Source organism: Xiphophorus couchianus, chromosome 20 (genome assembly GCF_001444195.1).
Source record: "Xiphophorus couchianus chromosome 20, X_couchianus-1.0, whole genome shotgun sequence".
NCBI classification, from domain to species: Eukaryota; Metazoa; Chordata; class Actinopteri; order Cyprinodontiformes; family Poeciliidae; genus Xiphophorus; species Xiphophorus couchianus.
Window position 1 is genome coordinate 20,767,703 of NC_040247.1, and position 253,518 is coordinate 21,021,220.

At 37.9% G+C, this 253,518-nt stretch overlaps 14 protein-coding genes, 1 long non-coding RNA gene and 2 other non-coding genes across 25 annotated transcripts; 9 read left to right on the plus strand and 8 right to left on the minus strand.

Moving 5' to 3' along the window:
- Positions 1-8,204: 8,204 nt before the first annotated feature.
- On the minus strand, positions 8,205-15,709 carry mdm4 (MDM4 regulator of p53). 2 transcript variants are annotated; one of them, XM_028002574.1, is made up of 11 exons: positions 15,514-15,709; positions 15,043-15,130; positions 14,873-14,947; positions 14,046-14,179; positions 13,895-13,944; positions 13,477-13,541; positions 12,300-12,396; positions 12,069-12,229; positions 10,832-11,011; positions 10,427-10,495; positions 8,205-10,334 (listed from the first exon to the last, which is right to left on the minus strand). In XM_028002574.1, exons 2-11 carry the CDS (start codon positions 15,112-15,114, stop codon positions 9,765-9,767), a joined length of 1,473 nt encoding a protein of 490 aa, XP_027858375.1. In that variant the 5' UTR covers positions 15,115-15,130; positions 15,514-15,709; the 3' UTR covers positions 8,205-9,764. The 2 variants fall into 2 exon arrangements, with proteins under 2 accessions (XP_027858375.1, XP_027858374.1); XM_028002573.1 differs by having other exon boundaries at positions 10,832-11,026.
- Positions 15,710-20,592: 4,883 nt separating this feature from the next.
- On the plus strand, positions 20,593-29,299 carry vamp3 (vesicle-associated membrane protein 3 (cellubrevin)). Its single transcript, XM_028003267.1, has 5 exons — positions 20,593-20,739; positions 25,817-25,895; positions 26,912-27,070; positions 27,258-27,309; positions 27,718-29,299. Coding segments are annotated over exons 1-5 (312 nt in total). The 5' UTR covers positions 20,593-20,737; the 3' UTR covers positions 27,738-29,299.
- A 1,763-nt stretch (positions 29,300-31,062) lies between these two features.
- On the plus strand, positions 31,063-50,412 carry per3 (period circadian clock 3). 5 transcript variants are annotated; one of them, XM_028002492.1, is made up of 22 exons: positions 31,063-31,235; positions 37,430-37,853; positions 38,362-38,522; positions 38,612-38,730; positions 39,764-39,962; positions 41,164-41,215; positions 41,776-41,921; positions 42,089-42,167; positions 42,257-42,363; positions 42,659-42,815; positions 42,905-43,013; positions 43,134-43,262; positions 43,372-43,480; positions 44,131-44,242; positions 44,315-44,454; positions 44,530-44,694; positions 44,929-45,180; positions 45,860-46,692; positions 46,789-46,987; positions 47,742-47,928; positions 48,891-49,041; positions 49,127-50,412. In XM_028002492.1, exons 2-22 carry the CDS (start codon positions 37,558-37,560, stop codon positions 49,262-49,264), a joined length of 3,840 nt encoding a protein of 1,279 aa, XP_027858293.1. In that variant the 5' UTR covers positions 31,063-31,235; positions 37,430-37,557; the 3' UTR covers positions 49,265-50,412. The 5 variants fall into 5 exon arrangements, with proteins under 5 accessions (XP_027858293.1, XP_027858294.1, XP_027858297.1 ...); XM_028002493.1 differs by having other exon boundaries at positions 38,365-38,522; XM_028002494.1 differs by having other exon boundaries at positions 31,078-31,235; positions 37,579-37,853.
- A 1,660-nt stretch (positions 50,413-52,072) lies between these two features.
- On the minus strand, positions 52,073-61,516 carry LOC114135951 (matrix remodeling-associated protein 8-like). Of its 2 annotated transcripts, XM_028003676.1 has the most exons (12): positions 61,300-61,516; positions 58,885-58,911; positions 58,486-58,791; positions 57,818-57,919; positions 57,596-57,729; positions 57,323-57,502; positions 55,800-55,938; positions 54,115-54,273; positions 53,997-54,021; positions 53,075-53,160; positions 52,818-52,889; positions 52,073-52,736 (listed from the first exon to the last, which is right to left on the minus strand). In XM_028003676.1, the coding sequence occupies exons 1-12, from the start codon at positions 61,346-61,348 to the stop codon at positions 52,714-52,716; spliced, it is 1,302 nt and encodes a 433-aa protein (XP_027859477.1). In that variant the 5' UTR covers positions 61,349-61,516; the 3' UTR covers positions 52,073-52,713. The 2 variants fall into 2 exon arrangements, with proteins under 2 accessions (XP_027859477.1, XP_027859478.1); XM_028003677.1 differs by lacking the exon at positions 58,885-58,911.
- A 987-nt stretch (positions 61,517-62,503) lies between these two features.
- On the plus strand, positions 62,504-67,395 carry psma5 (proteasome 20S subunit alpha 5). The gene is made up of 10 exons (XM_028004082.1): positions 62,504-62,600; positions 62,878-62,928; positions 63,350-63,416; positions 63,532-63,658; positions 64,963-65,030; positions 65,116-65,223; positions 65,327-65,385; positions 65,512-65,614; positions 67,111-67,197; positions 67,287-67,395. The coding sequence occupies exons 2-10, from the start codon at positions 62,900-62,902 to the stop codon at positions 67,362-67,364; spliced, it is 726 nt and encodes a 241-aa protein (XP_027859883.1). The 5' UTR covers positions 62,504-62,600; positions 62,878-62,899; the 3' UTR covers positions 67,365-67,395.
- Positions 67,396-68,999: 1,604 nt separating this feature from the next.
- LOC114135539 (sortilin-like) lies at positions 69,000-90,531 on the plus strand. Its single transcript, XM_028002902.1, has 20 exons — positions 69,000-69,331; positions 78,917-78,979; positions 79,586-79,659; positions 79,759-79,861; positions 79,974-80,135; positions 80,284-80,357; positions 81,836-81,885; positions 81,965-82,092; positions 82,283-82,427; positions 82,642-82,797; positions 83,037-83,149; positions 83,230-83,332; positions 83,424-83,592; positions 84,435-84,619; positions 84,712-84,901; positions 86,057-86,173; positions 86,477-86,585; positions 87,372-87,484; positions 87,586-87,712; positions 87,922-90,531. Exons 1-20 carry the CDS (start codon positions 69,101-69,103, stop codon positions 87,934-87,936), a joined length of 2,427 nt encoding a protein of 808 aa, XP_027858703.1. The 5' UTR covers positions 69,000-69,100; the 3' UTR covers positions 87,937-90,531.
- Positions 90,532-91,155: 624 nt separating this feature from the next.
- On the plus strand, positions 91,156-98,931 carry nek4 (NIMA-related kinase 4). 2 transcript variants are annotated; one of them, XM_028002900.1, is made up of 16 exons: positions 91,156-91,430; positions 92,163-92,429; positions 92,525-92,722; positions 93,045-93,152; positions 93,406-93,560; positions 93,900-94,044; positions 94,602-95,189; positions 95,267-95,311; positions 95,440-95,586; positions 95,841-95,999; positions 96,589-96,655; positions 96,835-96,947; positions 97,066-97,154; positions 97,270-97,481; positions 97,567-97,703; positions 98,317-98,931. In XM_028002900.1, the coding sequence occupies exons 1-16, from the start codon at positions 91,344-91,346 to the stop codon at positions 98,413-98,415; spliced, it is 2,616 nt and encodes an 871-aa protein (XP_027858701.1). In that variant the 5' UTR covers positions 91,156-91,343; the 3' UTR covers positions 98,416-98,931. The 2 variants fall into 2 exon arrangements, with proteins under 2 accessions (XP_027858701.1, XP_027858702.1); XM_028002901.1 differs by having other exon boundaries at positions 97,570-97,703.
- Positions 98,932-99,094: 163 nt separating this feature from the next.
- Positions 99,095-101,118, minus strand: spcs1 (signal peptidase complex subunit 1). Its single transcript, XM_028002908.1, has 4 exons — positions 100,957-101,118; positions 100,513-100,572; positions 99,410-99,496; positions 99,095-99,312 (listed from the first exon to the last, which is right to left on the minus strand). Exons 1-4 carry the CDS (start codon positions 100,990-100,992, stop codon positions 99,187-99,189), a joined length of 309 nt encoding a protein of 102 aa, XP_027858709.1. The 5' UTR covers positions 100,993-101,118; the 3' UTR covers positions 99,095-99,186.
- Positions 101,119-101,417: 299 nt separating this feature from the next.
- On the plus strand, positions 101,418-106,618 carry glt8d1 (glycosyltransferase 8 domain containing 1). The gene is made up of 9 exons (XM_028002907.1): positions 101,418-101,741; positions 103,024-103,122; positions 103,240-103,450; positions 103,559-103,676; positions 103,771-103,855; positions 103,958-104,070; positions 104,173-104,339; positions 104,446-104,558; positions 105,282-106,618. Exons 1-9 carry the CDS (start codon positions 101,726-101,728, stop codon positions 105,458-105,460), a joined length of 1,101 nt encoding a protein of 366 aa, XP_027858708.1. The 5' UTR covers positions 101,418-101,725; the 3' UTR covers positions 105,461-106,618.
- A 60-nt stretch (positions 106,619-106,678) lies between these two features.
- Positions 106,679-112,063, minus strand: gnl3 (G protein nucleolar 3). Its single transcript, XM_028002903.1, has 15 exons — positions 111,919-112,063; positions 111,702-111,760; positions 111,359-111,499; positions 111,111-111,230; positions 110,765-110,845; positions 110,559-110,691; positions 110,336-110,439; positions 109,283-109,433; positions 109,102-109,189; positions 108,839-109,016; positions 108,598-108,740; positions 108,257-108,393; positions 107,945-108,084; positions 107,691-107,754; positions 106,679-107,600 (listed from the first exon to the last, which is right to left on the minus strand). Exons 1-15 carry the CDS (start codon positions 111,929-111,931, stop codon positions 107,500-107,502), a joined length of 1,653 nt encoding a protein of 550 aa, XP_027858704.1. The 5' UTR covers positions 111,932-112,063; the 3' UTR covers positions 106,679-107,499.
- On the minus strand, positions 108,474-108,547 carry LOC114136322 (small nucleolar RNA SNORD19). The gene has a single exon (XR_003593776.1). It is a non-coding gene; the product is annotated as a small nucleolar RNA SNORD19 (small nucleolar RNA).
- LOC114136324 (small nucleolar RNA SNORA47) lies at positions 109,529-109,660 on the minus strand. The gene has a single exon (XR_003593778.1). It is a non-coding gene; the product is annotated as a small nucleolar RNA SNORA47 (small nucleolar RNA).
- Positions 112,064-115,964: 3,901 nt separating the features above from the next.
- camk1b (calcium/calmodulin-dependent protein kinase Ib) lies at positions 115,965-160,333 on the plus strand. 2 transcript variants are annotated; one of them, XM_028002905.1, is made up of 13 exons: positions 115,965-116,154; positions 120,970-120,982; positions 125,853-125,966; positions 146,617-146,748; positions 152,676-152,750; positions 153,679-153,817; positions 154,315-154,441; positions 154,620-154,695; positions 155,801-155,913; positions 156,255-156,333; positions 156,497-156,584; positions 157,191-157,314; positions 157,399-160,333. In XM_028002905.1, exons 2-13 carry the CDS (start codon positions 120,972-120,974, stop codon positions 157,494-157,496), a joined length of 1,176 nt encoding a protein of 391 aa, XP_027858706.1. In that variant the 5' UTR covers positions 115,965-116,154; positions 120,970-120,971; the 3' UTR covers positions 157,497-160,333. The 2 variants fall into 2 exon arrangements, with proteins under 2 accessions (XP_027858706.1, XP_027858707.1); XM_028002906.1 differs by lacking the exon at positions 120,970-120,982 and having other exon boundaries at positions 115,969-116,154.
- Positions 160,334-171,731: 11,398 nt separating this feature from the next.
- On the minus strand, positions 171,732-181,740 carry ccdc3b (coiled-coil domain containing 3b). Its single transcript, XM_028003804.1, has 4 exons — positions 181,085-181,740; positions 179,453-179,627; positions 172,536-172,829; positions 171,732-172,431 (listed from the first exon to the last, which is right to left on the minus strand). Exons 1-3 carry the CDS (start codon positions 181,483-181,485, stop codon positions 172,536-172,538), a joined length of 870 nt encoding a protein of 289 aa, XP_027859605.1. The 5' UTR covers positions 181,486-181,740; the 3' UTR covers positions 171,732-172,431.
- Positions 181,741-188,673: 6,933 nt separating this feature from the next.
- On the minus strand, positions 188,674-189,849 carry LOC114136011 (uncharacterized). Its single transcript, XR_003593719.1, has 3 exons — positions 189,397-189,849; positions 189,145-189,230; positions 188,674-188,870 (listed from the first exon to the last, which is right to left on the minus strand). It is a non-coding gene; the product is annotated as an uncharacterized LOC114136011 (long non-coding RNA).
- A 205-nt stretch (positions 189,850-190,054) lies between these two features.
- LOC114136010 (zinc finger protein 214-like) lies at positions 190,055-194,601 on the plus strand. Its single transcript, XM_028003765.1, has 2 exons — positions 190,055-190,375; positions 191,810-194,601. Exons 1-2 carry the CDS (start codon positions 190,195-190,197, stop codon positions 192,727-192,729), a joined length of 1,101 nt encoding a protein of 366 aa, XP_027859566.1. The 5' UTR covers positions 190,055-190,194; the 3' UTR covers positions 192,730-194,601.
- A 33,706-nt stretch (positions 194,602-228,307) lies between these two features.
- On the plus strand, positions 228,308-239,111 carry LOC114135725 (adenosine receptor A1-like). The gene is made up of 3 exons (XM_028003263.1): positions 228,308-229,402; positions 232,648-232,942; positions 234,316-239,111. The coding sequence occupies exons 1-3, from the start codon at positions 228,999-229,001 to the stop codon at positions 234,697-234,699; spliced, it is 1,083 nt and encodes a 360-aa protein (XP_027859064.1). The 5' UTR covers positions 228,308-228,998; the 3' UTR covers positions 234,700-239,111.
- The last annotated feature ends 14,407 nt before the right edge of the window (positions 239,112-253,518 follow it).

The following is a 253,518-nucleotide window of genomic DNA, read 5'->3' on the forward strand; positions in this document are numbered from 1 at the left end:
GAACTATGCCTTTGAAGCATATTCCATTGTTGCTGGGTGTCATATTCTTTTATTTTCCTTCCATGGGGATTGCACAATGTGATGCAAGTGTCACTTCTGAGCTCTGTATATAGCAGGTCTGGGCAGGCATGAACAGAGAAGTAAGTTTAGCACCAAAATTACTCTGGCTCAATTTACTCTTTGAAATCAAGGGGCAATAATGAGACCACTGCGCAGAGGAAGTGGCATTGGCTCTCCTGACCTCTTCCAGTCAGTCATAGTTTTAGCTTAGCCAGCAGGTGTTAATCCACCCAGAACACATCTTACCTCATAGCTCAGCAGCTAATTCTGACTGGCTTCCGCTAGCATGGAAGCATAGCCAAAACACACACACTTCCAGCAGCAGAGAAGCCGCAACAGCAATGACAGGCAGCATTTAAGATGTGCTACATCCCTGCGTATCTTGTATCACTGTCATAGATTTATCACTGTGACACTTATAGCTAACAGGAAATGCTTGCCGGTGGCAGAAGAATTTGGATGCAGTATTTTGTAGCCACACGCAGGGTACAAACTCTGCGGTGGCAAATTGAGTGAGGAATATTGAACCAATTGGCCTTTCTCGAAAAGTTTTTCTTTTTCTTTGTTTTCTTCTAGTGACACATTAATTGGGCATAAATGAAAAAACTTCCAGAAACTGTAAAATCATAAAAGATGTATTCTTTTTGATCTAAGAACAAAGCCTTCACCACATATTATGACAATATGTGCTGAAAGTTGTGGTAGATGAAGTGCAAACATTTGCATAGCGATTAGTTTGAGGAAGATTTTTAAATATTTTTCTTTTTGGACAGGCAATCTGTCCAGGATGTACCCTGCCTCTTCCCCTTTGACCGCTGGAGATAAGCACCAGCATCTCTCATAACCTCTCTAAGGATGAGCGTGTAAAGATAATGGATGGATGGATAGTTTTCTGTTTTATTTTAAAATTATAAAGCAGCAAATATTCAGCTTCTCTTTAACGTAAGCATTAATTTTATTTTTCTCTCTTTAATTTTGCCATTCTGCTCTTTCTACGTCAGAGTGCAAGCTGCAACACCAGTTTTTTTAGTTTTTTAAAAAAAATAGAATCCAACAATAAATTAAAATATATGAACTCATGTAATGTATGCGTAAGTAATCAAATGACTGCAGCAATAAGTGCCTATTCAGTCAATTTACAATCATTGGCTAACTTCACAAACATCTCTTTGGAGAACAAAAGGAAATAAACAAATTTATATCCAGGAATGACATGGAAACCTCACACAGAAATATGCACAACTAAGTTTCTGTGTTAAAATATTACGCTCTCACCTAAAATTGTACAACTTAAAAATCAGTGCATGTTTCAAAGGAGAACATGCAGCTTTTTTATATATATTTTATTTACATCTTGAACATGTATGCATCGATTATTTCAACAAGTGAAAACCAAAGTTTATTGTCAGCATTTCAAGGTAGGATGGCGTTCAAAGAGATTGCCCCCTAGTACAACCTCCCTGCAGCGCACACCTAGAAAACATGCATCGCATTATGTAACGACAAACATGACAGAAGTGATGCTCTGATCTCTCGAGCAGCTAGAATCCTCTATCAGGTGAGAATGGGACCATATTTAACTTTTAAAAGTACAGCAAAGGTCTCAAAGGTTTCTAACACAGTGCTACTAAATGTGGAGCAGAAGAAAGAGCCAAACATGCCTCAGTTAATATTTTGTTTTTCATTTAAAATGTGCATGAAAAATAGAAATTCCGTTTTACCTGTGAAAAAATAGGTAAAATTTTACATACATAAGTGTATTTCTCCCTGCTTTTGTTTTTCTCCTTCTTGACCCAACTCTGCAAATTCTTGGTCTTCCAAAAAAAAATTAAGAGAAAATAAATCATGTAAACCGTTTCAGTTTTTAGAGATAACAGATATTTTTGTTTTAGCTCAAGTATTGATATTACTGGAGCTGGCAGGATGTTCAGTGTATACAGTTGAAGTTTGGGCTTCAGGCTTGAAGCAGAGCGTGCAGCTGGAGCTTTGGCAGAGGCCTGCCGTTGGCTGTCAGGTTAGTCTGTGATGGATCTTCACTGATGGTGGAGGGAGCACAAAGACGCCCGTGTTGGACTCACGGGTGAAGCAGGGAGGGGGTCCACAGTGTGTCAGAGTCACTCATAACCCTCTGTAATTTTAACCCATTGTCAGCAAAACTTAAAAAGTGTGTGCGCGAGCGAGTGCTGGAGCATCAAACATGCAACCAAATCCTCACTGGAATGAACATAGTCCTTAAGATGCTAGAAAGTAAAACTGACTGAGATCCCCCACTGAATAAAAACAAGTCAGAAAACTGGTAAATATGTGTAAAATTTTTATTATAACACTGGAAAGTTGGACTTTTTTTTTTTTTTACCTCTTTATCATTGTCCTATGTGGTAACAGAATAAATATGAGTCCTCACCTAGTATTGTTCTCCTTACTTACTGTTGATTAGAAAATGTGTTTTCATTTGATATTGTCAGCTAATTTTGTCCTTGTTTAGCCACTTTTAAGCTATACAATCTGAATTTACCCTAAACAGAGATGGCATAGCTCTGGCTTTTTTGATCAGTTCTCACAACTTTTAAGAACAATTGATATCTGTGAATCAGATGACCAACTTCAGCCTCATCATACGCCATATTTTCTTACCATGTTTTTGCCTCTTGTGACATAACATTTCCAGGATAATGCAAATAAGTAAAAAAGAAAACTGCTCCCCCCTCCATTGTTCTTGAAATATTTCACATATGTTATAGAGATGTCTTTTCACCTTTTATTTCTCAGCCTCAGTTTCATGTTCACAGAAGGTAAGGTCATCTTTGCTATATTTTTATAACTAAATGTATCCCTGTGGGAGGTGGGAGCTATTCTCTTGTAGCCATGTCCTGATTTATGAAGATTAAAACACATAATTTTTATTTAAAATGGCATGTTTACTTGTCTTTCTCATTTTGAAGAATTTCTAATAGAACTGGATTTGTGTCATCTAAAAAAAATACTTATATATATATATATATATACGTACATGTACAGTATATATACAGTACATGTATGTATATATATAGAGAGAGAGAGATATCTATATATATACATAAGTATTTTATGTGTATAAGTAATACAAATGTATACATATATACATTTGTATTACAAGTGAATTGAAAAAAAGTATATTCTTAATGTGAAGCTTATTTTGAATAAATCATAAATAATTTAGATCAAACATTTTTTCACACTACTTAAGTGTGAAATTATACTTCTTGTAATAAGAAAATTGTTTCTTATATGTCTTTTTTCACATTACCTACAGTATCAATACCTATTAGGTGACTTTGCACCAAATCTAACTTCTACTCTTGTGACAACTATTAATGTACAGATGAGTAAACATCATTCACCTATAATAAATAGTTGTTCTATTTAAAATTACTGACTTAACTATTAATGCTAAAAAAAAAAAAATTCTCAGTTGTTTACAATTCTGTGTTCATATGGCTGTGTGAGTGTATGTCAGCAGGGATTGCCCTGTCATTGGCAACAGTGTCCCACTTCTCCTCAGTGACAAGCAGCAACACATTGTGGGACAGCTGAGGACGGTGGGGTGGGGGTGGACGGGGACGGGTGGATCAGCCCTCCTCACCCCAGGTTAGCCTCAAGATCATCGCTGACCCAGAGAGCAGTCATTTGAGTGCCGTCTGAAAATCTCAGATATGAAAGAGGAGAGTAAGATAACAACAGAGAAAGAGCGTTAATCAAAGGTGGATGAAGCAGGACATCCGTCCAGGGAGATCAGATCCCAGCGACAGAACAAGGGTACAGAGGGTTTGATGTCCTTTTAGCTGAAAAGAAGTTCTCACAATGTACAGAATATACTAAAAATATTCATTTACACTGACTGTGTTTGAATTAATTTGGCTATGCTTAAGCAAACTTATCAGTGTTTCAGGATGACATTTTTCAAAAACATCTAGTAGACAGGTTGAAAGGGGTTTAGTTAAATTTCACTCATAATTTTCTTTTAACCTTGAAGAAATGAAAGTTTTATAGGCTACTGCAAGTAAATATCAACTTCACATTAACTTCACACGAGTTACAGTGGGTAATCCAAGTGCCTCTCTGGTCCTACGGGATACAAAGTGAAGAAAAAGGGAGTTATTTTTGTATCACGTGCCAAACAACATTCCCCACTGGCTTCTGAGAACTGAACAGAGTTTGACCCTTTCAGCAGAGCAGACCAACTTCCAAAATCCATGTTCAGATATACTAATCTTTCTTAGTCACTATGCCACCTATATAAACAAGGTTATTTACAGTAAGTCATAACCTTGTTTTCTTCTATTTAAATCTCTCCTACTCTTTGTTCATTAGTGTTTTTTTTACAGTCTGAAATAGTTCCAACCAGACAAATATGTGTTTCTCATGAGCAAAGCCAGCTGATCGCCAGTGTGCAGCTTTTCATGTAAAAGAGGCTCTACCTTTTATTGAGCTGGAGAAAACTCCGCCACTTTGCTTATAGCATCCAATTAAATCCTGATTTTGAAACCTTGATCTTGGTGATCGGAGCAGGCCTGTTGAAACCTAAAACCTTGAGATCTGAGATCCATAAACGTAACGCTAGTTCTGTCTGTCTGACGTAATTTGGGGTAATTGTGAGATTTGGTTCATTTGCCTTCATATCTTCACTTTGAAAGACAATCTACTAACCTCAATAATGAGGTTAATTAACATCAATACAGAATGAAATCTTACATTTATCCAACAATAGACAGAGAGTAGTGGTCAGTAAACCTTAAACTGACCTCTGCTTTGGCAGGAGACAGGAAAGAAAAATATAGTGAATAAAATTCATCATCTATTTTATCTCAGCTGAGACTGCACAGGGTGTATCTTTACTGCTTGTGAAAAACATTCTGTTTAAAGGCTGGCAAACTCAGAGGTTATGGTCACCATAGTGACAGCAGCAGATGCCATAATCTGTCGCCAGAGACTACTGACTGCCATCACCATGATAACAGAACACCCCTCATTGGACCTTTAAAATCAGTCCGTTTCCTACTAATAACACTGATTTTCAAGTGGTTTCACAACTTTGACAATGAAACAGGACAAAGCACTGGAAATGAGTACATTATCTTAATAAAGGTGGATTAATTGATAATGAAAAAGTGAATAAAGTATTCATATAGTGCTGTAGAGTTTCTGTTGAGTAATGAACCTTACATAAGCCTCAGTGCAGACCCACTTGATTGATGTCTGACAGCAATATGACACTACTACTGCCTGGCTGATGGTCAGCAGAATACTCCCATTCATGACGGTTCAGAAAGATGCGCCCCACCTGTGTTTTCAGGGGGCTCTGGAGGCCTGGAGAAAGCTTTCAAAAGTTTAGGAGTTGGGGGGGTGGGAGTGAATGGGGACGGTAGTTCTGCCCCAGCCACGCTGCAGCTCACTGGGGCTTTTATCGCAGAGTAATCCCCTACAACAAACAGAATGGCCGGCATGTGCATGTGCAGCTGTCGCAGTCTTAGTGCAAGTGGTGTCATGTTAAATCACAGGAATGGGCCGAGCCATCCACTGCCCTTCCCTTCACTGGCATCCCACTCAGCCCCAAAGATCCAGCATACACAAACACACATACACGTGCATTATCCACTTCCCACTATCGCAGTATGCAGCTCACTGTACCTCTGGAGTTACTTACTGTTAACAGCCAGTGGTCTACTGTTTCGTATACATCATTTAAAGTACCTCGCATATGTTTTCATTATCCTTAATCCTTTTCACATTTTGTCATCCGACAGCCACAGACTTCCGTTTGTTGTGATACTGTGTAACAGATTAACACAAAGTGGAACGTAATTATGAAGTGGAAAGAAAATAGCTTTTTTTTTTTTTATCTGAAACTCTGACAAGTGTGGCATGAATTTCTTTTCTCTGCAAAACAGAATTTAATAAAACAGAGGTCAGTTGTCCCTAGGAGTTCCCTAATTAGTAGGGCATAATTTAATGTCATTATAAAGGCAGCTGTTCTGTGAAGGTCTCAGAGCTTTGTTAAGAAACTTTTAGTGAACAATCATCATCATGAAGATCAAGGAACACAGCATTCTGTCGCATCTAACATTTAAAGCAGGGTAATGTAACTAAACAACATCTTGGTGTTTGATTGTTTCACTTGGCATTGTTTACTCTATTATTCAAAAACAGAAAAGCCACAGCCAAGAGATTTTTGTCCACTTACATTGACAGACAGGGCAAGGAGAGTGTTAATAATAGTCAGCCATGAGACATATTGTAACTTTGGAGGAGCTGCAGATATCTACAGCTCATCTGGGAGAAATAGTTTAAAGGATAGCCAATAGTCATGCTCTCCATAATTTTGACCTTTGCTCAAAAATGAGAAAAAAAGGTCATTTATATGCCAACATATAGAAGAATGTGCTCTGGTCATAAATTAACTTTTTAAACCTTTATGCAAAATTACAATTCATAACACCCTCGACATATGTAATCCCAATAAGATACATTAAAGATATTGATTGTAATGTGCCAAAATATAAGTTCAATGGGTATGAATACTTTGTACACCATACATGGAACAGAGTTTATTTCTGTGAAGCCAAAGCTTCAGTGAAGCCAAAGCTTCAGTGAAGCTAGTTCAGGCTTGGCAAGCAAAGTATCATCTTCTTTGAGAGCTTTGGAAATCACAAATACTTCTGACTCAACATTTCAGCTAGCTCCAAGGAACTTTGCACCAACTAACCACTGTCCAGCTAAAAGCAAAGTAGGAAATAAGGTTTCAGACTTTACCAACAGAAGATGTGTGTGCATAGCGGTGAGAAAACTATTACTAGCTTTTCAGTAACAGTTCCATCATGTGGCTTCTTTTCTTCATCTCTTTTTATTCAGACACACCTCTGTTATTATTTCACCACCTTGTTAACAGCTACTATCTTTATACCTTCTTCCAAACTCCTCTCTTTGTTTAGCTCGGGCTCCAGTGACCTTCTCTCATGTCAACGCTTGACAAATATAGTGGCCTGGTTTCTGCAGCGACCAAATAGTCCGACACAACAAAGGGGAGCGTGTGTGTGGGTCTGCATGGAAGTCAGAAGGGAAATCTTGGGACACAACTAGGAAAAAAAAGCATGGAGGCAAAAACATGAAGGACATCAGAAGAGGAAGAGTGGAAATTGTATTTATGAATTACACCCATCTTTATATACTCAGACGTGAATTATTGAAAACACAATAGTGATGTTCAACAGACTAGGTTATGGAAGGATAGAGAGAAAATGTGTCGAGCTATTCTGGGATGTTAAAAACGCAGGAACTGTCACCATGGAAACATGTGGATCCTCCCCCAGCCCCACCACTCCCTGTGCCATGCCATTCTAGAGCTGCCAAGGCCTGGATGCCATGTCACCAGGGGTGCTATGGCATTCTTCGCCTTTACTCGACGATGCACCAGATGCCTCCGGCAGAGCAGTAATGTTTCACTAAACCAGATTCAAGATTCGACTGCTCCAAACATTTTAAGATTATGGATTGAAAAGTATCCTGTAAAACTTTCAAGGTTTGGGGTATTGTCTTTAAACATTACTCTGCTTTATACTTCACAACTTTATCCCTCACTTGTCTTCTTTCCATCTTCAAATAAAAATCTCATTCATTAACTCCTCCATGGAGCTTTATGACACACAGTTAAACTATATTCACTATTTAGGGGACTTTTGAAGGCCAATCAAGCCATAAAACTCACTGAAAAGTAACCCAGCAACTTCAAGAACAAGTTACTGTGTCATCATTACATTTATGGCGAGTTGTCAGGGACAACATAAATGGGGACTTTCCACAAACAAGACTTGCTCTAATGAGCACCTAAATAACATCCTGCTCCACAGAAGCTGTGGTATTTATGTACCGACAGAAAGCAGGAGAGGACGGCTTGTCTGCCCCACTTCTCAAGAACGGTCCAAAAATAAGTCAAGGACAAGCAAGCAGAAGAGAAATGGTGAGTAAGCAGAGGAACTTTGCAGGTGCTGGAGCTCAGTCATAGAGAAGAGACAGAGCAGCTGCTGTGTTGTACAATGACTTAGTCTTCACCCAGTAAACACACATTGGAAAGGAGACTTCTAATGCCACTGATGAATATTTCAACAACATTTCATATTTTAAACCTTTATTGTTCCACAAAAAAACATTTAATAAGCAACAATTAGAGAAAAAAAGAAAAGTGTACCTATTGGATTTCTTTATAAACTTCTCAGAAATTAATCACTTCTGTCAGCATCTGAATCTATATCAACTCTATCCACTACATGAGGTTTATATGTAGCACACTCCCATTATGTGTCGATACTGAAGCTGATAAATGTTACTGGCTTTATTTATAAGTTTACATCTAGTTATTGGCTCATATAAGTTTCAGACCAATTCTGCACAAGCTCAAGTCACAGCAAAAGGCATGCGCTAAATGTATATTACAGATTTGCACTGATACAGCTTGCGCAGGAAGCAGTTACGAGACAGAACTCTCTCCACCTACTGGCAGAAAGATTAAAGGCAAGGGGACAAAAGAGCAGATGGAAAATCTGGTACATTCAATGAGGAGAACTTACAGCTAGAAACCCATTGAGAATCAGTAATAATCTTAATTGTGCAAATTAGACAGAGGAAACATTTGACTTAAAGCACACCGAAAGGAAATGGCATCAGTAAGGTCAGAAAATCCAAAAAAATCAGAATAAAATCTACTATACACAAATTAAGCTTAAAGTCATTACATGGCAGTGTAACGCTTAAATCAAACTTTTCAAGAAATGTGATGCGAGGATGCTCTTACAGGTGCAACTTTCTCTGCTTCAGATTAGGTGGTCACAACACAAACACCATAAATAAATTAAATATGAAGTAATTTTAACTTAAATCAGGGAGGTGAGAAATGAAGAGTTACCTGCTGCAAGCATGACTTTTAAAGGTCAGAAACACTGAACAAACACCAAACTGTCACAAGGACAAAAGTTATAGCTGCAATTTTCAGCAGGTTAAATATTGTATGTGGTGAAGCACTCACACAAACAAGATTTAAGCCAACATCTCATTATAAAAACATATTTTTACAAGGCTGGGTATTATTTTAAGATAATTTTGGAAGGAGGCTTTCATAAATCTGAAGCTGGTGTAAAAAAAAAAAAAAAAAAAAAGGGGTTGACTTGCTAACCTATCGGTCAAATTTGTAAATGGTAACTCTTCTCAGAACAACAACACTGAAGGAAGATAAAAAGGAGATCTCATTTATTTAGAAGAGAAGAACATATTAACTGATGCAACTCTGCAAACATAAAGGGTTGAGGTTAGGAACAATTATGTGGCTATAAAACAAGAACAAAACCTTCATGAGATCAATTAAAACCTCAAACCAACTGCTCAAGTGTGAGCATTTAGCAATAAATAAATAAATAGTTCTGCCTTGTCCCTTATTTAAATGAGACAAAAAAGAAAATATTAGTTACCACTCTTCTTGTCTAACAATACTTTACAGGCAGTGCGATGCAAAACAACCCAAGCAATTAAGAGCAAACTTTACCAAGTGCTGAAATTTGTGTTTTCTTGTGTGTATTTTTGAAGATAGGTAAAATAAACATGTTAAATTATTTATACTTTTATCTGTGCGTTGAATTACATTTAGGTGCCAAAACCCTTTGAATCCCTTCAGCTGCTCTTTAGAGGATGAATATCTTAATAACTTTTTGAATAATCTTCCCACACCCTGGACAGGGAGCCTGGAACTTATGCAACCTCCGTGCACATGGGAAACATGTGAGCAGGTGAGCCGTACGTCCGTGGATTATATTACCATTACGCGGTCTCACCCGACACAGCTTGCAGGGCTCCAGCAGCGCCTCCGGTCGAACGTCTTGGACCTCCATGCCCAGACTTTCCTGGCTTTCCCCCTCTGAGAGCTGGCCGTGCTTGAGGAAGCCAGAAGGGCGCGGCCCTTTGCCTTTACTCATACCTGCTGTGGGAATTGGTCGGTCAGCTGTGGAGTGGGAGGGCAGGATAACTGGGTCTGAGATCGTCCTGCTGCAGTCTGGAACATCAATGCCTGTGTCGCTGTCATCTTCTTCATCTTGGGCAGAGAGAGAGCTGCATGCTGGGATGTCAGGGACAGAGAGAGAATGAGCCAGCCGGGGCACGTCCTTGTACCAGTTTTTTCGTAGAGCCCAACAGCGAACGCAGTACCGCTGGACAGGTATGTTGTATTTCCTGCACTCTGTGCACTGCCATGCATCCTGAGAAATGAGACGGACAAATTCAAGTCTAGTTCTTTGACATTCAACTCAACAAAAGGTGAAAAGCACAGATCTTGCATGGAGATGCACACCTGTGTGGAGATCTCTGTATCAGTGTCATCACTCAGACATTGAGAGTCTTCATCGGGTTCTTCTTGCATCTAAAAAACATAAATAAGCTATATTAACCATACTACTGTGTCTTCTATCTTCTTATATTAATGTACTGTCCTCCATCTTGTCCTCTTATCTGGTTTTTACTGGTCTAAATACAGACATGCAGCTTGCCATTCCTGCCATTTGTGGTCAGAGCTACAATCTACAGAAACACCTCCAGATGAAAACCTTTGAAGAAAATCTACATTAAAAAAGTAAGCTGCATACATAATACACTGAATAAATATTGGAACTAAACATGACCAGAGTTCATCTTCACTAGGTTCTTATGAAAACTAAAATGCAGAATGGATTGGCAAAATCCAAAATAAACTATTTACCTCTCGGTCTGACTTTTCCTCCTTCCCTCCTCCATAGTCATCATCAACAGAACCTTCTTCTCCTCCACTTCCCTCTTCTAGCGTCGCTTCCTTCATCTCCACACTCACTTGCTCACTCTCGCCCTCTGTCAGAATCCACAAGTCTTCTGTTGTGTCTGACACAATGGCTGTGTCCTCCTCCTGTGCAAGAGACAGCTGATTCGTCAGTCAGACTACCACCCACTGTCAGAAAACAACTTGTCTTCAAAATAAATACATACCATCAAAAATATAGAACAAAATTATCTATTAAAACCTTTACTTGTATTCAAAAAATAATATTAAAAACATTTTAACCAATTTCCTAATGTACACATGCTGTATTAAGCAATATTTGTGATGAGAATCAGACTGGAAAAAATCCAATGTTTTTCTGATCAGTGAACATACCATATGCAAGCGCTACCGGGTCTCGTGAACAACCGTCTTTGTTGACAACACTGTTACTGGCTCAAAGTTGACCATTCTCATCAACAGTGAGACTTGTTTTATATTGACTGCTCTCATACGTAGCAGGATGTTGACATTACACCGAACATAAATAAGAGTTGTCAGCTGAAAGGCTCAAATAAAAATGGCTGTTCTTCTACCTTCATACATCAGTGAAGAAAAGAAATCTGAAACAACCAACATCAGAATATCAGCACCGTACAAAAACCAGCAATTTGAAATTGCATACAAAATTTTGTTCATCACATCAAAAGGGGTTAGACAAAAACAACAAAACAATGCCTGTCATTCTTGCCAGATCTGAGCTATCCAAGTCTCTGTTTTAAGTTTTCCATTTCATTCAGATTTACAGGTTTTCAAGAGTTGATAAGTCTGAGCAGTTGCCAAGTCAATTTGAACTCCAATGTCAGTATAAGAGACAAGTAGATTGTCAAGATGGTGTTAGAAATGCACATCATGTTAGAAGATTGTTTTTGAACTCAGAAAAAATTATTCCTTAAGTTTCTTAAGTACTCCATTAGATCTTTTGCTTTGTTCTTCATTATGTTGATTAACTGGCAAATTAAATAATTATTTCTAAAGTATTTTGTCTATTTTTGTATTAAGCATCATCATCTACATTGTTGCAATGCCTCAAGTTTCAAACAGGCTGAGTTGTTTTTTTTTCCTCACTATTGGATCTGTTGTCTTTCCATATTTTGCCATTTATTTTAAATGTCAAAGTGTACAAACACATGAGGTCTCTTACTTGGTTTGTATGGATGTCAGTGGAGCCATTGCTCCTGCGGCTATAGTTATTACGCAGATTACCCAGAAACCACCAGGGTAGACCAGAGAGGTCCCACTCTTCCAGGGTGACATCCAGTTTGGGGCGCTTGCAGGCTGAGCGAGGCAAGCCTTCAAGAGACTCTATAGAAGTTTTGAACAGTTAGCTTTTGCTCTCTGGTCCTGTTGAGGCATTCTGATGCTGCTTGCTCACCATCGTCTGGATCACGAGGTCGTCTCTGAGAGGGGGTCGGCAGAAGAGGCCCATCACTTCCGGCCACCACTCCTGCTTTGACCACACCCTCGCATATCTAAAGAGAAAAGAAACATGAGAAAGAAAATTATACCACAGATCCATAACTAGATCCTTGGAGGACTCACAGCTCCTTTTCAAGATGGCCTTCAAGAATGGGGGAGGTAGTACAAAAGGATGAAAGGTAGAGGACTTAGGACAAGGAAAGGCTTAATTCATAATTTGACTATAACTTTAAATTAAAACAGCAAGTATTGGTAAAACAAAGAGAAGATTGAAAAGCCAGTGTTCCAATTAAAATACAAATACATATTTTGCATTTTCTCCAAGTAGAACTGCTTGCAATTTGCAGAATTTATAAATGTACAAGCTAAGGAAACAGGACAGAAGACAATCTACAACATTTATTTTCTTAGAGTAAAAGTACATTCATTGTGGGATAAAATTGTCTGCATGGTGTACATTTTTTAGAACTGTTTTATGTCATAGCTTCAAAGAGGGAGAGAAAGAGACGTCATAAGATACCTGATCTGAAATTTGATCATCATGAATAAACTACAAATACATCAATCTCTTTGATTTACAAAGCTGAAATAAACTAATACCAGATTAATTATGTTAAAGTAGAAGAGCAATTTATCTACAATTGGATTTTTCTGGGGAACAGGAAGAATGGTACACAGGAACAGGAAGGTGGGTAGGCTTAGCATTATTAGGCCTCTACCTGAGCAGGAGCTGAGAGCCTCCAAACTGAAGCAGAGAAGAGAACTCTGAAACAGACAGAGACAGTGACTCTGCCCCCCCATCCACTGGGTGGAGCTGGTGGGCCACAAAGAGTGCTGGAAGTACCACCAGACCAAACCAAGGATGGGGTCGTACAGAGACGGTGCCACTCTGTACAAATATACACCGACGAAGACAGCAGACTGTCTCTCACTCTCCTCAGTGCACACAAGCAGAAGGAAGCTTCCTTTACTTTACCAAAACTTGTAAGGAAATGGTTCATAATTTATCTTTAGGAAGAGATTCAAACTGTTGTACAGGAAGCCTGCGAGTCACTGACTCATGCTTAGGAGTATTGTGTGCAGTGAGGTGAATAAGGTCTCTGTTTCTCCTGAGCACCATGCTTCGGCTTTACCTGACCACGATCCTCCACTCCGCCCTCTACACACTCACGGCCCACAGAAAGATTCTCTGCAGCGTCTGCATTTCAAATGAGACACAGTAACAAACAAAAGGACACCCCCCTTTTAATCATACGAGTACACACTCTCTCGCTATGGCCTTCAGATATTTGGAGCCTCTTCACTTGATTTGAAGAACAAGAAAAGAAAACCCCTGCATCTTTATGTGATGCAAAAACTCTAAAGTAAGATTTTCTTTATTTTCTTAAGAGAAAACAATATGTACAATGTGGGGGAAAAAAATTGTCCTTGTATTCCCACATTAGTTCTCTCAAAATATGCCGCAACATACAAATAAAAAAGGAGATTCGTCAGACAAAATATTCAAAAATATAGAAAGGATTTCAACCAACAAACAGAGTAATCACTTACCACTACAACCAAGTACAACCAGGTACTTCTTCAGCATTTCATACACTGGGCTGTAAAATGAGTCAATTAGAATTAGTTTACGTAAAAATATATATATATTAAATAGTTTTCTATCCATATGAGCAAGGGAATTATGAGTAAAGGTCAATACCTTGGATTTTTGACAGAGAAGCTTTCAACTTCCAGAAGTTCACCCAAAGGATCATCCTGGCAATGGACAATGTGCTGCCTCTGTTTGTCATACAGTTGCTTCCCCATAATATACTGACCCAGGTAGTGCATCACCTAAACAAATTAAAGGATAGATGCTGATTTTTTTCATTTTATGCTGGAGGTGAACGTTTCACCCTGTTTGGGGCCCAAAACTTAAATATACAGCATTAAACCAACTTCACTCTCACAAACATCATAAAGGTCATGAAAATGACATTTTTTAACCCTTAAGCCATCATAGTTCATGAAATAGAATTTACACAAATTACTAAATTTATTATCTATAAACAGTAAAAGTCAGTTGTGGTATTGACCCCTCAGATTAATTTCAGTTTTACGCTAAATCCACATTTTTTACTGTAAATAAGATATTCAATTTCTATAAACTATCCCTTTAACATGTCATAAAGTCTTCACTAAATGATCACTAAACATTGTGAAAATAAACATATAAACAAAAACAATATTTGGTTTATAAATCCCACTCAGGATGTTGCTAAAAAGGAATCTAAAGATTAGTGTATCCTGCCCATTGACTTAAAAGCCATGGCTTCCATATCATGTGCAAGGATTTCTACATTTCCTAGCCATGTGCAGAGGAGCTTAGTCATCAGTGCTGCAGAAAGAGTGCAGACACACCTTCAACATGATGCCACCAAAACGTGTTCTAAAATGACATTGTGTAGTTGTAGGCTTTCGATAAGCAAGTTTGTAACCCAGACGCCAAAAGCAGACTCATGATTCACATTTGATCGGGAAGCTCACCTCTTTGAGAGTGAAGACATCCTCCTGAGCTCCAGCTACACGCAAGATCTGCAGCAGCGGGGCTTTTGGTTTCACCTAAACCAAGGCAAAAAAACAAAAAGAAAAACGATTGTTTAGCATCAAAATTAGCAATAACTAAAGCATACGATGTCTTTATTTTGTGATATTACCTGATTACCCTCTCCAGGAAGCGTCCTGCATGACGAGCTTGAAGCCTGAGGCTGGGCCGACAGGGAGCTCATAGTAGAAAAACTAAACCTGAAATAGAGTAAAAATGCGCACGTATAAATATATAGCGCCAAATACAATTCCTTGTTTGACAGAGTTAATATAATGCTTTTAAGTCCTACTTCTACACAGTGATGCAGATAGGGTCGTTCCACCAATTATTCTCCCTTTGGAGCCCGCAGGTACGATAGCACAATGCTAATGTAACCAAGAAACCCATTCGAAGAGTATGTCTGAACATGACGTGACTACATTACTGAAATGCTACTGTAGACCAGACAAGGCAATGGCACTTGCTAAAGCAACTGGCGCATCTGCAACAGTTCCCATCAACCGTAGCTGCCACGCCAACATTAGCTAACGTGAGCGGCTAACAACAGACCCAATAAATACCTTCGTTACAGATATCTCACCGTTAAAAGTTGGCATTACTTCACAGCAGCTACATTGTATCACTCGCACTCTGTTTCCGTGACAACGAGTCTATATAATACAATAATAACAGGAAATGTATGTAAAGAGATTTTAGCACGAGCTAATGCTAATAAATAAAAAGTGACGGTTAGTAGAACTTCAGCTTTAAAACGTATGTGAACTTCCGGGCATGTAGATGAGATATAGCGCCCCCTCTTGTTCTTCTTCTTTTTTTCTTCTTCTTTTTCTATAGCGTTTTCTGACAGTTTACAAACTTTGTGTATTACTGCCATCAACTGGACGGAGATGTAATTCAGAAATTCATTTTTTCTATATATCTTCAAATCTTAAAATTACAAAATTATATACATACTTATACACTCACACACACATACACACTAAATCCTCTCAGCTAATTTTGTATCTTTTAAATATTTAATAAGTGCTTGAATTACGTATATCATGTGATTGATGCTTCCCTAACAAATTACCCATAGTTACTGAACTCCCCTTTACCCTTTCCAATTATTTCCCCTCTTTTATATATTTTCTAGAATAAATCAACACATGTTCTACTCCTTCTGTTTCCCCCAATAAGAACAATCACCTGATGGATGTTTCCCTATTATTTTTAAACCACTATCTAAACTAGCATACCCAATCCTCATCCTGTTAATCCATATTTCCTGTACTATTATTTCTTATGATTATCTCCTTCTGTATTTTATGTAAATGCCTTCCTCTTTTTTCTAAATTCCATCTCTTCTGCCATATATTATTTATTTTATCTTTAATAATTACTTTTATTTATGCTCTACTTAGTGGGACATCATATTCAATTTCTCTTGCCTTAACTGCATCTTTAGCCAACTTATCTACTTTTTCATTACCTACAATTCCGTTATGTGCTGGAACCCATGTGAATTAAATACTTATTTTTGTTGCTTCATGCCATATATCAAATAACTAACTTCCCCTAAAAGATCTTAACGGCTTTCAGATTTTCCACTTATAATACTGGTTAAGCAAGACATTGAATCTAAACAGATGACTACCTTACTGGATTTCACCTCCAACACCCATTGCAATGCCAAAATAATTGCCAACGTTTCTGCTGAAAAAAATTGCTAAATTATCTGTTGTTCTTCTTTTTATAAAAACTTTTTGTTTCGGAATATAAACTGCTACTCCTGTTTTACCATTTTCCTCTTTTGATGCACCTGTATATATTTGTGTCATATTTTCATACATTATTTCTAAATACTGCTGAATAATTTGATACAAACCTACACAAGACTGCTCTATTTTTTTGGTTTCTAAATTTACTATTGGCATTTCAAATAACCATGGAGCAATTTTAGATTTAATTACAGTTTTACAGCAGGCTATATTATTTATCCCCAAATGATCTGCATAAATATTTCCTTCCCATCCAAAACTCCTTATGTTATGGCCATAACAGAACAACATTCTCTGAATACCTGTTTAGTAGGGTGATTTTCCTCATGCCCTTGTAAATTTAACCAATAATTTATTGACAGTTTCATCTCCCTTAAGCCCCCCTCTTGTTCAAAGTAGGTGTTACTTTAAAAAATATGGAGGTCTCCATGGCATGGAAGCCCGTTTCCGACACTGATGAAAAAAATAAAATAAAATATCTCATTGTAATGAGATTGTATCTCATTATATCTCAATATACGATACCATCTCAAAATAATGAGATTATTTATTTATTTATTTTTTGACAGAGTGGTGGAAACCAGTTTCCATACCATCGCCATCTCGCTTCATACAACCACTTTTTTTTTAGCTCTAATTTTTTTTTTTTTTATGCAATTAAAGTATGGGAGTGGGCATTGGTTCTTGTTCCATATACATATTAGTTGCCCCCTCCTCCTGTATAGTGCAACCTTTTCCTTGTACTCCACAATGAATAATTTTGAAAGACATACAGTAAGTCTCCTGCTTCTTATTTGTAAGCTTTTTTAAGATGAAATCTTTATCTACTTGCATACTCAAATCACTATGAAAATATAAAATTAAGGTAGACATAGTCACTAGGCCCAGGAAACAGCACATTTTTAGTGTGCAAGGAAATACGTATATTGGTTTTCCAAATTTCTTAAAGTTTTTAATATACTCTGTGTTTGTGTATGACTTCTACTATATGTCTGTCTTTTCGAGCTTTTTTCAGTACAATTAAAATGCAAGTTGTGATCTAGTGGTTACATGTGCTGTTGGAAAAGAAGTTTTTTTTTAATTCTAGGTCTGATCTGAGAGTTACACTTATTTTAATAGAACCAAGAAAAAACATGTTTATGAACATTTGAAGCCCTTCTTTGGATGTTTTTATTAGTTGCCCCCTCCTCCCATACAGCTCTCCATAAATGCAACCGATGCCTGTTGTTGCTTTGGGGAGCTCAGTGGGCGTGGACAACCAAAACAAAAAGGGTCAGGAGCTGAAAGGGAACACAGCATTTCACACAAGAGTCTCTGGAAGATGAAGAGTCTGCAAGAAGGCATGGCTGCAAAAGGCATGATTGTGATGGTCTTGGTCACCAACATCTGTGAAGGAGGTGATATTAATGACATCGCAAGAGGAAAAACATTTTGTCAACCATTGTCTGTGCAAAATTAATGCATTTCTGTCAAATATTTATCTGGCAGCACTCCTTGGGAAATCATCAGCGTATGACTTCCTGCAGAGAGCGAGAGAAAGGCGTGGACTGGAGTGTTTTCCTGGAGGATGCAGCACTGAAAACAGTGAGGCTGAGGAGTTGGCAGATGTCAATGCGGGATATGTAAGTACATGCAAATTTCACAGCTGTGCATTACACCGCTATCCTCTGAAACAAATTTTCTTTGACCATTAAAACTAGAACACAGATAACACATTACTACTTACAACCCATTCAAGATTGTGATAAAAGCAAATTACACACCTTGAGTCTGAAAAATAGTCAGTTGGATAGAGACTATTTGTGATGTGTTACAGTATCACAAACCATCAATAGATATGTCTATAACTTGTCCCCTTTAAGATGAAGAATTTCAAAGGTTCTCAAGAGTTTCATTTAGCTCAGGTTTAAAAAATTTAACCTCAGAACTGAATTTTCAAATATTTTAAAGGATTAAATGTCTTAGAATTCTGCTAAACTTAATTTTGCTGAATTTAAACACAAGTTTGAATGCAAGTAAGCATGCAATGTCAGCAGAGGAAGGTGTGCATGGAAATCAGGTTTCTGCGCCAAGTGAGATTCTATCCTTACGAAACCAAACATTACGAACAAAGAGCACATCCAGAGAGCGCACTGAAGAGCAGAGAAGCAGTCCTCTGTTTAAAGGGGATAAGGTGTAACTTAGTCAAGCATGTCAGTGAGACGTTTACCATTACCGTGTTCTGACATACCAGACTTTGCAAAGTCATTAATGTTACTCTGTTGCTTAGTGAACCTGCTGCATGTATCAGATGTCCCAAGTGAAAGCCTGCAGAAAGGTTGAATGTGTTTAAGCTGTGGCTTTGAGGGTCGAATTTGCACCATTACTGCTAGTATTTGTTTTGAAGCATTTCATAATAACCCTTAATGCACATCCACAAATGTTTTTTTAAACAATATGCAAGTAAATAAGAATTTTTCAATTAAACATTTATTACAGGAGGAGAATGGCAGCATCCTGTACCATGGAACTGTGGCCAGTAAAGAAATTAACCATGTAAGTCCTTAGAGTCTGACACTGAATAATTACTTCTAAAGAAAAACAATCTTAAACAAAGGTTTGCTTTTGTATTTTCATTCTATTTTATTTTATTTTTTCAGAAACCTGCAACTGAAACTGTGTTGGATGAAGGATCTGGGATGTAGCCAGGAGGGGAAAGTAAACACAAGATAAAGTTTGGTTTCTCAGAAGCATCTTTGTACAAAGTTTACCCTTGCTTGCATCTCAGCAAAGAAACAACAGAGAATGTTAGAAATACATTATTGCAGTTCTGAACATGCATAATCTTGTGCGAACTTTAAGGAAGTTTAACGTTTAAACAGAACAGGAAGAAGAAAAGAAAATGGAACAGATTTATATAAAATTAGGAAGAAAGCGTAGTTAATCTGTTGTCACCAGTTCAATTTTTCAATGGGGGTAACAGATTGCAAATGCTCTAAGCAAATTTAGTGAGTAAGAATGTATAATTTAGATCCTTGTGTTGACATATAATGGGTTATATTTTTGTAATTGAATAGAGTACACACACACACACACACAATTTAATCATACATATAATAACAGTCAGATAAAGTTTTTACAAACAATCAAATAAAGTTTTTAATTACTAATTCTGACTTATTTTGTTCATCTTTTTTGCAGTAAAACATATGTTGTATAAGGGGCCCACCAAACCATACCCTCACCCACAACAGCTATCTGCCAGGTCATTTCTATATTTAAGGTCACAGCACTAATAACCAATCTGAAACACTCTTTTACTAGTGAATTAAAAGACAACTTAATTATTACTATTATTGTTGTTGTTATTGTTATTAGGAATAATTGTAGTGTGTAGATGATAAAGGGCCTTTGATAACAGTGTAGTTTTTGTTTCCATTTATCACATGCTGGTCACGGCATGTGATAAATGGCTGCTTTTCTTCGTATTTCTCTGCCATAGAGCCTAACAATATAAGAAATACTTATAATTTCTTATAATTATAATTATAATTTACAGTATAGTGTTTTTATTTTGGTGGTAAACCTAATAGTCGGATTTACATTTGAGGTTTTATCTCTAATGTGACATTTAGGCACTCGTTGGCTGTTAAAGACCGGTGGAAAACAATTGTCGTTTTCAAAATTTCACCCTAATCTCGTTCTCAACGTAGTCAAAAAGAGTTGTTTAATTCTATATCAATATCTGCTGTTTATTAAACCTATTTTGAATAATTCACTCATAAAATCAGTCCAAAATTTATACGAACAAGGATTCGGAATTAATTAATTTATGCATATTAGAAACGTCAAGGCAAATTCTCGTAAAGCAAAAATTAATATAAACGTCCCACTGGTTTTGATAATTCTCTTTTATTTAATTTATAACTGTATAAACCTCCCATTTCTGAAAGCCCCTGAAGGCAGCAGATCGAACGACAGTACTTGGTGTTACAGCGGCTGGCTACACACTTTACAAACAAGGAACAAAAGCGGCTGAGTCGTTCAAAAGAAACCAGTTTCACCATGTAAGTATTTTATGCGTCTACTCAATGTGTTTAAGATCATACTTTTCACAAAGCGAGTGTTTATAGGATATAAGAGCAATACGCGTCATACAAAAACAACGCCCAAAACTTTTCTGTATTAGCTTGCAACAAGTGCTAATACTTTAGCACCACTTCTCAAATGCAAGCCAGCTAAGCTAAGCTAAGCTAAGTGTAGCCGTAAAACATTGAAACTTTTTAGCTGTTTACTCTAGACCTTTTCTCAATTTCTTAGTGAGGCACTTTGACAACAACAAGAAAATATATTTTGAAAGTCTTTTCAACATACACAGCTGTGGAAAAAAATAACTTAGCTGGGAAAAAGTTGATAGTTTGGAGGCTAAGTAACCGTTTCCTCTAGATGCAGCTTTCCTCACTTGGCTGGCCTTGCTCCCAAACAGTTACGTAGATCTTTTTTAAATACAGTTTCCTAACATACTTATTGATTTTGTTCATACAAAGTTGATGTTTCATAACGTGTAATCTTCAATGGGACGTACATGTAACTATGATAAAAGGGCGATACTGATTAGAATATTTTTGAGCTGAACCAAGCAATATTTGAATGTGTTTTCAACAATAATTGTACGTAAGGTAAGTTGTTACCCAGAGTGACTAACTTATGTTTGCAATTAATAGTTGCCAGTGCTTTTATGTCCGGAAAATTCACATTCTCTCGATGATAACTTATTATTTCATTGTCGGTTTTTACTAGAGAAACTCAATCTATTCATAATTTCTTTTAATCCACTGAGGTCTTATGTTAACATATCAGATTTTTGTTTTCTTTTTATTTCTAAGCAACAGAATTATGGTGCACATTAGGATTGCATGCTCAATACATAATAAATTTACTGGTCCTCCATTTTCTATTGAGTTAAGAAAAACTACTCCTAGCTGGGCTTTAGTCCCCATAAAATTAAAATTGGAATCTGCAGGTGAGACTTAAAAAAATGGCTGTTGGTATTGTTCTGGAAAAGCTTTGTCTCTGTTGCTACCATCACCTGTTTCTTTATAGTGAATATTTTGTAGATTACGAAGCAAATACGCTACAAAGTGCTTTTTTGTTCTAATTCAACATATCCAAATTTGCAGGATACAATGCTTCCTAACACCCTGAATTTGTGATTTATTTTCAGTGCACACCCTGGTGCTATTACTTTTTTTAACCTCTTATCAACAGACTTCCATATTCAAGATGCTGGTATCTTAAAAACATTTCCATTGCATCACCAACATTTCATGCATGTTGAAGATTTAAAGTGGACTGATGTTCACACTTGTTGTCTATATTTATACCTGTCCTTCTTAGCAAATCTCTTCTCTCCAGAAATGATCAGTTTGGTACAAAAACTACGCTGTGCATTTAATAATATGCGTGTGTTTTTTTTATTTTATTTAATTATGCCGTAAAGCCTCATGTTTAACTGCTAAAGATAATTTTAGAAATATCTTAGTAATGAACCAAGGATGTTTTTCTAATCCCACTTTCTGTCACACTGTTACTGAAACTTAGCAGAACTTCTCGTTCTCTCAAATTTCATTTTCAGGTAATTCATAGTAATTTTATTATGTAGTGTAAAATTGTTGCTCAAAGATTACCTTGATTGTTTACTTATAGTTTGAATTATCCCATGGACAATGGGATAAATATTATGTCATGTATTAGCTTGATGTTGTTAACGACATTATTTGAAAAAGGAATAAACTGGCTGTAGCAGCTTTTGGGTGGTGTCATGTGGTTAAGGCGGCTACAGTAAAAGGCATGTGTAAACAACATAGCATTCATAAAGAATTGGCTTCCCTAGTCCTCAGTTTTACATGCTCATCCTTTGTTCTTGGCATTTTTCATCCTTCCAGTCCTGAGAGAGTCACTAACAGAGCTGATGCAAGATTACTCATGCAACATGTTTACATTTAGCAGAGATTATCACAGGGTGAATATAGCAAAGCAAGGTTTCCCCCAGAAAACTTGCTAAGCCCGGTGATTGGGTGCCAGGGCAGGCATTTATCCAGCAGCCTATCATGTTTTTGAGTTAAAAAATTTTTTAAAGTTGACAGGAAATTTGAAAATATCACTTGATTATTATGTGTTATTGAAAGATTAGAAGATCAAATATAACATCTTAAAAAATGCAAACATCTTAAAAAGACTTTAATAAATAGGTAATGCTTAGCCTGGTGGGAGCACAAGTAAAGCCTGCCAGGCTTATAAAACACTGGGGGAAACCCTGCAAAGTAAAAATAATTTTTTTTATAACAACCATTATTGCAAATAAAGTGGCAGCAGTGGTATGTTTAGCAATAGACAGCTTGATATATCAAAGTGAACATAAATTTATTATGTAATAAATGTAGAGATATAGTTTCTGAATTCAATCAGACATTTTCTGAAGCAAGTTAAGTTTTTTTTATTTTGTTGCTGGAGATGTTCAAAGTAGCCCCTTCGACTTTATATCAATAGTTAAGGACTTAAAGGATAACGTGCAAACCTTTGTGATTTTGCTGGTGTATAATAATTATCAAATCTGGTCAGGGGTAAAGAAAGACAAGTACCGAGATCAAAATAGGTGAGATTTGCTTAGCTTTCTTTGAGATATGTAAAGCATTTGTTTAGTTTTGCAATATTTCCAAAATGATAAATCCTGATTACTAAATATAATTATATTACATTTTTTAAATGGAGACTTTTTTAGAGATACATGATATATCGGCATTAAAACCAGTACCACTTGATGTCAGACATTTTTTAATTGGTCCGATATTAATATTATTAGTAACCAATGTTTACTCTCACCTTGTTGCTCTTTGTGTTTGGGGAAGTAAGTGGTTTGGCCATTTGATATTTGTTTGGGCATTTTATAATGATGCAGTACAGGATTTTGGGTGTTTAACTAAACCAGAGAAGAAAATTTGTTGTAGTCATCGGTTGTAATAGAAATATTAGTATTAGTTAGGAATATTGGCACAAATTCTCACATCTGTGGGCCACACTTTCAACATCTTCCTATGCTGATGTGTCATTGTTCTTTGTTCTTTGTACTCAACAGATAGAGAACTGAGATAGATTAAGCCGCAGCCCCGCCTTACATTTTGCTTAGGAAGCTCATCATAGACAACATTGACTGCAAAATACAGAAGTCTTGTTGTTGGGGGAGAAAAAAACAAGGCCATATTATTAGCTCTCCACCACCATGCTTGAATACAAGATATTTGAGTTTATCTGCTTTTTTCCAAGTGAAGAGATGTTAATTATATCCATTGCCTATTTATTATCATAAACATAATGATTTTTCATCATGTATTCTACATACTGACAGATGCTCTATTGGCAGGATAAACAATGGGTTCTCCCTTGATTTAATCATTTAAAAGTTAGGAGGCGATTTGCTTTATTGAATGTAAGTAATATGCTGCACATTCTTTTCAGACATTCTGTTTTTGTTCCCAGATTACTTTTGTTCTGAACCCATTTTGTAATTATTACAAAACATGTTGGTGCAAAGGGCTAGCCAGTTTCCTGTCGCCACACAGGTTACCAGTTAAACTGCATATTGAGTATTGTGAGTCGATGTATATTTTTAACTAAACGTTTTAATTATGCATAAACTGTATTCAGACCTCATAGCCGCATGGTGCTGCTGTCACTTCAGTGTAATTATGTATCATGTCAAAAGGTGGCAGTACACTTTCACTGTGCAAAGGCTTTTAAGGTAAGGAAGCACAAAACTAGAAACCTGTGTACTGTACACTTAAAAAGAATAAATTACTGGTTTTAATTTAAGTTTTTAATACTATCAAAATAGTGCAACATTTTGTTGTATTTAGCTATAGCAACATTTCTGTAAGGGTATTAAACCTGAATTTTGCCACAATCTTGGGGTAAAACTTCAGTCTCAAAACATGTTAAAATCTAGTCTATCCTAGTAAAAACTGTCATTTACATAATTATCATCAGGCCTTGCATTATTTTTAGGGCTGTTGTAAACAAATACTTTAGTAATCAAGTAATCTATTGATTATTCTTACAATTAATTGAGTAATCGGATAAAAAAAAATTATAAAATAAAATATTGGTAAATCTGGCATAACACCGGTGTTTCTATCAGATATCAATATCAGTCCAATTTTTCATTTTTGAGCTTGCCTAACCGTTACTTTTCTGTAGTTTAGAAAACTAACCTGGTAACAATAATAGCTCACTGTCTAAGTTAACCTGAAGAAAAGTTATATAAAAATCTGAAATTTTATTCAATTTAATAATAAAGAGGCAGGTTCACAAATGCGCTTATAAAAAATGTCTATGATCCAGCTTTTAGTTTATGTATTCATCTTCAGTCAGTTTAATAGATGAATTCTCACCTTACCCCATACCTGTCAAGCTTTGGGTTTGAGAATACCCAAAGTGTCTTCAGTTGATCAATAATATGTCATCTGGAGTGGGGGTGTGGCGGGCAGGTGAACAAACGAACATAAGATGGGGGTTGAGGGGAGGAAATAGTCTTGGGGACAGACGAACGTAAGTCCGGGGACCGATAGACTAGGGGACGAAAGTAAGAAGGAGGGGGGAGCAATACGGGATATTAACGGCACCTTCGTTCGTCACATTCAGAAACTCATCTACCAGTCATGTACCGCCACGATGGTTTCCGCCACCCGTTTGTTGAGACCAGGATGAAATGAAATTTATTGTGCAGTTATTGTCCGTAAAGCTACACTTACAATGTAACCATCAACTATTCAGCCGCCCGCCGTGTTCAGTGTATCCGCTCACCTGTATGAATACTCCTGCAGTGCTCTTCCCGCTGTTTGCTCTGAATCAGCAGCTTTGACTAATATCTAATATTTGGTTTAAATTATAATACATTTTGTGGGTCTATAGAAGGTTAATTACTGGCTAATATGGTACAGGCTTGTCCTAACAAGACATAAGTGACCATTAAAATAAGATTCTCACTATTGGCCAGCAAGGGGAAAATGCCGTTTGCTTTTAGATAAAGATTTTGTTGTAACATTTGGCCTATAGTCTTTTATTGATATGTGTTATTCGATTTATCAGGTCAGCCCCTGGTCCAGAAGGTTCTGCTGCTGCATCGAGCAACAAGCGCTTGCAGCAGACACAGGCCCAAGTGGATGAGGTAAGATACATTTTAGCTCTTCACTCAATGATGACTCAAAAAGGAATTTAAAAAACGCACAAAAACAAATTACTATGTCTCTAGTGTGACTGCTTTCTGCACAAGTGTCTACTTTTGATCCGCAATGGTTAATTTACACAAATTAGGCAAAGCTTCCTTTTATTTCCGTTCCAAGTTCAAAGCAAATATTGAATAATAAATTCGATGTAGATTGATTGTGTCACTTAGCGCCCTCCCACCAGCCCCTCCCCTTCTCCCTGTTTATTTTGTTGCAGAAACTTACATAACCCTTGGCATCAGTGCCATGATTAACCAGACTGAATCTGTTTCTCCCAAACGTTCTACCTCCGCATGTGCGCGGCATTGCCAAAAGACATTCAGGGAAGGCCATCTGTTGAACAGTTTAAAGGTCACAACAAGTCATTAAGAAAATCAAGTTTAAAAAGTAGCTAAATCTCCTTCATAAACTCCATTACTGTCCTTTTCCTCTCCACTTCACGTTTCTCTTGAAGGTCCACCCTTCCCACCTGGACCTTTAACCCAGTCTGTCACACAGTTTCCAATTGGTTGTCAGAGGTTTATATAATCACCATCTCTTATGTAAGGCCTGCATGGGCTTATGCTCTCCTCTACCGTGCAGCTCAGTCAGGGAGGAGGGGCAGTAGCGAGCTTTGTGGATCAGTGGAACATGTGGGTTACGTGTATCCAGTGACGCTGTACGCAGACTGCTGTCTGTTTGAATCACAGTGAACTCTCATTAAGATAAACAACCCATCAATTACCTTTTCTTACAAGATGGGATACGTCTTAATTGATGTGGTTAGGTAACATTTCCTAAGGATGTTTTATATTCATTACTATAATCTCATAATTTTTACAGTAATACACGTGCACAGTCCTGAACTTTATTTTCTTTCCCTTGTTAAGGATTAAAAACATTTACAAGTATCGAAATATCCAATTACAAAATATATACTCTGCATATTGGTATGTTTTTGTGTTTTTATTTTGTGTAGGTAGTGGATATTATGCGCGTTAATGTGGACAAAGTACTGGAACGTGATCAGAAACTGTCTGAACTGGATGACAGAGCAGATGCACTGCAGGCTGGAGCCTCCCAGTTTGAGACCAGTGCAGCTAAGCTGAAACGGAAGTACTGGTGGAAGAACTGCAAGGTAGATGACTAGTCTGGTCTTAAATTGAACAAACTATTCACTACTGATAATAAAGTGTTATGATTATGTAACTCTGGCATTATAATAGATCTTACCTGACTGCATGAAAATAAATGTAAAAAAAAAATGGGTGTCACAGTTTATCTGAATTTTGTTTTAATAATTTGCCAACTTTTATTCCTTTTAGATGTGGGCCATCTTGATAGCTGTAATAGTGATCGTCATCATCATCATTATTAGTGAGTATTAAGACAAAAAGCTGTCTTGTCGTCGTTAATTTGAGTTCCCATTTGCCAAATGCTTAAAGTTGGTATCATATTGTATTGTAAAAAGCCTTTCATATAGTGTGTTGCAAAGACCTTTTTACTTTAATTTTTTTTTTATTTATTGTAATCACATTACAACCAAAACGTGTATGTCATAGATCAACAGAAATGGTTCATAATTAAGAAGTGGAACCAAAAGACAAAAATTGTACAAACTGCTTATGTTAATCAGTCAATTAATAAAGTTTATTTGTATATCACATTTCAGCACTAAATTGATATGTTAAACATTCTGTATCAGTAGTCAACACTGCATTTCTCATTGTCTAAAACAACATATGAATTTACAAGTATGCTTCTTAAAACTTTTCTTCTTTACAGTTTGGGCCTGCTCAAAGTGAGGCAGATTGAAGAGGATTGGAGGTAAAGAAGAATTGGGTAATATGTATACTTCGGGTCTCGGAAAGAAATCAAATGATCACATTATTCACCTTTCCACTGGTCTTCCATTCTTATCTTGGATTGACTTAAGTGTTTGTGTGTGTATTTCTAAAGGATCTGCGACTTACAATACACACATGCACAAATTTCATTCTTGAGACTGGAAGGGAAGGATATTGTTGCAAAATCTCTCTGCTTATGTTGTTATATTATACATAGTCACTAATGTTGTGTGCCTGGCTAAGAAATGTGCCTTTTCTTTGGATTGTATTAGTTTGCAATACCCCTTTTGTACCACATAGATGTTTTTGCTTTTCAAACTATTATTACCAGTATTTTGATGTTTCCTTTTTCTTTTTTTTAAAGATTTAGGTTGTTTTGCCAATGGTTACAGTGAACATGTGCACAGTGGGATTTAATATCTATTTGTGTTTTTTGCACATGGTTAAGTGCTTATTGAGTTATTCATATGTTATTCATAATAACAGAAAATACAATTGATGTAAAAGGTTATCCACATAAACATAGTACTAATCAGTAAGAAACTTTTAAAACCATCTTATCAAAGTTTCTTATTTACTTTCTCCTTGGCACTTTCATGTTGTACAAGCTTATGTTTAGATAAGTGCTTAACTGCAAAGACCAAACAGCCACATGACCTTACTAAAAAAAAACAAGGCAAAAATAGACCTTAACAGTAATTACGGGAGGGTTGTCTCAGAGATTCTCAGAAACGTGTTCAAAAGATTGATTTTGTGTAATGTCCAAACACAGCGATGTAAGAAAATGTAGTTTCAGACTGATGTCTTAAAGGTCTACCAAATGAGAACTGCCAAATACAGAAAAACATTTTTTTAAATCATCTGTTCAAGCCAGTAACACATTAGTGCCTTCAAATGCTCAAACTGTCAAATAAAGACTCTACCGCTGTCTTTACTCAGCTGAACATAACCTTTAATAAGCTCTTCGGTTATGTCGCACCTGCATTTATTGTATCTGATAACAGACTTTCCACATGTGACACTTTAGTTTTAGTGTAGCGTAAATTTGTGTGCATAAAATGTAGAACTAATCAAATGCTTGGAAGAAGTTTTTTATGGTGCTTTTCTTGCTACTGCTGAACATTAATACAATTCATTGTAATATATGCTATTCGACACTGGATTTGGAGTTTTCTTACTTTGTATAATAAATTTTTCCATTACTGTTAGTGTGGGGTTTCATTTTGGTATTTTCAGAATATCTAGTTCTTATTTAAACTTGCCCTTCAAAATACATCCATGATCTGGAGTAATTAATGTATTGTGGCCTTTCTTAGGTTATAGACAATAGTGTATACGTAATACTTTTATTGCATACAGTAAGCCATGTTATCAGTTGTCATTCCTTTCTATTTACACAGAAATCTGACACCCTTTGACTTTTAAGCCTTGTAATTACGTGCTGGGAAATTGTCTGATAAAGTGCAATTGTACTTTGTGGCCCTTAAAAACTGTTGCTTGAATAAAATTGATTCAGTTTATATTAAAATCCTGTTCTTATTTTGTTTTTACTCACCTTCTAAAACATGTTAGAAATTCCTAATCAATTACAAAGGTTGTCTGTCCTGTTGTCTACTAAGCAAAATATTTTTAATGCTTTTCATTCACAAAAAGCACATCAACATGTTAATCTGTGTATGAATGGATGTGTGACCGCTTTTGGGTTCTTTGGACTTCATAAAGCACTATACAAGTACAGGCCATGTACAATCACTGAATAAGCAAGGTCTGTCTTACAGGCACAATAAGAAAAGCCACCTTTTTCTGCACTTACAGCTTCATGTCTTTTGACATGTTTATTGCAAAAAGCTCAAACCTGGCCAAATTAGAAGGAAAGTATCTCCATCCATCCATTGCCTTCTGTTTATCCAAAATCAGGTCTTAGAGAGAGACCCAATTCCTCTTCCAGCTTTTTGTGGCTTCGTGTCTCTCAACCCACCCAATTTCACACTCTATTGTGGATTGTCCAGTTGCAAGCTGACGGCAAGGGCCTGAAGAAGCCAAAAGTGCCACATCCTCTTCAAAAAGATTCCCTAACCATACAGCCTCTTCTTCATAACTGTTCCTCAAGATCCTATTCTATCCTATGAACACTAAAGACAGATTTTTTTATCTAAGAGATACCACAATTCGTACCCCAGTCGTCCCATGACTGACTGGAGACTGATTATTTTTTCCAACAAATTCTCATTTGGAATTGTTGTTGGACTTCAGCTTTTCTAATATGCTTTGACTGAAACAGTTCAATATTAGCTCTGGCTGTACAGGCAGGACTGTAACTCTGGCATAGTCTTTGGGGCCGGGTCTTTCTCTGGAATGTAAATCTCAAGTTTCAGCCATGTACTTCCATCCACCTTTGCATCAACTCACACCAGCTTCCCATTACCTGATGAAGTAAAAGATCCCAACAATAGGTTGCTGCCATCTCAAGGTCAGGTGTTTTCGGGCTGTTCACTTGCACTATAATATTTTATATGTTATATGTATATGTATTTTATATGGGTCAAAAAGTCAAGTTTGGTTTTATCTACCCAAAGTTCCTTCTTCCCTATGTTTGCCATGTACCCTACATGGCTGGCCCATTAATATTTCCAAGACAACTTAAGCACATGCACATTATAATGTAAAGATATCTATTTTGTAGTTTTTTCCCCTCATAAATTTAGCTTATAGCTCATTCTAATGAATTATGTTTTCATTGATACAATTCATTTGTGACAGTTATGATCTTGGTAGAAGATGAACCCCATGATATCAAGTCTTTTGTAACATCTTACAGATTTTCTTCAAGGATTTCCATCCTCAGCTCCTACATCTTACCATCAGCTTTGACCTGGTTTTAAAGATAAGGGGATTATTCTTGTTCCTTGTTTTGTCTTCAGTTGATCAATCGTTTTCAAATTGTACTCTGCCCTGAGCTTTCAGGATGATGTTGAATTTAAAATGTGAAGATTCAGCGTTTCATAGAATAATATACACAAAACGACACTCCTTCGAGAAAGTACTGAGATGTGCACAGACTGTTCATTCAGTTGCAGAGGCGTGAGTGTGGCAGTTCGGGGTGAATCAAAAATGCTTGCGCAGTCCGCTCTGGCTTGTTGTTTCCCTGTTGCATAACATGGGGATACACGTGCACCGGCCGCGGGTTTCTGGCAAGCCTAGGTGTGGGGCACGCCCACGCGTCCAATCAAACAACAACTTCAAATTCTGCCTGTCCAATCACCACCGACAGGGCGGGGCTACTCTATGCCGGGCTCACGTTGCACATTTGTGTCAAACGGTTTGGGCTGGATGACGCTCTAAGACGCGTAACATGGAAACAACGAAAAAATATTCACTTTATACTGGATGGACCATCAATTTTGTGGACGCCTAGGTTTTGGATATTAAACCTAAGACTCAAGTGGATCTCAAAAGGTAAATGTTTCTCAAAATAAATGTAATTTGAGATGGAGTTCTAGAGTTAGCTAGAACTGGAAAGGCTAGCTATGCACTTCACCCCAAGAGCAGCAAGTGAATGTAAACAAAAGTAATGTAATTGTTGTCTTTTATTAGATGATGCTAAGATAGTATTATAATAATGTGACATACAAGTTTAAGTGGGTGTTTACCGTTGAAGACAATTTGTTAAAGCAATCGTTACTAGGTTGTATTGCTAATATTGTAGCCGTGTAATATGCTGCTAGCCAGTCGCGCTGGGTTTGCCAGCAGTCAAAAATCAGCCGATATAGTAAAATTGTATTTCAACCACGACATGCAAATCCTAAGCAATACTAGTTGAACGTGAGGCTATATGTGCAGCATTTGCTTATAAAACTACATATTAAGTTACAATTACGTTATTGAAATTTTCTGGAAACATTTTAATTCTAGTTTATTGTATGTCTTATAAGATAGACACAGGACAGATTATGCGCGTTACTTTAGACAAGTTAAAACGACATTGAATTACGGATTGGTGGTTTATGTTATTTGGTTTTCTCTGCACGTATCAAGAAGTGACGTGTGGTGATTATGGACGCTATTGGGGTCAGTGGGTTCTACTTGGGAGGGGCGAGGGAAACTTTAAACCTGTGTTGTGGTCGTTTGTAGGTTGTGGTTTATTATCTATTTTTTGGTACAAATCAGATGTGTGATTGGGTTAGAGATTTGCTCAATTTCTATAATAACTTTATGTGAAGTTTTAAAATTATTGTTTGCAGTTATAGTATAAATTAAGAAAACTTTATTTGAAACTTAGTTTGTAAATTAAATCATTAGAATATTTTATAATATTTTCAAAAACCTGGAGTAAATTGTACTAACTCGGGATCATAAATGTGATCCTTCATCTGATTTAGCTTTTTTCCTCTTGATTGTTTTTTTTTTTTTTTTAAATGATGCATTTTTTACAGTAATCAACCTCTAACTTGATTTTCTCCAGGTTTCATCAGACTTTCCCCTAAAAATAAAAATAATTTCATTAATTTTGCCTTTTCGCTGTTTCAAACTATATTTCCCACCCTCACCCCCAACTGTTTAAGCTTCCTTATTGCCATTATAAGTTAGGTTTTATTTTTATTTTATTTTTTGTTGTAAACTCTTGGTTTATTCATATGTTTTATATTTATTTACATTTAGTTATTTTTCATTTATCTCCTTTAACTGAAGAAATGCTCAGTTTTCATAATTAATGACAGACACATTCACTCTGACTGGACCTGAATAAAATTTGTTTTACGGTAGAGGTTTATGGACCCTTTACGTAATTACAACAAATATGTGCTCACAGGTCGCACAACGTTTGTCACCACATAGGTCCATTTGGTATTTTTCTTTTTAAAAAAATTGTATTTGATTAATTTGACTAAATTATCACTAACGCCAAACACTATAAATTGACAACCAACATGTACCTAACTGTTGGTACTGTGACTCCATTACCAAATTTAGGTATTTACCTTGTCAGAGTTGCTTTGTTATAGGAAGTTGTCTTTTATTGCAAGAGAACATTTACTCATCATGGTTCATTTTTTTTTTGAATAAAGAGTACATCAAGTCATGTTTCTCACATATCTATATAAAATATAGTGTAAGATAAACATTTTTGCTATTAGAAATTAAAGGCTAAAGTTTTCAGCTTGTGTAATAGTCAATGTGGCCAACTCAAATACATTAACATGCATGTTTGTGTCACATAGCTGCAGATTCCTGTTTGACCTGTCATACCATGCTTTTCCCAAAAGCTATTTAGCGCAATCTTAGATTTTGTGTTGTGATGCATAATTTCTGACATTATTTGAACATTTTTTACTGTAGAATTTCTATTTATTTATTTCTCATGTTCCTCTAAAATGTTTTTTTTTGTCTCTGATGCTATTAGTCTTAGCCTTAGGAGGTATGCTTTAAATTAGAGCTGTTTTAGGAGAATCAGACTTTTGTCAGGTTTGAGCTTTAGAGAAAGATCTGCATCTGCCCAACTACCATTGCTGAAACTTTTTGTTTAATTTTAACGTACTAACGTACTTATTTTTTTCTAGTATGAGATTTTTCTACTCAAAGTACAATTTATTAATCACCCCCCAACATAAGCACACACTACACACTTGCTCACATGGAGAATGAGATTCATTTACACCTAATAAACAGGGAGAAAACTGACCCCAGAAAACCTGGTTTCTGAAAAAATGTCTGCAGAATAAACACACTTATTAGTTTATGCTTTATATTTTGCAATCAAATCAGTCCGTACAGCATCTGTTTGACAATGTAAACAGTTCTGTTGTAATCTGTTGCAGGAATTTGAATGGACAGACTTACAAAGTAGGAATGCACTAATATTTACCAATATTATATATATAATTTTTTCTACTGTTTTGACACCTTTGGAAAGAAAATGATTGAAACAAATGGCAACAAGATGAAAACAAATATTGGTTATTAACATCAGCCTGGTTTTATTTACCAGACCGACACCAATATGTAAAAAAATGACTAATATCGGCCGATACAGACATTGGTTCCGGTATATCATGCATTACTAAACAAAGCACTGTTGTGTCTATAATTTGTTTGGAAGAATAGAATAAAAACTGCTGACCAGTTGTGCTACATAAAGTCATCATTCTAAAATTACCTTAACATAATAACAGGTAGCATTTTAGCTGTATCTCATTTGCTCTCTAATAGAACATTTTTTGATATTTTTATTTCCTTCTGTTTGCTACCATTTTATTAGCATAACAGGTTTTTGCAGGTTTTTGGTTAAAATATAATTTTAGGTCAGAAAAGTATATTATAAATGTAATTTTTAAGCAGTGTACATGGAGACAGTAACCTGAGCTAAAGTGAAAAGAAAGACCGTAGAGTTTTTTTTAACATGTAGACATGAGATTTTCACCTACTTTCATCTTCCACCTCTATATTTTATGTAACTGCTGTTATACTTGTCTTAGCAAGCTAAATGTGCAGAGTGTTAATCTTTAGTGACATCATTCTTTGGAAAATCTTTGACTATTGGGAAACTGTATTATAAGCTAAATCATTTAATCCACCATCTAATCTTCCACAAACAGCAAAAGTCTTGCAGCTCAACCTACCTGTTTTCACAGGCAGCGCTTAGTTAATCATGCATAACATTAACAAAAAAAGTCACCTTAGCACATTCATTAACTACGGTCCTATTAGAAGGTGTTCCGTTCATTGCAGATATCCGAGTATTTATACCTGTGACTAAATGTGTTAAAACAGCTTTGGAAGTATCTCTACAAGCTTGTTACACTCATGTTTGGATGCTTTCTCCTATTCTCTGCACATCCTCTCAAGCCCTGTCAGGTTGGGTAGGAAGCATCAGCAGACAACTGTTGTTAGGTTTTTCCAGAAATGTTAAGTCTCGGCTCCATCAATGCTACCCAAGGGCATTTACAAACTGCTCCTGAAGTCACTCCTTTGTTACATTGGCTATTTGTCGTACTTACGGCAAAATAAATCTAACATCTATGAATCTTTTAGTGAGTTACAGCTGCCGTCTGGCAATACTAAAATAAAGACCTGATTGGTAGAGTGCTTTAACATAGTCAATAGTTGAGTAGTATTTCCTAACTCTGCATTAGAACTTTGACGCTCTGCCTCAGTGACCACAGGCTTCTTGGTTTCCTCTCTTAACCAGAAAGCTTTAATTTCTAAAGAACAATTACCATACACTGGTTTTCAGGACATTCATTGCTGCCATATTTCTTCTTGTGTTCTGCTCCAATATCTGTATTTTTGTCATGAGAGGTCTACCGCTCTTCCCTGTGTGTTCATTGCTCGTTTTCTTCTCTGATGCACTGTGTGCAGATTGTTACTCAAATCACTTTTAGAAAAAGTTTTCACCCTAGAAAAAAGTGAGAGGTGAGAATGTTTCAGGTGAAACTGTATGTGAGAGTACTTAACCAACACCTTATCGAAGATACCTAAAAATAGAATCAACCTTGTTTTTGTGCTGCAGGATTAAGGCCAAGTCAGATGATCATATGTTTACAGTGATATGTGTCTGTTGCTCTAAGTAATGTGTGAGTAAAGACTACATCTCTGCAACTGAACTGCTGGGTTTGACTTGACGTAATAATTTAATACTAAAAATCATTTGTAATTGTTGTAGTTACACAACCGAGTATCACAGTATTGCTGTAGGGATGACTGACAATGTTCAAGTGTAAATGGACGCTTACGGGAGTGAGTCAGACGCCAGGAAGTTGGTGTGATAATCAGACACCGCAGTAATATTGGATAAGGAGGCAGACTATATTTGTCCTTGCTTGCAAAATAGAAACATTATTCTGAACATAATACAAAATATACAGAAAAATTGTGTTTTGTATTTTTGCAAAGGCTGTGTAAGCTGAATTTGTTTTTTTCTTGTTTTGATTTGAGTATATAAAACATTAAATGGGAAAAAAACTTAATTGTAGGTAAATTCAAGTTTTCTGTTCATGGCTGAAACTGTTGATGATGTTTCAACACCAGGTATGTATTAAGTGTGAATGTCTACTCTCCAGACTTCTCGTGGCTCGTGTTTTTGGACAACAACTTTACTCCAAAGAGCTGCACATCCACATACAGAATAATGTTGACCGTATAATATTATTTACAGAAAAGCAGTTAAGTCAAGATGACGCTAGATTGTCACAATAGACCCGTTAGTTTCATGAAATGAATAACCTAACTTCATCCAATTAAAGTAAAGGAAGGTAGAGTTGAGCTTCAGTGTCATTGTATATCAAAAAAGCTGTTACCATAGGGACACCAAGGCCATTTTTGCCCAGTGTCTTTGTTATTGTTGAATCATTAATGCTGACTGTAGCTAAATCAATATCAGTGATTTAGATGTTGCTCTGGATTTTTGGTGACCTTCTGGCCACTCTGAGAAGGTTCTCCACTGCTACCTTTCTCCATATAATTGTTCTCACTGTGCTTCACTGTAGTACCAATGTCCCAAAACTTCCTTGGTAACCCTTTTCAGACTCCTAGATGTAATAAATTACACTCGATGTATTGCTGTTGTGGTCTGTTAGCATACGTCATAATGTCAAACAGATGCACCTATGTATTCACAAAGGACTGAGTTGGTTATACAGTTTTTTTTTTGTTATAGTGAAGGAAATTCTCAATAAAAACGAGTTATTGTATGCATGTTTATCCTAGTCTGATATTTAAAAAATAGGTTGTTCTGAATGTGGAAACAATATCAAACCTGAAGTGATTTTTTTTTTTTTAAATGGACAAATAGTTTTTCCACAATATTGTATGCAGGACAGGTCTAGTGCAAGAGAATTCCCTCGAAACAAACTCTAATCACCTGTATTTAAATTGAAAAACATTATTTTAAAATAAGTTGGAAAGTTCAAACTTAACAAAGCCATAAATCTTTAAAAAAGGGATATTCCCCAAATTTCACTTTGTAAGTTACCTATTTTCTAAACTACAGATTAATTTTCTAAACGACAAACACGCATGCCTTCCCGATATGTGGACTTGATCTGTTCTTAAACAGCTGTATGGATAAATTTATCAGTTTTTTAAAGCAGGCAGCTGTCCTATCAATCCAACATAAGTTAGTTTTTTTTCTTTGCTATCTTTGAGCCAGGACTCTCACACGGTAATAGTCTTCACTAGAATAGAAAGTACATCTGTTTTGTTATAATCAACTTTGATTGATTTTTTTCCCCCCCTTATCAATCACATTCTTAGTGCTGGATGAAGGCTGTTAAAATGTGTAAATCTTAATCATTGTTACTCTTTTAGGGTTTATTGCAACTCTTGTGTAAAAGACCCAAGAAAAGCTTTCACTTGATGACACAGTCTTCATACCAGCACCACTGTCCTATTCACTTCAGGAAATATTTTCAGTCTTTTGATGTTCAAAGCAGGCAGAGATAGATGCACTACAAAAGACTTGCTGCTAAAAGTAGTTCAACAAAGTTCTGACCACTTTAAAATAATTATTTCTTTTAGTGCACTTGTGCACAGTCCATAAATATTAAAAGAAGTAAATGGTTTTGTGCAGGTTCTTGTTTTTCCAGGAAGTAAATCTAGACCTTTCTTCTGATTATGGATCTTACAGTCGACCTTTATGTTCTGTTATCTTACAGTGCTCGATACACAGCGTCATATCCTTGACTCGGCATTCACCTGAGTTATTGTCAATTTATTGCCACCACATGGAACCTCTTCCCCCTAAACATATGAAGACACTTCGTTGCAACTTTAACCGGACAATATGCTGTTGATGTATGACCAGAGTGCGGTGATGTCAGGAGGGGATGGGAGTCAAGGCGGGGAGGAGCCAGCATTGCCATTGGGCCCAGCAGAGGGTGAAGGAGCAGACGGGGGCACATCTGGGTGTCAGGATGGGGAACTGCAGCTGCAGCACCTCAAAGCAGAGGGACAAGGAGCTTTAACAGGAGAAGTGGGGCAGGAAGATGAGGAGATGACCAGCACCTCCAATGACCTTTCTTCCTCAACCAATGAAAGCCCAGGGAGCGCCGGAGGATGTCCCTCACCGTCGACCAAGAGGTAATTACTTACTTTTCTTCTGTACTGAACTTTTGGCTTCAAATTGAAGAACACCTTGGTGTCAGGAGAATACTGTATCTAACCATTTAAAATGAGGGCTGAATTTTTATTAGTTTTATTTTGAGGTCAAAGAAAACAAAAAGAAAGTTGTTTAATGGAAATATAAATTTTTGCTTATTTTTGTAGCTCAAGCCTCAGAAACACTAAATAACTCAGTACTGTAGAGGAATACTAGAGTTTTACCAACATAGCTAATTTTCCGCAATTAAACCCAACAAAGCAAAAAGCATGAATAACATTGAGCAACAAACAATTTTTGTTTAGATGTCATCATTGAAAGAGGGCATTCATTCATTAAACTCATCTGATACTTTCAGAGAAATCAGGCCCTGTCTTTGAGTTTGAAAACGCTCCTTCCTAATGTCTATTTTGTTGTTGCCCTTTTGATTGTTTAATCTAACGTGTTACTTCTGTTTAGTTGCTTTCTGTTCTTTTAATATTTTTAAAGCAGCGAGTCGGCTGTCAGGGGACGAGGCCACGCCCACAGAGATGTGGTGAGCACAGTGGCTGAGATGAAAAAGAGGCTTCCATCTGACAAACGGAGCCACAGCAAACCCAGCACTGTGGAGGCCTTAAACTACGCTCTCAACTGTGTCAAGCAAGTACAAGGTAAACCCCGCTAATCAGGCAGATATTCCTGGAGAGTCACGATAAACTGTAAGACTTTTCTATTTTAAACTGTGCGTTATCATCTATAGCCAACAGTGAATACTACAAACTGCTGATGCAGAATGGAGAAGACCAGAGAAAAGATGCCACTGTTTGCACCTTGGAAGAGCTGGAGAGGGTCACCTCTGAGCACAACCTGAAAAACACGGTATGTGCGCACATTTGCATGTAGATCCAAAACATGTGGAAGATGTCACTCCTTGTGTTTTTCTCTGTAAAGATGTTCAAAGTCATTTTAACTACCAATCATTTGTATTGTTTTATATTGATTGCGTGCTCTGGCGTTCTGGACAACATCACTCTTAAACTAACATGCCTGTATTAATGTACCTATGTTCCACAGCTGAGTGATTGTTCTGCAATGACTTGGGAAAGTGTTCATATTGTTGAAGGTTTTCTGAATGTATTTTTCAAGGATTTCAGGTGATAAACCAGCACAAAGTTGTGCATAACAGGGTGGTAAAGTCACGCGGGTGGGATGCTAGAGTTGATAGGAAAATAAATGGAGCTAAATGCAGGGTCAACTTAAAGAAACTGTTATGAGTTGTAAAGGACTCAGGACTGGGTCAAAGGTTTACCTACCAACAAGTGTAAACACACAGTTAGTACTACAGTAGAATGATTTAGAGCAAAACATGTTGGATAATCCAACATCTAGAAGCAAATCTAATAGAGAATCGGTGGCACAGCTGGAAAATTGATGTTCAGTCGACTTCTATCCAGTCTGGGCGTGTACCTAAAGCAGGATGAAAACTGTGATGTCCAAATGTTCAAAACTGAGACTTAAACCAAAAGTATAAAATGAGCAAAAGGTGGTTTCACAACTACTGACTCAAGAGGTCTGACTACAAATGCATTTTGTAGTTACTTATTCATAAAAATACACTATTTTCTTTCCCCTTCACAACTATTTGTTTAGCTTTATTCATCTTCCCATCAGCCCCCCCACAGAATGATGCTGCCATCACCACCATGCTGTGCACTACTTTATGGCGGTCTGTCTGGGATTTTGTCTGTCTTACAGAATCCCAATTAAACAGACCAAAGTTTCTGGTTGTGATGAGATGATGAAATTAAGATTAGTCCAAGGACTTTCTATACTTTTAGGAAGAATTGTACATCTGCTTGGTTTAGGTGTGTTTGTTTGATTTATGTCGTTGCCCATCTCTGTGTTGGTACAGGATTCCTTCGTGATGGTGTTCTCTCTCTCGAGCGGCTGCCTGTTGTACACGTCGGAGCAGGCTCCCAGCTTACTGTGCTGCAAGAGGAAGTACCTGGGGTCTGCAAAGTTTGTCGAGCTGCTCTTCCACCAAGACGTCAACGTCTTCTACTCGCACACGGCACAGCCTCACCTGCCACCGTGGAGCAACTCACACTCTGGTAGGTTTTTGAAACATTTTCATCTTGCAGTCTTACCCTACTCTGTATAAAATTTTGACTTATATGAATTATTACAGTACTAGATGTGGGAATAGAGTTCAAAGTTATTTGATTACTGACTGCTCTGGCTACTCTGTGGTTGATTTGATCATTTTTAAGTGACACTGCAGTTTTTTGTCTAAAGAAAGATTTGTATGCCGTTTATGAATATGCGATATGAAATAATGTATGTTTGATGATGACACATTTTTCCTTTTCTTTTCTTAACAGACAGCATTCTAGAGCAAAAATGATTAAAAAATGCCTTCTTGGATTTAATTATCTATCTATTTAATTTTCAACAAGGATGTTGGCACTTGGTGGCACGAGAAACATTAATAAATCTGGAACTCAGTGACTGCTAAACAAAACTGAGCTTTAATGCACAAAATGTCAGCTTTTCTAAAGATTTATGGACAGATTAAATTAGTGTTCTTAATAGAGAAGACAGATGGATATCCTCTGGGATAGGTAATGGAGAGAAGCCCCAGTAGGTTAAAGGGTTTACATACAGTATGTGTTGGCAGTTTCTAGTGCACAGGAAGCCAGCAAAGCCCTCAACCATTACTGAGTAATGACCTCGACCCCTTACTCACATGACTTAAATCCTATTAGGAGCTCACAGGCACTACTTAAATGTTGCTTTTAGAGGGAAAAAGCACGAGATGCACCTTTCAGTATATCATGGGACGATGTTCTTGTTGATTTAGGTACTGTGAAGACATTTGGAAATGGAGAGATAGAGTTAGATATTAGGTATTTAGGTAAATGAACAAGATGGAAAAATGTCATCCCAATTTTATTTTCTGTTTTTTTTATTATTAAATCACAAACATGATTTTACACAATTCTTAGAGTAATGTACATAACAGAGCAAATAAATTTTCTGCCATTTTCAACACCATTAACATTTAATACATGTCCATATTTATAGCCATCTTGGACAGTTTTGTTGAATCCAATAAACTAAAGGAAAGAAGAAAAAAACAATTGCATTGTCTGCAAAACAGAATAAAGCGGCAATAGACAAAGTGTGCAATGTTAACAGCATCACAATCTCTCTGCTTTAGCAAATTATATTTAATATAAAATTTATATTATGTTTTCTTTAGCACACAACAAACAAGAACAAAAACTTAAGCTTTCCTCTCTGTTTCTACAGCTGGAGTTCTGTTTGACAGTGCGCAGGTCAAGTCCTTCTTCTGCAGGATAAGGTGAGTTTTTCCTTTCGCGCTTATAGGAACATTCAGAATTTGCCTCATACTTTATATCAGCAGGGCCTGCATAACTATGAAAAAGTCATAATCATGTTTATAACCACTGTGCTCTTCAAGAACATATTGTGTACTTTCAAACTCTGATGTGGTTAAATAATACTTGTTTTATGTTGATCACACCGTTTTTAAATGAAACACAAAGTTGATGTTTCCACAGCCTTCGTTTTTCCAGTGGATGTTATTCAAAAACAGCTGAGAGCCTTGTTAAATGTGTCTTGTTGGGTCATTATATTTCATAAGACTTTGAGAAGGAGTGAATGTACACCAGCTATAAGGATCGGATTAGGTTTAGGGTCCCATCTAGGAGTTTGGAAGGTGTCACAACGGTAAAGGCGGTCAGTTTATTTGGATGTATATAAGAGGATGACGTCGCAAGCGTAATAACTTTTTAACTGTAGCAATATGTGAAAAATACACTGATGAGACAGCGACAATATTTGTAGTTTTAACATATTTTTGTGTTTAAAATTAAAAAAAGAAATTGCATATTGTTTCAGAGGAAGCAAGGATCGCGAAGGTGAGATGCGTTACAATCCTTTCAGGATCACACCATACCTGCTGAAGGTGCAGGGCACAAGGAGCAGGGAGGAGGAGGAGCCATGCTGCCTGGCATTAGCCGAACGAATCATCTCTGGTTACGAAGGTGCAGTAAATTATCATAACACCAAATTAAACAGATCTTATCTATTTAATAATAGCATTCACTTGTTTGAATTATTCATGGAACTGTTCTATTTACAATACCAAGGTTCTGTCCAGATCAAAGTTTTTGTCATTGTTATTTAGCTTAAATGTTATTCGTTTATGCAGCACCTCGTATTCCTATGGACAAACGTATCTTCACTACAACACACTCTCCTGGCTGTGTTTTCTTGGAGGTTGATGACAGGTGAGCAGGCATACAGCGATGTGCACCGCCATCATTTTAGGATGTGATAAAAGATGGCAGTGAGCTAATCTTTTTCTAAATATCCTCAGGGCTGTGCCGTTGCTGGGATACATGCCTCAGGACCTGATTGGCACATCGTTGCTCACCTGTATTCACCCAGAGGACCGTCCCCTCATGCTGTCCATGCACAGGCAAAGTGAGTGCTTAAAGAAGCAGAGCAAACTTTCTAGCATTCTTTGCATAAAATCAATGTAAAAGCAGTGTGAATGTGCAAATTTTCCAAGTGTTTTTGAGGAAAAGCACAGAATTATCTAGAATTTAAATTGAACACTAAGGAAAAATCACTGCATTATGTTTACATTGCCATATAGCACAGTCCCATCTTTGGAAATGATGTGAGTTGAAATTTGACAGACGGTTTTCTTATCTGTTTACTGTGAAAACCATGTTTTTGATTTTTTTTGTGTGTATGTTTTCATGCATTATTGTAGTATTAAAGTATGCAGGCCAGCCTCCTTTTGAGCACTCTCCAGTGCGTCTGCGCTGTCAGAATGGAGACTACATCACCTTGGACACCAGCTGGTCCAGTTTTATCAATCCTTGGAGCCGCAAGGTGGCCTTCATCATTGGACGGCACAAAGTCAGAACGTAAGCAGTGGCAATAGTTTGTCAGATTTCTCTTTCATCTCATTTAATGTTTCGATAATGAAGATAATGCGGCTGTGCTGATATCGTAGGAGTCCTCTGAACGAGGATGTGTTTGCGGCTCGTACAAAGGATTATGTTCCAGTCACTTATGAGGAAATAAAAGACCTTCAAGCCAAGATCTATAAGCTTTTCCTTCAGGTGAATTTATTATTCCATTTATTAAAAATAATCTACTAAACACATTTTTACCTGTTAGTTATAATGAAAGCTAAATCTCTGTACCAAAACTCGTTTGATGTAATTCTATCTTGTCCACAGCCGGTGCACAACAATGGCTCCAGCGGTTATGGCAGTTTGGGAAGTAACGGCTCCCATGAGCATTACGTCAGCTTCGCTTCTTCAAGCGAGAGCAACGGCAACCTGTGGGAGGACTCAAACCGGGAACCGGTGAGTCGTCACAGACAGTCAACGCACCTGTCGAGTGTGCATCCTCAAAATTAGCTGCAAAGGTTACTCATGCTGATATAATCTCTGTGTTCTTGCGTACATTCCCCAGATGACCTTGCAGCAGATCTGTGCTGACGTGAACAGATCGAAAAGTTGGGGCCAACACGCGCAGCTCGATTCCGGCCAAAGAAATGCTCCTCCTGGCAGACCGAACATAGGTGAAGCGGCCTTAGAAATACTCAATTCAGTGTTGCATAGTGTTAAATGTCATGGTTTTGACATAAATTTAAGGTTTTTGATTATGCATTTAGAATTTTATTTTGTTTTTAGGGTGAAATTATAATGTGAAGCACAACTTGAATGAATTTACAAACCAGAAACGGATAGAAATGTGTACGTTTTTATTAGAAAGTTTCTCTAATCGGCAGAAAGTCAACACTATACCAGCTAAAACATAACATGTACATCCTGGCGATAATATTTACTTGATTGTCACTTGGTAATTGGTGTTTCAATAAAAATCTTTTGTAGTCATCAAACTGATTTTGTGCTGCTTATGGTCAGTAGATGTTCAATATAGTTAGAACCATGGCTTTCTGGAAGTGTGACATTTGCCTGTTTTATTTTTTGTGGATTAAAAGAATCCACTGTGACTTATTTTCCAGGAAATCCTTTGCTTTACAAATTTATTCAAGTAGTTTGTTGTATTTTACACTTTTAATTCAATTAATACTTAAGACATTCGTGGTCACGAACATCATATGCAAACCTTCCGCCTGATATTTTATTCAGCATACAGCCATGAAACCCATTTTCAATGGGCAGATTATTATTAAAGGCTAAGCCTGTGAACCATTTGCTTCTGCAGCGGCTCACCTCCACTCAGCCGCCAAGCCTGAAGTCAGAGGAAATGAAGAGAGCGGGAAGCAAACGCACATTCCCTCCTATCAGCAGATCAACTGTGTGGACAATATCATCAGGTGTGTTTGCAGCACCCAGTTTAGCATTGTGTGTTTGGTGTTTTTTGTCACTAAGACAATTTTGTTCTGCAGATACTTGGAGGGCTGTGTGGGTCAAGCCTTGAAGCGAAAGAACGAGTCTCCTTCCTTGGACACGACCTCTTCCTCGTCCTCTACCTCAGAAGAAGAGAAGTCCAAAGGCGCGGCGGGTGTGGCTCCAAACGCTCCAGAAGGTAAAAGCAATTATCATTCAAGTCTTTGCATTTGACTGTAACCTTCTGTTAACATATTTTCACCTCACTTTCCAGTGGTTGTGTTGGACAGTGAGGTGTCAGTGGGCCCTGCAGCTGCAGCAGTTGTCGGGGCACCTCTGACAGACATCACCATGTCCTCTAAGGCCATGAGTGTTGTCTCGGTCACTAGCCAGTGTTCGTACAGCAGCACCATCGTCCATGTGCCACAGCCTGAGTCAGGTATACAGACCCTACTTGCTTCAGTGAGTCGGTTCATGGAAGCTGCTGAGATTTGCTTTTGGAACTTCTTTGTTGATCTGGTACTTTATTAAATTGATTAAAAAAACTGAATTGTGTCAAGAGGTAAGTTCAGTATGGTACATATTTTTGTGCATTTCATAAAGGTTTAACTAGTCTTGGATGTTTCTACAGAAGAGAAAGGTTAACTCGCCTTTTCCCATTTTTTTCTTGCAGAGGCCACTGCGCTGGAGGATGCCCCAATGGGCAGCGAGCCTGTTGACCCTGCGGCGACCCCCGTCCGCCCAACCCTGAGTCCCGCTGCAGAGGAAAGAAGGTTGATTGGGCTCACCAAGGAGGTGCTGTCAGCTCACACGCAGAAGGAGGAGCAGGAATATGTTGATCGTTTCCGCCATCGCATCCTTCAGAGTCCCTACAGCTCCTATTTGCAGGAGGAAAACGGCTCGATGGCTCACTCTCATCAACCAGGTATGTGCATGTTGTTGCTTAAAGACTGAGCTCGGTCTGGGCTCCTGCTGGAATCCTTTCTGCGCCATAGAAATCTAGAAAAATGTGTGTTTTCAGACATCAACTACATTTTTTGTTTATCCTTCTATTCATATGTTTATCCATCTCTTTGTCACTTAAAGTCTCTCTGACTCTCCATCCATCATTTTCTTTTGTCCGTGTGTCCTCTTGTTTGTTTATCCACTATCTGTCTGTCCATTCATCTTCTGTTTTTCTATCCACCCATTTCTCTAACCCTAACCCTGTCCATCTGCAATTTGCCCAATTATCCATCCTCTATCAGTATGGCTGTCCATCAGTCCATTTGTCACTTTTGACCATCTATTTGTCCATTGTCTATTTGTCCATCTGTCCCACAATTTGCCCATCCAGCCATCTATCCATATTTACAGACTGATCACTATAGAAGTATTTGCATTGAATTCCTGACCAACTTTTCTATGTATTCTTCAAAATATGTAGAAAATACAAAAAAGTGTTATTTTTTCCCTGAACTTGTCTGGGAATATTTGAAATTCTTGACTCTTGATATAAAACTAGGAGCAACCTGTAAATATTTCATGTGTAAAGTTAATTCGTTAAAAGACACAATTATATAATTGTAATGAGGTTTTTATTTTGGATTCCTCTTTCATCACAGGGGACTATATGCGTCCAATAAGTGCTGGAGGCTGGAATCGCTCTCGAAGAGCCAGACACAAGCGGCCCAAACCTCAGGGCTCCTCAGACAGTTATGCCTCCCCGACCGGCCCTACCGGCCCCGTCCCCTACTCGTCGTGGCCCTCTTCTGAGTCGTCACAGCCCCAGATGATAGAGACTTACAGCCAAACGTCCCCCGTCCCTGTGCCGTTCTTTCCCGTCCTGGGAAATCCAGCCGCAGAGCAGCCCCGGCCACAACAGCCACTCGCAGCACCTCCTGGCATGTTGCAGCCTCCCGAGCAGCTCGGCTACAACTTCAACATCATGCCGTCCAGTCAGGGCCAGCCGGCCCTGCAGCCGCTTCAGATGGAGCCCCTGCAGAACGTCCAGAACTTTTACAGCCCACTGCCGCTGGTTTCAGCCCAGAGCTTTAACCCGTACATGCCTCCCGTCATGGCCGTCATCCTGCCTAACTATCCCAACTTAACTCCAGGCTTTCCCTCCATTCCCTCAGCTGTACCTCAAGGACCCAGCATGATAGCAGGCTACGCTCCTGGCAGCGTGTCCTTCCCTCAGCTTCAGCCTCAGTTCCAGGTCCAGACCGGCCCACACACTCAGACGTCACCGGGCCTTCTTCTTTCCTCGCAGAAGGCCGCGTCCTCCATCGGGGAGGAAGAGGAGGCAGCCGGGCCTCAGGCCTTGTTTTCCAGCTCTCGCTCCAGCTCACCTTTGCAGCTCAACCTCCTGCAGGAGGAGCTTCCCAGACAGAGCGAGGGGCAGAGCAGCACTGGACTCAACCACCCTGAGAGTCTCCACGAGCAACACGCCATCGAGGTCAGCTTGAACTTATGACTCGTATCATCAGCGTTAAAAATACTCACTGTATCGTGATTGAAGTGGCATTGATATGAAATTTGTTTCTTTGTTAAGGGGGACGCACCAAGTGAGTCTGGCAACCAGGACGCCCAGTCGACGTCTAGTGAGCTGCTGGACCTGCTCCTGCAGGAGGACGCCAGGTCAGGAACTGGATCCAATGCTTCAGGATCTGGATCAGGGGAATCTGGAGGTTCGCTGGGATCTGGATCTGGATCCGGCTCCGGCTCCAATGAAACATCAACCTCACACACTGGTACAAATGGCAGCACACTCAATCATCTTTTTAAAGTTTATTTATCAGCATTTTTCTACTTTTAGCTTTAAATTGTATGCCTGTTTCTAAAATGGATAAATATATGTGTGTGTGGGGGTGTAACAGAGACTAGGCACAAGGCAGCAAAGAAAGCAGCAAAAAGTTGCAGAAGAGTGATTAGATATGAAACTAAACTTTGACATCAATGCACGACACAGTTACCCCCATCAAAGAAGAAAGCATAATCTACTGTTTAATGTCTTTCATAAAGCCAGTTTTTATTCAATAAGGAGGATAAAGTGAAGAGATTGGTTGTTTGGGAGACGTTGGCTTACCAAATCCAGTTCTGCCTGCAATTCATCACAGTGGTGAAAGAGCACTTGTGCTTGTAGAATAGTAAATAAAGTAAACTTAAATAGACTCAACATTTCAGATAAATGAATTTCTGCTCCAGCTCAGATCAAATGTTGTTTACAAGTCTCCCTGGAGTGCCATTTTTGCTCAGTCTTGTTCTTTTCTTTTGTCCTATGTTGTCTCCATTTGTAAATAAAGACCAATGTGGTTTGCTATAGTCACAGAGTCTCACGGAATAGCTTTGTGACCCTTTCCAGACTGCAGGATGTCTAATACTAAACTCATCTTTCCTTGAATGTCTTTATATCATCCTTCTTAGTGTCACTAAGCAGGCGAAGGATGTTAATACCTGTAAGTGAGGTCTTGAGCCTAGAGTGATGCAAAATATTCTGGCATACAGGCAGCAGCCACAGCAGCAAGTATTTTGCCAGTAATGACTCGTCAGACACGTCCCGCAAAGCCCGCAAAAGCCAGGAGGCATCGGTGCAGCGGCCACACAGCTTTGAAACTCAGGTGGAGAGCTCCTTGTGGAGCATGATCCAACACACGCCTGAGCAGGTCATGATGACCTACCAGATACACACAAGGTAAACATCAGCTATAAACTATAGACTTTTACATAGTTTGTATGTAATATGTAGTTTAAAGATGCACTGCTGAGCTTTTGACCTGACTTTAGTCAATTTTAGTTTAAAGAGCTATAATTTTCAGCATTCATAATATTTTTCTACGCTTGAGCTCATAATATCTGTTTTATTTGGAGTAAATTTGGCATAACGTCATGTAAATGCTGTAAAACAGGGTTTAAAAATAGCCAAGACAGATTGATAACAGAGTTTACATTTAAGCTGATTTTAGCTTCTGATCCTGTCCAGTGGTGTGGTTAATGTTACTATGTGGAAAACAAAAGTCTGTTTGTATACAGGAGCATCTACAATAGAGCAAGAGGAGCAACAGATCCACCGTTTTGAAAAGTTGGGGAGGAACTTGCATTTTTTTCCTTTTTAAATTAAACCTAGAAGTAAACTTTCTAATAGGCTCATGAACTTCTATTGTCATTAAATGCCTCACAAAATCAGGGTTACATTAAGTCCCACTTGCTTTATACTTAGCCAATTAAAGCTCAGTAGGATTTTTTTTTTTTTTACTTCATGATGACTAGAGATACACCAACCAATCAGTTCTCCGTTTCCTGATTGACTGACTCAAATACTGAAAAATCTGGGGGTGGGGGATTTCCCTATTTTTTTAAAGGCATCAAAGACTTCCCACCATTTTTGAGACTATAAAAGAGTTAATCCGCATAATTTACTTTTATGTGCTTTTTTGATTTAAAATAAAATCCTAGCTAAAGGTTAGGGACATATATATTGAGGCATAAATGGGACGAATGTAATAAATTTATGAGAGAAGTACATTTCTTCTCTTATATTTATCATTATCCTTAAAGTCAAAAACTCTTAGTCAGCAGTTCAAAGAAAAAACTGGTATTGGCCAGGAAAAGCCGGATTAGTGCATCCTTAACATAGTATAATATTTGTCCTGACAGGGATCAGAATGAAGTGCTGGCAGAAGACAGAGAAAAACTGCGAGTGCTTCAGCCGCTCCAGCCGTGGTTCAGCCAGGACCAGAAAGAAGAGCTGGCCAAGGTCCATCCTTGGATCAAGCAGCACACCATCCCACAGGAATTAGACACACAGGTAGCGCAGAGCTCCTAAATTACTGCCATTCGCCTCCGTCTTCACATTGAGTCCATGTGAAACACATCTTTCTGTCTCCTCTCAGGGCTGTGTGAGCTGCAACTCGGGGGCCGGCCTGGCCCGCTCCCCTCAGCCAGCGGTCTCAGAGAGTTTATTACCTGTGGAGAGCCTTCAGCAGGACTCTGTCGAACCTGTGGCTGACACCTTAAACGGCTCACAGTGAACCAGGCCTGTCAGAAACTTCGGAAATACTCTCGGTGCATCTCTTCTAAACACTCCACGGTAACGGATCCTATGGCTTTAATATATTGCTAACACATTTTGTACAGACGAGGCGAGGCTCAAAAACAGTGGAGGAGAGCAAAGAGAGACATGTTACTGGCCTCTTGATGGACTCTACGTCTCTTCTTTTTCTGTTAATCAAGCCCCTGGAGGGATTTGTGTGATAGTAATGACTCTATAGACCTTTTCTCAGTAAGCCACCTGGTGCTCAGTGTATAAAAAAAAAAAGGTTCGAGCACTGTGTGAAGACCTGCACTACCTTTGTCACACAAACATGACTGTCTGAGAAGACCGAAACGACTTGGATCAAGAACACGCAGCAAACTTTTCTCCAGTGATGCCCCGTCCAGGTTGTGCAGATTTCTGAACCTCATCAACACAGCAGCGACCGACCATGATCGGCATACGACAAACGTCTTTTTACCCGATGGACACAAAGACATGTTTGCTGCTCTTGGTTGTTTATAATGTTCAAGTAAAAAAAAAAAATCCTACATGTTGTTATTGTAGTGTTATAATCTCATATCCCGTAGCCTGATTTCCCAATGTCCAGATCATATTTTTGTTGTGTTGTGTAATGTAATGTTGACTCAAAAAAACAGCAGCCAAACAGTTGAGAATTTCAAATGAACATTACCCCCCGAACGGATCCTCCTTCTGCTCAGTCATCACCCTGTTTGTACCTGTAGTCTAGTTGTGTTGCTGGGAAGAGGCTCCACGCAGCACCAGATTTTCCACTCGTCTCACTTTTACCGACTAAAGAAGTTTTGCGGTCAGACCGTGTTTCTGTATTTTGAACCGTGTGTGTGGTAGAAACGGAGAGGAAACTGACCAATTCTGAGAGTGGCCCTTTATTGAAATGAGGTTAGCGGGTGCGAATGGATGTCTGTTTCTTTTGAGACACTTGTCCTACAGTACGAGACTGAGCAGGGTCTGTTTCATTTTTTAATCAAAAGTACATGCCAGTACTGTGTATTTTATAGAAAATGTACACAAATACATAATACAAAGTGTATAAAAAGCCATTTGTCTTGAATTCAGGGATTGTTTGTGACACAAAAGAATGAATAAATGATCTATGAACTAAGATTCGTCTGGGTGTGGCTTCTTTTAATGCTCAGCATGTAGTACAGATTTTATATTTTCTTTTTCTATGTGTGTGTCCTGTCTTGGTATCTCAGATGTATAATATGGAGAAGCTGGTTGCCTACATGTGGCATGGCAGTTTTGCTTTTCAAAAAGAATATATCAAGATGGTGTCATAATTGTGTGATTGATCAGTAAAGCTACTGTGGGTAACTTAAATTAGTTTTTTTTACATATTTCTTAAAACTACCAGTGGACTCTGTCATGACAGCATAAAATGAGACTGAAAATTTGTGTAAAATTTAAGTTTCCCTGCTTCCTCCCCTGTGATTTTACAGCCATATACAGAAATGCACAGCTCTGTCATGAACAGCAAATCTTCGTTGTTCGTGATCCTCGTGTTCGTCTCCTCCTATTTGCAAGGAAGAGAGTCTTACCGCTGTCAATCATCCTCGTGAATAAATCTTTTCAGTACTGCATTGTATTTTATAGGTAATGTCGACACAAAGCTTATTTGTGCTTTAACAAATAAAAATCTCAAAAGTTTGGCATGCCCTTGTATTCCATTGTATCCTGTATTCTGTCACAAGCAGCTGCAGCTTAAAGGTGACCCGTCAACTCAGTTTGAAGACTTTTGAGACCGCTTACAGCAGAGGTCTCAAACTCCAGTCCTTGAGGGCTGCAGTCCTGCAACTTTTAGATGTGCCTCTGCTGCACCACACCTGAACAGAATAATTAGGTCATTAAGGCTATGGAAAACTGATCTACACAAGGAGGAGGTAATTAAGTCATTTCATTCCAGTGTTTTGTACCTGTGGCACATCTAAAAACTGCAGGACTGCGGCCCTCCAGGCCTGGAGTTTGAGACCCCTGGCTTACAGGGTTTCTCCAGGATTTCCCTCTATTTTGCTACATCCTCCCATTAATTCTGAGCAGCCATGCCCCTGCTGAAAAGAAGAACCTCCCCAGCATGATGCTACCACCACCATGTTTCATGCTTGCATTTGGGCCAAAAGGTTGGATTCGCTGTGAACTGCAAATGAGACTTTGTATGGTTTACTTTAAAAACCAGCTTTTGTTCTTGCCTATTTTCCGTTAATGCCAGAAATGTGGATTGCATAACTAATAATTATGTTGTTGAGTTGCTTTGTACGGTAATCTGATTTAAACATCACTTAATTTTTCCCTGTCCTGTCTGCTATATTCCTCAGTCTTCATGATGCTGTTTATTCACTAATATTCTCAACAACAAAAAACTCTGAGGAACTCAAAAGGGCCTCAAAACAGATTTATACTGATATTAAATTGCACTTTCACTCAAGTGATTTCTGAAGGCAGTCTTCATTTAGTGTAATTGGAGTAAAAGTCACACAAAAACAAACACAACTTTTTTCAGATTTTTCTCTTTTCAATTGGAAAAAAAAATTGACAACCACTCAAGCATTCATTTTGCTTCCACAACCCACTGATGCGCTACTTTGTGTAACAACACACAAATCTGACTTACATCTTTTCGACGCTAAATGAAATATACACTTTGTCAAGAAATTTTATATGTATAACCTTTGAACTGTAGAGAGAGACCAATGCACACAATGAGTTTTAAAGTATTACACTGTGTATAGACATTACCTTTAAAGAAAAAGAAATAAAGTACTGAATGTAAAATTCCTCATATTTTTATTCCTTGAATGTATGAGCATTAAAGTGCAGCAGCACAAATGGCATTCATTACAGACAGAACTAAACCAAACAAAGAAAAAGCTGAATTACATACTTTTAGCAAAAAGAAAAAAAAATAGTATCTGTTGCCCCACTGGATGGATGTTAGTACTCTTGCTACCCCACTAGGGGGAGTTCATGACCAGAGAAAGCTGTGAACTAAAACTGTACAAAGCAAAATTTAAGTGTGCCTTTATGACATCTAAAATGATTAATTAACATAGAATGCTTAAAGCACAGCACTGAAATACTATCCTACAACCAAAATAGATGCCATCATATAAGACAAGAATAAACATTCAACAATCAGACAAAATGAAGAGTCTGCTTTTAGAAGAAGAAAAAGCCTCTGTTCATTATTTTCTCTTGTCCACTTTCAAGTCATAGCTGTGGATAAATGGAGTCATTTATGTTTGATATTTAAAGAGTTAGGGACATTTTTCTAATAATGGCAAAACCCCATCCAAAAAATCCACATAGCTGGTTTCCTCTGACTACGACAGAAGGTAATGTGGATGTGTCTGGAGAAAATGCAGCCTCTGGACCCGCCAGTGACTCAGATTTCGCTTCTGTCTCACTTTCTCACTTGGAAAACTTCTGGATCTCTGCAGGAAGCAAAACAAAACCAGGGTTAGGGATAAAAAGGGGGGATTCAAGATGATTCACTTGGGAGAGTGTTAGCATACCTTTGTCAAGATCAATGACCTTTGGCTGCGCCTTCATCAGGGTGTTTTCTTTTAGCAGGTTGTTCTTGTATTCTAAACAAAGGAAATTATTAGGTTTTTGCCCTGTGAGAGGACTGTTTCTAATACACTCCATAGATCCACCTTCACAGTTGTAGTTTCTAACGACAAACTATGAAGGTTGTACATAAAAAACAAGTCCCTCACTTCTCCACTCAATGCTCCGAAGGATGCCAAAGAACAAGACACCATAAGCTTACCAAATCCTTTCTCCTCTTGAGTACACCTGTTCACCTCACCAATGTCTATCTCATACTCATCTGAGCTGCTGGGACTTCTGCTGGACCTGTCACCGTGAAGAAACATCAGACTGAGTCAAAGACAGAGATAGCAAATGTAAAAAAATTTTCCTGGGATTTTACTTTAACACAGTCATCCATAATTGCAAAATGGAAAGAGGCATGCCTTGTTTGTTTTTTTTCACAAATACAAATCTGAAAAGTGTAGGCATTTGTATTTACACCACTTAACTCTGAAACTTGTAAATACAATGTAGTGAAACGAGAGCAGAGGCCACCTGTGTATGCTTTATACTCAGTATAAACAGCTGTTTTGGGGAAGCCTCAGACATTCCACTGTAAATCATGCTAAAAACACCATCGAACCTGAGAGATATGGTGGTGGTCTCAGCAGGGACAGCAGACAGAAGCTGGTCAAATTTGATGAAAACATGGATGAAGCCTGAGCTCACAATGGAGAATAGATATCTCAAAATACTAACTAGTTCAAACATATTTAAATCTTGACCTCAGATCATGGCTGTCCTCAAAACACAAGAATTTATTTTTAAATCTACCATTAACAAACGGTTAAAATAGTACAGCTTTCTCTGTGTTCGATGAGTACTTCTTAAAATGAAATAATTCTTTTCACACTGATTCAACGTATGATACAAAAAAAACCTGATCTGACATATAATACTTAAGCAAACAATTTTTATCTTGAAGTTCTATTTATGTGGCCCTCCAGAGTCTTGAAGACCATATTAATGGTTATGGTAGGCTGGATTAGACACAGGACGGAGTTTGATGCAGGTGTCTTAGGGGTCTGAATACAAATGCATGCCACACTTTTCAGATTTTTCTTCTCCCATTTCACAGTAATGTCTTATTAAGCACTTACCTAACAGATACTTTAGGAGAAAAATCTAAAATAATAGTAATAAAGAAAAAACATTTTATAAGAACATGAAGTTTTAAGTAAATGAAAAAGAATCAATTTGACAGACTTTAGGTCAGACCTTTGGCTTTGCGTCGTTTCGTGACGAGGACGACAATGAGCGTAATGAATGCCAGAAGCAGGAATGAGGTGAGGACGTAGCTGAGCGGCAGGAGAAAATGGTGTTTTTGGTCGGGCACGATGACATTGATGACTCGCGGTGCGTCAACTTTACTGGTGTCTGAGTGTTACACGGAGTGAAAATGTCAGCTGGTTTTACTTACATTTAACAAGCTAGCAACAATCTTTGCAGATGAATCTCATATAAAGACTCAGATTTTCTCTCCAATCTAAGACTGAACACAAAAAGGATGTGAAGAGTGTTTACTCAGCCAACACAACGTGAGGTTCTGCTGGGTGTTGGGAAGCAGAAGCTAAAGAAAGGGCCTGGTTTCACTTAGCTTTTCAAAAAAAAAAAAAAGTGCAAATCAAAAAGCAGCTGTGGACCTCAGACTCAACATACTTGAGTCAAAATCATATCCAGACTGGTGTAATTCTGTGATTTACTTTTCCTGGCAGTAAAACCTAACAGAAGCAAAGAAAAAAAAAAGACAAGAGGGGTGAATAAACGAGAGAGGAGGGGTGAAACGAGTGGGAGGAGAGGGTGAGAAACTTCTTCAGAGAGACGACCTCAGCCCAACATCCCCAAACCCAGATTGTCTGTTCTGTACTGCACTTAAAACTAATACAAGTCGTCTGACCTTTCTATTGAGTTTCACAATGTTTTTACAAACACAAGGACATGAGCAGGGTAGTCGTGTCTTAAACGTACAAGGAGGAAGTGCAGATGGGAGGATCAGACGGATAACCTGATCTGATCTTCCAAGTTTAAACTGTAAAACTCAGCACATTGGCTCATCAAAGGAATGGAAAGATAAAAGTGGGAAAAAAAAGACGAGGAAAACTTTTTGCAGAATGCAAAGGGTGAGCCAAAGTATACACGGCAGCAGAGAAACTACAGCAAAGCAGATTAAATCCCATAACTTTGTGACAGACCGCTGAAGAAGACAAACTCACTACTGGAGCTAAATCATTGGGATAATATAATGATTAATTCCCGAGACACAATCCTGATGTTTAATCACAGCTCGGAAAGAGAGGTGGATGTAGCTGGACATCAGTCAGAAGATTCCATTGAAATGAGATCAGCCATCTTGGCATGCTCTTATAAACACACAGGAGCTGGCTTATACAAGCACACGTAGGCAGCTGCGAGCAAAATGTCCCTCTGTAAGATTTTTTTCCTCTTTGATACGTCTGCCACTGAAAGCTTCGACCTCCTGGAAAAATAGTCAGTTCTTTGACACCGAAACATTCTCGTTGTCAAAGTATTGCAGTGAAGGAAGCCGTGCAGAGAGTTGTGAAGACAAGTGTGTGAAGCATCCACTGTGAAAAAGAAGCATTGTGAGTTATGAGGCAATGTTAGGATGTGGAACAACACGAGTGAATATAGCTTCAGGAGTTTAATGTTAGGCAAAAAAGAGAAAGAAATATTTCTCTCTAGAAACACAAAACCGCAGAAAAAAAGCTGAGTTCTTCCTCTGCTGCTTTGTTGTTTGGAAAGTCCGAGAGGAGATAGAGAATCGAGAGTGAAGGAAAGAGCAGATGTATGCGCACATAATGCCTCCGTTGGGTTAAATACTAAAACATCTGCTCTGTTCGGGGGGCTGACCTATAAAATCTAGAGACAGAAGATAGATTTGTTACCTTTGTCTCGGGGAAGTGTTATGACCGGTTGTGTGCTCCGAAACAGAGGGGCCTCAACCGTGACTCGAAACTGTCTCCGTTCGTGTAGGCCACAGTAATGATGGTGAAGGTGACAGGAATATGTCCCCTGGTCTGTAAACTGTCACAACACACACGGGGTAAAATAAACTGCAAACAACGACGGCACAGAGATCAACTGAGCTCAGATATCTGAGGCAGACACCCTGTCTAGTTGGAGGGATAAGCTGAAAACTTTTCATTTTGTTAAAACTCAAAGCTGAAGTTGCTGAGGCTTCTCTAGGTCTTGTCCTATAGCATGATGCTATGGGTTAGGCCAATTATCATCACCTCCGTTACCATTTTCTTCCACTGATCTTCATCTATGAAATTTTGCAGTAACTCCTGCCATTACCTTTGGCTTCCCCTTGAGTTGGTTTTTTGTACGTGTATGACCCAGTGCTTATGTATCTGACTGTCTTTTCCTGAGGCGACTACCTACTTTTGCTACCATTACAGTTGAGTTCCCCACACCTGACCCAGTGACTTTGTTTAGCACAAAGTGTTTCAAATGTCCTTTTCTCAGAGAGAGCCATCGAACGACCTGTTGTTACCGTTAACTATGTGTATTGTTGACTTATGCTCAGTGATCCTGTGTTTAGTTGTGTGATTGCCTTGGACAAAGGCATTAATGTAGCTATTTCTCCCATTAACTATGTATTCTTTGTTTTTCCATTTATAGAAAGTATCCCTTGCTCAACACCTTTATTTTTTAACTTTGTCTCTTGTCAGGACAGTCATTGATGGAGCTTTTGTTGCTACTAACCATATTTATACAATTTTCAATATTTACATTATTAAAAATTGGCATTAAATGATCATCTGAATTGAAATGGAGTTTATATAATTGGATGTGAATCTGACAAAATGATCACATTATGCTGAAATGACTTTTGGTGTGATTTGGACAGATCTGAATTTCATTTGGGGTGAACTGATTGTAATTTAATACGAATTGAGCAGGTTCGTCTTCTAAGGTTCGCTGAGATGACATTTGTCGCAAATCTCTTAGATTTTAATGAACTGAACAGAACTAAATTATGTTACCACATTACTTAGACTTTGTTTATTCTTGATGGAGAGGTGCAAATTAACCAGTTAAAGCTGATTCTATGATTCATCACTTTACTTCATCACCAGGAGATCTTAAGATTTCCTAGTTTGCAACCAGAAACCTTACTCTACTTGCTGTTGTAGCAACTCCTGATCCATGACTTTATTCACCTGAGAGCTCAACATGTTGTGGTTGCAAGCTCCCAGCTTCTTGCTACATTGCTGATGAGATTTCCACATGTTTGGAAACCAGACTCATGTATGCTCACTTTTGCAAAACGCTTCCAACCAAATGCATGGCTGCACACAGGCTCAATATTTTAGCTTGTGATTGTTCTAATCGAGTGTGTACGCCCACCCAAAGCAAGAACATACATACGATTTGTTTCTCACCTTGACACATGCATGCTTACCTGCAGGTCTGTTATTGTTAGAGAGAAGTCACCCTCTGAGAAGGCCTTATTGCTGATGTTCATCTTCCTCTGCAGGAACAGAGGCCCGTAGCTGCGCTGCTCTCCAGAGGCGTACAGATCCACCAGCCGATCGGCACTGTCATGCTGGACTCCCGGGGACTGACGGTCCCAGTGGACAACCTGGACACGTTACACAACCTGCTGTCAATGGAATGCAGTAGCACAACAACAACAACAAAAGCAGATCTATGTGAGCCTTATTTATCCACTCGCCTGCTGGTCCTCCTCCTCGTCGCTCCAGTCCGTCCAGACGCTGCGCCTGTTCATGCAGGGCAACACGGCGGTGGTCCCCTGCAGCACCACGTACACCGCTTTCTGTCCGTCCCAGAAGCGCTGCTGCTTGCGTTCTTCGGGGTGAAAAGACAAGACATCAAAGAGGACTCTTGCGCCGTAGCACTGCTGTGAACCATGAGTCAGTCTGACAGAGATCCATACTTGATTTGGTCACATTGAGCTGAACTCTGACTGTTTCATGCAGGTGGCAGTAGATATGGTGGAGGTTGCAGGAGTACAGGCCTCTGTCGTTCATCTTCACATCTGCTAACAAGGTTACTGTGAGTTACTGTGAGATGACCATCACACCGACAAGCAGGAAATGATTTGCTGCCTTTTAAAATCATTTTTAAATGTTTGAGAACATCAGACAAATTTTATTACAACAATAAACATAATATGAGTTAATGACCTACTTAGGCATGTAAGGGTTCCTAAACTCAATGGAGTAACAGCGTTGTGTCGGCACATAACAGACAACAGCTCAAAGAAGCAATTTAAACTGGTTTATTTTTTTAAAAACTTTTTTTGGTGACTTATCATAAGCACAGTTTTGTTCCCATTTGTTGAGTTTAACCTCAGAGATAGGACCGAATGTAGAACAGTTTAACAGACATAAAATGCAATTTTAGGAGTAATATGACATCCAGATTTAGCTGATAACTTGTCAAACAATATATGAGGAGCTGAAGAACGATGATGAGGTCCTCTCTTCAGTTTTTTTGATTTTCATCCTGATTCTAAAAAAACTGACTTTGAACATTACTACATGTAAGAAAAAAAACAGTAAAGGAGTAGGAAAAAATGGAACGTAGAGTCAAACCATTGACCTTTGATGACCAGTGAGAAGTTCCCATCCTTGAAGGCTGTTGGGTTGAGGCTGACCCTTCCCAGATTGTGGATGTGGTAGAGCCTCTGGTCTCCAGCCGAGAACATGTCCACCACTCTCTCCATGGCGTAGTCTGGGGCGTCCCGATACATATCCCAGTGGACCACCTTCTGTCTGTCCCTCACCCTGTCCCTGGTCCACACCATGCGACCGCTCATGCACTGCAGTACCAGGTTGGACCCGGCGGGGCCGCTGACATTGTAGCCGGCCACCACCACACTTCTGCTGCTATCAGACTGACAGGACACTGGAAGAGAGAGCAGAATGTCTTCAGCGCTTCCCCAGAGGAGGAAATGCAGAGATGTAAATCACGGCTGCACACACATAAAAAGCTGCATACCTGCTGTGAAGAAGCACGCCACAGAGACTGAAACAAAACAAACAAAAAAACCCGGAGAGAAATAAAAGTGTTAATCTCTTAAGCAGACATGAGCAAACAGAAATAGGATGTTTTGTTAGTTTCAGAATACAAACTAAAGTCCAAGTGGACGTTTGAATGAGCTTTACTGAACGTCTGTCATCCTAACATATTTTTACATGTGTGTCAGCAACTGCTTGAATTAACTAAATTTATGTCATTATTGAATTGTGATCAATGGCCACACAAAATTGTTCTGAGGACCAAAAATAGCCCTCGGGCTACACTTTTGACGCCCCTGTTTTTGTTACCTAACAGAGAACTGTTTGATCCAGATGATGACGGCATGACTGCAAAGCTATCAAGACAGTTGACAGGCTGAGCAAAGAGATCTTTAGTAGAAGAAGCAGCCAAAAGCTCCATGGTAACACTGGAGATGAATCAAAGATTGACAGCTCAGGTGGGAAAATCTGATGATAGGACAATTACTAGCTAGAGTATGTATTTCACAAATCTATGTATTATGGAAGGGTGGAGGGGGCTGGCTACAAGCAAATATGTCATAGTGAATATGTCGACCAAAGTACTTGATGAGGTAAGAGCTTGAATGTTTGGAATACAAGTAAAACTGCAAATCAAACACCCGCCAAACTTAAAAGGTGGTGATGGCAGTAACATGCTTTAGGGATTCTTTTCTTCAGCTGGAAAGGGGAACTTGCTTTTTGTTGATGGGAAGATGGATGGAACTAAAATATAGGTGAGACTGTCCTGGAGATAATCCAGAACAATGGATATTCGTCTGTTAGAATGGTTCAGTCAAAGTACAGACCAAGATTCAGCTGAGAATCTGTGGCAATACTTTAAGATTGATTTTGAGCTGTCTTGTAAAGACAAAAGAGCTGCTGAAAACAACCACAGTAGCTGCAAAACAAACTGCCACATATTACGTATTTTGATTTAAATGCAGATCCATTCATGAATATTTGTACTTTCTATTAAAACTGAGTATCAGAGTAAATTATTAACGTATTTTTTCATGATGTACTTATGAGTTTTAAGGCACTTTTTTGACATGTGAAACAAATTTATGACATATGTTTCAGATGTCATAAAGATAATTACATGTCTCAATAATAGCTAGACCGTGGAGACAAGTTTCCTGGATAAATCCTGCAAGGGATTTCGTTTATTAATCGAGCAAAAGATGGCTGCTTCTGCATAACCAGGGATGGCCAACCCGCGGCTCGTAAGCCGCATGCGGCTCCTTGACCGTTTCCATGCGGCTCTTACGTTCATATAGTCGCATTCTGCCAGACGTGCAATAATGACGAAAAGTAGTCAAATGAACTGTCAATTATTGACAACAGCAGCACGCCATTACTGTTGGCCGTAACCACGCAAAAACAACACAAACAAAAAACAGTCTTTGTTTCTCTTGCAGCCTTGCTCCTTCCAGTCGTTCGCCATCTGCTCTCACACAAACCTCCGCTCACCCCTCACTCTCACTCCCCCGCCCCCTCGCTCTCTCATCCATCCTGATGCATTCGCGGACAATGGGAAATCATACACTCTAATTTTAATCTCTAAACAGCGTTAACATCCAGTAACATTTAGCACATGCTGTAGGGTCGCTATAATATCCAAGTTTCGCTTGGCTCGAGTGCAATACGGTATTTTCGTCAAATGCGCATGTGCGCAGTTTTTCAGTAAGAGTAAAATCTTTTGAGTAAACCTTTCGCGCTCAAAATGGCAGGGAAAAAATGCACAGGAAAACGAAAATATGAAGATGAACACAGGACGTTTTTGACAGAGTGGGAGAATTTATATTTTTTTTTTGTTGAACGTAGTGGAAAGCCATTCTGCCTTATATGTCAGGTGTCCTTGTCGCATTTTAAGGCTTCAAACCTTCAGCTCACTCCATGCTAACATCGACCAGGAATTTCCAAAAGGGACTGAACTTCGCAAGCACAAGTTGGTTACCTTGAAAAGTCAGACAGAAAAGCAGGCAAAGTTTTTCCAAAAATTTACAAAGCACTCAGAGACTGTAACGCTTGCATTATATCAACTGGCTTGGAACATTGCATTAAAAAATGCCTCTGTGACGTTGTTGAAATCTTGTCTCCTGAAAACGATAAACTAAAACGAATGGTATCAGACGTCCAACTGTCCCGCCACACTGTTGAGCACAGAATATCAGACAAATTTACAATAAATCTGGCTGAGCAAAAGTATGAGTATGAGGAAGGGATGGGTTGATGTTCACGTGTGCCCATGCATATGATGTGGCTCTTTGCGGTTAACTTGGTAAAAAATGTGGCTCTTGGTCTTTGTCTGGTTGGCCACCCCTGGCATAAGCTCTCGCAACACAAGTACAATGCCGAACTTCAGCCTACTTACTGTGGATGAAAAGAAGAGCCTGAAGAATAACAGCATTCCTCATGATCATGCTCCTCCTCGGCACAAAATTTAAGCCAGTGAATTACCCGTTTGATGATAGTTTGGGAAACAGGTCCTGTTTTGGTTTGGGCGGCAACAGCATTTGTCTGAGTTACATTACAGAGTGATGAGGAGCAGCGAAACAGAACCAAAGCAGGACAGAACGGAACTGCTCTCAGTCGGTAAATGTAACCTGACACTGTCTCGAAATCCCTCCTTCAATCACTTTATTAAAGTGCAACATCTCGACAGATTCACCCAACCTATTATTTACCTTGCTTACATAATGTCTTGTTGCTCTTGAAAGAAATATTGATTCTTTAACGATGCCAAAAATATGCAATGGATGAAAAGTTAGATGGCTAAATAAGAAGAATAGTAAAAAAAAAAAAAAAAAAAAAAAAGTAACAATTATTGAAAAAAATATTTTGTACTGTTTTATGGATGCAGCGTTTATTAAAATTACTTTATTTGACCTTTTTATATGCACTAAAACACATAGGACCAATAGTAAACTACATTTATATAACCATGTTCGCCACAAAACACGCTATAATTAAAACCGTGATTAAACCATAATTTAGCTCAATAGAGACCCCTGGTGCCTGAGCTTTGCAACGACACTGAGCAGACTGTGACTAATTTGACCTTTGATTCAGCTCCTCTTGTTTTTGATTAATTTAAGTGGTGTTGGTGCCGTGTCATTATGTGACAGTTTACCCTATTTTTCCATATAAAAATAAAAACATAATTTGCACAGATGCATTTTATTCTGACAAATGTACATGTTCTGAAGTAATTTTTTTTTCAAGCTGTACACTTTTCCCTGTTGATATACTTATAGACTATCTTTTTCTTTTTGTTGTTTTTAATCAGTGAGCTTCGAATCGTCTATCCCCTTTTCTGCAGAACACAGTCTCTACCATGAGTGGCAAATAATTCTATTCTATTCTATTTATTGTCTATTCTTCTGGGATTATATTGTGTACAATGCTTTGTGTAACAAATTTCAAATGCTTAATTTCTAATTCGTCGTTTCAAAATTGGCACCGATACGTGTCAGACTACAGCAGACACTAAATTTTACATAACCCGAAGACTGACTAAATGTGGAAGCAGTTAAGTCCCTTTTAAATCAGTAAAATGTATAAGTGAGCACCCGGAACTTTAGTTTGTACTTGCTGACGCCCGGTAGAGAATTAACGTTGCACCTCGGAGCTTCCACTGAAACAAGCGAACTCATTCAGGCTTTCTGTTTGAAGGTAAACGGGCCTCACAAGTTTAGTTATTGTAATGAGATTCATCGGTTGCCGCAGAAGTACTTATGTGAACACAATTAAACTGAGTTGTTTTTTAATGTTTGGCATATTTGATGAATTATAGGCACTAGTTCCCTTTGGTGCCTGCGCTCGGTAGCTAGCACGCTTGCTCACTGCTAACTTATCAGCCGCTTTCTCGAGCGAATCGTCGCTTTCACGGATCTCTACTTGCCTTTATGGGTCCAGTGTTGCTTAATAAATGCCTAATATGTGTTCGCAGGCTGATCGTTTAAAGATAAAAGATGTTTTTGACCAGATCGGAATATGACAGGTAAGTGCTGCACAAACTGCTTTGTCATTTATTGAGAGCGTCTCAATTGTAAAGTAAAAACAAATAAAAGTGCTGTGGTGCTAAGTTTTGCTGTTTTATATAGACATATGGGTAGGCAGCATGATGAAACAAAAACATCTAAAAGGGATCTATTTCTTTGTTTTATGTTGAGCTTTGCTATTTTGCTAGTTAGCTAACAGCTAACTATCCTGTTATAAGGAGAAAAAAAAGTTACTTTCACTTTCGTTATTTAATTTTTGATTTTCCTTTTTAATTTGACGTGCATATATTATTATTATTATTTTGTTATGGGTTTAGAATTGTTTCGACGAAACACCATTATAGTTAAACACATGGTTTATGAAAACTACTAATTAAACTTAAATTGTTAACAATTATTAAATGAATCTTTTTTTTCCAGAGGTGTAAACACATTCTCACCAGAAGGAAGATTGTTTCAGGTTGAATATGCCATAGAGGCAATAAAAGTGAGTACATGATGCATAGTTTTTGACTTGATCAGAATGACTTCATTCTGATCAAGTCCTTAGACTGGACATCAGTTACTTAAAGTCAAGCTCATTGCCGATTTTGTTCTCTCAGCTTGGCTCCACCGCCATCGGCATTCAGACATCAGAGGGAGTGTGTCTGGCTGTGGAGAAGAGGATCACCTCTCCACTCATGGAGCCCAACAGCATTGAGAAGATCGTGGAGATTGATAGTCACATTGGTATAAATACAAATATATAATTTAGTCATTTAACTGCTTGGTTATGTTTGCTTGGATTATGTTGATGTTAAGTTTTAAATCGTTTTTAAAAATACATTCAACCTTTCAAGATCCCTGAGAATATTCTACAACAAAATATCAAACTACAGTATGCAGAGGGTGTCTAGTTGAAGAGTAGTTAGGCAAGCCAATTGTACAAGTGGAGGAGAAGGATATGAAGGTTTGTTGCTGTGCAGAAAATTATAAAGATGCGGAGGTGTGTGATTATGGAAAAATTTAGACTAAAATAGAACATTGAAGTCAATGTCGTGTATTAAAGGAAACTAAAGAAGTCAGAGGATGAGAGTAAATGCTCGGGCAGCTGCCTTTTGTTTCAGTTGAAGTTTGTGTTTGTTGTAAGCCGGAGCAGATGAAAGAGTTAGCAGATAAGCATGTTGACATGACTGCCTAATGGGCATCCGATAATGTGACTGACACACTTTTTCTAAAATTTAAGATGCCATCAAAAATTATTCCTTGAGCTCCTAGCTTGGGAAGAAGGAGAGACTAGATCATTACTGAACCAAAACAGAACCATGGGGAGAGAGGGATAGAGTGGAAATGGTTTTGTAGAAGATGTGACGAGCCAATGATGTCAACCGATTCTGAAAAGTTTCATGAGAAGTTGTAATCTGGCTTGTAATTCACAAGTTTTTGAACACAGACTCTAAAATAATGATTAATTTGATTTACACTCTTGTTTAACCATGTTGATCTTTATTCAGTGGACCTCAAAGTCATTTTTGTCACCTGTTTATTACCCACCTAACGTCTTCTTGTGTTACATGAAGAGTTAATATTGCTGCTTTAAAAAAACAGGCATTCTGCTGGCAAAATAATTTATTTTTTAACTGAAGTTTTAAAATTATATTAATCTGTATCGAGAGGTTATAAACAGATCCTTAGTTGGTGCTGTAAGGATCCAGATGTGATTTATTTTTTGTCTTTTCATTCAACTTAAAGGTGAAGAGATTATGACATTGTGATTTGTCTTTAAAATGTGTGTGTGGTTAAAATAAGAGAATTTGGTATAAAGCGAATTATTTTTTAAGCCAATGTAAATTTTTATTGATAACAATAAGTTTTAATGTCTTTACATTGAATTAGAGTGCCATTTTAATTCAATATTTTATAACTATTATAACTCTTGCTTTTTAATATTCCACCAAGTAATACTGTATAAGTTTGATAAGGTTTTCTGTTGCAATGGTGAAAGCAAGCAAGAATATTCATCCTCCAATTTCCCTTGTTTCTCTGCTCTCCAGGTTGTGCCATGAGTGGTCTAATAGCTGATGCTAAGACTCTGATTGACAAAGCAAGAGTGGAAACACAGGTATGCATTTTGAGCTCCGGTGTAAGTTCAGCAGGAGTCTCAATGTGGGGTTTAGATGCTGTTAGCTTGTTTATGTCAATTGCAGAACCACTGGTTCACCTACAATGAGACGATGACGGTGGAAAGCGTGACTCAGGCTGTGTCCAACCTGGCGCTGCAGTTCGGAGAGGAGGACGCTGACCCTGGGGCCATGGTCAGTCACCTTAACCATCTCCAGATCTTCTTTATCGGGTGCAGATGAGTAAAGCAGTAGAAGTTGTGTTTAACTTGTGTTTTTTTCTTTGTGTTTTGTTCAGAGCCGACCCTTTGGTGTTGCATTATTGTTCGGGGGAGTGGATGAAAAAGGACCCCAGCTGTAAGTGCTGATGATTTTACAGCCTTTGATCATTTTAACATGAGACTCTTTATATAACTTTGTTTGCACTACATTGCTCTCTCTCTCTCTCTCTCTCTCTCTCTGTCTCTCTCCCTTGAAATGCAGGTACCACATGGACCCTTCAGGAACCTTTGTGCAGTGTGACGCCCGGGCTATCGGTTCTGCGTCAGAGGGAGCACAAAGCTCTCTGCAAGAGGTTTACCACAAGGTACTGGGAATGTTTTCCTTCCTGCTCTTTAAGTTCTCTTGCATCCTCATATGAGCGTGTTCATCCATCGAAACGCTAAAAATTCCAGTATGTTTTATTAATGCATGTGGTGGTAATGAAACATTTCCACTGAACTTTTCTACATTTTGTCCAGTCTCAACCACAAACTTTCATGGTTTTATTGTGATTTTATATGACAGGCCAACACAAAGTACCACATAACTTTGTAGCAGAAATAACATCACATGTGGCCTTCAAAATGCTTCAAACATCTGAAAACTATGGGTTGCATTTGCTTAAAGGGCTCTTTATTACCCTGTTGCCCCTAAATAAAATCTTGTTTGAGTCCCTGCCGTCAGTGGTCATCTCATAAGGTACTGTCCATCTTTGTATAAATGTAAATTAGGGCTGTACAAAACCAGGAAAATATCTAATTTCCATACTACTGGTTAAAAAATGGTGATAATTGTATAAATTGTTATTAATCTTCATTTTGCAGACATTTTGCTCTTAGGCTTCTTCCCACAGGCCTGATATGATAACAATATGCGGAGCATGAATACCTACTTGAAACATAGTATCCTATCAAATATTGTGTTAAAGCAGTCCTTTGCTATAACACTAATATGGTGGCGACAACTGTGATTTGATATCTTGTCTCAAAGAACTTCATTTCAGAACCACAGTATCCAGAGGACAGCATACCAACACGTCCTATCAAAACGAGGTCATCCATTTAAACAGATGAAATGTCTAGGATCATATTAATCAAAAGAAGCAGAGAAACGGCCTAAGATAATTATGGAAGAGCAGTAGAAATCCATAATTCAGCTGGTTAAATCTTTAGCCTTTATGGAAGAGCGGCTGGAAGAAAGACATTGTTGACTGAAAGCCAAGAAAGAAAGAAAAAAAGTCTCATTTACAGTTTGCTACAAGCCGTGTCCAACACAGCAAAGTTGTGAAAGAAGTTACTCTGGTCAGATGAGATGAAAATCAATCTTTTTGGGCTACACTGTAAAGACTGCAGAAACATTAAGACTGCATGTCATCCTGATACACCAGGCCCACTGTGAAGTTTGGTGATGGCAACATCGTCTAAAGATGCTCTTGTTTAGCTGATCTGGTCAGTTGATTTTAAGATAGATGGAGCTAATTACAGGACAGTTTGACTGCAGAAGACTTGAGAGAGTGATGAACCTTCAGAGAGGGCAGCAGGCCTAATACGTTTTAGAATCTTATTTATAGACTTATTTTATCTGTCACACAAAGTTCCAGTAAAATACTTTTTGTGGTTCTGACATGACACACCAGGAACACGTTTAGTGGGTGCGAATACTCTTTGTTTGTTGTTTGGATACTTAGTCCAGGAGAGGGGTTGATTTTTGTCTCATGATGATTAAATCTTCTGTATTTTGACACAGAATATTTAAATCTTCATTGTTCAGCTGTATGCAAGCTTTAGTTGCTGACCAGTGAAACTTTTTCTTCTTCTGCAGTCCATGACATTAAAAGACGCCATCAAGTCCTCTCTGACCATCCTGAAGCAGGTGATGGAGGAGAAGCTCAACGCCACCAATATTGAGGTTTGTTCCTGAATCAAAGCTCAGTTATGTTGCTGTGATGTTGGCCTGTGTGAGCCTACATTGTTTTTTCTCTTTCTCTCTCTAACCAGCTGGCGACAGTAGAGCCCGGTAAGACCTTCCACATGTACACCAAAGAGGAGCTGGAGGAAGTAATCAAGGACATCTAGAGTAGAGAACTCTTGGTGGGAGTTCTGGGCTGAAAAGAAGGGGACACATTGGTGTCACTACGTATCCACAACTTTCCAACCACCTGCAGCTTTCAGAGTTTCTTTTAGGAGGTTTCTATTTGTAATGTGCTAAATTGCCTCTTGTGTAAACGGTGTGTGATCACCTCTTTCCAGGAGAGTGACCAGCACTTACAGCTGAATGAGGGGAGGGATAAACATGGGGTCGGGACGGGAGGGATATCTTTTGTTACGGATCAATACTATAATTAAAAACTGTTGTATTCAGAAAGTGACTTGACTTTTTTTGTTGTTGTTTCAAGCAGCAGGGATTAGATTAACACATTTAATTTGATTAAATATGAAGCAGTGGTTAATGGGTGACACACTGTTGTAATAAAGTCAGTGCTCAGACATACAACATTTATTAGGATCCCCATTAGCAATTGCCGTGACAAAGGCTACTCTTCCTAAGGTCCAAATCATTGATCTATTGCCAAAATTGTTACAGTTCTGTTTGTGCCCAAACTTCATACTAATTCTGCAAGTTGGTAGCTTCAAACTAATCTGTCCAGATAACATTAAAATTAGACAAGGGCTTGTTTAGGATCTCCATCAAATGATAACATTTCCAATGGCTACTTTATCTCTATGTCATGTTTAAGAGTGACAATGTTCACCATGGGGCTGGGGAAAGTCAAATGAAACGTCACAGAGATGCATTCTTCCCCCAGGCTGACCGATTAACAGACCCAAGTGTCCAGATCAATACCAACTAATTATTTGACCACGTGTGGTGGAACATTTGATTTATTTCAGACTAGTATCTCATGACTGTGTTTATAAACTTTCTTAAACTTGTCTTTGTCTTTAAAAAAAACACAAACTTATTTCTCAACAAATGTCATATTTAAAATATATTTGGGTGTGTGTATTCAAGTTAGTTATGATAACCAAGGTTGAAACAAAAAGTAGTGCTTTTTAATAGACATAGAAAATTATCATTTTATCCCTGTTAGATTGGTTTGATCTCATATTTGTGGATATTAATTGACGACAAATGTCATCTCTACACTCTAAGACGTCTTGGTGCTTAGAGATGGCATTTGTTGTGGATTGCTGCCAGATGAGTAAAGTCAGCTTCATTCAAATTGGAACATAAACAAATGAAAGTATTGAAATATCCATTATTATTTTGCAGAGAACAACTCTCTTATTTGCTTCAGATTCACACATCAAATTATATTATGATAAAATGTGCTGAAATTGTCTGCTTGTTTTTTAAACATCATAGTCGACCTAAAAACAAAAAAGCAAGATTGTTGTTTTCATTTCCATGAGAGCATGTTCCAAGGATTCATAAACTTATTTTCCACTCGCCAGTTTGATAGTAAAAATATTCATGTTGTGTAATCCCATTTCTGCTGGCCCTTTATAGTTTCTTGGAACGCCAGTAGATTCACAGAATAAATCCTTTAATGAAGGTTATTTGCGGGCTTTCCACCAGGGGGCAGTGTAACGCTAAAAACAAATTTTCCCTCAGTCGAGCTCTCGTCCAATTAGATTGCAGGTTTTTCTGGGCCTAACCAATCCCGTGCGGCCGTGAATGGGCTGTTATTAAGAATGCTTTCGGAGGTGAGGGGAGGGGGGAACATGTGAAGAAGCCAAGTGGTGGGACAGCAGAGTTTGCTCTCAGTGTCCCAGGCTGTGCGGTGCCAGGTTTTTGTTTTGTAACCGTCATGATCGTCTGCATTTTGGCGCTCGGGTTGTTTTCGTCTGCGCTGGGCAGACATCTGCAGGATGGAAGCGACTTGTCCCGGGTCAGGAGGCTGCGTGGAGAGCCCGGGGATGCTGAGGAGCGACGTAGCTTGGAGAGGAGGGAGCTGTCGAGGCGCAGCGCTGGACTGAATGAGCAGACATGCACGGCTTTGCGTGGAGTGGAATCCGCGCTGCAAAACAGCACCAGCACTGTAAGTGACTGTAAACCAGCAGGGATCGGGTTATTATCGCCGAATAAGTAAAAAGAATCGGATTAAAGAGTTGGTGAAGTCACCCAGATACACCGTGCTTTTCATAAATCACTCCTAACAAGCTTGTAAACTCTCTGGTTAGACAGCCTGTTGCTACTTTAGGAGACTAGTGAATCGGTACAACGTGAATTCATCAGTTTCTTCTGGGATTATGTACCAAAAATATGATGGAAAGGAAATATTTTGAACAAAATCCTGTTTCTAGTCAGTTTATTTGAAGTTGTGTGATACCAAGTAACAATCTCAGCTGCACCTGCCAGATATAAAATGTTTAATACCCTCATGTCCACTCTTTTAACCATTTCATTTACCACAACTACAACACCATTGTCTTGCAAAAGTAGTCACACTTCTTGAATTTTTCCACATTCTCTCGTGCTGTACCCACAGACGTAATGGTGTTTTATTGGCACCTTGTGTGATGGCTCAACAAAAGGTAACACGCAATTGTGAAGTGGAAGGAAAATGTATAAATAGTACCCATCTGTGTGTAATTTAATTGCAGTATAAATGCTGTGGTTTTGTGAAGACCTCAGAGGTTTGTCAGAGACTAATAAAGAACATAACGACCAAGGATCACAGTTTACAGGATAAGCTGGTGAGATATTTAATCAGTCATATAAGGAATGAACCACAGGAGAATTTGTTAATAGGGCAATTGTTAATTGCTCGTTTTGCAAATGTGGAGAGAAGAAAAACATTGTTTAAAGAAAGTCGTGAAAAAGGATTGTTCCTTCCACAAGTCGTTCAGGTCACAGGAAACTTTTGGCCAGATGAAACCAAAGCAGAAGATTTTGGCCAAATTATGTGCAGAAGAACATCCAAAATGCTGCGTGGACATTTCTCTGAACACACCATCCCTGCAGTGAAACACGGAGGCATCACAGGACGTTTGTCGTTTGCACTGACAATCCTGGGTAAGCAGGGTAGGATAGTGTTGCTGGGAAGGTAGGTGGAGCAAGAACATATAGTGAACACTAGTCTCTATGGGCATTGGTGGTAGAAACAGCGTGAGGAAGAGTTGGAGGTGTAATAGCAACAAAGTGTGGTTACACAAAAGGAGGCTCAATACAAATGAACACCATACTTTTCAGTTATTAGTAAAACATTTTCAATTTTCTAGGCCTGTCACACAAAATCATTGAAGTTGGTGGGTGTAACGTGATGAAATGAAAGAAGAAAAAATCAACAGGTTTGCATACTTTGGCAAAATGCTTATTTTTTCCTGACTGATCCCAATAATGGTCAGTGCAGGTTTTAGAGGAAGAAGAGTCGTTTCCAAGTGAAATTTTTTTTATCAAGCACAATCAAATCTGAATTGGCCACACGTGGAGACGCAGAGCCTGCTTGGACAGAGAAACTGTAATTTTTACCCAGAGCTGTCAGACAAATGTAGTGGAGAAATAGCTGAATAATTCCCGTTTAGACAGGGAGATAAATGAAGCAGAAAACCCATAAAACAAAAAGCGAGAACATGGATTTGTCAAACCAACTCGACTTAGAATTCGGAATACTTCTTATTTAGAAATATTTCTATTAGGTTTCTTGAAGTCTTAAAGAAAATAAAAATCAGGAAGAGACATCAAGGCACTTTGCAGCACAAATGATTCCAGTTTATATACAGAAATATGTCAAATTTGTTAAAACATATTGGGCTGATTTAAACTTAATTACATATATTCCAATTTGATCGAAGCTATGAAACAGGGGAGTCAAGTTCAGTTTATTACGGCATTAATTTTGCATCATAATCACCAGGCATGTGGAAACAGTAGAAAGGAAAACATCCTTTAACAGGCGAGTTAAAGGGGAGATGGATGCTCACCACTCGGCATATAAACTATACCTTCAATGCTTCCTTTCAAAATAGTTACTGAATAACTCGACTAATAATTTGGCCGATGCACAAAGTTCTGGATGTGGTTTTTAGCCTGTGTGCACAAAGCTGATAGGAAACCAGAAAAAAGGGCACTAGAAGGCAAGAGAAGTTGGTGTTCAATGCAGGAAACATGAATATTCGTTGGACAGAATTAATGTTGATACATGTTCTATCTGTCATAGTCTTTGTCTAATTGATTTAGACAAATGTAGGTCATCAGTTCGGGTCACTTTCACTAACTCCGCTGACGCAGGTTGGAGCGAGATCCTAATCTGTCGGTATTTGCAAACTGTCAATTTTTAGGATATTAAATCTTAGGGCATCAGTGAAGTTTTTTGTTTTTTTTTGATTTCACATGTATCAAAGATGTACATGTAACCGTGGAGTAATATTTTTTAAATTTATCTCCCATTGGCCAATTTTCTCGTATTCTTTTATCCTTATCCTTAAGCAGACAACAGAATCTGTATTCGCTGCGTGACTGCCGTAATCGAGGGCACGATAAGGGGAATGTGCAGCAATAATAGCTTTATCCAAAGCTGTTTGAGGTCCCACAGCTCAGTCTCCGTCCTGTTGTGTGTGAAATGGCAGATGTTACATCATTCCTGCGGTTCAAACACCTGGGTTAACTTCTGAGCATGAAACCGATTCAGCGTGCTCACAGAGATCAGACTCTCGGCTCCTCAGGGCCTCTGAAACCCTCCCAGACATTCCCCTTCTTTTATTTATTTTTTATTTTTTTTGCTGTTTGCTGAGCTTGATCCAATCTCTGCCGACCAACGTCTGGTCTGTGGTTATCGGATCTGCCATATAGATTACTGTTTGCATCAGCAGGTACCCTCACCTGGTTCTGCCTCTTGTTCATTTTCCGCAGCTTACACCCTGATAAACTGCTCTGTGTTTTGACAGCCAGCCCAAGCTCTGGAGTGTTTATTTGAGATTTATTTTTGCTGACTCTGACAGGTTTCAAGCTAGCCGCTTGTGTTTTTATTCCGTCTTCTTGTTTTGGGCTCCATCCTGTTCTCTGGTTCTTTGGCAAAAGAAAAAAAAAACAGAAAAAGAAAATACAAGCTGTATTTACTGAGCGAAGGGTAGCTGGGTCACAGCAGAAAAGGAGCAAATTATGTTCCACATGGTGTTTAAAAGGGAAGTAGAGGGAGAAAGACCTGGACAGGCAGGGGTTTGTTTGCACACAGGGAGTGACTTGTAATTGTTTATTTTTATGCCAACAAAGGATGATTAATATTCCAAGAATGATTTTAATTTGTAAAAACATGATTTGTTATTAAGGAATGTGAATCTTTTTAATGGAAGACAATACTCTCTCGTGGAGCTCAAAAACCATTTTTTTCAGTAGATCAATTATTCTTCATTACAACGGGTCTCAAGTTTACTCAATGCTCCTAGGTGCCAGATTTTTATGTCTTAAGAAAAATACAACTGTGCTTAGTCATTTTATTTTCCACCTTCAATTTGGCAAATGCAATTTTTTCCACAAGTATTTGCCGATGTGTCTGAGCATCCCAGTCTTAATCCATAGTGTTCAATGGCATGGCTTTTGCTCCCTGCTGTAGTGGTTCAATCTTTAGGAAGACCTTCCGGAAAGCGTAGCAGTGCTTTTATAGGAATTTACCATTTTCCTAGAAGTACATTTGTGAGATCAGACCCTAATGTTGCACAGGAAGACCTGACTAACAGCTCCTGCTCTAATCGGGACTTGATTTGTGTTTTGGTGCACAGTCATGTTGGAAAGAACCCCACGCCTTCCAGCTTGGGGAAGGGGTCAGTTATTTTAATATTATTTTATTAGCTCTTAACGCCTGCCACCTGGAGGGTATTTTAATTTATTTCAGTTCAAATTAATTACAGTTACTTCACTTGGGCTTAACTCAATTTAGTTCTTATTAGTTCTGTTTCACTTAACTTTATTCCGTTTGAATCTGTCCAGTTAAAAAATATTTTATTAATTCTGAAAGTGAAATAGATGTTGTAGGAGCTGCCATTTTCTAAGTTTCTATATGTTTAAGACTCATTATATATATTATATGTTTCTGACTGGGAAGGGAGGATCTCCTTTACGGGTTTGTTACAACAGCAGATCTGAGGAACTCTGACTGAAGACTGTTGTTGGAGGACTTTGTTGTGCAGAAGATGTTCAGGGTTGTCTGTCAAACTTTTCCTTCTAATGAACCATTTTTATCAAACACAGAGTGAGTTCTAGCTTTAAGTCTCTGGCCCTGACGTTGACCCGAATAGATGACTGTCGATGACTTTGCACTTTTCTCATCAAAACGAAATAAGATAATTAACATCTTGCTTTAAAAGCTTCCTTGAGAAATACTCTCTGCTACGTCCTTTCATGTAAACAGACTTTTATGAAGTGTGACAAAAATTATCTCTTATTTTTTTTCTGTCTTGACATATAGCGGGATTTAGTGAACTTCGATTGTTTGTGTTACATCGGGATTGGTTGGGTCCAATGAAACACTGGACTCCCCCATGTGGTGTTGTGTTGCATGTACAGTCTCTGGTTGTAGAGAGGGGTTCGTCTGGTATTCAGTCTTGGGGACTGACCACTGAGGGTTTGAAGCAGTGACAGTGTGGCAGCATGGCTGGTGTTGCCTCTGTACCAACCAGGGGGAACAGGATATTTTGACTCTCTCCTTTGATGGGATGGCTACCCTGTGTCCCCAGTTCCTCCCCAGTTGCTTTGGGTTGTTTTCAGGTGACACACGCCATTAAGGTGAATGTCGCCTTAATGGCACCATTGGTGTTGTTTCTTAGGCCAAATGTTGCACCCTAAATTACACTTGCTACTTGCTAGTTGCAATAGACACCTTCAGTTCTTTGAGTCTTGTTTTATTTCCATTTTTTATTTATCCTCTTTTCTTCCTGTCTTTGGTGCTGTTGAATGTGTTTTTCGTATCTGCCAAGTTTATCTCTGTTGTGGCCTGTCCACTTTGTTGCTTGAATCGGATTTGTTGTGCCATTAAGTCAGTAAAGCCAGTCGTGCAGTGAAAGGGGTATCTTACACTCCTGCAGCAGAGCAGTTCTGATCTGACACGGCCATGTAATCAGATCCACCATATTCTTTTCATGAGCTAGCTGAAAGGACACACACAAGAAATTATTACATAAATGAATAAAAAAAATCTAATACACATACAAGATATTCAGAGATATAAAAGCAGTGCAATATTCCAGATAACATAACGCTGACATTTGGCTCCAGATCAAGATATTTTGTTCATGGACATCAGATATTGAATCTTTTATGTCAGCGTGACTTTATTTCTGATAAGCTGACTGCATTAAGCTTTGTGCCACATCAGTGACCTACATACTGTTATTCTAACCATTAATCACATTTCTAAGTTTCATCATTCTGCCCCTTATGTCATACTTCACCATTATAAGTGCAAACAAGAAAAGCTACAGTAGGTTAGCTGTGGCTAATTTGTTTACAATCCAACCATCAAATTGGATTCCTGAAAGTTGACTCCTGGGGTATAAAAAAAAAGTTGCCAACTTTAGCAGCAGAATTACTAACACCTGTGGTATTTCTCAGCTAAACACAATGAGTCATGATGTAATTCTTACACGCTATCGACTAAAGCCAGTGCTGCCATCCTTCTGTCCTCATTTAAAACATGGCCTGTTGTTGTGATGAGCTTCTCTTCTTTTACAGTTTTTCTGAGTAATAACTTAGGTAGCTCTAGCCAGCGTGTCATTATGTCCAGTAACATAGGCCTGGTGTACACAACTTTGAATGTTAGATCAGAGATCTAAAGCTTGACCTCTTCTTCTGAAGCTTTGTGTGTAAACAGGACTAAAGTCGAACGCTAGCGCAGAGGGAATAAGGACTTCATTGTATTGGCATCCCGACCTCTGTGAGAGGACGTCACCCACACTCGGGGCCATTCGCCTTCATGCCGAATGTGGAAGTCTGAGAAGGCATATGTGCATGTTTTTTTCTAGTGCAGCTGCAAGATGGTCACTGACCAAACACTGCTGTCCATGTCAGAAGGCTCAGAGTTGACCGCCAGTGTCAAGAGTGAAGCTGCAGATAAAGGGCTGGAGAGGCTTTTCAGGAGCAGATCTAGACTGCATTCATCAGGTGGTGCAGCAGCATGATGTCATGTCTGTACCGAGGCCTCATGTAGGGACATCTCCTGATTTTAGCTTCTTGCTAAGTCAATAGCTTGTTAGTTCTCAATAAATCTACTTTATCTGCTACGTTATATGCTCATCATCATTTACTAAAAGCAGACTGCTCAGTTGGCAAGTTGTTCAATGACTGTTTCACCTCTGATCATTCAATCTGATTTGGTCCAGCTGGATTTTCAGGGGGTCAGATATAGATGCAGTGTCTTTCACATTTGTCACATTGCAAAATATAAAAGTCACTATATTTTTGGGGCATTTTATGCAACTAAAGAAAATAGTGAATAATTGTAAAGTGGAGGAGGAATGATATGTACAATTTTTTTTTACAGTAGAAAGCCTGAAAAGTGTGAATTATGTACTTGCATTCATTCCTCTTCATACCCCAAAATGCAGTGGGACCAAAACTAAGAGTTTCAGATTTTACCTAATCTGACCTTGTGTTTATAAGGATCTTCAAAATTTGATGGAAAATTGCATAAAATTTTAGAAGAGCTATGGATTCAACACGTTGAATGACACACAACTTTTTATGAACTGTGTGATGAAAAGCACAGTTCATGAGCCAGCTGAACCTTGTCTGAATAAAAACCCCCAAAAACAAACCACCATCCTCCTACTATTTTTCACTGTCTTCTTTGTCATTTTTGCAAGTGGTAACATCTGTTGATCATGTGACTCATGTGATGCACAATAAGTGTTTCCACTGCAGCTTTGCAAAATATGTCCACTTAAATACGGCTGAAAACATCACATCCTAGTTCTCAAACACATTATCAAAAAACTTGAGTTTTTTTCAAAATTACCATGTTTCCTTTAAGCAGATTTATTTTTGTCAATTGAATTTGCTCAATTTTATGGTTAATGGAAATGCATCTAAATCAAGTAAATTCAGTAGATGGGTGCATGGGACCTCCCTGCCAATTGTCCCAGAAAGAAAATCAAACAAGTGACACCAAACAGGCAGTCTCTTTGGACATTGAAAACAAAAGGCGATTCAAAGTCCCCCGGTCCTTAGAGCACTTAACACAGAAACATCCTTATATATTTCTTTTAGTTTAGACTATTAACTATACACCACCTTAAATTGGATTGAATTAATAGAACCATGTTACTTAATGTATTTTTGCCAAACACTACCAGAAATTCCCACCCCTAATTCCAATGAATTACAGTCCTTCATTTGTAACTATCAGATGAAGGACTACCAGCATTGCTCCAGGACCTGGTTGGTTGTTAGAAAAGTGTGTGGTTTCTCTGGAACTTGTTAAGGGACATAAGAGGGGGTTGTATGCATGATATTGACCTTGCAATTTAACCCTCCTGTTATGTTCGTTTCTGAGGTACAGCAATAATGTTCGTGGGTCAATTTGACCCGGGGAGTGTTTAATCATGCAATAGTGTCAGAAACCAAAAAATTCCTCCAAAACATTTTTCTATCTGATTATTAACTCCAATACTAACCATTTCAATTCATATTTGTGCAATGATGTTTGATTATTTCTCCCAAATTAAGGATCAATGACAACAACCTACTCATTTACTCATTTGGACATAAAAAATGGAATTTGCATTTTTAATATTTACTGAATAAATCCTAGACACAAAAAAACTATAATTTCCTTGAAATTGATTTTTGGTAAATATTTTTATATTACACTTTTTTTTTTTTTTTTCAATGGGTGATCTTTATAATTGAACTTGAGACACACAAACTGTTCAGGGTCAAATTGACCCACTGATTAAAATCAAGATAAATGAGTCATGCAGAGAGTATTTATGTTTCCCTCCACTTCTGCTGAGTGTCACTCAGTGTGGGTGGAGTTTGTCCACAGGAACAGAAGAAGTTCTCCTCAAAAGTTGTGTGAACACCTGCTTTCTCGCAGTTTCCTAGTGAAGTAAAGAGAATAGTGAGAAAGTGGGCTTGTGTGTGTCGGGGTGTGCATGGATGTGTGTGGTGTTTGTGTGGTGAAATATGGTTCATAGCTGCAAGGAAACATATAGAAATGGACATTTTTTAATCTTTTTTTGCACTTTAACCTGACTGCCGGGTCAAATTGACCCGAACAGTATCTGTGTAAAAAGTAGACCTAGGGGTTGGTACAAATGTGTAAAACTAATAAATTTTCAATTGATATGTAGAGTTCACCTATTAAGACAAATAGGAAAAGTTTCATGCAAAAAAAATACTTCCAACTATTTTTAGAAAATTTTCAAACTTTAAAACGGGTCAATTTGACCCGGAACATAACAGGAGGGTTAAAAAAAAAAAATCCACTAAATTTAAACCTATGAACCAAAATCTTGTGTTCCATAAACTTTCCACGATTTTATTGAGCTCAGCTCAATAAAATCTTTAAAAGCCCTGAACTGATCAACTTAATCCTTGTATGTACACTTCCAGTTAACACTTTAGCTTTACTTCAATCTCCAGGTTCAACTAGGCCTCGGAGATGTGTGAATGTCACTGACTAAATTTCATTTCATGTAGGAGTTTCAAGAACTGCCTAGCAGTTTCACTGAACTGTTAAAAACTAGCACCACTTCTATTGCCAGCTCTTTAGCTGATCAAAAATAGAGAAAACAGAACAGATGGATGATGGGAGAGTGTTATGGGGTGATTTATGCAGAGGAGACTCAAATTTGTGTTTGCAGAGTTGGACAGAAGAGAGCAGGCCTGTTTTCTTTGGGCCTGTTTACAAGGAATTTTCAGCTCACAGACAACAGACCATGCAATCTTCTGCAGATTTACAGAGCTTTGCAGACTCCCCCTGAGCCTGCACGTACCTTGTAAACATGCCCGCCTCATCAGCTGATGAGCGAAGGGAGGGAAAAATAACAAAAACAAAATAAACCTTGCTGCATTCCAAACAGTGTGAGACGAGGCCTTAAAACCCACACGTTAAGAGTCACAGCGGACGAAGGGATGGGAATGTCGTTTCCAGTCACAGCATTTGCTTTGAAATCTAAACTCTCTCTCCGCTGCTTCTAGTATTATGCCACAACTGTTTTTTTCCATGTTTTTTAAAAAATATATTTTTACCTTAAATCCTTAGTTGGTTGAGAAATGCATTTAAAAGTATGCTAACACTAACAGTTAATTTTTTTTTTGAATGAATGAATTTGAGTGGAGTCTGTTCAGCTCTAATGTATGGTAGGTGTCCTCGGTGGTTGTTTTGTTGTCTGACCTAATCTTTGTGATTTACACAAGAATGTAGGTCACACATGCAGAGTGCATCCAAATGACGGAGTTACTTTGGACAGTATGGACATTCTGTCCTCTCAGCTGGTGTGTCTGCTGCACAAAGAAACAACAGGAACACTCTCAAACTATGTCTACATTTACCTTTGGGGGATTCATGTTTTAAAGCCAAAATAGTGTTAAGCAAATTCCATCAGCATATTCTAACTTTCTCTGTCAGCTTTTGCTTGTTCTGCATGAAGATTGTTTCACCTTCTCAGTCTAGTCTCTTCTGTTTCAGTATACGTTCAAAGTGCGCTCAATGGGCTCACTCTCGCTTGCCTGGGTGGGAGACGGATCAGGGGTGAGTTTGTTCACATATCTATACATTGGTTTGCAATATATTCAGGTGCATTTAACTTTCCAACCAAACGTGACGTGCATTTCTTGTTTAGCTCTCTTTGTTTCTAAATAAAACCCAGTGCAACCAGAAGTCCCATAATTAGAAAATGTACAGTATGTGTTTGTGTTTGAATTTAATCTCAGCATAATTGCTGAATTTAAAAGCTGTTCTGTGTTATAGTGGTATCTGTGGTATAGTAAAGTGGTATAAATAAAAGCCATTTTATGTGTTAGAAAGGTCTAGTCAAATTTGAGACATAAATCCAATTAGGGATTTATAAAAAGATATGAAGATTATTATTTTCCATCCAGTCTGTTTGAACTTGAACTATATTGCAAAGATAGAAAATTAATTTTAACACAAATGCATTCCACACTTTTCAAATTTTTATTAGAAGAAAATGTTCAGACCATGCATTATTTTAATTCTTCTCGATTCTCTCCTACTTCGGGTCTGTCTCTTGAATTCCTAATAAAATATTTTGAGAATTACACACTATATTTAGGTGTATCTATTTATATAAAGTGTACGTATATGAGAGCTGTTGTGCAACACTTTTCTTCACAGGTGCTCCTGGTCCTGACGACGTTTCAGGTGCCGTTGTTCTTAATGCGATTTGGCCAGTCTAATCTCTACAGGAGGTGAGGAATGGCTCCTTTAACAAAGACGGATTAGTTGGTGTTTTAAGGTTGCTATGTTCTGTGCGACTAAACCAGGGCTTCTCTGTGTGTGTGTGTCAGTGAAAACTACGGGAAGACGTTCAAAGACGTGACTAATGTGATCAACCACACTTTCATCCAGACAGAGTTTGGCATCGCCGTCAGTCCGGATCATTCAGGAAAGGTGAGCCCTTCGTTAAGAGCCAAGCTAATAGATGTTGCATCTTGTATTTGTGTCTTTTTTATGATATATATATATATTTTAAAATCATTAAATTATTTTTGTTTGGATTCAGGTGATCCTCACTGGCGATGTGTCTGAGTTCGGTGGGTTTCGACTTTTTCGCTCGCGGGACTTTGGTCTGACCTTTGAACCGACGGACCTGCCGTTTGTGCCCCTCATTCAGATGCTGTACAACCCCGGGGACAGCAACACACTTCTGACACTCAGTATCACGGTAGCAGCGCTCTGTTTGCCAAGAATGTTGAGTTTTAGTGGAGCTAAACTGGACCTCCCCGACTCTGTCGCTTATTCTTTCTTCAGGAGCCAGTCATTTTACTCCTGATCAACATTATTTATGACTCAAATTTTTACTTCCTTTCCAGCTGGATCTGTGGCTGTCTGATAACTTTGGCTCCACCTGGAGGAAAATACACAACAGTGTGTGTTTGGTCAGATGGTGAGAGTTTCTCTCAGAATATCTACTAGTATCAGCTGCTGAAGTTTCACTTACATTAAGAACATTTTAAATCGTAAATGACATAAAACATGTTACTGAAATAAGCCTAACAGTTGAAAGGGAATGAAAAGATAGCTAGCTTCCTGACAGACATAGCTATAGCTGAACAGTGGTGTTTTGATGTGGACCATATGGGCAGTTGCCCAGGGTGACAGTAGAAAGGGAGACAGATGAGTAACAGATAAAAAAAAAAAAACTTATCTGTCATCATGTTGTCTTGTCTTGTTCAACAGAAGGCCTGCTGTTTTAACAGCTCTAATCTTATCTAAATGACTAAACCATGACATAAGAAGTGTTTTGGAAACTACTAAAAGTGTTACAAGGTTGGACTAGTAAAGGAGCAGGCAATTTTCTGAGCCTTTTTTTTTTTTGACTCAATCAGTTTCAGACAGATAAAAATATAACATTTGATATTCAGATTTATTCTTTCTAACAAAAAGCAAAACAATCAAGTGCAATAGTAAACAATAAATTATTACAAAATTTCATTTGATATTATAAGAAAAAGTCCAACCAAGTGTAAAAATCTGAATTACGAGCAAAAAAAAAAAAAGTAATTTAGGGGGGAAAAAAGTTTTACAAATACTGATGTTAAACACTTTTACATATATAACTGAAGCATATTAAAATGTAACTTAATTTAATATCCAGAAAAATAAAAGACAATGTTTTATGACACCATTTGATCTTGCAGATATTTATTGTATGTTTAATTCTCAGAAATGTAGAGAGTAAAAAAAAAATAAAGAAATCACAAAATTTACTGCTCTGTTGAGGAAAACAAGGTATGGCGTTTTACTGCTTCAAAAAAAAAATACACATTTAAATCATCTTTTGGCTCTTGAGTTTATTGCTAAGTACTGGTAAAGCAATACATTTAGAGTATCACCACAGTTGCTGAACGAAAGAAAGTGATGACCAAGATATTTTTGTCATGTTTGCGCACTGTAGACTGCTTGTTTGTGCCCATGCAGTCTGCATGCCCGTCGTTGCTTTTTCTACAGGATGAATGAGCGTCATTTTTTATTCATTGTTTTTCCAGCTGTTCTCTTCTGCCTCTTCTGGCTTTCCTGACTCTGCTTTTCTCTGATTAGCCGGCCCACGGTTGCTTATCTGCACAGCCACCACAGTCATTTTGGGCCCGAGCCTTACACTGACCACAAAGAGCAGAAGCTGATGTGGTTCTCAGGCTGAATCACGACTCAGGAATGTGTCTCCTATTCAGCCTGCTATCCTTGATCCAGCTGCAGCGTAAAAACTGTCATCTTTGTCTGGCAGCACAGTTTGGACTGCTGCCTGGGAGGATGAAACGAGTGCATTAATTAAATGGTCACATTTTTTTTTACCTTTAAACTAGGAAAGTAATTTTTTTAAAATTATATTTAGGCTTTCTTCTGTTTCCCCTTTTCTTGTTTCAGGGGTCCAAGAAACAGCATCTACATAACAACCAACACCAATGGATCATGCAGTAAGACAGGATGATACATTGTTGTACATTAACATGTAATTCAGTCCAAATTTTTTTAAATAATTCATTTTCCTTTTAGATGACAAAGGGATGCTAGATTTAAAGAAAACAATGGACTATGGCAAAACGTTTCACACAATTGCATCCAGAGTTTACTCCTTTGTCCTTGGAGGAAAATTTGTCTTTTCGTCCATCATGACCGGGATGGTATGTGTGTCTTTTATTTATTTTTTTGGCTCATCATTGTTTTTCTTCATGAAAACTAAGCAAAGGTTTGTAAAGTATCCAGTCAATTGAGAACTTTCCAAGCTGCTTTGCTCCTTCTTAGACATTGCATTGGATAAAATTTACTAGTACACCTTGAATCAGTCATGTCACATGTGTTTTTGTGCGTTAGGGTACAGAGCGTGTGATCCATGTCTCTGTAGACGGCGGGGATCACTGGAACATTGCTCAGCTTCCTGCTGTCGACCATCAGCAGTTTTACTCCATCCTCGCAGCCAATCAGGACATGATCTTCATGCACGTGGATGACCCCGGAGGTCAGTGGTAGTGAGCCATCTTTAGTGCTGATTGCATCTAAAGATGTTGACTGTGTCTCTGATTTTTGATCATTCAGATAGCGCATAAGCCTCACCCACAGGCAAAGAAAGATTCCTGAAAATCAGAACAGCTTTCTGTAAGGATCCACTAGTGGGTCACAGTTTAGAGCACAGACTTTAATACTGAGTGTGTTTTATGTCCTGTCTGGGGCAGACTCAGGTGTTGGAACCATCTACGTGTCGGATGACCGAGGAACTGTCTTCTCCAAGTCACTGGAGCGCCATCTCTACACAACCACAGGAAGCGACACAGACTTCACCGCCATTTCTTCCCTGCGGGGCGTCTACATGACCAGCATACTCACAGAAGGTGGGTCAACATGGACCTAATGTTATTGTCACTCAGGAAAAGGGACAAACTCATCTTAAACTATGGCTGTGTTCACACAGCAGGCAAATGCAACCCACATCCGACTTTATCACAGAAATGTAATTTCTAGGCCACATTATATTTAAAACGATTTAATGGGATATATCATATTTTTTTATCTTCTCGCCTGAGTATCTGCTGTCTGATATAGCTGATCTGGCACTTTTGTGTTCTGGCAGACGGTAACATAGAGACAGTGATCACGTATGACCAAGGAGCCAAGTGGCAGCCACTGCGCAGACCCCAGAACACCGACTGCGATGCTGAGACCTCCACCAACAGACCAAGCAGAGTGAGACGAGCTCCTGTTGCTTTGTGGATGAAGTGTTGCAAAGTTCCATGTTTTCAGTGCTGCTCGTCTTGATGTTACAGTGCAAGCTTCACATATATGCCTCGTACAGCACAGCCATGAAGATGAACGTTCCCGTGCTGCCGCTCTCGCAGTCCAACGCCGTGGGTCTCATCTTGGCTCACGGTAGGACAGGGGAACACACAAACATCCTTCTATCTGCTCTGTACTGTCTGCTGAATTATTCTTCACGTCGCTTCCTGTTCCCTCTCTTCAGGCAATGTTGGAGACTCGGAGTCTGTTCTTGCTCCTGACGTGTATGTGTCTGATGACGGGGGCTACTCATGGCTGTGGGCTCTGAAGGGTCCCCATCATTATGCGATCCTGGACTCTGGAGGACTGCTGGTTGCTGTGGAGCACACCAACTCACCTATCAACCAGATAAAGTGAGATTATATCTCTAGGTTTAGCATACTTTATTTTATTTAGGTTTGGGGTTTTCATAGCCCAGGTGTTATGAACAAGCTTTACTCTGATACCCTCAAGTAATTAGGACTTGATTGGTTTGTAATTTTAAAGCAACTTTTAAAGGCAGATTTAGCAGAAGAGTGTCACTGTTTTGATTAAGTATTTAACGCTTCTCTCTTGAGTATTAATTTTTTTGATTGATTTAAGTATTTGATTGATATATAAAGGTTTCTATTTCCTTTTAGAACATGTATTGTATCTCAAAAGGACATCCATGGTTAGTAAAATGAGGAAAAATCCAGTTGGTTTGACCAACAATTTTTAACTTTTGCCACATAGATTCTCAATTGCTTTTACATCTGGACAGTGACTGGACCATTCCAAGTCATGCATATGCTTAAACCTGAACTATTCTGCAGCTCTGAGTGTTTATTTAGGGTCATTGTCCAGCTGGGAGTTGAACTGCCACCCTAGTCTCACATCTTTTGCAGGAATGCTGTATCCCCCCCCTATCATCAATTACTGAGCTGAAAAAAAGCAGCCTCAAAGCATGACACTGCTGTTATGCTACCATTTGTTGCACTGAACTTTATTTTCGACCTTTCGAGTAAAGAGGGCTGAATATAAATGAACGCCACACTTTTTGGAATTACATTTGCAAGGAAATTTGACAAATTGCCTTTGTCTTCCTCTCTCATATAACATTTTGATAAAAAACACAGGGACGTTTTTGGTTGTAATTAAAAAATAATTAAAATTCAGAGAAAATAAAGTATGGATGCCTTACCAGGTGCCATCACTTCTCCCTGCTCCCCTTCAGGTTCTCCACAGATGAAGGCCAATGCTGGCATACGTATAACTTCACCAGCGACCCACTGCACTTCAGCGGCATGGACAGCGAGCCTGGCTCTCGCTCCATGAACGTCAGCCTGTGGGGCTACAGGAACGACTACACCAAGTGGGTGGTGATCACCATAGACTTTAGGAAGGTCCTCTCCAGGGACTGTGAGTACAGTTTAAGGAACATACCTGTGATGTTGGATTATAATGCATGAGGGCAAGTGTGCTTCAGCTCAGAGGCGTCTGTCGCCGTGCAGGCAATGAAGGGGACTATGAAGAGTGGCTGGCTCACTCTGCAGACCCCAGTGGCTCGAATGACGGCTGCGTGATGGGCTTCAGAGAGACCTTTCTACGCCTGAGGAAAGATTCAGTGTGCTGGAATGGAAGAGACTTCGCCATTACCAAGAAGCACTTGCCTTGTCCGTGCTCAGCGGCAGATTACCATTGGTTTGTCCTTCTCTCCTGTTACCCTAACCCTAACCCTAATACCTCTTCAGTAAAATTGAAATGTACAAAACTAATTTTAAGTTTCGATATAGAATATTCCTGTAAAAAATAAAATAAAATACAAAAATGTGTTTGCTTATTTTAGGAAAATTGTATTACGTGACAGATTTTATCAATACAATAAGAATGACAATGATTATATGTTGCACTTTTTAAAGTCCTGAGCTAAAGAAGTACAGGACCGTACAGTACATAATTGAAATCCTTGGTAAAAAGTGTAAAGATCTGTTTAAATATATTAATCTATCTATCACAGTGTTTTTTTTTATCCAACTTTTAATTTACGTAGATTTTATCAAAGGGAGAGAAAACATTTTTTATGATCAAACTATGCCTCCGATACTGGTACTCCTAAAACAAATGAAGCATTTCGTTTATTTCTATGTAACTTATATCAAAGGCCATCAGAGAGTCTTTTAATCAGAGAAGCGTTTGAGTAACAATTCATGGCTTCCTGTTTCTTGGAGTGTAAATAAAATGTGACACTTTACAAAATGAGGAAAACCACATGTACTGTCACAAACAACGATGTACAAAATAAACATGTTTTATAGTAGCAGCAAAATGTCCAGATGAAAATAGAATAACAATAATACAAACCATTTCTCATGTTTATTTCAGTAGCATAAAAGTTCAGCATTGCAAAATAATTAAGAAATTTGTCTGTGCCAAAATGACCCCTCTATAAAAATATTTATAGATTATTCTTTACTTTTTTTAAAAGTTGATCAGAGTTGCTTTGCAACTTTCAGATAAACTTGCTGTTTCTGTGGTGGGTGAATATGAAGTGACACAGAGTCCTATTTCTCATAGATAATATGTAGAATACAAACTGAGGAGAACATGTTGGTCTATAAAAATATAAAATAAATGTACCTGAAGTAATTTTCATGTATACCTCGGTTTTCTAAGTCAAATAATGCTTCTAGAAAATCTTAATTAGTAATCTGTCACTTTGCTTTGCCATAGTTTAAATATTTTGATTTTCATAAGTGAGGGAAGGTTTTAGATTTCAACTTCTGCAGAATACCGTGTATATTCACTGTTTTATTTGTAACTTATTAAATATGGGGCACAAAAACCTTTCACCCTCAGTGACTTCGGTTACTACCGGCCGGAGAACAAGTCGGAGTGTGTGGAGCAGAAGGAGCTGGTGGGCCACGCTCTGGAGTTCTGTTTGAATGGGACGACTGAGCAGCTGCAGACCAGTGGGTGAGTAGGCTGGTCACACTTTCAAATTCATTCAAATCCTGATGTTTCACCTCGGGCATTGTTGCATTATCGAATTATATTTCTTCTCTGAGCCTGTACTCTGCTTGCAGTTTAGATGTCACTTTATTCAGCCATTCAACAGCTTGTTAATGTACACATATATTTTCTAAGCAGACTGGATACAAAAAACAAAAAGTTAAAATGTCTTTACTGGTGACATGATCACGACCGGAAGCTTAGAAAACGTTCTGTTTTGTTTTTATCACCTAATCCATGCATGTGACGTTTATCTCCAAATTTAAGATACCGGAAGATTCCTGGGAACCAGTGTGAAGGAGGTTTTCAGCCGGAGAGAAAGGAGACCGACTTAAGGAGGTTGTGCATCAGTGACGCCCTTCATTCCAAATCTCTGGTCAGTTTATCTCAGTCCTAGAAAGCAAGCTGACTGCATTGGTTAGATGGACATGCAGCTTCTCTTTTGACTTCCCCCTTAAAACAAAAAGGTTTTAAACAGCTTGAACTGTGACAAACAAGGTTAGATGAGGACCCAAGTTTACTTTACAGAGCGAGGAGGGTCAGGGATGTAAAAGAAAAAGCCCGCTGTTTGAGAGCTGCAGAAAAGAGTGGCATCTTGTGGTCACACAGTTTCCATAACAACAATTTCTTTTAGGGTTTATCTTTATTCGAACTAGAACATGGCTGGACAGGGATCCAAGTTTACTTTGCCACCATGCAAAGTTAGGAGGATGGTAAAGAATGTAAAAAAACAAAATTCTGAAAGATCAAGTGTTAGAGGAAAAGTGACATGGTGGAATCACCATATCTCCATAACAACCATTAATTTTAAGGTACTTGTACCACGCTTTACCAATACTTTATCCATTCAACCATCCATTATTCAACATGCTTATCCTTGCAGGGTTGCAAGGGGGGGTGGTGCCTATCTCCAGCGGACAACAAGTCGCCAATTCATCACAGGGCTACAAATCTCCAAAAAAAAAAAAAAAACAACCTGAAATGAATGTATTAAGCTCAAAAACCCTGAGCTGTAGGATAGATACAGTGCCCTTGATGTTTTGCAGAATGTTTTATGTTTACTGTGCAGGTGATTATTGTTACAGCTGAGGAGAAAAAAAAAAGCTACGTCAGATTTTGTTGCTTCTTCTCATCTGTTTGTCTCTATCGCTGAACACAACAGACTGACAGCAGTTCACCTAGCGCTGCTGTCATAGTGATGGTTGTCATGGCGATACTCCTGGTGAGTGTTCTCACAGGTGCCTGGCTAGTGAAGAAGTACGTCTGTGGTGGACGGTGAGTTGCCGTTTTTTCTGATCTCACCACCCACACCCCCAAACACTGCTCACATTCCTGCTCCTTTCTCCCCCCTCAAACTAATGTTCTGTTTTCTCCAGGTTCCTCGTTCACCGATACTCTGTGATGAGGGAACACGTGGAAGCAAACAAAATCGAGGGAGTAGATGATGTCGACACCAACTACATGGAGACAGAAAAAACACAGTTCAACGATGATTCAGATCAAGTGTGTAATACTTACACATAAACCCATTAGCATGGTTGTATATGACAGCAAAAATCTGAGTTCTTAATTTGTGCTGGAGAATCAGATTAAATGGAGCTGAGTACAAATGCACACCATATTTTATAGACTATATTTTAAAATAAAAATTGAAACCCTTTGTAAATTCCAAAACTAAAGTCTTGGTTTTTTTTGCCTGTGTCTTTTGATAGGATCTCTTGGAATAAAATTTGTCCACAGTTGAGGCTTTCAAGATGGCTGAGGATCCCTGTTGCTCCAACATTCTCATTTTAACATGTGCTTCTCACTCCTCACTGCCCCTGGTGGATGGATGACCCTGCAGCAACTTGCGCTGATATGTTGCATGATTGTGTCAGATTTGGCTTCTTAAAAAAAAGGGGGTAAATAGTCTGGGACAGAGAAAAGCCTTCTGAACAAATGGGCCTGCCAGGATTTTTAAGGGAGCAACCAAGCAACAGAAAACATAATAGAATCATCCTTTTTATGTCCAGAGATGTTGCCTGCTGTCATTTTAGTACGTTGTAAATGTAAAACCTTTTTATGTGATGACATAAAAAGTATGTCATCACCAAATTTTTAGAAGACTACCGGTACTCACTTTTCTAGAGTTTCTTAATAGTTAGATGTATTTTTTAAAATAAGCTATTTCTATTTTATCAGAAGCAACTGTGAGCAGTATTTTGTCATCTTATCCTGACTTTTAGCAATGTGTGGCTTGTTATTTTTACTATCTCTGCTAAGAGTAAAAGTCTTTGATTCTTAATTGATCAAAACTGAACAGATTTTGTTGGTCTTCTAGCAGTAAGTGACACTGTTAACATACAAACTCTTCAAGTTGCTCCTGTGACATCTAGGTTCAAAACGGTAAGAATATTCTATAAGTACGGTTTGATTTTGTTTCCATCGACTAAAGAAATTATGTTTAAATTGAAAAAAGTATTTTAATTCAAGCTTGGAAAATGTTTATCAAATTTTTATGAATATGTACTTATCAATAAATTTCTAATAATGACCACTTTTGCAAAAATAGCTGTAGCAGATCAGTTTTTAAAGTAGAATAAACACAGATTTGGCCCGTTAAGTGAAATGTGGGTCCTGTAAAAGTCATGTTATTAACCTGCTGGGACTATGTCTGCAGTATTTGTCATTGTTAAATACATTCAAGGTAAAGGATTGGGAATATATTATTTGTAAATAATGAGCTAGATGCTAACATTCTCTTTCATCCAGCTGTTTTTAAATACCAGGCGCTGGCATATTGGCTGAAAAATATGTGAAAGGTTTCAAAATAAATGTGTTTTGTTGCAATAGAAAAATGTTTATACAGAAAATGAGTCAAAATCTAACCTGTTTCATGTATTTTTATTCAATTTGGGAAAAATTATTTAGTGTTAAGAAACTTTTTTTTAGATAAGTCACTTAAAAAAATCTGTTTCACAGGAATCTTTCTGACTCCAGAAAAAATTCTTTCTTTTCCTTAGGGTATAAAAGTGACATGATAAAGAGCATAATTTTTCTTGGTTACTCTACAAAATATGAAACATGTTAGTGCAGTAAGGTAGTCATTTGTTGATTTTATTTAGTGGTTAAAAATGCCACTGTAGAAAATCACCGGAGTTATTGGCTGCTGTGACATCTTCTATGAATAACCGGAGAATTTTGTAAAATACATTTGTAATGTAATTACTGCTACTGTCCCTTCCAAATAGTTTTCATACATGAACAGCTATCGCCTTACGTGACCGAACAAAACTGCTGAGCTCGAAACAATTGAGGAAATTTGTGTGAAGTGACACTCTGAACTTAAACATTACCATTTCTTCCATGATATTAAATGCGCTAGCCTTTTTCTTCTTCTGTCCTGTTCGCATGGTGAAAAATGAAAGACTTGAATTGTTGCCAAAGCACTTTGATTGTAAGTTTCTCTGATGTTTCAGGTGAAATTGTAAAGAGTAAACCCAACATTAGACTATTTAGCATTTCCTGGATATAACGTTGAAGCTAACACAAACTTGAACTCATGTTTTTCCTAGTGGCATCAATGCAGGTACTAAAATTATCAGCATATTTCTGTGGACACTTTAGAATGATAATCATGGTGGAATCCAAATATGTAATATCACTAAGGTTGTACTTTTGCAGTAATAATAGCTCAGTTGTATTAATTTTTCTACTGGCTTATTACATAAGCTTTGTCAGTGTTTGATTTGATTAACTGAATTTTATACATTTTTTTTTACCTTGACTTGTCACATTTCTGATGTCTGCTTTGTAAGACCTGGAACATTTGTCAAACACACAGGGTTTTATAGTCAATGCTTGTTTTCTATAGCAGAGGCAATAACAACCCAGTAAATAAGCTATATGGTACTAAGCGGGCATAATAGTGAGGGATTTCTCAAAAACTGTTGGATTTGTGCAAGCAAGTTGAAACGCCTGATTTGTCCCAATTTACTCAAGTGTCTGAGAGTTGAGTAGCTATTTACTGGATTGAATAACTTTTTTGCACTCTCTTCAGATCTGTGAAAGTTTTGAAATGATTGTACAGCTACAGTACATAATGTCCATTTTTCAGACCGAGAGTGTGACCTGTTTCCCTTCTTGATTTATTTACTGCTGGGATGCAGGTTGAACTGGTCAGTGGTACAGATGTTTGGTAACAATTGTTTGCATCTATGGATTAAAAGTAAAACACAATATTTCTCATATGTGTTCTTGTGTGTTTAATTATGCTTTGTGCAGCTTTTTTTTTTTAAACAGAGCCCCAAGTGTTTGAAGATAATAAATACACTCCACAGGTGTTTGCTTCTACAATTGAGTGTTTATTTTTTAAAAGTTCTCTGCAAGCCTTATAAAGAAAACTTCAAACATGTGAATGAATGTCCGCTGGTCACATGAGACCATAATTTAGCTGTTTGACACATGTGGAATGCAACATGAAAAACCTAACATTATAAGTCACCCCGAAGAAGCTGGCCAGAGTTTAGGGGGTTTCAATACACTCAATGTCATCTTGTCTCTCATTGTAACTTCATTTTGAATGTCAATACATGATTGCTTGATGTAAATATATGTTAAAATATAGATTTTTAAAAGATTTATAACAATCACAATAGGACATATCTGCATGACATTGCCTGAGCATTATTTCTTTGAAGGAATCTGTTTTTGTTTATTCTGTGCAGTTAACAAAGATTTCTCCTCACATATGATCTTAACGGCGAAGGCGTAGCTTATATCCTTGACTAATAAAAATGTCAGTCTGATTATCAGACATATTCTGCATGTAAATATTAATGAAGACAAGAAGTTGCTCTTTGGTCAACCTTTTACGGTAAAATGTTGCACTCCGGCCTCTAGGTGGCGCTGCAGGTAAACATTGGATTTGACCCCCACTCTCAGTCTCAGTTGCCTAGTGATGACAAACTATCCACAGCTTCTGATTTCCTGTGTTCAAAAAAAAATCTCATCGCTGCCTAAGAAGCTAACTCGAAGTTTTCCGAACAGATTTTTCTGTTGTTTATGTGGAGATTTCTGTCTAACTATGGGACGAAGTAGCGGCTGTGCTCTCTCTGGGAGCGTCGTCTAGCGCTGGCCGGGCTTTTGACCGACCATGAATAACTACAATTTCATCAGGGTCGTTGGGAAAGGAAGCTACGGAGAGGTGAACTTGGTGAAGCACAAGACGGACCGAAAACAGGTGGGAAACGGATCTAAAAAACGGTTAATGCTAAAATATGTATTTAAAAATGCCATGCTTTTGTAGTGAGTACGCCAAAACATTGTAAAGTTACCTAAAAGTCGGTTTAAACATAAGGGATTTGCTGAGATTCTTTTTTTTGTGTAGCAAAATATATAGTTTTATAGTATTTCTTCATCCAAATACTCAATATAAAATGGATTTATAAATGAAAATACTTTGTGTATTACTTGTAGCTATTTGTAACTGTGCTGCAATATGGCACTTGATTAAATAATGCTAATGAGCTGGACATGAGAAAATATTTGTATGATGGTACACGATCTTCCTCAGATTGATTTGATAAATATTTGTCTATGCAGTGGCTTCCAAAAGAACTCAGGTTCTGAACCTTTCCATATTTTGTCACTTTACAACCACAAACTTCAGTGGATTTCGTTAGATTAGATTTGATCTGATAGATGAATAAGTTGTGCATAATTGTGAGGTTACATAATGATACATGTACATTCTTTAAAGTGTTGCCCGCATTTGTATTCAGCCCCCTTTGCTCTGATTTTGCTTCCCATTGCACAATTACGCACTACTTTGTGTTGATCCATCATATAAAATCACCAAAAGATGCAATTGAGGTTGTGAAATATCGAAATGTAGATAAAGGTAAAGAGGTATGACTACTTTGGCAAAGAACTGTATGTTGGCACTGTGTGTTTATGCTTTGTGTTTCTTCAGTATGTGATAAAGAAGCTGAATTTAACCACATCATCTAAACGGGAACGCCGTGCCGCGGAGCAGGAGGCTCAGCTTCTGTCCCAACTGCGACATCCCAACATTGTGACTTACAGGGAGTCGTGGGAAGGAGACGACCGTCAGCTGTATATCGTGATGGGTTTCTGTGAAGGCGGGGACCTCTATCACAGACTGAAACAGCAGAAAGGGGAACTGTTGCCAGAGAGGCAGGTTGTAGAGTGGTTTGTCCAGATAGCCATGGCACTTCAGGTACAATATATTGGCACACTTGGCTGAAAAAGTGGATTGGGCTGAATCACTTTTGGAAATCAGAAAATCATAGTTGTGATTTATTTGCTTTCCAGTACCTCCATGAGAGGAATATTCTTCACCGGGACCTTAAAACGCAGAATATCTTCCTGACTAAAACCAACATCATCAAAGTTGGAGACCTGGGTATTGCACGTGTTTTGGAGAACCAGAATGACATGGCCAGCACTCTCATTGGGACCCCATACTATATGAGTCCAGAGCTCTTTTCTAATAAACCCTACAACCACAAGGTATTATGGTTTCCTGCTCCCAGTAATTAAAGGAGCTTGATTGCACTAACAATTGATTAAATAAATTCAGTTGCTTCTTCTTCAGATTAAAATTTCATTTAGTTAATCTATAAAAGTTAAGAAACTGGAGGTCAGAATGAATGTATTGACTGCTTTTTATTTCATTGCTGAATGCAGCTTTTCTTTATTTTTCTTATTCTTTCAGTGCTTCTTTCTTATTTTCTTTCTTAATTACATCATTGTTTTCGGTCAAGCATCAAATTTATTCCTGTCTTGGCAAAATTCACAAATTCTCATTCTCTGCCTGTGATGCTGTCTCCAGTCAGATGTATGGGCCCTGGGCTGCTGTGTGTATGAGATGTCCACGTTGAAGCACGCCTTCAATGCCAAAGACATGAACTCACTGGTTTATCGCATTGTAGAGGGAAAGGTTGGTTTTATTTTTTTAATCCTTTCGATAAGTTGCAAGTTAGCAATATGTCATTTTATGATATTAATCTTAATTAGGGCAGATAGTTTTTTTGTTCTTTTAGGACCTCTCTGCAGATAAATCTGCTGGATTGAGTTTTGTCATTTTAGATTTGTTGGGGGAGGTTATTTTATTGTGAAATCATTTAAACTTCATCCACAGATTATTGCTTTTAAAAATTATTATTATTTTTTTTTACAATTTTGCTCTTTAGTTGCCACCAATGCCGAGCCAGTACCACCCCCATCTCGGAGAGTTGATCAAGATCATGCTTTGTAAGAAACCCGAAGACAGACCTGATGTCAAGCATATCCTCCGGCAGCCCTACATAAAGCGTCAAATTGCCATGTTCCTTGAGGCCACCAAAGAGTAAGCGTTATTCACATCAGACATTTTTCGTGGTTGACTTTCAGGCAATATCTAAAGTATAGGAGGCTCTGGAAATGTTAACATTTTCTTTGGCGCGGGAAAAATGCACAGGAATAGAGATGAGCATGAGTGGAGCAGTTTGGAGAAATACGTAGAGGGGCAAGGCTGAGATGTTGTGCACAGAGAAGAATAGGTGGATGTATTGGACACATGAGCTGCCAAGAAGGGGAAAAAGAAAATGTTGATATGCGAAAAGTAATCTGTACATAAAATGTGATTGATTGATTGAGTTCGATGAGTATTTTCTCTAAATGTATGTTTCGCTTTTCGTTTTTCCAGAAAAACGGCCAAGTCAAGAAAAAAAGCTGCGGTCGGACCAGGAGACTGCAGTCCCAGCGGTGGGTCATCTGGTGCATCATGTCACCCAAAACCTCAGAAGCTTCCTCCAAGTCCAAATGCCGACACTGTTGCCCAGACGAAGCAGGTGCGTTGATTGTTTACACTAAGGCTCTTCTGAGTTGTTGAAATCTCTTTGTAACATTTTGTGTTATTTAATAATTGTTTTTCTCCCATTTACACCTTTATCAATTGTGTCTTTTAAAGGTCCACTGATTTCACTGGTTAGTCCACGGTGGACCTAAATCTTTTTCTTTATTTGATTGATTTCAGATTATCTTTAAAATTTCACATCTCAAGTTTTTCTCAGACATATGTAGTGATTTGATTTTATGACATCATTTTTTTTATTTGAAACCTTTCCATTAAATTTATTTTTGCTCTTTACAAAACTATTGGATTGTGTTGCTTTGCCAACCTTCCATCATCATTAAACCATAAGAAAGCACAACTACCTAAATTGTTTTTGTACTTGCTTGGACTATCTTTGAAAATCGAGTCTGTGGAAAAAATCTTGAAGCAAAATCTGACAAGATACCATTTGCTAACTTTGAAGCCTCTCTGTTTAAAAAGAAAATTTGAAGTGTTAAAAAAAAGAACATGTCACCATCTTTATTTTATGCAATCTTTTCTCCTTAATCCTAGAGAGAAGACAAATCGCGGGAGCATAAAATCCAGAACGGCGTTGCAGATTTCCCTCTAGCCCTTCCGTCACAAGCTATGTCCCCATTAGCTGATATTCTCAAAGCCGGTATCTCTCCCTTGGCAACCGTCAGCAGCATTAATATTGATATCCCATTGCAGCAGAGTGACGGTGTGATGAAAAACCAGGTTCAAAGGCCCCCGTCTGCTGAGTCACGGAGGGAGCCTGGGACTCGCATCGTATGCAAAGACAGAAAAGCGAGGCGGAAACCAGATCCCTCACCTCCTCCTTCTCCTGTGAATCCCGCTCTCAGAGCTGAGTCAGGTGTTTGTGCCAGGGGAGGAGACGAGAGGACGGCTTCCAATGGGCTGTTAGATATCCAGCCGAACACAGGTCGTACACGTCCCGTCTCTGTGGAGAAACAGGACTCACATGTGGACATCAAGGATGACACCGGCGAGTTACTTCGAGAGGCTGAACTGAACTCAAATGCAGAAAACGTGAAAGTGGACGTACGTCCAGACAGCAACAATGACACTGTGACTTTGATCAAGGGGACTCCACTGCATCCTCACATGCCAAATGTTGATGTAAGTTTTTAAAGAAGGTAGAATCAATGTTTTTTTTTAAATGTCTCTTTTTCATAGGACTCTTTATCTCTTTTCAGGACAGCCTTGAAACGACGGAAAAGCTGTTGGAGCCTCCAGCAGTGGTAAGCGATGAACCACTGCTGAATGTTTCCCCAAAATAAATCTGGATAGGTTTTAAAAAAAAAAGCTAATACCAATATTGCAAAACCTTTCTTAGTAGTATTGGAAGATTTGTGTTGTGTCTGTTTAGGAGCCTGTTGAAGAAGAATCGTCTTCTCTCTCGATTAAACAAGACCCAGCTACCGTTTGCCAAAATCCCCAGGTTCTCCCTGAGCCTTCAGGATCAGAGCAACACAGGGGGATGCTTTTTGATTCGACTAAAGGGGGCCATAAACAGGTAAACATAGCTACTATTACTAACTAGTGTTTAAAATTTATATAATTTATATACAATGGAACTTTTAATATGGCTTTGCAATAATATAGAAGTAATGTTTAGTTTTAATCCATTGATGGGTGATATTTTTTTCTTAACTGAATATCTGTGTTTTTTGAAAAGTGACTCTGAAACTGCAGCAAACAAACATTAAGGCCAGTATGACTATAATTAACATTAATGTTGGATTTTCTTTTGTTTCTTGTTATTTCAAGTTGGCAGCTTCAAGACCTCTACCTCGTCCTCCCATCGAGGCAGCGGCTGTGGAGAGGAAAAGGAGGATTAAGAAGAACATGGAGAGCAAGAGAGTGGATGTGACTGCAGCCTCCACATCTGTTGGTTCATCTAAGGATGGATTGTTGCCTTTACCACAAGTGAGAGCAACACTTTAACTCCCGACGACTTTATTTAGAGTTAAATCTTTGCTCTTTGTTATATTCATCATCACCTTTTTAAAACAAGTTCGGGATCTATTTTCAAGCACTTTATCCAAAAATGACTTGCTTTTGTTTTTGAAAATATCTTTTTATTATTATTTCATTGCTTGATCTTATGCAATCCAACAACATTTCTGGAGCATTTAGAGGGGAAATAGACTATATTTCATCTCCTTGTTCATCTGCAGTTTTACGCTAAACCCACCAAAAACTGTTTATGACTGAAAAGCTCCATCCTTCTCTCAGGGAAATGGAAAGTCATTAGAAAACTGGGTTTAAAATCTAAAACATAAAGTTGTAGCAATAAAAGAACTACAATAAAAAATGTATCTGGTGAATAATGTATGATATATTTTTCAGTTAATTTAACCCACGTCCAATTTGGTTATACAACTTTTAATTAGATATGTGCTTTCTGACTTTGGGGTTTCTGTGTTTATTATTCAGTTTCTAATCATGCTTCATTATATATTTTAAATAAACTCATTCATCTATCAGCCTAATTGAGAGCAATTTTATTTTTTAGGAGCGTCCTCTGACTGCCAGAGAGAGAAGACGCCTGAGGCAATCCCAAGATGGCGCAGGTCAACCAGGTAATGCCTCCAAACCCTTATTACTTGGTGTTAAAAAAAAAAAGACAGAGAACATTCAAATAGGTCTTTGTTGTGAAGAGAAATAGACAAAAATAAAAAACACATCTAAAGCCAAACTACAAATAGTTATGATCCTGAACAATTTCACCTAAATGTTAAGTATTATTCCTGTTGCTTAGGTCTGAATGCTGTGCGAAGGGCGTCGTATGATGTTGCCTCCACCAAAGTTGAGCGACACAATGCCCCCGTCACTCGATCTGCTTCATACTCCATCATGGACTCCAGCATTAAGGTGCAGATATCTTTTTCTTAAACTCAATTTTAGAATTTATGAAGTTTAGAAAAAGCAACATTTAGTAACTTATCAAAATCTCTCATTCACAAGAGTTGTTTTTCTTACATCACAACAGGATAGGCTGATGGAGCAAAGGTCAGATGAAGACGAGTACAGCTCATCCACAAGTTCCACAGAGCGCTCAGAGGGAGACTGCAGGGAAAGGTGAGGACGAGTCAAGTGTCTCAGCAGTGGTCTTTGTAATTAGTAACATTTTATTCTTTGAGTTTTATACTGAAACATATTAACCGGTGTGTAAATGTACTCTGTGTATGAGCAGAAAAACAGAATCCAACGACATGCATGATTTGGTCCACATGATGACTCAGACTTTGAGGATGGATGTTGGAGACGCTGGACGTGAGTTGGGAAAAGGCCGATTGGACTCAATGCCAGAATTCAAGCTGAATCGCAGGTACAGAGACACCCTGGTGCTTCATGGGAAAGCCAGAGAAGAGGCAGGGAACCTGTCACTTGGGGAAATCCCAACAGGTGAGATACTTCGTTTTAATCCTAGCTTCATAAAGCAAGCAGCTGCTCTGCAACTCTCTTGAGTTTAACAGCTCCGTTTCTTTAGAAGGTGCCACGTCTGGTCCAGCCAAGGTCAGGAGAGCAATAGAGCGTCTGAGAACGGATGTGGTGAAAGGTCTGGGTGTTAAGCTTTTGGATAAAGTGCTTGAAATCATGGAGGAGGAAGATGAGGTCAAAAGAGAAGTGAGTAGAACAGACCCTAATGTAAAATCTCTTACATAAATGAAAAACAACATTATGTTTTCATTAGAGACATCTTAATTAATACTTTTTTTCTTCCTAATACCAGTAAGACTTGTAAAAGGAAACATTTACTCTTACAGTGTACCAATCAGACACTATTAACATGAGCGTTACAGTTACTGGAATCAGTGCTGTATATGCTGTCAGCTGTCACTACTACATTAATAATCTGATGTTAATACTTAAGCAACCAATGATGTTCTGGACTTCACAGCCTCTTCAATCTGTCTTCCTGACAGATCAAAGGTCAGTTGTTCTGACATCACTACATATGTGCAACCCTACAAAATATTATTTCCTTCTTTGAATTTTAAAAATTAAACAATGTCCTGTATTTTTTTTTGAATTGTGAACTAAACTTTATTGGAGCAATGGGTTAGTATTTTTCATGGCAATTGCAAATTAACAAGTTTCTATTTACTGAACTAAATCTAATAAAGACTAACTTCAGTTCACATTAACTCATTTTTAAAAATTATTTCTTTAATTACCATTGCATATAAGCCTGTTCATACTTCCAGTCTAAGCGCGGCTGCCTTCATTTTGTTTGCAGCTGTGCCTTCGTGACCAGATGGGAGATGAGAAGTACCAAGCTTATGCCGTCATGGTGAGGCAGCTGAAGTTTTTCGAGGATATTGCTGTCAAGATATGAAGAGTACTGAAACAAGAATACATACAATTTGGAAAAAAGTGCTTTTCCAAATTGTCACATCAGTTAGTCAAATCAAGCACTCTTCCATTTACCGAGGTACCGAGGAAGTTTGGTCTTTACCGCAAACATTTTGCAAGCTGAAATTTGTTTCAAGGTAAAAATTCTGATATGAACAAGTTTTCTGTGAAAGACGAATCGACACATATATACATGTATGGACAAAGTGGTACAAACAATTATGTAAATCACTTATTTCTGCATCTTACCACGCAACACTGGATGTGAAAATGATTCTTTAAAGTTCAGGCTATCTATGCAAACATTTCAGTCATTTTAAAGCTTCCATTTAAAGAATTTCATTTATTTATGATTCTTCACACCGTCTTTCTTGTGCTGTCCATAACACCTTAGATGTAACTTCTGTTGACTAATTTTCTTTTGACACAAAATAATGTAAAATAGATGTATTGTAGATATTAACATGAGTGATTTTTAATAAAACTAAAGTGGAATGCCTTTTTTGCTTCTAGTTGGCTTATTAAAATTTGAGAATTACACACTTTTTATAGCAGATAAAAACCATGTTTAGGGTTTAAGAAATTTCACTGATAAGTGCAGAAAAACGTAAATTGAAATTTCACATCAAATCAAACAGACGGCACTGGATTTTATTTTTTTAAATGCACAGAATTGACCTACTCATACTGTTATTTGCTGCGAATGTGAATTGTAGGACAAACTTCACTTTTCTATATAAAAAATGAACAGGAGTTATTTATGCTTCTTTCTCTTGGTGTTGTCCTGGGGCTTTGGGGTGGGCTCTCCGCTGGCTTCTGGTGCCACCGGCTGCCAGGGCAGAGGATTCCGTCTGTACATCGGCCATGGAGGCAGGGTCAACTAGAGAGGACGGAAACAAAGTGACAGATGTTTACAGGGCAGGATAAAAAAGGCTTGGTGTGACGCAAGACACCAGCCGATGAATGTCAAAACTCACCAGACAAGACACAGCAAATCCAGCCAATACAATGTACACTGTCCAGCCAAACTGCTGAATAATCAGCCCATACACGAATCCGATCACCTGAGAAGAAAATCCAAACCACATCAGTACAGCAGGACTGCTGGGGGAGGAAGCTTAACCACTTGAACTGCCATCCATCCCAGACAATTTGTCCATTCTTGTGTTAAGTCAATCCTGTACAGGTTTTGTCAAATATTTCCCAGTTGTCTTCAAAGCAGCCTTGTCATAGCCACAATCTGTATGAAAATGCAGATTATTTTTTGTATTAGTTTTTAAGCAAACATATTTATGATTTGAGTGAAATTATACCACCTTCAGTTGCGGACACAAGTAAACTTTCCAAACTTGTTGATTGCAAAAAGGTTGGTGACGGCCAATTTTTTTTAGTAAACAACTTTAGAAAACAGATGCCCCTCAGCAAATTAGAATAAAATCCAAAATGTCTGTTCATTTCTGTAAGTCAGATCAATAAGTGAAACTCGATACATTGACTAATTACACACTACAGATAGACATTTGGAGCATTTATGTAATTATGGCTTATAGCTAATAAAGTCAGAAAGTTACAAAACTTTATGAGACCAATAAATGGATTTCTAACAGATGTGACCAACACCATCATGGCTGGTGACTTGTTGGTTGTCCAGAGATTAGAACTGTTGAAAAGGTTAATTTCAGAGCACTTTACATTTCCCACAACTGAGGTGATGATTTCATTTTCTATCCAGTCTGCACCTCCAAAATGAACTAATACCTAGTCAGCATGCTCACTTTACCTAAACCCCTGTGCACAGAACAGTGAGGATGAGAAGGATGATCCAACAATGAAGAACTAAAGGCCGATATTCTTTTCACACCTCGGCAGAGCCACATGCTGATATCTCCATTGCATACAGCATTGGTAATTCATGCAAAAGGAGCACTGACCGAGAAGACTGTGCACCACAAACAAAAACAAGACTTTGAGATATATCATTTTGTGTGTATCGAATATTTATAAACGTTTCAAGCTATATAAATGAAATACTTTAACATTTGTCATTTTAATTCTGGTTTAAATTAATTTAAATATTTACCGCAGAGATTAGAATTATTCCTTGGAAAATCTGCTCAGCCAGCTTCTGGCCCTTGTAGTCCTGCAAAACAAGAGGGAGACAAAATAAATTAAGTCATTAATGATTCTTATAATAAAGTCCGTTAGCAAAAGATGTCTGCAGCGGTTCTTCAACTGGTTAGGCTACATCTGCAAACTGAGGGATAACTTTGAGCTAATTTTTAAAATCGTTGTTCGACAGAGAGAATTATTTAGTTAATGCTAAGCTTTTATCAACTTGGAATGTTGAATCTAAGTCAGAAATGTTATTTTATTTCCTGTGTAGAATAAAACATGGCTTTGGTTAGCATCCGTTACCAAAGTAATCAAAACGACAGAAAGCTAACGTTTCGTGAATAAAATCATCTGCACTATTTAAGGTAACTTAATTTACAGTTTCTCAACAAATTAGGTAATTACTTCTCACCATGTGCGTAGGAATGTTCTTAAATACAGACAGCATTTTTACACTTGAAATGAGCTGTCTGCACGGAAATATGTTTGGTTCTGCTTAGAGTCAAGCAAGCTGACTTCCGCTTTTAAAAGCTACGTTGTATTGTGAGGAAGGACCTGCCGACGTAATACGTGTGCCGAACTGAACAGAACGGCGCAGGTCCTCAGATTCATACATTATGTGGATTCCTCAAAGCGCTTCGTGTTTTGTTAACACTCGCTTCTAAGTCTGGGAAATTTGCAAGGTATCTACAAAGGTGCCTGGTGTAAATGTCAAGTTCCTTCATCACAACTATTAAACTGGCCATGCATTTTTACAAAGTAATACTTTTAGAATATTTAAAGTTTTCTTACTAACCTTAATCGAAAACTTTTGCCTACTCGAAACTCCCAGATAATGGAGATTTTCAAGCAGGCATGTCCTAAACACCTAAAGCTGCGTGCAGTCGTGATAGCGGAGGGGACAAACTTGTTGATGTTGAGTTGGCAGTTTGGCTTCAATGTGAATTCGTCACATATGAGTGTTTTTCCTCAAATCTGCACCTTGCATGTAGGCGTCTTGAATCTGAGCGCATAATTCACACCCAGCAGAACCTTTTTGTGTCTATGCCGTTATCACAGAGCGGCGTCGCGACGTTACGGTCTGGGGGGGACTCAGCCCACCGTGGGTATCACTTAAACCTATTTGTATTCTCTTGGTTTTTAATTCTTGTAGTGCTGGACGGACTGATGCGGCGGCTGCCATGACACTAAGAAGAGGTAAGTAAGTTGCATTAACAATTATGTCATATCTTTCCACACATTAAGATAATCAGTGAATGATTGCACTAATAACAAACGTGAAACGGACAGTAATTCACATGGATGTTGTGGAGAAAATGTACTCCTCTCACCAAGTCAAGTGTCCAAGTGAGTGACTCGCAAAAGTAATTTTCCATACGTCGAGGCAACTACAAGCATTAGTGTATTTTAATGGGATTTGATTTGTTTTTGATAGAGCAGCACAAAATAGTATAGATTTGTGAAATTAAAGGAAAATAATACGCATTTGTATTTAACTCTATAATTTTGTTACCCTATAACCAATAATTCACCTGTGCTCTTCTGTGAAAGCTTCAGAGGTATGTCAGAGATCAGTGGTTTAAAAACAGCATCGTAAATGTAAGAGTCGTGGGTGTCCAGATACTGTGATTCTCCTTTGTAGAATAATCCACAGAAGCAATTGAGCTCTTTCTCAGTGTTGAGCCTTTAATTTCTTTTCCGCTACTCCGTCAGCTGTCCCGCACTCAGCTGTTGCAGAACGTTCGCTCCACTCCCCCATCCGGGGAGCCTTTCAAAATAAAACATTTCCAAAACATGTTACATTTTCTTAACTCCAGTTTTCACTCTTACATAAAGACAAGACAGATTAGTAATAATGCAAAATGCTATGCCCTAGCTGGAAACTAACACTACATTGAAACAGGGTGGTGGCTGTGTAATGCTGTGGAGATGCTTTTCTTAAATTAATGGGATGGAACTCAACCAAAGCACAGACATCAGGCTAGACATCAACTGATCCGACTGGACTAAATAGGCAACTTTGCACATCTGTAGATGTGTAAAGTTGGTGGAGTCATACCCCAACAGACTTGTTGCTGTAATTTTGGTGAAAGGTGGTTCTGCAAAGTACTGTCTTGGGTTTGGTGTGGAGAGATTAGGTAAATCAGTGATTCCCAACCCTGGTCCTCAAGGCACACTGTCCTACATGTTTTAGAGGTTTCCCTGCTTTAATGTGCCTGATTCAACTGATTGAAGTTCAACAAACGCCTGTTACTCAGTCATCAATTGAAATCAGCTGGACTGAAGCAAGGAAATACCTAAAACAGGGGTTTTCAAAGTATGAACGTGTGAGCCCCCCTCCAAGGAGCACAATGCACAAAATGTTGGTAAAGTCCCACACATTGAAGTTTGTGGTTGCAACATGACAAAATAAGGGAAAGTTCTGTATGTTAAACTTCAGCCTCTTACATCTAACAGCTCCATCTAATGTGCTCCACAGTAAATGGAGTCCTGCTCATTCTACTGGCTGTAGCCATACTGATCATAGTTCATCGAAACCTCCTGAACCTCAGTGACTTCTTAGACAGAGAAAACCCAGGTACGTTTCTGAGCCGAAGTTTACATGCACTGATGTAGTCTTGTACATGTCACATCAGAGTATTTTGGTGCAACAAAACGACTGTAAATGCTGTGCGGTTAACGTGCCCCAATCCAGATGCTGGACAGATTCTTCCCTTCGAGGCGGAGTTGTCTCCTGGTGTCGGGCAAAAGACGGAAAGGAAAAGAGACGGTATTCCTGTCCTCATCACTGCCACAGAGGACAGGCTTGGGGCTGTGATAGTTGCAATGAACAGCGTCTCCCAGAACAGCAAAGCCAACGTGGTCTTCACTATTGTGACCCTGAATGATACAGTTGATCACCTAAAGTAAATTTGTTATTCTATTTGTTATTCTTGTGTGAATAATTCAGCCAGCACAGGAATTCTCTGTCATCTTAAGTGAATTAAAAACGATCTTTTCTGTTTTACCAACAGGGCATGGATAAGCAAGACAACGTTAAAAAATGTCAAATATAAAATAGTTATTTTCCAACCAGAGCTTCTGAATGGGAAGTTGTCAAAAGATCCTAAAATGCTGGACGCTGCAAAACCAGTAAGACGACTGATAATACTCATATATTCTGACTCAGAATATATGTCACAGCTGCTGTTTATGTATTAAACCTTTTATGATATGTGTGTGTTAGTTGACTTTTGCCAGGTTTTATCTGCCTATGTACATACCTGAGGTAGAGAAGGCGATCTATCTCGATGATGACGTTGTTGTACAAGGTAAGAACGAGCCCATAATAAATCAAATCAGGTCTGTTTGACATCATGCAGCGAGTAAAGTCGAAAAAGGAGGTTTATTTATTCGTCGTTTTTGGCTATCAGGAGACATTCAAGAGCTTTATGAAATGAACCTGAAACCAGGACATGCAGCTGCCTTCTCTGATGATTGTGACTCAGCGTCTGCTAAGGGCATCGTACGAGGAGCTGGAAATCAGGTGGCCTTTCCTTCTAAGAGTTACTTGTCATTTATGCTGCTCAATATAAGGAACTGAAATATACAGATGCAGTATTAAATAGCTAATTCTTTTTTTTTACAGAACAACTACATGGGTTTCCTGGACTTTAAAAAGGAGGCTATTAAAAAACTGGGGATGAAGGCCAACACATGCTCCTTTAATCCAGGAGTCATTGTTGCAAACCTGACCGAGTGGAAGAACCAAAACATCACCCAGCAGCTGGAGAAATGGATGGAGCTCAACTCTCAGTGAGTGCACACACAATCTGAACAATGGATCTAAAAGAAAACGCTTCCGTAGAAATAAAAATAGTTGTAGCAAATGCATTTAATAATTTTATTTTTTTCGTAACAGGGAGGATCTGTACAGTAACACACTTGCAGAAAGCATTACAACCCCTCCACTTCTCATCGTCTTTTATAAACGTCACTCCTCCATCAACCCGATGTGGCATGTGAGACACCTGGGTGAGTTACAAGTTAATTTCTGAATGTTGTTTCTAACTTTTTGTTAATCGGTGAAAAAGAAATCTTTATTGGTGCTGTAGCAATCAAACTGTTATGATTGCTGACCAGGTAATGCATGTTTCTACTAGTATTTCGATGATTTATAGTCGGAAGGCCTCCGTTTTCATTGCCCTAATCTTTAGGGCTCTGCGTCAGATTAGAGTCGTGTCTCTGATCCGATAGAGACACGACTGATTGGGCCACTCCAAAAAGATAGTATATAACTTCCAGTTATAACAGACATGCTGGTAAAATTAATATATTGCTGTAAACCTAAATCTGGCATCTGTAATGGTGATGAATAACTCTGGCCTTAAGAAGAGAGACAAACTAAAGAAAAACTGGTTTTATGGCACCGAGAACATATCAGAGTCAGTATTCGTACCATACTTTCCTCACATACGTTAAATTGGCAGTATCAATTACTTTTTATTTATAATTCTAATTCATTTTTGAAGAGGAGCCTCTAAAAAGGGAGATAACTGCACTTGAAATTTTCAGTAAGACACCTTTACATTGTTCAGTTGTGATTTTTTTTTTTTCACTCGTCAACTACAAGCTCTACAGCTGCTCTCATGTGGATGGGGTTCACACTGAAATAATCAACATTGTAACTTTCCAGTAATTCTAAAGGTTAACTGTAATGAGCTGGGTACAATAAATGTAAAAATCCCAACTTTTCAGGTATCACAGGTGCTGGAAATCGCTACTCTCCCCAGTATGTGAGCACTGCTAAACTGCTGCATTGGAATGGACATTATAAGCCCTGGGGGAGGACATCGTCCTTCTCTGGCGTGTGGGACCAGTGGTTCATTCCTGATCCCACAGGGAAGTTTCATCCCGTGCGAAGACACGCAGACTGAAAAATTACTCTTCGGAGACCTTTGGACCAACGCAGTCCCTGGCAGAACACAGTGTGGCTCCTTTCACCTCAGGAACTAAGCAGCCAGCAGTCTTATTCGTCATTTTGTGGGCCTCTTCACTCTGACATTATCTTGAACACAGATGCCTGTTTTTACAAAATGTTTTCCTTGCAATGACTCCAACTTGTCTGATTAAACCCGAGTTTCTTTTACCACATATAATACATCATCAATCATATGATACAGCATTACATATTGTTTTAGAGTTTCTCAGGCCTTTGAGACCATATTTGACCACAGATTTATTCTTTTTGTTTAGGAATCCCATGGCCACATGACCTTTAGAGTGGTGTTTTAGGTGCTGTGACTCACACAGATCAGTTACTGCCTCACAAGTGCACCAAAATGAAGCTGTTACCATTTTCACAACTTTATAGCTTTTAATATTTTGCATACCTAATTAGTGGGAGATAACCACATACAGCTTAAAGCTTGTCATATTTGTTGGTCCTCAGATTAGCTTTGACACAGAAGTTAAACTCCAAGCTAAAAAAGGAACTAAACAAAAACAATTTAATCTAAATTTAAGATTAAATTATTTTATGCTTGTTAAACTGCAGGAAGGCTGCCAAGAGAAATGGTCATCACTGTGCAAAGATTTTATGCCCATTTATTGTCATTGCTTAATTATAGCCTTAATAGAACCATAACTGTTGCTAAATGATAGCTTAGTGTAAGATAAAGGGTTTTTCTATTTACAGAGCAGTAATGATCTAGTTGCCAATGTGTATATATGTGTGCTTACCTCCTCCCTGGTAACTCTTCCAAAGGCTAATGTCAGTGCTTAAAATACTTTAGGATTTTTTTTTTTTTTGCACACAAGATTTATCCAACCTCTACTTTTTTTTTCAACCAGTATTTAAAAACCTCAAGTTGACCACTTTAAATACAACCTCAAACTTTTTCCCCAACTATGCTGGTGTAAAAATGAACACTAACATTCCTTGTTACACTGTGGATTTTTAATGATAATCAGACCACTAACCTCTGCGTTGCCTCGGCATTTGCACAAATACTGCATGCCTTGTTTGCTTTTTAAGTAGTTTGCTGTTCTGTGTTTTGTACAATACCAATAAAATATATTTGCTGTTTCCTAAACTGTGAAATTACTCCTTTTATAGGGAAAAAAAATATAATCATTGTTTTAGAAAAAAAGAAAACACTCTACTTTTGATTTAATAGGTTTATATAGGTGCACATCTATATACATGGTTATAGATTAAGATCCTACAAATGACCTCCACAACAGCATAATCAAGTATACACAACTGCTTAATAATAAAGTCAGTCACATAAGCATCAAATTATCTTGATGGGTCAGGCTGGATAGGTACATTTAAGGGGAAAAAAAATCTAGCTGAGGGTAAAGTTTCATCCATGAGTCGAGGTATCACCGTTTTTTAGTCTTAAGTACAAGCAGGAGTTTGGGAGCACCTGGCCTAATAATAGTGACGTCAAACAGCAGGATAAGCAAATGAAACCACAATCCTGGAAGTGACTCAGCCTTTTTAAAGACCATATTTCCATAACACGATACAGTTCTCACCACTGTAACTCCCTGTTTTGCTTTCTACAGCTCAATGCAAGTCCTGATGGGATCAGCTGGCAAACAATGCAGCAAAGTTTAAAGCAGTAATCAGTGAAAACCATTCTCTGGGTTTTTGTTCAGCCGACACTTCAATGTAGAATCAGGTGGACAATTTCTGGAAGTTAAGACAGCTCCGGTCTGATGAAAAGATAAAATTGGAGTAAACATGCAGGTAATTATTTCTGTGCACACAACTTGTTTCCATACATGTGTGGTATAATCTGACCAATCAGCAATTTGTGTTTCCACACTACTTTATGGCAGTGGCCTGGCTCGTTTATGGGTATCATGGTTTAGTTAACAACGGGGAAACAAAAACACAAAGCTGTTCTCCGTCATGAGTAGTTCCAGCTCTGGATGGTGAAAAGAGTCCACAAGTTATGGGGGGAGTTCATTTAAAATCAGTGTTGAAGTCGTAAGCATCATCTGTATAAACAGTAGAGAGGCTGATGTCAACAGGGACAGGCTGGAAATGAACCTTACTGGGGTTATCTGCAATGAAAAAGCAAAACACAACCTTACATATTCATTAGCACATATTTAAACTGATAAAAATCTATGCAAAAAAAAAAAAAAAAAAACCTTTGACTGTTTTCTGCAGTTTCTCAAGTTCCTCTGTTTCATGCAACTCCTCTGTTTCTCCAGGCTGCAAGAAAAGCAAAAGTTTTATTTATTTGTTTGTATCCAGGTGCTCTAAGAGACCCAGTGATTAAAATCAGTCATCAGGATCAGAGTTGGATTAGAAGTCTTCATAAAGAAATCGAGACTTGCGTTTTTGTCCTCATTTCCAGGAGCTAAAACAAATGCCACACAAGTACATTTCTCTGTATCATTACCTCATCATTCTCACTGTTGTGCTGCGTCTCCCTCTCTGCAGGTGGTCGCTCTTCAGGGATGGCGGCCACGGTCAGCAGACCTGCAGTCGGCCCTCTGGAGACGAAGCCAATGCTGCTAGTCAGGTTTGTAAATTTAAAACCTGTGGAAGATATTTTTTAGGGATAAAGATGTAAAATTGGATGAAAACTACAAAACATACAGCACCTTGCAGAAGTAATTGCACCACTTAAACTGTTTCACATTTTTTTTTCATGTTACAATAAATTGCTCACAAGCGTCTAAATTTGTAAACTCAGCTGTAACATTTATACCTTTCAGAGTTTTCATGTTGCCTGCCTTCACTTTGTCTAGATCCCAGCCGTTCTGCATCTCAGTGATCACTTCCTCAGTCACGTAGTTTGGGAGGCTGTAGTTCCCTGGCACTTTACAGTGGTAGCGTAATTTGGCTCTAGGCGAACACCCAAAAAAAAAAAAAGAAGAGATTTTTGTGTAATTTAAATAACACAAAAGTCAAACACTTGCTCCAGCTAAAGGGTTTGGATCAGAGTTGGATTAGAAGTCTTCATAAAGAACTCAAGAATTGCACTTTTTCCTCATTTCCAAAACAACGCAGCTACCCGCTTTCATGAAACGCAAACAAAAAGATGCTCACCCTGTCCAATCAGTAAGGAAAGTATTTGCTGCTTGCACTGTGTTTGGAACGCCGCCTTTCTGCAGGAAGCCTCGCTTTTTGGCCAACAAGGTCAAGAACTCCAGGGAATTCCTGAAGTCTGGGACAGTATACTGAAGCATGACCTAAGACAAGAAGATGAAGTTACTTATCTTCTTGTCTTAGGTCATGAAGATAATTTAGCAGTTCTTCTCACTTTCTCTGTGACTGCAACAGCCATTACCTGGGACTTATCACACTGCTTGAGCAATGTATTCACGGCATCCAGCACCGTCTCCTGACCCTCCTCCACCTGCAGGCTCCTCAGGGCCATGGAGGCTGCTGGGTTGGACGGCGAAGCGACAATGCCCGGGCTGTCCATTAGGTTCACAGTCTTCGACATGTGTACCTCCTGCACAGTTCTGATGTGCAGGAAAGAGGACATTTAATTATGAACAACATTTTGGAGGCAAGATGTTTTAGCCACAAACATTTTTCTGTACTTACTTTGTGGTGCCTTTTGCAATACCAACATGGCATGCCATCATTCCTTTCAAGTTGTTGATCAGGCTGCTCTTCCCTACATTAGGAAAGCCTGGGAGGAAGAATAAAATGTTCATAAAAAGGATAGAAACTGATACATTTCACAATATTAAGGAAGCAAAATTACTGATTCAAATAAACTTACCAACTACGCCCACTTTGAGTGAGGCTTCGCTTTGAGTCTTGGCGGCATAAGCCGTCAGTAGCTCGGTGAGACACTCGCTACCAAAACACGTTGCTCCTTTGGACCTGTTCAGGACTTCATTGGAGGGCACAACTCTTTTCCTTTTGGTTTTCTGATGAACAAAGAGCACAACGCGATTGACTCGGTTGACCTCGACACATTGAAAGGTCATAGAGCTCTCACCCACCACAACAGATTTTTTTAATGCAAATGTTCCACAAACGCACACATGGTCCCTTCTGACACAGGGACTAAACTGTGCCGTTTGTTGGTTATTCTCGGAGGCTATAACCAGTTATAACAGCACTGAGCAAGCTGTTCAACCTTCTCAGTCCTCCACATAAAGACAAGAGGTTGTTAGCCATTTAAAAAGGAAACTATTTTCTACAGAGGGATCAGCTGTTCATTCTGCCGCCAGGAATGAATAGGAGTTGTCTTCCACAAGAAACTAATTGGTACCAATCTTAGATATTTTTACATGAATTAAAAGGCGAAATGACACAGTAGCTGCCAGGAAGGCTGAATGTATTGCAATAAAGTTGCTCCATTTTAACCTTTTCTTTAGCCTTTAACTTCCGTTTCAGAACACTGGCGATGTTGGCAGGTTTTGGAAACTTTATAACAAAAGTAAGAATCTGCAGATTACAGTTGGGCAAATACATCTGCTAAAGTTCATAATGTCTGTTTTTTAGATAACTAAAGCCTAAATGTGGATCACAGTTTGTGATCTTTAATCATTTCTGTTCCTACAAGTGATAAAAATAGCGGCTACAATGCAGACGTCTAAACTACAACATAGATTAAAAACCCAAGATCCAATTGCTCCACTAAAGCAGTGAAATGGCTCCTTTTTGATTCTTGACTTTGTAGTTCATTTTGGACTTTGTCATTAACTCAAAAATCACATTTTTGATTGTAAAATATTAGATTCAATTTGTGAGGTAGCAAATCTAAGACAAATGTTACTGAAAAGGATCAAATGTTTTTTTTTAAATATTGAAAATCACGTCTTACCACAGTTTTGTCACGCATTTGTGTTGAAGCTTTGAATGCCACAACTGGAAACTCTCTTTGTAAACACTCGATCCACTTCTCTGCATTTTCCTTTGGTACAAGATCTACAGCAGAAAAAAACAAGTAAAAAAAAAAACAAAAAAAAAACATGAAAATCAAATCATGTTAAGAGCAAATAATTTTTTATTTTCAGTTTAGCTGAGAGCTTCTCATGTCCATTTACCTATTTTGGTCAACACAAAAAGTAATTTCCTTTTGCCCCCCAGTAGCACAGCCTCCTCCAATTGTGGGCACCTGCATCCCAGGGGATCCCGAGCATCAAGGACTTCTATTACAACGTCAGACGCATCTATTACCTGCAAGAGGTGACTTTGTGAGTAAAGCTGACGGTGTATTGTACTGGATCTCACTGTAAGGATGTAGGTATACCTTGTTTAGTTCACTGCAGAGGTGCTGCTTTGAATTCTTGTTTGGAGCTGAACGTTTCACTGTATTATTTTCTGTGGTATCCTATGCAAACAGATAGAGACAGACACCTTAATCATTTATCCTGCCGTAAAAAAAATTTTTTTTACCTACAAACAAATTTCTTTTATTATTGCTTATTTCAACAACAATTTAAAAAGATAAAAAATTGGAGTGGAGTCTTAGTACTGGATACTGATGAGTAGCCAGCTACTCATCAGTACTGGAGGAGGTAACCCAGTTACTAAAACATAAATGATCCCAATCAGAATAAATTATCTCAGAAATGCCCACTGAGGTGGACTTTTACCTTTCGGGCCTTCTTGGCACTTGGTTCTGCTTCTTTAACAGCGGCTTCCTTCTCGTTTTTCCTTTTCTGGGCTCGTTCTTCCTTTTTGGCTTGTCGTTTTCTTTCTTTCTCTTCTTCAATCTAAAACAAAGAAGCAAGCTTTTCAAAATACATATGTATATGGAAACTACCAACAACCATTAAAAAAAAATCATTGCTAAATACTTTTTTACACCCATCTAAACTAAGCTATTCGGATGCCAGCCCACCTGCAGCCTCCTTTGCTCTGCCTCTCTCAGGACATCCTCCTTGAAGGGGGCGCTGTTGGGCACTCCGGGATCCTTCTTTACAGGCTTCTTCAATCCTTTCTTTTTAGCCTCTTTTTTTAACTTTTTGTTATGCTCCCGAACCTAAGATCAGAGCATAATATTACTAAGGTTACTGTAGAAGAAGCAGCCATGTAATTTGTGTACATAAACATGCAAAAAAAAAAAAAAAAAAAACGTATCGTAATGATGTACTATAACAAACTTACAAGAAATGTAGTTCAAAGATATTTTATCTACAACCTAGTAAGGTAAGAACATTGATATATGCCAAAAAGCCACTTACCTTCTTCTGTATTTTATAACGTTTGGAGCAGGATACCCTTTTACTTGCTTTCCTTAACTCTAAAGAGAATGAAAGCTTCGTTAGCTCGGTTAAACCTCGGTTAGCCTTAGGACAAGCTAATGTAACCGGACCCCAGTAAATAAAATGGACAACCCGGCCATTAAAATATTAAAAAGCTGCTCTTCGTGGACCATAAACTGTATGTAAATACACTTACTTGGTCTTTTCATTGTGTCGCTGTTGATCTGCCAATGTGACTGAACGGCTCACACGTGGAAACAGCACGAGTGAAGTTAGATGTTGCGTCTCTTCGGTTTCACGCAGTCAGTAAATGTACTTCTGCCACCTGCTGACCTGGAGGTTTATAACACCTTATTTTCTCAAAGGTTCATTCTGATATTTTCCACATTTTCTCATATAACTAACCTAAACCTAACCCTAATATCACAACCACAACCTTTAATGAATGTTGTAACGAATGTTAAGTGATGTCTTACAACAAAAGTGAAGAAGCATTGCAATACATCCAGGTTCAAACAGTGAGGATGGATAGTGTTTTAAATCTGGACTTTGGGCCATTCTAACACATAAACAGACAGAGATAAACCATTCTATAGTAGCTCTGGCTGCTTGTTGAGTGTTGTCTGGCTGAAAGATGAGCCTCCACCCCAATATAATTTCTTTTGCAGCTTCCAAGAGGTTTCAGTCCAGAATTACCTTGTGTTTAATGTAAGAATACTTGATTATGAGGTGCTGTCATTTATCTGATCGTTATTTAGAACTTAAACATAATAGCCTGCTTGAATTTGGCAACAAATACATCCACCAATATTGAAAATATTTCAAGTCTGATGAGACTCCATCTGGAAAAAAGGACGGCAGAAGTTGGACACCATGTCTACGTAGCAGCCTGGAGGTGGCAGCAGCAAGCTTCGCTCAAGTTTGTCTGAGGCTGAAACCAAAACTAAGCTACAAGTAAAAAGGAGTTTCTAGGTTAATTGTTTTCTCCAGCAGACTAAAGCACATTGCAGTAACTTATCACAACTGTTGGCAAAATTTAATCAAGTTAAACCAGTAGCTATGAATTTGTAATCATTTTTAAATGATGCAAAATATTAAAGTGGAGACATTTTACTAAATTTCATTGCTTGTCTTTTTTATATTTATTGAACCTTGTGGACTTTGCATGCAATAAATGTTTCAACACTGAGGCCTACATCTGTAAAAATGTTTCCTACCCTCTGTGCTCACCTGCAATGCATTCTCATCTGCTATGATTCTTCCCTACAACTAACCAAACTGCTATCTCCTGATCTCCTTGCAGTCCTTGAAAGATCTGCACTCTTAGCATATCCTGTATTACTTGCTTGAGAGCTTCATTGACAGAAGCTTTCAAATGCTAATGCCACACTTGAAACCAACTCCACCGTTTTTAAAGGCTTAATTATTGAATACATGTTAGAGAAAGAGCACACACCTGTTCGTGAACCAGTTTTGGAGATGTCAGCTCTCTGACCGACGTTTTGGCCAATAATGAATAAGGTTCCAAACAAGAAGGAGATGCAATTATTTGGCTTGCTGCTGTGTTGGTTCTTAAGCCCCTCTCTCAAGCTCAAACACAACTGGTTACTGGATGTCATTAGCATGTGGATACTTGACCCTTTTCTTTTAAGTTATACCTACATTAGGTATGATGAAGCTGCTGTTATTGGTTAATATTTTAATTTCTAAATCTCGAGATTTATTTTCTTGGCATGCTCATCAGTACATGCATGATAGCTGAAAAAAGAAATAAATTAAATGTGATAAGCATGCACTTTGCACTGAACTGACTTGACATGCCCAAGCACACTCTCAAAAACCACAAACCAAACCAAATCAATCACAAACCGACTAATGTACATTGCTGTCTATATATACTGTATATATATATATATATATATATATATATATATATATAGACTGTCTATATATATAGACTGTCTCTCTCTCTCTCTCTCTCTCTCTCTCTCTCTCTCTATATATATATATATATATATATATATATGTATATATATATATATATATATATATATATATATATATATATAGACTGTCTATATATATAAGTAAAACAGTCACAGCATGAACCTCAAAGAGAAAACATCATGAAAAATGTTTTCAGAACTACAGCAGGACTCAAAACAACCAGGCATCATCAATATAAACCAGCAATAAGGAACAATATGGTACCTCTTAAAGGGGAACATCTCGTTTTTGTTATGCAAGACCAACCCAGCCAATATGCATATTAATTTTTCTCCAGCTGGATGGGTGCTAAGTGGGCCTGGCCTCATAATGTGCTTCTTGCATGGAATTAATTTATGTTGACTAAACAGAATCCATATTGGCAAAACAAGTTGGGCACCCTATGCATTTCTTAGCTAGATCTCAAACACTTCAAATGCACCAACTCTTAAAGGACCCATTTGTAACCCAGAGGTGTCTTTCATAAAATATAGGGGTCATTACATTGTGGACAACCCCATCTGAAGTTTCCACTATAAACATTTTGAATTCATGTGGCCCCATACAGATCCTTATACATAAATTGCAATATCTTGAAAGGCCATTGTATTGTATTTCAGTAATTTGATTTAAAAATGGAAACTCCCAATTTGCATATTAGTGACACCCACAGTGATATATTTATTTAGGTCAATTGTAATGATTACACCTCACAGCGAAGGAAAACTACATAGTTGACTTCTGAGAAAGTCTTCATATTCATTAGACTTTAAAGGACTTTTAAAACAAAACTATTGTGTTGTGGCCATACCCAACCACAGAGTAGACTGCTGATTTGAATTGTTTCCACTGTGGTCTTGTACAGCATGAGTCAAACTCAAGGTTTGCAGGCCAAATATGGTAAACCATAGCTTGATGATAACATTTGTGTGCAGAAATATATGTTTTTTTTATCAATCAAAGCAGTTTTGCCAGTGAACTAGCAAATTATATGAATGTGAAAAGATGTTTAATAATGTTTAGCTTGAAGAAATGCAAAGACAAATATTTATTAATATTTAAACAGTTTGTTAATGGTTAGTTTTATCAGTACTGTCTGCCACAAGTGACCCATCAAGGAGAATCATGAGAATCAATCTTGATATAGCTCAAAATGAAAATGAGTTTGACACCACTGTCCTATAGGGTACACCACAAAAAGGTAAATGCAAAAGACGGCTGTTCACAAAGCACTGTATGCGTGCTATGAAAGAAGTTGAGTTGAGAGAAAATAGTGCTGGAAAAAGTTGACCAAACAGCAGGGATTAGTACAGGCTTGGGAGGATGGTGAAGCAAAAGCCACACAAGAGCTTGGGGAGATCAACAAGGTTTGGGCCTCAGTTGGACTCGGTGCTTTATGATCCTCCACACACAGACATATCCAGGATATGGCCTACAATCGTCATACTCCTTGTGTTAAGTATCTCCTGAACTTTAGACAATATCAGAACTATCTGACTCAGGGAAATGACTAGACTTAGTTTGGTGATCCAAAGTCCTATTTTCAGATTTTCATTAGTTCTTCATTTAATTTAGAAACCAAGGTTCCAGAGTATGGAAACAGAGGATAGAGACAGATAATTGAGATGGCTTGAAGTCTAGTGTGAAGTTTCCACATTCTTTGAGGAGCTCTGCTGGTGTTGCCCAATGTGTTTTATTAAGTCCAAAGAACAGCCATCTTCGAGATAAGTTTAGATTATGTTATTCTTCCCTCTCCTGACGAGCTTTTATGGAAATGCTGATTTCATTTTCCAGGTGGACTAATTACCTGCCCACACTACATGTGGAATACCTGGATTAATGACCATTGTATCACTGTAAAATTAATGGCCAGCAACACTAAGCATCACAGAGAATCTGTGGGATGCTGTCAAGAGGAAGATTAGAGAAACCTCACCCAACAGTATAATAAATATTATTTTTCACTGGAAAAATATTTCTGTGTTAAACTTATGTGATGTTTGAATTTTCTGTGTTTTTTTTCCCCATTAGCATTATATTTAATGTATCATTTGAGAAGTGGCTGTGTGTTTAGTTGTGTGTGGTGGAGCAGATGAAGGGTCTGCCCTTGGGCGCTATGCGAAACCGCGTCTCCTAGTATCATTTAGTTGTATCAGCAGTGTCATGCTCATCTATACAGACTATTTAGCAGCAGGTGTCCCTTGTTACAGTCACTGCCAAACCTCCACGCCTATGAGAGCAACAGTGAACCGTTTTACCTGAGCGACGCATCTCGGGCGCTGATTGGTTCACTGGGTGTCCGACCCTTAGGTGACGTCAGGAGCACTGTTGCGGGTGAGGCGGGTGAGGCTGCCTCTCAGTCCAGTCTCAGTGAGACCTAGAGAAGCTCTGAGCAGCGGCAGAGACAGACGCGGTGACTGGACCTCACTGACCCGCACATTCACAGGTAAGGAGGACTCACGTTGAACCGTCGGCTCAGTAACTTTATCTGTGACTCTCCGAGAGACCCAGCGAGGCGTGGCTTGTCGTGTTTGTTCTGACACCTTTCTTTTTTTTAACCTCACGCAACATTTATCAGCCTGTCTGTTTTTATTATCCGGCTCCCTTACGTACATATGCATACTTCATTAATAAAAGTCTGTTAATAAGCGCTTAACAATTAACTCGTTTTATAAGAACCTGCAGTGAAGTCATTCTGTTTTGCGCTCTCATTCACATTATAAAATAGAACCTCTATGTTACGAGCAAATACTGACGTGAAATTCGGCCAGCATTGGGGTGAGAGCTTTCTTCTCCCCCTTCACACGAGTCACTACTATAAAAGTGAGTACTACCGGAATTAATGTGGCTTAAGATGGATTTAAACTCTTTGGTGTGACTACTAACAAATACTTCAAGGTCTTGAGGACCCCCTGGTGGTGAAATGAATCCACAAAATACACAATCAGAGCTGCATTTAAGTTGTCATGATGTGAAATTCTCCTCTTATTTAGCTTCAGTTCTTTCCCCTGTCTGTTTGATGTCTTCCTCTCACATGTGAAGCGTGCTGATCAATTAATAGGCCCACATTAAGAGATTTGTTGTGCGTCATTAGCACAGGCTGACCAATCGACCCCCATCATCAGCCAGTGGGTGCACGGGGCTGATTGATATGCAGCCCTGCTGAGGCACTGTGCCAAGCCCTTGAAATCTGTTTTGTGAATCAAACAACAAGTGATGATGGCAGAGACTTGAGTTAATGAACTGTGAATCACACAGACCGCTTTTTCTGTGTTTGTGCTGGGAAAAAAACATGTTGCACTTGGCACATCGGGGGAAAGCGCTCGTCCACTACTGTAGAGGCCTTGAGGTTCTGACTTCAGCAGTTTGACCTGATGAATCATTTTTAGTGTTATTGTTGTGTGAAATATGTGAATGGAGCTCTCTGTCTTGTTGACTCCGTCTGTGTCAGGCTTTTTGCGTGTTTTGTCCTGCTCATATCTGTGCTTGTCTACCATTTCCTCAGAAATATGAGATATTCGTGGTGATACGAAGTGAAATCTGACCCAAAAATCAAGGCGCTGATGTAGGAAAGGTATACCTTTTGGTTGTCAGACTGATCATATCGGTCAAGCTGAATTCTGCTAGTAAAATAATTCTCTTTGTGCCTTATTCACTCAATTTATATAAACAATGCTGTGAAAAGCACCCCCTCACTCACAAATATCTTATGCTTCTGCTTTTTTCAAACATAAAACTTAATTTTATGTCAGATAAAGATAACCTGAGTAAATCCAAAAGTAGTGTTTGATAATATTTTATTTAGCAAGAGAATAATGCTACCTGAGTCAACCTGAGTATGCAATTATAATTGACCTATAAACCAGTAATTCTTGGGTATGTATCAGTTGGACTGAAGTCCAGACTTTGACTAAGCCACACAAAACCCCTCTATTTTTTGCTTTGTTTGGAACTATTGAGAGGTGCAATTGCTGTTTCGCATTATTGTCCTGCAGCATAACCCCAGTGAGCTTGAGCTTAAGGTCACAAACTGATGGCTGGACATTTTCTATAAGTATTTTCTGTTAGGGAGCGTGTGGTTGATGCATGACTCCGTCAACCACAGTGATTCATCCAGGGCCTGAAGCAACAAAGCAGTCCAGAACACCACAGTACTAGAGAGTTACAACAATGTTCAGGTGCCAGTATAGTGCATTTTGTGAAATGTTGTTTTAAGTTTTCACCAGATATAATGAAACGCACACCTCCTACAAACTTCCACCCTTGTCTCATCAGTTCACTGAATATTTTACCAAAAGTTTTGAATAATTATAAGGCAAATCAGAAACAAGCCTTTGTGCTCTTTTTGGTCAGTGCTTCCTTGGAGCCCTCCCTTTCTGCCCCTCAAGTCTCTTTCTGATTATTCAATCACAAACATCAACCTCAGCTGAAGAATGTCAGGCCTGGGATGCTTTAGATGTCTTTCTTAGTCACTCTCCTACATTGTGGATGAGTCGCAGATGTGCACCTGGGGTCATTTTCATAAACCAGCCATTGTTGGGAAGGTTCACTATTATTCCAATGTCCCAAAACCTTAACGAGAGTTTTGTAACCCTTTACAGAGCTATTGGCCAACAAATTTGTTTTTCAATTTCTTTAGAATTCCCTTTGGCCTACTTTATGTTGTAAAATACTTTCTATGGTCTGCCAAAATTAAGTCAGGATGTTTCTTGTGTAACTAAACACAGAATTCAAAAGATGTGTACACTCAATTCATAATTGAACAGGGGGTGCGATTAATTTTTCCACATAAGATAGATTTGGATAGACATTTCCCTTTAATAAATAAGTCATTATTTATATTTTAAAGTAATTCAGGTTTATTTCTGTCTGATAATAAAATTTGTTTGATAATCTAAGACATTTAAGTGTCACGGAATGACAAAAACCATTAGAAATCTGTCAAATGGCAAAAATCTTCCACTGCAATGCATGTAAAAAAAAGTATTGACAAACTAATTAAAGTAATAGGCCATTCATTGATCACAAAGGCTTTTAACTGTGGCCTAATTACTAGAGTTTCCTGGAAAACCCTTTACTGACTGACAGATTTTTTTTCATTTTTGCAGAGTTTTTTCTAATGCAGAAAATTAAAGTAACAAGCATTGATACTAAAATGTGGTGGATAGTGGTGGTAGTAGTTCAACATAAAAGTGTATATGTACGAATATTCTTGATCTATCAAGGCATACATTGCTGACAATCATCTGATTTCTGAATAAACAAAGTACAGCAAAGGGAATGCGATTTTTTTTTTAATGCATTTAAAGGCTGGAAGAATAGATGTTTTCAGATTATAAAGAGGAAAAGAAAAATTCTGAATTTAAAAATTTGACTTTTTCATTATCAGTCAGAAGCAGTCTGTAAAATATGGCAATTTACATCACTGGCAAACTTACTGGTGTGTCACTATTAAAAACAACACCACATTAATGCTGGCTTATTACAAATCAACAGACAAGCATAGCACACCTCAATCTACAAATAAAATCAATATTTATTTTGAACAAAGGCAAGTTTTAAACAATGTCATAGAAGACGAGCTTTTTTCTGGTTTAATGGTGGATGGCAAAGCAGCGTTTTTGTTCAATTACCACCACCAACTGGAATAAGGTGCTAATTAGGATGCCAACTACAACTTCTCACAGGTTCTTTATGCCACTGAAAGCACCATCACCCTGTGGTCCTCTCCTGGTTGGTGCATACGCAAAGGATGCATCTCCTGTGATGCATCCATATTTAACAGAGCAACTGATAAATGTTACCTGTGTTTAAATGGCGAATTATAGAAATGACTCATGGTAGTGTTAAAGTTATGATTATTTTTAGGATTAGGCCATAGTTGAACAAATGCAATCAGAAAAGTGCTGTGAACAACTGTTGGTTTCCTATTTGGGGGGAATCCTTAGCCCAGCACTGCTTTAGCCATGTGCAGGATATCTTTAATTTTACGTTTGCCATTATCACCACCTGATGGCATATTATAGATGCTGCAGAAAATTTGGGTGAAATTTGTTTTGTTTTGCATAAGTATTAATTTAAGAAAATATCTTCAGTCATTAGGCTGTGACTTCAAATTTCTTTTGTTCCGCTTCTTGCTGTGAAAGCTTTATTTGGGAAGGATTTTAAAATGGAAACTGCAGGCACTGATAAGAGGAGCCTTTATTGCCTGAAGAGTTTTTCTTCCCTTAAACATGTGGGAACTGAATGTGATTCCTTTATGCATTTCTTCAGAATTATCTGCAGACTTTGCAAGTTTTCATCCAACCATAGACCTGCTAATTTCTTTTTTTTAAAAACAAAAATATGAAATAAATTGGCTGTCGGCTGCCTTGTTTTCATTCTCAGATACTTTAAGGATGAATGTCCACAATTGCGTCATAATAGCTAAGAAAAAAACAATTGTTTATTCACCCCTCTTATATTCAGCACTTAATTATCACTTAAGTGCTGATTTCCAGTCAGGTAGTTACTCAGAACAGATATGGTCATTTGGGAGGGCTCATTTAAATGTTTGACAGGTGCCAAATAAAAAGTACTCGGAGTGAGAAAACACTTGTTCCACACATTTAAACATGTAGAAGATCACTCCATGTAAATGAGTGAACTCTTAAACTAAATACTGTTTGTTTAAATGGTTGGGGATGAAACACTTTAGTGTGGAGCCCTGGCAAAACAAAGAGTGAAATCTAACCATTTTTAAAACGTATTTTCCTGCTATAGTCTATTTGGCTCTGCAGGAATCTTGTCCCTTGACATGTGTTTTTGACATGCAAAGTTTGGCAGCAGAACTCCCTACGGTTTGGACCCTGCCAGAGATGATCTTTGCAGATATGACATAATAAAACTGCAGTTGAGTCAAAAGAGAAAAGAGAAACGCTTTTTAAAAAAAAACGTGATTATTATTACTGCATCTGAACTCTAGAGAGAACTAAAGCAGTTTTGGGGAAATGAGTGGATTTGTCCAGACATGCGCAGAAATGCAAATTTTAAATATGTGTCTTTATTGGTTGTGTTAGACTGTTTTTATGTTTGATTCTTGTGGGCGTGTGTGTGTGTGTGGGGGGGGGATGCACTTGCTTAAAAGGTTTGAAAAGGTTTGTTGTGTATCTAAAAGAATTGCAGTAACCTTTACACTAATAAATGTTACTCCATGTCAGTTTGTCAAAATCAATCGTCATGTGTACATGTGTGTGTTTCTTCTGTCCACTGCATATCACAGGAATGGGAAACCAGTGAGTACAGTGACTCTCTCTGTGGGGAAAAAAAGGATGAATGCTGCATGTGACTTTCTGCTCAAGGAATGTGGTTATGATGTTGTGCATCTCCTAGCATCAGGCTTCTTCAGTCCTTTTGCTCCCTGGGGTTTGAACACCCTGTTTTCACCCACTGGTCAAAAACACATCATCAGTGGAACCCGAGGAACCTCTTTTGGTCCTACATGCTCATACAATACCTGCATGTGTTTTTCCACCACTATCCCCCAATATTTAAGCTTTGCCCCTTTTTTTTGTTCCTATCAATGTGAAACTTCAACCTTATTCTGCCGTTTATAGCATTTGTCTGTTTGACAAACAGACCCACTTGCTCATCTCTGACTATGTCCTGAAAACTCCAGTGGCTTGAAACCGTTTAGAGTGCCTTGCAAAAGTATTCATACCTCTTGAACCGTTTCATAAGTCACACTTAAAACACACCAAAAAATCCAACAAAACGTGATAAATGTGGCATTTGTATTCAGACCCTCTTGGTTGCAATGGATTTCAGTACAAAGTTGCCTCATTAGTAACTTAAGTTCACCTTTTTGCCACTTCATTTCAGTGATTGTGCCCAATGTTTTTCATAGAAAATCTACCTATGAAGAGATTTTTTGCCAACCTTTTTTTAAAGAGCTTAAACCATTTTTAAGCCTTTTAAACCAGCTTAAGCCATTTTTTGAACCTACCAACACACCACAGAGGTCAGGGAGGAACAAGTGGAAAGGTTTAAAACAGGATTAGTTTGTTAAATATATCTTAGTCTTGGCATGTCTCAGAGAACAACTCAACCTGTCCTCTGAACATGGAAAGAGCATAGCATGATGAGAAACGTACCAGGATTTAGTTGTTCAATGACATTGACATGCTTGGGCAGGAACTGCATTAAACAAAGTAGTTTCCTAGAAACTCAACTCTGGAAGAGCTGCAGAGACCTCAGGCTTTCTTGAGGGGACAGCCATGACTTGTGCTCTCTGAAAAATCTGGCTTTTTTGGAACAGTGGCAAGAAGAAAGGGAACTATTACATTTAAGTGCACTAACGGTATGCCACTAGCCACATAGGCTACATAGCAAATATGTTGAAGAAGTTGATTTGGCCAGATGAGACCACATGCATGCCACACTTTAAATAAAAATACAAAATAAAACAAAATGTAAAAATTAAGTATCTACATTTCTTGTGCTACAGAATTATACACTACTTTGTGCTTGTCTGTCACATAAAAACCTGGCAAAGTACACTGACATTTATTTGTTGTAACATACCAAATGGGCAGAAGTTCAAGAGAAGTGAATACTTTTAGATTGCACTGAATGTCGTCTCGTGGGGACAATAACCTGCAGCCGGTTAAGCCAAAAGAATGAATGGAGTTCTAGATGCATACTGGCATTCGCTGGGCATAGCGACCTGCAGAACCTGAATGCAGATCAAAACCTAAAACGTTGATGCATTCAGATTTTAAAGTAACTTTCAGTATCACGTTTTCTCAGTGCATGAATTATCATCAATATCTTCACATGAGCAAGGTGAGATGCTACAAACAAGGTGGATGTAAGAGGTGCTTTCATTGTTTCTCTGGCTTCAGTTTGTGCAGTTCTTTCTTTATTTTATTGACTTCTTCCTTGCTGGAATGGGTTGGATGTTTTTCTGAAATGTTGCTGATCAGATAGAGAAGATAAAGTGAGAAATGTGAAATGATTATTTTTTTTTAAATCGATACGCATTCTTTCCATTGGTTAATACAAGTGTCTTCCCTGCAGTGCATCAAAGTGATGTCTCAGATTTAGATTTGATCAAATCTGTAAAAACATCTGGGTTTCTTGACAATGACATGAAAATCCAGGCACATTCCTCCCGGTAGTTTTAGAAATCAATTAATATTGTTATCCCGTAATAATTGTGTTCATAAGGGCAACTGTAGGACCTTGCTTAGTTTTTTATGTAACGGAGCTGGAAAGAATTTTCTAAGGAATTCCAAATGATGTTATCCTCATTCCATACTGCATTCCAAGCATCTCTTTCTCATTCACCCAAAGCTCCAACAGCAGGCAACTCTAGATAATGGTTTCTTGGAAATGGAGTAAACTCAATAACAAAACGTTATTCTTACACATTTGCCATTCTCATTCTGGATTAGGATAAACCATACATTATTATTCACGTCTTAGAACTTTTTAATCATTTCGTTCCTCCTCCACAAAGTTATATTCTTGGTTCTTTCTTGACAACACTCAGATATTTCTAAATAAAGAAATAAAATGCATGTTAGACTTCCCCCAGATCAGTCTTCAGAGAAAACACGTGCATAAAAATCATGCACTGTAATGGATCTTCATCCCACAACAACCAACTGGTGTCAAGTTGAATGTGCACTCAGGCATAGAATTACACCCCACTCTTTATTTTTTGTTAACTGTAGAGCTGGTGTTAAATGCAGGAAACAGATGTTGCATAAGAAAATTTACTAGCAAAGCTTTTACAGACATTTAACTAGACTTCCTCTTTGTTGCTTCCCTCAAGTTCATTACTTTTCATGCCAATTTGTCAAGTCTAACTCGGTGACATTTCCCTTTTGTCCTGCCTTTGTAAATAGATTGCAGATTAATGTGAAATGACTAAGGTGTACAGCTTAAACCAGACCTCTGTCCCCAACACTAATGTCACAAAGCAATAGTAATTTTCAGTACCCCATCAGATTGTTTTTGAAGCATATAAATTTATAAATGCTGCACTACTTGCACTTTAAAAAGTATTAAGCTAAACTGCCTTCATACGGTTTCAAACAATGCATTACATCATCTCATATACACAGAGTGTGAAGTTGCCAGGCAGGCAGCAGGAACAGAGGAGGAGTGAGGCGTGCTGAGATGCGCGGGGGCTATTTTAGTAACTCGAGGTCTTTCGTTATAGACACTTTCCGGGCTTGTATGATGAAAACTGTGACAGCAAGTTCCCTTGCAGCACCCTGAAAAACTGGCAAGGACATCAGATTGTGAATTTCTTTGGAAGGAGGAACTGATAAGAGACTGTGACATTGACGGGGTGTTGATCATTGGCCCACAATTTGAGTATTACACACACGATGTATAGCTTAGCAGATATTATGTTATGGGTCTAGCAAAACCAGTGATACCATAGAGCACTTTTTCACTTTTGTTTTGTATATTCACAGCCACAATCTTTAATACATTTAATTGGCACTTATGTAATAGACCAAGAACAAGTTGTGAATACTTGTACAAGTAATTTACAAACTTTACAAGTCAGAAATTTTCAAAATAAAATATTAATAGTGTTGAGCTGTATTGGTGTATTCTTTGATACACCAAAATGAAATCTAGCTAACTGCCTTCATAAGACTTTTCATTTGTAAACAGAATTAATTGCCTGTGTTTTATTTTAACCTTAATATAAGCATAGATGTTCCGTTAATGCCACAGAGGTTATAAAACAATAACCTAATCTTTGAGCAATTCACATCGCACTCTTTAGGCTGTCAATACAAAATGGAAAGAGTATGACACAACTGGTAACCTGTAGGCCATCCACTTAAATTGCAAGGCCAGTGAAAATGTACCAAATGTTGGAATTTTGGTTGCCAATCGTACTGAGTCTATCAGACTATCAGGTATGAAAACACGCTAAAAGGAGGGTCTCTCTTCAGTCTGTCTGAGTTTGAGCTGTTTAGCAAAGAGGAATCCTGCCTCCAAATGTACAAAGCTGGTAAGACTTGCAGCTGTAATTGTAACCAAAGGTGGTTGTATAAAGTATAGAGCAGGGATAAACACAAATGTGTGCCACAGTTACAAAATATTTCTTTCTGGTAAAGAAAATTTCTTATCATGTTAAATTTTTCTTCCACATTACAGTTATGAGCTACTGTACTTTGTGTTGAACTGTGACATAAAATCTTACAAAATATGAAAAAGTGGTGTGAATACTTTTGCAAGGACACAGTTTATGATCGTGGTTTAAATCCTGAGATTTAAATATATAAGAGGACCTCATTTTCTTGTTAGTGTTTTTACAGTACAAGCTCTAGAACTGCTTAACCACAATGTAACACTTCAATTTGTACAGTGAAACCTAAGCACCAATAATAAAGTCAAACAACTATTAAACTTTAAAGTAGGAGACAATGTGTGTGACTGTCTATCTCTATAATAAATTACTGTACTGTTTATCATAAAGTTTGGCTACAATTGTACACTTGGCTACTGTCATAATTTTTTCCTCAAATGCTTAAAAGGCAGAATAAATATTTAGATTTCTGCCAGCCTCTTTCCTATCCTTTACAACATAACTTAATAATACTGGAACACAACCACTATGAATAGTTCATCCAGTTTGTCAATTTAAGTTTCAATTAGGCAAAAATAATCCCTTTACTTTGTTTTGTAGACTTAATAAGCAAGAAAGAAGCAATGTTTACAGTATATTTCATTCACTTAAAACTTTGTTAGTTTGTTACAGATCTGTTTTTTTTATTTATCTTCTTTCAGGCATAACTAGTTATATTTGTCTTTTTGTGAAATACTCAGTGGGATTTTCATAACAGCATAATAATCCTATTAAAAGTTGTCCCTCAAACATCATTCACTCTAAAGGATATGTCAGTTTTAGTCAGCATTTTTCAATTAATACCACCTTTAGAGTTTGCATATGTGTAGAAAAATAACATTATGTGAGAGAATCATTTAAAATTTTTTTTTCAATCATTAATGAAGCAACCAAAGCAAACAGGTAACATATTTTGCTTCCAGTGACATCCTATGACTTTTCAAACAGAATCACTGTATTTTATATGTGATGAGGATTTTATTTTATCCTATTTTCTTCCTTACTAGTATTGTTTCTGACTGCCACCACAAGAAGATGCCGCTGGGTGAGGACGGACACGCCTGGAAAAAGAAGACCTCTGATGTCAAGGAGAAGTATGATTTCAAAGACATTCTGGGAACGTAAGTGTTTTTGCCAGCAGCAAATAAACTTTTTTTTTTGTGCATATTCAACATGTTTAAAATGTATTTTACCTTCAGTAAAATAGTGTTTAAATTCTTCAAGGCAAATATGCAGCTTCCTGACCATTTTATGTTTATGCAATGCAGGCTACTGTTGTCTTTAATATCTCAATGCTGCTTGTGTGAATGTCAGCTCATAAACTGTTTGGTGTTTATTTGGGTTTAAGAACCTGTATCCCTCTCAACCTGAGGTGGAACATAAGCATACTAGTCATCGCTGAATCTGTAGTTCCAGATCAATGTCAACTCCAGTTTCACAAACAATGCAAATAATAAAAAAAGATTTTAAAAATTATTTTACCTTACTTTGTTTGGCAAGTAAACTATTATTACTTCCTTTGAATGCAGCGTTTTCCAACTTGATCAGTAATTATGACTTCAATATTGACTTCAGTATGCACTGGCTGGGTTGTAATATTAAGGTTCACCACGTTTTGAAAAGGTGTGACTTCAACACTGCTAACATTCTGTCATAATGTTTGTATGTTTTACTGATTGTGTCCAGTATTGCGTTATGCAGTGTTTTACTTCCCACACTTATTGCTTCACACTGCTGGTCAGCCGGCTGAAAGAGGGCTACTTCATGTTTGGCTCACTTAGAAGAAAGACAAATTCAGTTTTTCACTTTCAGCTGGTGGACAATTTCCACCTTCCTTCTGAATTGTTTTGTGCGGTTCAAGAATGTCAGCAAATGTTTTTAGGACTAAAGTTAGATGCCATCCATAGTATTTGCCTTTTGTAATCCACGTTTCTTTTTAAAATTCATTTCATATTAATTATAAAAAGAACCACAAAGATCCATCTACTTTTACTTGAAAGTAGACTTAGTATTTTCACAGGTGTTTATTCTATTTGTAGGTACTTGGTGTTATTGCTAGGGATGACAGTGGCTCAGAATGTAGGAGTTCATCCTGTAAACGATATATTGCTGTTTCAATCCTCCTCTGTACTGCTGCTGGTGGTCAGGTGGTGCTGATTGTATGGCAGCCTCAGTCTACCTCAGGGCAACTATGGCTACAATGTAGCTCACCACCATCAGTGTGTGGATGTGTGCTTGAATGACTGAATGTCCTTTGGACTAGATAAGGTGCTATACAAGTACAGGCCATCTACCATTTTTTCCCCTAAAATAACAATAAAGACATGTTCTAGACAACATTATAACTGTAATAATAAAGAAATTGCATGAATTTAGCAGAAGTATGAATCAGTGTTGATTCCTCTGTTAACAAATAAAAAAATCTGCTTTACCAAGTTTTTGTAAAAAGTTATTTTTGTAAATAGCTGAAACCAGGAAACTTTGCCATTTTTAGTCATGGTTTTCGTACTGAGAAACTCATACAGGCGTATACTTTGTTGAACAACTCTAAACTGAGCGGTGCCGAGTTATTTTTACATCTGTGTCTGTTGGTTATTTCACCAACAGACACACAATTGCTCGAAAATGGCCAGAGACTGTGTTTCTGCAGATCATGTGTTATTAGTCAAGTTTTGGTCCTTCTTTTTTGTAAACATTTCTGCCCAGCTTTAAGCAGCATTTAATGAACAGAAGTCATCATAAGAATACAAAGTCTCTCAAATTGTTTTGTTTTACACACATGAACTCATTTAAAATCAAAATTTTCAATGCATTCATTCCAACTTGATAAAATCATAGATTGCACATTCATCAAATTACATTGAATTTTAGGATATTTCTAGATTGTGTCACTTTGCACTTTTACAGACAGAGTGACCTTTTTGGAGCACAAAGTGTTTCTGGGTAATTTAGAAGAATTACCCAGAAATTCTGTTAGTAGTCGGTAAATATCTTATGTAATACCGTAATGAAATGTTTGTAATTAAATAGCCTTCTAACTCTGTGTACCTTGGTGGGGCTTCAGATGTTGAATTTTGTTGACAATGTGTCATGTGAAACCTTTTACTCATTCCTGCAGTCTCCTTGAAGCGACCACAAAACATTATAACACAGCAAACAGAGCTCTGAAAGCAAACTTTTGACATTAATGTTATATATTTAGAGGTTTTGTCATAAATACATTTCATTTATACATTTCTGTTGGGTTTATTTAAATCCACACCTTAAAATAAAGTAGTTGAATATGTACAAATTTTATTTTTGTCAACCTACAGTAAAATATCAAGCAATCTTTTAAGAAATTTACATTTGTTTAAGTCTTGTCCCTTTGCTTCTTAGATTCTAGCTTCAGTGTTTGTCACAAAGGCTCTGGACACTTTGTAGCTCTAGAATTAAACACTAAAGAAAAAACCTTTCTGCCATGTTGCGCATTGTCATATTAGACCAAAAAGGCCACACTGCACAGAACATCCTTGGCTAAGTAGGATGTACTATCAGTTAGGGCTGTTGTAAAAGAATATTCAACTAATCGAGTACTCTTATATTATTGTTACGATTATTCTAGTAATCGGAAAGCTCTTTTTCTCTCTCTGGAGGCTGCCATACTCCAAGCATCGCAGCAGGCAATTTAGGAATGGTTATTGGTTCTCCAAAAATTGATACAAACCCGGAAAATTGGATGTTATGCTGCTAGCACTTAGCAGCAACTCATAGGTGGAAGTCAGAGCTCTGCCCAACACAAATAAAGACCAGCTGAAACATAGTGAGCTAAATAATAAAACATAATTTAACAAAGCTTCGAGGCAGATAAATTTTCCTCGAGGACTTTTAATAATAGAGGTACTCAAATCATTCGAGGAATCGTTACAGCCCTACTATCAATACATACAGTAGGTTCATGACTTTTACCATGAAAGATAAAAGTAATTTGTTCAAATTATGTTCAAAAACATTTTCCTTTAGAACATTTAACTCTGTATCATAATTATAAATAGTAAAGTAAAACGTTTCATATATTTAAGTTCAAATCAACCAATTGCTTGAAGATGTTGTAGCTTTAAAGTCTGTATCTAAGAATGTTTTGCTCATTTAGCCATGTGTTGAGGTTGAATGCTTTGTGAGAATGCAGTGTTCTTAATTTCAGCTAACACACATCATCTAATGATTAGGAATGTTCCAACCATATGTCATATATTGAATTGGTTTTGTTATTTATTAGGCCAACGTGGCAAGTCTTCATACTTGCCTTCTGATGCTAGTTTAAGAGGATTCTCTATTTACAAAAGCTTGCAGCCTAACCAGACTGTGGCTACATAGAGCTCTGTTCATGCATCAATGCAGCATATTCCAGTGTCCACTGAACAGACTGATGTAATTCTGATCGCATTTTAGTTCTCAAGGCACAGTAAGCCCAAAACTTTGAGGTTAAAAGGAACTGCTAATTCTGTTTGCTCTGTTAACCTCTGTTTATATTGTAATATTAACAGCAGATGTTTCCCTAAGGTGTCACACCTTTTCAACACGCCCACATCCCTGTTTGTCCAGGATTAAGTCATGTGAGAAGCAGGTTCCTCCAAGTTAAAACAGAAGCATGTTTAGTGTTATTAAATTTTTCTGACCTACATTAATCTGGTTGTACATGTGAAGAGGAAGGGAAATTGTGGCAAATTGTGTAACAAGCGTCTTAAGTTGTTTGCTACACGGCCACTGTGGTTTGCCTTTACCTTTAAGTCTGCTTAATGTTGTCAGGTTTTATTGAGGTGATTACTTGATTCTTGAAGTCTGACACTTATCAGGTGTGGGTGTAAAATTAAACTCAGTTGTTCTAATTCACGATTTAGAAAAGTGAAAATGATTTTTTTACTTTGGTCAGGTTGCTTTTACTGTAGGAGTGAAATCTTAATTTTAAAATATTTCTTTTTGTTCTTATTAGATTTTCTCTGTCTGATATTTAAACTTGTTGGTTCATCTTGTTAGTGTGACAAAACTGAAGAAATTTGTAAAAAGAGAATGTTTTTTTCATAGCACTGTACTTATCATTTCCCAAAATTTTACTCAACTATAAATTAAAATCTCAAGCCCAAGAAGAGTGTTTATTTTGCTGACCACATCTAAGATTTATTTTAAAGATGTTAGGATGAAAAACTTCATCTGAGAAATGTGGCCTGTTGCAAAACTCAAATGAAATATCTTTTTTTCCCCACTTTTTGTAAATGGATTTAAGTGCTACAAGGTAACAGTCTTTCATGTGGAAGTCACTCTTGCAGAGAAAAAACTCCATGTTATCTATTTTCAGTATTGGTAAGTCTGAGGAAGCTCAAACGGCATAAGAAGCTCTTTAAAAGGGGACTGTATTTTCTAAAGACCTGGATCAGCTTTTTAGTCAGGCTGTTAGCTAGACTTTGGTGCGTGGTGATCATTTAACTCCTTCTGCATTTTTGTACTTTTACTGTCTTGGTTGTTTTTCCCCCCACCTCTTTAAGTATTAAAAATGGGTGTCTGTCACAGGATCTTGGAGACATTTCAGGGATTTGGCGAAGGGGCGAATTGACATTGAGTCGACCTTATCAGATACCACAACTCCTGAAAGTAGTATTGTAAAATTGTTCAGTTTCTGAGCTTTCATTCTCTGGCAAACATGTGACATGTTGGATTTGGAAATGTCAGGAGCTTTCCGCTCTACAAAAAATACAGATCAAAAATGGACCATAAATATCAGATCTTTGCCTTTCTGCTCATAATGATTTATAAATAGGAATACACAACACCATAATAGCAGTAGCTAAAATTTAGATTGTTGAAGAAGAAATAAATGCAACCTGGCTGCTGTTGTTTATACCTGTATGATTAGGTCTCTTCCATCTGTGTCCCATAAACCCGCTCTTGCAACAACTCTACAACTAAATGAACAATCTTATCTGAGCCCAGCTAATGTGCTCATACATGAAAAGCCTTCCCATCCTTTCAACACTGTCGCTGTCATTGTTCCAGTTCCCCACCTGCCCCTGGATCGGGGCTGAGCCCGTCTGTGGAGAAATCGCCCGCTTGCTGCCATCGCTCAGCTGTGTGCACCACATTCATTTGCCATTGCTGGATTGTTGTCTTGGTAACAACGGGAGATACTTTCCATAATGGACTCAAACAGTCTCTATGGAAACAAAGTTTTTGATTTGCTATTAATAATCCAACACTGGGTACATATGTGTGCATTGTGCATGAGATCAACCTGCTTACATGAGAGAGCAACTAACAAGCGTTCAAACATTTGTTTAATTTGATGAAGCATCTCTCACATTTCAACCATAAAGGGGTCGTTAGTGATGACGCAAAATCGTTACACTTTTAGGATAAAAGTCCATTATTTTACCTGCCATGTTTGAATAAAATTTAATTAAATGCAGAATAAAGTGCTGTGTTCCTAACAGCACATTATGTATGCTTTGTGGCTCTAATCACAAATACTCATCTGTGATTTAAAGAGGCCAAGTACACAATAATGGAGTAAATCTCTTACAATGTCAGATATCTAAAGTAAAGGCAAAAAGAAAAACATTATTTTGTCACAACTGCTTAAAACAATCTACATGTGACATAATAAATGCAAAAAATGATATATGCTGTGTATGAATCTCTGCGGCATGTGTTTATTTGTACCGATAATCCCCAGCTAAAAAGCACGTCCTGTAATCAAAACAGATGGGGATTAGCAAAACACTGGGCAACAGCACTTTAACTGCAATCAACTCAGATCCTCATCTGCCTCCCTTCTTTATTTTAATTTCTGTTACTATTTTAATCACCCCCATCCATTATCCCTGTGTCTGTCTCTCTTTTGTTTCCTGCGCAGCATAAAGCAGCGTCCCTGCTGCCAGAAATCCAGACCTATTCTAGGTAGCCTTTGTTGTCACCTTCTCTGTGTCCCAGATTCACACGGCGTTTGCTGTAGAATAGGAATCCCGACGTATCCCGCAGCCCTTTGAGTTCTGTCTAAAATTAGGATGTTCGCTACGCAAGGATGAGGACACAGAGCCGTGCCCTTGACCAAACTCATCAGAGTTAGTCAGCAAAAATTATTGTTGGTTGCAATATTGATGCTAGTTGAAGAATAAGAAAAAAAAATTGACTTTGCCATTGCATCTTGTGCATATGCTGAATAAACCTTTGTAATGCTTCAATGACGGGACCTTTCAAAAGTGTTCATACTCACTGAATTACACGCATTAAGTGACTTTATATGATAGATTAAGACAACGTGGTGCATAACTGAAATGGCAGACGTCATGTCTACTAGTTTTTCATCACCTTTCCACCAGTTTTTCACATCTAGAGACAGAAGTGTTTACTTACAAAGATGTGTAAAATTGTTTTCACGCACACATAGAGCGTCTGTGAACATCAATCTCCAAGTCCTGAACCAAATTTTATTTAGAGCTGCATGCTGACTGGACCATTCTAATCCATAAACATGGTTTTATTTAAACCATTCTGTTAGCTTCATGGTTATTGTCCATAAATAACCATAATTAACAATAATCATTGTTAAATTCCCTCTCATTTTTGTCTTTAATTTATGTCTATCACGTGTGGAATTGTGTGTATCGCATATGATACACATGTGGAATTGTATATGTTTCTACATTGAAAAATTCAGAATCCACATGTATTTATGTGCTTTTTCATGTGACTCGCATCATTCATAAATGAAAATTTGTTTGCAGCACACAAATTGTGTGAACCCAAGTGAAATTCACGGTCTTTTTCTGTAAGGAAAGTCTTTTGCAGCCTCTATCTGGGTTTCTTCCTGGATTGCCTAGTTTTTCAACACTGACCCACTTCCCCGTCTCTTCCGAAGAAAAACATCCCAACAACATGATGCTGCCACTGCTATCTTTCATGGTGGGGATGATGTGTTCAAGCTGTTTTGTAGTGTCAGTTTTCCAATTCGCATAGTGTTTTGCACATGTTGGTCAAAAAGCTCAGTTTTGACCAGGTTTAGCTTAGATTTTTTAAACTAATAGCACTTCTGTCAACTCCTCCTTCATCTCGAAGCTTTGTTTATTGTTTTTTTTAACCTAATTCTATTTCTCCACAATTTCATTCCTGACCTGTCTGCTGTATTCTCTGGTCTTCATGAAGCTGTTTTTTTCCAGTAAGGTTCTCTACCAAACCTCTGAGGCCTTCACAGAGCAGCTGCATTTACTTTAACTATTTAATTACTCACAGGTGGGCTATACTGCTAAATAGGCCACTTCAAAAAGGCAATTTGCTGCACTCAATTGAGGGGCATCAGAGTAAAGGATAATGAATACAAATGTACAAGACACGTTTAAAATCTTTAGCAACAATGTTAAAAACCATGTGACCTTTTCTTTCTACTTTATTAACTGTTAATTTGTGTTGGTCTGGGACCTAAAATTCAAGTAAAATGAATTATTTTGCAATACAAAAATGAAAAAATGAAGGACGTCTCTACATCTGCCAGCTTAATGTGAATATCTTTGATCTGGTTTGTTTTTATTTTAAATTCTGACATCATGTAATTCTTTACACAGTTATTAATATTGCATCGACTGCAGTAACCTTAAGCCTAATAGAAATATTCTTAGCACAAGCAGTCCTACTCTGTTACAATGTTTGACTTCCATTCATCCTGCTGCTTTGTTGCAGTTTCTTCTCATCAGATGTTGATCTCTTTATCTCAGAGCCTGGAAATAGCTTCATTTCAAAAGCGTTCCCACACTCGGCTGCAGGCTGTGAGATTTCTCTTCTGACGACAAACTGCGCTAATGAACCCTGTTGACTTTTCTGACATTTAAATAGCAGCACATGTTCTCATGCTGCGACCAGGGAAGGGAAAAATCCTTGGCATTTTCTGCCCAGAATATATGGCAAAACACACAGGAGATAGAGGAGCAAAGAAGGGGAAGCCATGAGAGGAAGAGGAGGGTGAAAGTAGGCGAGGAGTAATCATCTAAAATCGTTAGAGCTGATGGGAGCGGCCTGCCTGACTCTGTCAAACGGTGACCCACTGGCCCCTGCCCTTCGCTGCTTTTATTGATTTGGAACGAGGAGTGCTTGTGTTTCTGTGACTCATTACACAAAATATGCCATGGCTGAAATTGTTGTCCTATTTCTTTTTATGCGTTCGTGTATTCTCTCTGGCTAAATGTTTGCTTCAGATGTCTGTTTCTGTTCCCTCTGTGCTTTCCTGTCGTTGACCTTTGCCTCCGCTGCCCCCATCTCCTTTCCTCCCTCTATGAATGAACAAAGAGAACCCATTATTTTGCATTCTTTTCTTTTTCCATGACAAGAAGGACAGCAGATCACAAATGCTTGTTTGACAGAGTGATCTTCACTCTGCCGGGTGTATTCTTTTATCATCTTTTAAATCAGATATAGTGGCTAATGGGACAGAAATCTAAAATGTTTATAATTTATGATGAGCATAAACTGCTGTATAAGTGTAGTAAATACACTCCTAGAAAGAAGGAACCTTTGTTTTATGAAATACAACCTTTGTTGTGAGCTGGTGACAAGGCGATTGTTAAAATAGTAACAATTTAATCCAATTGTTCAATCATACTTGCACCTTTTGGCTGTATTGTATGTGCTTTAATTTGCCACCTTTTCTCAGGAGGGCAGAACTTCATTAACTTCCTGCTAAGCTTGTTTCTGTATGAAAGTGTTTGTGTGGGAAGTTACTTCAGATACATTTATGGATGTTATGGACTATTGACTCTGCAGATAACTAAGATAATAAAAATGAATTTATCTAAATCCATTTCAGAATCAGTGTTTGTGGTTCTAATATAAGAAATTCCGAGAGGTTTGAAGATGCTTGCTTTGTGCTGATCCTTTTGTTACTGTGAAATCCCTCTCATTGATTAAAACTAAATCCACAGGGTTTTAGGTTCACTTTTCATACTTTCAAGTTATGTATGTGTTAGTAACTGTGAATAGTTTTGAATAAAGATGATCAAATAATTAAAAAATGTATTTATATTTGTGTCCAGGAACGTCCATAAAACAAAGGAATTTAATTTCCAGAAATTCTTCACTTTCTGGTGAACAGATCTTTCCTTGAGTCATTTCTTCCTTCCTTGAACATGAAGAATTGTGGGACTTTTATATGAAAACTTGGTTGTGACACTGTCTCCTATGGCACATAAATAACTTTCTTTGCAGTTCTCTGTATTTCCAGGGATTCTGAAACCAAAACTACTTTTCATTAAATTACACTCCGTTCAGAAATTACTTGGAGTTGTTGACACTGTGAAGATACGTGTATATGCAAACAGACTTTATTTTATGAGGGTTTCTATTCTTATCACTTCTTAATTATTCAATGTTTGCATTTTGAGTTGGCATCAAACGAATTTAAATATCTGAGTGTCGTTCAGACAAAGGAGAAACAGCCACCTCTATGGAGCAGATGAGTCTCCCAGTGTGAGAGCTGCCCTGCTTCATCTATTTTTCATCTGTCTCTCCCTCTCAGTCTCTCTTGGCTTCCTTTTTTTTTCTTTCTCCATTCTAACTCTCCCTCTTACCCCATCGTTTACTGTCATGTTCGCCCAATTATATCACAGTGATGGCTCCCCTCACGATTTCAGTTGTTTTCCCTTTGGTTCCTCCCATTTTTCTCTGCAAGAACTGCCCCGTAGTTGCTACAATCATTTTCAGTTTGGACTAAAAAAGAAATACAGTCATTCTAGTTGTTTAAGTTTTCTTGTTTTCCAGATTTTTTTTAGACTAGATCAACGATGACAGCTTACACTTTTTTGTCAGTTGGAAGCACAGGACACTTTGTTACTGTGCCTCGCCTTGTAATTCTTTCTCAGCCTCTGATTAGAGCATAACCGTACGAATGAGGCTTATGGCACTTTATTTTTGTTCCTGTTACTGACTTATTATACTAACTTTATTCTGGCTCCCTGTATAGACACATCTATAAGCGGAGACGCGCATTTTAAAACCAAAGAAGAAGTAAATGGGGAGCAATTGCTTTAAATAAATGTGGATTAATTTATCTACTTTATCCTCTACAATGCTGATCAGCAGAGTTTCAACTTTCAAAAAATAGAAACTTATGCCATTTTGCAACTCCAGCACTGTCCATCTAGCCCTACTTATTTCAACACCAGCTCTTCAGTCCTACCCTGACCTAATTCAAACAGAAGTCTGCATCTCAGCACAGCGCAGCTCAGCTCAGCATGGCATACCTTGTAGATCTTAGAATACAAACATACACAGACGCACACATAAATGTGCCCACTGCATGGCCCACTTATGCACCCCCATCTGCTCATGGCAGTAGGCTGCCTCTAACAGTTTTTAGAGCACTCTTTAGTTTGTCATATATGTATCTTCCCACAGTTTTCCACAGTTGATATATTCCAGCATTGCCAAAATGACCCCACATTTCAAGCTGTCTAAACGTAAAGCGACAGAGCCCTAATTTCAAAGTGTTAAATTACAAAGACAAATTTCTTAAGTCATATTTGATACATATAACATTTTTATAGCTGAAGGTAACAAAGCTACCTGATTGTGCTATAAAATGATACTATATTCCTGGAAAAACATAATACTGCCCCTTTAACTCTTTAAATGCTTGGGATTTCTTGTGAGCTACCTGCTTACGTCTTGTAGATATAAATGTCAAAATTGAGTCTTTGATGCCCTTTGTCATGCAACTGTTGAAGGTATTTCCAATTTAACACACTTGTAGCAAATATTTAGGTAATTAGTCGGATCCTATTGAGCTTGATTGCATTTTGCAGAGGCAATTCAGCCATTTGATTTTAGTGTGTTGGACCAGAGACACGTGTAAAAAGTTGGTGGATTGATTACTATTAGTATTTTTTTATTTATTTTATTATTTTTGTTAGTTATTGTATTTAAAAAAATTTCTTTTGTGATTGACAATCAGTAATCAATACCGATTGACTAAATGATGACTAGGTCAATTAATGTCTGCATTGATTATAACCTTATTTTAATCCTGAGAAATACACAGAATATTCAAACTAGCTGGTTTGCTCCAGACAAAACAAGCCCATATTATTTTAAATTACTGCGGTTATAAAAACACCGGGAGAATTTGATGAACGAGGAATAAAGTTACTGTGAAGTTGTAGAAAACAGTGAAACTACCACCCTGTTCCTTCTTGTAACCAGAAAATTGACTAATGATTCCAACTAATACCACAAACTCAACATTTAAAAGGAAACAGTGTCCACACTCCAAAACAAACTCAAATCTATGTTCAAACAACCTTATAAAAACTTTGTTACAGAACCTGCATTTGTTGTTTTACAAGTCTTACGATGTTATTACAGTATGTAGAGCATTTAGTTTACAATAGTTTACTTTTACTATTAATATTCAGTTTGGACATAGTCAAGTTTTTTCACTCTTTCAATTCTAAGGTTTTATATTTAACATGTTTTAAAAGATAATCTGGTATGTATTGGTTTGTTTTATGAGGGAAATACACCTGATTTTAATTACAAAATAATGCTATGGTACACATTATTATTATTTATAAAGGCTAGGCAAAAATAAACAGTTGGCATAAAACTAAGTAGAACCTTCACTGCCTCCACAGAAAGTAAAGAGGAAGAAGCGGCATGATGCTAATCAAATGCAGTCCAGCAGCTGGTCATCACCACATGGGAGTTCCTCTAGAAAAACAGAAGTTTTTAATCAGTTTGCAAGTCTGCAGCATACAGATGTGTGACATAGTGTTCTTTGTTCATACCTTCTTTGTTCATACCTTACAAGAAGAAGTTCTGTATTCAGTTCAGCCAGATTTCAGTTCACTGATAAGTTCACACTTATAAGTTTGTGAACTTATGAGTTCACAAACGGTTTAGCACCGTTGCTGACAGATTCATATACATTCTTTAAATACATGAGCTACTTGTCCACAAGATGGTCGGACTGAAGACTTCAGAACTGGAGTTTTTCCATATATTTTTGCTTCAACTTCCTTCTGAAAGCAGCAAATTGAAGCTTAAAGCAAAAATATAAACATTGGCATAAATTACCAGGGTGGGTCCACACACGCACGCATTAGAAACTAAGTGGGGGCCTCTTGGGAAACTGGGGAGGTTTTTTCCCATCGAAATGTCTAAAGTTTACTCTTAAGCTATCTAGTGTTAATCTTTCATTCATCCCCAAAAAGAGTGGCTTTAAATTACATCAAAGTGAGTTTGGTTCCTATGATGTTTCACATTTTTAAAAAACAGTAATGTTTTTTTTTTTTTTTAAAGTTCTCAAAAATGTGAGCTCCACTCATGAACACTTTTATGTTCTTGCAAAAGACCGGCAGTAACTCTACAGACCTAACTTAGCTTGTCAGGCGGTAAAATTTATAAATATTGACTTTTTCAACAGTATGATTTTCGTGGAAAGTAAGTAGAAGGGAGTTCATCCTCATTTTGCTAAGTTTATTTATATACAGTAGCATATAGCAACAGGAATGAGTTGATTCAAGTCTTTAACTTTGCAGCAATTCCTCATACAAAGCATGTGAAAAAAGAGCTTTAGAGAATACAAAAATAAAATGTTTTTGAATAAACTGCAAAAATTTACAGCAGTGTCCTTTAGATGGATGAGAGCAGAGTGTTTCGCTATAGTACATTGTGGATAAAAATTAGCATATCAGCACAAACACTATACAACAGCTGTGAAGCAAGGTGATATGAGGCTGATGCAATATTTGCTTTACAAGAACACTACCTAGACTCCTTGCATATTGTGACTCATTTGCACTAAAAATAATTCAGACTCAAATGTATGGCCCTTTTCCCCAACAGCTTGGAGGTCATGAAGTAGAACTAAAGTAAATTTACAGTAAAATGAATGAGAAGTTGAAAAAAACAAGGAGTCTACTAGTGTGACTTTGCTTAATTTTTCTAGTTTTTTCTGTTATGCACATTAAAATTATATTTTAAATAAATGTTTAAATGTGTACCCCGCCTCCTGCCCTTGACCATACAAGGAAAGTTAAGATAGAAGATGGATGGAGGGATAAATAAAGCACGAATTAACTTTAAAAAGACAAAAATACACTTAGGACACTGGAATATTGTGGCTGTATGAATTCTGTATTAAAAGCACTAAAAGAAGATGAGCTTTTAAAAGCGATGGCTGAGATTTACTTTTAGCTTTCTATCATCCTGATCAGCTGATCTTTGCGCACTGAAGAAACGTAAGACTGAAGGAGGTCACACAGAGAAGCTAGGACAGTCACACAAGTCGGCATAGGTATTTTGAAATCTATTGTCTGATGTAAAATAATTGTATTCCAGCTAGAGTGGCAGCATTTTGAACTAACTTTAGATGTAGTTGTAAGGCAGGTATAGTTTACATTGGTAAGATAACGCACGTTCATATATTTTTGGAGTATTTGGATTGTCTGACTGAGGACAACTGACAGTGTGCAGCAACAGAAAAACAGATGGCGACATTTCTCTCTTTTTATAAGCTTTATAAATTCTGCTGTTTGTAAATATTTGCTGTTGCGAAAAACACAGCAGTTAAGTAAAGAGTAAAGTAGCATCACTCTTTTCTAAGGTGACCATGAATTGAAACCAAAGTTGTCAAATTACAAGACATGTTTGTTAACTAGTGGACCAACTGCAATTAGTATAAAAGTGTATATAATGTATTTTGTAACATACAATACCCCAATCTAATAATTTTTATCAGTTTGGGCTATTTTACATCTTCATGTTTAGAAGGGATACAAAGCAAGATGGTCTTTTTATGTTTCAGGGCCAGTTTCACAGTTGGGTTTCTCTCAGCTCTGATTGGACCAGATGGTCCTTCCCTATGTCTCTCTGACCTTTCCACAGTTACTATTTGTCATCTGTTTACATATCTCTTTGACCAACTTCTCAGCAGCGCAGAATGCACAATTCATGCTGTCTGATAAACATGGCTTTTATAGAAAAATAAGAACACTAGGTTACAATTTTTTTAAAGAGTCCTCTCAAAATGCATCAAAACCAGAGGAATGCCTCCTTGTTTGTTTAGCGTTATCTCTGGAAAAGTGATGCTATTGGCACTCGCACCTGAAGCAGATGGCCACAACAGACTTCCTACTGGCTTTTGATTAAGGGAAAAGATGCAAAGAGGATGATGACAAGAACAAGTTAAATGTGAAACTCAATGGGTAGCAAAGTTCCTCAGATTTTTGTTGCTAATCTAAATTATAATAAAAGCACAGCATTTCTCATTGGATTAATGTTTCGTATTTTTATTTATAACCCAAACTTTTATATTCATTTTGGCCTTTTGCCTTAGTTTGCATATAGTGGTATCTTCAAAAAGTGCATTACTGAAAAAAAAAAAAATACACTGAAAAGTAAAGCAGGTTGAATTACTGCATTATTTTTTACATTTTAATTTTAAAAAAACTGAGCGAGCATGCTGCTTTTTGCAGTAATGGCAGAATATTATTTTTTCTACATCCTAAAGTTGTATAAGACTCTACACATGTGGATATTCCCATCTTGTGAGCTTAAGCCTGTGCGTGAAGTATTTGCACGCTGGATTTCTCAGAATACGCGCAATTGTTTGGATTGTGGCAAGTGTGTTTTTACTGAGGATTTAGTGGCTATTAGTTGTGCTGTGTGTGTATGTGTTTGGGTGACTGTGTGTGTATCCTCTTCCTGGACACACGTCCCATGGTGCTTAGAGGAATGTCCTGTTTGGAGCTGGGGTAGCTCAGTAAACACTGTTGTTTACTTTACAATTTAGCTGCAGTCACAACTGGGATTATACTCCCAGCAAACTCACAACAATCATTTACACCGATATCCAGTTGCAACCTTAATATATACATATTACATTTAGAAAACAGAAATTATTTTTGTTATTCTAGCTGACCTCACAGGAAAGGTTTATAGTATTGCTTGAAGTCAGAGAAAGATAAAATATATTTTTGCACTTTGCATTTAAATATCCAGTTTCATTGGTGCTACAGATTTTACAAGACTTTATTTTATTTTTTTCTCAGAATACGTTTGTCCCATCTCTCTATTCTTGCTGTACAGACTCATTGTAATCTTTCTGGACATCAGTTTTGTTGACAACTAAGTCTGTGCAACATCTGCTACACTCCCTTTCTGAAGATTATCCGCTTCTTTCCCTTTTTGTTGCTCAGAGCTAAAGTATTCAGCAGTGTAGTTTCATAATGTAGTTTCTAGCAATGTTTCCTAAACCTGGTCCCCTGAGCACATTGTTGTGCATGCTTTATATATTTCCTTGCACCTAGTTGGTAGGTTTAAAACCTCGACAAAAGTGATGGGAAAAGTAGATTCATTCCCATGAAACATAGGACAGTGAGGCCTGAGGACAAGGTTTAGGTGACACTGGGATGCAGGACAGCAGACAGATAGTTTATAAGGATTTGTCATTAAAGTTTTCTCTTGTGAATAGCTCATATCAGTATTTTCATCAGACATTACTTATGATGAACACATATAGTACACCCTTTCCAAATAGCATTATGGCCACCAACTTAAGGAGAACTGTTGTATGTGGCACCAAAATCTTACCAGTAACTCTTGTAAAACTTATAGGCTGTGAGCAAGTGCCCACATGGATCTGACTTTTTGTGCAAAATATCCCATAGGTGCTAAATTGGATTGGAATCTGATTTGGAGACTAAGTCAAGACCTTGGTGCTCCTGAAGTTGTTGGAAATAGATCTGGAAATAGATTTCCAGTGAAATTGTGTACATGGTCTTCAGCAATGTTTATGTAGTAGGTGTCAAGTAATATCCACACAGATGGCAGGACCAGAGTCTCCCATCAAAATATTACCCAAACAGTCTCCTGCTTCCCATAGAGTATCTTGGTGATGTGTTCCACAACTAACCAATGCACATCCTACAGGCTATCCATGATGTAAAAAAAAAAAAAACCCACAATTAACCAGAACAGGCTACTTTTCGCCATTGGTCTCTGGCCCAATTTTGAGGCTTCCAGGCTTATTGTTGACACATTAATTAGTTGTGGACAACTGATTAGCATCCTGACTGGGCTGAGGCTATGCAACTTGCATAACAAACTGCAATGCACAGTGTATTCTGACACCTTTCTAATAGTCATTAGCTTCTTTAGCAATTTGAGCTACAGCAGCTCAGCTGTTCCATCAGACCACACGGGTCAGCGATTTCTTCCCGTATGCATTTTGAACTTTGGATGACCCTTAATAGATGCTGACCTGTGCAGACATGGAATAGTCTTTAGTAGATTCATTTCTGGAGATATTGCCTCCCTGTCAATTACCCATCACATCTTGTCAAACACACTAAAAAAAGCTTACCAAAGCTGTGACTTACACCAACTTTGAAGAGAAAATGTTGACTTGTTGCCTCATGTATTGCACTCACAAATAGTTGCAGTAATGAAGAGGTTTCAGTACTTTTTGCTCTTTTAGTAATCACAATGTTGTGTCTTATATTTTATTAATTTACACTGTCATATGAGAAATATTGATGGAAAATAAAATAAATATTTTTCTGAGTAACTTATAGCACCTTGAATTTATCTGTTAATCGGTTTCTATATCAAGATAAAAAAGAGCACTTCTTGGTATTTCTTGACATAAAAATATAAAAAATCTATTAAGAAAATTAAATGTGTCCAAAGTACAAGACGTTACACCATGTCTGTTGCCAAGGTAACATCAAAATCCAATGTCTTGATACAGCCAAGATTGTTTTATCCAGAGAATAGAAAAATATCTGAGTTTTAAGTTTTTTAGTTTGCTATCTGTCCAGGTAGCAAATTGTCCAGAGTGAAAAGAGACATGGTATATGCAAAGAGGTGACAGAAATCAATATTATTTGACTTGTGTTTCAGTGGATCCCCCAGTCAACAAGAGTGTATTCATAACAAGGGACTTGTTTGCATGCCCTGCAAACAAGTCTGCAGGACAAGACTTGTTTTAAGTGAAGCCTCACAGCACATATGGGGTTTTATTCTGACTTTGTAACTTTCTTCATCAAGGACCAAAAATGCAACCATCATCAATAAGTTGTTAAATATTTAAGAACTTATATGTGAAAATTTATAGAAATTCAGGATGGATATATGTTGAATGTTTAAATTATTATTAAAATCAGATGTCTGACATCTGAAATGATTTCATGATGGAATAGAGGACTAGAAATATGAAACAATTAAATAAATACTAAAATAAATATGCATGCTCTTAAATTTCAGAGGAGTTATGCATTTACCTATGCATATATTTATCAGATTGAGACATTTAAATAAATATTTACACTTTATTTAAATGATCACACAATTTTTTTTAATTATATGATTTGTGTTTTAGATTGACACTTTTGCTGTCAATATTTCTCCAACAATACTAAGAAAGTTTCGTCTGACCTTTGCTGACATACAAACCATATTACAGTTTAATGATGTCACATTAAACATCTGGTGACATTTAATAGCTGTGGTGTTGTGTTCAAGTGCTCAATGTATAGATCCCAGTATTCAAATGTTCTTCTACCAACTGTTTCTGTGTAAGATTATGTAAATATACTTTGAGGATCACCCGTTCTCTGTAATTTTTAATTTGAACTTTGTCAGAAAACATCCCAGTTTCTGCTGAGTTCGTTTGTGTTGAATTAGTCCGTCGTCGATGTTCCCACTCAGCCTTCTTCTTTTCTGCTGCAACTCAAATAGCACAGTTAAATACAGATGGATGTGAATATGCATTGTGTGGCTTTTGTCAGTAAGTGAAAGCAGAAGTACTGCACTAAAATAAAGTGTTCAGTATAATGTTGTGACAGGAAGTCAGTATTGGAATGTTGTCCTGTTGTTCTGATCTTGATGAGATACGTTTGTTGTCTGTTTATACAGGCCATAATGACAAATCAACATGTTTAATTGATGTTTCTTTCTCTAATCTGTAAGAAAGACCTCAGCATCACACAAAGTTTTAAAAGTACTTCAAGTTAAACAATTATAGTTTTAAAAATAACAAGAACTTAACTTGGAGAGGCTAGTAATTACTTCTCAGGTCAAAGGGTGTCTGTACCAGAGTTGGATCCTTCCTCAGCTTTTTGGTCTGACTATATAGCTGCATGGAAAATGTCAACCAAGTCATCCAGAAGCTACTGAGGAATTTGTAGCTCTGACAGCATCCTCTACCCAGCTGGATTTTTCTAGAGCCAATGGCCTTTTTGTGGCAGTGAGATAGTTACTAGATGACCAAGAAGTTGTGACCAAGAAGCTTCATTCCCTGGATAATTGTCTAACAGAACATGGCATTATCTTAATTTTCAGCGTTCTGGATCTAGACTTCTGTGATAATATTGTGTTGCAGAACTGGTTTCAAAATGTTTCTTAAGGACTGTAAGTTAAATGTAATGCTTGCTGTAAAGTTTTTTCTAAGGCTTATATATGCAGACATTTATTTTGATCGACACAAACATCTTCCAGAGTTGAGTAAGAGCTTTGTTTAGCACTAAGGATAGGAAGAGTAGGGGAACAGAGGAAGATGTATTTTAAATCTCTGGTAGTTTGGTTTTGACTGTATATTTTTACCTTTATTGTTTCAACATTTCTGATATATTGGGCTCAGTTTAATATTTAACTCCAGTAAATTGAAGCTAAAGTGCTCTCTCACTGAATCAGATTTATGCAAAATAGGGAAAATGTAAACAGTATTTTTTCCTGTACAAATTTGATAAGTTTTAAAATCTTTGTCAACTTTAGAGGCAGTTTCAAGTCATCCGGAGTTTCTCGGAGTTGTGTTGTTTTTATACAGAGGAGGCTGTTATTTTTAGTACACTGTGTAGGTCAGATGGTTTCTCTTTCTGGTGACAGTTGTGTGTTGCTGTGCAGTCCTTCCTGGTCTGCAAATGATAATGTATCTGTAAACTGACTGACAGGAGGCCTGTGGTTCCCCTCGGCCCACACGTACATTTTTAGCTGTGGATGCGTCACTTTATTTTTGCGTTGTTACTGCAGTTTTAGACTTTCCCTCAAGCTAAGCAAGAAGACAGGTTTTACTAAAATGGTAACTTGTCAGAGCATGGTGATAGTACTGGCAGGTCTATGTGGCTAGATTAATATGCTGAGCTAATGAAGGGCTTTAACATGGATCCCAGCTGATTTAGTTGGAGACAATGGATTAACAAAAAAAAATGCATAATTCTGCTACACATTACTATTTAAAAAAAATATATCAAAAACAGTAGTTGTCTGTAGGGAATGTTGTCTTGATAATTTCTTGAACTCCTCAGTCTACCAAAGTAGTCTTGAGTCCAACATAAGATTATCTATCAGATAGCTTGATGAAACGAGTCAAAGGTTTTAAAATTGTGCAAATATTTCTCCACATCGAGGTGAGTTATTAATAGTAATACAGAAAAACAGTTTTTGCACACTCAGGATTACATTTAAATAGGTTTAGGGCCTGATAAAAACCACATCATTCTTAAAATGTCCATGTGAAATTTCAGAACTGAAAAAAAGTGTACCTTGTTTTTTTATTTTATATTTATTATTATTTTTACCACCACTGTGCTCAGATTAGTGTTTTAGAATCAGAGCATTATGATTTACTTATTTCAGATAGACCATGCTGATAATTTCAAGCAGGCTGACACCCGTTCTTATTTGTCACGTGAATTTCTTTATTTATTACAATTAGCTTTTACCTATAATGTTTTTCCAAAACTGCTAAATTGAGTTGGTAAATTGCACTGATAATATATTGTTGTTTTTTCATTTTTTTTGACAAAACAAATGTTTTTTTTGTGGACATTTTTCATTATTTCATCTCTATAAAACAATGGACATTTACTATTATTATAATCTTCTATCTAAACAATTATAACCTCCACAGTTATACATCTATACACACAAACAGCTGACACTGTGTCATTGTGTCTGGGAGCCTCTAATGCAGCTCAGGAGCAATTTAAGTTCTTATGTTTGCTTTACCCTAACCCTCAACATCCTTTTCATACAGCCCCTTGTTTCTGTTGTACTACTAATCCCACTAATGTGGGTGGATGCACCCAGTTGCAGGCCAGGATTTTAACCAGTTATGTCACTCCTGACATTTTTAAGTCAGAAATATCTGGGCATTAGATTTCAGAAGAATTGTTTGGCTTCAGGGTTAAAGATTCAAAGGAAAATGATAAAGATCTTAAGTGCTTTCTGTTTTATATCTGATTATTTATTTGTTTGTTAGTTGGAAGAGAGAATTACTGTGGATAAAATGCAAAGAAATGTTATTTGGGCTATTCTCAACGGCATCTAATTAAGGAGTTACAGTATAGTACAGTATATAAGTGGAATTGAGTGAAATGAATTAACTGGAAAGATATATTGAGTGAGTCATACAATCCACACATACGCCTTCATATTTAGATAATATACTCATCCAAGTGTTTTATTGGTTATCATGTGAGTCAGAGATAAAAAACCCCAGCGTTCAATACTGGTGCTTCCAAATCATCCCACTAGTTTACAGGCTCGACTGGACTTGAGTCAGCATCTTAGAGGCTTTAGGAGGAGACTGAAGTTAAAAATAAATCACAGTCTGGCATCAGTAGAGCAAGAAATTAACCAGCACTTTGTTTTTCATCTTGTCTTTTATTTATCCACTCCATACCATAAAGAACCCAATCTGAACCCTGGAGAATGATGAGAGATGACAGACTGACCTTTGTGTTTGTGTTTCAGGGGAGCATTCTCCGAGGTGGTCTTGGCTGAGGAGAAGAAGACGCAGAGATTGGTGGCTATTAAGTGTATTCCCAAGAAAGCATTAGAAGGCAAGGAAAACAGCATTGAGAATGAAATCGCAGTTCTGCATAAGTAAGTGAAATATTATCCTTTAAAATCATCCTCTGATAAACATCTACACCTAAAATAAAGTGGTCTAAAGGTATTCCAAGTTATGATTTTTCACTAAATGTTCTTAAAGGGGAGTATTATGCAAAACCGACTTTTCTGAACTTTATTTCATGGGGTGATGTTATTCCTTCATCAGTTCCCAGTTGAGCTTCCACCCTACAGAGCATTCCTCCTCTCTCCCATGCAGCTCCACCAGACTAGTGGCTGCAGTAATTAGCAAACACCTGGTGGAACTGCCCGTCTGCTGAGCTTATCAAATAAACTGCAACACTCCTGGAGAATTGTAGTTTGGAGAAGCATTGTTGTGACGACAGAGACAGAGGCCAATTTCAAGGCGTAAGATACAGCTATGATGCGGTTATGAAGTCAAATTTATTTTAAGTTGCATTTAACCGAAGGTAACATACTTACTTGATTCTGACATAAAATGACACTATGTGCTTGGAAAATACATAATGCCTCCCCTTTAAAGATTTAGACTTAAATTATGGTGCTACACAACATGCATCCACCTAAAATGTAATTAAAACATTTTTTTTTTCGGGGCGTGCTGTGGTGGCGCAGTGTGTTAGCACGCCCCACGTTTGGAGGCCTTAGTCCTCGACGCGGACGTCGCGGGTTCGACTCCCGGTCCCGACAACCTTTGCCACATGTCTTCCCCCCTCTCCTCGCCAAAAACTCTTCGGAGAAAAAACCCCCATATTTTTTCAAATTTACCTTCCTTAAATATTACAAATTATGCAACAAGAAGCCTTATGCTTTAGAGAAAACCACCTGCAAAATGTTTTTCCTCCCACATCTTTCATACCTAAAGAAGCAAGCAATTTTTTTTTTACATTAAAACCAAGGAAGTGACACAAACTTCCTAATTGTGAAGGGTTTTTCTTCTGCTGTGCTCTTTTTACATATGGGGAAATACAGGTCACAGTAAAAATGGCTGATCTACACAGGTCCCTGGTTATTTTTAGAGGCCTTGTTGCCTAGGTTACAGGAGAAACACAGTATACAGTTATGATTCCCTCTGAGGTGAGAACTGTGGAATGAGAGTGGTGGGGGTCAGCTAGCAGCTCACATACAACTGTGACAAATTAAATAAAACCGAGGTAAACACGGCTTGAGAGTCATGTTTGGCTCCGTGGGATGTTCATATTGACTCGTCCAAAGGCTTCATTACTCATGTTAATAGTTTATGTCCCCATATCTCACAGAGTGGGGGGTAGGGTAGGTGTATGTTTGCTGGTGTCATCACATCATAGCTGAGCATGTAGCTCCTGCTGAAGAGGAGGGAGGAGTCGCAGAAGACCAAACCAGAACTGAAACAGACTCTGCTTTGCATCATAACTCTTTTAGAGTTCAAAGACGTTGCTTCATGAATATAAATAGCCTACACATTTCAATCAATTCACTCCTCTTTTACTACAACCCCTGGCAAAAAGTATGGACTCACCAGTCTTGGATGAGCACTCATTCAGACATTTCATGCTGTAAAACAAACTCAGATCAAAAACATGATACAATATTAAGGTCGTTCCAAAGTGCAACTTGTTGGCCTTCAGGAACACTCAAAGAAATGAAGAGAAACTATTGTGGGAGTCAGTGAATGATACTTTAATTGACCAAGCACAGGGAAATAAATATGGAATCACTCAGGTCTGAGGAAAAAAGTGTGGAATCACTCAAATTGGAGGTAGAAAAAAAAGGACACACCCAGTCTATTTCCTTTCCCTAAATGGACACCTGCCCCAGATTAGATGTGCCCGTTAGTGTGCAGTTCAAAACACCTGCAGTCATGACACCTTGGAGGGCTGCTGGACGAAGTGGAGTGGTGAGAACCATGGCTCCAACAAGAGAAATGTCCCTTGAAACAAAAGAGAGGATTGTGAAACTTCTTGAGGAAGGTAACCCTTCACGCATGGTTGCTAAAGATGTGGGCTGTTCACAGTCAGCTGTATCCAAGATATGGACCAAATACAAACAGCATGGAATGGTTGTCAAAGCCAAGCGTACTGGTAGACCAAGAAAGACATCAAAGCGTCAAGACAAACAACTTAAGGCCATTTGTCTTGAAAACCGAAAAAGTACAACTAAACAGATGAAGCATAAATGGGAGGAAGTTGGAGTCAATGTATGTGACCGAACCGTAAGAAATCGCCTAAAGGAGATGGGATTTCAATACAGGGAAGCTAAACGAAAACCAGCATTGACACCTAAACATAAAAGAACGAGACTCCAATGGGCTAAGGAGAGGCAATCATGGACTGTGGATGACTGGATGAAAGTTGTCTTCAGTGATGAGTCAAGAATCTGCATTGGACAAGGTGATGATGCTGGAACTTTTGTTTGGTGCCGTTCCAGTGAGATTTATGAAGAGGCCTGCCTGAAGAAAACAACCAAATTTCCACAGTCCTTGATGATATGGGGCTGCATGTCAGGCAAAGGCACTGGGGAGATGACTGTGGTTAATTCTTCTATCAATGCACAAGTTTACATTGACATTTTGGACAGTTTTCTCATCCCTTCAATTGAACAGATGTTTGGTGATGATGAAATAATTTTCCAAGATGACAATGCATCGTGCCATCGGGCAAAAACAGTGAAGGCATTCCTTGAAGAAAGACACATTCAGTCGATGTCATGGCCTGCAAATAGTCCAGATCTCAACCCAATTGAAAACCTGTGGTGGAGATTGAAAAAAATGGTCCACAAGAAGGGTCCAACCAGCAAAGCTGATCTGGCAACTGCTATCAAAGAGAGTTGGCACCAAATTGATGCAGAATACTGTTTGTCACTCATCAAGTCCATGCCTCACAGACTGAAAGCTGTTATAAAAGCCAAAGGTGGTGCAACTAAATACTAGTGATGTATGTTGAATGGTCTTTTGTTTATGCGTTTTTCATGATTCCATACTTTTTTCCTCAGACCTGAGTGATTCCATATTTATTTCCCTGTGCTTGGTCAATTAAAGTATCATTCACTGACTCCCACAATAGTTTCTCTTCATTTCTTTGAGTGTTCCTGAAGGCCAACAAGTTGCACTTTGGAACGACCTTAATATTGTATCATGTTTTTGATCTGAGTTTGTTTTACAGCATGAAATGTCTGAATGAGTGCTCATCCAAGACTGGTGAGTCCATACTTTTTGCCAGGGGTTGTACATACTGTATATTTTGTGACATGGAAATATGATTTTCTGTCTAAATTATGAAATCATCAGACTGAATTATGTCCTGAAGGTTTTTCTGTCCAGGTTGGTAGGAATTGCAGCATACGTTATAAATGAGAGAAGCATATGTACAGAGTCTCATCTACCGTTCTTCAAAGTGAACTCTACCCCGCATCACAGCTTCATTATTGACCAGACAGCTTGCCTTTGTGAAAACTTCACAGTTTTAGCTGAACGTCTGAAGGCCAACAGTCAGGAAGACAAGCATTTCTGAAATTGTTCAATTTTACAGTTTTCTTCACCATTAAGAATTACGTTTGGCATTCTTTAAGAAGAAAAACATTACTTTATATATCTGCTCTTTAAAATAGATACGGATTCATTTATAATGTAAAGATGGCTTCAGAAAACCCCCAACCATCACACTACTGCTATTATGCTTGACTGTCACTTATTTAACTGGGCACAACTCTTCCAAACAGTTCCACTTTTGTCTTTTTTTTTCTAAAGGTTTTTGGGATGATTAAAAAGTTTCTTTGGCAAATGTGAGACAAATCTTCATGTTCTGTTTAGTCAGCACTGGATTCTGCCTAGAAAAAAATGCTGTTTTCATTCAATCTTTCTTTTTGCTGATTTATGAACACTTAACTGAGGAAAGTGAAATTCACAGTCATTTATGTGTTCTTGGATTTTTCGTCGCATCGTGGATGAATCCTAGATGGATTATTGGAGTAATTTCGATAGGCCAGCCACTCACCACTGTTGATTTTTCAATTAGTGGTTAATGGCTTTCACTGTGGTTCACTGGAGTCCAAAAGCCTTTAAAATGACCTGTTAACACCAGGCTGATTCATGTCAGTGACGGTTTCACGTCTGTTGTTGTATTTCTTTAGATCAAAGCACGTCTTGGATAATAAGAAATCAGCTGTTGTATTAATGATCAACCCAGTACACAGACACTGATCATCCTCTTGCTTACCCCCTACTTTCCTTTCATTAGCAGTTTTTAAGCTAATATGTAAGCGCTGAATGCACACCTGTAAAATCATCACCCGAGCTGTATGGCTATATTTTCTTTGTCCGTGAGCTCGTCACCTGGTCAAACACACACCTGCACAGAAATTCTGCTGAAATGCATAATGTTTACTGAACACTTAAGCTCATACAGGGCCACATGTGACTGATCTCTCTGTAGTTTTAATCTGTCACTTATCCTCCACCGAGTTCATCTCTCCCTCAACGCTGTCCTTAGATGAATGAAGGTGTCCATGCATTGTTGCAATCTGGATGAGTCACTGCTGTAATCCAATGTGAGCTTGAGCTGACCCATGCAGAGTTCCCTTCGGTACATCTTGTACATATGGCTTTGTGCTTGATGAATCTAATGCTTGCAGACTGTCTCAGTTTAGCATCTTGACTTTGTACTCAAAAGTATTCAAACCCTTTAAATATTTTCGCCCGTTTTCACATTTCAACCACACATTTTAGTAACGTTCTAATGGGATCTTATCTGATAAACCAGCTCATAATTGTGAAGTGGAAGGAAAATCATATGAAATGTGCGGTAGCAGGGAAACATCTAAAACATTTAAGACGGTAGACCCTAAGGACCAGGGTTTGGGACCACTGCCTTATATGACCTTTGGCAAACTGTATTCAGGAATTTTTAAGGCTTTCTTTGACACTGTCTTCTTGTCACTCTTTTGTGTGGAGTGGATGACTAACAATTACTTTGTCGAACACTTTAGAGGTAGATCTCTCCAGTTAACACAAGGCCATTTAACTGGTGCTCTTGTCATTGCTTTTCTTGCCCAGCCCAGACCAGTCTGCTCTGTGTCTTGGTGACGGCGTTTGCTTCACTTAAACTCTCTAACTAAACCCCAGAGGCCTTCACCAAACAGCTGGATTTATATGTAGAGTGAAATAAGTACAGATGAAATGCATCGGCTAATTAGGGGATTTCTTAAAGCAAATATGGACTTTTTTCAAGGATATCACAGTAAAGCTCTCTAAATATAAATGCCCATAATTTTCTGACTTCTTAAGTTTGAAAACAATGTAATTTCTTTCTGCTCCACGTTTATGCACTACTTTGCGTAGCTCCATCATGTCAAAGTTTGACAAAATACATCCGAATGTTTTTGTCGAAAGTCAAAAAAAAGTTGAGCAAGGCGCTGCACAGTAAGACCAAGTTTTGATGTAAAACTTGCATTTTGTGACAATGCAACAATAATTACTGGTTCTACTTCATCTTTTGCATGTTTTAATTTTTTGCATTCTATTTAAAATCGAATGCTGTTAAATGTGATATTCTGTTTTGATAAGATTCATCAAAAGCCAAACTGAACATTTTGTAACATGCTAAGGAGAAAGACTTCCAACACTATGCAGGCTTTATTAAATGAACACAGTGATTATGACAAAAAGGGCAATACCAGTTTGAAGCTGGTGACTCATTTTCCCACCACTGTCACACCACTGACAGGTGTCAAAGGGCACCAAAGCAGAGTTCAGCCAATTAGAGAACTGCATGCATTTGCTGAGCGATACCTCCTCTTTACCCATACAGATAAACTAACCCAGCCCTGCACATTTTACACTGAGATCATATTTACAAGCTGAAAGCAGATAAGCTCAACTTTCATGTGTAAAGTTATAGGATTATTACAAGTAGGAACATAATAAACAAACAATTTCTTCCTTTTTCTCTTCTCCTTCCTGACAGGATAAAGCACCCAAACATTGTGTCTCTGGAAGAGATATTTGAGAGTAAATCACACCTCTACCTTGTCATGCAACTGTGAGTATTCACATATGTGTGGTGCTGTGTGAATCCTTCTTTTTTGTGCAAAGTGTGTTTCAAGCTGCCTACTCGTGTTATCTCCCACACGCTCTTTGTCACATGCTTCGAACTGCACTCCGCAACACAAATACACGCACTCGCACACAAACCGCACAGGCGTGCATGTGTGTGTGTCTGTGTAGACTACCCATGAGCATCAGTGGGGAGTTTGCCTTCACACTAGCAGCTTGTCAGTGTCCCACCCTCCTTAAACTGCTGAAATGTCAGAGAGGATCCAGATCAATGACAGACCAGGATCAGGAGGGCTGTTAATTGTGACACTAATAAAAGTGTAAATCATTCATGCATTCATCAGAGTCAAAGCAGAAAATAAAAGGCCGCAGGTGGCAGAGATTCAGGGTGTTCAGAAAGCAAAGGGATGCTTCAAAACTCACAGTTTTTACTACAGTAATATTTATTGTATTTATTTGTTGCTGGATTCAGTGTTGGTCTTTCTTTCAAGTCTTCCTCAAGCCATTGATTAAGCCCTGAGATTTCTTCTTGATAAATAGAACATTTGTAGAGACCTTCGTTAGCAGAGTGAAGTCTCCATCTGGTGGCCAAAAGCAACCACTGTTTGAGGTTTCCTTGTATTTTTCAGATTAAAGTAGTATAGTTTTTACATTTGAGTATTTGTTACTGTAAACTTCATCAAACCTGTTGTAAGTAGCAGTTCTTAACAGCATAAAAACTGGAAGTTGTTTGTTCTTGTTACTAGCTAGTAAAGTAAGTTCCTGCTTTTTTTTCATTTCCTCTTACTGATTTCCTCATAGGTTTACTACCGTGTTTTACCACTTCTCTGGCATCTCCTTTTGTTCAAATCCATAAAATGGGTGATGTTATGTGTATTTCCAACATGCTTTGCTGAATGCATCTCTTTCTGCAGGGTGTCTGGTGGAGAACTGTTTGATCGTATCATAGAGAAGGGCTTCTACACAGAGAAAGATGCTAGTAAGCTAATTCAACAGATTCTGGACGCTGTAAAATACCTCCACGACATGGGCATTGTGCACCGTGACCTTAAGGTCAGTCAGACCATTCTTTATTTGATAGTACAATGTTATTTTTAAGCAGTTTTCATTTAATATAGAGTGCTATGCTTTTCTCCTGCCAAGTTGTCAACACAAATATCTTTAACATTAACAAGAAATTCAGAACAAATTGTGTATGTGGTGTCTGTGTATTAACAATAAATAAGTAATTCCTTGCAAGCATTTAGACCTTTTCACATTTGAACTTTTTCACATTCTGACACATTAGAGCCCCACACTTCAGTGTATTTTGTTTCAGTTTCAGGCGAAAAAAGACACAGGCTTTTGACACACTACTTTGTGTTGACCTGTCACATAAAACACTTCTATTTTTTCTGTACTGCATGTCTGATAGTAAATATCTGATAAGGCTTTACTGGGTATTTAGGGCTTTAACACATCTATTGTATCCTAGTGCATATATGGCATGCTTTATAATATGCTTTAAATTCACACTTGTATGTGGTTTTGCATTACTCCTCACCTTGCAGCCAGAGAACCTGCTGTACTACAGCATGGACGAAGACTCAAAAATCATGATCAGTGACTTTGGTCTGTCTAAGATCGAGGGCTCGGGCAGCGTGATGTCAACAGCCTGTGGAACGCCTGGATATGTTGGTAAGATATTTAGAGACCAAGATTTACTCATTTTACATATCATGTAATTCTGCAACAGCTTCTTAAAATATTCAAATTAATATTGAACTCATGAACTTCACATCATAAGTTCATGAATTAACTTATGATATGAAGTTTTGACATTCTGTATTAAAACCTGCATCTTCTCTTTCTTAAGCTCCTGAGGTTTTGGCACAGAAACCGTACAGCAAAGCTGTGGATTGCTGGTCTATTGGGGTCATAGCATATATTCTGTGAGTACAACTTTGGATAGTCACCATCCCTCAGATAAATACTTTTAGTAAGTCTGTATATCTAAAATAAAAGAAAATTGTACAACATCACTTCTTTACCTTTTCAAATCTGATGCATCATGTGTTTCATACAAGTATTTTAAATTATTAAAAACAACTATTGAGAAACAGAAGGACACCTTCGATAAATTCAAAATCAAAGATATTTGTTTATTCACAAGAACATAAAATGATGAAAGTGTGTAGCTTTTGGGAATCATTTTTGTGTGGGTTAACCTTAATTCCAACAAAGCAGAACTTTAATTTAAAAAGTATATAGGAAAATGTGAGTCCTGTGTGCTTGTTGTTTGTAGATCAGGTTTGCACATGCTATCAAGTTTGTGTATAAACAAAATTTTGGTAGAGCAGTCCCATGTTTGAAATCTTTGTTCATCTGGCACATAGACTAGCAAACAAACATTTTTTTTTGTTTTTATATCAGATCATGAATAAGGAGGTGTGAGATGTCCTACCATGTGTTTTCACCAGAATTGCATAATTTTGTCTTGAGTGTGGAAAATCTTGAGACTGTATAAAAAAGACAATCCAGTTAGTCAGTTAATACACTTAATATTCTGTTTTTGTCTTATTAAACTGAATATATTTAATAATATGTGAATGCTTTTATTTAACAGTTTACTTAGTTCCACTGCTCTTTCAGAACCATGCCTGTGACCATGAGATAAAACATTTAAGTTTAGCCATTTTAAATAAATTTGAATGGGTTTAGATGGTTCATTTGTCTGATTAAAAGTACCTTTTGAAAATAACAATCTTTAAGGAGCTATTAAACATGCCTTTCATTAAACCTACATTACTATTTTAAAATACGTTTTATTGGTTAAATACAATACCCTATAATGTTGTGTTTTCACAACAGCTGTAAGCTGTAAGTAGAAAATCAGCTTGAAAACATCAGTCTTTGTGTAATTATTAATTTATGTAATGTGTTTACTTTGTGAAATGAGTTACTGAAATAATAAGAATTTTTCAATAACCTAATTTATTGAATATGAGTGTATAGTGTTAGTTATGCACCAATAAGCTGTTCTCTCTTTTATTCTAGGTTGTGTGGATACCCACCTTTTTATGATGAAAGTGATGCCAAACTGTTTGAACAGATCCTGAGAGCAGAATACGAGTTTGATTCTCCTTACTGGGACGATATCTCTGATTCAGGTATAGTACATGTACAAAAATCACCATTGATCTGTTCATACTTATTTGACATGCTAGTATTAAACAGTTTAGTCTCATGTAAAACACCACAGATTTTGTGTGTGACTAGAGAAAGAAACAGTTTGTTTTTTTTCTTTGTATATTGTAAGATAAGTTAAAGTCTGTTTTTTTATTATTTGCAGCATTTATCAAAGAAAACATTGATCAAACAAAATTATCAATGTCAATACACTTCCTACAGTTGTGGCCTTTCTGCAATATTACTGTACGAAGACTTGAATGGAAAGTTTTTTATGATATTCATAGCAGTTTTTAACCTTAAACCTTTTAATTTTTTACAGCTAAAGACTTTATAGTGCATCTTATGAAAAAAGATTCCAATGAACGCTTCACCTGTGACCAGGCTCTGCAGCACCCTTGGTATGTCTCTTCTGTCATGTCGTCTCTTCAGCACAAACTTGTCAAATGAAAAGTTTGTTTAAAGATTCATATAATTGTTTATTTTGTTGTTTTTTTTTACTGAAAGGTAGTTTTATGATCACATTTTAGTTATCTCACTCAAACCTTCTCTTCCTTCTCTCAGGATTGCTGGAGATACCGCCCTGGACAAGAACATTCATGAGTCCGTCAGTGCTCAGATCAAGAAAAACTTTGCTAAGAGCAAATGGAAGGTCAGTCAGAATCTTACAGAGCTGCGAAAGTATTCATTACTCTTTAGAGCAGATTTTTGAAATGGGAAAAGTGCATATTTTAAGAAGGGTTTAACAATCAGAAATCTGAAAAGTAGGGTCTTTATTTGTATTCAGCCTTCTAAACATTGACACTGAAAATGATAGTAAAAAAATTGTTGTATGTAAACTATGAGTTTACATACATTATGTGTTAGAATGACCCATTCAAAATCCAGACCTTAAGTCAAGTGAAAATCTGTCATATGATTTAGAAATTTGTATTACTAGGTACTCTTAGTCCCATCTCATTAACCTTGAGCTTTTTCGCAAACAATTCAGTATCTAAACTTGCAGCTCTGGGGTAAAAATGTCACAAAACGCCTTCATCTGACGTTTCTACAAAGTTGTGACTCAGAAAGGATCAACACAAATGCACACCACATTTTTCAGATTTGTATTTGTAAAAAGAGATTGAAAACAAAAGTGATCAAGTTCTACATTGTCGTAAGAGTTATTATTCAGGTTTGCTCACTAGGGCTTTTATCTTTGTAAGTCTTAAAACTGGGTGTTTTTCTCCATGTTCTTTGTGTTTTTTTGTGTCTGCAGCAAGCATTCAATGCCACCGCAGTGATCCGTCACATGAGGCGTCTCCAGCTTAGCACTGGCAGTGAGGGACCTGGTCCCACCTTGTCCGATCCGTGCCAAGCCCATCTGCTGATGGAAGAGGAAGGTAAGGGGTAGCATATGTTTATTTTCACCCAATCATTTTTTTGAGCTAGTTTAATGCCTATATATTGTGCTTTTCCTCTCTCAGGAGCACTTTGTGAAGGTGGTTGCTCCCAGAACATGGATGGAGGAGCAGACGCTTTGTCCAACTGCACCTACCGCTGCCACCCAGCCAATAGTGTGTGATACCTAACCCCCCCTTCATGTACTTGTTATTCCCAATTCACTTTCCAATTTTAATCCCCCTCGGTGGAACCTGAGGCACCGTCTCTCCCCCGCTTGTCTGGCTGGGAATACAGCGCCATTCCAACCTGTCGCCTGCAGGGGGAGCAAGACTGTCAAGCCTGAAAGGGAAGAAATATATCGTGTTGAAAAGGAGGTGGAGGGAGACTTGCTGTAATGCTTATGCACCAAGGCAGATCATTTTTGGGATGAGTTGAAATGCATGAAAAGGAAAAAGGGAAAGACGTCCTCCCCCTCCTTCATGTCGGGGGGGTGGGGATTGTTTTTACAGAAGCAAGACAGAACTTGCTGGATGTTTTATTTTAACGAAAATGTTTTCAACTTGTCTTTTTATGTTTTATCGTTTTAAATTTTTTAATTATTACCCTCCTTCTATAAGACTTTGGAGCGTTAATCACAGTATGGTATCTGCATGACAACGAGACGAATCCCCATTGCATGATTTAATTTTTTTTTTAAAACACGCTGTATTGCAGAAATGCAATACAGCATTACACCAGTAAGATGGAGTATTTGGAAATGTTTTAATGGAAAATGTTGTCATATAGCAGATTTGCATTCTATGTCTTTAAAATAATTTGTGGCAGAGCAGTTTCTCCAATGAAAATGATACCATGCAATTCTATGACGTAGCCTTTCTTTCTCCACCATGAAGTGGTTTGGAGTTGAGAGGAAAAGGCTTCCCTGTTCTCTTTTTATTTCCAACAAATCAAACTTCAGCAACAACAGATGTTTTCCTATCTAAGGTGCCTTTTAGAATCCACAGTTTCATTTGGTGGTAGCGTTGCTTAAAAAGTGGTTTCTTTTTGTACGATTATGGGATTGTGTGTGTCTCATGTAAACTTAAATATAACTTTTTCCTCATTAAGGTTAGGTACAGATAGGATGCCTGCACAAAGAAAATGTTGTTTTAAAAAAAAAAAAAAAACAACCATTAACTATTTGACAAAATGGCTGCAACATTTTTAGTGTGAAATAGTCCTTTTGTATCCAAGCTGAAAGATGCTGAAGAGTTTAAAGCTAATCTTTGCAGTTTTTTATCTGCATCTCCAGTACTTCTCAACACCATTCAAATCATTTTGTTAGGAACAAAATTGTGTGCATTGCTTTCACCTGCACCTGATGTCTGCAAACTATAGCTCTGTAGCAGGAGCGCTCTTAATCATCAGGCATGTAGACCATAATGTAAATACCTAAAAATTATTCCCACCGTTTAATAAACAGCACTAGTTTGAGCAAGTTTTACTGGAACACATTAGAGAAATCATCATTTTGATTGCTGAGCTGAAACTGTGTGTGTTCTGACATGCAGCACAGCCTCTTTCCAAAGTCCAAAAGAAATTAATACTTTAGAACGTAATGGATTTGAATTACAGAGGGGGGAAAAAATATAAAATGGAGTTTTGCACACCTACATAAATAACGACACCTTTATGCATCCGAGCAGGAAACAGAGCTGTTGTCTTAATGAAAATGGGACATTCAAAGTTTAGTTAGTAAAGTACTGGCTTTTTTATTTTCGGTTCATACTTTTTATTAATTTTCATTAAATGCAGCATGATTCATAAACAAACTTTTTAACCAGAAGGGTTTTATAACCCCCAACAAAATTGATACAACAAAAAAAGCAGGCAAATATACTGTAGCTCTTTCAGTCAGAGTTTACAAACCGCTCACACTCACTTTTCTTCAACATGTTTCCCAGCCTTAGAAAAAAAACTTTAAAGACTGGAATTATGCATCAGACCAACTCATTCCATATTAATTCACATTGTTTGTGTGTATCTTTTTTTTTGTTTTAGTTCAGTTTCCCCTATTATTTTGTAAAATAAATTTCATTGCACATTTTTTAAAAGATATCTGTTCCTGTTTAGCATGTTATTAGTGTTCTTTAGCCTATGTATTTTTGTACTGGATGAGGAGAAGCTTTATGCAAATGTTTCTGAATGATCTGGTGGGAACCCGCTGCAAAATCTCAACTGGCTCTAATGGACAATATGAGGATCTTCCTTTGGTGTGGGCTTCGTTTCCTATCAGTAACCGCTACACATTTAGGCTCCTGCTTCTCTCTGATACATCAGTATTTTGTAATTGCTCTTCATGTTGGTTGGATTTGCCTTGGGAATTGTTAATATCTCAAATGATGCTTGTAAAAGGAGAGATTTTGTCAGACCTTGCTGTCTTTTACTTAAAATCACGCAGACCGTGAAGGAGCGCAGGCCAGTGTAATAACATTTCAAAAAGTTAAACTTTGTGCTGCTTTGGAAAAATATCTATGAGCTTTATAGCGCAGTTTTACTGGATAGTCCTTGTAGTGTTTTCAGGCTGTAATGAAACTGGTGACTCTGAACTGTAAAGTGCATTTATTAGAGACATTATTTTGGCAGAGAAAAAGTTCAGTATGAATAGTTTAGATGTCCTGGAGTACTGTAACATTAAAGCCGAAACAGCACAGGGGGGCTCAGAGGAAGCCTGTCTGCTTTCAGCCGATTCAATATACGATCTGATGTACTGACAATAATTAAAACAACTTTACTATTTTGAATTATTGTTATATATCTTTTTTCTGCTCATTTCCTACATTGACAAAGCATTTTCTTTGCTCACCGCATTAATGTCCTGCCATACATGTTCTCTGGTCTTTCCCATTCTCAAAAGTGTCTGAAAGGGATGTAACTCTGTTTCATATCATATTTGTACCCAAAGGAAACAGGAAGTCGTGGATTGGTTTAATGTACAGACGCTGATCATTTTAAAAAGTAAAATGTGTTGGTTATGTCTATTTTGTGTAAATTCCTTGGAGAAGCCATAATTATCTGATTTGACTAAAGCAGAAAAGTTATTTTTTCTTCATAAACAAATCTGTATATAATATAGAATTGTAATTGTCATTATGTTAAAAAATTTGTTACATTTATATGTGGCTATATACTGTAAATATAATATATAAAAATGTCCCTCCGGTCTGAAAAAAGTATCCTCTCCCTTGCAGACGTTAGGCCAGGGTGAGTACTTTTGGATTTAGGCTGCATTTGTCTGAAAGTAAATTTGATAAGCATGCTCTGCATGAATCTGTGTGGGAACTAATACTTTATCACAAATGGGTCTGGGGTTTCTTTGGGTTAAAAGCAGTTTTATGAAAAAAACTCAATTTGGCATGTTGATATCCTAGCAAAATTAAAAATAAATCTAGTGCTGTTCTTGGCTCGTGTAACAGAAAACATTGCTGATAGAAGCAAATGCTGATCAGAATTGTAAGATCCGCTGTACAAATCACTACTTAGGTCATTAACTTTTAAAACAATTTTTGGGTCTACACACCATCAACCGTACACACTGATTCAATTTATGAAAACAGGACTTGTTTAGTCTGAAAGTCAGCATCTTGGAATGTTTTCTGTCTGCTTTGAGCTCGGTTAGGCCAAATTAAATCTCCATTTATTTATCTATGTTTCTTGTCATGGTCGATTACCTTATGCTGCACTCTGTGCCATGGATTGGAAATAATTCGGCCATTCTGGAAATTTAAGAAGTAACTCTTTACTTGATAGCAAAATACTGTTCCTCTTCATCCCACAGGACGGCCTTGTGGGCCTAAGAACTTTGACATGAAGGTTACCTTCATGTTCTGCTGTGGGAGGCCTCTCAAGTCCTCTTTGAGGAATGCTGAGCAAGTAGGGTTTGTGGTTTGGCTGCTGGGAGGAACTGCAGAGCTGAAGAGAGTGAGAGTGGTGGTCGCTCTCAGTCGGCAGACGGTGGACGGAGTAAAAACGATGCGGTCGAGCCAAAAACAAGGAGCTGGTTTGAGATAATGAGAGGGATTCTTCGTGGATTACAAGGTGGAAACGAGTTGAGAGACGCAAGCCGTGTCTGGATGCAGAAGATTGGGAAAAAATTATTAGGAGATGCTGCCAAAAGTGCAGCACAACTGCTGAGTACAATAAAACCACATATTTTTCATGTTAACTGCAAAATAAAATCCCCTGCTTGTTGGTAGAGATTGTGCTCGTGCTGCGCCCTCCTCTCTGAGCAGGCGGCGGCTGTCCATGCCTGCGTGGAATGTGAAACGGATTCGATTGAGAGATGAGCCAAAACAGCTTCTGTGATGACAGACTGGGATTCGTCACTTGCGAGAGCTGATTTATTTCTGTGCTGTTGGCAATTTAAATGCTACAGAAGCACTGAGAGTAAATTGCTGATGTGGAAGGATGAGAAGATTTATGAAGCAGACGGCATCCGGCGGACAAGGTCACAAAATCAGAAGCGCATCTGCTGGAAATGTGAACTCACAGATTCATCAAATCACAGACGAGCTGCTTTAGATATACACATCATCTGAAGATTTACAGGTTTTCTACTAGTCATGTGTTAAGTAGTTTTTAAAAATATTCAGACAACTTGAACCTTTTCATATTTTGTCGCTACAGCAAGTCTTCATACATTTGATCAAGATTTAACATGATAAATCAACATGACATTCTGCATAGTTGTTGACAGAACAATTAAACTTTCAATTTTTTTCTACAAAGGACAATCTAAGCAGTGTGGTGTGGCTTTGAATAAAGTTACCTAAGTCAATACTATGTAAACTTGCCTTTTGCTACAATGCATCATGTTTGCAAAATACTTCAAGCTCAGTTTGGATGGAGAGAAAATATGAACATCAAGTCTTCAGTTTTAGCTGGATTTAGGTCTGGACTTTGACTGAACCGTTTTAAAATATTGATATTCTTTGATCTAAATCGTTACGTTGTAGCTCCGGCTGCATGTTGACAGTTTTTGTCCTGCTGGAAAATGAATCTTATGGTTACAGAGGGTCTTGTTACAATATAGGGGACCGAATAAGCACATTTCGCATGTTTTCCCACTTCACAAGTACTATAATCCAACACAATACTTTGTGATAATCTATCTAATAGAATATCTTGAGGTTTGTGTTTATAATGTAACTAAACATGAAAGTTCAAGGAAAACATCAACTTGCAAAAAGGAGAAAAAAAAGAAAACGCCATTGGGAGGAGTTTTGCTGGCTTGTGAGTGACCTTTTTGTCTCCACTCCAACTATAGCAAACCCTGAATTTTAGAGCTCTCCAAATTAATAACTTTTTTCTACTTTATGAGCTTATGTGGCTTAGGAAGTACAAATGTATCTACTGACTCAACCTTGGCTGCATAAACTTAAATAATTGGGGCTATTTCCCCCCCACCTCCTTCATGTATGACCTCACACACCACTTTTATGTCACCTTCACATTTTTCACCAGGAGGCTATTGTGTTAACATCTGTCGGGAGGTTTCTGTGCCCGTAAAGTGTTTGCCGTCCATCAACACTAGTGCTGCCATAAGCAGAATGAGTTTCTGCTATTTAAGATGTTTTATTGCGTCAATCCTCTTACAGAAAAACAAATGAGTGGATCTGTTTTTGTGTCCAGATAAGGCTGGCTGACAACATACCAACAGAAATTATTTAGAAATATGCTTACTGGAAATGATCTACCTTGTGAGGAAAAACAATGTAGATACAAATGAGACATGCAGGGGTGTGTTTGTGTGAACACTTATATGTTTTGTCTGTTGAGGTTTGCAATATAAATGAGGGTGCCACCTCAAAGTGAATGAGACCAGAATGAAACATTTAAATTCAGAGCTCTTGCTTTTCTTTTGAGCCAACAAAGTGGAATTTTTCTGCATCAGTACCACTTTAGACCAGCCCCCTGACAGGATTTAAAGAGGGAAACATAATAGCTGTATGTTCACTGGCAACATTCTTTCCACTGCTGGAAATGCTGTATTTCTGTTCTTCACGCAAGTTTTACATGCAGGTTTTTTTTTTTTTTTTTTTACACCAAACCGCTTCATGCTTCTGTTTCCAAGAAGCTAAATGTTCTTGTAATCCTTAAAAAATGTCTTCATCAATAGTTGTCGAGGCTTTCCGAAGTTCTTTTAACAACTTGGACATTTACTGTTTTTGAATTATTGCTCCTGCCGACAGCCTTTTGCTTAGTGTCTTGCTTAAAGACACAGAAAGTGGATAAATGGAGGATGATAGAAGAAACCTGAAACAGAATCTGAGACATGCATCATCCTTTAGCTGATCATCAACTAAAGGATTAACCCATAGTTTGTAGTTGCATTTTCAAGTAGGTGAGTGAGGTTTTTTTTGGTCAGTGTGGCAAGAAGGGTGGATGCACAGCACACAACACGTCGGTCATCAGTGCAGCAAAGGAGCAGCAGGCACAGAAGAGGCTCAGGTTGAGACACAGAGCGCTGAGCCTCCCTCACTCAGCGGATCAGTGAATTTACATCTGAAAAAGAAAAAAAAAATGCTCGTGAGGTGTCCTACTTGAAGTCTGGTCTTAAATCTAATTTAGATGCCTTTTATGTGATCTTAACAAGGCGTTTCGTGCTCAAAACTCCCAGCAGTGTGGCTGAACTAAAACAATCCCATAAAAACGAGGAGTGAAAGGAAATTCCACCACAGTGACGTTATCACCAATTATCAGAAATGTTTGATTGCAGTTGTTTCCCAGCGACCACATTCAGTTTTTAGGTCCAGCGGGTGTTTCCTATTTGTCATTCAGCCATGTTATGATCTTATTCATTGCTTAAAAATGCAGTTTAGATGTAAGTAGGTTAATTCTTTTTCTGACATTAAAATGCATTTGGAGGAAGTGTGACAAAAAAATTCAAAAGTAGAAATCTGTAAGAGGGCACAATGGTCTTCACTGCACTGTAAATCTATTGAGCAAATAATAGAAAATGCGTGGGTTTTCTTTGTGATAAAAGCAACAAATTTCAACAGAAGGACACATATTTTCATCCTGAGCTGATGTCTAGCATATTTTCCTTGCATGCCGCTGGCACATTTATATTAGGCACAGGGTCAAACAAACCCCAAGCAGTTCAGCCAAATGCAGTTTTTGGCTCCAAACAATAATCAACATGCTAATGTTGTTTAAACCAAAACATTCTTCCCCGGTTCCATACCTCCTTCGGCCTCCGCGATAGTGCAAAACGTAATCGCAGGCTGTTTCAATTTGCACGAGAAACGGTCCTTTTGAGGTGCTGGAACGCAGCAGGGGGACCGAGACTTAAATAAACAGTGAGATCACCATCTCCTTCCAAAGAAGGAATGATGTGCAGCTTGCTTTTTCAGACATCTTAGCGTAACTCTTTAGGTGTGTACAGAAAAACTCAAGTCTAAAAGTGAGACGGGTTGTCCAATAACGAATGCAATGTATCTAAAACAGTCTGGAACAAGTCCTGTAGGTCTGAGAACCGAAAGCTGTACATCTTCTTGAAAAGGCAGAGCATTAGTTTGTGAAAGGCTCCAGGCCCTCGAGGTCCTGAGTGACTCTACAAACCACAGTTGGTGATTATAAACAGGATGGAGAAAAGGATGAAAAATGAGACATGGAGAGTATCTGGCAGAATGAGGAGAGCCACTAATTTTCCACTTTTGGGAAAATTCAGCCTGCAATTAGGGTCATGCACTGCCAGAAACTTGACATGTGTGCAACTTGCATTAATATATTGGACCGGATTCTGAGATGACAGCAAGAGAAAAAGAAAACAAAAGGAGCTGGAAAAATGGAAAACAATGTCATTCTCATTTGTTTTTTGTTTGTTTGCTTCTTGTTGTTGTTTTTGCACCTTTTAGTCAGTTAGTCATATACACAAAAAGGAATGTGACCAAGTTTGTGGGGCCATTTATTCAAATCAGGAGTATAAACACGAATGCACACTGAAATTCCAGGTTACCACAGATTACGCCTGTAGCAGGGAATGAGCGCCCTTATGAAATACTCTCAACCGCTGCGTGTCATGATATGTAGCCTTTCCCAGTTTCTTGGCATCTAGACTTGTTTTGTTACAGTTTCAGACTCCCAGTTTTTTTTTTTTTTTTACTGCAAATAAAATGGGAAACTCGCTCTTTGTTCAAGACAATTGCCAAGTGTCATTCTGGAAACCTTTTATTAAAGGATAATTCATGCTCAGACATTATGCTCAGGCTTGTTTTACAGGATCTGTTCATTCCAAAGTTTAAGCTGCGCTGCTGAGCTGCGAGTTAAATCAGGTCCGCCATGCTCAGCTAAGCAGAAAGATATGATGGAAACAATATTTTCCTCCCAGCATAGCGGCTGCATTTCAGCCATCATGTGCTACATACATTTTTTTTATTTTATTTATTTTATTGTTTTAAGTTCTTGGAGTACAGATCTCTGATGACTACATCTGTCTGAAAAATATAGCTGGTCTTGGGAATCAGGGAAATGCAGTATGGCAGACAAAAGGGCACCGCCCATAGTGAGAGGATTTGAAAAGGTCATTTAAGTGACCCTAACATATGTCCATCTGTTTTCAGCAGCTGCCGCATGAACAGGCTTGTAAACATTGCCTAATACTTCTCACATCCTCCCCAATAATTTTTCACCTATTTGAATGGTTTATCTATTTTATTATTATCTTTTTTTTTACTTTTTTCATTTTCTTTAACATTTCACATACCAATGTGCTAAAGATCCCAGAGAAAGTTCCTCTCATTTAACCGTGGCCCAGTGGTCTCAGAGGCCTTCAGCTGGTCGATGTCTCTCTGCTTCAGCACACCTGGCTTCAATATCAGCTCAAGCTGTGTAGAGTGTGACTGCATATTAGTGAGGCAGTTTTGCCATTTAATTAAAGTGTGGAAAGACAAGGGACTCATGAACTTTTGAGTCTTCAACTATTTTTCATGAAGCTATTCAGAATCAATCAACTAAAGCGCTGCCAACTGTCAGCCTATGATTAAACAGGCTAAACACTAAGCATTCATCAGATATTGGGTATCTGTGTTATGTTCTGTGAGAGTTTGGAGAGTAAGGATTTCCAAAATATCCCCCAATGATCTCATCATCAGAGTGCTGGACCCTCAAACAGCTCTTTCATTTTCAAGTTGACCTTTTCTCATATGTTCAGCCTCCACTATTCTCTCTGAAGTAGCTGCATCTGTAAACTAGTTCATCTGTCATTTATAATTAACCTCCAACATATCGGTTAACATGTCCTAACCCTTGAGCTCACAATTAGTCAGAATAATCTTACTGGACATCCATCCAGAATGATGGGATATAGTTCTGATTTAAAAAGCCAATGTAAACTTAACCTGAAAGTCGCATGGCAAAAAAAACAACAAACAAAAACAAAAAACAACTAAATTCAATCCAGACATTACACAGCACCGCCCCTCCCCCTTGCTGATGAACAGTCCCTCCAAATCTCCAAACAACCAAGAAGGGAAATATGGCAACCCTAAAGCTTTCCCACGTGTGACCACCAGATACAAAAACAGATTGTCAGAGATAACAACAAACATATGAGCTTTGACTCCTCCTGCGTTCCCTGCAGACCTTTACAGCAAACACAATAACTGCAGGAACATTTACAAGTGAAGAATAAAGAGCAGAGGGGATTAAGGGACTTGGGAGAGGGAACCAAGAAATGGTGATTAGCTCAGGTAAGAAGGTATCAACTTTCCCTCACAAAGGAAAAGCAGATGGGGGGGGGGAGAATGAGCCTCATGAAGGATAATTTGTCAGAAATAAATGTTGTGTAATCAGCTCGTTTGTTTGAAAGCAGGGAGGTGAAATATATACTTATAGCAAAGACACACACACAAAAGAAAATCAGTGCACTCTTAATTAGTCATCTGAACTTTCAATGGGCCGTTAATGGACCGAACAATTTTATCTGGAGCAGTGCTTGCTTTTGTTGTGGGTCGCCAAGATGCCTGTGTTGCATTTTCCTTTCTGTCTGGGATATCCAGACAAGGCTGGCTGTGCAGAGGTTTGTAGTAAAACATATGCAACATCTGAGGATCTGTAACAGAAGATGATGGGCAACACTGAACTTGAATTTGTCTGTAAACATTGTTGGAGACCCATTTTCACTGGGATCTAAAAATAATACCAGCTGCGGTTTTCAGTCCCTTGCAAAAGCATTTACATTAGTTCATTTTCTTTTAATTCCCAGATTTTGTCACTTTGTATAAAGTCAGAATTTTATTTGTATTTAATAGACTATGATGGTACAACAGTACAAAGTTGTGTGTTACTAAAAGACAAAAACAAAACCTGGTTTTAAAATATTTTCACAATTATAAATGTCTAAATGCCTTTACCTTCAGTTCCAGGTCCAGATCTCATGGAGTGTGTCTCTTCCAGTTTTGCACATCTAGAGACTAAAATTCTTGACTATTATTCTGCAGAATAGCTGAAGAGCAGTCAGATTAGATGGTGGGAGTCTGTGAACATCAGGTTTCAATTATTACAGCAGATGGTCAGCTTAATTTAGGTCTTGACATTGACCAGGCCATTTTAACACGAGTATTCTTTAAGTTCTATTATTGTAGTTGGGACAGTATGTTTAGGAATGTTATCCTGCTTTAAGTTGATCTTCTGTGTCAGGTTTTAATCTGGGATTTCCTTCTATTATCTCCATTCATTGTCACATCAACTCTAATCAGCTTCAAAGAAAGGCATCCCCACAGCATGATGCTGCCACCACCAGGTTTCATATTTTGGGACGTTGCGTTTGAAAGGAAGTGACAAGTTTGTGTTCTTGCACACAAAGCATTTTGCAAGGTAGCCGGACAGATTCAAACATGATCTTGTCTGACCAGAGCCTCGTCTGCAACATGTACGCCACATTCACGGGTTGTGGTAAAATTTTATACGGGTCATAGTTATGACTTTCTTGTAAAGAAAACTTTCTTTTTGCCACACATTAATAAAGGTCAGAATAGTTGAGTTGGTTGAGTTTCAGAATATTGCTATCCTTCATTTCTTATCAATTGAAGTGGACTCTAATTTTTTCAGAAGACAAACGCTGCTTTGCAAGATGTGCGGCGTTGGAATGTTTTAAAACCTAAACTTTATCCTTTACCTGGTCTGTGTTCTTTTGTCTTCTTGATGCTGTTTGTTCACTGATGTTCTCATGCAGACCTCTGAAGCCTTCACAAAACAGCTGCATTTAATACGCTGCAAATGAATTACACAAGGGTGGACTCCACTACTTACCTGACTTCTGAAAGCATTGGATTTTATCATGGGGCTATCAGAGTCAATTCAAATCCATTAGTCACTATTCAGATTTTCTGTAGTAAAAATACAGAAAATTATACATTCATTTCTTTCCACTTTGTAGCTAAACACTACTGTATGTTGGTCTGTCATGTAAAATCTCAACATTTAAGTGTATGTTTGTAACGGGATGAAAGTCGTAAATGGATTGAAATTCAGAGTTACAGTATTTTGGTACTTTTGTCTTTGTAGAAATGTGTGCATGTTCCTTTTGTGGACAGCAGTGCATTTATTCTGTGTTCCTGTTATTCTTGCCACCTTTACTTCTTGAATTGTGAGACCTTTTATGTGTAACAGGTGGCACCATTAGGTGTCGCACTCTCTCCAGCCTGTGCCTCCATAAAAGGGAAGCTGGAAGGGTGGGGTCCAGGTGTCAATGTCCCGTGTGTTAGACCGGCTGTGTGTTGGGCCCAAGCTGTTTGCTGGCTGTGGTAGGTTGGGGGAAATCGTTTTAAAGTGATTCTTTTAAGTAAGTTGTGCTGATGTGATGTTTTTATATAGGACTGTATTGCTGATGGTGTTCGGCCGGTAGCGTTACCTCGGCGTGGGTGTTGGACGCCGCAGGTAGGTTTTATATATTGGTCTTTTTAATTAGAATGAATTGTATGTTTATATATTGTTTTATTTGCTAGGTTTGCACCAGATCGGCTACACAAGGGTTTGATCTGGCAGTGTTTTATGCGATGCAGGTAGGCAGTGTTTTAATGTTTTAGGTTGATTTGCTTAAAATAATTTAATAAGCATTCAGTAATTTTAGTGTCCTTGTTTTACAGTTTTTGCACTGCCTCCTGCTGTCTTTTTAGCGTTTGTTTTTTTTATTTTTTGCTAGTCCACCCAGTTAGGATCGTTTTTCTGCTTGTAGTACTTGTGAGGGCGGGCTGACAACTTTTTCATTCATTTTGTTTGTTTTGTTTTTTGTTTATTTTGTGGCACTTCCCTGAATTCTTCTATCCTGTTTGGCGTGATCCCCATGTTGGGTTGACAACGAACGGATAAAGCTAGCGGGGAATCCTTCCTGTATTCAACAATAAATATCAATAATTAACTTAATTCCTGTTGTTGATTATTACGCTTTGGCAAGGCCCAAGCTATAACATATGTAAATAATTTTCAAGTTTTTTTTTTCCTTAACATTTGCTATTTTATTACCATGTACCGATTTTACAGTTAATTTTAATTTATTTTCAAACCTATGCACAATACTGTAATGACGCCAACAGGGTTTATTCGAAATAAGTACAAGCTGCTATTTCTGAGGCTGCAGCTCACAAAAGGGCACACTCAACTGATAGCTTCACGGCTAACTCCCCTCTGAACTCTCCCCCACTTCCGGTAGCAGGACTGGAACTTCCTGGTACCGGAAGTACCGGTCCTGGTACTGGAAGTGGGGTATCCGCTCCACCGATCCCCCGCCCACATGACAGGCCTATCACATGTGAGCTGGAGCCAGCAGAGTCAGACAGGGGAAGCCCATAACACTACATATAACAGAAAGGATCACACACTAAAACACAGAATCGTTACAATCCCAAAAAATACTTAAGCAATATTTTACTTCTTTGCTTAATTCTGAACAACGTGAGTGAGCATTTACAATGTTTTAATCTGAAATAACGGGAGATAGAAACAACGTTTGGGCTACAGCTACCATGCTAGCGTTAAAACAAAAGCCACCTTAACTTCAAGCTATGTCAACTCCTGAAGTTTTGAGTTGAAAACATTTGGTGGCGTTTTTATGTGAAAGAAGGACATATGGAGCCAAACACTATAAGTTACTGACTGTCAATCGCAAACTTAAGGATATCTTAACTGGTCAGATTCTGCTGGATTACTTAAGGGAAGAAGTAAAACCAGAACCAGATAGAGGAGGTAACAGCATCTGACAACATGAAAGAAGGGTAAATGAACAAATCATGTCAGCAGAAAGCCAGCTCAAATAGCCTCCTCAAAGGGACCACCTCTAAGCAGCCACATTGTTTGACATCTGTTTTGCAGCTTTGCTCTGTGCAGCGGTTTGTGTTGAGAAAGCAGCGTGCGTATATCATCTTTGGCCCAGATCCAGGGGGTCCAGGCTGCTGGCTAGGTCGTCCAATGCAAGCGTTTCATGGGGAGGGCAAACGGCCAACAAATCGGACAACCAGCGATGAACCGTTCCACCAAAATCTTCCTGCTTGACGTTAGGGCTTAAATGAGTCACTAAATAATAGTTTGCTAAGTAAGCTAAGCATTTCTGCAAAGCCCACATACTTTTTTTCCCCCCTCCATTTCTGTGTTTGTTTCTTCTCTTCCTGTGTAAAGAGCTGCATGCCCCCGTTAATGTTTAATACAACTGAGCCCTGGAAGCAAATTTGATTTAGGTTTCCTGAAAACTGTTGGAAATTTCACTAGTCAAAAATATTTCACATCGGTCAGAAAATGCTGTCGTGGCCAGCACAGGGCTAGTTTTTATTTCGGATTAATGATGCCCTGTGATATTGTACCTGTTCTCGGACACTTATAATTTCATAGGCTGTGAAGAGCACTAAACATACTTTAATGCATGTATCATCTCTTCCTTTTAAAACATAGAGGTTATGGGAACATTCCTACAGGGTTCTGAAATTTTCACAAAAGTTTAACAGCGCTCACAGCTGTCAGGGGTTGCTTTCTTCTTTTCTTGGCGAGACATATTTCCAGACACATTCATCTTAGAATATTAATGTTCCAGATTTTTGAACATTAACTTATGTTGACACCCATAGTGCAATAATATCAGGAAACAAATCATAAGAATCACATCTGACTCAGATTGGAACATGAAAACCTTTTTTTTTTTTATTTCTTGCTGACTGCCTAAATCTGGAGAACTGTGAGAGACAAGAGAATGTAATGTTAAAAACATAAATCTTCACCAGCACAAGACTCAAACTAATATATCACTGGGATATACAGTAGCTGGCACTCTGTACTGAAAGTAGTGTTCAAGAGGAATGCTACATTTCACAGATATCACTGTAAAGGTTCATAACAAAAACTGTTTTAAATTTCAGCATGTCACGCATGACATTAATAAGCAGAGGACAACTTTTTTGAAAAAGATAATTTATTTATTTTTTCAAAGCCGCTTTATATAAAAAGATATTGCAGCAATGGAAAAGCTTAGGGTATAAATGAAACAGAGCAAAAACCAAAGCAATCACAGAATGCTTCATAAAGGCAACCTTCATCTCTGACACACAATAAATCAGCCTTATACCACAAATGATGCTCCGCACCAAATACAACACAAACAAAAGAAAAAGATGATCACTTAAAAGTGATTTATTGACAGAAGTAATGTGGGGTGATTTTAGCTATGGCAAGCCAAAGGTGGCAAATTCACATGTAAAAAAAAAAATACAAATCTATATATAAACATGTTGTGTATGGACACTGGCTTAACTTTGAATAATAACATAAATGAAAAGAATGGAACAGAAGAAATTTTTCTTCATCAATGTCTCATTAAAAAAATGGACTTTACATATTTATAGCATTACACCATTTTTATCCAAACACTTCCACCACTTGGTTTATGTCCTGGAGATTTGTTCTGTGGAAAAGCCATAAAGACAGACCTGCTCAACTAAAACAACGCAAAGCATCTTGAGTTATGAGGCAGCACCATTCAAGCCATATATCACAATCTTTTTAGTGTTCACAATTAACATATTAGTATATGTCATGTTCTGCATTTCATAGCCAAAGTCATAATATTGATACAATGCATGATGTGTCCAGCACTAAGAGAGAGAGAGAGAAAAAAAGTCATCAAAAGCTATATTGTGTGATTTATCACTGAAGACAATGAAATAGGTATTTCTGCTGCTATTTAACAAAGGAGTACCTAGGTTTTTAGCTTCTTGGGTGGGACTTTTTTAAGTTCTTGGTTCTTTTGATCTTGGGTAGTGTCCTGGTCAGGGTGAGTTTGGGCCACCTGTGACTCCTGGAGCTGTTTAAGGCTGAGAGTTTGCTGCTCCTTCGTGGTTTCTCGTTGGGCCAGACGCAAGAGACGTTTCAGAGTCTTCACCTTTTCCTTCAGGTGGCCATTGGCTTTCTCCAACGTACGCACTTTCTGGGAGAGAGTCCTCACTCGCTCCTCCTCCTCAAACAGAGCTTTCTGAACTGTGGAGCACAACAGCTGAGAAGAGACAGAAAAAAAAAATAGAGTGTTGTTTATTCAAGCTTTCCACCAAAGCAATTTTTTAGTAAAAATAGGGGAAACTCACATGGCATATGTGAATAAATGACAGTAGTGAATAATTGTGACGTGGAAGGAAAGTGACACATAATTCAAGTGGAAAGAAATAAGAACATAGCTTTTGAAGCTGTTTTCAACCAAAAATCAGAAAAATTATTTGTATATTTGAATACTGACCACTTTAATTGTATGTAGGGACACCAATAACATCAATCTCTTCTTTGCAATGCACAGTGTTTCCTCCAGGATATTATTTTGCATCAGAATAACTTTGATTTTTATAAACATTCTGACTAAAATCATGAAGAGACATATTTTTCTTTCCTGCTGGTTGACAACATTAAAATGTGTAGTTGCTACTTTAATAACAAGGTGAAGCTTTGATTAATTAGTAAAAATATGGCAATGCCTTATTTAATGATGTGATTCTGAAATGAAAGATTTTTCTTGATAATGCTGCCATAATATTCCTTTGTTCTGACATGTTTCATGTTCTGTTGTTTGTTGTTTCAATCCACCTGTGTGGGGTGTGTGTGTGTCACCCGTTTTGGGAAGAATAGATTTTGAAATCCACCCTCTGTAACACTCATGTCTCAGCTGTTAATCTGATGTGCTGCTAATCTGACATAATATAAACTTCGGCGACAGCATTTTGGAAGCAAAACCAAACCAGGCCAAAATTTTGGACGCATCTTTAAATTTCTATTTACCATGAGTTCGTAAAACCAGTATCAATTTTATGGATTTTGGTTTAGTGTTACTGATATGTACCATTTGCTCAGTTTGAAGATATTAGTGTTAGTATTAGTAGAGATATTTAGAAGATTTACAAGAGTCATAACTTCAGGGCTAATACAAATAAATTGTGACAATCATGACTAGATCAACTAAACAAAGTTTCTGTTAGTTGATGTCACATGGTTACTTGGAAACTATTGCTAAGACCTGCTAAGGGCTAGGGCCGACCCCATAAAGTCATGAAAAAGAAAACAACTTTTTTGTTACATGTATGATCTAGAACTGCTGTTTGGATATGGCCTATTCTTTGTGTAAGTCACATGAGGGAACACTGCTGACAGGCTCTTTGGGCCCAGAGCCTGTATCAACAGCTCACAAGTCCTCCAGGATATTCCCATGTTTGTATAAGAATGAGCCAAAAAAGGGTTATTTTTGGATGCTTGCAGCTTAAAACAAGGGATTTGGGAAGAGAAACAAAAAACAGTGAAGGGGAACAATGTGAAGGCAATCCTGTTTCTCATGTGTCTTGTGTAAAGTAGTGTGTGGTGAAAGTGAGGAAAAGCCAAATTCAGATGTAGCTGCAGACGAAGATGTGTAAGAAACTCTGTGACTTTTGTGCTTTTGGATCTTCCAGCAGAGTTCGATACTCCTGTCTTGTCTCTCATTCGGAGCACTGAGTGGATATAAAAGGAGTGGCTTTGGATTGGCTCTCTGAGTGATGGAAGGTTTCGTGTTAGTAATGAAAAGTTTGTGTGCTGCCTCTGCCCCTCTTTCTTGCGGTCCTCTTCTGTTTTCCTTACATCAGAGAAAACATGACCTTCTCTTTCATTGCTCTCTCTAGCACCCAAACATCCATGCGTCATCCAGTCCCTGTTGGATTTCTTTGACGATGTCAACGCTTGTTTTAATGATAGTAAAACACGTGATTATATTCAGGCCTAATAAGCAACCTGCCTATTACATTTTGTTTTCTGGAGTCATACATTTGACAGAAAACAGCCAATTTTGGAGTAATTGTGGACTCCGTTGAAATTTGATAAAACAAATCTGTTCTGCAAAAATGTTTCTTCCAGTTAAAGCAAGCAAAGCAAAACTTAAACTAGGTTTATCTAGGCATGACTTGGAGAGAGTAATACATCCCCTCGACTACTGCAATGCACTTTATGCTGGCGTCAGTCAATCATCTCTAGTTCTTCTTCAACTTATTCAAAGTGTTGATGGGGGCATCTTCTTACATGAGCACATCTCACCTGTCCTGGTCTCTTTCTCCTCTGTACCTTTTAGTATCTTCTCACTTTGTATCTTTCTTTGCAAACCTCTAGGAGCTGACCAGTTGCTTTTAGTTGTGGAAGTTTAAAGGAGCTCAACTTTTTCTGTTATGACTCCCAACCTGTGGAACGAACATCAGACAGGCATCTTCTCTTCCTGTGTTTAATTTTGAGACTCTACAAAAGTCTCTTTTAAAACACATCTTTTTTCAATTGTTTCTAATCAGTTGCGAATTGACTTGCTTGTATTATCTGTGTAGTATTTTTGAATCTTTCTTTGTGTTTTGTTTTTCTTTTTTTTTTAATCTATTTTTGTTAGTATGTACAGTACTTTGGCAAACATTCAGTTTTTAAATGAGCTTAATAAATAAATTGGACTCTGGTTAATTTTGATTTCGGACTTGTGCAACTTCACATCAAAAAACAAAAGGCGATGCAGAATCAGATTTTAATGAAAAATTGAGTACTCTTGACTCCATGTGAGCAGACGAGAATAAAGATATGCAAAACTGATTCTTATTATAAAAATACTTCATTGACAACACAGTGAACCAGCTGAGGAAAGTCCCCCTGTTTCATTGGGACACTGTTGTGAGCCGAAATCCAACATGCCCGCGAACCTGAGACAGATGATCCAAAGACCTGGACCCTTCCTGGCTAAAACAAAAAAAATTACCTCCATATGCCTCTGACTGTGTTTCTTAGATTTCCTCTGCAGACTCTAATGCTTCCACATGGGCCAGCGGGACTACCGATGTAAATTCTCTGCCATCAGATAACAACCACTGAAGGTTTTGAGGAAATGTAAAAAAAAATGAGCTGCCGACCCACATCATTGGTTAGAACGTTACTTGTTGTAATATTAGCTGTGCACTCTTTCCATGTGCTTTCACTTTGGTCCCGGAGGACTTTCTTTGAAAGTACAAAACTTTAAAACGGAAAAGAATCACATTTAGACACCAAACAGGGAAAAGCAGAAAGTGTTAAATTTAACAACTTACCAACTTTACGTTTTTTGTGCCCAGAAATGATTTTTACTTGAGGACACACTCAGTCTGAGGTGGAGCACTCCAAGATTATGGCTGTCAGAGTTACTGAAGTTATTCAGATAAAGGTAGCAGCTGCTGCCAGGTAGTAGTTGCCATGTTTCAGTGAGATTTTCGAGACTTCTACTTTAGTTCTTACTGATTTTCTTTAGCCTCCTATACAACATATACGTTTAAACGTTTTTTCTTATGAAAGAATCTGTGGATTATGTATGATTTAAAGATAATCTGATTAGTAGCTACAGAATTGAAGGTTTACTTAGGACTCAGAAGCAACTAATATTTAGTTTTAACCCTGAATGAAACAAACTGTTTTTCGAAATTGTCCAGAGGATATTGATGAAGTAATGTATTGGGAGAGGAGCAGTGAATGTCTGCAGAAAATGGACTTGCCTAGGAAATCTCTGTTTTTTATTCGTCAACAAAGTATCTTTTTTGGCCTGTGTTAGTTTCCATGGTGACCAGCTGTTGTGCTAGCAGATAGATGGCACTGCTTCTATCTGCTTCATATTTCAAGTAAAAAAAGTCTGTACATACTCTGCAACAACCGGGAAACTTGTTCTCTCTTTTGGATAAAAGGGGGGGAAAAAAATGACATCATTCATCTCTCTCAGATTTGGATCCAAAATTCTTGCTATGGATACAGTCAAAAATGAAAAGACAGCATAAGTCTACAAGTGGTTGTGAATGCTTATTTACTACTGCAGGTAAACATGTAATGCTTGTCTGCTTAGCAGTAAATAACTTGTCCTGTTTTTAAGCAGCAAGAGGCACAGTGGTATGGTTGTTTCCAGAAGGTCAGCCCTTATACTTGCCCCACTAACTGCTGTGCTGCCCTGCCTACCTCTCCACACACACTGAAATGTGTCTGTTCTCACTCAGCAAGCTTTGTTTGCTATCTCCTCTCTTTTTAATTGTTTTTCATTGATGTCAGAGATTTAATGAGGGGTAGGAATGTTTATAAGGATCTCCCCCCTGTATTTATAAGGTAAATACAGCATAAAATACCTATAATTTTCTCCTAAATAGTTCAAACAAACCAAAAGTTAAATAGCTCAAGGGCATAGATCTTTCTAAAAACAAATCCAAGTCAGTCAACTGCAGCAGAGCATGTTTCAAAAACTCCAGCCCCCGTAAAAAAATCGGAATCATGCCACAGTAAACCGAAAACAATTGTCTAGCTAATGGCTATTAATGTTGCACTCTAGAGTCCAAAAACAAAACGTCCCAATTTACCATTTAAATCACAGTCAGCTCAAACATTTTCTTATAAGTTGGATCAAGAGTATCTACCAGTTATAGAAGGTAAAGTACCATCATGTTTCTAATTTTGAAGATGATTACTTATCGAAACAATGATCTATTCAAAAGATTTAGCTTTGTATTTATAATCACAACCCTGATCCAAAGGGTAACGGAAATCCATGGCAGATTTCTTTTTGGATGAAAATCCAGAAAATAATTGTAGACAGAGGAAAAACAAGGCCGAACTAAATCTGATATATTAGATGGAGCAAGTTCACTATTTTTATATAATACCATCATTTAAGAAAAGGCACACACTTTTCTACTAAGGGATTACCAGTGATATTTAGATAGGAAAACAACTCCGCTCAATAACATCAGTTTATTGCGAAAAAGAAAGTAGGCATCTCCTTATAGGGTCCTTCTTTTATTAGGTGCAAGGGTTTGTGGGAAGTCTCAAAAGTATTTTATGTGTAGCAGTATATTTGATACTGCAATGAATGCTCTATTCCTGGCTTTAATTCCCTTAATAATTCAGTTATTGACTCTTGTGCTTTTTCAATTTTCCTTCAGACAATAAAGGTTCTCTGTCTTGCCAAGCCTCAAGAAAAGTGCTTCTGGTTTCTCATGCATTAAGAACATTTTGACATGCCAGCTTTTTCCATCCTTTCATTGAAAAAAAAGAGATGTAATGCCTAATCCTTTTTGTGTGCTCCACAATATGTCCAACCTTTGGGTCTTTTAAGAGTAAACGTTTGTGAAACAGTAACAGCTATACCAGAATGGGCTATTTGACCAAATGCCTGAAACAGAAGACTCAAATGACTCTTTCCAAAGTCAAACTTATATACTTAGCTCTTTTGTGTCCACATTAGAGGACACAACAGCAGAGATCAAATTTCAAGACCTTGAGGGCCAACTCCATGTTAGCTCCCAAGTTTTGAAGGAGTAATTCAAAATCAAGCCGTTAGATTTTTTAAAGAGAGGTCTAAGTAAAGTCCCAACTATTCCAGGGCTAGAGTTGAGGCTTAAACCGTTAAGGGACAGGTCAATGTCAAGATAAATCTCTCAGATCTTGACACTCAAGTCTTTAAAGACTTGAGTGCAACTCAAGTCTTTAAAGGGTAAATCCAAGTCTCAAGTTTAAGTCCAAGTCTTACGATTGAACATTGCGTATTTGTGCCATGTAGTTTGTCAAATCCAGAGAAATGCAGTAGGTTATGAATTTGAAAAATGAAGTTCAAGCCAAATACAGTATAGCGCATGGAGATGTAACATCAGTATCACTATCTTTTTCATGTTCAATTCAGTAACAAAACTGTGATTACGTGCTGTGAATTATGGTAAAGAAATCAAACTGTGTTTAATTAGCACACAACATGCTTTACAGATTAAAACCAAAACAAACCTGCCCTCAAATGACTCCATACAATAGCTTCTATCCAGTAGAAATATAGAAATGCATAACGAGCAAAGATATGGTAAGAAAAACCAACAGGCATACACACTATGTTGCATGCCAACAAATCTTTAACATCTAACTGAAGGTTACCTCAGTTAGATGTTATGAAAGTGAAAAACTATGAAAGTGCATTTACATTCATAGACACCTAGTAAAAAAAAGATTAGTGCCTGTTAATGTCAAATTTCTAAATGAATATGTCTAATTTAAAGAGCTAAAAGTGTTTTCATGACAATGCTAGCTTAATCCCAAAAGAGTAAGATGTCGAAGGTAAATTATTTTTATTTTGTTTCAAAATGATTTTTGGTCATTTAATATATGGTTCTGTGTTAAAGACGTCTGAAATCTGCTCATATCAGTCCTTAGTTTACGCATCAAACATACCCTGAAACATGAGAACCTGCAGTCAGTGGCTTACTGACTATGAATGTTTATTTAATACTGCTGATATTAAATAAAAACAGAGGAAGTCAAAAGTTGCTGTTTACTCCTTTTCCTGCCAAGAAACAATAGAATCCAAACCTTCTGCGTGTAACATTACCATGACAAATCATTTGTATATACAACACTTACCCAGAGGGAATTTTTACATGAATATTTACTGATTGGGTCTGCACTTGCTAACTTTTACCGTTTATTATACATAAGATATAGACTGTTTAGGGGAATCAAGTCTTAGAACTTGACTGAGGATCAAATATAGAGTCTTTACCAGGGCAAGCCTAAGTCAAGTCTAGAGTCTCTGCTTTTTGCAACTTGGGTGTAAGCCACAGGCGTAAGTCACCATCTTCAGTGCGTACGTACCCGGCTGTCCTCTTGAGCCTCCCACTCCGGAGTGAAGCTGTGGACTTGAGTTCCAGGTGTGCAGTTGGAGAACTGGAAGAGGCTGGCAAACATGCGGTGGTTCTCTGGAGTGTCGGGGAAGATGGGGTCCTGGAAATTAACTCCATGTGGAATAATGTTGTAGTTTTCATCCATCCTACATGACATAAAGAGCACAAATAGGCTTAATAAAGAAAATAAAAAACAAAGTCAAAGTGTTTGCATGTCTGACTAAATCCAGATGAAAACACAAGTCAATATGAATTTGCTTGTATAGCACATCAAAACAACAGGTGGCGACCAACGTCCAGTACAATTCAATAAAATTTAAGTAATGTGACAACAACAAGGTAGCATACACATGCAGGAATAAAAAAAACTATGATCAAGAGTGTTTTGAGCTCTCGCTAAAACTGAAAGTTCACACAAGTAACCTGCCAATTCATTGCATAGATATACCTGTTAATGTTTAAAAATGGGGGAAGAAAATATAACTATGTAATTTGCTGGCAGACTTTGATTTAATATTATAAAACCCTGAGAAGCATGTGGATGACTCAACCAGTAAATTACAAGGTGAGAGGGATTTATGAAGTGTGTTTCATATCTTCAGGAGGTTTTGTGTTATTCATCTGGATTTCATTTCAAGCCCCTCGGGGAATGTCCACTGCCTAGCCGTCCCTATCAGAGGCTGTGCCGTTAGTATGTTGAAGTAGCAAGGGAGAGCTCATGTTTTCCTTCAGCAGATGATGTCAAAGGTTAGATGTAATCACAGAAACTAAAAGTATTTGGATTTGCAGATTCAGGGTAGAGTATAAAAACCTGAGAAAAAAAGTGAACCCAAAGAACATCAGGTATAGTAACTGATAGTGCATATTGATAATTTTTAGCATTAATGCAATGACGTTTTCTTTAACAGGGAAAGTAGAACTCCAGAGAGAGCAAAAAGTGGGCCAAATGTTTTTCAGCAAACGTATGGATTTAGCAGCACACTCTGTCTATTTTTATGGATCCTGAGGGATGTCCTTCGATGATTTTTTCAGTGTTAGGCTGTGATTTATCCTGTCTAGGGAGCATGTACTCATGATTGACTGGAGAAGCTATTTTTGTTCAAGAAGATGCTTTGGGGGAGAGGAAAAAAAATGCCCCCTGTAGACTTGATAACAGGTCTTCTGTAAGTAACTATTGCTAAACTCAATGGCAGTAATTGAACACATGTTATGGGTCTTATTTTTTTTAGTTATTTGTGCATATGGCAGAACAGTTTTCAGAAAAGGTTAAATTAATCGCAGAAATTCTTAAGAAACAAAAGTGAACACATAAGTGAGAGGATGCAACCGGGTCATGCATGTCAAATTAGGACAGCAAGTCTGCACAATGAAAGTGTTGGAGGCAAACCGCTCCAAACATAACAAATGATGTAGCCTTTTAAACATATGTGGAATAATGCAAAGGGGAAATGAACACCTTCCCCCCCCCCAAAACATTCTTCAGGAGAAACTGATTCATATCACTCCTTCGGGTGCCATAACACTTTACCCCAGATGCATGCATGGTGGTTATTCATTAATAACTCAATATGGCCCATGAATAGAGGATGTAGACACTGTTCACCTTAGAAAGAAGTAGTAGTTGTTGTTTTCGGTGACGCTGTAGGAGAAGCAAGGCAAGTATCCCAGGCCACTGACGTTGAACCTGGAGCCAGCGGGGACCTCCAGCATGCTGCCCCAGGACTGGTCGCACAGCAGCTCGATCTCTGCGGAGAAGAGCAGGTCGGTGTCGTGCTGCCACGGCAGGTAGTTGTACACGCTGTAGGACTCTTTGTGTAGAGCCAGCACCTTGGCAAAGACGATGATCTCCGCCAGCTCAGCGCGGCACGCTTCCGTCTGCGGTCTCCAGTCGTGGGGTAACTGACATCCCCAGCTCCCATCGGTGCCGCCAGCTGCCAAAACAAACCCCAGAATAATCCACATGATGCGACGGAGAGGACACATCTGTCGCTCCGCTGTGCGCATAAAGGCATAAAGGCGCACAAGACTCCGGGTGGATGCAATTAAGTGGGGGGGCAAAAGGTGTTTCACATGTGTTTTCAGTTATGCAAAAATAATTTTTCTCCAGATTTGTTGCAGGATTTTGCAAGATGAAGAAGCCCCGAAGACCGCTCCAGTCAGTGTAATCCTAACTTGTCCGAGCAGAGCTGCAGCCTAACCACGACACCAGCATCCTCTCCAAAAAACTGCCTCTTACCTCTGAGACAAGACGAGAAGCAGCAAGGGAAATAAATTTGTGTGAACTCATTTAATAAAAGTTTCTCTAAATTACTATGTAATAAAAAAAGAGCCTTTACTATTCCCAATAGTCTGACATTATGTAAAAGATAATTCATTTCAACAAATCCTTAGAACAGTTTAAATATTAAACAATTAAAGAGATCAAATTTCACTGGCGCCCTCTGATGGACATCTTGGAGAACGACAGTGTTTGGGTTAATTTCTTTCAGTTTTTAATGAAAAATTTAAGCTTTCATAATAATGACAATCATTTTTTCTTTTTCTTACCGTTAATGTCAATCAAAAAGGAAGGACTCTTAATATGGTCAGTTTTAAGCCTAGTCTTGAAAAGTTAAACGCTCTTAAAAGATTTTGTAACAAAAAGATTCATATAAAACTAAGATGGTGATAGCATATTTGGACATCTTTAAGAAAATGTGCAGTTACAGTCTCGTATCAATTATCATAGTGAAAGATTAAAGAACGATTACATTGATGTAATTACGGTATATACTTAAAAGCTTAAGTATAGGTGATTAAGAATATTTATACTGAATTAAAAATGATCATGTTAAATCTAGTTTCTTTGTACTTTAATTTAACTTATAATTTCATAATACTGAAAATGTGTATTTACCATACTTAGTTGTTTTATTCATATAATTACTCAACTTTACAAAGTTTTTGAGTTTACTTTATTTAATTATATAGTTTTTGTGTGGTTTGCTATTGTTTTCTGCTTTACAGTCTGTGTTTCCTATCACTTTATTTTGGTCTCTTTGAAAAAAGCTCTGTAAATAAAGAAATGGTTAATTTATTATATGCGCCCAGTGTAAAGATTGAGCCGCTTTGCCCCGAACGCGGAAGCTGAGGTGCAAAGAGCCCAACAGTTCAGAGTTTCTCATAAATCCTTTATTGTCACTATTTAAATATCATATTCATTGTTCCAGGTAGGGGAAGCCATGCTTTGCTGCATTTTACAATGAACTTAAGTTTTATATCCAGACTATCAAAGACAGAAAATAGCTATTAAAACAATTGAACTCTGTACTGCTTTGAATGAACAGTTGGGAACCGAAGCCCCGTAGCTTTTTCTTCATCTTGAATATATTTATCTGTATTTGGTTTTTTTCTGGAGGCAGAACAAATGTTTCACTCTGTCGTTGTACAGTGTGTCTGTGATTAAAGTTTTAAAAAAAACATCCCCCCCTCCCCCACACCCAACAGACTTCTTGTGGCTTTGATGTCATAGTGATGTCACTCATCCTGTCTATGACATCACTGGCGGCTGCCTTTGTATTGCCAGATTCCACAGAGAAATTCATTTGCAGTCTGAACCAGAGAGCAAAGATGGAAGAGGATAATTTTGTGTTGACAAAAATAAACAAATTACAGAAGAACCGCAGCAAGCTGCAGGAAGAGAACAAAGAGCTTCAGAAAACCATAGAAAGTCTGAAGATTAAACTAGAGAGACTAAACAGAACGGACAAGACACACAACTGGCATGAGGAAAACAGCTTACTTCTAAAATCAAATGCATTTTACAAAAAACAAATCAGAAAAATTAATCTGGACCTGGAGGAAGAAAATGCAACTATACACCAGCTAAGATGTGATAATGAAGACAAATTAAGAATAAAAGATAAACTGGAAGAGGACCGGAAAAAACAGAGAAACATTGCAGCGGACAAATTAAGAGCAAAAACAGAAAAACTCGAGTGGCTAGAGAGAGAAAATGAAGAGTTAAATAAACAGATTGTATCGCTGAAGATTAAAAATGACAGAATCGAATCCAGACTGGCGGAAAAAAGCAAAGATGTCCAGCAAAGGGAAGAACCAGTCAGGGTAAATATCCAGGAAGAGGAACTATCAGTATGTCAGAAAGTAGGGAGAATTTTTATGCATATGTACGATTCAACGTTGGCGTATTGGGTGCCACCCTCGGTTTTTTTTTAACAGTAAAGGATATTTTGGGTTGCTGGAAACAGGATGTTTGTGGGATAGTGATGCGTTTAAATTAATTACAAATATAAATACTCTTGTTTGCTTTTGGAATTTGTGCCTAGTGAGAGATGCTTGCAGGAAGACATCTAAACGGGTCAAATTGGAAGCTGACACCAGATGGTCTGCAGCAAGAGTGATGACTGACGGATGATTAAGGGTCGAAGTTTATGAACCAGAAACAGAGGAACTGTACATGAGACAGGGATGCACAAGACACCTCCTTGTTCTGTGGGTTCATCAGTTCCTGCATCGTTTCTACAGAAGGAAATAAACAAGAACTCTGAATTTTGCATTCTACATTACGGCAGCTTGCAGGTGCAACACACCTGTGACTCAAGAGAACAGAAGAAGCAGCTGCTATGTGATTAACTCAAGATAACCAAATCCAGGGGTCTCAAACTCCAGGCCTCGAGGGCTGCAGTCCTGCAGTTTTTAGATGTGCCACAGGTACAAAACACTGGATTGAAATGACTTGATGACCTCCTTCTTGTGTAGATCAGTTCTCCAGAGCCTTAATGACCTAATTATTCTGTTCAGGTGTGGTGCAGCAGAGGCACATCTAAAAGTTGCAGGACTGCGGCCCTCGAGAACTGGAGTTTGAGACCCCTGAATAGGCTCTGTAACTAGGACCGCCCTAAGGAAATAAAAAGAAAGTCTCTGGGAGGAGCTGTTTTAGAGCGGGTAGATTGTAACTAAAGCACGCTGCTGTCCGTTCTCATTGCAAGTAAATCTAAAACTCACTTGTCTCTCTCTTCTTTTTCAGTTTGAGAATGCTTAGGTAGATGAACCTGACATTAATTTGGTCCTTCGAAGCCGGATCCCAGGATCCTGAAGGATTCCAGCGGGTGAGACCGAATCCAGAAGGACCGTGCGCACGGCTAAACTCTTCAGAATGAGTTTAGATCTTTTTCCGGGACTGGTATTTGGTTTACCAGCTGGAATCTGACGCTTGACGGGACTCCGTTTACTGAGAGTAAATTGTCTTTTAAAAGAAAAGCGTGAATGAGTTGATGGCGTTCGCGTTAAAAGAAATCCTGTGTAAGAAACGCTGTGAATCCTGGGCTCTAACAGCTGAAACTAAACGGTTTTAACTTTATGCTGTTGTGATAATTGGATGGCGGAGTCCAGCGAGCAGCCGCTTAAATCCGTCTTAAAAGTTTCATTCCGTAAAAAAACAGGGCGGCGGAGTCCTGCGTGAAGACGCTTCAGCTCCGGAACTGAAGTGTGATTGGAGGTATAAACACCTTTAGGTATTTTATCTCATTTAAAGTAGCGGGTTTGGAAGGAGCAAACCAATTGAAGATGCAGAGGCAAGAATCCTCCACTCGTAAGAGTCCAAGAAAGGATTACCACAATCGGTATTTTTAATTGTTATCCACTATAAAAAAGAAACCAGTTTTTAGAACAGCCTAGGTGTTGACAAACTGGTCTAAATTGTTTAAAATGGGTAGAAATAGCAGGAAGTGGAGAGAAGTGTTTCAATATGTGTTCGTTTAATTTCTCTTATAAATGAATTCATTTAAATTGTCCGGAATGGTAGCAAAATAACTGCAGTACTGGAGAATACACAGCAGATGGCGGCATAGCAACCATTGAACGAATTACTGCTTTATATTTCAACAGTAAATGTAAATCAAAAGATTAACAGCAGTGAAAATATTGGGAGTGTGTTGAAGGGCAGGTCCCTGATAAAATACAAAATATCTGAATAAATGGATAGTAAAGAACAGGTAAAAAGGTTAATTAAATACTAAAATAGAACTAAAGGATAAAATAAAAAACTAAAGAAAGAGCCAAGAAATTAAGGAAACAGAAGATTGTGATAACAGTGTGTTGGCAAATAAATAGATGACTAATTGAAACACTAACTAAATAAATACAGGAATAAGTAGATGAATATAATAAATAAAAAAATATCTGAAAACTGGAACAAAAGTCATAAAGGAAAACAAGTAACAGTCAGGAATGTGAAACACAAGAACGGGGAATATGAAAGTTTTTTTAAGAAGGAAAAGGATGAGGAAACTTTAAACAGTTAAAGTTTCATAGAAAGAAAAATAATGATGAAAACTACAGGAATTAATAAACTGAGTAGTAGGTTTGGTAAGTAGGCATATGTGGTGATTTAGAAATAAGGAGAAAGGCAAGGAGCAAGTGAGTCAAAGTAAGAGAATGGAAAGATGATTTGAACAAATATCAAATTAAAATGATCGTTGTGTTCAAGGTTGCTCTCATAGCAGTTTGGAAGAACTTAATAACTGGAAATAGAAAATAGATCTTATAGAGAAACAGCTAAAATGCTTTGCATGGTCCAAAGGATGTTTATAAAAATCTGAGTAATAATTATATAGAATTATAAGAATTAAAATATTAGATAAGAATGTTAATTTTTCTTTGCGCAGATTAAAAAAACAACAAGCTGCAGCTGATTCTGGACATCTTAACATTCTTTTAATAATGAACAAAACTTTATTAAGATAGAGAAATATTAAATCTACAGGACTTACTTTTAATTGATTCAGTGAAACTAAAACTAACTCTCTTGGTAAATAGTAATTGATCAAACAGAGGAACACATAGCCTTCATGGATTTCAAATGCACCATTAGCTCTGCTCCTAAAACTTTTATTTTTATTGCCAATATAAAACAAAAACAAATGTTTGCAGTCCACTTTAAAGAATCCAAAACAGATTACAGTTTCTCTGGCTACAGGATCAATGTACCAATGGGCTCTTTGCACCTGCTGCGCTGACGTCACATCCTCATTCATCCGACACATTATGAGAGTCAAACTGTGTTTGCTGCAGCCAGGGCCGCAACTACATATTTTTGAGGTGGATGCGAACATCATCATTGTAGGCTAGCTTAAGCTAACCTGAATATTTACAACTCTCTTGCTGATACACGGACATTTCTTACCTTCTGTCTTTCAACCACTTTGAAAAGCTTTTCTTCGTCTCTCCAACATCTTTATCCTTCCCCCTCTTCCGTTTTCTGTTTTGGGCCCCGGAGTTTTTTCTGCGCCCCATCTTTAGCTCCCTGTTGTTGAGGCATTACTACAAATTTAAAAGAAAACAAAACGCGCCTCAGCCGCTGCCCACGCTGCCTGTATGGGAGGGGGGCGCCTAATCAGTGCTGTTCCTCTGTTATTGATCATTTCATACACAAACAGCTGTTAAGTACATAAAATGCTGACTATATAAAAAATATTCCCCACATCGTATTTGCGCCCCCTCTAGTGCAGCGCCCCTATGCGTTGCATACACTGCATAGCCACCTTTTGCGCCACTGTGTAACAGCACAATGTAACATGAAGCAACATGAAAATATGACTCACATCGTTAACTAGATCAGTGGTTCTCAAATGGGGGTACGCGTACCCCTGGGGGTACGTGGAGGTACTGCAGGGGGTACGTGAAGCTTTTCAAAATATCTTTAAAAAATCAGTAGGCTCCTCATAATAAGTCTTGGGAAAAATTATTTTGTAAAAAGTTCAATAAAATATAAATGTGTGTTCATGCACTGAATTTTATATTCAGTATTTACAGGGTATTTACAGCACTGTACCTCTTTTTTATTCCAAAAATGTTTTGCCCGTGTCAGGGGGTACTTGACTAAAAATATATTTTTAAGGGGGTACATCACTGAAAAAAGTTTGAGAACCACTGAACTAGATTATTAGTGACCTGCATTTGCTCTGATGAAAGTTTAAATTCTGCTTTAATTTATATAAAAAGGGACTTAAAGTCGTAAAACGAAATTTATTAAAGCTCAATATCTATTTTGTTCAGTTTTAGCTGCGTTATATTTAACAATTCCAAACTTTTTCAAATATTTTTCTCAGAATGGAGAACCTGAAGGAGACTTTTTGAAAAGTTAAATCTGCATTTTGTTAAAATCTGTAACTGTTAGATTAGTATTAATTTATCCCACAATAAATGCCGTTTGTAGATTTTTGATACTTTTATTCTGTTTGTTCAGCACCAAAACCAGCAGTGAAATAAAGGCGTCACAATCAGACTTTATTAAAATAAACGATGGAGTTTTTGATTTTTAGATTCTCTCACTCAGTAACTACAGGAGCGCTCATTTTTTGTCTGTTTTTTAAGGTTTTATCGTTTAAATTTTATCCTAAAGTTAAGAAAAAAAAGTCTGGACTAAGTAGCCAAATGGATTTGATCTGAAACCAAACCAATCGATAAGTTATTGAATAGATATAAATACCATTGTACCAATGAAATCAATTAATCCATCAGTTCCTTATAAACAGAAACAAGTCGGGTCAGAGTTATAAGTTAAAATGTTGGGAAATTATTATTATTATTATTTAAACATCCAATAATCAGCATCAGTTTGTGAATATCTGCAGAGATTGGACGAGGATTAAGACTGAAATCTGTGGTGGGGAATTATGAATTATGATTACACTCCAAACCGATCGGTAGGGTTTAATAAAATGAAATATATAATAATCAGCTGATAGCAAGAAGATGAAAAGGTCAGCTGGAGATAAATGTTGAGAAACAAACTGGAAATTTTAAAATATTCTAAATTAATTTTACATTTAATTTCCTATGTGTGTGTATGTACTGTTTTTCATTATTTAACAGTTGTTTAATCCGAAAGAGAAATGTGATTAAAATCCCATCATTATTCTAAAGAGGAAACAACCTTGAGAAATATGAAAAATTATTTTAAAAGTATATAATTTATAAAGTGGTTTAGTAAGATTAAAAAACCCCACTAAATTTAATTCAACGGTGATGCAAAAAAATTTGATTTATGAATAATAAATGATGAATATTATCTTACAATACATGAGGATGACTCCTTCAGCTCACATCAACACACCAGTCAAGCTAATCCTCTCTCTCACACACACACCCACCCACGCCTGCACACACACAGAGCATCATGATTCCACCCACTTAATTGATTTATCATTGAATCTTTTAAATTTGTAGAACCTTCTAGATGTCGAGGTGAAGATTTTTAAAATAATCCTTCATAATGAAACAGACCCACAGCATGATGGGGCAGAGAGCCCAGCATCGCCGTGGCAACGACCGCAGAGCCACAGGAGCAGAAGAAGAGGCGGTCATGAAGTAGAAGAAGAAGAAAGGATCTGTATTTAGTAAAAAAGAAAAAGTGACAAAAAACAAAACATTTAATATTTAAAAATTACAAAATCAGATGGATAAATTACAGATTTATGTGGAAATATTGGTGTATTTTTGAAGACCAAATTTAAAATACTAAAAACTCAGAGTTGGGTAGCAAGTAGTCAAAATTACTCAATTACATTAACTGCATATTTTGAGCTCCTGTCAAAATCCAAGTTCTGTCACTTTTCATCCTTTATGCTGCTGTTGGCCCCACAATCCAATGTTTACACTCACCTGAAAATGGCTGCAAACTATGGGTCGGTTTTCACCCCAGGTCCTTATGAAGAAGTCGACAGTTTCTTTGAAACTCCGTCATTTATCTGCAAATGAAAACCAAAAGCAACCAGATGGTCAGTTATCAGATAAACCTCAGATAAAGGGAACATCTAAAAAATGAGGAACGTCTCAGCAGAGTGAATATTTAAACTGACAACAGACGTTGAGTTTTTCCACCAAATAAAACAAGAAGTCATGATAGCAGCTCACCGCGGCTGCGTAGTGTCCGTCTCTAGGCAACCGTGACGTTCAGCGTCGGTCCGTAGAGTTCTGGGGGTCCTTTAGTTGCAGCCACGACAATGTAGCTGACCTTAATATTTCCTGTGTATTATTTTGGCCATTATTGTTAAACTTAGTGTTGATTAGTGTATGTCCGTGTCTATCGGACAGTTATATATCGGTTCAATACGGGACGCACATTTAACTGCCAAATATGGGACGACTCCGTATTTTACGGGATGGGTGGCAATCCTATTGCCCTGTTTTGGCAATCCTAAAACAGGGCTAGAATCGCCACTGCGTTTTATTATGTCCTTAATGAAACGGTACCGCGACTGTCACGGTGCTGCAATTAAGTCAGTGTAGTATACGTTTATAACAGGCAGCATGGTGCAAATGGTCTTTCATTTCCATGCGCAGCCCTCAAAATAAAAAAACTTTCGGATACTGAAAAAAATGCATTAGTCCAAGAAAAGTATTTCAAAAATGTAATATTTAACTAATGAATCTTTTTGATGTAAACAAGGGGATTTAAGATATTTGGAATACCTCATTATGGATAGCTGAATCTATTTGGACGAAGACTTTTTCAATTATGAATACTACCACGAGAAGTCGCACTATAAAATGACAAATCAGCCTCACATACCGACTCTCTTTTGGGAGAAGGCGAAGATCGAGAGGGGAGAGAAGAAGAAGAAGAAGCGCTGATCCACGTCACGTGACTGGGAAAAGCATCCTTTTGGTCCATTTTGGATGTTCCCAGGATCTCCCGAGTAATCTAGGAAAATGACCAAACTTCAGTTTTTGAACGTCTTTTTGACTGAGCGTCTCATGCTTGCCGCACAGGAGATTTACAAGTCTGTCGAGGACACGATTTTGGAGTACCAGGAGGAGATCGCGATCAGGGAGAGGGAGAACGACCATCTGAGACGGAGGCTCCGAGACGCTGGGATAGAGATATGGCCAGGTTAGCTATTTTAAGGAGCTAACGGGGAAACGGCTTGCGACGTTGCCACCAAGTCCTGCTAAAGCTGGACTTATTCAGACTGGGGGCGAGGGGGAAGTATTTGGAACAAAATGTCTAATTTATTAATACAATGCTGAAGAATATCCTTGCAGAACTGTTGTGGAAATCTCAGTGTTGTTAGCTGCTGCTGAGAAGCGGCTAACATGTTAGCGACCTTTGTTCGTTAGCCAGTCAGCTAGCAGACATCCAGTTTAGACCTGACCTGAGTATAATTTAACTCTTCCTTTGCACTTTAACAGTTTATTTTAAATAACCCTGCGTTATTTCGGCAGGGACACACAGCAACTGACAGTAGCTAGAAAAATGTTTCGAGACCTTCATTAGATTTTTTTTGGAACATAACAGTACATGCATCAATAGAAATGATTAGCTGTGCCTTTATTTCTCTTTTTTTGTTTGTTGTCTTCATATGTTTGCTCACTCACGGAAGTACTTTGTATAGAACATGCTAATAAAAACATCGTAAATAAAAAACCGCAACAAAGAATATTCAGGCTTGAAACAAAAAGACACTAAGCTTTTTTAATTTATTTTGATCTAAAGATACGTTGTTGAATCTTAGTAGTAAATCTCAGATAAGTTCCAATTTAAATTCTGGACCTTGTGTGGGATAATTAATCACATTATCACTTTAATCAGGTGATTTGAGGTATGACTTCCCACTCTGCTTTATTTTGTTCTGTTTTACCTTGATAAAAAAATCTTTTAAAAGTAGGAATTATTACAAGATCATCCTAAAATGGGAATGATTTTGTAATACAAATTGCAGAAAATGGATATATATGTTTAGTGCAGGATATATATGTTTATTTTCAATATTATATTTGATGCTTACAGTTTCTAAGAAAGACAAATAACAGAATAGTTTTTTTTATTTTCCGAGGAAAAAAGAAAAAAACGTATTTTATAATTTTTAAGTGTTTTCAGTTAATGAAATTAGTTTTCTAAAACGGTCCAAAGTCACAGACCTGTTGATGCATTGCTTAAAATCTACAAATGCAATGAAATCTTCAAGGTTACGAGAAAAGCACTGTGCTTTCTCAAAGTTACAAAAAGCAGACTTTACCTGCCGTTTGTCACATTGTAGTGTTTTAGATCATTAAACTAATTTCAGTTCCAAAGATAACCAACCAGTTATTTCCAAAATAACTGGTTGGACCACCAATGGGAATAAGAAGTGCCCACAAGTCTTTGTGCTAACTGACTGTACTGTTATATTGCTGTGGAGGTATTTATTCTGACTGGTTTCTCTTGAGACTTTGAAATTAATTAAAAGTCTCTTTGAATTAACTTCCCTTGCCTCCATGTGACATGTTCTTGGTTGCATGGCTTTTTTTTCCCCGTCCTTTCCACTTCTTGCCTCTTTCCTTTCAGATCGCTCGTCCATGGCGCTGTTGGAGGAAGAGGACAGTGAGCATCCCCGTCGAGAGTGGAGTCCAAGTATGGGACATCAAGAGCGTATTCCCATTCAGATCAAAGACAAACGAGACATGCGGCCCAACCAGGGAGAAGATCAGCTTCGAGGACATGGCTCCTGCAGCAGAGCGGAAAATATGTTCACCCCCACACGTGTAGCGAACGAGTACCCTCAGGAGGGTCCCCACACATCCAATCTTCCTCAGAGTCAGGGCGTGGAGAACAGGGAGAGAGACCCTGCATCTCGCAACCCATCGAGGCACGTGAAGGGCGAGAGCGGCGGCTGTCACAGAGGTGCTGCATCATCCAGCAGCGGTGCCCAGCCGCTTGCACCAGTCAACCCAAACTGCTCAAATGAGAACAACATTGACATTATTGGTGTTGAGAACGGTGGACAGATGGGCAGCGCCAAAGGAGGGGTGACTGACCCTAACCGAGGACAAATCCCTCTCATGAGGAACCAAGGGGCCAATGGCATGGAATGCCCCCATCAAAAATCTCCCTTGCAGGGCCACACGTCGTCGTTCTGTTGCAAAGTCTGCGGCGAGGCATTCAGTCACATCGGACACCTTCACGTCCACGTGCAAGTGCACACTCGAGAAAAACCTTACCGCTGCGGAGTGTGCGGAAAATGCTGCAGCTCCTCCGGCAGACTTCAGGAGCACCAGCGGAGCCACACGGGAGAAAAACCCTTTCGCTGCCAGATTTGTGGGAAGGGCTTCACTCAGATGGCTCATCTGAAGGTCCACATGAGGATCCACACCGGAGAGAAGCCGTACAGCTGCCCCGTGTGCGGCAAGTGCTTTAGCCGCTCTGACAAAATCAAAAGGCACCTTCAGACACACAGTCGGGAGGGGACCTACTTCTCGGGGCAGTAATGGAAGTGGTTCAGTTTGGCTGTCGTTGTTGTGGGAAAGTTTTCAATATAAAGCTACAATTGCTGCCAGTGACGAGGCATTTCTTCCTACTTCTAAGAACGTAGAAGTTCTGCTTCTGTAAAGAACACTTTTTAACCAAACCTGTAATTTCTCACTTCCTTTATATAGTTTGTATTAGCCAGCTTAGTACGTTCTTTACAGTGTTTTGTATTTATCATTACGTATTATTAAAGTAGACACAATTTGAATTATTAGCGGAACTTTTCAGGATTATGTAGTGTTTTTCCAGCCTTATAATTAGCATAGAGTCTTCCACACAAGCCTTGGAACGGGGATGTATCAAGAATGGTCAGCACATTCAGTGTATCACCAGGTGGTCACTATGTCCATGTGGCTGGAGCTGCAGACTACACATTTTCTTTGTGGTCATTCTTTTTGTTGGTTTTAAAATTAAGATTAAGCACAATTCTTAGTAATTTTTTAAAACGTGTGTATCATGAAGCATAATCAATAAGTTATGTTGAACGTAACTCCACAGTATTCAGTGTCATTTTCTCAGTTGGACTTAGTTCCAATTTTAATGTTTAGGAGATTTAAGTTTTGTCACACCAGCGTGATCTTGGGAACTTGGTTAAAGTGGATGGGAGTGCTGAAAGATTTCACACCTCTATCTGGTTTGGTTCATTTTCACACAGAAAGCAGACCAAACAACTTCATGCAGCAGCTAGTGAGGCGCCAACACAAGAAGCTGCGTGTGTGTATGGCAAACCACTTTACATTCAATAAAAAAACCCAAACCCTCTTATCTCCAGTTTTCATTTGCGTTACAGACACTCTAATTTTAATTCTAGGTATGAAGAATGATGCAGCTACAAAACTAACACATGAATGGAAAATATTCTCATTTTGTCAAAATTAACAAAATGCTTCATTATTTCAAAGGTTAAAAACCTTGAAATAATGGAAAAGACAACTGATTATGGAGTTGATACAACGTTGGAGATTGTTGTATCTCTAACGTCTGGCTTGAGTTTCAAGTTTTGCAGAACTTACAGCTTTGATCCCCGTTAATCCTGTCTTTCTTCTGTCTCTTTAGTGCTGTTGCATTCTTACAGAGCAAATCACTGCTATCTCACGGGATTAGTGTCAAATCTAACGTGAGACTTCACCAATAAAATAATGTGATATTGTGTGGAATGCCACTTGTTCTAACCCACTATTATTTTAGGAATGTATGGCGTGTTTTTTCTTTCATTCATAGCATCTGCTGTGGTATCTTTGCTTGCAGATGCACAAATGAAGTTGAACCATACAGTATTAACAGAACCACTTATCTAGCAGTGCTAAGCAGGGTAAAAGCTTATGCGCACCAGTGTTTCCACAATGTGTGAAGTTTTTGGTTTTTATATATACTTTTTTCATTTTCACATGAAAGCTGGATTGTTATGAAATAAAAGTACTTTCCTTTTACATTTCTGGGCCATTGTTTTCCGCCACAGAATTAAGGCTGCATGTATATCAAGAGGTTGCATTATAGAGTGATATGTCATTATAAAAATAATGACATTTGTTTTTGTTTGATCCTGCAATAAGCACAAACTGATTTGTACTGCAGAATTTTGCTAAAAGATCAACCAACTCAGACTTGAACATGAATAGAGGTTGTCACCAGCAGAGTATACCAGAGCCTTGTTGGTCGCTTATCTCCCCCTGTGTGCAACAAATCAATAAATAGTTGCTAGTTTTTCACAACTGGCCAGTAGCTCATCACATGCCGTCTTCCTAGGGGGATCTTAGCTCCCCAGCCCATACCCTGTACAGTGTTTTACCAATTAAATGTTATTTTCAAATAAAGTAATATTTGACCATTTACTGTGAGTTTCTTGCATTATTTTAAGGAGTCCCAAATCAGCTTATCCTTGCAAATAGAGTGTCTTTTGAAAGAGTTTATAGCTACAGAGAGTGTTAAGATTTCCCACCTCAATAAAAGATGTATCAAATATAAAACCATTGTGGTGTGCATACGGTGCCTTGCAAAAATATTTATACATCGTTGTATACTTTATCACATTCCAACTACAGCATTTGATTGTACTGAAGAGAGTTTAGTGCATTTTTGTTCAGTCTCCCTGAGTCAATACTTTGTAGGATCAGATTTTGCTGCCATTAGTGCTACAAGACTTTTGGGGTGTCTCAAAATGTTCCGATTTTGCCCTTTCTTTGCAAAATAGCTCACTGAGAAGCAATGATAAAATTGGGTACCAGTGCAAATCGAATTGCAAATTTGAAGACTTCTGGAAACATTTGATTGTGGTGGATTTGCTGTACGTGGATTGCAATAAAAGTGACTGACTACAAAATAGTTTAGAAAAAAAAGGACTTCTATTACACAGGTAGGCATTGCTTTCTGACAGTTTGCCAGATAAAATCATTGTAAAACACATTAACATTTTGCGGTCTCCATGACAAAAACATAAAAAAGTTAAATCAAGATGAATATTTTCAAAAGGTATTTTTACCCTGCAATGTATAATCATCACTATTGCTCCTATTCAGCTTTCCCTAAAATAAGACAAAAAGTTGCTGCAGTAAAGAGCAATAGTTAATTTCGTCATACTCAATATAGATCTGCAAAAGTCCTCAGCTACTCTTAGTGATTTGCTCCAAATGATTATGCAGTAACATGTTTACGACTCTTGGGGGCACACTTACCACTTTAATTTAAGAAAACTTGACAGCAATTTTTCAAAGTAAAAACAAAAAAAGACATGAACTATAATCAAATCATGTGAATAAATAATACTGATATCCATGGCTTCTTCTACACTCCCAATGCCAAGGCCATCAGCTGTCATTTAAAAAGAGACTTGGTGCATATCTCATTTGTGAATAAATACCCTTTCTTGTGATGTTTATCAAAGTCAGAATAACATTTCACCTGGTTTCAACCCTGCAGACGTGTCTGCAGCCACTATAAATATAAGGACATTGTTCTGAACGCTGGCCTCCACTAAAATGCCACATCTTGTAAAGGTGCCAGCAGGAGACAGATTGGGAACACAGCAGTAATGACACAGTGCCAGGAGAGAGAGGGACACTAAGCTACAGTGATTTCTTACATCATATTGGCTCACGATAACTTTCAGAGCAATAGCAACACACAGTGGAGTTGGATTATTGTATTTGTTAATAAGCATCTCTTTTCCACTAAATATATGTAAGATTTAAAATACGGTGAGCATTCAGACGATTACTAATTTTATTTATTTATATGTTTGATTGTAATCGTGGAGATACCATGAGAACATGTGTAGTGTTCAGATGAGAAATGCCTTACTGAAGATATTGAATGTAGAGCAAATGGTTGTTTTGTCTTACTGAATGTGAGTAATTCAGCGGTTGCTGCAAGTCATTGTGGTTTAGGCTGTTTGCATTTCAACAGAGTTTTTGTGTTTAGTTTTCAAACTGAAAATGTAATTGCATTTGAGTGATGTAGTCTGCGAGCAAACCAAATATATATTAAAAGAAAATCCCAACTCTTATTTAAATAGGTAAGCAGCCAAGTTGATATTTAAATTCATTATTCAATAGCCGCAATTAGTTCTTTTCAAATTTCTCCAGAAAGTGCTCTCACAGCGTCCCTCTGTCAGACAAATCAAATAGCTGAAAATCTGGATATTTTTAAAACTATAACCTTCCCCAATCCTAATTATTGGGCACAAAAACCTTTTGCTAATGATCCCAAACTGTGCTAGGACACCATAGGTGGGATCAGCTAAGCAGCTGCAAGGTAATAACACAAGAATTATGTTAGGTAATGGAAGGAGATGCATTCTTGACCAATGGATTCCCAGTCTGACAGGTTCACAGGAGAAGAGTTGCCCTTAAGTTTTGCAGGAAATGTTTTGGTAGAGAATCATTTATTATTTGCATGTTGAAGAGAATAAGGATTTTACAGGAGGTGGGTGCATAAACAAATAACTGAAACAAAAGCCAATATACTAGACAATGCACTGAAGGTGTACTTGTGCATGGGAAAAAAATGGCAGTGAACTGAAGCTTCACAAAATCCAGGCAGATCAACAGCTAATCGCAGCGAGACTCTGGTGTCTGGTGTCTTGTTCCTTATTACATCACCATTATTTTTAGAGAAGAGCTGCTCTTCATCCAGACAAGCTTAAGGACACTCCAGCATCCTAATCAGAGGTTACTGATTGAATGACTTGGTTGAAGAAGTAGAGTATTTAAACAGGGAATGATTTTACAAATCCAGCCAAGTAAGAAACAAATTCTGCTTTCAAAAACAAGCCACAATTTAGAGAGTGTACGAGACAGATATTGCTACTGATATAAAAATATGTGTTTCTATGCATTGTGCAGAGATATATTTTGTACAGATATAGAAATATCAGTATTGATATAGAAATGTGTATTTTACCAAGGAGACTGAAAATATTGGTGGATAAACAACATTACGTTGTAGGAAAACTGTTTATCTGCTGACATCAGTGGCCAAACTAACTAGCCTGTGCATTCATGACAGGCTGTGTTGTAGAGACTAGAGAATAGTAGCGAGCAAGTGGGAGGATGTAAGTAGCCTGTACACGAGGATGACTGGCATCACTAAGACCCTCCTCCTGGCTCTGATTGGTTGTTTCTGACCAAATTGTGTATTTCTGCAGATAGAAGGATCAGGGAGGAAGATTTTTTTTCACAGATTGTTTCATGTTGTTCTGTGAGGACATAGTGGCAGTTTTAACAAATATATAAAAAACGTTTTTTTTTTTTTCAATAAAAGTTACCTACTACAGTCTTAAGGACTGACACACCACCAAACCCACACTCTCACACAAAGAAACATGATTACTTTGCCACAGAACCCATGTCTAGCAGCTTCTGTTATGCTTTTCTTTGACCGATCGATTTCCCCTCCTCAGAGAGCCACTGGCAGCATTATGTGTGTGGTCGTATGATACCACTTCTATCCCACTATATGTCACTGCCTCTGGAGGACTGTGGATGTGAAAGCACATATTGCTTTCCTGCAGGAGCTTAAGTAATAGGAAAGGTAATAAAAAGCGTAGCTGTTGGACCAATCATCTCTCAGACTCTAAGTAAGCCAGTCATTTGTAGTGGGTGTTCCAAGGACCTTCTGGGAACACTGAAGGATGCTGGTGTACTAGAGTGAAATAGATGATTATTTTTGCAGCAAAGAACAAAAAAAAAAAAACAACCTTCTCACTGAAAAGTAGATCTTGTTTATGTCATAAAAGATCACATATACTGGAAATATAGAATACGTTTATGTTTAAGGCTGATTGTCAAATTAGGTTTCCTTAAAAGTCTCCAAAATATGCAATGTTATATGTAAAAGGATGGGAAAAAAATTATTAGTGTGCATCTAACAAATCATTAAAATACTTGGCTTATGTAATATCTAAGCCTTTTATTTGAATCTGATGGATACAGGATCTCTTCTGCAACAATGAACAATAATCTTAGAAGGTCAGATTTGACATTTAGGGCTCCCTTTGTCAATGTCCCAAAGCAACATTAATGGAGAGACACGCACTGTTGATTGTGATTATTCTCAGTGAATCCCAGACAGCAAGATTTCCTCTGAACAAATGACACAAATGTTGTGCTGGTACACCTGAAGAACTATTTGATGTACTAATCACGATGCAAGTTACACATTAACCACACACACATTACAAACAGGCTGGCCTTTACAAACAAACCACATCAGAATATGCCGTTTACCTATATTTATGCAAGTATAGGTATCAATATAGATGTATTTGAGTCCAAGTCTGATGAAATTTGGGTCTTGATTCAATCAGTGAAAGGACAAGCAAAAGGACAATATTGGAAAAGCATGTGTACAGACAATAGTTAGTTGTTTAAACAGATTTTAGGATTTGTCAAACAATGCGAGGAATTTAGAAAAAAAAAAAATCTAGACTTAACTCAGGAAAGAGGTTTTAAATAAAGTTGCTTGTAGAATGCTACTTTACTTAAAGTAGCATTTAAATCGCCAGTTTGACGCGCAGTTATATTTCCAAAGAGCTGCTGTTTTCTACTGTTCATATATTTTAAGCATAATTTAATCTTAATCCTTATTTTTATGTTGTGTCTGTCATGATGGGTCCTAGTTTCTTTACCCACATACAAAACACCACCAGGAGAACAGATGATCAGATGAATAAAGTTTATTTTTACAAAGAGGAAAAGTGAGATTGTGTAGTTCTTGTCCTTGGGGTTGGAGACAAGGGTCGTCTGTATTATGAAGAGCAGCGAGAAAGAGATGGTGAGTTTGAGGTTGTCGGAAAGTGGAAATTCAGGAGAAATTAGACTGATCTTACTAGAGATGAATATAAAACTTCTGCCAGGGGGGCAATGCCATGGTTTCCGGGGTATGGTCCCTTTGTGGGTGTCCTTGAAGTGGTCCGGGTTCCAGTGTGACGTCTTGACGGAGTGAGTTCTTCGCAGGTAGATGTAGAGGCTGCAGTGGAGGGCGGACAGGTAGGTTCAGGTGTGGAGGAACGAGGAGCGAACCGACTGCCAGCTGGGAATCCAGAAACGGTTTATGGTTAATCTGCAGAGGCGAAGAAGGGACTCGGGCAACCAGTGGGTAACAATCCACGGCGTCACGAAGGGAGGAAGCCAGAAAGCCAGGACTCGGGCTTCACAGGAGAATTTCCAAGGTGTCGCAAGGAAACACCTGAGAGAGGCAACAAGGACTAATTACTAGAAGTAATTTCAGAGAAACACTGAGAGCTAGCGCAGAGGGGCGCAGAGTACCATAACTGGCAAACACTCAGGGGTCAAAGTGCTGCGCAGCCTGCTCCTCATATACTCCAGGATGATTGAGTGATGAATCGCAGGTGCGCTCACAGTCAGCGGGCACGCCCTCCAAGGTGTGCAGCCTCTAGTCACCATCTAGTGGATGAAGAGGGAAGCAGCAGGCAACAGAAAATCTCCACAAAGAGCCAAAACCCCGGTTCCCAACAGTGTCAGTGTTAATCTGAGCGATAAGTGGCCGGCATGCTTTTTATGGAAACATTTCTGTAGCGTATTCACTTCATCTTTAGGAGCATCAAAGTGTTTAAGGTGAAACAATGTATAAAGCAGCTTGTGCTCATAAATGACATCAGTTCTGTAACCACAAATGAGTGATAAATTAATGTAAAATGCAAGAACCTCTTCTGTGTTCAAATAGAAAAAGCAAATTCCTATTTCATTTGAACTCTTTTCATTCCTCCTGATAGATTTTTAAATTTATGTTCGCTTGCTTGCCACCTCACCTCCACTGTTTCTTCCCAGAACATCGACCCTCACTCCTCCTGTCTCCTGCAGCCTCACGTTCTCTTGGCCTTGTCATCCTATTTCACAAGGATCTTTGCAAAGCAGATGGCTGCTTCAGTGCTCATACGTAGTCTGAAGCCATAAATTTCCAGGGTTTTATGCACAGTTATATTTCTAGGCCTTCACATGAACGTCTGAAGGCTTTTCATTTTGTTGGTGGTGATTGGCAATAAGTAAGAAAATAAATTGCCCTGTTTTAGGACGCTCTGGGGAATGGCAAACCAACACCTAGAGGCAAAGAATAAGAGTTTGATATGATGTTGGAGAAAATAACAACAGGTCTTTTAAAATACATGCAGAGTGACTGGACTCACCAGATATCTGCCTTGCCAAGTTTTGAGCTGAACAAAAGAGAGGATGTTGTTTGACTAATACATGTGCATGTCAAGGAATTATGATGTCATATGGTGTAAGTTCATTAGAGGAACACATTTCAAGTGTTTATAACTGTTCACTTGGTGAATGACTGGTGCTGCAGGTTCCCCCACACCACAGCTGCATGCACACATACTGTACTTGGCAGATGTTTTATGCTGAATGCCCTTTCAGATGCAACCCCTCTTATAAGCAACAGGATTTCACAATTCTCTCTCCTCCCTGCTAAATGCAAACTTGCAAATCTAGCCACAACCACAGCACTTTTCTTCCTCTTTGGTGAGCTGTATTCATTCTGACCGTGCACACTCCGTGTCCACAGTAAACATGCCCAAAAGCAATGGAAAAAATCATTAAGCTTAAACGAAAATATGCATAAATCTATATCTTTTATTGTTTTGTCACATGGCTGACCTCCAAGGTTGCCCTGGGCAGGGAGCAATATTACCAGTTTCAAAACGAACCACTAAAACCAGAGCAACACTTGCAACTAAATCTAGAGAAACTCATCTATGTGTTTCTCTTTAGTTACAACTTCCAGAAAACTGCAAAACAGCTGAAACACTGAGTTCCTTTAAATCATGACTAAAAATCCACCTGAATTGATTTTGAATCATAACAAGTGGAAAATTGATCAACATATTCGACATGCATTAATGACGTTGATGATGGCACTCATCATAATGTAATGTTCGTCACTGGTTTCTCAGTTATTGGCTGCATGTTGTTTCATGACTTTTTATTTTTGTGGTTTTAATGACGTAAAGCGCTTTGAATTAATTTAAGTCTGTTCAAATGTAAAGCATGAATGTGTTGAAAATATGCAAATAAACTTGATTTATCGATTAAATATAGCAGCTTTACAAAACACAGAAGATTTACAGCAAAACAAAACAAAAAAACAACTGAACTATAACGGGAGCTGCCACACAAAAAGCAGAGGAGCATTATAATTGACACTTTTACTAACATCTGCTTCTATTCCAGTTTAATTTCAACCTTCACCTAAATCAAATTTGTTCTGCAACTAAAACAAACTACTTCCCTTCATCAATTTCTTCTTAAGTATTTCATCAGCCTTAGAAGTGCTGCTAACTCATTAAAGACTCCTGGATCTGCTTCATGCTGTTGCTCACTGTTCCACAAGTGCAACCCTGCTGCTATTACATAATCATGCAATGCAAAGCATGGCAGTCATTGTTTCCAAGATCTTTTTATGGCCTTTCTGCTCCACTGGACGGTTTTAAGTGGGGGACAACAGGCGGGACGAGAGAGAGCAACGAGGAGTTTGTGAGGAGCGTACATTAGTCAGAAAGTCTCAAGTCCGGAAAAGCAGAGTTTTCTTTAAATGTTGAGATCAACAGAAAAAGGGTTTTGTTAAAAATATAGTCAAAAGTTTCAAATCGAATATGTGTCACATTCCTGGGGAGTTTTAACAATAACACTCTTAATCTACATTTATTTATTTGATGTGGTTATTGTTTCACACAATTTCTGGGTCAGATACGCAACGTCTGTGTGTAACTGTTGAAAGCTGTCAGAATGTTTAAAACAGCGTTATCTTCCTCTGCTGCCCGAGGAATGTCAAACCTCCACTATCTACTCTGCTACGCGGTGCGAGGACAAGAAGGAGGGTAAGGAAACAAGTGAAAGAGCGTGAAAACCACAGATTGCTTTGCTCTATGTTTTATGAACCTGATTCTAGGTGAGATGTTACAGCTGAAGATTTTTACCAACACTTCTGCTCTTTTGACCACAGTGAGGCAACCAGGTTTTGAGGGGAGAAAGCTTTCAAAACCACATAAGGATCAGGAGTGCCTCATTCGTTCCCTGAGGTTCCTCCGTTACTTCCACTCGTCTAAATTATTCAGTCTTTTAAAAAAATCAATAATACTTATTTCTAAACCCATTACATGTTAGTAGCTTAGCTCCAGGAGGAAAGAGAGAGAGAGAGAGAAAAAAAAACATTTGTGCCACTATGTTTCAAAATATTTGGACTGAAACCTTTAAAGTAGCATTTAGAAGATAACAAATTCATTTAAAAAAAATATTGCTCTTATTATAGAATTATTAAGTCAGGAAATTAATGTTAGCATTTTATTTTTAGTGTTTAGCCATTCTTATAAAGAACACGGTTCTCTGCTGGTGAAACGTCTTTTAATCAGGCTCAGAAAGTGAGTTTCAACTAGTTTTACAATGTATGTCTAAACAGACTAAATCAAATTAAAACAAGCGATAAGATCAATCAACTTCATTTAAATATATATCTACATATCATAGCTGGCATAATAATGAGAGTTATCATGAAGACTGAAAAGTTAATGGGATGTTGTGAGGAAAATAAAGTTTAACTTAATCTCAGAAAAAAAAAATCTCTATTATAGAGTAAGATGGCAACAAGTTTGGTACTTCAAAAAAAAGTCATGCTTATGTGTTTTTTGTTCTGAATCATGATGAGCACATTGTGATTTTAGCATCTATTTCGCCCTGGTTTGCTATTTTTTCTTCATGTTCCTTAAGGACTCACTTGGTATACATACGAGCAGTTTTCTGCTAAATTACTTGGGAAAAAAAAGAAAAACATTGTTGAATTTTAGACAACTCCATATAGTCTCAGAGCTCCCACAACATTTAGTCAAGTCTGTCACTTTGGATGGGCATTCACGTTGTCAGAGTGATGCTTAAATCTGTGAGTGTCTCAGTTCGTTTCCTCAGAGACAAGCAGTCAGTCAGAGCTGAGTGTTTCTACATGGATGGTCACACAGTTAAACCAAGGCGGTGCTGAAAAAGATACGCTGTGTCACACATACATAGCTACTAACAAGATGTTGTCTCATTTTTTTCTACCTGAAATATTATTTTAGCATTAAGAACCTATCGTTGTTAATCTGGTATGAATGAAAATGAACTGATTCTTGAGCGTGGCAAAATCTATCTGTTGAAAAGTGTGATTAATATTTTACAAATCACAAGAACTTGAAACTCCTCTATTACAAGAGGTGAGTTGAATTAATGTTATAAAGACAATTACTATAATTCTCTACCAAGTATCTATTTGTATTTCCTTTTATCGATATCTTTAAACCCTAAAAAATGGATCAACTTTAGTTCACACTTTGCAGCAGTGACACACATCAATGCTGCATTGACTCCAGATGAGCCATGGCAACCCCTGTTTTTAGTCATTATTTTCATAAATGTGCAGCATTATTGCTTAGCCTAATATGGACCAACTTCATATTTGACTCTTGAATATTTTGATGAAGAGATTGATTCATATTTGTATCATTGTCTTTGTCTCATACTGAAGGTTAATTAAAACCTACTTCTGTGACAACTGGAAACTTTTTTGCATAACATATTGTTCACTTTCACCCAGATGGTTTTCTTAGCATCAGTTCAAACAAAACGTCATCTAAAGGCAACATGAATCTATTTCTTTGATGTGGAGTATTTTATTTTTTTCAGACATTTTGCATCCGATATTGTCTTTCATCTGGAGATGATTCACAAAGCAGATTGCCTGCAGATGTAAACACACCCTTCAACTCTCGCAGTTTTGAGCAATTTGTCCCATTACTACATCATGTTGCAGTTGTTCTCTCTTCACAGACAGCACAGCAGGCTCACTGCAGTGATAAAAGAGGTAGACAACAGAACTTACAAAAGGCAAAGCTTAAAATTCTGGAGAAATACAGAAAAATAAGGTTTGCCTTCGGAATTAAAAAAAAAAAGACATTAAACTTAGACAGTTGGTCTGCTTTGAGAAGTGATTTTTAAGAATATTGGGTAAATGTCAGTGGAAGTGAGGAGTGATTATTGAAAATGTGACACTCCTGACCAGTTTTTTTTTTTCATTGCAAGCCAGCAGCAGCACAGCTTGCCGTTTTTTCCCGTTATATTCTCCTGCATCTCCCAGCTTGTAGCTGGTGGACGCAGGATAGAAGCTTTCAGCAAACAACACCATCAGTGTAGAATCTGAGTAGAGCTACAAAGAGTTACTTTGAGAAATTTTAATTGCAGACTAGTTGAAGATTTTATTCTAGATTGGTAGAATTTTTATCCTCTCATTTCTTGTGGAATCTGTAAAGACAAGTTGAGTTGTGTTTTAATTATTTTTTGTATTTAATTTAAATTTTTTTTTGTTTTGTTAAATAAATTACATGATATATAATGGAATTTATTGTTGCTTTCTTTTATTATTAAGGCTTCATAGCCTTCATTTGAGTGGTTGGACCTGAAAGTGAGAGAGGCTGAAGACATGTGGTAAAGGTCATCAGGTCAGGATTCAAACCTGTGACGGAAATGTCAAAGACTAAGGCCTCCGTACGTGGTTTGTGCATTACTCATGTGCCACCACAGCATCCCAGCTGAACTGTAACTATGCACAATTGTAAAGATTTTTCTTTGTAAGATTTCTTTGTGTATGATGAGTTTTTGTAATGATTTAAGGCATTTACAGAAGCAGCTCCAATGTCAAAACTGAACCTCAAAGTTGAAACATAACTGATGCTTTAATTCACCAATCCAAACACAAGATTATTGCTAAATCAACTTCACCCCTTAATGTGATGGTTAAAGCCCCATTATGTTCTCTACATGGTACATAAACCCCCACAGTTTTGTCATTTGCTGCAGCAGGACTGCTGTTACAGATACAATGACCTACCTGGGGATAAAGAGACATCATTTTCAAAAGCTTTGCATCACTGCTGTATATTGTCAAAGCATAGTACCAAAATGGAGCAGACACAGAGCTTTCTAATGGTTTGGAAAAATATAACAATCGTAACTCCCTATGGGTAAAATGACATTCTCAGTAGAAAGCTGTGCTGGTTAATGGAAGAGAATCAAAACATTTGGAGGTGAGGACAGTGGGAAAATTCACTATAAACGTTTTGGTTATGCAACAACATTTATTGCTTCTTAAAAAGATATGGAAAGACAACCTGATTCAAAGAAAAACATGATTTTTCTCTTTTTTAAAAGAGAAAAGTTTAAATAGAATTAATTTGATTTTAAAATTCTAGCTGATTTTAGCTTCCTAAAACAGTGTAATTTAGCATGTTTTAAATTTTTCACTACTACCATAGTAAAAGTCTCTTAGTAAATGCAAATGTAGGGTGCAATTTGGTATTGCGCCTTGATTTTGATCAATAAGTTCATATTAAAAAAACTTTAAAAAATCAAAACTGTTAATTTTGGCTAAAAGTGTCTCACGAATTTATCAAAATACATTGGCTTTAAATGTGTTAAAACATCAACAACAAAAAAAATAATTAAACATTCATTTATATTTTAATTCTGTTAAACCAAAACATTTATCCATAGCAACACTTTGCTTTTCTTACATTTTGCATGTCAATTTCATTTTAACTAGGGCCCTAAAGGAAAGTGGGTTTTCTTTGGCTTCCTGTTAGAGTAAAACAATATAGAGTTTCTTAATGATACAATCTATTTTGTGAAGTGCACCAGACCCTCCTGCAGCAAAATATCTACACAACAGGATTCTGCCACCCCTATAGTTCACAGTCAGAAGTGATGCTCAGGCTTTTACTTCTAAATGTAATGATGGTCATGATGATCTGCAATTTTACTTTCATCTCCAAAAAATCAATCATGTGTCCTTCTCAAAAGTCTGGCTTTTTCTTTCTGTGTGACTTTTAAGCCCATTCCCATCAATGATTTGTTTCACTGTGGACAATGACATTTGTGTATCAGTTTCAACCAGCATCTTCACAAGGTCTTTTACCTTTGTTCTGGGTTTGAGTCGCACATTTTCACCCCGAAATAGTTTATCTCCAGGACACAGAACCCATCTCTAAGCTGGACATAAAAATTGGCATTTATACTTGTCTGATTTCATTCATAGTCTTTTGTCTGCTTCTAAATGAGCTGTTTTAAATTGACGTATCAGAAGCTTACAAAGCCATGATATCATCACATGGGTTTTCCCAAATGTAATGGAAAAAAATTCTCATTATTATGAGATTTAGCAAAGAGAAATGTAAGAGAGGCACTATCTTGTTCTGTTAATGCTGTTCTGCTCAATTCCACATACCTCATCTCCTGTGTGACTGAATCATTACTTGAGCTCGAGAAGAGAATCATGAAGTAACAGAAAGGTTGAACTGTGCAAAGAAAGGGGTGACCAGCAGAGATGGGAAAGGTTAATTGAAATTGACTGAAAAGTCATGGAGATGAGCACAGGAAGACAACCACCAGGAAATGTTTGTTTACCTAAGCCTGGGTTTTATTCATGTATTGATCAAAATATGGTTTATGGAGTCTTGAGATATTTCTTTTCCACTTCACTGAACTGACAAAATAGAACAAAGAGTTCACAAAGGTAAAATCATCGAAGACATTTATTTTCTACAAACTTTAATAAAAAAATTGACAAAGAAGTCTCCCTTCCTTTTCAGCAGCAATAGTATTTCTAATAAGTTGCTTTAATTGTGTCTTGTTTGAGGTCACTGATTCTCTTTGTGATGTTTATGTGTAATCATCTCTGACAAGATCCAAGGCTGATATGAAGGGGAAGCATCAGACACAACAGCCACTTACTCTTTCCGATTACTTCTCACACTGAAACATAATCAATGCACCTGCCTCCTTACGGAAAAACATTTTGGACAAAACAATACTTTTGCAAGGTCTTGGAAATTTAAGATGTGCTGATTTCACAACAGATGTGGGGTTAAGACCTCCTCCATGGGCTGCCACCTTATCGTGGTGGAGGGGTTTGAGTGCCCCAATGATCCTAGGAGCTATGCTGTCTGGGGCTTCATGCCCCTGGTAGGGTCACCCAAGGCAGACAGGTCCTAGGTGAGGGACCAGACAAAGTGCAGCCCGAAGACCCCAATGATGAAGGAAAACCTTGGACTTGGTGTTCCCTCGCCCGGACGCGGGTCACCGGGGCCCCACTCTGGAGCCAGGCCTGGAGGGGGGGCACGATGGCGAGCGTCTGGTGGCCGGGCTTTTACCCATGGAGCCCGGCCGGGCTCAGCCCGAAGAGGAAACATGGGCCCCCCCTCCCATGGGCCCACCACCCGTGGGAGGGGCCAAAGGGGTCGGGTGCACTGTGTGATGGGTGGCGGCCAAGGGAGGGGACCCTGGCGGTCCGATCCTCGGTTGCAGAAACTGGCTCTTGGGACGTGGAATGTCACCTCTCTGGTGGGGAAGGAGCCGGAGCTAGTGCGTGAGGTCGAGAGGTTCCGGCTAGAAATAGTCGGTCTCACCTCGACGCATGGCTCTGGTTCTGGAACCAGTCTCCTTGAGAGGGGCTGGACATACTTCCACTCTGGAGTTGCCCAGGGAGAGAGACGTCGGGCAGGAGTGGGCATACTTGTTGCTCCCCATCTCGGCGCCTGTACGTTGGGGTTTACCCCGGTGAACGAGAGGGTAGCATCCCTCCGCCTACGGGTGGGGGGACGGGTTCTGACTGTCGTTTGTGCTTACGGGCCGAACGACAGTTCAGATTACCCACCCTTTTTGGAGTCCTTAGAGGGGGTACTGGAGAGTGCTCCTCCTGGGGACTCCCTTGTTCTGCTGGGGGACTTCAACGCTCACGTGGGCAACGACAGTGAGACCTGGAGGGGCGTGGTTGGGAGGAACGGCCCACCCGACCTGAACTCGAGCGGTGTTCTGTTGCTGGACTTCTGTGCTCGCCATGGATTGTCCATAACGAACACCATGTTCAAGCATAAGGGTGTCCATATGTGCACTTGGCACCAGGACACCCTAGGCCGCAGTTCGATGATCGACTTTGTCATCGTTTCATCGGATCTGCGGCCGTATGTCTTGGACACTCGGGTGAAGAGAGGTGCGGAGCTGTCCACTGACCACTACCTGGTGGTGAGTTGGCTCCGGTGGCGGGGGCGAAAGCCGGTCAGACCTGGCAGGCCCAAACGTGTTGTGAGGGTCTGCTGGGCACGTCTGGCGGAATCCCCTGTGAGACGGAGCTTTAACTCCCATCTCCGGCAAAACTTCGAACACGTCCCGGGGGAGGTGGGGGACATGGAGTCTGAGTGGACCGTGTTCCGTGCCTCCATTGTCGAGGCGGCCGATCGGAGCTGTGGCCGCAAGGTTGTCGGTGCCTGTCGCGGCGGCAACCCTCGAACCCGTTGGTGGACACCTTCGGTGAGGGATGCCGTCAGGCTGAAGAAGGAGTCCTATCGAGCCTTTTTGGCCTGTGGGACTCCGGAAGCAGCTGATGGGTACCGGCGGGCGAAGCGGCATGCGGCTCGGGCGGTTGCTGAGGCAAAAACCCGGGTGTGGGAGGAGTTTGGAGAGGCCATGGAGAAAGACTTCCGCACGGCTTCGAGGCGATTCTGGTCCACCATCCGGCGTCTCAGGGGGGGGAAGCGGTGCAGCACCAACACTGTTTATAGTGGGGATGGTGTGCTGCTGACCTCTACTCGGGACGTTGTGGGCCGGTGGGCAGAGTACTTCGAAGACCTCCTCAATCCCACCAACATGCCTTCCACTGAGGAAGCGGAGCCTGGGGACTCTGGGTTGGGCTCTCCAATCTCTGGGGGCGAGGTCGCCGAGGTGGTTAAAAAGCTCCTCGGTGGCAAGGCCCCGGGGGTGGATGAGATCCGCCCGGAGTTCCTTAAGGCTCTGGATGTTGTAGGGTTGTGTTGGTTGACGCGACTCTGCAATATCGCATGGACATCGGGGGCAGTTCCCCTGGATTGGCAGACTGGGGTGGTGGTCCCCCTGTTCAAAAAGGGGGACCGGAGGGTGTGCTCCAATTATAGAGGGGTCACACTCTTAAGCCTTCCTGGCAAGGTCTATTCAGGGGTCCTGGAGAGGAGGGTCCGTCGGATAGTCGAACCTCGGATTCAGGAAGAGCAGTGTGGTTTTCGTCCTGGTCGTGGAACACTGGACCAGCTCTACACCCTCAGCAGGGTCCTGGAGGGTGCATGGGAGTTCGCCCAACCAGTCTACATGTGTTTTGTGGACTTGGAGAAGGCGTTCGACCGTGTCCCTCGGGGAGCCCTGTGGGGGGTTCTCCGGGAGTATGGGGTACCGGGCCCTTTGATACGGGCTGTCAGGTCCCTGTATGACCGGTGTCAGAGTCTGGTCCGCATTGCCGGCAGTAAGTCGGGCTCGTTTCCGGTGAGAGTTGGACTCCGCCAGGGCTGCCCTTTGTCACCGATTCTGTTCATCACTTTCATGGACAGAATTTCTAGGCGCAGCCAAGGTGTTGAGGGGATCCGATTTGGTGGCCTCAGGATCTCATCTCTGCTTTTCGCAGACGATGTGGTCCTTTTGGCTTCATCAGATCGTGATCTGCAGCTCTCGCTGGATCGGTTCGCAGCCGAGTGTGAAGCGGCCGGGATGGGGATCAGTGCCTCCAAATCCGAGGCCATGGTCTTGAGCCGGAAAAGGGTAGAGTGCCTTCTCCGGGTCAGGGGGGGTGTCCTGCCCCAAGTGGAGGAGTTTAAGTATCTCGGGATCTTGTTCACGAATGGGGGAAGAAGGGAGCGGGAGATCGACAGGCGGATTGGCGCAGCGTCTGCTGTCAAGCGGGCGCTGTACCGGTCCGTCGTGGTGAAGAGAGAGCTGAGCCAAAAAGCGAAGCTCTCGATTTACCGGTCGATCTACGTTCCCACCCTCATCTATGGTCATGAGCTTTGGGTCATGACCGAAAGAACGAGATCGCGGATACAAGCGGCCGAAATGGGTTTTCTCCGTAGGGTGGCTGGGCTCTCCCTTAGAGATAGGGTGAGAAGCTCAGTCATCCGGGAGGGACTCAGAGTAGAGCCGCTGCTCCTTCACATCGAGAGGAGCCAGTTGAGGTGGCTTGGGCATCTGGTCAGGATGCCTCCTGGACGCCTCCCTGGTGAGGTGTTCCGGGCACGTCCCACCGGGAGGAGGCCCCGGGGAAGACCCAGGACACGCTGGAGGGACTATGTCTCTCGGCTGGCCTGGGAACGCCTCGGGATTCCCCCGGAGGAGCTGGAAGAAGTGGCTGGGGAGAGGGAAGTCTGGGCCTCCCTTCTGAAGCTGCTACCCCCGCGACCCGACCTCGGATAAGCGGAAGAAGATGGATGGATGGATGGATGGATGGATGGATGGATGGATGTGGGGTTAAGAGCACTTAACACATCTGTTAAAAAACAACTTCCATTTGCATTTTGCTAAAAGCCGTATAGCCATTGCATGTGAATGAAGGTGCACTGGTCATGTAGATGAATGCTTTTGCAAAATCTAACACTATAACCCATGTAGCTTTGGCAGCATCTTGTTGTGGGGAACATTCCTTTCAGCAGGACCAAGGAAGATGGCAAGAACTAATTGTAACTGTGTGGCTCAGTTGGGCCATTTCCACATAACTCTAGATGGAGCTTTCCTGGGTTTTGTTGTCAGATTTGTGTTGTTTACTGCCTGTCGCTCCCTTCCTTCCTCATCCCGTTTCCTTTACTGACCTTTACTTTTAATAAAGGTCACCAGAGCCAAAGACTATTAAAAATAGAAATGAAATGCTATTTGCATTTGCAGTGAATAATAAAAACAAATGCATGCAGGATTTTTATTTGTATACTTAACTATTTTAATTCGTTTACTTATATGCTACTTTGTGTTTATTGATGAAGGAAAATCCCAATTAAATAAGTAATAAATATTGAAGTTAGCATGGCAAAATGTCAACAAAAAAACCTGCTGGCTATGGATGCAGTCCAAGGCAAAATACATCAAAAATAGACAATAAATAAACAAATAAAATAAAAACTCTCAAGCTAACTTCATTGAATAAACCAGAATAATTTATGAAAGGTTTTTTGGAATTTTTTCTGCTTTATTGATGTTCTTTTAGCTTTTAGATTGACACATAAACTTGTAAGCTTTAACAGTTAAAGAGTTAATGTCAGATTTATGTCCAGCCTTCATCAGATGATTTAGAAGATAATGGATATAATTTGGATATTTAAACAAACATTAGCATTAAGTTTCTGATTGAGTCATGAAGCCTGTGTATCAGGCGTTTGGTTTGAACAGGTAAAGGTTTGATTGCGGTATGGAACTAATTTCCCTCTGAGCATGTTAACCAGCCTCAGTGTTTGTTAGGAACATGTCAACTGAGTTCACACCTCTCAGCTCCTCTCCTGGTGTGAACAAGAGGTCTTTGGAAGTGTGTCTTTTATTCGCAGTTTATTTCACAGAGCCCAGTGGACATGGATGACCTCACCATCCGTCTGCACCATCTCAGCCCTGCAGAGGCATGTAAACAACAATCCAGCTGACAAGTGGAAGTGATAAGCTCCTAATGTGGGTTGCCGTTCAGTTAGTGTCAAACTTTGCAGCTCAGTGAAAAATGTTTGCATTGAAAAATACTCAATTATCCTCCCAAAATGTAAAGATTTGGAGTTTGTTTTTCAGTTGTTAATTTTCAGTTTTGTGTTTCTGTTAGATCCTTTTTGTGTTTATTTCTCAATCAATCAAATTTTATTTACATAGCACATTTCAGCAGCAAGGCATTTCAAAGTGCTTTACATCATATCAAACACAGAAACACAATGCAACATAGAATCAACAATCAAAACACAACATTAAGTCAGGTCCCATCAATAAATTTGTAATTGATTACGTTTCTAATACAATCCTAAACAGGTGGGTTTTTAGTCAAGTTTGCATCCATAAAAGGTTTACCTGTTACACTCCTACTGTGTTATATGGAACAAAATACCTATTGCTATTTTTATTTCCACTCATGCTCACAATCACAGTTTAAAATGATGTAGACAGCTTTTTAATGGGCTTCTGGCACATTAAAATGTGGCTTAATTTCTGTGTTAATTAAGCCACTTTCTCTCAGCTCCTTGGTTCTGGGTGCTCCTGGTCGGTATCACCTGGCTCTCATAACATTCATCCAGCAGCTAGCTGCCTTGTTGGGAAACTTATTAATCTTCCTCTTAACAACACATAGATTCCCTTCGGGGTTCAGGTTAGTGGAGTTTCCTGGCTAATCGAGAACAGGAACACTATGGTCATTGAACCAGCTTTTGGAATCTTTGGCAGTGCCAAGTCCTGCTGGGAAGAAAAATCAGCATCTTCATTAAGCTTGTCAGCAGAGGGAAACATGAAATGCTCTAGAATTTTCTGGCAGACTGCTGCATTGACTGTGGATTTCAGAAAACACACTGGACACTATTGGTCAACACCAGCAGACTATATGGTACCTCAAATGATCACTGGACTTCAAGCGACGAGGATTCTGTGCCTCTCCACTCTTCCTCCAGACGCTGGAAAATTGATTTCCAAATTAAATGCAAAACTTTCATCTGAAAACTGGACTCTGGATCATTGCGCAACTCCTTTTCTTCTTCGTCCAGGTAAGACACCTCTGACGTCGTCTCAGGAGTGGCTTGACAAGGGGAATATTTGTGAATATGAAGTGGCTCTTAATAGACTGACTCCTGCTTCAGCCTTGTGAAGCTCCTCCAAATTCTTAAATGGATTTCACTTGACAATCCTCTCAGGAATGGGTTTCTCCCTCAACACAAAAATAGCTTATAATCTCTCAAATGTTTATCAGTATATCTCTGATGAAAGAGTATTTAGCATACCTTTTATCTTTTCTCTTCTGCACTATATTCTTTTGGCATTTTTAGGTGTACTGCTTTTATCAAACCAGTTCACTTAGAATAAAGGAAGAATATATATATTTCACTTTGTAAAACCTTTCCACCCTTTTTTGAAAACACAGTTTTCAAGAAAACCTGGTATACGTTTGCATTAACCCAAGTTCATGTATAAAAATAATTAACTTCTCAATACATTAGTAATGGGAAATAATAGTCATAACCTCTCCACCACTCGATATCTCAAAACTACATTTAAAAACTTGTGTTTATTCTTTGGCATTTAAACCAGAGTGAGCTGTGACAATTTTGTCTTAATTTGTGCTTATATTGCTATTATTATTGGACTGTCTAGTTTTTACTCCATTCTTAATATTTGCCATTGTTGTTATTTGTACACCCTTGTTGCTTTTAATTGTTCTCATAAACAAATTTAATTCGATCGTGATCAGTTAACAACAGAGCCATTATTTGAGCTTAATGATAGTTTCAAAATAACTCTTCTCCTGTGTGAGCCGACAAGCATATTTCCCTGTCTGGACTATTTTATGCTCATTCAATCATAGCTAAGCTGTAAGGTTTCTGGTTGAGTCCTTCCCTGCCATTCACACCCACAGACTAACACATTTTCCCGAGGTTTACCTTGGCTTCCTCCATCTATCATTCCAATAACCCTCCATGGGAATTGCATGGTATTAGTGGTTGGATGTAATGGATTTGTATTCTGATTGATTTGCAATCTTCACTGGCCACACAGCTCTTAATCCCCAGTCTCATTGTAAGGGTTTGCAGTCGTGTTTGAAGAAGCTTCAGTTTTATAACACATTGTCCAATAGCAGGACTATTTCTCCAAACTAAGACAAAACAACATACAGTAAAAGCAATGCTGTTTGTTTTGTTCTATACCACTGATGTGATCTATTTATTAAGGTTGAGACTTCATTAAAAACGCCTAGCTTTTTAGATTACCTGATGATCATGCTAAAGGACATTTTATTTCATGTATGATGTTAAAAACAACAGAAATTTGTTGTCGAGATGGTTACATGTTGTGTAGCCATCTCACTGCAAGCTTGTTTGCTGTTTATTTGTCAAAAATATTCAGATGTATCTTGTTTTGTTTATTTAGAAGAAACCACTTTCCTCATTCACCACTGGTATTTCAGAGGTATATCTGAGTAAAAAAAACAAAAAAACATTTCTTTTGCTTTTCTTATTTTAGTATGCATATATTTTTCAGATCATCTAAATTTAAAATCCTGCAACAATGACATAATTAAATGATTACAGTATTTTAAAGGGGTAAAACATGCAATACCTTTTTTTAAATAAAAAATGTCCCGTTTTGTGCTGAGAGCACACTGAATATCTTGTTTGTTTCATACTGAAATTAGTCTGAAGCATTGAGGTTTGACAAAAAACCCAAAACAGTAGGAAATACTTTTTCCACATCTTTGAAGATGTTATAAATACAGCCATGTAATAATTGATTATTTAGATTTTGCTCAATTTAGACACTGAAATGTAGCGAAAACCTAAAACAAATCAAATACTACGGAAAGGAAAAGTTTAATAAATTACAAACGTTACTAAATTTATTAAAGGGGGTTGTGAAAACCTTGGTCAAATACTCAGGCCTACAGAAAAACATTTCAGGTTGTTAATGAACTAAAGTGCTTCTGTCTGCAGTATATCTATTTTCCTGACGGATGAGTAGATCAACTTCACTAAATAAACAAAAATAATGTTCTGTACCTGTCTTGCTGCAGAAAGTATCAAATCACAGAGCAAACACCAAAAAGATTTTCTGTTCAATATTAAAGAGATTTGGAGGAAGTGAGATTATTGTTTTAAGATTGCTGCCATCTTGTTTGTCCAACTTATTTTATTAAGTTGGAGAACTTAATAAAATAAGTTGGACAACTGAAATCTTAAAGAGACTGATGTAGAAGAATTACAATGCAGTCACACCTGCTACTTGTATTACTATATGTTTAGTCTAAGTTCCAGTATATTCCCACCAAAATAAAACTATTTGGGTTACATGTAAAAGGTTGGACGTTGTTTTTCACAGCTGCATGGGAACCAGTCTGCTTCCCATGCTTTGGATCCCTTATCCCTTTTGTATAAAACTCATGTGTTGTCTCTGCCTGGCAGAGCTTTTTATCCAGACCTGCTTCGTTATTGATTGTCCTACAAGCTCTCTGTATTGTGCACAATATATGAAAAAACCTGATTGAGTGATTTCACCTGACAGTGCTTGGTAAAATTGTTTTTTCCACAAGACACAAAAAGATAAGATACAATCTTTCACAATTGTCTGTGAAAGATGTCCTAAAAAAAAGAACTTGCATTTGATCTTCCTGGTCGAAGGTGGAAAATTAAAAGTAGTACTTTAAATGAGAGAAATAAAATAGATTGTTTACTGCACCTCAATCTAAAATCAATGACTTGCTCTCTTTGAAATTTAATCTCAGATTTAATCAGAACAGGTTGCAGTGGAGAAAGAAAATGTTGCCATGCATTATAATATGCTCATTCATCCACATCACACTAAGCTGGTCAGAGAGCAACATCTTTTCACTGAGATTCTGCGCAGACTGCCAGCATATAAATGAACACTGACTCACCGAGACGCCTTTGACATTAAGCTGCCTCCTAAAAGATATTGTTGGATGCAAAACGTGTTTTCAATTTAATTTTACTTGACAACAACCTCTTGCTAATTTTCAATGTGCAAGATGTCCTGCACTTCTGTAATTCTCGATCTGCGCAATCTGAACTGTAAGTTTGAAAACAGATAATTTTCTCTGTTCAGACCCACTTGACACATTTTTACTGTCCCAAATACACTACCTGTTGTTCAGGACTTAAAAATCACATGTCAGTACCAACTCAGTTAACCCACAATGTGTTTTTGTGTGTTGGATGCAGTCAGTGCTTCTGACTGCAAAATAAAGAAAATATAATGTGTATACCAGAATATAAATGAGAGGGTAAGCTTTTTAAAATTTTTTTATGGATTTTACAATTCAAACTCTGAGGGGGAAAAAAATGTGGTTGCAATGACTCCCCCAGCATCAGCTGTCCAAGGTGGAGTCAAAACACATACCTTCACTCCAGTCACATTTCTTCACTCAATTCGTGAATCATTACTCTGATAAGGACGCATAATTTTTAAATACTTCTAGTGTCAAGGGAGTTAAGTTACGTAAATCAGTAAGAAACCTGTTTGCCAGTCCAAATATTACCCAAAGAATGCATTTGTTGCTTTATGCAAACAACCTTTTGCTCTCAAGGCAATGCTTTTTTTTATCTTAATACCAGATTTCAAAGTAACCATTCTTGTTTAATACTATTATTGACTTAGGTAAGACATCTAGAAATAGATGTTTGTAATATTTTTTCTTAAATGGGAGTCGTGTCTCCTGGCTGCATTTCATGGGTTGTTTATGTATTTTTACTTATTAAGGCATACAAAAAATTAAAATGAATAGAGTAACAGTTATTAAAGACATATTAAGTATTATGTAAAGCAAAGATTGCTCTTTGCTCTTGGGGGCTATTTTAAATATTAGGTGGAGATGGCAAAATAGAAAACAAAGGGCAGATTCATTTTAAGGAATCAATCCAACACTATCCTATAAAATGGATAACATGAAACTTTCATAGTTTTTTAATTGTAACCTTTTAAAACTTTGGCATATGTTTCACTAGAGTCACATGTCAAAGGAGAAGATAATTTGTCTACAATATTTAGTCCGTACGCCCGAGGCCAAAATTTCGGTCCATTTGAGGGTGGCAATGTTTTTTGAAAAGGTGCATGTCTCTAGATTATATTTTGGCATGATAGCTGTTCCAAAGTGGCAGCTTCATCATAGTTATCAGCTCATGAAATTAACAACTTTTTTGAGACTGGTGTATGTCTGGTTTAGACTCATGGTATGGACATTTGTCAAAAGTCTGTAATATTCATTCCACAGATCTTGACAGAGCATAATAACACGTATATAATAAATTTAATTGAAATGTGACTTTGTCTTTTTATCTTAAAATATGTGTAAAGGTGATTGAAAAATGAAAGATAAAAAGTGGTCTACTTGAAGATGGTTGTATATTGTTGTGGTTGCAAAACCTGTTTTCAGCATCTTTGTGACCAAACCTGGACATGTTGGTTAAAAAAGTCAATTTTTTATCAGTACTTCCACAAACATTCAACTAGAAACAATTCAGACTTTAAAATGTAGTCATATCCTTCAACTTTTGTTTATTGCAAATTTTTAAAAATATTTTGCAGATTTAAAAAAAATCTTCTGCAAGTTTTTGCATGCATTATGCTCAGTCCTAAGAAAAAAAAAAAACATGGGTTGCTCTGGTTAGCTCTGAGGGTCCAGCCCTAATTCCAACATTCCTTTCAATCCTCTTTCCAACACGCCTATAAGTTCAGTGAACCTTTTACCCTGGGATAAACATGCTTCTCATCTCTTTTGGTTGCCACATGTGACAGAGCATAGAAAAGGATCAGCAAGATAGAGAAACTAAAAAATAAGAGAGACCAAAGAAGTAATGCAACAGAAGTTGAGGGACGTGTTCAGATCTGCTACTAAATCCCCACAAACCTTGTCCTGCTCAGGTCTTTCTGTCCACCTCAAAGCTCTCCATTGTTGTGCCCATCTAAAACTGAAAACATTTTGACCTTCCTCAGTGACCATCAGGCCATTGCTCTCATTTCAGTAACGATGAAGACATGACTGGCTCTCATCCAAAGATCCGTTCAGTGACCTTGGACTCTAATTTGAATATGAAAAGTACACATTCACTGATAAACGCTGCCAATGAAATCCATTCAGCACTCAGATACTGAAGGAACTAAGTGGTCGTGCTTGCTGTTAAATTTAGCTTAGCATTGAAATCTGCCATACAAATTAAAAATAAAAAAAACCTTCCTTCAAACTGCTGAATGTTCACTCAGAATTTGAAACAGAAATATTGGTGCTGTGAGCCTGGGATTTACTGACGCTGACTCTTCGCCTTTGATTGCATGGCCTCTGGCTCCAACACCAGTAATAATTAAGTCTGCAAACGACATCACAATAAATAAATTGATTATTGATAGACAGGAGATGTCATGCAGCTACACAGCCTGCTGGACTGGTCTCAGACAAGCAATGGACAATGACAAACAGGGGATTCTTGATTCTAGGAGGAGGTAAAGGGAGGACTCCCATATCACTGTCTTATGAAAACATTTTTTTTATGGTACTATGGTGTCGGTCTTGTGAAATCAGGGTCAGTGAGCTTGATTAATAAACTGCTGCAAACAGGCCATCTGACTTCTCCTTAAACCCAATGGAGTTAAGAAGATGTTTTTCTTTCTCTAACCAAATTTTAAAAAAGACACAAAAATGAACATAACTTGCAATTTAATATTTTGCTCACATGCAATATTTACTATAAGCCTTCATTTACACTCTGCCCCTAATTTCTAGGTTTCCAATCTTCTCTTCATCCCCACTGTAATCCTACATGGTGCAATGAGCTGCCTCACCTATGAAAATGGAGAGGAGCATGAAGTCGCAGAGGATAAGATAATAATAATAATAATTAAAAAAATAAACTCTTTGAGTGGTGAGAAAAAACAGGGATGTTTTAAAAGTGATGTAAATTACATGTTTTCTCAAACCATGTGAAAAAACCCTGATCTTATCAGGTGACTTTGGTGTGAACTTTCTGAACATATTTCTGTAATTCTGTGGCTCAGTGGGCAGCCAGTTTATGCTTTGTGAAAGTAGACATTGCAAATGTAACGACACTTGTTAAATGCTTTTGATATGGCTCATTAGTCACTAATGGACTTGCTGAATTACAGACTACAACTGATGTGACATCACTTACACAGTACACTGTGTGCTTTTTATTCATTTGAAAATTGACAGAGCTAATATTTGTATTTTCCACTTCTGGTATTTTCCCACAGGAGCTAGCCAAGATAGAGTTGCTGATATAACGAGTAGAATTCCAGATCTTGGAAAAAATGGAGAGTATGATGTGTCCCCTTAGAATATCTGAAGATCTGAAGAAGGCATATCTCCAAAATATTAGCTTACACCATGAAAAGTTGGATAATTGCCAATGACAAGTAGAAAATACATTTGAATGAGACAGTATCTCTTTAAATTAATTTCACTATTTATGGACATCAGATGTGAAAAATACAAAAAAACACGTTGGAAACATTTCCTGGGAATGCAACACAGACTAATCTAAACATGACATCAAAAGCAATCTTTACAAGTGATTGTTATACAAATGGGAATTATGGACCTCGTGGGATTTGGCAACAGGGATGAGCAAATCTATGGGAGTTTTGCTCTATCACAACAATCACTTTGAATGTCTTGTATGGATAGATATGAGAGTGATGCTGATTCACTCTTTTCTGGAACAGTGAAACATTAAGACAGTTTGCACAAGACAGTGAAGACATTGTGAAACAGGAAATATATTGCTTGGTTCTGCATAGTAAACATTGCGACAGTTTGTTCGGCATTCTGCTTTAATAAAAAAGTATGCTTGCACAGCATTTATAGTTACTCTATTTTATACACTTATATAAAATAAAGATGATAGACCTATTCTCACTTTTATGTATTTATGAAGAGATATGTATGCAGAGTCATTTAATCTTCTCTCAAGCTACTTATTGGGATAGAACAGCGGCATGTTCATGCTGTAAGGAATACCACTGTGTCATTTGGTTGCTATGGGCATGAAATAGGAGAAACTCATGGTGTGGTCACATCCTCCTCTGACCTCTGACCCTATTGAGAACTTTTGGAGTTTCATCAAGCAGAAGATCTGAGGGTGGAATGCAGTTCATATCAAAACAGCTCTGGGAAGGTTTTCTGACATCCTGCAGAGAAATTCAAGCAGAAACTTTCCACAAACTCACAAGTTCAATGGATCCAAGAATTGTGCAGGTGATATCAAAGAAGGGCTCCTATGTTAACATGTAACTCTGTCTGTTAAGATGTTTTTGATTGAAATAGCTTTTGATTTTAGTACATGTGACCATCTAATACTGCACATTCAAAGAATGACCGTTTGCAGTTCTTTATAATCCATAAAATGTTTAGAAAATCTGCTGTGCATAATAATTTGGAACAGTGCATTTTGAGTTTTTTATTTTTGAAAAAAATACTGTTCTCATGGGGAGCTTTGTTCAGAAAAATTTTATTTATACTGTAATAGTTCATGACTTGAAAATTATACTGACCATCATTTGCATTGACCATTTAAGAAAATCTGAGAAAATATCACTTGCATAATAATTTTCAACACGGTGTAAAATCCAGGACTCTGGACTCAGGACTCAGTTAGAACGGAAGTAATTTTACTGTCCGGCTGCTAAGGATATATTCATAGATTAACCCAGACATACTAGGAAGCCTGGGGGAATTTATTTGCTCATGAGACTTTTCCAGGCTGACATTTCTTGAATTTTTATTATTGAATTTTTCACCATTTGCCCTTCAGTTCCCACTGAGCATTTTTAAAATATCATCAAAGCAAGACAGTTTGAAAATATGCATCAATGCACAGTAGTGTGAAACAACTGATTTCTGAGGTTTTTGCATTTTTGTCACACCTGACTTTTTTAGACCATGAAATAAAGTTATCAAATTATGATGACTGAACAAAAAAAGCAGCTTTCAAATGTTTTTTTATTTCCTCACATGAAAAATGTCTGACAACACGAGGGAGATTAAGATCTAAAAAAAACCTCTGAATCATGACTGTATTTTTAGGAAATTAAAGAACAAAGAAAAATCAGTCAGTCTGTAAAAGGTCCCGCAGTCTTTTTTTTAAGGATTTGAAATGCCAGTGCATTATAATAAAAGCATTTATCCACAAATATAAAAAAAAATGGAACAGCGGTGAATCCTCCTGGGAATGACCAGCCTACCAAAGCTGTTCCAAGAGCACATTATTGATTCATTTAGGAGGTAACAAAAGACCCCAAAGGAGCATCTTATGAACTGCAGGCTCCACTTGCCTCACTTTAGCTTAGCGTTCATGATTCAACGTTAAAAGACAGGACAAATAAAATCACATTCATTGGAAAGTTCCAAAAGCAAATCCCACAGCTGACCAAGAAAAAAGAAAAATGCTTTGCTCCTTGCAGATTGTCTGCGGTCCTTAAGCCCTTTAGCATGATAATCACTCACTTATATTGTAATGTGCAAAATCTCAGCCCAAAACTAAAACACTTAATCAAGAAGATGTAAAAATATGTGCTTTAGATACTCGGAATGATCAGCTAAGTGCTGTAAATTGCTGACATTTGTGAAGCAGCAGGAATACTACTTTAACTTGTGCAAATTTTGTTAAATTTTCAGTTCCATCTCATAAAGTTCTCCCTCCTCTGGGTCACCAAATGAGCTGCATGTGATATGGAGTCACTCCAGTCGCAAAGCGAACAATTCCCTCCATTTAGAGCTGGCGAGGCTTGATGAGGAGTTGCACGTTCTCTCCCTAAATTATCACGCTTCAACAGCCACCACAGATTCAACACAATGAAGCCCATTGGGTGCCAGGACACATTCAGAGGGCTTATGAGGGTTCATTTCACATTTTATTCTTTGAAAGTTTGACATTATCAGACACTAAAACATAGTGCCTTGAAAGAGCAAAGAAAGAACTTTTGTGCATTTGATCAGGTTACCACCACAAATAATGTAATTTACAGATGATAAACCAACACAACGTAACAACATTGTGAAGTCGATGGAGAATGATCCAAGATTTTCAAATGATTTGCCAATACAAACCGGAAACTGTGGTGAGCATTTATATTCCCCCTAAATCAATCAAAAAATACCCATTTTTTATATATAGAAGCTGAAAGTTTTGCACTTTTTTCTTTGTGAAATAGAGAAAGCTTAGTAAGAATGGACTGTGACATCTGTAAACACAAATTTTCTTCAAGTCTACAGATTTTCAGCTTGTCCTTAAGTTTTGGCCTTTCTAGTACATGGAAGTTCATTGATATTTAAGATCTTCGCAGCAGGCTGTATGAGTTTGGTCATTGTCCTTCTAGAAGTTGAACCTGACCGCATCTCAAGTCTTTTGCAACCTCTTAAGAACTTTTATTCAGAGATTGTCCAATATTTAGGTCCATCCATCTTCTCATCAACTCTGTGGCACCATCATTTTTCATTATGGGATTGGTGTGGTTGGAGAGATGTGAAGCACTGCCACAAATAACATTTTGTATGTAGGCAAAAAAAGTAAAATTTAAATCCCAACTAATCACCTTGGAAACCAGAAACCTTTCTCCCCATGTTTGTTGTGTTTTCATAATTGCATGTGGCAAACTGTGCTGAAAGAAAAACTGAGGCTACAAATGACCTGCAGCTGGAGTGGAGCTTCAAAACTGATTCAGGTGTTGGAGTTGGTGATTGGTAGAATTGGTATTCACATATGCTCTCCATTCTCTACTCCACTCTGAGCTTTTGTCATTTTTCCTTTTTTTCTTCTTTTCCTTGCAAAAAAACCCAACAAAAAACGTCTAATTCTCTAGGAGCGTTAAACTGGTACAGACTTACCCCAGCTCCATCTGTCATCACAGCCAAAGGTGGTTCTACAAAGTACTGACTGTTTACAAATGCACGTCCCACTTTTTAGCTCCTAAATGTTTTAAAAAAGAGTTGAAATCTTATCCTTTTTATAACAATTATGAAGCAAATTGTGTTGATTCATCACATAATAATCCCAACAATAGGGATTTTTACTTGTAACACAACCAGTAAGAATTTTGCCAAATAAAAACAAACAAACAAAGAAAAAACTCCAGGTTTTTGGATCGCCAATGACTGCATCAGCTTTGAACACAGAGACTCACTCTCGCTCATGTCAGCCGTATAACTGAGGATATGATTCAGTTCCTGTTTTTATTACCCTTAAGTAGTCATGATTGTGCTCTCATTCCTGTACTTTCACCTCTTGAGTCATCAGTGAAAACACTTGGACTAGCATAAAAAAATTCCACTGCTTGATTTGAATTTAAACGTATCTGATCTAGTTTAACACCATAGACCAGAGTATGCTGTAGATTGACAAAAAAAAGTGATAAAGTTGTCTAATGCATGCTAGAAAATGTTGTACATCAGCCAGGCCAAGATAAAATCATCCAGAGTTTTCCTCCTGTTTTAACTGAAAAAAGTCAATATGTCATTAATTGAAGGATTGTTTCAGTCTTCCCTGCTTAACAACACCATTTGTCTTGTGCAGAAGGTCACTACTACATAAATCACATAGTAGCAATGACCATTTATCCTGAGAACATAGTTGTTACAGCAATAAAAAAAAGATCATTCAAATGTGGGTGAATATTGACTGAGTGAAATAAGTGTACCCAGCTTACTCTCACATAAAGATTTACATTCTGAAGCAAAGGTGGGACTGTCCAACTAAATATAGAGAAACAACGTTAGAGCTCATTATAAGCCTAAACATGACTACATTCAGAGATTGTAGGCAGACTACAATTTTAAAATAGCACAAAAAAATTGCACATGGGAGAAAGACATGGTAGCACGGAAAATACAAATGGAAAGAAAGAAGTTCAGCTACATTCGACTGCAGACAATACAGTCATAGATATTACAAATACTATTTCTCCAGTTTGAAAATCCTCTGTTCATTTCCTGGTTGTGACCTGACTGTGTGAAATTTGCATACTCTCCCCATGCATGGATGGCTTTTCCTCCTTTCTAAGCCTAAAAACAAGCACGCTGTGTCATCTGGCTGCTCTGAAGAGCTCTTTGCTAAGTCAAGCCAAACCAGCTTTATTTACAAAGCAAAACACCAAACACTGACAAAGGTTTTGAACATAAAAGCGATGATGAGCATGTGAGCATGGCAGTATGTCCTCTGAGTCCCTGTTTCCTCTGTGTTTCAGCAAACGTATTTTCTCTGAAGCGATTCGAGCATTCCTACTATTTTTTTTAAATACACCAATTTCTAAGGACAAGACAAGGTCATGGTTCTGACATTTTTGAGTTTAAAATTTCACTGCACCTAATACTTTAAGGTCACTGAAGATTTTGAGGCAGGTCAAGCCAGAATTATCTAACTAATTTATCATGGCAGTAATAAAGCACTCATGATGGTTGGAGAAGACGCTATGCATGTTGAATTAAAATGTGTCGGCACTTATGCTCCAATCTTCAAAGCCTTAAAGGGATAGGAACATATTTTTCAAGTGGGGTGACTCGAAAAGGTAAAGAAATCTTACCTGCAGTAGAAAAGCTTATCGATTTCGACAAAAAGAGTAAATCTAGGTTAGCTGGTTTCAGGTAGCCAAAATCACCTAAACCAAAAACATTGCTGTGGTTTAATCAAATTATTTTATGACTCTTTGAACTGCTGGCACTCTCATACCATCATTGGGCAGTAACTACACAGAAGGTAATGATTATTTACAGTGGACATTAAGGTGAACATTATGAAAATATGCAAAAAAATAAAATAAAAATAAATATTTCTGCATGTAAAATGCACTCACAAACCCTCAGTTAGTTACATCTTATCAGCTATTAAGCAAAACAATGCTTCAACCAATCAACCAATCGCATGACATTTAGATATTACAATGTGGTCAAGATGACTTACTTAACTTCAGTCAAGTATCAGAAAAATGAAGGAAGAGAATTCATAATATTTTGAGCATGGGACAGTTGTTGCCAGATAAGCTGGTCTGAGAGAAAAGATAACTGTAGCTCAGAAAAAATACTTGATACAACTAATACATGCAGACCACCACTGTTCGAAACAAAACATGTCCGGCTTTGAGGCAAACTTATCTATCAGAATAGACCACACCGGTCTATTTGGAAATTGCTTCAATTTCCTGTCTGCTAAAAACAGGAAATTGAGGCAACAATTTTTAAATGCTGACATCAGAAATTATCTTGTCGCACTTTGCACCCCTTATTACCAACTGTTCATCTTTTGAATCTCACAGTCTACCTGGGTGTTGCTGCTGATCAAGTCCATCTTTTTATATGATTACAACATACACATCTTCTGACGTCTACTTCTGGCAGAATAACGCATAATGCCACAAAGTGTAAAGTACCTAAAACTGGTTTCTTCAACATGACAGTGAATTCATTATATTCCATTGGTCTCAACAGTAAATAAAAACCTTCATTCATATAGAAGAAGTCCAGCCAACAGACCTACTGCAACAGTATGTTGCAACCAAGTCAATGTTGACAAAAATCTCAGAGGAATTTTTAGACACTTTACTAAATGTATGCTTTGAAGAGTTATGTCAAATCTGAAAGCAAATCTGGGTCTAACCTGGTAAAAGGAAGGTGTCTAACTAATAAAGATACCAGTGAGTGTCTGAAAAGAATGAAACATGTCAAGCACTTCCAATCAGATTGTTATTAGAAAAGTAAGGCAGTGTAAAACAAAATTGCATTTAAAATACTTTTGGCCTAAACTCCACTTTAATTTAGATGATGGCTTGACACAATTCTAATCCCACCTCTCACCTCCAATTCCTGTAATAATCATCAGCTTCTGTCTAAACAACCATGCAAATTTGGTGGTTTGAAGTTTAATAAAAGTATTTACAAAATAAGAGGTCCTTTCCACCATCATAAAAAGAACTATAACATGAAGATATTTCACCTACCTTTCAAAAGGCTTTGTTCATTCTAACAGGGCCATTAATTTATTTCTTAATTTATTGGCTTGATTAGGTCCTTTTCACTTTTACACCCCAAAACACAGGTCCAATGGACTTGTATTTAATCATTTAAAATTGTTTTGTCATCTTGGATAACTAAGAAACTGCATTGTTCTGTTTTTGAGTATGAATTGGATTATTTATGGAGACTCCAATGAGTATTTACAAGAGAAGATCTTCCAAATGAAAAACATGCAGAGAATGCAATCTGTAAGGAATTCATATACTTGTGTAAAAAGCAAAAATAAAATAAAAGGTTTTATTTAGATTTTATTACGTTTACATGTGTTTACTTTTTTGTTAGAAAGCTACTCAGGAAGAAAATATTACATGTTTTATTCTTGGTGCCTGCTTCACACAGGAAGATCGCTGGTGATATATTCTACTTAGATTTTCTGTGAAAGCTAATATTGGCTTACATGTAAATACTGTGCATCCGGTATTTTAAAGGTTCATCAAACAGTAAGCTGCCATCACACTTTTGGGTGTGACATGGTCTTGGCTTTTCTCCAACTGTGTATTTGTTGTAGACAATTATAACAGGTGAGGTTTCTTATCACTTCAAAAGAACCCGTTTCAAAAACCTTTGTGTATTCTCTTTGATCAATAGGCCAGCTCTTTGGGGTTTCCAGTGCTTAAGGTTGAATCAGAACCCCCCAGCCCCAAAAAAAAAACTTTAATCGTTTTCAGAGAATGGATATTCATTGTCTTCAAGGTGAGGGAAGGGAGCGCCACCCACCATATTCTACTTCCTGTCTGTGCTTTCTCTTGGAACTTGAATGCCACAAAGTGTGCCCAACATGGCCCTCATTAAAGAAAATGGAGATGAATTTGTGAATGTACCCATTCTTCATGTTCTCTAATTCAAATGCTTCTCATTTGCATTTTCATGTTTAATTCTGTGCATCTGTCTTGCAGCAGAGTGCAGCTGTTTTCTAGTGATATCCCAGATCATGTTGTCCAAGGCAGTCTTATTGTCTCTCTGCAACACAAAACACATGAACCATCTGTCTTCATCTCCTGTCCTTTTATTGTACATCCTCTCCAGAGCATTTAGCCCTCACAGGCTTTGAAGTCTTCCACCCCTTTCTTATGTAATCTGTAACTTCAGTCACATCCAACACACCATAAAGAAAGCTCCTCTGTTAAACCATTTGGGAGTCTGACGGCTTTGACACATAGAATACCAAAAGTGGTGTAATTTAATTCATCATTTAAAATGTAAACAATTTATCTATAGCATTTTAGCATGGCAATAATATGTAGCATGAATAACTGAAACCTGAACTTTAGTCATTAATACATGTAGTCATTATAATATTATACAATAATTTGAAATCAAATAGTTTAATCCATTACAGTGTCCAGTCAAATACACCCTCATGTCAGGATGAACAGAATCTTCCCACTTCCTTTTGGTATTTGCAAACATACTGAGTGCAGTTTTTTACTTGGTTATCAAGTGTTTTCTTGCATTACAGCAATAATCCAACATTTTAATGTTCAAAAAATAATTATTTATTATTATTATTATTATTATTATTATTATTATAATATTTGTATTTAATTATGGCCTTTTGTATTCACCTCCTTGGATGTTTCACCCGTTAATTGCTTTTAGTAAAACCACTGAATATCAAAGTGACGCTTGAGTTTTTAAATTCTTAAATAGTAAATTACTTAATAAGAAAACAACTGGACTGGACTGGAACATCTCGACCCAGCAGTTTTTCTCCGTTCTTCCTTACAAAACAGCTTAAATGCAACTGAAGCCTATTTGAGGTTCCTTGGTAACAGGGTGTGTACAGTTCTTTTCAAATCCAGCCACATATTTTCAATAGGACATCTAAGTTTTGATTTGGCCGCTCATGAATGTCCAGCTTCTTGTATTTGTGAAAAGTTTGCCGTATGCTCAGGATCTCCAGAAAGCCGTTGCTCTCTGACATGCTGAATTAGATAAACCTCCAGGATTTCCCTATGTTTCTTCCCATCTATCTTGACAAGACCTCCAGTGCCTGCTGGAGATGAAGATGGTGAGTTTTTGGAGATGTAAAGTGTTTTGTATTGCCAAAACACAGCATTGTCTGATTACCAAAAATACTTTTTTTTTGTCTCATTTTACCCAAGAATGAACCACCAAAGCTTTTGACTTGTTCAGTGGTTGTATTGTAGGTGTCTTGATGGCCCTACAATACAACCATTTCTTAAAGATGGATTCAGTGATTTCTTCTCCTCGTTGCTTGAGAGTGGACCTATGAGTGTTTATGATGAACTCACACACATCAACATGTAACTTCCATTTCACTCACAAAAATGCTGCTGACTTTCCTTAGTTGGTTCTCTTTTAAATTAGGTTCATACCATTGAAGGGGGTGAATATTTATGCAATCAACCACTTTATCTTACGTAGGCCTATTTATAAATAATTCGGACACCTTTCACCCTTGACTTTAAGATGTTTATTTGTGTTAAAAATATCAGCCCACTAAAAGGATGAAACATCCAAGGAAGATGCATACTTTTTTCTGGGAAAAGTAAATGCTTTGCTTGTAAATAATTGACACGATCAGGCATTTTTAGAGTGGGATGCACCTGCCATGTGAATCCTCCCGAAGTCTTCATTTGTCCACTCCCACAGAGGGAAAGCTTTCAGTCAGACATGTGACTTTGCACAAAACAAGAGAAGGACTTCTAATAATATGAGCTCTCCACCTGAGCGTCATCATATTTATTTAGGAAGATCATAAAGAGGACCCCGGAGAAAGACAAAAAATATTTTTTTCTTTTTAAGACTGAGGCATAAAAACAGAACGCAATTATTGAAATGACTCAGATACAATTTTTCTTTTTTTCGGACTCCGGGGGTGGATTCCGTGTGTTTTGACCCTGTGAAGATACCAGATCTGTTAATCCGCTCTTTGGGGACCTGTTCATGAGTCATTCTCTTCTCCGGTGCTCCGTCCCGCTCCTCAGCCAGCCGGACTGCGGTGGGTCGGAGTGGAGTGGAGGGGAGGACACTTCTTTCTCGGAAACTGATGAAGTTTTGCGTCTGGCGCGCATCCAGACTGCACCTCCTGTACTTACATCCTAAATAATCCCCGAGCGTCAGAGTTCTTCTTCTTTGTGACATACAAAAAAGAAAATGCGAAGCCTAAGCGAGGGTGTCTCGGTCGATGCCCACAAACTCAGACCGGGAACTCCTTCGACGTGTTCACGCTGAGCGCACCTCCGATCAAGCATCTGTGACCATGACTTCGGCTCTGCCTCTCTACATCGGAATGGAGGTGGTGATCGCCGTGTCCTCGGTCATCGGCAACGTGATGGTCGTCTGGGCTGTTCGCATCAACCGGTCTCTGAGAGACACCACGTTCTGCTTCATCGTCTCTTTGGCCTTGGCTGACATTGCGGTCGGGGCTCTTGTCATCCCGCTGGCCATAACCATCAGCATCGGGCTCCAGACACACTTCTACAGCTGCCTGTTGTTCGCCTGCACGGTGCTCGTCCTAACCCAAAGTTCCATCCTTGCACTGCTGGCCATCGCTATTGATCGTTATCTGAGAGTCAAAATACCCATGAGGTAGGCCTAAAGGTGAATTTTCACTATAGTTTTTAAATACATTGTCTCCTGTGTCTGGAGGCTTTGTGTCTGCTTGAACCTAAGCGCGCTGAGGATGTTCTCTCATGGTTTCCTTTTACTCCTGCAGCTTTGTGTAGTGGGTGCCTTTGGATTTTTTATTTTATATGTTGTTTTTCTTTACTAAACCATAATCTGATTTCACATACGTCTTACATTAGAATTCAAATTAATCACACCCCTTACAGATTTAGATTTTAAGTTAATAAAATTCTTAGAAGTTTGTTTCTGATTGGACATGAGAGGTAGCCTATAAAAATATAATAAAAGAAGCAGCATAAGTTAAAAATAAGATGTGATCTTTCTGTCTATGTTTATACACCCTTATTTCATGGAAAAATCTTGTAATTCTTATTTTTTTTTTTAGAAATGCTGACCAAAAGTAATAATTAAAGTGATTATTAATCTTTGAGGATGGAATGCCTTATTACCATCACTATCATCTTTAGCCCAGTCTATAGATTCTATATTGAACTCTATAGGTAAGACAAGTTTGTATAATATCTTTTATACACAAGAAATCTAAGGAAAGATTTAAATCACAAAAACCTTTAAGCTTTGCTTTAAAACTCAGCTCAGTCACATGATTAAAAGCCTTACATAAAAATAAACTTTTGTCAAAGCACAAATTCAGATCAGCACTATGGTTTTACAACTCCGATGCATTAATATCATCTAAAAAAGTACAAGATAGAGGCTGAAAAATATTTCTGAGTACTGCCTATTTCATAAATAAAGATAAAAAGAGTCAATATTTATCAAAATAATTTTCGGAGAAGATTTTAAAGCTTGGTGCCTAATCATATTTTGCCCTCACATATTCTTATATTTTTTATAGAATTACCAATGTTGAGCCATTGGACAATCAGCCAATAAAAGGGTCTGTAAGAGAATGCATGATTGGTCAATAGGCTCACGGTGGATGCTTCTTGGACTGTGTAATTTGTCAAGCCAGCAAGCCAACACACATAGAAACAAATGCTCCTGTGCACAGTCCGGCTCTTTCTGTGAAAGGACATCAATACAAGTTAAAGTGACATGAATCAGGAAACATTTCTAATTTATTGGCCATTATGTGAATACTGACGGTCTAACTGTTCTGGGCTCTGCTGGACATGTCTGCCTGCTTAGGATATGTTGGGAGATTATACAAACAAATTCCACAACAAATTAAAAACGTATTGACATCACAAAACTGCCAAATAACTAATATCTTTGTAAGTGGTTGATTGCATAAAATTGTGCCCATGTCATGTACACAATTTTAAAAAAAATTATCTTCACACCATCTAAGATCTATTTACTCTTTTAATCATATTCACATTTCAGTCTTGAATGAATTTTATTTAGCCGTAACTTGAACCAGAAATTGATTTCCCCTCTTTGTGCCTCCCTTGGGACTGTGGAGGGACACGCTTTAAGCACTGATTGCTTTTTATAGCTGAGGTGTTTGTATTTGTTGATAAGGTTGGCCTGAGATTTGAAATTTGTTTCTCATGCTTTGCTGGCGAGCTTGGAAAGGATTTACAGGTGCTAGACAACAACTGGATGGACAGAGAACAGTTAGAATCTAGACAGCCATTTTTTTGGCTGACGGTGAGCTTATTGGTATGCAGCCAGAGAGCAGCAGCTGCTCCAAGGGTTGGGCTCCACATGTGGAGTTAAAAGAAATACCGATACCACATTTAAGTTGTCCTCCTCTCCTCCAGCCATGATCTATTTTATCATCCTTTAATTATTTTGTCTTGTGAATGTGTTCACTCCTTGTCAAGGAAGAAAAGTGTTGAAAAAGAAAAATAACACATTTTATCGGTGTGTTTGTTATTGGCCAAGTGAGATTACCCAGACAGCATGCAGCTGTGATAAGGAGGAGAAATACTGCTTATTGCTCTTAATATGTACTCACGTTTGTCAATTTTTGCTTTTTAGCATAGATGAACAATTAAAAAAGCGCAAGCTCATGCAGGATCATGCAGGACTTTAAATTAAAAAAAAGAAGTTTTCTTTAATACCAAATGTTGTGCACATTAATAATTTTTTTAGGAATATTTGTAATTTAGAAACACAATAAAAGAAAAAAAGACTTGAATTGCTTTGCCAAAAACAAAGATTCTCTTCTGCACCATTAAATATAAATATGTCCACCACTTTCTAGCAATTGTGTTTATCTATTGTACTTAATTAATTTAGTCATTTTTAACTAAATAAAAATAACTATTGACGTTTGAGTAGAGAATTGTAAGCATCAAAGAAAGAACAACGGTCCGGAGACTGCAGTTTGAGAAAGAGTGCTATAAAATACTCATATCTTTTTTTTCCACTGAAATGAAAATGTTTTAATAGTCGAAAACAAATTTTTGAGGGTATTTGTCTTCCAACGTTGCTAAATTAAGAGGTCAAGATTTTGTTTTACAGTCCAAGGCAAATTTTCCCACACCCAAAACATCACAGTGCATCTCAAAATTGTACAAAAGTGGCAAATTGCTGTTTTTATTAAGTAAAAATGACATGATAGATAAATTCAAAACTGCACTGGATAAAAAGACATAACCTTTCACTCTGATTTAAAAGGTGACCTATTATGTTTCCTTCAACAGGTCAGGGTTGATCTAGGGGATATACAAAACCTGTTGATTAAATTTTTTACACAAAGTCATTGTTAGATAATGAGATTTTGAGATGGTCAATTCTGCCTATTTTGAGCTCCTATCAGAATGAGCTGCTTTAGGGCCTCTTGTTACTTTAAATCTAAATTAGCTGCTGCTGGCCACGCCACCTCTCCTTCCCCAACTCAATGTTTACACTCGCAAAAAATGTGCAGATGTGAAATTATACTACCAACAAGAATGCAGCAAGTGGTTTATGAATGGTAGTCATCAAAAAACACTTGTCGTTTCCAGCAGTCATTGTACAGCTGTAAAACCAGCTGACCAAACGTGCTGGAGCTCTGTTTGGGATCGCTAGGTAAAGGGCTTGGCTTGGCTGGGATCGCTAGATAACAGCACAACAGTGCTTGGGCTGTTTTTATAAGTACAGCCCAAGCTGTACTTAGCTGTACTTAGAGCCCAAGCTGTACTTAGAGATGCTGAGATGAAAACAAAAGTGTAGAAATGTGCAAAATTACAACAGTTGGGTAAATCTTGAGTACAATCATTTGAGTACAATTCTCACCTTCTTTTTTGTCACAGTTACAAGAGAGTGGTAACCCCTCGGCGAGCTGGGACAGCCGTGCTGTTGTGTTGGCTGGTGTCCATCATAGTGGGCCTCACGCCAATGTTTGGCTGGAATAACCTGCAGTTTCTCCTTAAAAATGGCACCGTGACCACTGACGAGCTTGTGGTGACCTGCGAGTTTGAGACAGTCATCAGCATGGACTACATGGTCTACTTTAACTTCTTTGGCTGGGTCCTGCCGCCTCTTCTGCTCATGCTGGCCATCTATGTGGAGATTTTCTACATGATCCATAAACAGCTCAACAAGAAGGTAAGGCTTGATTATTCATACAGGAATATTTTGTTGAGTATTTGTTTTTCTTAAATAAAAAAAATCCTTACACTTTTTCCACATATTGACACATTACAGATTCAAACATTCATGCTTTACTAGGTTTACTTGCCCAGCATTTAGCTCCATCTGTCTTCCTCTCAACTCTGTCTCTGTTGAAAAAAAAACTGTCATGATGAATGAGTTTGTGGATGGACCAAAATGCAGACAGGAACTGGGAGCATGGATCATGATAAGTGTTTTAATGAAAAGAGATGAAAAAATCTCCAAAAACCACAGAGAATACAGGGAGCCAGGGGAGAACAAACAAAAAACATCAGGGACAAACAAAAGCACAAGGAGCATGGTCATGGGAACAGGATCTAACAGGAATTAACAGGATCTGACGAAATTAAACAGGAGGAATCAGTAAGGAGTGTCAGCAGGTGAAGGATTTAAATACTGAGACGGTGAATGTTGGAACAACGGACCTGGGCTGATTAGCTAACTGGTTGCAGATGTGAGGAGAGAGCAGAAGGCAGACTGAGGAGAAGGAAAGAGAGAAAGTGCCACAGAGGATGAGGGAGAGAGTGAGAAAGCAAAACTAAACATACTAACCATAATTAAACATTACCCAAGAAGAACCAGACACAAGAAATAAACATAATAACCTTGAATCACAAAGAAAGGACTGAGCTAAGAAAAACACGAACAAGAATGATTTTATTTAATCTAAATAAGAAACTAAGGAACACAATGATAATAGAACTACGAAATATTCAAAACACCAAAACAACCCAAGATCCTAACAAAGACATTTTCGCAGCATTATGTTACCATCAGGCTTTTTAACAAGAGGAATGTGTATTCCATCTGACAGGAGTACCATCTCTCAGTATGCCTTGGGCAAGCTTTAAATAAAACTTCCTATGACTTTCTTTTCCCCAGTTTTAATAATGGTCAAATTTACACAACCAATAGTTGTCTGGATCAATAGATTATCCCACCAGAGCTGTGGATCAGTGCAGCTCGTCCAGAGTTACCATGGGCTTCTTGACTGTTTCTCTGAATAATTTTCTCCTTGCCTGGCAATGACTTGGTAGTTATCCAGTTGGTCGATTCTCATTTTACTTTTAGGAAATGGGTTAAACAGTGCTGTGTGACCCCAACAAAACCCAAATGAAATACATAGAAGTTTTTGGCTGTACTGTCACAAAATGGGAAAAAGTTAGAGGGTTAGAATAGATTAAAAAAAATAAATTCAAGTGTAACATCAATCAGATTATTTCAAAAAGGATCAACCTCATTATTGCTTCATCAAGGTAGTGTACATTTACAATAATGTTTCGTGATTTTTCTTAATGTCTTTGAAGGTGACAGCAAGCCACACGGATCCCAGACGATACTTTGGGAAAGAACTTAAATTAGCCAAGTCTCTGGCCCTCGTCCTTTTCCTCTTCGCAGTCAGCTGGCTCCCACTTCACATTCTCAACTGCATCACTCTCTTCCTCCCGGGCTACAAGATGTCGATGTCCCTCTTTTACGTCGCCATCATTCTCACCCATGGCAACTCAGCCGTCAACCCCATCGTCTACGCTTTCCGCATCAAGAAATTCCGCACAGCGTTTCAGAAAATCTGGAAACAGTACATGCTGTGTCAGGACCCCATCGGTCGCCTTCCTCAGCGAGGGAGCCAGAGAGGCCAGAGCCGCGACACGAGGCTCAGGCAGAATGATGATGACGATGACGATGTTTGACCTTTGGGAACTAATTGTGCTATTGTGTTACTGACAATTTTTACAGCAGTTGTTTACAGGAACATGAGACCTGATGCTCAAGGTCTGATGCAGATCCCAGTGACATTAAGGGTACAGAGAAAGTGGGGCTTTTATGACCAATCTCTTGAACTGAAATCAGTAAGTGCATATGTGTAGAACATGTGGTACTATAGCGTTGTGTACTGTATTCGTTGACTAAAACTACAATTCAAGGCCTTCGACATCTGAAAGAGCTCAAGTCTATTCATCTAAAATTTTTGCTTCATTAAAATGCTTCATTTTTGTGGCCTTAAGGACCAAAAGGAACTGAGCATTGGTGAATATAATTACTCTGGGGAACTTGTTGTGACTGAAGAGAAAGCTTCAAAATGAAGTTTGACGCTTTAAGAAGGTTTATGATGTTGGATGTGTTCGTTGTTGATGTGGGGAAAAAATTTCAAATCAGAAGCAAAACTTCTGATTTTATTCATATTAAAGTAAAATTGAAATTCAAACTCATTCCAACTGTATTAAAATTTCTTAAAATTGTCCATATTTTGTCACTTCAGTATTTTTTATTTTTTATTTTTCTTAGAAAAACCAACAGAGTAGAGAATAACTTTGAAGGTAAAGAAAAGTTAGAAATGAAACATGAAACAAGTGTTTGAATTTCTTTTAACATTAAAAAATATGGAATTTATTATTTGGCCTGTCATTACAGGGAACATGGTTATTGGAGACAAAATCTGAGATTGTGAAAGATTTGTTTTAAATGTGGACCAGATGCCAGGAGACTACTGGAAACATTAACATAGAGGCAAACGTTATGGTTTTCGACATCTGAAAGATCAACTCTTGTTGATATTACAAGAGTGAAATCATTTTTCTGTGTATTCCACCTCTGTCATGCTTTGTCAGACTGCTTTTTCATTAAACTTCAAATGTAAGATAAAACAAATTCATGATAGGAACCATATTGCTTTTTAGCCGAGCCTTGCTTCAGGCCTGTTCAGAACCTTCTTGTGCCGAATCTTGATGTTATGAAAGTTAATGTTTTCCCCACCTTGTGGTGCCGGATGGGTATTACAACAGTTCCGATTGCTTTTCCACAGAGTGTTTAGATGAACTTACCCTCCTCCTATCTACCCCCAAAATACTAGATATCAAGAAAAATATCTGGAGCAGTATTGCTGGGGTCTGAGACCATTTGACTGACAAAATAACTAATCCTACCTAATAACTCTTGCTTTTAATTAGATATCTGTGGACACAATGCTTAAAACCCACAGACACATTGGTCATATAACTGCAGCCACATCAGTTTTTTAATTAAAGATCAATGCATTCAAAGAATGCTGGTGCTCCTTCATCTTCTCAGCTCTGTTTGAATGAGTCCTTTTATCCCCACTGCACACTCGGCTGGCCGTTCACTGTTTCAAAGTTTACTCTTGATTCATGAGAAAATACAATAATGTCTTTTTAATTAATTTTCCTTTCAGGGCAGGGATACTTTAATTAATGTTGCTTGTGTAAAGTGAATCATAATTGATACTGTATGTTATGCACATGGTAATATATGACTGCTGACACAAATATGATATGTAGAACTCAATGTAACTAACTCATATAGGCGCTGGTAGGAGACACTGTTAAAGATTCATCTCACTGGGGGAACAGCTGTGCAGTGACAAATTCACAGCTGTTGTTTGCAAAGAGCAGGAAGTCCAACCTCTAAGCCCCTCTTATTTGACTAGCCAGAAAAAATGTTGAGGGGCTTTGGATTTGTAATGCATTATTTGCACAAAAATTTTGAAGAATCACAATTTAAACAGATTTATTTTCTTATTTTTTTTCATTCTTCTCTCCATGGATGTCTGTATGACATGTTAAGACAGTCAAGGGTTATTTTGTTTTCCTCTGAAAGCATGCATCACAAATTTCTGTTATGTGGCAGACAGTGGGTGAATAAGTGAGGGGCTTCTAAGCATGAATGCAGGGAAGAAATAAAACCAAATCTAGAGTTTATGTTTTAGAAAGAGTTGCTTCTTAGACGGAAACCTGTTATACAAAAGTATACCTTTTACATAGGTATTACAGAGAATAGACAAACATACACTTGAGCATTCTAATTTAACAAGACTGAGTGTATTTCAAATGCTGCACTGTTATAATACAATAATGTGTCCACGTGATTACTTTCTTTCATTTTCTGTGCATTTATTGCCCTGCTACATTGTACTGGAAAGTTTTAAGATCAGAATATGATCTCACCAAATATATTCAAATTTAACCTTTGAATTTGCTGAATTATTCTGCAAGAATCTTAAAAGTACTGAATCTGGAAGGACACTATTGAAGTGTATTAGCACCTTACTAATAGTTCAATTCTTATATAAAAGATCTTTCAAAGTGAAGTGCAGGTTGTCATAAGATGAGAAATGATAGTTCAAATAAAACATTAAAAAAATTGTGATTACATAGCTTTGTTCATGTCTTTGTTTTTCTTCACGTTTTACCAAACTCTCGCTATATAAGATAATCTGCAGTAACAAAATGCTTTGTGAACTGTAGGATGGAGTGGGATGATACAGTACAAATCAAAATATGCAGTGCCTTGCAAAATGATGTACATCCCGTGAAGATTTTCACATTTTATTACATTATAACCACAAATGGTAATATTTCTTACTGGGACTTTATATGAAAAACTAACACAAAGTAGTGGAAAATTATAAAGTGAAAGAAAAATGACATCAGGTTCTAAAACTGCAAAAATCTGGAAACTTTGTAATTTAATGTTTGTATAAATGCAACTTTTTTTGTAAAGGCTTCATGTTTGTTAGAGGATATGAGTGAATAACCAGCATCAAGGAGATCAATGAAAACAGCAGAGATGTTGGTGATAAAATTGTGCAGATGTTCCCATGCTTTCAAAATCTCACAATCCAGTGTTCAAATCAGAACTGTCCATCTAAGCTAATGTTCATGATTGCTCTGGAAGAGAGATCCACAGGTCAGATGAGACCGGGGATCTCAGAGGATCTCAGCTTTCTGACCTATTTGGAAAATATGGAGTGGAAAAAAAGTATAATATGATGACAACTGCATCTTGGGCGCCACACATTTGGCTGGAGCTACACATCTATGTGGTTAATAGCCTAATCAAAGTCTCAAGTTAAATGCAAAATAAATCTTTGACAAGAATATGACTGAGCGTGAGTTATTTCCAAAAGCGGAAATGGGAAAAAGCCTTTATAGCCCATATGTAGATCACTGGTAGAGCAAGAAACCAATATATCTGTTACTATTTTTGCAGCAAAATGTAGTTGAACATAGCATTATGTTAGGGTTACTGTGTAATGTTTTCTTGTAAAAACATTCAAAACTATCCTTTTCTTTGTACTTCACCTTCATGCACAACATTGTTGTACACAGCTTTGTTGTGCTAACGATAAAATGGGAAAAAGCTCAAATGTGTTTGCAAGACAATATATTACTGTTAGTTATGCATCAAAATTGTTAATTTACTGATGTAAATACTGGTACAGGAGGATTATGTATAAAACTCCAAGGGATTTGGATTGTATTTCATAATTTATTTGCAGATTATATTTTAATTGAAATTGTTATTTGGTACAAGAGAGTGAGCGTTGAAGTCCACTGACAGCTTTCAGTTTTACATTAGTAATACATAATTTGTAGAGGTAAATTATTTTTGGAGATACACTTTCTTGGAATTATCAAAGTGGATCAGTTCAGTTGTCAGAGGCTGAATAATTAATGTTCTGTGGAAAAAAGCTCATTGAAGGGCATTGAGGCAGCAGGCAGGAAGTATTTAGATGGCAAGGTCTTTATTATCAAAACTAATCTGAGAAATCTTTGGGGTAGGAAATCTACTGAAACACTGTCTGTGACTTAACCAGCAAGAAAAAAGGGAGCAGCTGTACTTACCATTTCATTTTAATAAAGTTCTTTCTTCCACTTGCATTCTATTTTGTTTTACCTCTGAACTTATTTTCTCCACAGCTGAATATTGAATGTGGTTTGCCCTTTATATAAAAATCTCTGTTCCAGCTTGGAGTATTTTTTTTAAATTATTTTACTTTATTTTTTACTCTGCCTGACAGGTTGCCCTTGTCGTCGTTCCACAGAACTGCTATCCAGACCTGGAGTATTTGCTGCCTCCAGAAGTGTCTTCACAGTTTCTTAATGTCTCTCATAAACTGTTTTTAGCTTGTCTTTTGTTTTTTGTTTCCTTGCTGTTAAGTGCTGCTATACTGATGGTGCACATTACTTGAGACAAAAAATATTTGATCTTATTAAGCTAATGAATTATTCTACCAAGACGTGGAGAGATGGAATATTAGCTTATCTTTTTGTATGTTACAATAAAGAGGATAGTTGCAGAATCATTCAACAGGAATGTCATTCTAAGAAACAGAAAATGCAGATTGTGGTGAGAAGATATTGCATATGGTGCGTATTCTATGTAGACTGACTGTAAATTCGACATACTTCTCTATGTATAATATCTGTGAACAGGCACTTTTTATGCAACCAGATTTCAGCAAGGAATAAGGACAAAACATAAAAAAGAGAAATATGTTTAGACTTTACTATTTGTCAAGAGTTCAATTTCCAGTTACAGAAACATGTGAAATAAACAGACAATTTGTTTTTAAGTGCCTGTTATTTTATTCTGCAAAGCAGTCATTTATAATTGTTGTTTGGCCAAATGATGAAATTCCAGTGGCGTGAAGTCAAAATATTCTAATGCAATCATGTGGGCTGCAAAAGCAAATAACCTATCAAGATTTGGCCGTATGTTTTTTCTCTCCACGATCAAATTTGTGGGAGACAGAATGATTCAGAGAACATTCAGAAACATCCCTAAGTACTGATGGGAAGAACTGCAGTGATTGTATGAATCCTAAAATTACACCCGTGTGGACAATCACATGTGGCAAAGTATAAGCAGACTTTTTAACAAGGTAACATAACTTATGTTGATGAAGGTAAACTCTAAATATTGCATGGTAGAAAAACAAGCCAGGTTAGTTTACTTTCCTGACCCAGTCCTGAGCCAAATATGAACCAATCTTGATTTGGATTAATTAAACACAAGAGTTCAACATGCATTTGGCCCAGAATAATGGGTAAAGTTTTCAACTCTCAGAAACTGGATCTCTCCTACCAAAGAGTGGGCTGAAAAATATAATCTGGGTAACTAAACAAGCAATGTTTAAATTTGACATTAGTTTATTATACAAATGTATGTTTTACAATAAATTATTTGAATCTAGGGGGCGCTGTTGCTTGAGTACACCTTACATTGCTTTCAAAGCACCACTGACATACAGTAAGAAGCTGGACTGAAGTAGGTTGACATTCTGATAGCTGTAACTCTATAAAATGCAAATATATTGTAATTTAAAGTAAATTTGTAGTAATTAAATCAATCTATTCTCGGTGACCAGCCTGAGCTCTTAGACTATAGTTAATTTGAAAACATGGGCAACACATAAGCATGCATGCACACATTGTCACTTAACATGTTTTTTTTTTTTTTTTAAGAAGCAGGAGTAGCAAAATGGGGAGAGAATACAAACATCATGGTATAAGAACCCTCTTACTACAAAGAAAATGTGCTACTAACTTTTCACTGTGCAGCCTCATGTCAGTGGTATTTTTTTTTTTATACAATAATATAACAATTTTTGGCATTAACATACTTTCGCTTGAGGTTTTACCAAATTTTTTAGAATAATCCAGCTTGTTAACACCCTCGAGTCACAATGTATTATAATAACCCGGGAAGAACCAGACGCGCTCAGAGTTGTTTGTATATGCTATGTTTTTTGCTAAGGAAGCAGTGCTAATTACAGCATGATTCAACCCTGAAACAGCAAAGACAATCTTAAATGTGGTGTGTGTCTTTTACCAGGCATAGTAAAAGACACACACCATTCAGAGTTTAGTATGCGTCAGAGTTTAGTGTGCGTCAGAGTTTGTAAATTGGAACCTCATTTGTTTAATGCAAATACCTGGACACTTTTTCCCATAAACCTACTCTGCAAGAATAATTTCCTATGAAGATGTCCGGATTAGAGATGTTATTAAATAAAAGAGAACCGCTAGGAGAATCTGTTGTATGAATAATGTATAAGGATGTCTTGTTTTTTTTAATCATGGTCTTCCCTAGATAAGTCAGTTTTGTTTATTAAACTAAATCACAGGGATGGGAACTTGTGTTCCGACATCATGTGACATAGCTCTGCAGTCTAGTGGTTTATCCTCACAAGAACTTCAAACACATCAAGGTACTCAGTCAAAAAAACAAACATAAAATTTTTTGTTGAGCATGCCAAATCATTCAAAAGTAACACAAAATAATTGTATTTTAATCATTACAAAAACAATGGCACAATGGTACAAGTGAAAGCCCTCCCCCAAAAAACATTTTCTAACATTTGTTATAGTTGGCTTGAGCTCAGTTGGTAAAATAAGTGACAAAATCTTCACATTTAATAATGACACCAAATCAGTCACCCACAATGAACAACATACAAATGGTGGAAAACCTATACATTTGTCTGTATTATAAACAGTCTTAGAAAGTAAGAAATTGAACACCAAAGGCCAATATATTCATAAACCCGTATTTGTGCTTTAATCCTTTTAATTAAGAGACAGAAAACATTTTAAAGTATTTGCATTTTAAATTTACCTCATCCCAAGAAGAGTACGTTTTTAAAGTGACGCTTAAATCAATGCAGAAAAGAGAGAATCATAGCTGTTCAAACAACAACATGAACTGCCTCATCTGCAAAGATTTTATAAATATTTGCACCAGGACAATTCATAGAATCAAAAATAAAAATAAAACAGACATTGAGGTTTCAGATATTCATTTGATACGTTAAGAAATGGAAAAGAAAAATCTGAAGAAAAAAGAAATCCATACTAAAGGCTGAAGTCGAGACCATGAAAATTGTTCAACAATCCAAGTAGAGATGTAGTGGAGATCCAGTGATGGTAGAGTGGCTGTTCTCTAATATCAAAATGTTCTTACAAAGATAACAATTGCAAGAAAATATTTATCCTTTTATTTTGTTGCTTTCCTTTCATAATTTACATTTTGCCTGTTTTTAAGAAATTGTAGTTATAAAGACATCATCCAGATCTAAAATGTATAAAAACTGTTGTTACAATGCCAGGGTTGTCATTTCAAAATGATTTTCATCTTTAATTTGTAATAAATCCTGTATAATCTAACTGAAAACCTAAATCTATAATGGCAAAAACAAATAAAGAAAACTTTGTCTACAGTGAAACACAGTTGTTGTAGCATCAAGCTTTGTATTTTTTTCCCCTGAGCTTGGAGTTTCACAGTATCAAATCTCCAAATCCTAAAATATTTGCTAGGAGGTTGACGATGAAAATATAAATTTTTTCACAGTTTGAGTTCAAACTTATTCATAATTGAACATTAAGTACATCAAGTTTTCTTTGTTTTTAGAAAGGCATGGTCTCATGAGAAGGCTTAGTTTATTATTGTGTCATTGTGTGCATTAGCAAAAACCCTAATCATCACCGATCAAAAAGTGGAAGGCTGTTGATGTTTGGCTTTCTAAGAGCGCCGTTCTTCATTACATGGCAAGATTTAGTTGGAGACTGGCACTTTATCCTGAAAAAACAAAAACAGAAAAAATGTTTATTTACACTTAATTGTATATTTTTGTTTCAAGTAAAACAGATATCAGGTTATAAAATAAAGGAAAGACTCTGAGGGGAAAAGTTTAGTATTGCAATCACCATTATTATTATTGTGAATATTAGGAAGATCTAGAGGGATTTTTTTTTTTAAATGGAGAAATAGCAAGATGTTACAGTCAGAGATTTAAATGCATGTACTGTAAATCTTGCAAAATGTATGATTCAGTGAATTATGAGATGTTTCAGAGAGATTATGTTCACATTCTACCTTTGTTATCTTTATGAGTTTGTTTATTTCTGGTATACAAAAAAGTAGTGTTTCTGGTTAAAAAAGTAAAAGATGTAGAAAGAAAAATATTTGTAGTATGCATTAAATCTCGATAACTGGGGCGGAGTAATTTTCTTGCCTTTTCCATTCGACGTCGTTGTTTGAAGTCTAACAGTTAAACAAAGGCTTGAAGTGATAAATACTTGGAATGCAACTGAAAAGTATTTTAAACATGCTCTTACCCAACCACCTTGTTGATCAACCCATGTACTAACACGACTGTTGAGGAACGTAGTCATAGCGTTCTTCACTTTGTCTTTAAGAGCTGGAGAGTTCCTCTTCAAATAGAGCCCCAATGCCACTGATGCACGGATGAGCTGCAACTCCTGGGCTACCCCAGCGCCCCAAGAGACGTAAGATGCACACAGGGTCTCCACACTTTTCTCGAACACTGCAACTGCAGCCTGGGGAAATACAGTTCAGGTTACTGTGTTTCCAAGACTAAAAAGAGAATGATTATGGTTTTATCATCTGCAAATAAAATGGAGTAGTAAAAGCTGAAAATGTTATGATTTATCATACCAATAAAATATCCTAATCCAACAGAGATTTCACTCTGAGACAAATTGCTTAAAGCATAAATGCTTTTACAAATTTCTGCTATTGAGTTATAAAATGCTCTGCAGTCATGGGATTATGAGAAACTCTACCAAAAAAAAAAAAGTTAGAAAGTACTCCGGGTTTCCGCTTTTTTAAAAGTCAAATTGCAACATCATAAATAAATACAGTACAATTTATGAAATAAATGCATTAAGCTGATATAATATATCGGTTGGTACTTTTAGGATGATAACTAGTGAATGTTTCATTCTTGTATTTAACTGCAACAACGTAATAGAGTCTGGAGACATTTAACACATAAATCTAATGATAAAGTTAAAATGTTGCAAGTGCTCAATTAGGAATACATTGAATCACCATCATTGCAGGGCTTAGGGACCACATCTGTCTGCAAATAGATAGAATTCATTGCAGCAAATATACTTTGATATGAATTAATATGTGTTGAAGAATACTCTGAAAACAGTGAAACTCATCTTTAACATCACTGCAGAAGCTAATATCCATAATCTTCCTTATTACTGGTTTCAGGGCTAAAGTCAGTCAATGCCCAGGAAAATGAAAGGCACTCCTGGATTGGATGTTTTGCAATCAGCAGGCAATAACATAGCATAACATAGAATTGCACCTAGATGTTTCCGCTTCCCAAAATTTATTTTCTTTAGATTACTTCAGACATGATCCAAGATCAGCGAAGAAGCATTTGTTCCCACAAATAGCTCGGAGTAATTTTACACAGAAAATTCCATAAATAGTGGAATCTGCAAATACTGAGGCACAAGTAGGCGGGGCTCCACTGTATGGTCAAAGTACCCCTAACAAATATCATCTTAACACTAGAGATGCACTGAGAATATGTCTATTGAGCAAAACTGACTAATTTTGAACCTAAACTGTGACTGACAAGGTGAAAAGCATGATAAACTTCTATGTCTTGACAATCAGTGAATGTGCCGCACTGACCATTGCTAGGTCATGCTGACACCATCACTCTTCTGAGGGAAAGTTGTTGCTGTAGGATGAATATTTAAAATGGGCCGTTTTCCAGTATTAGTGAAGAGTTTGAAAGTAAGTGAGAGGAAGTGACAACATGCAAGACGCATTTTAAAAGGAAACTGTGTTTTCTATGACAAGTCCAGGTATGCTCAGACATGTCTGCAGTTCATTCATGCTGCCATAGACAAAGGGAGAGCAAGACTTTTTATCAGATACAAAAGGTTTTGTATTACAGCAAAGCTGCTCTGATTTATCCTTTTAAACTTTCCAAGATTGCGTGTCATGAAACATGTTGAATTTGGAAATGCTGGTAGCCTTTTGGAATTTTCAGAATTAAAGTAAAAGAACTACAATTTCTAGGTAATGCACTTAGAGGCTGCTGTTTTAGTACTGATTCACTAACTAATGCACTGCAAGACAGTAAAAGCAGTTGAAAAGGTCAACTCCATAATCAAAGTGTCTGTTTTATAGTGACTAGTTTTTCACACTGGATATAAACGCTTCATGATTGGCTACGGTGAAAAGGCAAGAAAAAAACATCTCATTTGAAAGCTGTTTTTATATTTTCTTAGAAATACATTTTCAAATAGCATTAGAAGTCAGCTCAAAGGTTTATTGATAAAATACTGGAAATCAGAAATAGTCTACAGTATGAATGAATTTACTTTACAGTAAATAGGGATGCATTCACTCTTTGGGACACACTGCCCTGTATGATTTAAATGTTTCCCTGCTTTTACGCACCTCATGCAGATGATTGGTTTCCAGCAAAAATCTGTTAAGCAGCCATCAATTGAAATCAGGTGTGCTGAAGCAGGGGCACATCTAAAACATGTAGTGTGCCTTGAGGACTAGGGCTGGGAAACACTGCTGTAGATGAACATGGCTTTTGTTTAAACTTGTCCATGCAATGTCTAGTTTTAACACTGACAAATACCAAGACATGTACAGATTAGTGATGCTAAATAGAAGTAAAGACACTTTGTGTTTTAGAAAGATAATTCACATCTCAGCATATATGAACAGATGCAGTATTTAGAAATGTACATAAGCAGGTTTGTTGCAAATGACCCCACCTTTAAACTCAAACAGACTCATAGTCATACATTGTGATAACGTACCTCATCTGTAACTGCCTCACCCAGCTTCTTAATTACACGATTGAAACTCGGGTCTTTATTCAGCGCATCACCGATAGTTCTCAGCCTATCCGCAACTATGACTGGGTCAAAGCTGTCTTCTGAAAAGAAAAAATAATGCCGTTAACAAGCAGCTTAAATAAGGTATGCATTAAATTTCAGTGAGAACCAACCAATCAGGCATAACATTATGACCACAGACAGGTGAATTAATGAATTAACTCTGCATCATGGCACTTGTTCATGAATGGGATGCATTAGGAAGCACATTAGTATGTTGTCCACAATATTAATTTGATAGAAGCAAAAACAAATGAACAAGAGTAAAGGCAAACTAGTGTTAGCTGGACAATTGAATCAGAGCGTCTCCAGCATGTAGCTTAATTTTTTGCTTTACATGTTTGTATATTATAAGACAGACTGAGCTCATCTTCCTTCTCCCACTGGTCCCAGTGCCAACTAGGAAATCTGAAACACTGAGCACTGAGGATTGCGTTGTAGCGTCACTGCTCCGCCTTCTTCAAGACGTCAGAAGGAAATTTCAAACTCTGATTTTCATACACTTTTTATAAAGTGGTATGATTTGGCCCCATTTAAAAAAATATATTTAGAAATTCGATGGATATTTGTACTGCACACTATCAAATTAAACAGTTATTTGAAAAACTAAAGTAGTCTTTATTTGACCTTTAACTTAATGCCACAAAATGAGTGTTTAAGCATTTTTTTTTGTTTTTGTAGAGACCCAAATGGAAGCACAAATACTAGCAAAAGGTAAATTATGGATAATAGGACATTGCAAAAGACCTAGTAAAATAGTATATAATATAATAGTCATTTCCACATGGGGAAATTCAAGTTTATCAGCAGAAAATTGAGGGTATATGGAAGCACACAGATACACATGAGAAATATTTAAAATAGACCAGAAAGTAATGCAAAATACAAGTTAAGCAAACTATACATTTATGAATAAATAGAATTTATACTTTCATGTTATGACCTCATCCATAAAAGCTCAGGGTTGGGTTTTCGACGAGCACAGTAACGATTTAATGTGGGTTTGCCTCCCAAATCCTCAGACCTGAATCAAGACCATTCATGTGTAGGGCGTGCTGGACAACCAATGTGATGTTATATACTACATCACATTATTTGGGGTCCAAAACAGGGAGCAGGTGATCATAATGATGTCCGTGATCGGTGTAGGCTTTAGACTGCCAAAACAATATAGAAAAACTCGAACCATTTATTGCCAAAACAATACAGAGAAATTCCAACCATTTACCTTAAATGGCTGGAGTGAATCCATTTAGGATAAAATGGATAGAAAGCGAAATGATCCGTCAATGACAGAGCAAATTTTGTTCCGGGAAAAAAAATGAAAGCAGAAGCGGTGACGGGTCAACAGAGGAAATCAAAAAACACTTACGCGGGTCTACTGCGCTGTCAGCTTCCACGTTTCCGGCCGACCGATTGCATTCTCGGTCATCTTCATCTCCCAGTAGATGAAAAACTACCAATTCTGTCTGTACCTTTATATTAGGACCCATTAACCTGCCGGCTGAGAGAAGTAAAAAAAAAAAAACCTTCACGGCGTACGCAGGCGCAGTCTGACTAAAATAGACAGGGCGGGGCTCTTCTTTTATGGAACCTCAGGATCAGTCAAGCTGTTGCAAGTCTGGGCGTCAACACGTAGCATCCGGCCCGTGAACAGGAAAACTAAGATCATGCCCCAACTCCGTCTGAATTTACAAAATAAAACACAATTAACGTCTCACTATAGTGACAAAATGCTTCACTTCCATAACAAAAGCAATCTCCAGAAAAAAGAAACAACCTCATCGTATTGAGTTAAAAAAATGCATTTATATCTCGTACTCAGACGAAAAGCAAAGCTAAAACAGATCAGCTTTAGAAAGCAATAAGAACTCAGTAGCTCTGTTATCTCACATAAAGTTGTGTGAAATGTCAAATGTGCTATAAAAGCGTATCTTATCTGTGCATTCAGACTAATATTAGACGGGAACGCCTTTAAGACGTCACTTTAAACTCACATTATATTTCAGATTGATACACTGTTCATGGTCGAATATAAAACCATTAAAAATGTTTTTTAAATGACGGATTTGTGTCCCTTAACCACATGGACACATGTTTCTATAACCCTGTTTCTGTAACAGTATGACATCAAAAAATGATTTGGCATGAAAAATCATGTATTTAAAGTCAGAGTGTGCATGTAAATGTACAAAATAAAGTCAAATTTTTAAGAGCTACTTGGAATTTCCTTATGCTGCCAATTTGCCCTTATTGTATCATTGTTTTTAAATGAAAAAGCTGAGGGAATAGAGCTTGATTTTGGTCAGTGTTGGGTAACGCTCAATGTTTACTTGTTATTACTCTTATTATTTTACTCTTATCAGCAACTATAAACCACTTTTTTGTCACAAAAATTTGTTTTAAGATGTTTAAGGTGAAACAGTTGATATAGCAAAACTTCATCTATGTAGCAAGTTAATCAAGAATTAGCCTACTTTCATAACAATGCAGCTCTTATTAGCTATTTTTTGGCATGCATATTTGCATACATAAAACTGCACCATCATGAGTGAGTTGTACGTTCATTTTCATGACCACCTGCTCTGTCTGGAGATGCAGCCCTCCCGCAGTCTGTTCTATTCTCTGCGACACTCACAAAAATAGATTTTGTTTGTTGTGCTAAAAAAAAAGTGAGCAAACTATTATTGATTATCTGTCAAGGCAGAGAAATAATTAAAAAGCAGTCAAGTAATTTTCTTTTTACACATGTAGTTTCAAGTTCAAAAAAGTACCTTCAGAAAGCTTTGGGGTTAAAACATACAAAAAAAGAAAGAAGCTTTGGGTGTCATTTAAGTAATTGCAGTCTGTTCAAATTTATTAAGTTAACTTAAGTTACTAAAATTGTACAAGCTAATGTAACTGTTTAATTTAATCAAATCGAAAACTATGAGTTTTAGCCTATGATGCTACAATCGCTTTGTGTATCTTTGGTGAAAAGTCAGGGTTTTTCACAGTGAGTGGATTTTTATTGTAATTTTATTAAAAATTCAAAATGGCAAATCTTTAGAATATTTTCTGGACTTCCAAGGAGAGGTAAAGCGATGCTTTGTTACCTGGCAGTGTCAGACGTGGGTCAACAAACTCAGTTGAGGATTAACAGAACATCACTAGTTCAACCCCACCGCAGTTTTTCTTTACTGCGATAAAGAGAAACCGTAGTTTCTCTTGGACTTTGTCACTTGTGAAATGTGATGCAACATTTCTGTAATGAGGGTTCACTAAATAAAATGAAGACACTATTTTCTTTGTTTTTAATGCCAATTTGTCAAAATAGTACATGTTTACTATTTTATCTATAGATTACACAACAGGGCATTGCATCTGATTGATTTTATATTTTTCTAGCATTAATTTTTTACTTTAAACTTCTACCTACTTTATATTTTAGGTTGGTGATGTGGTAAGGTACAGGTGGTAGGTCTGGACATCCATTTTAGTTAGTGTTAAATACAATTGTATAACTGCACATAGAGCAAAATGCTATGCTGTTTATGACCAGAAGATGGCGACTTCTACCTTACTGACAAGATCTGCTTGGAAATGCCCCACCCTGCTGCAAACACAAATCCGCGGTGACTGACGATGAAATACAGTTTTTAATATAAATACTAACCTGTTTTTCTGCTTCATTCTCTTTATTCACAATGTAATAGCATGTTTAAGTTTGCACTGCTAATTATAGAGAATTTACTGTTTGGGCATAAGGGGTTTTCTGCATTGAAAGAAATTTGGCTCACTTGTATAGCTGCCTAGCAAATGTACAAGTAAACCAAGAACATATTGTGTCATGCTACCGACACAGATGTTAAATTGATTTAGCAAAAATTTTATGTGAAAAATCAATAAACAAAGAATTGGTTTTGAAATGTGTTACAATTAAATCTCTAAAAAGTGTGCTGTTCATTTGTGGTCAGTCATCTTACTCTGACAGTCCATAAAAATCCAAATAAACTTAAGTTCAAAAGTCATATAATTTGTAAGTTACTGCCCACTGGGCAGTAATTTAAGCTTTGTGTAAACATATTTATTCTGTGATGGATCTATCACAGGCTTTTCTAAGAACATTAGTGAATGAATAGCATCCTGAAGACAACAGGACACAAGAGACGGGTCAGGGATAGTTGTAGAGAGCTCAGTTTAATCATACCATTTGAAAAAAGAAAGAGTGTGTCACAACTGTATGCCATGTTGCAGTTTTGTAAAGGACTTAAGTGCAAAGTCCCTCTAAGTATAAAAAATAATAAAAGGGAAAACTTACAAGAAAATTGCAGGTCAATGAGTTCAGGCAGAATAACTGAAGAATCCAGCAATGAATAATTAAAACCAGCTTAAATACTGAGGCAGTGGTGAAAATGTCAAAGGAACCAGATGAGCTAATCAGAGTTGATAAGGAGCAGCTATGGCAGAATACAAGGAGGGAGACTGAGGGAGACAGATTAATTAAGACAAAGGACTTGACTGAAGGCTCAAAGAAACTACAAACCAAGGGGGGAACAATAGACACTGAGATGAACACACTAGGTCATATCTTTGCAAACATACCTGATGAACAAAGAGCATGTTTAATCAAATATGTGCCAAGAAGCCCATGTTATCTGTAGAGGAACCGCAGAGACCCACAGCCCACATAGTAAAATCTCTTAACAAACACAACTACTATTATTGTTACTACTATTGTCACTATTACCGTTACTGTCTGCCCTAAACTTGGAAGAAGGTTCTCTGGACAGGGATTTGGAAACATGAAAAAAAAAAAAAAAGGCTACAAAGGCTACAAAAGACTTGAGACTGGAGCAGAGGTTTTGAACAGCTAGGATCAAAGTATGCTCATGTGTTATTGTGTATTCTTGTGGCAAGATTTGAGACAAATGATTTTATGCTCCCCAATAAATCCAATTCCATCTTGTTTGTTTGAACACATATTCTTTTGTGCCACTCTTAATTCATCCCACACATTTTCAACTCCCTTCTAACATGTTGAATGTTGTGTTAATCTTCTGTCACCTGTGACAGGATTTAACTACAATGATAAACACTGAAAGGTCCATTGAGAATCATTTTAATTATACTAAATTTATTGACTAATTGAATTAATGTGTCATAAAGGACAAAACCATAATACTTGCTATAGCCAGCGAATGTATGATTAAAAGACTGTATTTCCCTCAAGTATTACTGATCCCTTTACTGGCCTCTAATGATCAGGATCAGGATAATTCACAGAAATGTATGTTGTGGTCTGAAATCATTTGATCTTTCAAAACACAACAGCTGTGCATGTAAAGCACTTGATTTAAGTGCTAAGGATTAATTAACGACAACTGCAGCTGCATCATCTTTAATTTGCAGTTGATAACAAAATGGCAAAGTATTGGTCATAATATGTCCCGATTTAATAGCTCAACAAATAGAAGCTCAGCCCCAAAAAAGAACAAGAGTACAAATTTCTTAAAGAGACAATGGCCCAATGTCAAATTTCTTTTAAGTTATGCTTGATACGTACAGAATTTTTAGAACAAGTGAAGGTAAACTGCGCTATAAAATGAAAATATATGCCTTGAAAATACAAAATATCATCCCTTTAACGTGGAATTTTGAGCATTCAAAATGTCCACGAGGGCCAGGGAGTTGAAGCTTGACCACAGATGGTCTTCAAAATGGATAATGGCACACATCACACAACCAAATTAGTTACAAAGTGACTTAAAGAAATCAAACTTAAGGTCTTCTAAATGCTTTCTAAATGCTTCTAGAAAATATATGGCTAGAGCTGAAAATGTGTGTGACAAACCTGATCTTGTTAAACCAGTTAAGTCCAGAGAAATGGGATAAGAGAAGCTTGTATGAGAAGACCCACAACATTTGATCCAATCCATTCAGTTTAATATGCAACTCTGTCAAATACTAAACAATTGAGAGTAAACTTCTGAATTTGAAATGAAAAACAAAACAAAATCTCTCAAAAAATTTTCAATAATCCCAAACGACCAAAAAGAAGAAGAAAAAAGATAAAGTCTTATATTATTGAATAAAAAATGGTTACACGTCTTTTTCTACAGCAGCATCTTAATAAATTTTTAAAAAAGCATCCTCAGTTTGTGGCTGAAATGGGACAAAATAAAAACAATTTAAACTTGTACAAGTACCTTTGCAAACTACTATATTGCACCACAAATTATAGTTTTTCCACTTTTTAATCAACATAAATAATAAGGTTTGATCCCTATGTATATTTATGAGCTGATGTGATTTCCCACCAGGTTGTTGCTTTTGGTTTGTGAAATTTTGCATTTCTTCGCTGAGAACAAAACCTGCTGGAGGAGGAGGACTCTGAATGTGCACACAGCAGCATATTTTATAATTATATCAGCAACCTTCAGAGACACACTGGTGAATTTCCATTTTTATCTTAGGTTTGTTGCCAATATTTTCCTGGAGTCATTTTTTCTACAAACAACCAGCTAAGATTTGTAGAAGCGCAATCAGTTCCTCGTTACTCTTGAGCTAATGAGATGAGTATAGGCATGTATGAACAGTAGTGTTCCTTTTGATAAAAATGCATAATTTCAAACTCGGCATTGAAATGAAGTCATATGAGTTACTCAGTGAGGGAGTTTTCCATGTTTACATTTAAGAAACTTTTTGGCTTCTAGGTTTCAGCTGAATATAAACAGAGTCTGTGACCTCTCTGCCACCTCCCATGTATTATCTTTTTTTATGATTTGTTTACCTGCCGTGCTTAGAGGATGATTTAAGGGGAGGCGGGAGGTGGTGTGAGAAAATAAAATCCTTTGCCCTTTTTGTTTGAGAGTACGTGCCATTTTCAAATGGCATATCAGAACTATTGACCTTTTATGTTGGTGAAATTTGTCTTTATTTTTTTAAATGCATTTTTTACTTTTCCTCTACTAATGTTTTTTCAATTTGTTATCCATTATTTAAATTATTGGCAGTCCTTGAGGAAAATTAAAGGGGTTTGAATATCTCTGCAAAAACGGTGACTCATTTTATTGTATCTTTTCAAGTTAAATAAAAAGATTGCATTTTTCTTGAAACCAAATTCCTAACAACTATCTGATTAATTCTCAGGCTGATTAAAGTTACCCAGTGGTTTCACAACAATACAGTGATTGCTTTAGTGCAAAGATATTATCTTGGCTGACTAAAACTCTCTTTCCAAATGTGGAAAGCTACAAGCGATTAGTGCAAAGGCGAAAAGCAGCACCGGCTCATCATCGTAGCAGAAAATTAGAAAACTAAGTTTCAAAATGAAATGAGTTCCAAGAAAGTCAGAAGAATTACATGGAAATAATGAACATATTCTCATGTAATGCACTTAGAGAGAGAAACCTGTGACAACTAAGATGTTGTTTGTGATGGGAAAGTAATGGGAGAATAAAACTTTTCTGGTAATAACACAAGCAGTTTTTTCTGCATTTAGTGCAACAGCCAGGAGCCTGGCAGCCAAACTGAAAACATTTGGGCATCAAGAATAACACTGTAAGATTATTTGGTGCACTAATTAAATATGCAATTTGTAAGAAAATTGGAACAAATCAAAATGCACAAAAAAAGCAATTGAAACCACAGGCATTAGTATTACTAGGTTATAGCTCTAAATGATTTTTTTCTGCTTGACAGAAGCTGTTGCATGGAAGTGCTCTATTCCTTACTATGCAACCCATTTGTCAGCAACTGTTTTGAGACTGTGGCAAAATTGATACATTGCATAACATCCTATAGGAAATATAAATCTATGCTGATTTTAAAACTGATAATGGTTAGATTATAGCATATGACTGCCACAGAGTGCTGTGTGAAATTCTGTATTCCCACCTCCCTCCTTCCACTGATTTACCTTTTTATCAAGTAAAACATTTCTTATTCTGCTTTTGGTTTTGTTTACTTCCCCCTTTCCCTTGTCACAGCTGCATAAATTGAGTTATTTTATTGTTCACTTTACAGTTTTATTCAGAC

Coding starts and splice junctions, on each gene's coding strand:
- nek4 (XM_028002900.1), top strand. CDS start 91,344: ATGAATAACTACAATTTCATCAGGGTCGTTGGGAAAGGAAGCTACGGA. Junction 96,656..96,834: donor AGATGGCGCAGGTCAACCAG/GTAATGCCTCCA, acceptor CCTGTTGCTTAG/GTCTGAATGCTGTGCGAAGG. Junction 97,155..97,269: donor GAGGGAGACTGCAGGGAAAG/GTGAGGACGAGT, acceptor GTGTATGAGCAG/AAAAACAGAATCCAACGACA.
- mdm4 (XM_028002573.1), bottom strand. CDS start 15,114: ATGAGCTCCCTGTCGGCCCAGCCTCAGGCTTCAAGCTCGTCATGCAGG. Junction 12,230..12,299: donor ACCTCGTGATCCAGACGATG/GTGAGCAAGCAG, acceptor AAACTTCTATAG/AGTCTCTTGAAGGCTTGCCT. Junction 10,335..10,426: donor ATACAGAGATCTCCACACAG/GTGTGCATCTCC, acceptor CTCATTTCTCAG/GATGCATGGCAGTGCACAGA.
- psma5 (XM_028004082.1), top strand. CDS start 62,900: ATGTTTTTGACCAGATCGGAATATGACAG. Junction 63,659..64,962: donor GGAGATTGATAGTCACATTG/GTATAAATACAA, acceptor TCTGCTCTCCAG/GTTGTGCCATGAGTGGTCTA. Junction 65,224..65,326: donor ACGCTGACCCTGGGGCCATG/GTCAGTCACCTT, acceptor TGTTTTGTTCAG/AGCCGACCCTTTGGTGTTGC.
- gnl3 (XM_028002903.1), bottom strand. Junction 107,755..107,944: donor ACAACAGTGAGAATGATGAG/GTAATGATACAG, acceptor CTTTTCTTGCAG/CCTGGAGAAACAGAGGAGTT. Junction 107,601..107,690: donor ACTGCAGAAAACAGTCAAAG/GTTTTTTTTTTT, acceptor TTTTCATTGCAG/ATAACCCCAGTAAGGTTCAT.
- spcs1 (XM_028002908.1), bottom strand. CDS start 100,992: ATGCTGTCTGTATTTAAGAACATTCCTACGCACATG. Junction 99,497..100,512: donor GAATAATTCTAATCTCTGCG/GTAAATATTTAA, acceptor TTTTCTTCTCAG/GTGATCGGATTCGTGTATGG. Junction 99,313..99,409: donor GATTTGCTGTGTCTTGTCTG/GTGAGTTTTGAC, acceptor CGTCCTCTCTAG/TTGACCCTGCCTCCATGGCC.
- LOC114135951 (XM_028003676.1), bottom strand. CDS start 61,348: ATGATCATGAGGAATGCTGTTATTCTTCAGGCTCTTCTTTTCATCCAC. Junction 53,161..53,996: donor TCTCCTAAAGTATCTGTTAG/GTAAGTGCTTAA, acceptor TCACGGTGACAG/GTCCAGCAGAAGTCCCAGCA. Junction 52,890..53,074: donor TCAAGAGGAGAAAGGATTTG/GTAAGCTTATGG, acceptor TCCTTTGTTTAG/AATACAAGAACAACCTGCTA.
- camk1b (XM_028002905.1), top strand. Junction 152,751..153,678: donor CTCTACCTTGTCATGCAACT/GTGAGTATTCAC, acceptor CTCTTTCTGCAG/GGTGTCTGGTGGAGAACTGT. Junction 157,315..157,398: donor TCTGCTGATGGAAGAGGAAG/GTAAGGGGTAGC, acceptor TTCCTCTCTCAG/GAGCACTTTGTGAAGGTGGT.
- per3 (XM_028002492.1), top strand. CDS start 37,558: ATGCTGTTGATGTATGACCAGAGTGCGGTGATGTCAGGAGGGGATGGG. Junction 45,181..45,859: donor GGCTCACTCTCATCAACCAG/GTATGTGCATGT, acceptor CTTTCATCACAG/GGGACTATATGCGTCCAATA. Junction 46,988..47,741: donor AACATCAACCTCACACACTG/GTACAAATGGCA, acceptor TCTGGCATACAG/GCAGCAGCCACAGCAGCAAG.
- vamp3 (XM_028003267.1), top strand. Junction 27,071..27,257: donor ACTGGTGGAAGAACTGCAAG/GTAGATGACTAG, acceptor TATTCCTTTTAG/ATGTGGGCCATCTTGATAGC. Junction 27,310..27,717: donor CGTCATCATCATCATTATTA/GTGAGTATTAAG, acceptor TCTTCTTTACAG/TTTGGGCCTGCTCAAAGTGA.
- LOC114135725 (XM_028003263.1), top strand. CDS start 228,999: ATGCCCACAAACTCAGACCGGGAACTCCTTCGACGTGTTCACGCTGAG. Junction 229,403..232,647: donor AGAGTCAAAATACCCATGAG/GTAGGCCTAAAG, acceptor TTTTTGTCACAG/TTACAAGAGAGTGGTAACCC. Junction 232,943..234,315: donor ATAAACAGCTCAACAAGAAG/GTAAGGCTTGAT, acceptor ATGTCTTTGAAG/GTGACAGCAAGCCACACGGA.
- glt8d1 (XM_028002907.1), top strand. Junction 103,856..103,957: donor TGATGACGTTGTTGTACAAG/GTAAGAACGAGC, acceptor TTTGGCTATCAG/GAGACATTCAAGAGCTTTAT. Junction 104,559..105,281: donor GTGGCATGTGAGACACCTGG/GTGAGTTACAAG, acceptor CCAACTTTTCAG/GTATCACAGGTGCTGGAAAT.
- LOC114135539 (XM_028002902.1), top strand. CDS start 69,101: ATGATCGTCTGCATTTTGGCGCTCGGGTTGTTTTCGTCTGCGCTGGGC. Junction 79,660..79,758: donor CAGTCTAATCTCTACAGGAG/GTGAGGAATGGC, acceptor TGTGTGTGTCAG/TGAAAACTACGGGAAGACGT. Junction 80,136..80,283: donor TTCTGACACTCAGTATCACG/GTAGCAGCGCTC, acceptor CTTCCTTTCCAG/CTGGATCTGTGGCTGTCTGA.
- LOC114136010 (XM_028003765.1), top strand. CDS start 190,195: ATGACCAAACTTCAGTTTTTGAACGTCTTTTTGACTGAGCGTCTCATG. Junction 190,376..191,809: donor TGGGATAGAGATATGGCCAG/GTTAGCTATTTT, acceptor CTTTCCTTTCAG/ATCGCTCGTCCATGGCGCTG.
- ccdc3b (XM_028003804.1), bottom strand. CDS start 181,485: ATGCGCACAGCGGAGCGACAGATGTGTCCTCTCCGTCGCATCATGTGG. Junction 179,628..181,084: donor AACTACTACTTCTTTCTAAG/GTGAACAGTGTC, acceptor TATGTCATGTAG/GATGGATGAAAACTACAACA. Junction 172,830..179,452: donor AGGCTCAAGAGGACAGCCGG/GTACGTACGCAC, acceptor GTCTCTTCTCAG/CTGTTGTGCTCCACAGTTCA.